Source organism: Xenopus tropicalis, chromosome 1 (genome assembly GCF_000004195.4).
Source record: "Xenopus tropicalis strain Nigerian chromosome 1, UCB_Xtro_10.0, whole genome shotgun sequence".
Classification (NCBI taxonomy): Eukaryota; Metazoa; Chordata; class Amphibia; order Anura; family Pipidae; genus Xenopus; species Xenopus tropicalis.
The window spans coordinates 161711472-161927727 of record NC_030677.2 but is presented as its reverse complement, the minus strand read 5'-3'; the positions used below and the strand labels follow the sequence as shown (position 1 = coordinate 161927727).

The 216256-nt window shown below is 39.4% G+C and overlaps 8 protein-coding genes and 1 long non-coding RNA gene across 27 annotated transcripts; 2 read left to right on the top strand and 7 right to left on the bottom strand.

Moving 5' to 3' along the window:
* Positions 1-7620: 7620 nt before the first annotated feature.
* On the top strand, positions 7621-14137 carry b3gnt4 (UDP-GlcNAc:betaGal beta-1,3-N-acetylglucosaminyltransferase 4). Its single transcript, XM_004910515.4, has 2 exons — positions 7621-7927; positions 12686-14137. The coding sequence occupies exon 2, from the start codon at positions 12715-12717 to the stop codon at positions 13804-13806; it is 1092 nt and encodes a 363-aa protein (XP_004910572.1). The 5' UTR covers positions 7621-7927; positions 12686-12714; the 3' UTR covers positions 13807-14137.
* Positions 14138-23140: 9003 nt separating this feature from the next.
* diablo (diablo, IAP-binding mitochondrial protein) lies at positions 23141-31609 on the bottom strand. The gene is made up of 6 exons (NM_001016281.3): positions 31559-31609; positions 29596-29710; positions 28592-28720; positions 27526-27636; positions 24582-24678; positions 23141-23816 (listed from the first exon to the last, which is right to left on the bottom strand). The coding sequence occupies exons 1-6, from the start codon at positions 31606-31608 to the stop codon at positions 23584-23586; spliced, it is 735 nt and encodes a 244-aa protein (NP_001016281.1). The 5' UTR covers position 31609; the 3' UTR covers positions 23141-23583.
* Positions 31610-35390: 3781 nt separating this feature from the next.
* Positions 35391-40951, bottom strand: LOC116406446. The gene is made up of 2 exons (XM_002937695.5): positions 39443-40951; positions 35391-36047 (listed from the first exon to the last, which is right to left on the bottom strand). The coding sequence occupies exons 1-2, from the start codon at positions 40842-40844 to the stop codon at positions 36028-36030; spliced, it is 1422 nt and encodes a 473-aa protein (XP_002937741.3). The 5' UTR covers positions 40845-40951; the 3' UTR covers positions 35391-36027.
* Positions 40952-44761: 3810 nt separating this feature from the next.
* LOC100491839 lies at positions 44762-47536 on the bottom strand. Its single transcript, XR_208181.4, has 2 exons — positions 47341-47536; positions 44762-45176 (listed from the first exon to the last, which is right to left on the bottom strand). It is a non-coding gene; the product is annotated as an uncharacterized LOC100491839 (long non-coding RNA).
* Positions 47537-54229: 6693 nt separating this feature from the next.
* vps33a (VPS33A, CORVET/HOPS core subunit) lies at positions 54230-68525 on the bottom strand. Of its 2 annotated transcripts, XM_012963077.3 has the most exons (13): positions 68307-68525; positions 67580-67645; positions 66793-66920; positions 65280-65469; positions 63067-63183; positions 62037-62211; positions 61245-61438; positions 58833-58959; positions 58004-58071; positions 57188-57325; positions 56711-56848; positions 56357-56525; positions 54230-55563 (listed from the first exon to the last, which is right to left on the bottom strand). In XM_012963077.3, the coding sequence occupies exons 1-13, from the start codon at positions 68445-68447 to the stop codon at positions 55370-55372; spliced, it is 1845 nt and encodes a 614-aa protein (XP_012818531.1). In that variant the 5' UTR covers positions 68448-68525; the 3' UTR covers positions 54230-55369. The 2 variants fall into 2 exon arrangements, with proteins under 2 accessions (XP_012818531.1, NP_001016935.1); NM_001016935.2 differs by lacking the exons at positions 54230-55563; positions 56357-56525; positions 56711-56848; ... (1 more) ...; positions 58004-58071; positions 58833-58959 and having other exon boundaries at positions 61129-61438; positions 68307-68411.
* A 25-nt stretch (positions 68526-68550) lies between these two features.
* On the top strand, positions 68551-73678 carry LOC101733994. 2 transcript variants are annotated; one of them, XM_031892602.1, is made up of 5 exons: positions 68551-68628; positions 70337-70480; positions 71454-71583; positions 71928-72061; positions 72726-73678. In XM_031892602.1, the coding sequence occupies exons 2-5, from the start codon at positions 70361-70363 to the stop codon at positions 73545-73547; spliced, it is 1206 nt and encodes a 401-aa protein (XP_031748462.1). In that variant the 5' UTR covers positions 68551-68628; positions 70337-70360; the 3' UTR covers positions 73548-73678. The 2 variants fall into 2 exon arrangements, with proteins under 2 accessions (XP_031748462.1, XP_017945977.1); XM_018090488.2 differs by having other exon boundaries at positions 68560-68662.
* A 1142-nt stretch (positions 73679-74820) lies between these two features.
* Positions 74821-76621, bottom strand: LOC100492010 (hydroxycarboxylic acid receptor 2-like). The gene has a single exon (XM_012968999.3). The coding sequence runs from the start codon at positions 76473-76475 to the stop codon at positions 75534-75536; it is 942 nt and encodes a 313-aa protein (XP_012824453.1). The 5' UTR covers positions 76476-76621; the 3' UTR covers positions 74821-75533.
* Positions 76622-81640: 5019 nt separating this feature from the next.
* clip1 (CAP-Gly domain containing linker protein 1) lies at positions 81641-164003 on the bottom strand. 16 transcript variants are annotated; one of them, XM_031900016.1, is made up of 28 exons: positions 163785-163999; positions 149297-149479; positions 145749-146311; positions 134431-134555; positions 131461-131686; positions 128579-128776; positions 124723-124826; positions 124347-124407; positions 120111-120215; positions 119264-119290; positions 114819-115538; positions 113221-113337; positions 111457-111514; positions 110604-110687; positions 109765-109921; positions 109477-109642; positions 107464-107679; positions 101217-103976; positions 100276-100413; positions 99465-99571; positions 97008-97128; positions 93405-93457; positions 91533-91553; positions 85977-86094; positions 85543-85702; positions 84984-85039; positions 84284-84411; positions 81641-83826 (listed from the first exon to the last, which is right to left on the bottom strand). In XM_031900016.1, the coding sequence occupies exons 2-28, from the start codon at positions 149382-149384 to the stop codon at positions 83598-83600; spliced, it is 6906 nt and encodes a 2301-aa protein (XP_031755876.1). In that variant the 5' UTR covers positions 149385-149479; positions 163785-163999; the 3' UTR covers positions 81641-83597.
* A 23622-nt stretch (positions 164004-187625) lies between these two features.
* Positions 187626-207312, bottom strand: zcchc8 (zinc finger CCHC-type containing 8). Of its 2 annotated transcripts, NM_001142101.1 has the most exon segments (14): positions 187626-189526; positions 189617-189737; positions 190805-190891; positions 191371-191492; positions 191646-191788; positions 195610-195749; positions 196032-196092; positions 196397-196462; positions 199407-199510; positions 200437-200511; positions 201372-201477; positions 202687-202758; positions 203474-203516; positions 207112-207312. In NM_001142101.1, coding segments are annotated over 14 exon segments (2130 nt in total). In that variant the 5' UTR covers positions 207281-207312; the 3' UTR covers positions 187626-188705.
* Between the last annotated feature and the right edge of the window lie 8944 nt (positions 207313-216256).

Here is a 216256-nt window from a genome sequence, read left to right as displayed (position 1 = left end):
GATTGATACCAAAGCTTCCTTGTTCTTTGTTTTGTAGTCATTTGCTTCCACCCACTGGAGGACATTCTAGCTTTGGTCTCCATTGTTTCCTATGGGCTAAAACCAGCCAGATTGGGAACATGGATGAAGTCCCGCTAACATTTGATGTGCCATCTAACAGAACCGTAGATAACAAAGGAGCCAAAACCATAACCGTAAAAACCTCAGGGCATGAGAAAACCCACTACACGGTTGTGCTGTCCTGCTGTGCAGATGGTACCAAACTGCCTCCGATGTTGATCTTTAAAAGGAAAACATTCCCAAAAGAAACAATTCCACGGGGAGTCGTCGTGCACGTTCATGATAAAGGGTGGATGGACGAAAATGGCATGAGGCTGTGGATTGACAAAGTGTGGTCCAAACGTCCTGGCGGGCTTCTGAAGAAATCTTCCTTGTTGGTGCTTGACCAGTTCAGAGCGCACATTACGGAAACTACTAAAAAGAACTTTAAGGAAGTTAAGACCCAAATAGCTGTGATTCCTGGTGGTCTTACCAGCCAGCTGCAACCTCTGGACATTTCCATTAACAAACCGTTCAAAGTTCTGATGCGAGAGGAGTGGAACACCTGGATGGCAGCTGGGAACCATGATCTGACGCCTACTGGGCGGATGAAGAGGCCCACTATCACACAAGTGTGTGAATGGGTTAAAAGGTCATGGGACTCCGTGAAGGAGGACATTGTTGTAAAATCCTTCAAGAAGTGTGGCATTAGTAATGCCTTGGATGGAACAGAAGACGACGTCTTATTTGACACCAGTGAGGAAGAAAGTGATAACAATGACTGCGTGGATCTGTCCTTCCTCATTTCTGATAGCAGCGAAGAAGAGGAATTCTTGGGGTTCGAATAAAAACATTACAGCCTTATTTTTGTTACTTTCACTGTTTACTGACTTTACTGACTGTTAATGAGAGTAAAGATAGTTCTTAATATATTACATGGTTGACATAAAATTGTTCTTAAACTGCTGTTAACTTTATACAGTTGATATAAAATATTTTACTACAGTATTTGGTTCAGAATCTTTTTTTTCTAGATTTTCCTCCTTTAAAATTGGGTGCGTCTTATATGGCGAAAAATACAGTATGTATATATATATATATATATAATTTCAGTATCATTGGTATAAAGTATTATTGTTGCCGGTACAGTGCCAACCCAGGTCTGTAGGAAAATTACATGAAACAAAGGACCTGGGGATTCCGAATAAGAGATCTTTACGTAATTTGGATCTCCATACTTTGTCTACTAAAATAGTATTGGTTTGCTTTCAATAAGGATTAATTATATCTTAGTTGGCACAGTACAAGTTACTGTGTCATTACTACAGAGAATTATTTAATTTTAAAAATTTTAAAAAAGTATTTGCATAAAGTGGAGTCTATGGGAGATTAGGAACTTTCTGGATAACGGTTTCTGCATAACGGATCCCATACCTGTACTGCTTTCAACAGCAACTATATTTACAAATTATTATTCAAAATGTGTAGTTAGTGTATATTATATTTTCTTTTATTAGAAAAGTGTTATTTTTGGTTTAGAATCCTTAGCAAGAGTTGAATTTCAAGAAGTTACACAGCACTCTGTCAGCTGAACGTATATTTAGCAAATTGCTAGTTCCAGAAACTGTAGTTCCTATTTAAGCAAACAAGTACAAGGCTGTGTTATATTTTCTCTCATCTGCTAGTTGTCACTAAGGCTGCAATACCATCCCACCCGCGAGTATGGCGTCCGCGGCGCCCCGTATGCCATCCCACCGGCAATTTACATTTTCGCTGGTGGGATGGCATTTCGGGGAGATTAGTCGCCTGCGACAAGGGAGATTTGTCATGGGCGATTAATCTCCTTGTGTGCCACAGCCTTAAAGCAGAGTATCGGGTTCCACCTCAGCACTGTTTGGCCTTTTTTTTTTTTTTTTGTTTGTTTTGTGACAAACCACAGAGAGTTAGTACTTGTTCCATGTAATTTCTATTTTCTTGCTGACCCTGCCCCACCTCGCCAGTGACTTCAGCGTGTCGGCTGATAAGTAATCACTAATTCTTTTTTTTGTTTATTTATTAAAACTTTAATTGGGCTTTGTCAGCAGTGTTGGACTGGGGTGCCACAGGACCACATCAGAACATTCGACCTTAGGGCAACTCTCCCCTTCTCTGTTCACTCACTTTCTTTAGTCTCTTAATTACTTCTTTTTACATACTATTATCTATCCTTTCCTCCATTTTTTTTGTTTCTTCTCATATAGAATTGAGTAATGACCATGGTATAGGCATACAAAGCACCTGGGCCCACTGGGAGTTTTCCTGGTATCCTGGTGGGCCAGTCTGACACTGACAGTACATGGCATGCATTGCATCATACACAGAAGATAATACAAAGTTAATTAGTTAAAAAATCAGGAAATGTAAACAGTAAAGAAACAAAAAAAACAAAACATAATATATTTACATTACATATAATAAACAGCAACAAACACTGTTTGCAGTTGAATCATCTTGCAAGTTGTACCATAGTCTATAGTTACTAGCCAGGCACCATAGGGTAGTAGTAGCAGTCTAGTGCTTAGCAAGAACAATAAAGATATTTATGCACATATAGGGGCTGATTTACTAACCCACGAATTTTTTCGGATTCTGTACGAATTTTTCGTTACCAATACGATTTTTGCGTAAAAACGCGAGTTTTTCGTATCCATTACGAAAGTTGCGTAAAAAGTTGCGCATTTTTCGTAGCGTTAAAACTTACGCGAAAAGTTGTGCATTTTTCGTAGCGTTAAAACTTAACGCTACGAAAAATGCGCAACTTTTCGCGTAAGTTTTAACGCTACGCAAAATGCGCAACTTTTTACGCAACTTTCGTAATGGATAGGAAAACTCGCGTTTTTACGCAAAAATCGTATTGGATCCGAAAAATTCGTAAAGAATCCGAAAAAATCGCAAAACATACGAAAAAATCGCAAAGTACCGATCATTACGAAAAAAACGCAATCGGACTCCATTCGACCCGTTCGTGGGTAAGTAAATCAGCCCCATAGAGTGTATTAGAGAGAGTAATATTGTATAATTAATTAAGGAAGACATCTTTAATCATATTAAATCAATAATGGTGTATATATTTATAGATGTGTTTATTAAAGCTTTCAAAAGAAACAAAGAAAAAAGCATGCATAGTTTGATTGCATCACAATTTCCATAGTTCTGTGGCAGTTTTAGTTCTAAGTAGGTGACAGAATTCTGCGGTTCTAGGATGTGCTCAATGAGGAAGTAAAACACATAACTGTAATATTAGAAATCAAGTATGGTGACTCACGCTTGGCTCTATCCATTTTCATATTCAGGAGATATTGGGGTTGATAACAACCTGGTTATTTAGTGACTCCTGGGGGTGTTCAGTCTGTTATGATGATCCTTCATCTTTTGTGGGTATCCATACAGTAGTGTATATAGACCAGTGAATGAATGGGAAACTAAACTACAATACTTTTCTTTACATTTGTGCCACCATCAAGTGACAACTATACACATGCCATATTTAGCATATTGTTGTTGAACAATGTGTGAAATGTTTTTAGATTTTGGTTTCAAAGAAGGTGTCAAAACAAGATGATTACTGGGCTTTGACGGGCTGGCCCTTTAGTTTTAAATAAGACACATTATGGGCAGATTTATCAAAATGTTTAGAACTTAATACATAAAAACAATTGGTGTATTTGTCAATGGGTGAAAGTTAGAACTCACCATTTGATAAATTCAATTTTAAAAATCCCATAGGAATGAATAGAATGTGGGTGAGTTTTTATTAAGCTCTCACATTTTAATAAATCTAGCCCATGTGTGTGGGCCAGCCTGTCAAAGCCCAGTAATCATCTTGTTTTGACACCTTCTTTGAAACTAAAATCTAAAAATATTTCACACATTGCTTGCTTTACTTCAACAACAATATGCTAAATATGTTATATATATATATATATATATATATATATATATATATATATATAGTTATTTATTCCCAGTATTAGGTTCATGGTATAGGTGCTGATCTACATGACATTGCTTAAAGACCTATGACATGAGATTTTTGTGTTTTTTTGCTGCCAATATCAGCAACCACCAATTCTTCATAAACAACAACATTCTTTATGTGCCATATCCCAAAAGTTTGCCAGATCTCTTGTTAGGCAGGAACTCTTCTAACTTTGCTGCTCTGAAGTCCATAGCTAAACCTTTATGGGCCTAGCATCCTTTTGTAGAACTGAGGTTGCTGAATATGGTAAGTGCCAGGTGCTTATGTGACTGTATGTGAGTGTGTATACAAGGGCTGGCTGTGGAGATCTGACCTTTTTCAACATGTAAAGAAAAAGGAAAGTCTAAGTCACTGGAGGGTGACTTTAATCGCTTACCTTTTACCCTGGGCTGGTGAGGTTTTCTCTTAACAGGAGCACCAGCCTGGGGTAGCTGTGAGCTAGTGTCTCCTCTTCCTTCTTCTGTCTTCGGGCTTGCCCATGCGCAGTAAATTGAAAAATAACTGTCTTTTTTACTTTACTGCACATGCGCGTGCCCTGGGTTTCAGAAGACAGAATAAAGAAGGAAGAGGAAACACTCACTGCAGTTACCCCGGGCTGGTGTGGTTTTCTCCCAACAGGAGCACCATCCAGGGGTAAAAGGTAAGCTTTTAAAGTCACTGGGGTGTGTCAAACATTTGGCACTCCCCCTTTTACCTTTCCTTCTCCTTTAAGTTAATATTTGTTTGTGAGATTTGCTTGACCTTCTACAATATGAATTAGTGTATTTGTTAAAATTTTCTAACGTGTGCAGAGATTTAATGCTGAAATGGGCTGCTGACCATGCAATTACTTATGTGACTCCCTTTATAAACTGTCACCCACAATATTGTGATGAGAATTCTCTTTCCATGCAGGTTATCGTGATATTAGATATGTTCTAGACATTTGCAAATGGTTTGAAAGGAGCTTGGCATAACTTGGACTTTTGTGAGCAAAACATGACATCTCATACACATTCTATGTAATTGTTACTGTTTGCATTGCAGCTTCATCATTCTCCTGTGGATTAGGAGCATTCTTTGGTGGATGAAAAGCATTCACCTCTAAGCACTGATTTAACTACCAAAACATAGAAAAAATAGACTTACCTGTTTTGTGCCTAAATATCGGCCCTTAGGTCAATGACCCATGGGGAAATTTCTGTTTAACTTTCAAAAATGAAGCAATGTGTATGCCTTCACGCTGGCAATTCATTTTATTGCTGGTGGGAAGACATTTGGGGGGGGATCAGTTGCCAGTTGCAATCTTAGTGGCAGCTAAGATTTAATTGCGGGCAACTAATAAACTCATGGGCCTTTGCCCAAAGGGCCTATGTTTAGGCACAAAACAGGTAAGGCTATTTTTTCTTTGTGAGATATCATTTCTAAATACATTTCATTTTACTTATGTGTCCCAGTGTTCCTACCTGTTCTTTGAAATGTTGGCAGCTATTTCAGAATAACAAGAAATGAAAACATATTCTAAATAAAACCCTAGCAAAATAAATAAAGATAGCTAGAATCTCAGCCACAAAACAGTGCAGGACTGCTATTTACATAGGTTATCAGTTTCATTCCACTGTGACTTTTATAAAGATAGCTAGAAACTCAGCCCAGTAGTGTACTGTAAGTGTAACCCCCCCCCCCCCCCCCCCCCACCAGAAAAAAATCCTTGGGAGTGGCAGTGCACACTTGCACGCTTCATGACCCTGAGGGTTTAGACTGGGCCAGCATAACACGGGGAAAAAACCTGGAGGGCTCCACTGACCAAGAACCAATCCCCACCTGTCACTCTTCTGTTGCTGCAGCACTCCCCATTGCTTTAAACAAAGCAATGGGGAGTGCTGCATGGGGTGGGGAGGGGGGCTGGTAGTGGGTAAGCAGGCAGTGGGGGCTCCTGGGGGGGGTGAGGGCCCCTGGGGTAGTAGCCTTGGTCGGCCTTGCACACCCCAGTCCACTTCTGCTTGACCCCCTCTTCATCCCCCCTCTGAACCATCTACAGCAGTGCTGTCCAACTTCTGTTGTACCGAGGGCCGGAATTTTTCCGACCTACGTGGTGGAGGGCCGATAATGGAAGCCAGTTTTGACCACTCCCCTTTTTGAAACCGCACCCACTTGAAACCACACCCATGTTATCACATGACCATACCCATATTAATGGTTGTAGTACAGAAAAAACCTGCCATACTCTGCCTGCCCTACCCTGCCTGTGTGTGTGCCATACTCTGCTTGCCCTACCCTGCTTTTGTGTGTGCCATACTCTGCCTTCCCTACCCTGCCTGTGTGTGCCATACTCTGCTTGCCCTATGCTGCCTGTGTGTATGGCACACACAGGCAGCCTACAGTGACACAATGCTGGCACTGCTCCTACAGTCTGCACAATAACTATATATTAAAAAAACTTTTTAATTGCAGTACCACCTCAGTATATGTTCTTTTTGTAGTATGCAGGGATTATTTGTGGGTTTCTACTGCTCCTGAGGTGTGAACAGGGGAACAATGGGGGTGATTACAGCCTGAGCCTGAGGTGTGAACACTGCAGGGGGTGAACAATGCAGAGATTAAAAGGTGTGAACAACACAGGGGATTACATATTTAAACAATACAGCCTGATTACAGCCTGAATCTGAGGTGAGAACCATGCAGGGGGGCAGTTAATCACAGTACTGATACTATTTAAATCTTACACAAGAGTAAGCCATTAAAGCAGCCAGACAGGTGGGGGGCCACACAGAGGGGGGTCGCGGGCCGCCAGTTGGACAGCACTGATCTACAGTGTTGCCACCAAGTCGGTATTTGGCAAATCAACTAGGGCCGGTGTCTGTATTACAAATTTACTGGCAACCCTTCCTATAGATCCCTTCCTTTCCTGACCATCTCCACAGTGATCACTCCCCTTTTAAGTAGATGTCTGCCTCTGCTCTGCCCAACTTGGCCATTTCCCTACCACAAATTACATCACTGCCTGTCCCCCATGCCAAAGGCCTGTGATAAAGCATAAGAAAGGTGGCACCCCTTACCGTCCAGGGCTCACAAGCAAGTGGATGGGCAGCAATGTTTGAAGTGCCATGAAGCAGGGAAGGTCTACTGCTTAAAATGGATATCAGGTCTGTGCCACTGTAAGACAATGCTCTGTTATATATATAGCTGATCAAGGAGGGTAGCAGTACAATCAACAACACCCTTTTTTGTTTGATGAAACAGTAGTTGTTGTTGTTTTTTTTGTTTTTGTTTTTCATTTGATGCTGTTGTTTATCTATTCCCAAAGTTTGTAAAAAGGTAATGAAAAGTAAATGTAATAAAAAAAATGATAGGAGAGGAAGCCCCAAAGTCCAGCAAAAGCACTTACAATTGAGTGCAGGCCAGACAGCAAGGGTTTGAAAGCAGTAGCGGTATTCCTGTAGTATTAGTAGGTTGATTATAGAGCGGCACTGAGCTGTGGGAGATTCACAGAGCGCAACAGACAGGTAGCACATTGAGCATCCGTCCCTGCCGTCCAAGAGCTTAAACTGATTGGTTCCTGCAGCGGTGGGCGGGTCCCTTACCGCACTGAACTGACCGCTACTGAGAGGGGCCGGGCACTGACAGTAGAACTGTTTAGGCGCCTTCCCCCATCCCATCACCATTTGTGCATCGCTCCGGACTACACTCTTCCAAACAAACTGGAAATTTTGGCGCTAATTAGTAAATGATGGAAATCTAACCACGGACTACTATTCGCTACTATTCGCTCCCCCCACCCCGCAATTGCGGCGTCGGCTTCTTATGCAGAAAATCCTCTAATTGCTGCGATGTGTGCATCTGTGCTGTGGTACCAGAAGGAGGCAATGAGGAAAAGCCTTTAGAAAGCAGGTTTGTGCACTTTTGAACTATTGAAATGTAACAAATTTAATATTGAATGGCAGTATTTACTTCTGCTATGGAGACTCACTTAATTATAGGGATTAGCAAAAAAGATCCTTTGTGGGCACGTTATTTACACTTTGTGCACTAAATAGTATTGAATTATGTACATGAGCAGTATTTAGTTGTGACATTACACTTGTTGTTGCATTATCATTATATTAGTCATTGAATGACTTTCCTGTTGAATGAAGTAATCCAGAATATTAAGGATAACATTTTCAAAGGCTTTCATATAAAGGTATAGGATCCATTATCCAGAAATCCATTATCCAGAAAGCCTCGAATTACAGGAAGACCATCTCACACAGACCCATTATAATCAAATTATTCCATTTTTTTTTTTTTTTAAATGGTCTCCTTTTTCTCTGTAATAATAAAACAGTACTTTGTACTCAAATCCAACAAGATCTAATTAATCCTTACTGGAGGCAAAAGAGTCCTATTGGTTTTATTTAATATTTAAATTATTTTTTTTTTTAGTAAACTTAAATATGGGAAAACCCCAGGTTCTAAGCATTCCAGATAATAGGTCCCCTACCTGTACATCAGTGTGTGACATTGCCCTAAACAGTAGTTCAACAGAACCACAAGAATTTTTTTGTTTCCTATTGTTGGATAATAATTTCATGATTTTGTGAGTCCCCAATCAGCATACTTTAGGAAAAACAGTATTGCAGGGATAATGGAGACCTAAAGAACATGGGTCTCAACAAATTATTAAAGAATACTGTCATGGGATAATCATGTTTTTTGTTTTTTTCAAAATGCATCACTTAATAGAGATTCTCCAGCAAAATCCTGCATTGAAATCCATTTTTCAAAAACAAAAAAAATGTTGAAACTTCACATAGGACTAGCCATCTTCTTCATTTCCCAGGGTGCCACAGCCATGTGACCTGTGCTCTGATAAACTTCAGTCACACTGTATTGCTGCGCTGCAAGTTGGAGTGATATCAGCCCCCTCCCTTTCCTTCCAAGATAGCAGCTCCCAGTAGATATCAGAATAGCACTCAATAGTAAGAAATCCAAGTCCGGCTTAGGACTCCTCCAGTTACATGGGAGTAGGAGAAACAATAGGTTATCTGAAAGCAGTTCTAATGTGTAGCGCTGGCTCCTTCTGAAAGCTCAGACTCAGGCACAAAGCACAGAGATGGCTGTCTACACACCAATATTACAACTAAAAAAAAAAAAATGGTGGTTCAAGAATAACATTCTAAATGGTTGAGTGAATTATTTGCTATGTAAGAAGTGTAATTTAGAAATAAAATGTACACCATAAAAATCATGACAATTGGTAAACATACTTAGTTTTATAAATATTATAAATGATAGAGGAAGGAAAGTCAGTTGTTTAATACTAAAAGTATCACATATTTATTGCTTCTAATCTAATAAAGGGGTCCCCCTGACAACATGTGATTGGGTTTTCTTACATTCAGCAAATAAATGTACTAGGACTGTGTTTGGGTAACCAAAACATCTTTTTGCCTCTGTCTTCTTTGTACTGTAGGGGATTTAAGCTTGGAGAGGTAGCACCAATACCATTAAGGGCTCTGGCACACGGGGAGATTCGCGCGGCGACTAATCTCCCCGAGTTGCCGCCAGTTACCATCCCACCGGCGACAATGTAAGTCGCCGGTGGGATGGCACACACGGCGGCGCGATTTCGGGAAATCGCCGAAAAAAAGCCTTGCGCGGCAACTTTGGCCCAAAATCGCGCCGCCACGTGTGCCATCCCACCGGCCCTAAATAGGAACAGTGAGTGTATTATATGGTCATAAAAACACTTAGAGGGCAAGGCTCTGTGCCTCTAGCTCTGGACAGTTCTGCAAAAAATGCAAAGTATAAAATGATGGTAGGTCAAAGTCAGCTCCAGTTGCCTCATTAGCAGTTTAGTCATGATCTTACTGGTACAGCTGTGATGCATTTTATAAGCCTGATACTGAGGGTTAAACATTTACTTTTTGGACTGCCACCCACCCTCTGTGTATACAGTCTACCAGAACTTATCCCTATTCATGGAAGTGCAAACATTTGTACAGTAACCTTATTAACTGAATAAGCCAGCCTGCTTGCTAGCTAACCTGGTACTGGAGGTTGTTGCTGTTTTTGATTGGTTACGCAGCACCAGCTAGTGTGATTGGATTAATATGCGTTCACAGTACAACCCTCAGTTGGGTTTCCTGTGATTTGTAGCAGCTTCTATTAAATTGCATCTGACAGTCTTAACTGGTTGTTTATGGTCAGAAACATGTGCTGGTTGAATTTGAAAAGCTAATTTTGATGTCCTTTGATTTCCCTTTTCTCTGTAATAATAAAACAGTAGCTTATACTTGATCCCAACTAAGCTATAATTTAATCCTTATTGGATGCAAAACAATCCTATTGCATACCCCCCAACATTTTGAAAATGGAAAGAGGGACAAAAAGAAATGTTTTGACCAGCCCATTTTTGTGACCACACCCCCTAAATACCACTCCCATTTTATTAAATTTGGCAGGTTATTTAAAGTTTGAAACACATTTCTGGGAGTTTTGGGGTCTTTTTTTATGTGTTATTACAGTTTATTAGTTACAATTGTATCTAAGTGCAGGTGTGGCTTGTTAACTTTCTGGGCTCTCTGCCAAAAGCTACTTTTACATACTTTTGTATTTTTTTAAGCATTCAGTGCAGGAGGAAAATGAGGGACTCTTCAGTAAGAATCCGGGACTGCAGGCTGAACTGTTAAAATCAGGACTGTCCCGTGAAAATCGAGAAAGTTGGGAGCTATGCTATTGTTTTTTTTTTTTAATGTTTAACTGACTTTTTAGTAGACATAAGGTATGGAGATCCAAAGTACAGAATGACACCTTATCTGGAAAACCCGAGGTCCCCAGGTCTGCATATTCACTTTAATAGGTTATAGGCCTTTATTACTCTTTAATAAATATCATTATTACAAATATAGGAAAAGAACAATGCTCAATTAATGCTTTTTTTTTTAATTGCTTTAAAATTTGCCTCCAGACTTAAGTGAACTTCCTCAAACAGATCATGGATTTGTTTGGAAGAGAGTGGTTATTCTTCAGTGTATATAGCACAAAGCTCTATTGAAAAGAGAACTAAAATCAATGGCTATAAATGCTGCATGCCAATTTATGGGGCCTACCGACAGGTCTGGCAGACTGTTATCTCGCTAAAATTGGTAACCTATTAATTGGGCAGACTTTAAAAATCCCATCGGACAAGGACTGTATCTGAAAGGACATGTAAACCCTACATTTTCCTACCCTGTTTTAAGGTTGGGCACATCTCCCCCACCCAAACTGCATCATATATACTGCATATGTTCTCTCTGTTCCCCAGCACCATCACATTTTTTGAAAACAAATAGCAGCTTTCACCCTGCGTCATTGTCCCTCTTACCCATAAATATGTTTCTCCAGCAAAGTGCACAGCTAGAGCAGAGTTCCTATGAAAACCAGTAGTGCCATCTCTTCATTGGCTGTTAGACTGGAGGGTGTGTTTAATGACGAGTTGAGAAGAACTGAGCATGCTCAGAAGCCAACAGTCAGAGTAAATTCTTTTGAGAGGGGGGCCAAGTGGGTCAGATGAGAAGATAGATTCTCAAGTGATTAACTAGATGTTGAAGCCTTACTATTAACCTTTTAACACCCAGAGTGGCAGGTATTTAAATATTTTAAAGAGGCTGTTCACTGGTTCAATTTTTTGTGGGGGGTTTACATGTCCTTAAAAGGAGAAGGAAAGTCATTTTTGCATTTTACTGCCAATAGATTCGCCACATTAGTGCCACCTAGAACAATATATTTATTCTGCAGAAAGCATTACCATACCTGAGTAAAGAACACTAAAAGCTTGCAGTCGTTATAGCTCACATTACATGTTCCTAAGGGAGGGGGGAGTGAGTTTTATGAATTCTTATGGGAGGGGGGAGCAGAAGAGAGGAGAGAGCTGTGCAGACTCTGGCCCCAGGAATGAAGGATTTTTCTGAGCGAAGAAGTTGGATACCCTAAGAACATGTTTACAAAAAAGGAATTATGTGTTTCTTTTGATAGAGGACTCAGTGCAATGTTTCTGTGAGTGCTTATGGCTGTATTTACATAGACCTTTCTGATAAAGCTTACTTAGTTTTTACCTTTTCTTCTCCAGACTGTAATTCTGTAAGATGGGAAATGGGTACTACAGTGCAAACTGCTCAGTGCTGGCAGCTCTAGTGAAATGTTATATATATGGATTGGACTTTCCTAGTGTATAATAGTTGATACATTTTGGAGGATACACTGTAGTAGTTTGGAATCTGTATTTATGCCCATTACACATGCAATCAAAGGGGCCACTGTGAGATTACTAGTCCATGGCAAATAACTGTTTCTGTCCTTTACTAGAAGAAGTCGTGTAGTACTACATTATACATTCCAGAGTTAATTTTAATGCTGTTTTACCCTGTACTTATAGTCATTGGGTGGGTCAAGGAAAAGCAGGCCTAGCGCAGCATGTCTTTGAGATTCCCGGCTGTTTTTATTGTTACAAAAGTGATATGCCCTCATATGCTTTGATTTACTACCAGTGACTACCAAACTGGATGGACTCCAGCTCAGTGACAGAAGCGTTGTTAAGTGATATGTGTCATATGCTAAATACCTTCATTCTATTTCTTTTTGTTACAGTGTGCCCTGGAATAATGTTTTATTTTACCGTTACAGAATCATCAAACAGATTGAAATCATTTGAGATGTTTCCACGGTTAAAAACTCTTATGCTCTATGTCCTTTCCTTGTTATTGTTTGGACTTCTTATGTACTTGCACAAAGAGACCAAGTCAACCATAAATTCTGTGACACCTATGAAGGAGGATACCCCAGAGGAACAACCCCCTTTCTGGGATGCCACTCCATTAACATTCCCCAGGTGTCACTCAAAGCCATTAAACCTCAGCACTTTAGTACCTCTTCCTGAGCCTCACCGCTTGTTCCTAATGTATAAGCATTGCAGGAACTTTTCAACTCTGCTGAAGCCAAGTAAATGTGAGAAAGACACTTTTTTATTACTGGCCATCAAGTCTTTACCTATCAACATAGAGAGGCGCATTGCAATTAGGAATACGTGGGGGAAGCAGCAGGACATTCAGAGCAAGAAGATTAAGCTGCTTTTCCTGCTTGGCAAGACAGATTCTACTTTACCAGCTAAATCACTCCGTCAGCTGTTGTCTTATGAAAGTATAGAATTTAAAGACCTAATCCAGTGGGATTTTGTGGACAACTTTTTCAACCTTACACTAAAGGAAATTCATTTACTAAGGTGGTTGAACAAGGAATGCTCGCATGCCAAGTTCGTGCTGAAGGGGGATGATGATGTTTTTATTAACACGTTCAACATAGTTGAGTTTCTCGATGGTCTGAACCCAGATAAAGACCTCTTTGTTGGCGATGTGATTACTAATGCTGTTCCCATCAGGAACACAAAAGTAAAATATTTCATCCCTCATTCTATGTATAGTGCACCTCACTATCCTTTGTATGCTGGGGGAGGTGGCTATGTCATGTCAAGAAAGACGACCAAAGGCTTGCTCAGTTCTGCCGAAACCACTGACCTTTTCCCCATTGATGATGTGTTTGTGGGGATGTGCCTCGAAAAAATCAATGTAAAACCACAATTTCATGCAGGTTTCAAAACCTTTGGAATCCAGAGACCAGGGAATCCTTTTGATCCATGTTTATACAAAGGTCTGATGGTTGTTCACAAACTAAACCCTACGGACATGTGGATCATGTGGTCCTTGGTGAAAGATGAAGAACTGCGTTGTGCATCTAAAAGCTTCTTGTGAAAAATTATTTACGTCATTAAGATTTGTGCTTAAACAGGAACAATGCAGCCCATAGTAAAATTCTTATAAAAGCTAAAATACCAATATGTACTTTTTTATATTTTTGGCTATAATCTGGCAGAAAGGCAATATTAGGCACAAACACACTTATTCTGGAGTGGGCTCTGTGGTATTGTGACTTTGAGCACAATCTTGTTGGCAGGTGGTATCTACCTTGGTAAAATGTTTCCACAATATAGGAAGTTATGGATAATTCTCATACATTCCAAAGAAAGTATGCACACATTGTATTTCTGTTGAGCATAAAACTCACTTTGGTGCTCTTCTCTAACTACTGTGTCCATAAAATCCCTTGCAGTGGTCCTCCTTAGATATAAAGGGAAAGTAGGAAAGAGGAGGCGTTTCCATGCAGAAGCAGGGATGCGACTGGGTATATTGTTTGCACAGTGCCTCTGTAGTACAGGTATGGGATCCCTTATCCGGAAACCCATTATCCAGAAAGCTCCGAATTACAGAAAGCCTGTCTCCCATAGACTCCATTTTAATCAAATAATTCAGAATTTTAAAACTCATTTCCTTTTTCTCTGTAGTAATAAAACAGTACCTTGTAATTGATCCCAACTAAGATATAAATAATCCTTATTGGAGGCAAAACAATCCTATTGGGTTTAATTAATGGTTTATTGATTTTTTTTTTAGTAGACTTAAGGTATAGAGATCCAAATTACAGAAAGATCCCTTATCTGGAATACCCTTGGTCCTGAGCATTCTGGATAATGGGTCCTATACCTGTACAAGGAACCAATTACCTAGGATCTGTTATCAAAAACAGATTAGTGTGTGTGTGTGTGCGTGTCTGTACAAGGCATGGCTTTACATCTTTAACCACATTGCACCATTCTCTGAAAGCTGAACAATGAATTTCAGCAGAATGAAGAGGAATGGTTGCTTCTGCTACCTCTTAATTCTAAAAGGGAGAGACTAGACCATAAGAGATTGTGGAATATTCTTAAAATACGATTTTTACAGGTTTTTTTTTTTTTACACAATATGGACAAATATAAATATGGAGAGGGTCAGGAAATGGTAGATTTTTGTACAGGCAATTCTCATATTTTACAGTTTAGTGTATTTGTTTAACATCACTGTATTAAAAATAATGCAGTGGAGCTTTAAGTGTTACTCCATCTCCAAGATTTTCTGTTATGGCTGATACTGAAGGTAAACTCCAATACCATTGCTGCTGATGTTGTGTTGCACTTGGAGTTGACCAGTTATCTACTTGTCCTCACTGTTAACAAGAGTATGAGCTGCTTTTCCAATTTCTTACAGTGTGTTCTGCTTTACTGACTCCCTCTTAAATACAAGCTGGTCCTGCAAGTTTGTTGTTTGATCAAAAGTCCCAAAAGTTGTTTGACCCTCATTGGGCACCATTTTCTCTGAGGAACATATTAACATATATGTGAAGACTGAAGAAATAAACACAGCCAATGAATCAAATAACTACTGTTCAACTTAATGAGGACCCACACCCAAAAATAATATATATATCATTTTTTTTACAATAAAAGAAAATATAATTCTAATTAGCTTTCTGAAATACATTAAAGCAGAACTAAACCCTAAAAGCAAAGATGGGTAATAATGCTGTATATTATTTACTGCACCGCCCTAAAGTTTTAGCATCTCTATGATAGTAATGATCCAGGCATTAATGTTGTTCACAGGAGCTCCCCATCTTGGATTTTATTAGAAGTGTCTGCAACACAACAGCTGCTCAGAGCACATTGAGCATGTGCAAAGAAGCTAAACTTAGGGGTAGTCACAAATTATCAAGCAGAAAATGAGGTTGGCCTGTCATATAAATTTATGCTAAAGCGCTGACTATTAATGTTTGATGAAAATTACACTGCTGTCTGAACTGCTGTATAACAAGAATCTGAATTATTATTGTATAGTGACATTTATATTCTATATATATATATATATATATATAATATATATATGCAGTATATTGTGAGTCGGCCCCTAAGCTCAGTAAGTGACAGCAGCACAGAGCATGTGTAGTGAATGAGCAGAAGAGAAGATGGGGAGCGACTGGGGCATCTATGGAGGCTCAGATCTTTGGTCGCCTTGGGCTGGTAAAGAAGCCCAAAATATAACGTGCAGCATTTCTACCCTACCTTCTAGCTTCAGGATGAAGACACACATGACGATTAGTTGCAGTGACTTTTTTAAAGAGTCGTGGTGACTAATGGGTGCGCTACAAACAGCGCTCGTTTAGTTGTGGTGACTTGTATGTATATATATATATATATATATCTTTATCAATAAATCATTGCAATTAGTCGCCACTAATAGGAAGAGACATATTAGTATACAGGATTAAGATCAGTCTTCCAGATCTCTTTTGAGGATAACTGTGTCTGCACACGCAGCAATGTGCCTTGCCATCAACAAGGAACACTGACAAAAAGTAATTTAAAAATCTGTGTAGGGTTACCACCCAGTAGGAATTCTGACATGCCATGGATGTAACATTGTGCGTTTGCCATGAAGAATACCATGTACATAAATAGGACCTATTCTCTAAAACCAAGTGGCAGGGGCCTGTCAAACTACCTTTTCTTTGCCATTACCTGTGCTAATAAATTGCAGTCCCTTCTGACTTGTATACATGTTTCATTGGCAAATAAATATTTTTATACTTGGATTGTATTTAAACACCTAAGCATCTTCTTTTATGCAGTCTATGTTCAATGTTTTGTTTCGGTATAGCACTCTCTTGAAATCAGCAAGGATACTTATACTGCTTTTGATAAGCTCAGAGAACTGAATTTACATTATTTGTTATGGCTGAAACAGAGATATAAAGGTTTGTCCACTCTACTAAAGCTGGCCATACACGCACCGATACTATCGTACGAAACCTCGTTTCGTACGATATTCGGTGCATGTATGGCAAGTCGGCAAGTCGACCGATATCGCAGGAAGCTGCTGATATCTGTTGACTCGCCGATCGGGCCAGTTAAAAGATTTTGATCGGGCGCCATAGAAGGCGCCTGACCAAAATCTGCCTTCAGCGCTGAATCGGCAGAAGGAGGTAGAAATCCTATTGTTTCTACCTCCTTATCTGCCGTTTCAGCCCTGAATGGTTTGTGGCTGATTGTACGATCTTTCATGCGACCGATCGCAAATCGCCACGTGTGTGGCCACCTTTACATTAAGAGCCAAATTGTCAGATATGCAGGTAAAGACAAAGGAATTCTTGCCCCATCTGACGATTTTCAGCATTAACGTTACAATGTTCCCAATCAAAATTTACAGCTGTGCCGATTGTCAAGGCGAAAGATATCCAAGGCTTTTACTGCTGCCAGTGCAACCAACTACACTTTAGAGTCATTCGCTAAACGACCGAAGGTTGATTGTATTCGTGCCCAGTTGTGTGACAGTAGGAGCCATATGCAGCACGCCAGGGATCCCCAACCTTTTATACTCATGAGCCACATTCAAATGGAAAAGGATTTGGAGAGCAACACATGCGTGAAAAAGGTTCTGGGGGTGCAAATAAAAGCTATAATTGCCTATTTGGTAGCCCCTATGTGGACTGGCAGCCTATAGAATGCTCTGTTTGGCAATTACACTGGGATTTATGCAACCAAAATTTGCCACCAAGCCAGGAATTCAAAAATAAGCACCTGATTTGAGGCCCCTGGCTCATCCAAGGGGTTGGTGAGCAACGCGTTGCTCATGAACTACTGGTTGGGGATCACTGCATTACGCGCTTCATTTTAACAATGTGTTTGGTACAGTTAAACAATTAGTAAATCAGGCCCTTGCTGAGCCTTTACTAAATCTTACATCTAGCAATTCTGTTCTGTGTTTCCCAAACAAAAGGGTATGGAAAGGAGGGGGGGCATTAAACCATCAATGGGGAAGAACAAACAGTCTGAGGAAAAAAGTCAAAAATAATTTAAGGAAGCAAAAAAATAAAAAAGCAGAATGCGGCAAGAGAGAAACTGTAACACTAAGAGAAAGGGCAGAAGCATAAAAGGAAGTTGAAGAAAAAGGAAATTGGCTCTGACAGACTAATATAAAAGAATTGCTAAAGTTGAGGAGGAGATTGTAAAATGGCCAGAAAAAGTTTGAAAAGTAATGGTAAATAGGTGTAAGAACATCACAAATTAACACTGGGGAAGAGGAAAGCACATGAAACAATGAGAAAATGAGCAGAAGATGAGAGGGAAGAAAAGAGCAGAGAGAACTAGAAAGGGAAGTTTGAGAACAAACTTCATGTTGGGTTGAAAAACATGAAGTTACTGAATGGGCTCCGCCCACTTTCTCTGACCTTGGGCCGTAGTTATATAGTAAAAACCACTGTGCAAAGTTGGGGACCCTGGTTTTAATAGTGTCTGAATGGCAGCAACTTAAATTTCCCCACTGAAAGTCAACGAGTGACATCTGATTGGCGGTTGGTGGCTTCGCCCACTTTTTCTAACCTGGAACTGCAGTTACCCAGTGACTAACTCTGCAAAGTTTAGGGACCCTAGGATTAATAGTTAAAGAACGGCAGCATTTTAAATTTAAACCAATAAAATTCAATGGATGAAATCTGATTGGCTGTCAGCGGCCCAACCCACTTTTCCTATTTTTGAACTGCAGTCTCCCAGTGACCAACTTTGCAAATTTTGGGGACTCAGGCATTCATTGTGAGGCTGACAGCATTTTACACTTCACCATTGAAAGTAAATAGATGAAATGTTATTGGCTGTTGGTGGCTCTGCCCACTTTTTAAAAAAATTTGAAGGGCAAATACCCAGTGACTAACTCTGGAAACTTTAAGAACCCTGGAATTAATATTTAAATAATGGAATCAGTTTAAATATAAACCAATGAAATCTAATTGGTGGAAATGGATTTCGGCTCCTCCCACTTGTTCTAGCCCTGAATATGTAGTCATCCAGTGACTGACTGTGCAAAGTTTGGGAACTTTGACATAAATAGTGTGAGAAAGGCAGCATTTTAAATAAAAAAAAAAAATCAATAGGTGAAGTCTGATTGGCTGTTGGTGGCTCCACCCAATTTTTAAAACCTAAAAAATGCAGTCCCCTAGTGACCCTGGTGTTAATACTGTAAGAATGGCAGCAGGTTGAATTTCCCCTTTGAAAATCAATAGTTAAAATCTAATTGGCTGTTGGTGGCTCCACCCACTTCTTTCTAACTCTGAACCGCAGTTACCAGGTGACTAGCTCTGCAAAGTTTGGAGACCTTAGTATTAATATTTAAAGAAAAAGAATGGCAGCAGTTTAAATTTAAACCTATGAAGTCTATAGGTGAAATCTGATTGGTTGTTGTTGGCCCCGCCCACTTTTGTAAACTTGGAACATAGTCACCCAGTGACAAACTGTGGACAAGTTTGGGGACCCTGACATTAAACATGTGAGAATGGCAGCAGTTAAAATTTCCCCACTGAAAACAATGAAAGAAATGTGATTGGCTTTAGGCGGCCCCGCCCACTTTTTCTAACCTTGAGTACAAAGTCACCCAGTGACTGACTGTGCAAAGTTTGGGAACCCTGGCATCAAACCAATAAAATTCAATAGGTGAAATCTGATTGGCTGTTGGTGGCCCCGCCCACTTTTTCAAAACTAAAACTGCAGTCCCCTAGTGACCAACTGTGAAAAGTTTGGGGACCCTGGTGTTAATACTGTGAGAATGGCAGCAGGTTGAATTTTCCCATTGAAAGTCAATAGCTAAACTCTGATTGGCTGTTGGTGGCTCCACCCACGTTTTCTTACCTTGAACCACAGTTACCTGGTGCCTAACCCTGCAAACTTTGGGGACCCCGGCGTTATTACTGTGAGAATGGCAGCAGGTTGGATTTCCACAAGTCCATAGGTAAAATCTGATTGGTTGTTCACAGCTCCGCCCACTTTTGGGCATTCAACAATCATCATATTTTCATTCAGGCTGACCCCATGACTGTGTGATTCAAGTTTGGGGGGTGTAGCCTCAAAGCTGTAAGATTGGCAGCAGTTTCAATTTTCCAATAAAAGTCAATGGGTAAAATTTGATTGACTGTTGTTGGCCCCTCCCACTGTGCAGTTTTTTTTTTAAAAACTTGAATGCGTAGTCACCCAGTGACTGACTGTGCAAAAGTCTGGGAACTCTGGCATCAAACCAATAAAAATCAATAGGTAAAATTTGATTGGCTGTTGGTGACTCCGCCCACTTTTCAAATCTAAAACTGCAGTCCTAGTGACCGAGTGTAAAAAGTTTGGGGACCCTGGTATTATTACTGTGAGAATGGCAGCAGGTTGAATTTCCGCCAAATCAATAGGTAAAATCCAGAAATCATCATATTTTCATTCAGGCTGACCCCATTACTGTGTGATTCAAGTTTGGGGAGTGTGGCCTCAAAGCTGTAAGTGTGGCAGCAGTTTCAATTTCCCCATTAAAGTCAATGGGTGAAATTTGATTGGCTGTTGCTGGCCCCTCCCACTTTGGGGTCATCCAACAAATGTTGCTGTTTCATTCGGGGTGACCCCATGACTATGTTATTCAAGTTTGGGGGGTGTAGCTTCAAAGCTGTAAGTGTGGCAGCAGTTTGAAAATCTTCCCTGTCAAAGTCAATAGGAAAATTGGGGGGTTCGGAGCGGCGCCACAAAAAGACGGGGGACGGATCGCTTAGAAAAGCACAAGCAAGCTGCTCCGCTATAGGGCGAAGATGTGTGGGGAGTTTGGGTGTTGTACCCCTAAAACTGTAGGAGGAAAAGCGTTTAGAAAATGGGGGGCGCTAAGAAGAAGAAGAAGAAGAAGCGGAAGAATAAGCCAAAGTTGAAGAACAGTCTGTGGGGTTTTCAACCCAACATAATAAAGGGAAGGGAACAGAGGCAGCTTGGGTTCCTGGCTGTGATACCTTATACAGCATTTCCCAAGTTACAGCCTGTTATCTTCTTATATGAAGAACAGCTTGTCATGCTGTTGGTTTGTTTCATTAACTGGGACCAGGAATTAGAATGTGACTTTAGTTTCATTTTCAGATTTTGCCCTGTTTAGGGGAGGAAACAACAGGCACACAGAGTGTTTAGCACAAGCCTTATTCATTGAACCAGTGTTGAAAAATAAGGGTATATTGTCCCTTTAAAGGCTGAATCCTGCAGTGTGTAAATGATGGCTCTCCAAGCCCTGCAGTCTGATTGCTCTCATATAAAGAGAGTAAAGCTAATCATACACTAATAGATCTGCTCATTGGGCAAGGTCACCAAACAAACAAACTCAGATTCTTTATACTGCAATAAAAAGTGCTTTGTAATCATATCAACCCACCCAGTTTGTACTAAGTCTGTGGCAAAACAGTCCGGCAGAGACGAGAATTTAACATTTTTGAGCTATTGGTTACTTTTTAGAAGGGGATTCATGCTTCTACTGGCAAATACTTTCATACAGCACTGTATCCAAATAAACATTTAAACACAGGTCAAGTAAATGAGCGGCAGATTTTTTTTTTTTTTTTAGTCCAACACAATAAAGAAAAGCATTCAGAGAAAGCGTTACATATCAGAACAGAATTATCAAATATTTTATTTGGATAATCAGCAAATCAGAATGTAGAAAATTGGAAATGCCAGCTAGGTATAAATGCAATGTGCTCATTCCTTAAAAACCTGAAACTTCAGTCAACGCCATAAATGTTAAACATGTACTTATGCAGCTGCACTTAAGGGAAACCTATACATTGCTCCTGCCAGAAAGTGGGCTTTATGGTATTGATTTAAATAAGATGCCGCCTATCCAAAGGCAACAAACCGCAGAAAAAGACTGGTTGTTAAAGAAATAACCAAGAGAAGACTGTTCCAACCCACCGAGTGAAATCCACTATATAGAAAGGACCATGTACAAGTGGTACTTTAAAAACTACCTGTTATTGCCATAGTAACTTGAAATCTGTGTTATTATCATTATAAGTGTTCAGCCTTACTGAATGCAGTTGTTTAGGACAATGACACATGGGTGATTTTGAGTTGAGTTTCTTTCAGTTCACAATGTTACAGACTCCCCAGGCAGTGAAACAATGTTCAAACTAATCCCTATTGCAGTTCCCTGAAAGCATACGTGTACTTTCACGCAGGGGAGCATTTCTGCGGGATAATTGCCTGGCAAGATAGGCAACAGGTTCTTTCAGGCTGCCCAATAAGCTACAAAATGGCTGGGTGACTGTCACCCTGTGTGCCGTTACCCTTATAGACGTGCCCTGCAAATGTATTTTTTTCACAAATTTTGACATACAAATTAGGTGTCAGTTTGAGGATATGTTATACAGCTAAAAAAAAAATGATGCATTCTACATACTGTACTGGGCTAAATAAAGAGATTAAAAGGTAAAGAGATTAAAAAATAAAGAATATGCATGGAGCGCTTCCCTACTAACCAGCACCTTAATATCCATTTTACTGACTTTTCCTTTTCCTTCAGCCTCACTTTCACTTTCCCTCTCCTACTGGGGTAGCAGGACAGATGTGCAGAATGGACACCTTTCACCTTCACATTGTTATACCTGAATATTTCCATTCAAAACAAAAGGAAATCCAAAGACAACTTAGCACGCCTCACCTAAAGTGTTCAATAATTGGGTTCACCTTTCAGTTAACTTTTAGTGTGTTATAGAATGTCCGGTTCCAAAAACTTTATAAAAAATAAACAATGAAGATTTATTTTTCTCTGTTACATCCAGCATATGGGGGTGAATGATCCCAGCAGCTTACTATTTTATTATTATTGATAATGTCTTTCATTTAACCCACTGCCTGGTTGATATGTCAGTGTTATACTAAAAGTTAAAGGTGATCTACCCCTTTAAAAGCAACAGTTTACAAACAGGGCAGCTTAGGGCATTTTATTTTCTCTCTGTGACTTTTAAGTGTTAAAAATTGCCCTGTGTGTCACTGCTGCTACACAGGAAACAGCAGTATATGCACTCTTTGGCACCTGTTCCTATTATAAGTATACAATTAGAGCACAATCAGTAGTACAAGGACACATGGTTACTCAGCTTTGGCCTTCTTCACTTTTTTGGAATCACATGGCAAATTCCAGCAATGAAAGCTTCTTAGCACAATCCTTTGCTTCTTTTCTCAAAGAAAGTGTTATTTTGTTAGTTAACTTAAGAAATAGAAGTCTTAGGTAACTTTTAAAATACTTACAATACAAAATGTGTCCATTATAATACACTAACAATGCAAAATTCTATATACGGTAAATAGAAGGCCTGAAACCACTTCCTTTGTGGCAGCAAAAATTAAAGGGAATTATTATTGGTACAGGAAAGTGCTAATTACAAATCATCTATTTAGTTTAATGTGCACAGACAGAGACAACCATCAAGAGCTTTACAGCAGTCTGCTTTGCTCATGAAATGAGCAAACCATTTTGCCTCCATGTATCTGTAACACTCGGCTGCGAGATGAACACTGTCGGCGGAAACTTTCTTTTGTCATTAGCTGAAATCCACTCAGGTCATTTCTTAGAACAAAGACCAAGCAGAACAGGAAGCGTGGGTATGCTAGTGGCTGAGGAGGCATACCACCTGGTCTAACCAGGAATCCCAATACAGCTGATAAATTAATCTTAAAAATGTACCTTCTTTGTGCATCTCCCTTACATTTATGTCTATGGACAATACGCAATCCATGAATAAGATAAAGTAATGTATTAAAGTTCACATTGTCTCTTCTTTCTCTTGTAGCATTTTTCACTTCACACATTTTAAGATGCATTTCAGTCTTCACGCAGGTAAGCTTCAGGTATTTCCTCTTCCTCTGACAGGCTGCTTCTTGGGCTTCCTCCACTGGGTGGGTTCCCTTTATCCTCTGTAATAGTTCTTTTGATCTCGTCTGTCTGACTTGCCGCCAGCTGGACCTCTGCAATATGAGCCTGATTGCGGGCTTGCTGCACTTGGGTCTGGACTATCTGGATGTGATTTCGCACCGTCACTGAAGCCTGGTCTGCACCTGCACACACATTGGTAAAAATGAATAAAAGGAAATTAACAGTGCTTTTAAAGGGGATATATCTGTAGGTGATTAGTACAGTCAAGAAAAGAAAGACAAAAGCCAGTAATACATAAACAATCTAAGTCAACATTCAGTTTTTATTTGATTAACCTAGAATCCACAAATGGAAAATATGATATTTCTAAACATGTTTGTTATTATGAACCACAAACGTTACCATCAAAATCAGGTGACCTTTTTACAAAGGTCACCTGAAAATATAAATATATCACTAAATATATTTGAGATGGGCATAGTCACTGGTAAAACAGAGTTTGCTATATGGCCCTCATTTTAGATCTCAGTCATGGAATTTCATAAGTGCATAGAACAGCTCAATAGTTTTATGAAATAGAAGGAAGCAACAGAGGAATCATGCTACACATCTCTGACTATTAGGAAAAGCAGTGGCCTTAAGCACATATTGATAAGCGTGTGGATGGTATGTCGCAAGGTAGAAGAAGAGGGGTTTTAACAAATCCTCACATGGTTTGACATAAAATAAACAGGAGCAGATACTGCCATCCCCCTGCATGTAACCAAAGGGAAGATAAAAAGGTTTCAGCTTCATTTACTAACTGTAAAACCACTTCTTACGCGCTTAGTTCTGCCACCTAGTGGCATAGTAGACGCACACACTCACCAGCAAGTAGCAGATCATTCATTGAACTTCAGGTGAGCACAACTGACATGCTTGGAAAATATAGCATAATGAAAACGTACCTGACTGGTATGCTGCTTCTGCTGCCATCTCTGATAGGCTCACTGCTCTCTGCCAGCTAGATTCATACTTCAGATACTGTTCTTTTAACTGCTTCATCTATGAAGGGAAAGACAAGGCTTATATTCACATTTCAAAGTATTGCTAGCAGTCTGACACACTATAACATCCAGTAAAGGACCTATTAACCCCAAAATTTTCCTAATAAAAGAAAACATAATTTGCAACTTTGCAATTTATATTTTACTAATTTGTAATGTTTTTAAAGCCACTTGTATATATAAGTGCTATTAAAGCAGTGTTTGCCTGGCCTATTCTATTCCCTGCCCTGGTGGCTCAGGCGTTTGAAACAATGTAACACAAGGCAGCAGATGGACAGCCCTGACTTGCTGGAGGAGCCTGGCACTTGCAACATTGTTTAAAAAGTAACAACCAGGAGTTCTGTAAATGCTGTTCTCTATAGCAATTACATTTACCATTTACTTTTAAAGCACTAAATTGTTTTAATAAATCCATATCGGAAAGTTGCTTAGAATTATGTTTTATAAGGCAAAAAAAATATTTTTTTTGGTTGACATCCTTTAAGGTAGGTTACACACAGGTATTAGTTTGTGTCTACCTTCAGGGTGCAATGGCTTCCTAGATAATCATCATTATTCCTTTAAATAGTGCCAGCAGGTTATTTGGCATTCAATTCAGGCATCATATTTCTATGAAAGGGACCCTGTTATTTGCGCATTCAAAAAGCAGCCCACCCATGCATGCAAAATAATTCCACACACTGGCCAATGGCTAGGGCACTATTTATTAGTCCAAATATAATGTGTATGGCATCATAATACCAATAATCAGAACATAATGCAATTCATTTATCTAGTTAGTTTATGTAGTTCTATAACTACACATACAAAAGACGTGTTAGTGCTACACATACAAAAGACATGTTAGTGCTACATATACAAAAGACATGTTAGTGCTACATATACAAAAGACATGTTAGTGCTACATATACAAAAGACATGTTAGTGCTACATATACAAAAGACATGTTAGTGCTACATATACAAAAGACATGTTAGTGCTACACATACAAAAGACATGTTAGCGCTACACATACAAAAGACATGTTAGCGCTACACATACAAAAGACATGTTAGCGCTACACATACAAAAGACATGTTAGCGCTACACATACAAAAGGCATGTTAGTGCTACACATACAAAAGGCATGTTAGTGCTACACATACAAAAGGCATGTTAGTGCTACACATACAAAAGACATGTTAGCGCTACACATACAAAAGACATGTTAGCGCTACACATACAAAAGACATGTTAGCGCTACACATACAAAAGACATGTTAGTGCTACACATACAAAAGGCATGTTAGTGCTACACATACAAAAGGCATGTTAGTGCAACCAAAAGGCTGCAGCTGGAATACAGCTAGATACTTATAAACAGTGTGAGGCTAAATAGATCAAAAAGTTGAATACACTGGAGCCATTAGGCATGACAAATGCAATTAGCTACAATTTTTTTTTATGAATATGTACTTTAAATGTAAAAAGAACACGGGTTTAATCTGTGCTTAAAACATCTGGACAGGAGATAGATTTCAGTGATTATTGTGCACAGTTTGTAACGTGTGCTTGTAATAGTGCAATATCTGAGTATGCCACCAGACGGTAATACTTTGTTGGAAGCTTGCACTCTTATATTTCAATACTGGGGAAATCTAAACCTAAACAGTAACCAATATCAACCAATCTTTTTGTCCATGTCCATTTTGCAGATGCATGAAAACGCTCAACAATGATTAGTTGCTATGGGTTACTACTCCAGTGGAAAGTTGCCCAGTGTTGGTAAATGAGCTCAAAGATTTCTGTAGACCTGTGGCCATGGTGGAGCTCTTGTGGTTTAAAATTAAGGTATTGGTGCAAATGTTTGATGGGTTGTATTCACTGTGCCTGAGCACTTGAAAGATTGAATAACTGAAAACATTGAGTGCAAGTAGCTTTTTAAAGGAGAACTAAAGCTTAACTAAAGACGTAGGCTACAAATGTTGTAATTTATGTTTTGTGCTTCTGTACAGCACAAGGCAACCACAGCCCTTTAGCAGGGAAGCTCTAAACCAGTGCTATTAGCATCAGACTTAAATCATCAGCCCATTAGGATCAGCTTATAGGACAGACAAGCATCATCTTCTTTGCTTGATAATTTCCGGCTACCCATAAACTTAGCTTCTTAATAGCTGCTCAGAGCGCACTTATCATGTGAATGTACAGTATGGAGACCCCCTGTGACAACTTTAAAAGACTGGATTATTACTACTATAGAGATGTTGAACATTTAGGCTGGTTCAACAAGTGCATTGTATAAAATATGGCATGTCTAACCATATTAATTTTTAGGGTTTAGTTCTCCTTTAACAAACATGTAAGCAGCGATTAAACCATTTGTGACTTCTGGAAATCTTTTTGAACTGGTCTTGCATGTTGTACCAGCTATAGCAGTGATCCCCAACCAGTGGTTTGTGAGCAACATGTTGCTCACCAACCCCTTGGATGTTGCTCTCTGTGTCCCCAAACCAGGTAGTTATTATCAAATTGGTTGAATAAAAACAAGATTTACTACCAAATAAAGCCCCCTGTAAGCTGATAGTGTGCATAGAGGCTGCCTAATAGCCAATCTTAGCCCTTATTTGGCACCTCCATTAACTTTTATGGCGCTTGTGTTGCTCTCCAAGTATTTTTACATTTGACTGTGGCTCACGAGTAAGAAAGTTTGGGGACCCCTGAGCTATAGGGTACCTATAAGTACATGGTTAAAATCTGTACATGAACACACTGAGATTGGAATAAGCTACACATCTGCAAGTACCTACTTGAAAAGGCCACCCTAGGTAATATAGTTACCCATACGGCCCAAGCCTAACAATTATACCTGTACACGAGCTCCAATGATCACTTGCCAGATGGCGCTTTCTTCATTTGAATTCATTTTATCAAGAAGGGAGGTGTACTTCTGCTGCAAAGAAATCAGTGTATACACAGCCTGCAGAAAACAAAAGTAGGAGCTGTCATACTGTTTGCTTTGGAATTGTTCTGCTTAATAGAAACAGTTATCAGAAAGTTATCATGTATCAAGTACCCCTTGTGGTTTGTTTTCTTGTTCTTTTGTTTTATTTTTTACCCTGCAACTGAAGCGTTTAATCACCTAACTAGCCACCAGGTGGAACTCTCTATAGAGTATAAAAATATGACAAAAAGATTATCTTATCTCTTATACATGTAGTGGCTGATTCTTTCTCATACAGCATGTTTGAGGGCCGGATTCAAGTAAAATTTTGATGTCATACAGTAAAGTCTACGGGGCCTTTTTGCAGAATGGGGGCTAAAAAATGCCTCTGGATGGCCACATGCAGCCCATTGCTCTCCAGCTAAGCAGCCCCAGTTGTTCTTTTATATTTATTTTAACACGATGTAAAAACAGAACTTTCTATTGACTGTACTTCCTATTGAATGTATTTCCCCTTTAGTCTAAAAGCTAAGAAATACAAAATGTGTTGGCTATGGTAAAACTGGTTTGTCTTTGTACAATAAATTAAGGCTGGAGAAGCAATAATATGCACTGTACAGCATATAGCAAGCCGCTGCAATTGTGTGTATTCTATGGCTGCCTCATGTCCAAAGCATTAAGAATTAGGGGCTGATCTATCCATATCCCTGCTTCTTTATGTGAACTGTTAAATTATTACATCTTACTTTAAAAACTACTGGAGTGAGATGATTAGGTACCTAGTAAACAATCTAACCCCTGCATTTCACAGGCGTGCCCACTGGGGCTGGTCGAGGAGATTCCACCTAAGGGGTACATGCCCCTGCAGAGCACAGCATCAGCGCATGCATATCCAGCATCTTTTTTTTTTTTTGGTCCCCTGAAAACTTTAAATTAGGGCTTGACTGTACAATATTCATAGGTGATCTACAGCCAAGTAACATTGTCTTACCGTAGTGTATTCTGTGAGGGATTCAACAAGAGCATAAGTTGTCTGAGATAAAAATGTAGATGAACTGTCTGCTACCAAAGACACTGCCCTCTTTATAAGGGACTCACTGGAGAGAGTGGGCTCTGACCTCTGAAAAAAAAAAACAGAAGTGAAATGAAAACACTGAAGGCATGTCAGACTGTCCCAATTTGTGCACTTTATTCAACATAACCTTAAATTGTAAGAAAGAGAACTGATGTTGGATATACTTAAAACATCCATGTATATAAATATATTAGACCAAGTACAATAAGAAAGCATGCATGAACGCAGGGAGATACTAACAGGCCTGGACTGGCAATCTGTGAATTCTGGCAAATGCCACAGGGGCTGCTGTAAGATGCAAAAGACAGTGACTATTTAGAGGGCTGTTGGGCCTCTGTGTACTTGAAATGCCAGGGTCTATTTTAAACCCCAGTCCAGATCTAGATACTAACCCCCATAGGTAGAAAAGGTATGGCATTTGCTCAAAGATACTTGCTTTTAAACAGGTGATAAGTAAATGCCACATGCTGATTTGTTGCTATAGTTGATTAGACCTGTAGCAAACTCTGCACTTACATAACACTAGTAGTAATTCACCAAATCTACTAATTTGGGATTCAGCTAAATCCTAAACTGAATCTGAACTATAATCTGCCTATGTAAATTTGTACAGGCAAATTAGGGTAAGGGTTAACAAAAATGCTGATTTCCTTGAATTTGGCCAAATTCTGAACCAAATCCAGGACTGAGTGCATTCCTAAACCTTAGGGCTTGAAAATATGATCTAAAGCTACTTGTTGGAAACCTACGCAGACAAAGAGAGAACACATAAACTCCTTGCCCTGGCTGGAATCGAGCTCAGGAGTGTTTTTCAGATACTCCCTGTATTTATTTGATAAAATTAATACAACTATAATGTTAAAAAACCTTTGTCACTTTGTTACATCACAAATAGCAATGCAAAATATATTTTAACTAACCTGTCCAACTGGAATTGCACATACGCTTGTCCCAACACCTACTGAGAGCACTTTACGCCATGAAGCTCGCAGTAAGCTGACACAGTTTCTCCTACTTACAATTGGAAAGCTTTCTCTGAAAAAAAAAAAACAAAGCCAAATCTTTAGAGTAGTAAATAAGAACAAAAGCATTGAAACATGTCATTGTATCTTAATTGCATTTTTATTTTGAAGACAGAGGGGGGTTAAATTTATTAGTAGGAAACTGCAGTCTGTACCGTGTTTCCCCGAAAATAAGACACTGTCTTATATTTTTTTAAGCTCCAAAATATGCACTATGTCTTATTTTCAGGGGATGTCTTATTTTTCCATGAAGAAGAATACAGTACACATTTATTCCATCGTTTGGGCGAGATTTATCGCCCAGCCCTAGGTGGGTGTCTTATTTTCCGAGGGGGGTTAAAAATCGGGGGGGTGCCTTACTTTCGGAGGATGTCCTATTTTTGGAGAAACAGGGTAGCTAACGTGATGTGGCTGAACTACCATTTCTACTTAAATGGCTGTTTTCTTCTGCATGCATGCACCCATGAGCTTTCGGATCTATGTATAGAGCAGCTGCATTTGATGCATGTTTAAAATGCAAAAGCTTTTTGGCTGCTAAGTGACATATGAAAGCTGGAAAGAGCCAGAAGAGGAAGGCAAATAATTCATAGGGTAAAACGTTTGCTATGAAGCATAACATAAGTAGTATAAAGGTGATACCTTTATTGGCTAACAAGAAATGATAATTACAGAAAGCTTTCAGAACATTTCAGTTCCTTCTTCAAAGCTGATTACACTAATGTGTTCTATATGCTTGCTCTAATTATCATTCCTAGTTAGTCATTAAAGGTAGGACCTTTATCTATTTATACTTTATATCTACCAGGCAGAGTATGGCACACACACAGGCAGCATAGGACAGGCAGAGTATGGCACACCCAGGCAGGGTAGGGCAGGCAGAGTAGGGAAGGCAGAGTAGGGCACACACAGGCAGCATAGGACAGGCAAAGTATGGCACACCCAGACAGGGTAGGGCAGGCAGAGTATGGCACACACAGGCAGCATAGGACAGGTAGAGTGCTACCTGTGTGTGCCAGACTCTGCTTGCCCTATGCTGCCTGTGGGAGGTTAACCTGGCAGGGGTTTGTTCTGGGAGTTTGTTAGCAGTTGGAAATAGCCATTAAATGGTCCCTAAGGTGTGTAATTATGTGCTGGGGGTTGCTGTGCTATCCACAGGGGAGGAGGCATATGGATTTAAGGGTATGCCTTAATATGATATAATATAATTCTTTCACATATGAATGACAGTTGATATCCCCATTGTAAGGACCAAGCATTTGGGTTTTTGCTGCACAACCCCCATTATGATAAAATAGGTGTGGTTTGAAGTGGGTGTGGTTTCAAAAAGGGGGGTGGTCAAACTGGCTTCCATTAGCGGCCCTCCACCATGTATGCTAGAGAAATTCCGGCCCTCGGCACCGTAGAAGTTGGACAGCACTGATTTACATGATAGGCCCCAAGTCTCAGTACTTTAGCTGCCCCCCTGCTGTTTAGAGTAACAGAACTATCAGAACAGAGTAATGAGAGCAGCCTGCAGCTTTAGAAGCAGACACCCTCCCAGTGTGAGGAACACAGACACATAACAAAACAACTATATTCAGACACACGTCTCTATTCCGTTTACAGCGAGTCTCTATGAGCTTAGAACGCTACTGCCCGGCAGCTAAAGGGTGGGATATGGTGCAAGCAGCTATACACAACTGTACTGACATACTGAATGAACTGTTCACTAAGTCTGGAGCGTCAATTTACTTTCTGTTTTATAAACATCCTCCATTGTCATTTCTTCTTTTAGACAGAAAGAAGTATCTTACTCCCCGGAGATCATCTTTAATGTCAAAATGATTATAAGTATTCTTTCCTTTTTCTTTTATGACAGTACCTGAGTATGTAAGAGAAGCTCCAAATCAAACGTCTAGGGAGCGACGCCATCTTACAGGCGGAAGCAGGAAGTGACCAATAGAATTTCGCTGTTGCCAAGAATGTGCACAGTATGGGCGGAAGAGATGCGGAAGTGGCAGGGCGACCTTTGATGCACGTCACGCAAGAAGGACGAACCCGTCGCTAAGTTACAGCGGGGAATGTGGCAGGGGAAGTTTCATGTGTTAGTGTTTACGTAAGTGTGTTTGTGAGACAAGGTCTTTAGTTTCCTGAAAACCAAATAAAGCAAAATGACTCATGGACTGCTTTGCATTTATTATTTTTCTGATGTAATATCTGGTAACTATATGTGCGGTAGGCTATTTGGGACTTTCCGAGGTGAATCACAATGTGACATCTTTAGCATTGGCAGGCGGCGTTGCGGTATATACAGCTAGCAGGTGCATCAAGTGTGTCTCTTTTTAGTAAACAGATGCCATAGAATAACATGGCAAGGGGTTTATATAGTGTTATGCCTGAATTATATAACCCCTCCCTCACCCCTCCCCAGCCCTGCCAATCCCTCCTCACCCCTCCCCAGCCCTGCCAATCCCTCCTCCCCCTCCCAGCCCTGCCAACCCCTCCCCCCCCAGCCCTGCCAATCCCTCCTCACCCCTCCCCAGCCCTGCCAGTCCCTCCTCACCCCTCCCCAGCCCTGCCAATCCCTCCTCACCCCTCCCCAGCCCTGCCAGTCCCTCCTCACCCCTCCCCAGCCCTGCCAGTCCCTCCTCACCCCTCCCCAGCCCTGCCAGTCCCTCCTCACCCCTCCCCAGCCCTGCCAATCCCTCCTCACCCCTCCCCAGCCCTGCCAATCCCTCCTCACCCCTCCCCAGCCCTGCCAATCCCTCCTCACCCCTCCCCAGCCCTGCCAGTCCCTCCTCACCCCTCCCCAGCCCTGCCAATCCCTCCTCACCCCTCCCCAGCCCTGCCAATCGCTCCTCACCCCTCCCCAGCCCTGCCAGTCCCTCCTCACCCCTCCCCAGCCCTGCCAATCGCTCCTCACCCCTCCCCAGCCCTGCCAGTCCCTCCTCACCCCTCCCCAGCCCTGCCAGTCCCTCCTCACCCCTCCCCAGCCCTGCCAGTCCCTCCTCACCCCTCCCCAGCCCTGCCAGTCCCTCCTCACCCCTCCCCAGCCCTGCCAGTCCCTCCTCACCCTTCCCCAGCCCTGCCAATCGCTCCTCACCCCTCCCCAGCCCTGCCAGTCCCTCCTCACCCCTCCCCAGCCCTGCCAATCCCTCCTCACCCCTCCCCAGCCCTGCCAGTCCCTCCTCACCCCTCCCCAGCCCTGCCAGTCCCTCCTCACCCCTCCCCAGCCCTGCCAATCCCTCCTCACCCCTCCCCAGCCCTGCCAGTCCCTCCTCACCCCTCCCCAGCCCTGCCAGTCCCTCCTCACCCCTCCCCAGCCCTGCCAGTCCCTCCTCACCCCTCCCCAGCCCTGCCAGTCCCTCCTCACCCCTCCCCAGCCCTGCCAATCCCTCCTCACCCCTCCCCAGCCCTGCCAATCCCTCCTCACCCCTCCCCAGCCCTGCCAATCCCTCCTCACCCCTCCCCAGCCCTGCCAGTCCCTCCTCACCCCTCCCCAGCCCTGCCAATCGCTCCTCACCCCTCCCCAGCCCTGCCAGTCCCTCCTCACCCCTCCCCAGCCCTGCCAGTCCCTCCTCACCCCTCCCCAGCCCTGCCAATCGCTCCTCACCCCTCCCCAGCCCTGGCAGTCCCTCCTCACCCCTCCCCAGCCCTGCCAATCCCTCCTCACCCCTCCCCAGCCCTGCCAGTCCCTCCTCACCCCTCCCCAGCCCTGCCAGTCCCTCCTCACCCCTCCCCAGCCCTGCCAGTCCCTCCTCACCCCTCCCCAGCCCTGCCAATCGCTCCTCACCCCTCCCCAGCCCTGCCAGTCCCTCCTCACCCCTCCCCAGCCCTGCCAGTCCCTCCTCACCCCTCCCCAGCCCTGCCAATCCCTCCTCACCCCTCCCCAGCCCTGCCAATCGCTCCTCACCCCTCCCCAGCCCTGCCAGTCCCTCCTCACCCCTCCCCAGCCCTGCCAATCCCTCCTCACCCCTCCCCAGCCCTGCCAGTCCCTCCTCACCCCTCCCCAGCCCTGCCAGTCCCTCCTCACCCCTCCCCAGCCCTGCCAGTCCCTCCTCACCCCTCCCCAGCCCTGCCAGTCCCTCCTCACCCCTCCCCAGCCCTGCCAATCGCTCCTCACCCCTCCCCAGCCCTGCCAGTCCCTCCTCACCCCTCCCCAGCCCTGCCAATCCCTCCTCACCCCTCCCCAGCCCCCTCCCCAGCCCTGCCAATCCCTCCTCACCCCTCCCCAGCCCTGCCAATCCCTCCTCACCCCTCCCCAGCCCTGCCTCTGTAGAGGGCATAAGTACAGTTAAAAGCAAATGCTTGGGAACCCTTACCAAATGACATATTTGGATTTTTTTAAAGGAGACATATTGGATAAATGGGAAACCCCTAACCATGTAGGCAATTATGAATAATATACGGTGCTGCTTTCCCTTTGTGCTAAACATTAATCCTCTCTGTAACAATGGCCCCTTTATTGGAGCTCCCTATAGATCCTCTCAGGTCTCTGTCTGTGTTTCAAATGAGGGGTGGGCGTGTCCTAACGGCCCCTGCCAGAAGCACAGTAGGAGGGGGAGAGCCAATCACAGCCCTGCACTCACACAAGCACAGATAGGCTTCAGTTCCCTATCAGGTCAGCCTAGCTGCTGATTGGTTCCTATCCTACAGTGCAGGGTAGGGAGGGCCGCCGGCTCCCCAGCTCATCCAGAGAATTCAGCCAGCAGGAAGTGGAACAGATGGGCGGGACTAGTGGGGTTTTGGTGGAATTTCTCAATAAATCAGCAGGAAACACTACTTTTTAAGCACAATCCTTCTATATCTAGGAGAATAATTCACTGGTACATTCTTAATTTTTATAGGATATGTCTCCTTTAAGCGAAAAGTAGGAAACTACTGCAGCAGTCAGTGTGTTAAAAAAAACATTAATTTTAATGCACAGTTACATTCTATTTCACAAACTTTCAGCCATAGGAATCAAGAAAATAGTAATTGTGCCATGCACCGCTTACACACCTTTCTACTTATCCAGTGGTCTCTGCAAGGTCTCTGACCCTGATTATCTCTTTAGGTCTTAAAGGAACAGTAACACCAAAAAATTCAAGTGTATTAAAGAAATTCCAATATAATATACTGCTGCTCTGCACTGGTACAACTGGTGTGTTTGCCTCAGAAACACTACTATGGTTTATATAAAGAATGCAGCTGTGTAGCCATGAGGGCAGCCATTCAAAGGAGAAAAGGCACAGGCACTTAGCAGATAACAGATAAAACACTATTGTATTCTACGGAGCTTATCCGTTATCTGCTATGTAACCTGTGCCTTTTCTCCTTTTTCCAGCTTGAATGGCTGCCCCCGGAGCTACACAGCAGCTTATTATATATAAACTATAGTAGAGTTTCTGTAGCAAACACACAACTTTTACCAGTGCAGGGCAACAGTACATTATATTTCATTTACTTTAAAACTCTTTAATTTTTTGGTGTTACTGTTTCTTTAACAGCCTTATGAGTTGTCAGCTGTTGACAATTGCAGAGCTTAATAAAAGAAATGGTAGTTGAAGGGATATGTGAAAATCAGATCTGGCAGATCAAGAAAAAGATCTGAGAAAATTTCCTGTATACTGACCAGAAAGGAATAGATACACTAATAGGTACACTACTAGGTCAAGGAACCCCCTATCCCCCGGCTTTGCCCCCCTTACCACCAAAGTAAACAAAAGACATAATGTGGCAAATTCTGTGGAGGTCACAGGCTTTTATTAATTCAAACCATAAAAAAAATATATATAGGTACACCCTGACCCCAGCTGCGGCTCTTATTTTCCAAACACAAAACTATTGTGTATCCAAAAAACCAACGTGGGCGCAATGCCCAAAAACTTACCAAGAAGAAATTAGAGCAGGGATCATAGGGCCACGCGCACTCAGTGATCGCTTTCTTAAGCCCATCCCCCTACCCAACGTGGGCGCAATGCCCAAAAAATTTACCATGAAGAAATTAGAGCAGGGATCATAGGGCCGCGCGCACTCAGTGATCGCTTTCTTAAGCCCATCCCCCTGCTCCCTCGTTGTGCATAAATGGCGCTAACCAGTCTCTTGCATGCATCAGAGAAGACCGTGCAGTCAAAGTCTGATGTACACTAGTGACTCACTAAAGGTAGGCCTGCGCTTCAACCAACTCATGCTCTCAGAGCCGCACTGCCGAGCCGCAGCTGAATCACTCAGTGCCTTTGACCACCACAGAAAATGGTACTCCAGAGGAAGGCGAAAACTCTAGCACTTTTCGGCCAATTAGCGCTACGAGGAAAATTCCTTCCTGACCCCTTCTTGGCGATCGGTCGCAATGACCCTGGAGCACCGTCTTCACAACTGGATCAGCTCACCTAGGGAGGGAGGGTGGGAAACAAGAAACAAGTAATAATGTATCCTTAACAAACATACATCCCATTACATACCTTGCTCTGCCAACTCCCCTCCCCTAGCCCACCCCTCTCTTTCCCTCCACTGCTCACCCTTCTATTGTTCTACCTGGAGCTGACCGGGGGAGGGAACAGGCCCTGCCCAAATGAACATATGGCTAAAGGGGGAAGGGGTCCCAGCCTAAATTCATTTCAGCCCTATTTGGGCTTCATTCAAACTAGGTCAAGGAACCCCCTATCCCCCGGCTTTGCCCCCCTTACCACCAAAGTAAACACGCTGAGACATAATGTGGCAAATTCTGTGGAGGTCACAGGCTTTTATTAATTCAAACCATAAAAAATATATATAGGTACACCCTGACCCCAGCTGCGGCTCTTATTTTCCAAACACAAAACTATTGTGTCTCCAAAAAACCAACGTGGGCGCAATGCCCAAAACATTTACCATGAAGAAATTAGAGCAGGGATCATAGGGCCACGCGCACTCAGTGATCGCTTTCTTAAGCCCATCCCCCTACCCAACGTGGGCACAATGCCCAAAAAATTTACCATGAAAAAATTAGAGCAGGGATCATAGGGCCGCGCGCTCTTAGTGATCGCTTTCTTAAGCCCATCCCCCCTGCTCCCTCGTTGTGCATAAATGGCGCTAACCAGTCTCTTGCATGCATCAGAGAAGACTGTGCAGTCAAAGTCTGATGTACACTAGTGACTCACTAAAGGTAGGCCTGCGCTTCAACCAACTCATGCTCTCAGAGCCGCACTGCCGCCAACCAATGGAAAAAAGGGGAGGGGTGACACCTATCCTTTTCCAATGGCCCCACTACCTGGCCCGTGCCCTCCACCATTCATCAGTAAAAGCCTTGATATTCCCAATGCACAAATCCAAACCTTCCATCGACAAATGAACTCCATCTTCCCTATACAGGTGTGTGTGATTACATTTTATATATTCATGCCGAATTCTACCACCACCGGAGGAACAAATGAATTTCCGCATGGCTCTATTAACCTTTCTCCTGGATTTCTCAATGCCCTTGGGGGAAATAGGGCCTCTCTAACTGCTCCTTTGTATCACATCTGACCATGCTATACACTGGACTTTCTCGTCCCTTATGGGCAAACCCATCTGTTGACCTGCAACCCCTGCATGCTCCTATGCCCAGAAAATAAAAGAATGCCCCAATATCAAAATGTTGCAAGCCATTGCACCTCCTGCTGCGACAAAAAACAAACAAAAACTTTGGTTAAGACTTCTCACTTGCGTTATTTACAGGCCTTATATACTTCTTGTATACCCTTGATTTCCATCTACCCAATGCTTTTATATTGTCACTGCTACCACCCCCCATTGCAGCTTCAGTTGCTGCGCCGATTCTAAAAGAATGGGTTCCAAATTTCTTTGTGTCCCAACCATTATCGATCACCGCCTTCTTCAGAACTTGCCTAAATGGAAAGGCTGAAAGAGGGGAATCATCTTTATGCAACAACAATAGCTGCCCCCCACTCTGGACGCACCACCATGTATTCCCTTAACAACTTTACTGGGCATGATACTTCCCCTGTTCCTTGAATACTTTCCCATTTTCCTTTACCCATTTGATCTGTCTTCGACCTACTAATATAAATCAACAATTTATTTTTTTGTAATGATACATTTTTGTATTGCAATCCTTTTTCTATTGCCTTCTTAGAAGGTGGCACCAGCTCACTAACACGAAAAGCTCCAACAAACGACAGGGCAAAAGCTGCTCTAAACAAAACACACTCAAATTGGTCAAAACAAATTGCGCCCAATGAACGCAATATCTGTTGCAGCCTATCTTTAATGATAGGTTCCCTTTTATCTACCCTCGGGTCTTCAGCGCTACTCCAGCCCTTCACCACTTTCTTAACAATAGGATGATGTGTGAAAGCCGCCAATGTAGTAGCCGCAACCGCCTTGGACTTCCCCTCCTTGTAAAGTTCCCTCAAAAATTCCAATAAATCCTTAAAAGCATAATTTTTCTTACCACCAATGCAGAATAGCCGCCATCTTTCCCAAGCCCTTTTATAGCTGGCCAGAGTTTTTTCCGATAAAGACATGCTGTATACCTAATATGGGTTCACCAACTGCCATAAATTACCAGGACACGCGTGAGCAGATCTTTCTGCATTAGGAGCCAATCTGAAGAAAAGATCCCACTTTTCCCTTGACAGGGCGTCTGCTAGTGTGTTCTCGACCCCTGGCACATGTTGTGCTTTAAACGATATGTTAAATTCTAAACAAATCAGCACCAACCGCCTCAGTAACCTAATCACTGGAAGTGAATCAGATGACAAGTTGTTCACAGCATAAACTACTCCCATATTATCTGACAAAAACCTTATTGCTTTATTTTTTAATCCCTCTGCCCACAACTCTAACGCTACCAAAATAGGAAAAAGCTCCAACAGTGTCAGGTTCTTGGTTAATCCTTTCTCATGCCATGTCTGCGGCCATCTACCCGCACTCCATTTCCCTGCAAAGTAAGCCCCAAAACCAATGCTGCCTGCTGCGTCCGTGATGAAGTCCAATTCTTGACTATGCTTAACCTCCTGCATCCAAATTCTTATCCCATTAAACTCGGTCAAAAACTTATCCCATACCATCAAATCTTCTCTCAGTTCTTTCGTGATTCTGATTTTGTGGAATGACTTCTTCACTCCTGCCGTAGATTTTTCTAGACGCCTATTGAATACTTTACCCATAGGAATGACCCTACACGCAAAGTTTAACAAACCCATCAATTTCTGCATCTCCTTCAACGTTACCTTCCCCGCTGTTATCATTTTCTTAACTGCCCGTTTTGTCCTCTCTACCTTGTCCTTGGGAAGCCTACACACCCTTGCCTCCGTATCTATCTCAATTCCTAAAAACTGCAAATTAGCCGTTGGAAACACTGTTTTTTCCTCCGCCTCCTTCTTTTTCCCACACTCTCTCACCACATGAGACAACCCGCATGAAGAACATACATGCCTGAATTTACAAGCGTACCCCCTGATACACCTCCTCTTATTGTATGCAAAACACACATTCCTTGGTTTAAAAGCGCTAAACCCTCTACTCGCGTTGTTATAACCTCCTTGCTCCTTAGACACGCACCTAGTCCACAAATCTATATCCTTTTGACCAAATGACAAAACCTTGCTATTAACAATCTTTTTCCTAAATGTTCTGTCATAATCAGACCATGAAGTTCCCTTGTAAAACAGATAAGTATCCACTATGGTATCTATGTATTTGATCACATTCAAACATTGCTCTGGCTTTCCTTTCAAATAAACACTAGCAAAAACCAAAAATCCCTTCAACCAATCAAAAATCGATTTGTTCCTCTTACCTTCCTTCTCAGTCTTAACACCATCTTCTTTTGCCTGAACTGCTTCCCTTGTTAGTTCATACACATCCACAAATTTATCTGTTTCAATTGATTTCCTTAATTTCTTAGGCAAATGAGCTGCAGTCTCTGTCAAAGCACACGCATAAGTATCCGCCGCCCCTAACGGTAGCAACAGCTGACCCCCCTTCTTTCCTCTCTTCCTAACACCTTCTTTTCCCTTACCGTCCTTAAAATATTTCTTAATTAATGCTAAAATCTTTCCCCCTTCCGTCTCGCTATCAGATGTATCAGAGTCTGAATCCTGATTAGCCAACACATCTAGAGATCCCAACTCAGTTGCAGCCTCTTGCATGTACACTCCAGCATTCCTCTCCTCCCCCACCGTATGAGATGCAGATGAAGTGGCTGCCTGCTGATTTCCAATCCGACTCCCGTCTCCCATCTGCTGTCCCATCCTCTCCTTTCTCCATTGTCTCCAACTCTCCTCCTCCTCCCTATTCCTGAAAAAGAAACTTGCACAACCAAAATTATGACTGTACATGTTATCTTGTTGGTCCATCCACCTAGGCCTCCTTTGCCAAAGCCTATGCACCTTCCTCAGATCATAACTACAACCATCACCCTCTTCACAATAGTCCCCATCACAATAAGCATCCTCATAAAAATCATCCTCATAGCCATTGTACTCCCAACCTTGCAGACCACCCCCATACCTGGGTCTCAAAGCGTCCTGCACGTATCTCGGATGGCCATTACCTCTCAGTTGTGTATTGCAACCCCCCCTTGCCCAGCTTTGCCCGCAACCGCCCCCCCTAGGGACAGGATCGGCCTCCATGCCCCACTCACCTTCGTTCGATTCCTCATCCAACTCCTCTCCACTTTCTGTGCTGCACTCTCTCCCTCCTTCTGTCTCGGTGGCTGTGGACTTCTTTACCCAGCGTTCAGATACCCCCAATGTCCCCCTTCCTGCATCTCCCGTTGTGGTCTGATCGCTACCCAAATCCCTTACTCCCCCCCTTTGGACCCTTTCGTGGTTTGCGTTGGTGGCAGTGGCAGCCTTCTTCCGGCCTATTCCCCCCCCTCGCGGGCCTCCGAACCCCCTCCCTTGTTCCGCTGCACTTACCGCGCACTCCCCTTGTTCCTCGCCACCTTCCGTACCCCCTCTGCCGTCATCTGGAAATCTTCCGCAATCCTGCGGCGTCGCACCGTTTCTCCTCACTACCTTGCCAACCCTTCCCTGCACCGGACATTTGGTGTCCCTCTCCTCCTGCAAAAGATACCTCATCTTCCTCTTCCGCGTGGTTCCTAACAACAACTCCCCCTGCTCCCCTCCATCCCGGAACCTTTTTGGCCGAAGAATCTTCCTCCTGGGCAATTCCACTCCTGCACCAATGGCGTCCATTATTCAAGCGAAAATCACTTCTGCTGAACGATGCCTGCTGCTGATCCAGACTCACAGACACCGATCCTAAACAAGAAACAAGTAAGAATGTATCCTTAACAAACATACATCCCATTACATACCTTGCTCTGCCTAAGTCCCCTCCCCTAGCCCGCCCCTCTCTTTCCCTCCACTGCTCACCCTTCTATCGCTCTACCTGGAGCTGGCCGGGGGAGGGAGCAGGCCCTGCCCGAATGAATATATGGCTAAAGGGGGAAGGGGTCCCAGCCTAAATTCATTTCAGCCCTATTTGGGCTTCATTCACACTAATCCACTGAGCAATAGATATATATGGCACAGCTCCCAACTGTCCCGATTTTCGCGAGACAGTCCCTCTTTTGACAGCTCAATCTGCAGTCCCAGATTCTTACTGAAAAGTCCCTCATTTCCCTTTGATCTTCTGCACCGAACACTTAAAAAAGATACAAATGTTTCTCAAATTTAATTAAAAAGTAGCTTTTGGCAGAGAGCCAGAAAGTTAACAAGCCACACCTGCAGTGTGATACATTGTTTCTCAGACTTAATTAAAAAGTAGCTTTTGGCAGAGAGCCCAGAAATCTTAAGATGTTGCTAAACTACATGACTTACCATTCCACAGTAAGAAGTGGTGGATGATGACTGACAGTCCTTGTCTTTGGAGGTATACTGGAGTCACTTACTTTGCTGAGCATGTGATAGTTATTGTACCAGTTTTATAGTGTTTGAATAACTGGCTAATGCTAGTGAAACAAGCCTGGACTGGGATTGAAAATAGGCCCTGACATTTCAAGTATACTGAGGCCCAATCAGCACCCCTCCTACCCACTAAATAGTAACTGTCTATGACATCTTACAGCAGCCCCTCATTTGCCAGAATCTACAGATTGACAGTCTGAGCCTAAAGTGAAACACTGGTGCATTCACATCATAGGCCAATTGGCTAAACCTGCAAATTATGCTGATCAGTCTTACCATCAACTGACCCAAATACAAATACAGGCCCGGACTGGCAATCTGTGGGTTCTGCCTAATGCCAGAGGGGCTGCAGTAAGGTTCCATAGACAGTCACTGTTTATTGGACTGGTGGTGGGTGGGTTCTTTGGGCCTCTGTGTATTTAATATGCCAGGATCTATTTTGAATCCCAGACCAGACCTGTGCACATATTTTAGCTAAATAAAGCAGTTCAATGGGTCTTTAAGACCAATCCATCAAATCAGTACAATTATGTCTTCTATGTGTTTGGCAAATGGCAGTAAAATTTGGCTTATGTGCCACTTTGGGCATCTCACTACTTAGTCGATCTAATGTTACCCATGCCATTATGCCATTGTGATAAAAGAGGGCCAATTGTCACTGATTGCTTCACAGGAGTAGTAAGAACCAGAGGAGGAGTCAAAGGTTGCATCACCTCTTCTTTTAACTACACTCTGTACCATTTGGAAACTGAGGAGACTGATTGCTGCAGTTTTAAAAGTAAAATGTTGTCCCATTTTTGACTAATATAGGATTTCAGCTGCTCAGCAGTTTGGGGGCTCTTTTACTATGGAGCCATGTTGGTGTAAGACGTGCAGACTAAAACAAGCAATGCCTTTCGTCAAAATCTGTTTCTGGATAGTGGCAAGTGTTTTTTCAAAAGCTGTATACAGTACAGGTATGGGACCTGTTATCCAGAATGCTCTGGACCTGGGATTTTTCAGATAAGGGATCTTTCCGTAATTTGGATTTCCATAACTTAAGGTTGTTAAAAATCATTTAAATATAGAATTTAAACCCAATAGGGTTGTTTTGCATCCTATAAGGATTAATTATATCTTAGTTGGGATCAAGTACAAGCTACTGTTTTATAATTACAGAGAAAAGGGAAATCATTTTCAAAAATGGTAATGATTTGCTTATAAAGGAGTTTATGGGAGATGGGATCCCATACCTGTATATCATTCAGCATTAAAGGTTCCTTCCCAGATGTACAAGCTACCTATGAAAAGTGCACTAGTGCATACTATCACAGATTACAAGCTGGATGGTCCTTCTCCTCTTTAGCCCCCGAGGACCTGGGGTCTATAATTTCCAAAAATGAATTTCAAAGTTTAATTTGTCAAATCCACTTCACTTCAGTCTATGCTGAGCTTGGCCCCAGAGAAGGCAGTAGTTTTACTGGATCATGTTTATGTAACCCTTTCTTGGCACACTCACTTATTTTGGACTGTATTTACAGGAGATTTGTGTCCTCAGTGAAATATAGATACCAGGAACAGCGCAGTGCCTCCACCTAGTGGACACTGAGGAGCACACTCAAGGGGATTTCCACTAGGAAATAATCACACACGGTTTGCAGCAATATCAAACTTTATATAACTTTTGAAATAGAAGATAGAACATCTTAGGAATAACTGATAATCCTGCCCTGAGGAACTTGTGTGGGCTATCCACTGCTGGCACAGTCTCTGTACTTGCCCAGCCTCAACTTGGATCCGCATAGACCCCAACCCTTAAATCAGTTCAATCCCTTCCCCAAGAGCTCTTTATTCCCCCAGGTAGTGCTACCTGCCCCAAAGTACCTTCTCCGTTGAAAAGGGTGGCTGCTCCCACGTAGCAGGTAACCGAGCAATACCTGTTCACGCCAGGGGACACACACAGAGAGTTCCACAGAGGACTTTATACTTCCTGGCAGCCCAGCAGACTTTTATTCTTTCAAATCTGAACACACCACACTTTGTACTGGCTGCTCACTCTGGATCTCTCTCTGCACTGGCAAACAACAGCAGGGGCTCCCTTTATAAACTGCTGGGCCCGCCCCTACATTTTTGGCTCCAAAGCTTAGGCACACCTCTCCCAGACATGCACTGGGGCAGCCAGCCAACCGGATCCCTCCCCAGTCTGTAGCTAGGCTGGATGAGATCACAGACTGAGAAACAGGGGACAGGGTTCTCTGATCCTCTACATTTATATATGGTGTTGCTTTGTATGGCAGAGCTTTAACTTGGATTTGTGGATATAGTGACGAACTGTGCTCCCAGACAATGGATTTAGGAAGCATTCCTGAGCCCATGCAGTCATTTCCCCTACAAAATTGTGTTTTTAATGCAGTGCTGCCCATGGGCCTGAAGATCTCAGCCATCCAATATTGGCTTTTGACCTTGTCCTTTGTATAAAGAGATTTTTTCATTTTCTTTGAATCTGTTAATTATAACATGTATTGTACATGATGAAATTCCCAAACTCTTTGCATTGAGGAACGTTCTTTTTAAATTGTTACAATATTTGCCCCCTGCGCAGTGTTTTACTTCTGAGTGACCCAGCCTCTCTGGGATCTGCTACTTTAAGCATTTCACAATTTTACTAGTTTTTTGTTTCCCCTGACCCAAGTTCTTTAAGCTTTATTGCCAGCAACAAATTTAAAACAAGCATTTATTTTTCAGAAAACAATACAATTTCTCACTTTCAAAATTTGATATGTTGTCCTTGTATTATATGCAATTATACTGTATATAGGGTCTATGCAAACCATCCCATTCTCTTTTTATTTATACTTCACACACTTTTTTGGAAATGGGTTGTACCATACAATTCTAATGGATAATGACACCAATAACTCCAATTGTGTATGTGGGATATTAGGACATGATGTAGATAATAAGATGCTAATGTGGCCTTTAAAATGGTAATTATTCAGCCTGGACCTTGGCATATTTTCAAGGAAATGTTCAGGATTGCAAAGATTATATGCCAACATTTGTCACATTAGCATCTTAGTAAATTGTTGCAATCGTGGTTTATTATATATATTATATTATGTTCTGATGAAAGTTCGGCCATTAGATATTTTGATTATTAGTAAATATGCCCCATAGTAGAGTTTGTATATTAGCCCAGTAAAATAAAATACGTAATTTTGTAGCACTGTTAAAAATAAAAGAATCATTTATTTTATCAATAATTTAAGCAATGAAGTTATATTTAAATGCTTGCAATAACTCTTTAACAGCATCATTTATATTAATAAATAAAGTTTGTCCTGTTTACACTTTGTGTTTCAGTAACTGCATAAGAATCCGTTAATGTGACGCCTGCTAATGGTCACTGTACTATTAAGCAAAGTCCAAAGAGGTCTAGACAGCCTCGATCATTTTAGAACCATGAGGTAAGTAATCCAACCAGCCAGCCCGAGGGCCCCCAGCAGCACAGTGTAACTGAACAGTACAAAAGCCAACATCTCTTTCAGCACCACTAGGAAGTGGATAGCGAATGACTCCTTGCCAACCACAGTGACCATAGTTGCTAGGATCTGTCCTCAAAGATTCACCACTCCGCCCCTGCAGATAAATTATTAGTATTATTATCACATATTTATAAAGCATAAATAAATTCCACAGTGCTGTAGAATAATGGGTGTAGTCTGTGCCTGACTACTTTAGGCTAATGCCACGCCAGGTGGGTCTTCTGCCAGCCTGTTTCTGCTTGTGGAGGAGAGCCTGAAACATCCTCAGCAAACCAAGGACTATTATGTAAATCACTTGCCACTGCTGATACAGATGATTTTCAGCATTTTTAGGCTGTTTAAAGTAAGGGGTGTATATATATATAAAGTAGTCCAATGAGAGCACCATAAGCAGCAAAAAACCTTGGTGCTTGTACAAATAGAATACACTGGGGGAATGAGGGATAGTAGTAAAAGGGAAGGGAAAATAGAAAAAGAAACCACGAAAAGGAATCAGTATTGCATTTATATTTTAGTACAGATCTATTATCTGGAATGCGTGGGACCTGGGGTTTTTCAGATAAGGGATCTTTCCACAATTTAGGTCTCCATACCTTAAGCTTGTTTCAAATCATTCAAACATTAAATAAACAGAGTAGGGTTGTTTTGTCAACAATATGGACTCATGTAGCTCATTCCCCCTTAAGTAAAAGATACTGTTTTATTATTACAGAAACAAAGTAAATCATTTTAAAAATTGGAATTACTTGCTTAAAATGGAGTTTATGGGATATGGTCTTCCTGTAATTTGGACCTTTCTGCATAACAGGTTTCCAGATAAGGGAACCCATACCTGCATTATAATTCTATAAATCATGAGATTATATCCACAATACACAGGGACACTCCACAGCCATGTATAAATAAATATAGTAAATCTAAAAAGAACATCTAGTACAGCTTGTTATTATTTATGAGCCGAAACAACAGAACTAACAGGATAGCCCCCAAACCCAGAGTAATATACGTATTTCTAAAGCTTGCAAAAATGTGTATATGTTTATCATGTAGCAAAAAAATATACCCTGTTATTTTATATTAGTGTAACAAACTTATATTTACACAGTATTATATGCTGAAAAGACCAATCTCTATTTCGGTGTGAGTACAGTAGAATTCTAGAGAAATACCAACATAACAGAGTAATTAAACATCATTTAGCCATTCTTATTATAAAGTTCACAAAAAATAATAGCATAAAACAATTATAATCATGTCTATCATATTATGACTCTTATTAAATAGTAAATCACTTTGTACCAGCCTTTTTGGACTGCATAAACAATAAGAATTTCTTGTGCAGTTATTGCAGTGCAGGTATGGGACCCGTTATCCAGAATGCTCAGGACCTAGGGTTTTCCAGATAAGGGGTGTTTCTGTAATTTGGATCCCATACCTTAAGTCTACTTAAAAATCATTAAAAATTACTTAGAATTGTTTTGTTTCTAATAAGAATTAATTATATCTTAGCTGGGATCAAGTACCCTGTATTAACTGTTTTAATATTACAGAGCAAAAGGAAAAAATTAGTAAAATTAGAATTATTTACTTATAATGAACTCTATGGGAGATGGGAGAACTTTCTGCATAATGGGTTTCCAGATAATGGATCCCATACCTGTACAGACGGCACATTGAATTAATATGCATTAAAGAAATGACATAAAAGAAATCTAAAACTGGGCTCCCAGTCAATTTTTGTTATTGTTTTGATGGTTTATTGACATCATTTAGCTATAAATACAAATCCATCTGAGGAAGGACAAGGCTTTAATATTTAATGCTCTAATTGCTTATGATGCACTTTCTCAGCAGTATATGGGCAGTAAAGTGCTGCAGGAACAACAGAGAAATCAATCTCTTTGCCGTAAGTTTGGGGTTAATCGTGCAGTAATAGAGCTCAATAGTAACAACAATATTGTCGTGCCACACTATTTATATTCTAATTACACCAAGGCATCATTATTTCTATATTTTGTTCCTATATGTAAGAAAACATATTAGATATCAGAATCATCTTGTTAGATTAATAACCTACATATAGAATAAAAACATGCATTTTGTTTGCTATCAGAACATACTTCATTACTACATTATGCATTGAAAATAACATAACGTACCTCCTATTGGCAGCATTTAAATCATTTGCTAAGCAAAGTTGGAATAAAGTATTTCAGGTGCCCTAAAGCAGTTTATGTTTCTGTACAAATGATTCTTACCTTAAGCTGTGGTTTGATCTGTAACTTTATATTTTGCTTGGAGCTCCCTCCCTTCTCACTATTAGCTGCCTGTGTGCGTCTCTCGCTTTCTCAAAGCTTGGTGCTACTGTCTGATCCTCTTCCTCTCTGCTAATCCCCAGATTCCACAATAATGATCTTGTACGATTACTAATGGACTAGGTGTGGCCTCAGTCCAATCAGAACAGATGACAGAAAAGTTATTTTGGAAATGGAGAGATGAAGACGCATTTATATGAAAGGTACATTAGATATACTGTACTGCGAAAAATGGAACATTTGTTTCTTGTAGTTTGTGTTTTAGAACTGATGCTTGCTATTTTATTTGGTCACTAAGGTGGGGATTAGGAGAATAATGTTCTATGGAATTAACAAGGTAGGGAAAAAGAGCAGTTGGATGACAGATAATAACAAAAGGTAGCCAAGGCAACCTCACCTGGGGGAGCAGATACAATGTAAACTGGTGTCCAAAATTAATTACAGCTGTTAATAAATATATTTAAATTCTAGCAGACAAAGTGCTTGTCATACAAGTGAATACCTAGTTAAATAGAAATACATTTAAAAACAAGAAATTAAGATGGCCCTTTAAATAAGGCACCGCATCACATGCGTTTAAGTTTTGCCCAATATGCAACAGGACAGGTGTATTTTTCCAAATACATGGAAAATAAAATAATATGTGTGTAATTGTGGCAACAGAGGGTTTTTGACTATTATATCACAATCCAAACATTAAATTCTCACATTAATTGTGTCTCCTTTATAAAATTGTGCCAAGAATCGCATTACAGCAAAAAAAATAAAAATGGATGGAAATATTTCAGCAAGTACATGTGATGACAAAATGATACAAACGAAAGGTTAATCTTTTATATATTATATTTTGAGTGGCAGAATTTGCTGTGCATAAGGTTTATCTGTGTAGGTATTCTAGGATGTAAAAGGAACAGTATATACCTTCTCCATTTTTTAATGTGGCAGAAAGACATTGGCTGAAGAATTTACTCTGCAGCCTTGTAACTATCAGAGAAGGAGGGCAGAGCCCTATGATTAAGACACGCAGCACAGGACATTTATAGTGAGAGCTGGGCAGAGCAGAGATTTAGCTCATGACATGCCTGGACATAGTCACTGATAATAAATGAACTGGAACTGGCAACCGAGTTACACCAATAGGGAGCCCACAGCAGTGCCCAAAGGAGAATGAGTTTAATAACAAATCTTCAGTATAGAATAACTTTTTCTTAACTGAAGTTTTACATAGTAACATAGTAAGTTGGGTTGAAAAAAGACATATGTCCATCACATTCAACCATACGGTTTTGATAATATGTAACCCAACAAATGAATCATTATTATACTTTATTTACATAGGACCAATGTCACAGCGTTTTGCAGAGATTATACTTCATTCACCCCAGTCCCTGCCCTATTGGAGCTTGCAATCTTTTGCCTCTAACTTAACACACTATGATCAGTGTTATCAGCAGGTACTTAACCTGCCTGTATGTTTTTGGAGTGTCGCCAGAAACCAAAATACGGTGGAAGAAACCCTCATAGACACCATAACTTCTTTTAGTGTGCAGGCTATGGTCATAACCTAGTACCCTAGGCAGCTGGAAGGTGTGCAGAACATAAGGTGCCATAACGGATATAATAATGATGTATGAGCATCAGAGAAAAGAAAAATTGATTCTCCGCAATTTCTTTTCTCATACTCTACCTGTATCTTATTTTATACCTCTATATCATGAACATTCTTCTGCAGAATCAGCCAGTCAATGACCAAAAGTAATCACCAGCAGAGCACCACATATTGTATGTTCAGACGTAACTGCAGTGTAAACATACTGTACAAGTAATGAAATACAATATACCTCTAAAAAAAGGGCACTGAATAGTTATGAATTCTAAAAACAGCTTAAACATAGAGGGGCACTGTGTCACGGATAAGATTTCAATATTGGGAATAAACACAATTACAAACACAAACACACAGCAGGGTAGGTGTGGTGTGAATAGGATGGCAGTTAATGGTGAGACTGGGTGGCCATAATTTACCAGACACAGCACTGGGGCTTAAATTTAATTTATTAATTTATTTGTTTCATGAAAATTGTAGACAGACTGCATTAACCTGTGCTGCCTAGAGAACTGATCTGTGAGGGCAAATAGAGATTGGACTGTCAGTAAATTAGCCCACCTCAATACACACAGCTGGCCCCAAATCCTCATGTAAGAGTGAAGACTGCCTGAATCCTACATGTAGACTAAACAGGGCATGCTTACCATATGGCTTTCAGAATGCCCAACAATATTAGTTGTGAATGGCACCATCACAATTCAGGGCCAGGCGGGTCCCTATAATGGCCTTCCTGGAATACCACATGATTTGTTCACTCTGGTAGCTGCCTTTGTGGTTTGCAGGAAAAATCAAACCCTGTTCTGTATTGTATGCCAGGGGTTGGTCCCATTCTGTATTACAAAGTTGGCTGCCAAGAACACCATGTTTCTAGTCCTTTTACACATGGGAAATCACAGAGACTGCCCAACTGCAACCACCACAGCTGAACCCCCATACTCAGTGACTGGCAGTAGCACTACCCAGCTCTGGAACCCTATACAGACTAACAGCTAAGTGCAGGCTACCACCTAATCACTAAGGAAAACTTGTAAATCTGAAGCTGACATGCTGCAATAAATAGTCTCTTTTCCTAAAAGAATTGTCTGTGAGTCATTATTTATTTATTTATGTAGCGCTAGTAAGTTACACTGAGCTTTACATTAATTATGAATTAAAAACAGGGTTACAGAGTAATCAATGGGATCAGAAGGCCCTGCTTGCAAGTCCTACTCTATGCCCATAACCTCCCAAAGCCTGGCTTTGTTCCCCTTTAAAGGAGAAGGAAAGTTAAAATGACTGGGGGGTGCCAGATGTTAGGGACAGGAGCACCAGCCCGGGGTATCAGGTAAGTGAATGCAATCACTGGGAGGTGCCTAACATTTGGTTATTAAACCTTTATTTCTCCTTTAAGTTCCACCAAGGTTTTTTTTTTCTACCCAATGTTTGTAACTGGAAATAATGGCTATTTTTGTTCCATTAATGATGGACCTGGCATATGATCTTGTCTGTTTTACACACATATATATCTAAAACTCAAGTCAGGAAAATTCACGTACATCAATCAGATCTCATGCTGAAAAACTATCTGTTACACAGTGTTCAGCAGGCACAAATGGCATGTTAATGTAATCAGCAGCCCTGGTTATTACATTATTGGCTCTCTCTGGCACAGAGGCCCAGATAGAAGCAGAGCATTATCAGCTGCACAGGAAGCTTGTTAGTGATAATTGCCCCTGCATGGGAGAGGGGCCTGCGCCTGGGGTCTGCTCTTCTGCTCCTCTGAAGCTGAGTAAATATCTCAAAAATTTTGTTTAACATTTCTAAAAACAATATATTTAATGCATACAGATATAAAGGAGTAATAACTGGATTTTAGGGCACTAATGATTTGGAACCACCTCTTTCCATATCAGCCCATTATGTGTATTTGATTTATTCTGAGGAGGAGTGAAATTTGCACATTTTGGGTTATATCCATTACATCAGTACTGCAGCACTAAACAATATAAAGGTATGGGATCTCTTATCTGGAAACTTATTATCCAGAAAGTTTGAATTCTAGAAGATCATATCCCAATTTTAAACAAATTATTATTATTTTTAAAAATTATTTCCTTTTTCTCTGTAGTAATAAAACAATACCTTGATTGTAACTAAGCTGCATGAATGCTCATTGGTAGCAAAACAACCTACTGGGTTTACTTAATGTTTAAATGATTAACAGACTTAAGGTATAGTGATTTGAAAAGGGATATGAAAAGATACCTAATCCAAAGAAACTGAACCCAAGTGTTCTGGAAAATAGATCCTACACCTGTAATTATATGGTGCCCTAATCCCATCAAACTCCAATGCAGCAGTTCCAGCACCCTATGAATCTACCTATCTAGCATCTATATATAAATACGATTGTGAGTGTTTCATCCAGCAACACAGGAGCACATTTTGCTGTGATTGCAAAGAAGTGTAAAGGTTGGAGCCCCTCTTGCAGGCAGGGAGCAGACAATCTGTGGATTCTGGCAAATGCCAGAGGGGCTGCTGTAAGATGCCATAGATGGTCACAGGCTATAGAGGAAGCTGACCTTGTGGTCCGGGCCCCCCCGCGGGGTATACTTCCTCTGTAGTTACGCCACTGCTTAAGGAGATAACAGATTTGCATGCTCCATTCACTTCCAAAAGGCATATTGGTAAAGTGAGCTTAATCAAATAATAATGTTATTATTACTGTTGTTGTTTAACTCTGCACCTTTTATTTTAGGTTGAGTAAATATATCCAGAAATACCATAAAATATGCCATTAGTTCCTTCACTAACCCAGAAAAAATGATCAGTACCAGATAGCAAGCAAAGGCTAATTAGCAAGTTTAAACCTGTAAATGCTTTACCACTGTATTCAATTCAATGGTCTAAATGTACAACTGTGCTAAAGGATTGCTGGAGTGCAAACTGCTAGGCCTGGGCATGTTACAATAGCCAGGAAAGGGAAACCGCCCAGGAAAGAGAAATCTGGTGATTTGTCCGATTCTCTTGTTAATGCAAATGTCACCTAGCAGGAAATATAATATACACTTTAGGGCACATTAACTTACCTAAGTGCAGAGTGCAAAGCGCAATTTTAAGTGCAACTGCCATGCTTTTTCCCCCAGAATTCTGGCGTCATTGTGGACACAAACAGGCAATTCTCTTGGTGCAATTGTGTTGTGCCTACTGCATTTGCATCTGAGTCACTAAAATGCCTGGCATCATTTCCAATGTCCGGCACACGAATGATGTCTGCAACCGAATCTTTAGGTACAAATATGCTGTGGCTATTAACTCAGCACGCTCAGGGAAGCCTGGAGCTATCTTCTGGTCAGGAGGTGACGGTACCTCCAAGGTTCCCCTGTATCAATAGGCACAGCAGCTCCCAATTCTGAACAGTCCTGATGCTGTTCTATCTGGATGCACAGTGCAGTTCTGCTGGCCCCGCAACACAGAGGGGCTCCCAAACAATGAAGATGCCCAGTTTATGTCCAAATGCTTTATTGCTGAAGTTATAAAACCACTTTTGGAAATACAGACTTAAGATTGCTTGAAAAAATGACAAAATAGACAGAGTGCCAGAAGCATAGCTTCTAGATGATCATATTCAATACAAATAGCAGCCCCTAAGTAGGAAACACAGTGAAAGGGTTAAACATTATGATTATTCTATTAACTCCCTTGGCTTCTTCCAGAAATCATAAAGTGCTAGCTAGTAATTATCATGCAGTGTTTAATTGCAAGGCTAGAAAACATGTCTGCAACACACAAAAGCTGTTAATAGTGTAAATTACCACAATTATGTCTATGAAGATTTTCATTCATCCAGGTCATGGTATATCTAGTATAAATAAATTTAAAGCAACTGGACTAGTTTGGTAATCATTGAATTATTATTCAATTATATTTTCAAGGAATCTGGTTCATCACAGCACCAGGCAGGTCAGCATTTGCCCAGTATCATGGCTTTGCATCAACTAGATATATAAATGTTCATATTAAGATATTTTGGCACATAGATCATTCTGAATGTTGAGTGTCTTGGTTTTTTGTTTTTTTTTATAAATGGTCCTGAAGCAGACCCCCTTCTTCCACCCCGGACTGAGGTAGTTTGGATTTATTTGCCTTATATCTGTGCTGCTCTCCTTCCGCACTGTGTGGCTTGCTACAAGACAGACAGTCACCATCTTTCCTCAGCCTTCCTGTCATCTCCCAGTCAAGCACAGTATAGATATTTTTTGGGGTAACAAAGCCTGAAAGTGTTACAGGGATGCCTGAGAAGCTGGGGACAGATAATAGTGTGGGTAATCAGTCGTAACAGAGGAGACATATGGAATTTTTCTTACAGCTAAAAGCGCAGGCAGAAAGAATGGCTCTGGGAATATGTGATGGCAAATACAGTTCCAAAGGTGAAGTTGTCAGAGAGAGGCACATAGGGCAGCTGTGCGCAGAGCACGTTACTGCTTGGGAAGCTGCACTTGGGAAATGGACCATGTTGAACAAACAGTATATAACTCAATAGAACCCCGCTAAAAATCGTTAGAGATACTATTAAATGAGCATTTTAATGTTTTCCTTTAATATCCTTCATCATATAAACAATAGTATGGATTGTCATTGTACAGCTGAGTCATTGGCAAATGGTACAACAGACAGAAGGAAGGGTTAGCCATTCAGGGTCGGACTGGGCCGCCGGGACACCGGGAAAAATCCCGACCCCTGACTCGTTCAATTTATACGCGCTCGGGGAGGACGTCTGGCGGGGGCCCTGCGGGGGGAGGGGGTTAGGGGACGCGGCTGGGGCACCTGCAGGGCCCCCTGGGGCGGGAGCCCCGGTGGGCCCTGCACCCCCCAGTCCGACCCTGTAGCCATTCCAGTAATGCACCAAGAGGCCATTTATAAACAATTTTTTTTTCCTGATTCAGATTTTTTTGTGCTAAAAGTTGCACAAAAAAAGTCTAGAATTTTTTGAGATTTACTATGTGTCAAAACTAAAAATCTGAATCCGACAATATCATGTACATGTCAATGGCATTTGTCCCTTCCCTGGAGGATACTTCCTCTGCTTCGAAACTTTAGAGGTTTCAGATTTTTGATGCTGTTTTTTGTGCAACAATTTCAAAAAGTAGACGTTTTGGTGTGACATTTCGGGCTTTCACAAGTTTTCCGTGACTTTTCCCACACATACTTTTTCAGTTCAGACTTTTAAGTAAATATCAGACATTCGGGGATATGAGTTTATTCAAATTTTTAAAAATAAAAAAATGAGAAATGTTAAGCATTTTACTTAATGTGTCCCCAAGAGGTTACTGAGCAAAGAAACTGATTTATATACATTATATATCATTTAGTATTAGTCAGAATATTCCGTAGTTTCTGAAGCAAATAACATGATGCAGGCTTTACAGTAAGGCTCTCCACTCTGTTCCTGGCTCTGAATTCTGCAAGCAGAAACAGTTTATAATATATAAGGTGAATCCCATCAACAGGACTAATACAGTCAGGTCTTTTCCTAAGAAGAAGCGTTTGTGTTTTTTACTATGACATTATTACCTTGCTATAAATCTAGAGAATGAACAACACTGTACAGAAAAGGCATTTCTGGGCAAATTATGTACTAGTGATGAGGAAAATATTTTTCCAAGTTTTGCCATGAAAAAAAGCCCATAGACGCCAATGGCTGCAAAAAAAAAAAAAAAAAAAGTTGAGTGGCATGGAAAAAATTTCTGCAGAAAAGCCCACTGAGTTCAATGCATTTTGCAAATCTTTGCCATTTCGCACATTTTTTTGGCAAAACAAAATGGGACAGATATGTACATACACACATATAATGTGGCAAATATTTAAGATAAAGAAAAACTCACCAGCACACCCTGGCTCCTCCAAAAGAAAAAACTTTAGCCTGGTGCCAATACTAAGGACTATATGGGACCCTAACTCTTTTGGTGTTACTGGTCCTTGGGCTGGTATGTATATATCCCTCTCTAATAGTTACTATATAAAACAATCATGATTTACAGTCTTGAGAACCCAGGACATCTGAGCCATTTGTTTCAATATAACATTTAAACTACAATCACTCTCAGTCTCTTCCATTTTCTCTCTTCCAAGAAAGCAGGTCTGAACAGTATCTGTATGTTTTATACATACAATATATATTAGCCACTGATGTTGGTAGCAATGTAGGCCTTGCTGTCCATACACTCATACAGTATTACCAAACTGTACCGGGTGTCTTGTACTGAAAGTTTCGCTTCGTTATTGTGGACTAGCAGTTTGCCAAAAAAATCATAATAAATAGGGATATCTCCCCTTCAGCAGCCACAGGTAACAGGGATTCATTTCCTAGTATGAGCTGTGCCTTTAAAATGGGGGAGGCTCAAGCTTCTCCATCAGGGATTTAATCCATGTAGTGCCGCTAATGAGTTTAGTAGTAGCAATGATATATTCTGTTCCTCCATCCTCCATCTGAGACAGGAAGCGCAATGCTGCAATCTCTGCAAATGTCACCCCTCCCAGGAAGAAGACCAGAATCACCTTGTTCTCTCCCTGCTGCCCTGTGAAATTAAAGGTAGAAGTTAATTAGTGCACAAAGTACTTTTGCACAATATTTTATATGAAGCACTAGTAAACATGTCTGCGTGTGTGTGATGGTTTCAGTTGGATCCATATAGTGTATGCATATATCATGCTGCATGCTAAAACTTTGTTTTGTCAGTGTGTATTCTAATGTACATGAAATTCTATACACAAATGAAAAATTACAGAACAACAAACTTCCAAGCAGAATACCAGATAGTGCCCAGGCTGGAACTCAATACAAAAACCCAGTATGGCAAGGCCGCATAGCTAACCACTAAGCCAGGTACTGAAACATTAACTATGTATTCTGCTTTAAATAGAAGACACCACAGACCTGTATTCTTTATATAGAGTCATTTATTCTAAGGCCTAGATAATACATGGTCTGTCACTGGCGTCTGTGTAAAGAAAACAGGGATATGTGTGGCACAGGGTCTGGCGGGGCCTCCTTGTATTGCACCTCTAACAACTTTCAGCATCCCCTTCTATTTAGGAGTTTCAATTAAGCTATGTTTGGGGTTAGTTTTACAGCCCACTTTTGCAGTTATGTGTTACATGAATTCACATGAGATTTTTATAACCATTAGCAAAATTTGACTTTGTTCATAAAATAAATTGAGTTGTGCTAACTGGAAAGTCATAATACTGCACCATAATGTCATAATGCTGCAACAAGTGTATTTTTTTCAACAGACAATAACAGGTAAAATATGATGTGCAGACAACTATCAGCAAAGCTACATGTCTTTAGATTAAGCAATCAATTACTTTTTTTCAGCAAGCCGGGAGGTAGGGATTGACGTTCTTCAAACTGAGGCCCGGGGAGGATTTTGAGTACTTCTTCAATGCTTCTCCACCCAGGCCGTACCAGAATCTGTGCCAAACGCACACTCAGGGGAGCATAACCACTATATACATAGGATATGTCATTGGGATTCTGAAAAGAGAAAAAGTGTGATTGTTATGAAAAAGTGTGACTGTTTCACCACCGGCGATTTGCATATTAGCCAATGGGAAGGAAACAAGGAGAAAACAAAAGATGAAGGACAAAATGTTCAGTGTGCCATCACCCTAAGACTAAGAACTGTTAAGCAGCAGTGCTTGTGTTAGTGATCAATTTACCTGTTCATTTACATCATCCATCCAAAGGCGAAGGGTCTTCCTGATAGTTGGGTAACTGTTTCTACTGCTGGCCTGAAGTTTTAATAATCCTGCCTTCTCCAGATTGTGCAGAGTTAATATGTGCTCATACCCATATGTCTGCAGGACAAAAACAAATGTATGTTACACACATATGAAACTGTGTAACACAGCTTTAGGGTAAGGTCCCTTGAGGTGGATTGTCAGCCCGGACACTTGAAAAATCTTCTCGTTGTGCCTGCACCCAGAAGCACTGAATCCACACAGTGCAGACACACGCAGCTGATATGCGCCAAACAATGGAAAGTCTCGGGTTAGTAGGCAGATATCAGCTGTGCATGGCTTAAATGCAAGCTCACAATCTGGGGCTTGTTAATACAAATTTAGAATGGCACTGGATACCAATTTAGTTATACAAACTACATAAGGACTTCAGTGTGGTTAAACATAATCACTTACCTGCAGAATCTCCCTCTTATAATAGTCCAGAACCTTTTGCTTTAGCCCAGTGTTGCACACAGACTGAAGGCAGACCAAGCGCAGAATCTTTATGATAGGATCTTTCTTAGCTATACAATCCTCGATATAAGGATTTACCTAGTGACAAAATACATTCCAAAGCTTTTACACTTATTGGCTTCTAATCTAAAGTACAGGCACATTTTGATGCGACTTCTTAGTACAAAATCTTAATCAGGCAATATATAGGCAAATTGAAAAACCTGGTGTGATCACCCTTCCTTTTAAAACAAATAAAAAACCTAGGAAGTCAGTTGCCTGGCCAAGCTCCAACAGTTAGTCTAAGGGCAAGTAACACGAAGTGTTTTAGGTATTTCTGGGCTTTGGGGTATTACGATATGTATGTGTAATAATTATTATGCATTAACGTCACTGACCAATTGTTCAGATAAACATTGTGAACACGATCTACTGCTAAATCTTCTCAAGGCAAAAATGTACAACTGAATATTCTGTCCAACAAACTTGTTCACCTTCCTAGTACAGATAATCAAAATTGGCAAAACTACTTATTTTTGGAATAGCTACTGCATCAGATGTTCACTAAATGTGAGCTTCACCTTTAATCTAATGTGGTTTATGCCAAGTATTTTATGTAATGAAAGAAAAATAGGTTTTAACTGTACATCAAACGCTGTCATATATACTGAAGGCATTCTCTAAGGGGACAGCATAGAGTGAATGTTGCCAGGCTAGATAAAAATCATTAAAATGACACAGATGGCATGTTAGAAGAAAGAACATAAATGAACAAACCTTATCAGTGTCAAACCCAGACATAAATTCTTGTTCCACTGTTAGATTATCAAAGAAAGCTTCTGAAGCTAAAACAGAAATGTACAACAAGATCAAGAATGAATAAGTGACTGTCACATCAGATAGTTCTAATCATTATGGTGCTGCAGACGAAATAATGAAAATAAACACTGAAAATATCACTTACATGGGTACCCTAAAAAGTGCATTCTGGCTACTTTGTGGAAGAAGTGTATTATGTTATGTTTAACTCAAGTCAAAGATTTGTGGGCGCCAAAGGTATAAAGAGTAAATATTTACTGAACAGACCAGTGCCATTATTTCAAGTAAGACAGTGCTTAAGTAAGAATACCAAATAAAGTCTCTGTTCTAAAGGTGGTAGTACATTAAATTATTACTGCCCGAGATGCCCACCTTGAGGTGGGCAATTTCGAGCTGTTCCACATAACGTCAGGGATACCAGCCATTGGGTTAAGGACTACATCAACCAACTGAAGACAGTAAACAAGCACTCACCCTAAATTGCACCCTAATTGGTCTTTAGACTACTCCCCTCCTCATCTGTACCAACCTTACAGTTACAGAAGGCTTACATTGGCAGAGATGTTTAAATGTACAATTTCCATACAGCTACTCTGTAAAGTACCTTCTAGAGAATTCCACAACCGGAACTGCAGATGCCTGATAATATAAAGCTATCTCTGCACCCACTCACCTGGCTCAGGGTTGGTTGATGGCTGCACCCGTAAAGGCTACTACAGGCATGGAAAGCAGAGGTAACAGAGCTACAATAGGGTACATCTCACGTCATCTAAAATGTAAAACTTACTTGTTATTTCTTTAATGAGTTCAGCAATAGATGTGTGGTTGGCTAAAGAGGCTTTCTCGGCTTGCATGTGGGGTAACTGTGAAACAAACTGCTTGATCTCTCCCACTGTTTTCGCATTGTGCCTTCCCTTTGTATGGAGAAAACAAAAACAACCAATAAAATATTTATTTATTCTATCTGCATTAGACCAGTAAAACTGCTCCAGATAAATGTCCGAAAGCAAGCATTACCTATGTTACTACATCACCTCTAAAGTACCCTGTGAAAAGATCTTCTAACCTAGAATATTATAGGCCCAGTGACCCTAGCAACTGAAAAGTGAATTAATTATAAGGCTGGATGTTTATAAATAAAATCATTAATCGTTTAAGGGAGAATGACTGTTCATTTTACAGTCTGCCATTGAGGCCACAACCTGGCTTATCAGACCCGTGAACCTACCTATTAGAGCACATAGCAACCAATCAGATCTTTGTATTTGTTTTCGAACTTCTAACCCTTCAAATCTAATTGCTGATTGGTTGCTATGGGCAACATCACTGGTGATGCACTAGGGATGCACCAAAACCACTATTTTGGGATTCGGCTGAACACCGAAATCTATTTTAGGGTAAACGTTGCCTCTAATGCTACTAACTAGTCCAGACATCCAAATGCCATTTAACCACAGGTACAATGCCATATATGCCACCATTTGCACACTGTGCAGTATAAAACACTAAAGACTTATCAGCCAAGACAGTCGTTCATGTCTGCCTATCGCTAGATCACCACCCAAAATAGCAGTTATACAGAAGCCCCAGAATAGGCAGTCACTGTGGTGTTAAACTTGGCAATCATATAAAAACCTTATTATGTATTTTAAAGTTGAACTTCTAGTTGTGTGCATAAGAAAACTTTTAGTTTTCACTATCTTTAAGAGTATAAGATGATCTGTCTATAACATTTTTGGCAATGAAAAGGTTAAATAAAATTTAAAGGAAAACCCCCATACGCACTGCCTAAACTAAGAAATAAATCAATAAAACGGCATAAATACAACCATGTAAAGTGGTTTTAGATCTTCTTTGAGAAGAATGGGCAAGTCCAAGCATGACAGTGATAATGACTTTATGTGCTTAACTCCCTGATGTCAGCAGGGCCATTCCGATCTCATTACCACCTACTGCCACTAAGCCCCTTGTTAATGCATAATATTTAGTCTTGGCTTGTCATTTAATAAGCCACTGATAAAGTGCAGCAAATGGCGCTCAGGTTACATAGAAAAAGTAAATTAAATTCAACTTTAATTGCAAGTGCTGTTGCTTCAGGCATGTTGGCAACAAGCAGAATGCATTATACACAAATTTGTGTTAAATGAATGCAGGTTCCTAGAGGAAGTCAAATGTTACACTGAGTGAGCCAAGCAGTTTACTTTTCCTAAACATAATGCAGGATACATGTTTTAGTTAAAGACATCCACAATCTTAAATAACAACAAAACTTTAATTTCCGCTTCTGGTTAACAAAAGAGAGCTAATTATAAATATTCTTCTGCTGTGTGCCATCAGAAGAATAATCCCTGCAGTTAATATTCCTCACATCTTAAAGACAACTTAAAGCATAATGTGTGTGGTGGTACTGATAGATTTACAAGTATTTCTGTAGATTGTAGTTTAATTTATAAAAAGTGAAAATGTTAAGGTAACAGAAGCAAGGGTTCCTCTTAAGGGTTAAGGCACACTTGTTTCTTAGAAATGTAAAGTCTGTGAGAAACCCAACTCTCCCCCTAAGCTTTTTTGATTCATGTGGGGGTTAGAAGTTGCCAGTTGGCAATCCATTCCCTCAAATTTTAGGAAAAAAACACTTAACTACATAATTTTATTGTTTCTCTCAGCAGTATTTGACAGGTTTGTATCAGACACAAGAGGTGGTGTTGTTATTGATACTTGTATCTTTTATTTTTTTATGTTATTCTGTTTTGTCACCATTATAACAGACACTTGAATTTTTATTTTTTTAACTGCTACACAAAATCATGGTGTTGTTTTATCAGATCAGACACAAAACTAATCTTTTGTTCAGCAGTTGATACAGGGAAGCTATTGGACATTTATGGGGATAAAACCTTCTATAGGTAACTACAGAGGGTAACTAGTGCCAGTTTTGACAGTGCTATTTTCCAGCAAGATACATTGTCCAGTAATGAGAGGTGAACCTTCTTTATAAATGTAGATAATTAATCACTTGGCTGCCAGCCCTGGGACTATCTGCAGATTGCCTTATGAGCTGACAAAAAAAGAATTTACACCCTTTGAAAAACAGCTAATTTTTAATACAGCTGGAATATAAACATTTATTGGCAAAACTACATGTGAAGAAAGGCAATACTGAACATTATATTAAACGGACATATCTCTGCTCTGCTCTCACCTCAAATGCAGCAGATATAATTTTTGCCTTCTTGCTCAGCACTGAGCCCACAGCATTGAAGTTTTTATCTCGGATCTCTGCGTACAGCTCTTCTGCAGAGTTTAACAGCAGTTTCTTTGGCTCAGTTGGAAGATCCTTTCCGCCTTCTCCCTGCTTTTTAGGGGCAAACTTTTCTGGAGGTAACTTCACGTGACCTGTTAGAGACAATCAGAATTTAGCAAATTAAACACATTTTAATAAAGTAGCAAGAGTTCTAATGTCTATGCCATCAAACCCACTTGTATTAGAAGGTTTCTAAAATGAAATAAAAAAAACTTTAAAACTGACAATTCAGTGTTGCAAAAAGTGTAGATATTAGACATTAGATACAGGCTTTTTTTGCAGTGGATAATTCTATCGTTGATATATCTTTGCCTTTTCTTTTAATAACTATTATATACCCTTCCTCGCCTGTCTATATAGAATGTACATTTTTTAGGATGAAATTATACAGTTACAGTGTAAGGTTTATCTGTCCTGTCGTTCTCCTTCTAAGGTGACCAAACACAGGAAGATTTGCTTGTTTGGCAAAGTCGCCAAATGAGTGGATCTTCTCCTGATATGCCCACCTAAAGGTGGGCAATATTGGGTTAATTTGATAGTTTGGCCCTAGGGCCAAACAATCGAATTACAACAGCGGACATAGGCGCATTGGCTTAAATCCTGCCTGGAAGGGGCTTGCCTTATTATATTGTGATGTAAATATTTTCATCACTGCAAACAAAGCAAACATAACGTAAGTGGGTAACATACTATTCTGAATTCCATAGACTTCATCGATGAGCCCTTCATAAGTCAGCTGCGTGGCCAGAGGTGTCAGCAGGTCCACATTCCGATCCAGCAATAGAAGAGTGTCAAACACAGGGGTTATCTGGTTCTGACTTCCACCTAGCTCCCTTTTCATCCTGATCATCATGTTGGCCACATGCTGCAAGGACAGAATATTACTGTAACTATTTTTATTCCTTTTAATTGGCTCTTTGTATATCAGTAAAGTGTGAATAGAATTATTACTATATTATTCCTGCCAACCCCATCTTCAGAGGAAGAACCACGATCAAAACACATTTGCTGGTCTGCAGCCATTACCTAGAAACATGTGTAGGGCAGATTCCGGTACCATGAGGCAGGGACTACTCAGAAATGCAGAAAGACAGTCACATGTGACACTGTCTGACAGTTTTCTAATAAACTGGAGGCAGCTGCAAGCAGGCAAGGTATCTTGACAACTGTTTCCCCTGTGTGGACACCATCAGTTAAAATGCTACGTGTGCCGTAGACCTTAGGTTTTTCTGTTCATTTTTATCATATTTATTGTATTTTATCTTTCAAAATTCTTGACCACTCGCTGCTCTCGCTTTTCTTTTCACTTAAGCATTACACATTTTTAGATGTGATTTTCCAGGGCACAAAATCTATATAGAGCCAGCCACACATTGTCCAATTTCTATTTAATCAAACACTTTGGTTCACAAGCCCAAAATTACATCATATGGGGGCCTGTGAATGTAGCATGTGTAGCTGTGGATATCATATGGGCTGATGGAGCAGGATTTTGCACCAAAAAATAGGGAAAGCCCTAAAAAAAACATATTATTGTAATTAATTTCTTAAAGTCTTTATAAGACAACTGCAAAAAAAAAATCAAAAAAAAAAATCAGTGAAAAATGATCAACATGACCTATATGTAGATATTAACAAAGCATAATTTTTAGTGTCAGTATCACTTAGGTGGTGTACCAGTTTTTCATGCATACAGCAAAGATAATTGGTTGAATCTTACCCTGGCGCACTCTCCTTTTCCACAAATCTGAGGAATTGTTCCGTATAAAGACTGCAAAGTGGTTAGCCCTTTAGCAGCCTGGTAAAGGCTTGTCTGATCATTTTCCAAGTAGCATTCCTGGTGGAATGAAGACATCAAATATGTGTGAAAATTATATTGTGATGGATTATGCATTGTTCGATAGAGGGAAGCTACTACATCAGGACAGACTGTGGCGTATGTACATCACAGAAAATGCCTTTCAAAGATCACCAGCTAATTCGGTTTCCCGAAAGGTATATAACAGAATTGGTATGCAAAATATACGTTCCACAAAGAGCTTATTCAAGATTCAAGATTCAAAAGACTTTATTAATCCCAAAGGGAAATTGTTTATGCTCGGTTACAGGTGCTCCCAATTATCTAAAAGAAAATAAATAAATAAGAAAAACCCTTCCTAAAACATATTACACAGATAATAAATGCATAAAACCTTCATAAAACAATAAATACCAACCTACAGACAACCACTTATGGGTATTATATATGTGTATGAAATACAGAGAGAGAGGAGTTATACATTTTTATAGCCGTAGGGAGAAAAGATCTCCTATGTCGCTCTGTAGAGCACCTAAAAGTAATCAATCTCTGGCTAAAACTACTCTTCTGCTCAGCGAAAACACTATATAGCGGATGAGAGGGATTATTCACAATGGATTGTACCTTACATAAAATCCTTCTCTTAGTGGCCATGTTCCTCTACAGCTGACAATGTACTAAGAACATCTGCAATGTACACGCCCCCTAACTCACTCTCACTGTAAATTTGCACCCCCTCAAGAAATTCAAGAAAACAAAACAAACGAAATACATCTTGATGTTACACTATGGGGCACATTTACTAATCCACGAACGTCCGAAAAGCGTCCGAATTCGTTTTTTTCGTAATGATTGGTATTTTGCGATTTTTTCATAAATTGTCGTGACTTTTTCGTAGCCATTACGACTTGCTCGTAAATTGTCGCGACTTTTTCGTAGCCGTCACGCCGAGTACGAAAGTTTCGGATTCATTCAAGCTTCAGTATCGTGACTTCCCTTGGGCCGGGTTGGAGCTGCAGAGTGCCATTGAGCCCTATGGGAGACTTTCCTTGGGCCGGGTTGGAGCTGCAGAGTGCCATTGAGCCCTATGGGAGACTTTCCTTGGGCCAGGTTGGAGCTGCAGAGTGCCATTGAGCCCTATGGGAGACTTTCCTTGGGCCGGGTTGGAGCTGCAGAGTGCCATTGAGCCCTATGGGAGACTTTCCTTGGGCCAGGTTGGAGCTGCAGAGTGCCATTGGGTCCTATGGGAGACTTTCCTTGGGCCAGGTTGGAGCTGCAGAGTGCCATTGAGTCCTATGGGAGGCTTCCAAAATCATGCAAAGTCTGAAAGGTTTGCCCGCCGTTTACGAGCGCTCAATACGAAAAAGTCGCGACAATATACGAGCAAGTCGTAATGGCTACAAAAAAGTTGCGACAATTCGTGACAATTTACGAAAAGGTCGTGACGGCGACTAAAAAAAAATCGCAAAAAATACGAAAAAGTCGCAAAATGTTCGTTTCCAATCTGATTTTTTCCCATTCGGGATTCGGATTCGTGGATTAGTAAATCAGCCCCTATGGGTGCCATTTACTATTTGGATTCTTAGCTCTAAAAATCTCATAGAAAAAAAAGTTGTGACTTGTCTTTTGTGATATTTACTATGCGTCACTTCACCAACTAAATGTAGAAGTCAATGGCCAATGGAGGATCCTTCTGTTGCTTCGAAACTTTAGAAGTTTCAGATTTTTGATTTGTTTTTTTGTGTGACAATTTTTAAAAGTCGCAGTTTGCATGTGACAAGTTGAAAAATGCTGAATTTTCACAACTTTTCTGCAATTTTTTTTTTTTTTTGTAAATACCAGACATTTGCGGAAACGAGTTTATTCGAATTTTAAAATTAATAAATTGAGAATTTTTAGAGATTTAGTAAATCTGCATCCACAAGTATTGATACACGAGGGGATGAACTTGATATTCCAGTTTTTTTTTAATGGAAGTTAAAAGTATACTAAATGCATTCTTAAAAAATCTAATTAAAACAAAAATAAACTCCCAGAGGTTTCAGAAAGCTACTTCTACATTGTGCTGGCAGTTTTGCAGGATACTACAAGTATACAGTATTAGTTTGCGAGTTATTTCTCACTACTTATATTACCTTGAAAGCATTTTCTGATTCCATGGATAGCAGGTCCCCATCAAATGGTATTAGGTTGAGGCGGTATTCATCTCGGTGCATAAATGACCCCAAAACCCCAAGGTCCTTTAGCCGCTGCTCACACAAAATGCTGCGACGAGGTACAAACAAAATATAGAAATCTCTTTGTGGGAAGCGCCCTCTTTCCTCTCTGTAGAAAGGGAAGATAGAAAATAAAAAGATATATATATATATATATATATATATATATATATATATATATATATATTAAAATCACACAACATGCCCAAGTATACGTACACATTTTTTAATTCCAATATATTCCATTATATTTTGCTAAAATATCTCTGTATGATCCTGCACATTCAAGACAGTGCGGTAACAATGGTAACAATACAGGATTGGGACCTTTTATCCAGAATATTAATGTGGATTCATGCAGCTTAGGGATCCGTTCAAAAGATACTAATAAGTTGCTTAAAGGACATGTAAACCCTACATTTTCCTACCATGTATATAAGTTGGGCACATCTCCCCCACCCAAATAACAGCATTTGCATATATCCCCTCCGTTCCCCAGCACCATCATATTTGCCTAGAACAAATTGCAGCTTTTACTTGCCAGCCATTTTCCCTCTCATATCTTCAGCGACATTTACATATGCAAACAGCATATATGTGCTGTAAAGTTCATGCAATGAAAGATGCAGGCTTACACAGGCAGAACTTACTTTAATAAAAAAGTCCTGGTTGGATTGTGCCCTGTAACAGATAAACTAAGCTCAGGAGAAGAAACATGTTTCTCTAGCAGAGTGCACAGCTAGAGCAGAGTTTATATGGAAACCAGCTGTGCCATCTCTTCATTGGCTGTTAGACTGAAGGGCTGAGTTGAGAAAAAGTGAACATGCTCAGTAAGTCAAGAGCCAAAGTCAGTTCCTAAGGGAGGGGAGCGAGTGGGTTACAGGAGGAGAAGGAATCCTAACTGATTAACCTTTGAACAACAGGAATGGAAGGTATTTAAAGAGTTTTAAGAGGTTGTTCACTTATTTAAATTTTTTGTGAGGGTTTACATGTCCTTTAAAATGGACTCTATAGGAAATAGCCTTTTAGTAATTCTTAGCTTTCTGGATAATGGGCTCCCGGTAAAAGATCCTATACCTGTAGTTAATTTGCAAAGTCACCAAATATGAAAAGCTCTGCCAAATCACCATATTTCCAAACACACTTGGGCAGATGATGCCAATTTTCAACCCTTCATGATCAATATTTGGTTGGTTTTGTAACGAAAGGCCCAACTGGATTTCAATATATGGGCACCTTAAACAGTGTTTATCAGTTTCTCTTCTGGAAAAGCTGAAGTATAACAAACCAATGCTAGCACTAAACAGGAAAACTGAGTCAATATTAACTACCATTAGGCATTATTATTTTACATACCATTATTTTCCAGTAAGAAAAATGCAAAACAAAAAACACATGCAACATATTTTAATAAGTAAAAATTGCTAAACACCTCTGTATGTTATCAGCAATTATATCCATTAGTTCAAGTCTGGGTCTGACAAAAAAGATAATGTTTTTAACATCAGACGAAGGAAGTGGACCGGACTTTAAAGTAAACATTTTTTCAACTTCATGCTCCTGGGGGGAAAAAAAAATATAAAATGTATTAATTCTCAAAACGTGGGCATTATTAGTACAAGGTAGCACAGACCTACAGCCATAAATATGCTGTAAATGATATACTCATAAACAGTGCTTAGTAATGTCATCAGTTATAATCAGTGCTAAGTGATGTAACTTGTATATTATAATAACAATGTACCCCCTGTTGTAAAATATGAGGATTAGAAGTCACCAAAGAGTTCCATGACCTGTATAAATATATGGTCAAATATTTGATCATGGAACTTCTCGGTTACTTATAATATTCCTATATTTTAAAACAGTAGGTAGTTTATTCACTATATAATGCAGCTCTTAGAGTTCCTATTGTAGGGTTTGCCTTTCCTTTGATACATGTTTCTGTTTCAAAATCTTCCTTACATCCTTCCGAAGCATTTCAGTTAATCTAATCCTATATGATATTCCAATACAATAAAAAGATACAGAAGTGTGGCTGCTGTGTGGGCCATTACTGCAGTCCTGGCTAGACCAAAAGGAATCAGCAAATAGAGATGAATATTTACAGAGCAATAATAAGCTATAGAGAGGAAAGCATAAAGCTGTTCCAACTATAAATTCTTTGCAATCCTAATACAATTTAGTACAAATGAATGACACTGACAAAAAAAGGTTACCTTCAGCAAGGAATACTGAGCGATTAACCCAAAGGGTCCTGTTAGATACTCATCCCAAACAATTGCCTGCAAAAAGACAACATACATGTAAAAATTCTACTATTCAACTGAATGGTATCTATTAAATATTCACTTGTCATCAAGCAAAACTGGGTCTGATACACACCAACATGTATCCAGTAGTAAATAGATACAGTTATGCCTCTACTGAAATGTACTAGTCTGCCTTAAAATCAGTGAGTGCACTCATGATTCACTCTCATGTATTTAATGAAAAAACAAAATTGTGCAACAATAAAAGCAACATAATATATCCCCAACAGCTGTTCTGCCTGCCAGATATAGATATCTATACAACAGAATACATTTATAAAGCACTCACTGGAAATTTGTTTTATTTATTGTTGACATACCTTTCATTTTTTCCAGGGCAATTTGATAACGAGCTCTGTATAAACAACCCCCCCCCCCCCTTAGAAAAGCTGCAGTCTTTCAAAGGCTTTGCTATAACTTTGGGAGCTCAGTTAAGATTACATAATAGGTCCTTATACACTATCTGAACTTCTAAAAGCAAATATATATACCTGATTTACACATAGAATTGACATTTATTTTTGGAAGTTCAGACACTGTAGCCCAATTGAGAGTTCGAATAGGGAGGTATAGCTTCCCTTTAAAGTGCAGGATCAGCGGAATAAGCGCAGGTTGGACAGCTGCCCCAGTTTACCTTACTCCCTGCACATTTATCCAAGAACTCCCGCAGCTCCATACGCATCGCCTCCCTCAGAATGTTCAGATTCACCCGACCGCAAGACAGATGCGTAGCCATCTTCGAATTTCTGACAGACGAAGTCATGTGACTGGTCATGGGGTGGGAAATGTGTTAGGCTGAATGTATCCGTATTCATATACAGTAAAAGAGGGCTCTGCCCACTTATTTCATTCAAGCAATGGAAATCTGCCCAGGATTAAAATGGCCGGCGGCAGCCAGCACGTGTGCCGTACATGCGTGATGACGTCGTTCTGTAGTAATTCTCTGCGGAAGTCAGGCACGTATTTGGGTTACGGCTTCGACAATTCATAGTGTGTATACACATATTAGCGATATTCAGTTTTAGAGTTGTTTGTAAATGTAATTGCAGGGGAGAGTAACGTTTGTTTATTGCTAAGTCTGACAACAATCCTACAGATCTGATGATTTATATGATTGTTTCAGGAGTCGGAGCCTGATGGTTACTGCTTTTAATAGCACATTTACAAGTAACTTTAAAACCATTGCATGTTTAATCAATGTTTATTGGATTATATTTTCTTTTATTAAGCAAAAGACCCTTCCCAGAATGGGGTGGACATTCCTTTTAAAGACCTAATAAAACCATCATAATGTTAAAGTGTTTCTTAGTTCCCCTTTAAAGGACCAGTAACACCATTAACAACAATATTGTATTACTATGTAAAGATTCTATCTATATTACACAAATACAATATTTTTCATTAACCATATTTTATGAGACTCTTATTCTATGCGTGTGTAGAAAGTAATAAATGACATTTGACCCATGTTTGTATCAACGTAAGCCTAAGGGCCATATAGCCCTAGTGAAATGTGGTGTCCAATATAAATGGTCGTAATTTGGAAATTGTAACCATGGAAACACGTTTGCAGGTCACGTAGTCCCTATAAGAATACCTAAGGAAATAGCAGAGTTCTTAATGAATGGTTTAAGTGAGTGTAGAAGTGGCCAGACCAGGGGTGACTTTGCAGCCAAATTGTATATATTACAATATATGGGCAAACAATTCTTAATGTTTTGAATATATTGATCGGGGTGAGTGCAAATAATTTGTTGTCTTTGTCTGTACTCACAACTGCTACATAATGATCTATAGAAGCTATATAAGCCCATATATAGAAGGTATACCATTACAGTTATACAGAATCCTATAGTTCAATGCATAGAAATCCTTTCCTTTTCTGGTGTTTCTAATCTGAGACCTGTAAGAAAAATAACTAGTTTGTTTAATTTCCAACTTATAGTGCTAATAATTGGTTGACAGTTATTTTACACTTATTTATCCTATTTCCCTGACAACATTTACATTACGAGAGCATAGTCCTAAATAAAGTCGTGTATTTTCTCAGTCTGGGTAATAACACTAAGGGGCTGATTTACTTACCCACGAACGGGTCGAATGGAGTCCGATTGCGTTTTTTTCGTAATGATCGGTACTTTGCGATTTTTTCGGATTCTTTACGAATTTTTCGGATCCAATACGATTTTTGCGTAAAAACGCGAGTTTTCCTATCCATTACGAAAGTTGCGTAAAAAGTTGCGCATTTTGCGTAGCGTTAAAACTTACGCGAAAAGTTGCGCATTTTTCGCGTAAGTTTTAACGCTACGCAAAATGCGCAACTTTTTACGCAACTTTCGTAATGGATACGAAAAACTCGCGTTTTTACGCAAAAATCGTATTGGTAACGAAAAATTCGTACAGAATCCGAAAAAATCGCAAAACATACGAAAAAGTCGCAAAATGTTCGTTTTCAAGTCGGAACTTTTCCAATTCGGGTCGGATTCGTGGGTTAGTAAATCAGCCCCTAAGGCTTTTGAGTGAAACTTTGTGATTCTACTTTGGAAAAAAATATACTTGTGCTTCAAGAAACCTTTATTAAAGACACACAGTGATGTAAATATGCAGCTTTCTTATTGCTACTGTATAACATGCTTATTTATAATCTTTGTATTTTCACTGTAGCCTTTGAGCGTGGTTGTGAAGAAAATGTCCATAGATCCAAGGACTTTGCAACTAGAAGAATGGGAAATTGGTAAAAGGAAATTCAGATATCTGTTCTTATGCTCAGACTGTTCTTTTAAATTGCGTAGTGGAAACCTAACAGAGGTGTGTATGTTTGGTTTTTTTTTTAAACATTTTGTTGAAGTTTTGCAATAAACATACAGGATAAATAATGACAAATTATTTAAATGGTGTGTATGTTTTATGGAATAGTTTCATCTGCATTAAGTCTTGGGTTAGAGGAATACTTGTTTTTGTAACTGCCTTTTTAAGGTGATTACTTTTTTTGTGTATTATTGGTTTCATTTTAGCCTACAGCATGAAGAGATGTCATTGTTTTTGGCCTTTAATGTCTTGTATTGATATTTTCTTATCCAGCCCATAAAAGCAGATAATGTAAGGAGAGTAGGTTTTTATCAAACTGATAGCATTTCATTCATGGTACAGGATCACTGGAGTGGCATTGACAACAAACTAAGACAGTATTAGTCCATGGAATAAAATTAATCAAAGCCTTAGATCTGGGATCCCCAATGTGAGGGTAAATGCTAGAGACTTCACAGCAACCAATAATATTATTTCTCAGTCTAAAGAAATAATAAAATATATCTGAACATAACAGATCATATTTCCACATGCATATGCTTGCACGCACAAAAATACACACACGTTAAATGTATCGACTAGTTCATTATATAAATCACTGTTTAAAATAGTTCAAGCTATTTACCTTGGTTTCACAAAATATTTAGGAATTAAATCATGGCAATAAGGGGCTGTTATGGACCAATGAGCTGGCTGATTTTAATTACATAGGAAATGGAAATTGTAGACTGTTTAGCAAGGCCTACTATATCATACGTCCTGCCCACTAGGAGCTGACTGGACTTCCTGCCCTATCTAACCTCATATCCAGAGCAGAACATTTATAATAGATATTGCATATGCTCTATAATTCATAGACCTACTGGTCCTTGCAGGATAAATTAAGCTTAGGCTTTTTTGAAATAAAAATAATGTCTAGTCACTGTGCTGTATACTTGTGTTATATATCATTAATGCATATTTTTATTTTCAGGATAATATGATCCCTGTATTTCTGGGTGCAGATGTTGTTGCACAAACAGGCATTAGAACAGAAAATCACCCAAAACTCCATGCAAAGTTCTCTAAGAAAGGATTAGCAGCCAGACTTAACTTCAGCACTGGTAGGAACGTATTTAAGGTTTAAAAACTGCTACCACTGTTTGTACAAAATAAGTCATACGGAAAAGGCAAAGTGTTGAATCTGGTTACACATCACACTTGAATACAGTGATTATACAGTGCTGCAATTTATCACTCTCTCGCTAAACCATAAAGAAATACTGTCACCATTTAGAAAATAGTACTGTGTGTATCCCCAGCACAAAAAAAAAATGGGAATGTGTGTGGGGTAGGAGCATTATGGTTGTGCCTTTCATTATGTAGCCATTTGCAGCACATTTGCTTTCTGACAGGACATGTACATACAACTTACCCAACAATAAACTATTAAATGTTGCTGTTTCAGACTTCAAGTTTGAGAGGCTGCGACTTCCCAGTGGAATCAACACTTTGTGGTTCTACAGCATTCAGGGATTATTTAGAGTGGCTTTTGACTTGTACGACAGAGAGGACCAACTGTCAGTCATTGAAAACTTACAGGTCAGTTTGGTTTTTGGTATTTTCTACTTTTCTTATTGTTATACACTGATATACAGTAGATGATATTCTTGCAATACAAGCAATAAAAGAATGGAAGAGAGTTTATTATGAAGCACACATTATATGGGTATATTTTACACAGGTGATATGCAGTGTCAGATACTTAATTAACAGAGTTAATTTAAACTAGGAATGTCTAATATATAACAATAGGTACTGCTTCGTTTAAAATGCCAGTTTCTATATATTTACAAATATCTTTTCCATTCTGCAATGTATATTGCTAGTTATACTGTCCCAGCTAAAGGATAACTTTCCATTAAGTGGCATAATGGTATCATGTTTATAATTAATTAATTATAGTTTATAATGTGGGGTTTATCAGGGTTACTAGGAAAATAATTGTTCCAGCCAGATGGGGCATTTTTTTCAACTGTTGTTATTAAGTAACTAATTAGTGTATTTTTCATTTTAAGATGGTCAAATGATTAACTGTGCCCAATACAGGGTAATAGTATTGCGGGGATTGTTTTAAATATCTCTCAGAACATATAAACAAACATAAGGGTTGTTTCAAATACACTGTGTTTTACCCTATAGGCCCACAGTTACAAACTGGAAATCATTTCTTACTAAAACTCTTCCCCAAACTGCATTTTTGTAGATTCTCTGGAAAAGTCGAATCAATGATGGTCCTCTACAGAAGGAGTACAACCTAGAGAATTGTCTTTCAAACCCAGATTTGTCTGAAAAATCCACTTTGCGATGCCAGTCAGAGGAAGAGAGACACCTGTTCAACCAGTCTCCTAATTCTTCATATGACCCATGTAGGAATGTGCCCAGTATTCATCTTATTCCAGACATTACTGAGCACAATTACTGTTTGAGTGACTGTTATGGTTCAAGATCTAGTCACTGGGAGGAAGCCTCAGGCAGTGGTTTGGTCTTTCAGAAGATAAAGACATTATTGCACATCTCTACCAATGAATCTATTAGCCTAAATGATCAAATGAAGACTTCAGTTCTAATGTTGCTGGATGTCATAGAACATGTAATCCATGGGCTGCAAAACTTTGATAAAATGGCATCAAGCATAGTACAGCTTTTAGATGCAGCAAGTTTCTTCTTTGTGGAATCCAGCTCGGCCAATGCAACGCCCTCTGTGTACGATAACCGATTGCTCCTTGAGGTTAGCAGCTGGCTTGGCAATAGATTCCAGCGCGAGAATGACTGCATAAGCAGACAAGTGGAAGAGTTCAAAAGGAAACATATTGATCATATCTCCGACCTACCTCCTGCCCAGGAACTCGTAGCCGCTCTCTTTCCCAAGGCCATGAAGGTCCTGTTCCTCAACTGGATGGGATTGTCTGATAAAACAAAGCTCCAGAGCGAATATCCAATCTTGCTCCTAATGTTAGAATTTGTTAACCGTAATCTGATTACAGGAGTTGCTCATGTTTTATATTCCACTCTTATCTGTAAATAGACCAAATGGGCTGTACATGCCAAATGTCTTCATTTTATATGAATCCCTGTCACTTTATGTCAGGTTAATCTAAGCTACAAGAAAACGTCTGGAAACCAGTAAATAATATTACAGAACCAGTCTCTCCAGTTCTGCAATCTGCATATTACCAGCTAAATATCCTGATACTTTGTTGCTGTAAATTTTCTGTTAGTTTGCAGATTTGTTTGGATCACCTTAAAGGAGAAGGAAAGGCAAAGTCACTTGGGGGTGCCAAAATGTTAGGCACCCCCAAGTGACTTTAACCGCTTACCTTGTACCCCGGGCTGGTGCCCCTGTTCGGAGAAAATAGCACCAGCCCGGGGTACCTGGAGCGCAGCACTTCCTCCTTCCGCCTTCAGCTTCCTAAACTGCCGGTGTCCGGGCATGCACAGTAGAGCGAAAAAGCCGACTTAAATGTTTAAGTTTGGCTTTTCACTCTACTGCGCATGCGCGCGCAGCGAAGCCGGAAGGAGGAAGTGCTGACAAGTACCCCAGGCTGGTGCTGTTTTCTCCTGACAGTGGCACCAGCCCGGGGTAAAAGGTAGGCGGTTAAAGTCACTTGGGGGTGCCTAACATTTTGGCACCCCCAAGTGACTTTACCTTTCTTTTTCCTTTAATCTAGATAAGCAGGTTTGTCAATTGTTTGCCACATTTAAAACAAAATGTTGTTTTTCCATGTCATCTATTTTATTGTAGATTGCACACTATTACAGGTATTGGACCCCTGATCCGGAAACCCATTATCCAGAAAGTTCAGAACTACAGAAAGGCCATCTCCCATAGACCCATTTTAATCAAATAATTCACATTTTTAAAAATCATTCCCTTTTTCTCTATAATAATAAAACAGTACCTTGTACTTGATCCCAACTAAGATATAATTAATCCTTATTGGAGCCAAAGCAATCTTATTGGGTTTAATTACTGTTTAAATTTTTTTTTAGCAGACTTAAGGTAGGAGATTCAAATTACGGAAAGACCCCTTATCCGGAAACCCCCAGGTCCCAAGCATTCTGGATAACGGGTCCCATACCTGTAATAGTAATATTCGTAATGGTTTTTCTGTGCATTTAAGTGTATTTTGTGTATTGCACACTTTTCATAGCATTTGCCGTCATTGGTCCATGATTTACCAATAATTTGATGAGGTAACATCCTTTAAGGAACATCTGTACTGCTTGGCTTATTCAGATTAGCATGTTTGACCATATGGCTACAAAGTAGTTAAGCTGTACATATAAAGGCAAAGCATTTGCTATATATTTTATGGTGTTATTTCATTTTGTGCTAATTGGTTAATGAATCTGTACAGTACCTAGAAGGCCCTTTGTGCAAAATTAATGTTTTGGGATCCTTTCTTTGAAAACAATAATTTCCCTAATAACAACCCCCTTCATCCTACCTCCTCTTTTAGTAACCATGTCCCTCGTCCTGGGATATAGCATTGTACAATGGGCTATTTAAGCTAAAGATTTCTTCTATGGTAAAAGGCTGAATTGATTGTGCAAATTGGATTGCATTAGGTCTTTGGGCAATCAAACCCCCTTAGCTCTTTCCCCCGCTAGTAATGTATCTGTTTAACAAATCAGTTTAGCAGAGACCAGCAAATCAAATATAATACTGAAACAAAGCAAAATCAACCATTTTATGAAGTCATTATTAAAGATACAATATGACTTCTTCCCAGTGTTTAAAAAAACATGTCACAAATCTTTTTCAGTTGGACTTTCCACTCAGGAACTAGCTTTTGCATAATGAAAGAAAATATAATTCTGAGCAGTGTAACACAAATTAGTATTCCTCCATGTTTCAGGAGTCAGAACCAGAAGGACAAGGAGATTCTAAACAGCCACCAAGATACGGCTTTCTATAGCAATTACATTTACAAATACTTCTAAAAGCACAGAAAATTTCAATGTATATTGGACATTTCTTAGAATTACATTTTCCCCATTAAAAAAACTTCTAGTTCTCGCAACAATAACTACATTTTCTGCAGCAGATCTTTGCTAGAAGTGTTTGATTAAAGTGGCTCGGAGAGGTGCTAGAGAAGTAATATACAATGGGATTCAGCATGCTATAAAAGTAGGTAAAGCATATAGTGGCATAAAATGCAAGGCTAGCATCTGTGTATGCTGCGCAGTCTCCATGTTTCTGTAACTTCAGCATCCAGACAGAGATTCTGACCAGAGTGCTTGGCAAGTAACACACTGTATATACTAGTGTGATGGAAAGCACACATCTCACAGCTCTACGGATCTTGCCATCTTTATCTATTGTGTTGTTCTTCAAATGCTGAGCAATGCACACCGTGCTATATGACATAATGACTAGAGAGCCAATAGACATTAGAATGTACAAGCCATCATGTAAGTCAGCCAGGGAAAAGTTTTTGGGACAGATCTGGAAACTTTCACACTGGGTGGAGTTGTCCATCTTCACTGAATGTGAACCTGTTAAAATGTATGAGTACAATACTAAGATTCCAAGCCACATCAAGAAGCAGAAAATGCCAGCCTCCTTGACTGTGATGCTGTTCACTCTGTGGAAAGGGAAAAGTATTTTGCAGTAGCGATCAATGGCAATAATGGTTAGAAAGATGATGCCAGCTGATCTGCAAGCAGATATTGTGAAGAGACATATTCTGCAAGGCATGTCACCATATATCCAGTCTTTCTTTCTCATGTAATAATCTGCACGGAACAACACAGAAAAAAGTACAAGAAAGTCTGCCAGTGTCAGGCTGAACAGATATACAGAGTAGGGCTTCCAGGACTTCACTTGGCGGCAGATCATCCATAATCCAATCGAGTTGCCAACCAGTCCCAACACAAACTCAAAGAGAAGTACTGGAGGCAGAACCTGGTCAAGGATGGGTGCCTCAAACACACAGCAGCTGTTACTCATTCTGAAGCAGAGAACAGGTTATTTGCTTCTTCTGCAGACAGACAGACAGACACCTGCTCAAGGGGCAGTAGGTTGTTTTTTAGCTAGAATTCAGTTTAGAGAATTGTATAAATGTATAAACCATTAAATGCAAATGTTACGCCCGCCTAGTTGGCTGAATATTTTTGTTGCATGTTGTGGTAAACCACTTAGCTCTTGATGGAGTCATTTTGCATTTTTGGGCAGATGCCAGTTGAATATGCATAAGATATTAATAGCTTGTGTGCAGACATTAGACGGACAATGGAATTAAAAGTGTTTTTTTGTGGTTAATCAGTACATATAAAGCTAGAAAGCACTGCATGAAATTATCACCAGAAGAATGTGAATATCTCGTTGAATTAATGGAACTGGCTATTTAAGCCACGCCTAGCATTGCCAACATGGGTCCCACACATCATATAATGACATTCTTGACAATTCCATGAGCCCTTTTCTGTTTCAGTAGGAAACAATTCAAGTTCCTTACAGAATTAGTTGAATCAGTGTAACACAAATTAATATTCCTCCAGGTCTTTTTGTGTCATTATGCATGTTTTGTTACCTTATTGAGATAATAATCAGTGGCTTAAGCCTTATATTTTTAGCTTTAGTCTTTAATGAGGCTGTACGGTTAATGGCTGGCAACATTGTATCTCCTGCACTGTTATAACTGCATTATAATAAGCCAGCAAGGCTTTTGTCCTTGTCATCAGGCAGGTAAAATTATCCTGTTCAAGAAAATTCCTTGTTTAGGATTAACAAGAAAAACCCTTTAAGCACAGGCTCCAACAATGTGGAGCTGCTTTCTGTATTCAGCATATTACATTATTTGTCAACCCAAATAATATTTTTTTTGCCTGGTAAAAGAAAACAGTACAGTACAGTAGATGCGTTTAATGATTATAAACACTATAACAAGTGTTGTAAAACAGCAATCCGGAAGGCAAAGATAGAAAATGAGGAGCGCATCGCGGCCGAGGCCAAGACTAACCCCAAAAAGTTTTTTAAGTATATTAATAGTAAAAAGATGCAGGTTGAGAGTGTGGCCCCATTGAGTTATAATAACAATATGGTTACAGCGGATACAGAAAAGGCAGATGTGCTTAACCAGTTCTTTTCTTCTGTGTATACAGTAGAGGAGCCAGAGGGCCAAGTCCCACCCAATAGCTTCACTGTTGCCTCAGCTCCAACTACACAGTGGTTGGCACAGGATATGGTGCTTAAAGGGTTACACACAATAAATGTAAACAAGGCACCTGGGCCAGATGGAATACACCCTCGGGTACTGAGAGAGCTAGGGGCAGAATTGCAGTGGCCCTTGTTTCTGATATTCTCAGACTCTCTTTCATCAGGTATGGTACCTAGGGATTGGAAGAAGGCGAATGTCATTCCCATATTTAAAAAGGGAGTAAGATCTCAGCCTGGCAATTATAGGCCTGTAAGTTTGACATCCGTGGTGGGCAAGTTATTTGAAGGCTTGTTAAGGGATCACATTCAAAATTATGTAGTGGAGAATGCCATTATGAGCAGTAATCAGCATGGCTTTATGAAGGACAGGTCATGTCAGACCAATTTAATTGCTTTTTATGATGAGGTAAGTAAGAAGCTGGACAGTGGGGATGCAGTAGATATAATCTATTTGGATTTTGCCAAAGCATTTGATACCGTTCCCCACAAACGACTGCTTTCTAAGCTAAGGTCTATTGGTCTTAGTGAAGTCGTTTGCACATGGATAGAAAACTGGCTACAGGATCGGGTACAGAGGGTGGTTGTTAATGGCACATTCTCTACTTGGAGTAAGGTCCTCAGTGGGGTCCCTCAGGGTTCTGTACTGGGTCCACTTTTGTTTAATTTGTTCATAAATGACTTGGGGGAGGGTATTATGAGTAATGTATCAGTGTTTGCAAATGACACAAAACTCTGCAGACCAGTCAATTCTATCCAGGATGTGACATCCCTGCAGCAGGATCTTGACCAACTGGCAATCTGGGCAGCTAAGTGGCAGATGAGATTTAATGTGGATAAATGTAAGGTCATGCACCTGGGATGTAAAAATATGCAAGCCCCGTATACCCTTAAAGGGACTGCACTAGGCAAATCCATAATGGAGAAGGACCTTGGAGTCCTTGTAGATAATAAACTTGGCTGTAGCAAGCAATGCCAGGCAGCAGCTGCAAGGGCAAACAAGGTTTTGAGCTGTATTAAAAGGGGTATAGATTCACGGGAGGAGGGGGTTATTCTTCCCCTTTACAGAGCGCTGGTAAGGCCCCATCTAGAATATGCTGTTCAGTTTTGGTCTCCAGTGCTCAAACGGGACATTATTGAGTTAGAGAGGGTCCAGAGAAGGGCAACTAAGCTGGTAAAGGGTATGGAAAGTCTCAGTTATGGGGAAAGACTGGCCAGGTTGGGTTTGTTTACACTGGAGAAGAGGCGCTTAAGAGGTGACATGATAACTATGTATAAATATATAAAGGGGATCATATAATAACCTTTCTAATGTTTTATTTACCAGTAGGTCCCTCCAACGGACACGAGGGCACCCACTCCGTTTAGAAGAAGGGAGGTTCCGTTTAAATATTCGGAAAGGATTTTTTACTGTGAGAGCTGTGAAGTTCTGGAATTCCCTCCCCGAATCAGTCGTGCTGGCTGATACGTTATATAGCTTTAAGGGGCTGGATGGATTCTTAGCAAGTGAGGGAATACAGGGTTATGGGAGATAGCTCTTAGTACTAGTTGATCCAGGGACTGGTCCGATTGCCATCTTGGAGTCAGGAAGGAATTTTTTTCCCCTCTGTGGCAAATTAGAGAGGCTTCAGATGGGGGTTTTTTGCCTTCCTCTGGATCAACTTGTAGTTAGGCAGGTTATATATAGGCATTATGGTTGAACTTGATGGACGTATGTCTTTTTTCAACCCAACTTACTATGTTACTATGTTGCTATGTAAAACATACTTTAACTGCTGCTTTATTGTGCTTTTATTGTATTTATATTACTTTGGAGTGAAAGTTCCAAGTTCAAACCTTGTGGTAATAGTTTGTGATTTGTAATCTGTTTTTAATATGTTTGGTCCTATTTGTAAATGTAATTGCTATAGAGAGCAGCATTTGCTGAACTCCTTTTAAACAATGTTGCAAGTGCCAGGCTCCTCCAGCAAGTCAGGGCTGTCCGTCTGCTGCCTTGTGTTACATTGTTCAAATGCCAGAGCCCCCACGGCAGGGAATAGAAAGGACAAACACTGCCTTTAATAGCAGTTATATATACAAACAACTAAAAAACGTATGTATATTGCAAAGTTGCTTAGAATTTATTTTATTAATTTATTAAGCAAAATATTTATGGTTTGACTTGTCCTTTAAGCATGATTGCCAAAACTTGGCTCGGCTCAGGCTTCAGTACTTTATGAAACCCACACTTTGCTATTTAGATGCATCTCATGTAAATGATCTCTGTGGATGCCGGATATTCTGAGGCTGTTAAGGTATAGTAATACTTTTCATTAAGACCTTTTTACATTTTTGTTTGTGCAAATCACTAGCAAAATGGTTGTCGTCTTTCCAACAAACACTCAGGTATAATGGCATCTGTCTTGGCAGAAATAAGAAAGTACATCTTAACCCTTTAACAGTGGCTGTATGCCAGCAGTACACCAAAGCATCCGTATGGCCTAGGGGCATTGCTATATAATAATTATTTAATGCTAATAATATAGACAGGTTATTTGGCATGGTACTTGCACATTGGAGTCAATGCAAATATGAAAGGAAAACTGGCAGGTGCAAAAGGGTTCTAGTATTTTGCATTTTGGTTTCGGAGAATAGCAAACATGTTATTCCTTAAAGGCATTTTTTTTGTTAACAGTCAAATTGTGCGTTTTGCATCGTATGTAGTTTTAACAGCAATCATTAGTATGAAGAAAAACACTTTCATTCCTTTTCCCAGAATGAGGGTTTTGTGCAAAGCAGTGTGCCTGTGGTAGGAAAGGACATTCAAGTTTTAAGGGGGCAGAGACTGATTATTAAATATATGGGCTGGTAATTGCTGATAAATGCATCAGCCCCTATATGAGTTATAGATAACAGTATGGCAGATTAAGCTCAACTGTCTGGTACAGTTAGGGCTCTGGCACACGGGGAAGATTAGTCGCCCGCGATTAACTCCCTGTTCGCGGGCGACTAATCTCCCCGAGTTGCCTAGCCCTGCCATCCCACCGGCGAACATGTAAGTCGCCGGCGGGATGGCAGACGCGGCGGCGCGATTTCGCGCAAATCGCCGAAAAAGACTCGCGAGTTAATCGCGGGCGACTAATCTTCCCCGTGTGCCAGAGCCCTTAGACTTCGTGACCTGTTGTCTGTGAACATTTATTGCTATCAAGTAGCTCTTGTAAAGCTGTTACACAAATATATATATATATATCTTGTAAACTCTGTTTGACTGGAGGGTACCAAAATGTTAGGCACGCCCTCCCCCCCCCAGTGAAACAGATTGCATAGAAGTTTTATCCCCAGGTTCATGTTAGGAGAGAACCACACCAGCCTGTGCCGCGCCGCCATATTACTTACCTTTCTACCGGCATCCCAGGCATCTTCTGCACAAATTCCTGTTTGTGCATACACAGTAGAGTGTAGCCATTGAGCTTTAATCTACTGCGCATTCACAGAAAGCCAAGCATTAAGAAATGAATGTAAAGAGACGCCAGTGCAGTGCTCACACCGTTTCTTCTAAAGGCTGATGCAGTGGAATGCGTGCAACTTGCCGTGTGTGTTGACTTTCATCACCTGTGATTTCTACCCCCTGCTGATAGTTACACTATTACGTATCACTGTGTATTACAGTAATTACACTTAATATTTTAAACAAAACCATACGTTAGTTGTGGAGAATGGAGTGCCTCTTTTAAACAGAACCACGAGAATAGAAAGACTCCCTTGGATATTGCATCTAGAGACCAAATTTATTTACTTGGAAAATAGTGTATTATATTGCAGCTTCTAACAACTAAATGCTATCTTAGGGCCCTGTGGAATATAATACACTTCTAGGAAATGGGGGCTATTTAATGTACAGAGATACAAAAGATGCAGTGTTAAAGGGACTATAACAAGCGAAGCACCGCAGCATACCATTAAATAGTGAGATGCAGAGAGAAAATATATCAGCAAATTTATTTATTAAGTTAATACAGCTTTTTCTTATAGCCAATTACAAATTCATCCATGGAAAGCCAGGTACAGAATTCTCAATATAAGAAAATCCACTTAAGAACATACATATTACATAAACAATAAATATGTACTGGAAATCAATACAGTATGCTGACAGAAAGATTCTTGTGTTATGAATCAATCTTTAATTTTTTTTTATTTAAACTTCATTTCGGGAGAATATGCATATTTACATTCATTCATTCTTACACCTACTATACATTATGGAACCAGCAATTCATATACATATTCCAACTGGATTATTTAGCTAATTTATATTAACCTATCAATCACTCTATAAACAGATTTTGTACAGTAATAGCAAAAGGTGTTCCATACACCAGCAATATTAATAAATATCGATTTCTTGTTACAAAGGTGGTCAGGGCAGAGGTAAATTCAAAAGGACAAAATAATACACAAAGTAGTAAATACAGACAATCTGAAGGCTATAAACTCCAGTTCCCAAATCATAGGTGTAGGATGCTTTCTTTCTTTTGTTCTTTAAACAATGAGACAGACTTGCATCTGAGGCACTAAACAACCACATATTTGTGGTTTCCAAATGACTAGAGAAGCAAACTGCTATACCCTGTTAGATAATTAGAACTGGAGGAAAATAAAAAAAAGAAAGTCTATGTGCTGCTGACCAAGCACATGGTCGTAACAACAAGACACCACTGACAGAAAGGCCTTAGTTTAACAGTTTAACAAATGCATATTTGGTATGAAACCATATCCTTAGACAAAACACCCTTTTATCAGATTCTGTTATACAAGAAAGGAAATAAAATCCAGCGCTGATACCTGCTGATTGGTGTTTAGTAGCCTCTTTCAGCTAAGGCCATCCAAACAAAGTCAGCAAGAGAGCATACAGGCAGGATGCCATACTTTTTAGATCCCAGCAACAGGTAATGTGTCTCAGTGGATCACAAGCTCAGAAGGTTATATTAACTGACTGGTTAATACTGGAAGGATAACTGGATATAGTATAGCATTACTATGCATACATACAGTACTGGGTACTGATCTCCAGGTATTGGACAAACTGTTGATTAATGTAATGATATGTTAACATTCACCCATGATCTATGACGCAGTACAAAGAATAACTGCTAGGGAAAATAGTGGATGACATTTATAGGATGTATCCCTAAGAGAGACGGTTATTTTTCTGGGCTTGCAAACCCAAAACATTAAATAAAGGCATTTCTACCTTTACTGCATATGCTGCACATAACACACAGGGATAATTACCAAGTATTCTGTAACACCCAATTGTGTATATTTCTCTGCAGTTTTAACTCAGGTCTAGCTAAACAAAACAGAGTTTGGTGCTTTGAAGCTTCTAGCACACAGCATATACAGTTTTCTAAGTACCGTAGTCATTTTCACACACCTTATGTGGCATTTCATGTAAGTCCCTATCATGAGCATTAAATCAATGGAAAAACTTAGTCTGAGTGTAAATGGAAAAAGACAGAAATAAAAAAAACAAAATAAGTGATATGTCCTTTTGATTACATCCAGTGTCAAAAGTCAAAGGCATTATAATGTTCATCTTTAAATAGTGCAAATATAAAACATAAAAGATTATTATGCATGTAATATTTGTTGAATCAAAAAAACAAATGAGGTTTCTTACAGTTAGCGCTAATAACTTAGCAAGCCCTTAAGTGGTATACTGAATTAATGGATAAAACATATGCAGGCGGAGTAAATGCTTTTCCTTGCAAATACAGTTCAGTTACAGCCAATTCAGGGAAATAAAATGCTTGTTATAAATGGGACGTTTCTTCCCTATAAGTAGCCAGTTTTGTTGAAGCCTGTGCACACAAACGCTGGTGAGGTCTATAAATCCTTATGCAAGGTTATTTTACCCCCCCCCCCCCCCCCCCTTTAAAAGGTCTCATCGTCATTGCAGCTATTTGTCCAGTGTCCGAAAACCTCACATATGTCACAATAGGGACGCTCCTCTTTTCTGCTCCCATGGAAGTTGGAGTGAGGAGGAGAGTCTGGAAGCTGAGTCTGTGTGGGACAGTCCTCTGTGTCATGTAGATCAAAACAATCACAGATGTCACAGAAAAGTCGAGGGGGCACTTTCTTTTTGCTCTGTGTGCCATTTAAGCTGAAAAGAAAAAGCAATTTCTTCAGTTAGGACTGCTTTCTTTTTTCAAAAAGATTCTCTTTATATGAGACATACAAAGACCTGATCAGATGCCAGACCCTTATTTGAACATTTGTATAAATACAGCCTCTAATCTATTCTGCATATTTAAAATGCAGTTCTGCATCTCCTCTACACAACACCACTGTCCAGTGGCATAATAATAGTGTGCTGCCCTCCCCACCCCAAAATTTTCATAGACGCCCGTCACACACATCCCCTACCTGACCCTCCATCCACCCACCCTTTTGTATCCTCCTGCTCCCCGGCCGCACACATACTCTGGGTAGGAAAGAGGGAGGCTGGGGGTGATTTCTAAAAACAATCACATTCATTATAGCATAATACTTGGTGTCAGACAGATACCATAAAATATCAAAAACAATATTCCTGATAAACGATTGCTCAGACCACTTACCTGTCACGATTATCCATTTCCTCTTCATTGTTGCCGTTAAGTGACGCTTCAATCATCTTTTCAATCTTCAGCTTTAACTCATCATTTTTCCTTTGAAGGTCTATTATTACTGAGTTGAGGAAATCAATCTAGCAACATTGAAAAACAAAGATACAGTTAAAAGGAAGAAATTGTTTTGTATCTTAAAACTGCAATAAAAAATGATTCCAAGGCTGCCTAAACCAGGATTCTTCATGTCAGAAAGAAGTGTAAGTCAAACAAGTCTATTAATAAACCTACTTTTAAATTCATGAGACCAAAAACAAATCAGTCATAATGACCGATGCAACAAGTTCCTGGGAGATTCCAATCTTCTTTTATTTCACTTTTTTTTGCCGTTTTGCCAATAGTTTTGCAAATTTTTGGTAAAGTGAAATGGGACAGATTCGCACATCACTATATACTGGTAATATTAGAGCTTAGGGCTCCAATAAAAGGGAGGGCACAAGTCCAGCCTCACCCAGAAAATACAGTCAGAACCCCAGGACTGTGGTACTTATGTAATGAGAGGCTGAGCATTTCTATATGAGTTTATCCCAGCTAGTCTCCACACAGACTGCTGCAGATTATGTAAGTAAATGGCTGTGACAAGTTTAATGCATTGTATCTAATAACTAAGCACAAGTAATACCCACTATGCAGGCTTTAGTTCTTACAGTACCTGGCTTTCCAAGGATGTTTTCTCTTCTTGGAACTGGCTGCTGAAAGACGAATCACCTAAAAAAACATATTTATATAATCTGTTAATATAAGAAAGACACACAAGAACACAAGACTAATATATATAAAATAATATATATCAACTATTATACAACAAAAAATTGTAATATATGTTTTACCAGTGTGTATAAAGCCTTTATGTGTCTGAGGAAACAACCCTATTGAGTGTACAGAATCAGTCCCTACTCAGCATTAGGAAGCAGAGAGAAGTGTACATAAGAACAAGGAACATACCACCAGAGGCTTCAGGAGATCTCCATTAGCCAAAAGTACAAAATGCATAGAATATCTGCCAAAGCCCAGGATATATTAGGGAAAATAATTATTATTATTATACTTATAATGAGAAGCATGAGAGCAAAATAATCACTCATTGCTTAAAGAAGGGGTTTGGCATAGCTTACACTCATAATATATTCACAATTGAGGATGTGTGCACATATGTTGGCTTCTGTATCTGCTGTATGCTACAAACTTTCACAGTACAAGTGTTTTTTCACCTGATGAGTTTGAGACATTGTTCAACTGCCTCTTGTTGTCATTAAGTTCCTTTTCCAAGTTTTTCACCCTTTTCTCCAGATTTATTTTTTCAGATTCCAAGGATCTCACTGCAGATTGCAGAGATCGTGCAGACTCGTTCTTTTCCCGTAGTTCTGCAACCTGCAATGGACAATGATGTAAGACAGGATAACAAAATGCTTATAATTGCAATCTTTTGCAATAGGCATATTTCTTTTATACCATTTTAGCTATAATAATTTTTGGATGAGACTGGACAGCAATAAACACTGGTTCGTTGCATCCTAATTTAACGGACAATGGTAAAATGTTCCCAGCGCCAATAATTCTAATGGCTTACCTGAAAGCCTATATTGAGCTACATCCACCCCTCAGCAGATGTATGAGACAACACTGTTATATAATTCCTGCATACCTCATTTCTCAGTCTTTCAAGCTCTTTGTCCTTTTCAGTGATCGAGGCACTTGTAGCGCTGAGAGATTTCTGTAGCGAAGCCTTCTCTTCGTTAAACTCTTTCTTTCTTAAAGATTCTCTGCAAAAAAACAATGTCAGAAACCAAAGAAAAAAGGTAATAACTGGAGAATGTTGCAGTAACAAAAGCGCCACAAGGTCAAATTCTTTGTACACTAAAAAAACAACTGCTAAAAGTATAGTTGTACCTACAGGGTTACCTACAGGGTTAGCCAACCTGACGCTCTATAGGTGTGTATAGCTCACAGCTTCCTGAATCAGCCAGGGTGGCTAGCCCTATGTACTATGGCACAAGCTTAGCACATAATGAACACAGCTACTAGAAACTGGGAAATCTATATAAAATAAATAAATAAAAAATAAGTGGGCACATATTGGTTATCCAAGAACAGCTCCCGCTATTTCCAACACACCCTATACTAAGTTAGTCCCAAACCCTGTATGTAATTCACAGCTCTCTCCTAAAGCACATTCATTTTCTGTAATGTGTATTGCTATAGGCTGAGCTCATTAACCAGTCGTAGGTTAGAGACTTTCAGGGTACATAGACATCACATTTCAGTTCCGCATCCATAAAATATCAGTTATGTAAATGTTTTCTTCTCTTGTTCTGTTTCAACTAAAAGAGCTTTCCTCACAGGTCTAAGTTATTTTTACATTTAAATTTTCAGTAAAAAAAAAAAAAATTTAAACCTTGCATTAAAAACCAGTCAGACTTTTGAGAAAAAATTGCCAGAAATAACAGCAAATGCCTGAAAAAAATTAATTAAAATAAATAAGGGAAAATTTTTTAAGGGGGTGGTCACCTTTAAATTTACTTTTAGTATCTTATAGAGCAGGGATCCCCAACCTTTCTTACTCGTGAGCCACAGTCAAATGTAAAAAGACTTGGAGAGCAACACAAGCATCATAAAAGTTCATGGAAGTGCCAAATGAGGGTTAGGATTAGGCAGCCTCTATGCACACTATCAGCTTACAGGGGCTTTATTTGGTAGTAAATCTTGTTTTTATTCAACCAAAACTTGCCCCCAAGTCAGGAATTCAAAAATAACTCCCTGGTTTGGGGGCACTGAGAGCAACATCCAAGGGGTTGGGGAGCAACTTGCTGCTCACGAGGCACTGGTTGGGGATTGCTGTTATAGAGTGTTCTATTATGAGCAACTCTGCAGTTGGTCTTCATTACTTATTTTTTTATAGGTTTTGAATTATTTTCCTTCCATTTCTACAACTTTCCAGCTTTTAAATGGAGGTCACTGGCCCCAGCAGCCAAAACTATTGCTTTGTGATCTTATAATTTTATTATTATTGTTACTTTTTATTCCTCATCTTTCTATTCAGTCCCTCTCCTATTCATATTTCAATCTCTCATTTAAACTGCCAGGTTGGTAAGGTAAAAGAGACCCTAGCAACCAGATAGCTGCTTAAATTCCAAACTGAAACTGATAAACAAAAAGCTAAGTAACTGAAAAACCACAAAAATAAAAAATTGAAGACCAATTGCATCAGTGTCCACGTCATGCTAAAAGTTCATTTTAAGGTAAACAACCCCTTTAACAGAGTTTAGAAATCTCACAGATTTTTGGTCTGTCAAAGATCTAAAACTATTCATAAATTGTTTTTTTTTCGATTCATTTTTCCAAACTATTCCCCAACAGATCTTCTAAACCTTAATGGTGGTAATTATGTAAAATATGACCGCTTTCGTGTGTGTGGCCAGGCCCAGACTGGCAATCTGTAGACTGTGGAAAATTCCAGAGGGGCTGTAAGATGCCATAGACAAACTATTGGGTCTATTTTGAATTCCAGTCTGGACATGTAGGTGGCCAATGACTGCTGTCTGTCTCATAGCCCCATTGATTGCATAGCATATTTGTCTCCCGGAAACAGAATGGGGTGGCAACCGGGGAAGCTGCCAAACTGCACCAGAAGGCCCATGTTTGGCACAGCTAGTACCCATGATATAAGGCCAATTGAAGGGGATTAGGTTGGAAATAGTGTACCATGTACAACAGCCACTGTGCAGTAATGATCATTAGTTTATCTAAACACACTGAAAGAACAAGCTTTGTCCAAACTGAGTGGCTTTGAGATCAACACAAAATATACTGAAAATGAGGGTTTATCTGTCAAATCTAACTTTTGCTTCCTAAATCGAAGTGAAAGAGATGATGCTTCAGTATTCTATGGGGCAATCATAGAAGAGAGACTGCCCCACAGAAAGAGAAATAATTTATTTTTACCAGCATAAGTAGCCTGATGCAGGCCCCTTGTGTAACACAGGACTAAAGACATCTTGTGGCCAACTCAGCGTAAAATACTGGCAATATGTTTACTTTAGAACAGTGATCCCCAACCAGTGGCTCAGGGGCAACATGTTACTCACCAACCCCTTTGGCTGTTGCTCTCAGTGCCCCCAAACCAGGTAGTTATTTTTAAATCTCTGACTTGGGGGCAAGTTTTGGTTGAATAAAAACAAGATTTACTACCAAATAAAGCCCCCTGTAAGCTGATAGTGTGCATAGAGGCTGCCTAATAGCCAATCTTAGCCCTTATTTGGCTCCTCCATGAACTTTTATGATGCTTGTGTTGCTCTCCAAGTCCTTTTACATTTGACTGTGGCTCACGACCTGCTTTTGAAGCATCATAATTTAAAGAGGTGGTTCACCTTTAAGTTAACTTTTAATATGAAATAGAATGGCCAATTCTAAGTTACCGTATGTTTTGATTGGTCTTCATTTTTTTTTTTATCTTTCATAGTTTTTGAATTATTTGCTTTCTTCTGCCTCTTTTCAGCTTTCAAATGTGGGTCTCTGACCCCCAGCAGCCAAAAACTTGCTCTGTGCCTCACAAAACAATATTTTTTTTGGCTGCTGGGGCCAGTGCCTCTGCATTTTTATTGTTACTTTGTATTACATAGCTTTCTACCTCCTCTACTATTCATATATCAGTCACTTATATATTGCAAACCACTTCCTGGTTACTAAGGTAAGTTGGACATTAGAAACATGATAACTGCTGAAATTCCAAACTGAAGAGTTGTGGAATAAAAAGTAAAACTTACCAATAATAAAAAATGAAGACCAACTGCAAACTGTTACATAATATCACTCTCTAAATCATACTAAAAGCTAACTCAAAGGTGAACAACCCCTTTAATTTATAGTATGTTACAGAATGCCCTTTTTTATTACTTATCAACCTATTCAGTGCCTCTACTATACTTACTCCAGTCTCTTATTCAAACCACTGCCTAGTTGCTAGAAAGAATAACACCATAGCAACAGATTAATAATTAGCCCTATAGCATTAGCTTATATGACCTGATTTTGAGCTTGATCATTATGACAACCCCTAAGCTTTGCATTTCAACAGCTGCCAGAACACACTGAGCATGTCAGTGTCACTGACACTTTTAACAAAATCCAAGATGGGAACCTCCTGTGACAACTTAAAGGCCTGGACCATTACTGTTATAGAGAACTTAATATGGCAGTAAGTTCAATATATAAAATATGGCATTTCTAGCCATATTTCTTTTTAGGGTTTAGTTCTGCTTTAAGAGCTTTCTGTTGGCTGGCTGCTGCACTGCTAGGTTGTTGCTGTAAGTTCTGTGAGTAAAGACACCAATTCTGTCTGCATTTCTTATTGGTTTCTAGCTCACCCTTAAAGAACATTAATAGATATTCAGTGGCAAACTTTTGTTGTAGCTGATGATGTCCTTTTAAGGTTAAATGCAGGAAAGCGTTGCTCAGTAGTCCTAAGATGCCCCAGGATAACCAACCTGTACCCTTTCTTTGGAAGAAAATTGTTCAAATATAGATTCGAGACTCTAAACATAATTCAACAAGCAACACAGAAGGGCATGCATAGCTCCACTACACAATTATCATGCAAAGCATTGGTTATGATGATGGAAGGATCAGAGGTTCCTCTCTACCAGTTTCCTGGTCTTTCTCTATTGTGAACAATATGGTGTCAAATAACTATTAATAATAGTAACCAGTGTGTTTATAAATAGCACAAACTCAACAGAATTGACAGAATCTTCATTCTGCAGAGATTGGCAGGTCTGTGCGCATGAAATAAAGGTTTTGCATCATTTTCCGCAAACAGACTACATATGTAGCTGAACAGGAGCCTAAATCTGAGCAAATAGCAGGGCTATAAAAAACAAAAAAGCAATATCATCATCTTACAAAAATAAATGAGGAATCTATTATAATGACATTCAGAACAACATGGGGGTCACTAGCCCTGGTAGACTAAAACTACTGCTTTGTGAAGCTACAATTTTATTGTTATTGCTACATTTTATTCTGAGTCCTTTGCCCTTTGCCTATTCATTTTCCAGTCTCTCATTTAAAGCACAACCTAGATGCTAGGGTACATAAGGTCCTAGCAACCAGATAGCTGCTGTAATACAAACTGGAGAGGTGCCGAAAAGCTAAATAACTGAAAAACCTCAAAAACCAAAGAGTGGAAGACCAATTAAAAATTGTATTTACATCATACTAAAAGTTAAACTAAAGGTGAACCAGCCCTTTAAGTAGGATATGTTTCTAAAAACATTTTCTGATGCTAATTCTATATATTATAGCGGTGTTTTCCAACAGTGGGCCACGTATTCACTACACAACATGTTAGGGGACGAGATAATGCTAAAATGATGCTGTCATCCAAAAAGGACAGTGAAGATCTTCAATAGGCTTAAAAACCCCAGAGGGCCAAATCTGGCAAGCAGGCCTCCAGCTGGACAGCCCTGTAATTACTCTCTTCAATACTATACCATTCACTTTACTCAAAGACTCAAAAACTGGTGGGCAGCAAGTCTGCCTTAAAGTATCTGGACATGAATCGGCCTCTATCAGTTGCTGTTATATCAGCGTGAGGGAAAACTGACTGGGAGTCCTTTCCAACATGTACAACACAATGCTATACTGACTGAAGCAACGTAAAGAAAAATTTGTTTCAGCACATTCATGGATCTAGTATACAAAAGAAAGAGTAGCAAGTGGAGAATCTAGCAATAACCAGCATTATGAAATTACATATTTATTGACTTGTTCACACTTTTTTTGTTTAAGTCTGAGCAATTTATTACCCTGAGTAAATGCAAGGAAGTCATTTCAGCACTTCAGCTTTTACTGCAAGAGAGTAAGGAACAACTGAAGTCGCACACCATGTGTATAATTTACATCAGGGATTTTGTCAGTCAGACTGGCCATGCTGGTATTGTAAATAAAGCCAAGAGATATAGCTAATTAAAATATGAGTTTCTGTATCATACACATGTAATTGTGCTGCCCAGAAAACATATTAATATTTAATTTTATTTCAGATTTTAAAAAAAGAAGCACAAGCTCTCCTTTTCATTGCCAGTGTATAGGTTCTGATGCACATGATCAGGACTTGGCCCCTGTAAAATCTCTGCCATCAGTATGTTAGGCTATAGATTCTTCTCTTCTTACTCAAATGTGTATTTAATAATTGAGCAGATACCTTATAGTGTTACTGGGCAGGCTTAAAAATATATCAAAGACCACAGGTTAGAGAAAAAAAGAGAAAAGGTGTGAAATACAGTAGGTCAAGAAAGAAATTTGCTTGGTGTTTCTGGTTGGGAAAAATTGCAGCTTAAAAAAAAAAAAAAAATCTTACAAAAACAAAAGCAAGACACTCTGGGACATATGCAGCCAAATACGTACAACAATGCTGTACTAAAATAAATATATATATAAATAGAAAAATAAAACTATTTGTTGTAACGCGGATAGACTTTCTTCAGTCTTACCATTAAAGACACACAGATATAGCAAAGGAAGCAAAAGTAGAAAGGGAGAGAGGAATGGGATGAGCATTGATTAGCAGCGCAAGCTGGAACAGAGCAGGACATTCAGCAATCCACAAATACTCAAGGTAAGATCATTGTCAGGGAAACTAATGGTCCACAGCTTGCACTTTAGAACACAGCTAAATTTGCCATATGCTTGCTAAACCATTAAGTAATGACAAGAAGAAGGGGAAACTGTGCAAGAGAATAAGTTGCTTGAAGACAATTTGTATTATAAACATAAAAGTAACTAGAAACTATCTACATACCTATCTAAAATGAAGCTTAAAATTAAAAATAATAAATGGCTGAGCTTAGTGCTCATGCAAGAGACACATTCATTGCAATGGACATTGCTGTTCTAGGATTATTATATTCTCTGTGTATTTTTGTATATGAGTTGGCGATGCCATAGTGGTCATCTCATAGGAAAAACACTCAATGAAAGAGAATGAAAGAACTCAACATACTAATTCCAAGCAGAATGACCCAAGGCAAGACATATGGTCTCCTTTTACATACAAAATAAAAGTAGGAATGATCTATGCACACATTCTGTGTAAGGCCTGTTTAAAGCAGAATAAGTAGAAGATATATATAAAAAGCAACTCTTACAGGCAAAAATTTATTTGCATGTAAGTTAAATGTCTACTTTTTAATGAAACAACTGCCCACACACACTGTTTTCATGGTTTCTAAAACAGGAGCTCATTATGCAGGGGGATTCTCTGTGCACTGATTATCAAATTATACACGTCACAAGGTACAAACATGGAGTAGCTTCAGTTTCCCAGTTTAGCTTAAGAAATAATAAAAAACCATAGATTTCACAAATCTATGCAGTATTTCAGTGTACTGCAGGGCTAAACAATCCAATAAGTGACAGCATTTGCAACTCCTGAACTATCTATCCACTTACTACTGGTTCTAATAGAAGGTAATTTCACTATATCAGAGGGGTTCATGGGGCCCCCTATTTTGGATCATGACCTTATTATAAGTTAAAGGAGAAGGAAAGGTAATTGTAATCACTTAACTTTTTCTTGTCTCGTCAAGGTTTGGGATTCTGGGGCTGGTACATGTGCAACAGAGTGAGAAAGAAGAATGAAGAGTAGGGCTGGCTAGCAGTTACCCCGGGCTGGTGCGGTTTTCTCCTAACAGAAGCACCAGCCTGGGGTATAATTTAAGACTTAAGTGATTACAATCACCAAGGGTGCCTAACATTTTGCACACCCCCACCCCACCAGTGATGTTTACCTTTCCTTCTCCTTTAAAGGTCACCAAAATAATGTTTCTTCACATGTGTATGATATAAAAATCAGGTGGTGTTAATGCCAGTTAATACTGATCAAGTCGGGATGTAGCTAGTTCATTTTACTGCTACATACATATATACATATAAGGTAGGTCAATGTAAATGCAGTTGAATAAACCGACACAGTCTGTATAGAAGTGCATAAATTCAGATGTGCTCTCATTGTCAGAACATTAGCATACATCTAGAATACTAATTAAGATTCAGGAATTTAGAGAAAATAACTCACCTCTTTTTCATTTCTAGCAGTTGATTATTTAATACTGATCTTTCCTCTTCAAGCTTAAACAAAGAACAAATACGAAAACCATTATTTTACTCAGAAAGTAACATTCAAGCAAAAAGGGGATGCATGCCATTGAGTTCTTCACTAAAACAGTTTGCAAATGTATCAAGGGATCCAATTATGCACTGAATAATGTGGCAGGGGCCCTGAAAACATTTGTGTGCTGTTCCACCATTCAACATCAGCACTGTGTCCTTAAAGGACAATGAAAGGTTAATATAAATTAAAAGTAAGTCTAAAGGCATTATTTTTAAGTACTTACTGCATATCTAAATTCCCAGATCCCTGCTTGCTTCTCTGAGATATGGTGCTGGCAGCCTACAGCAGTGTGAAGCCTACAGTGACATCACTGAAATCTCTCTCCCCTTCCTGTAGGTGCCAGTGGCAGCCTTCCTATTCTCTGAGCATGTGTGTAACTTGATCCTGTCTCCTGTTCTAAGCTACACATGCCCACCAGCCAATCAGAAACGGATCTGGCAGAGGGGAGGGGGGGGAGGGAATGAAACACATGTGCAGTATGAAGCAAGGAGGGAAAGGAACGGAGAATACCTTTTTATAGATGGCTGCCTGTTCTAGAAAATGTGAAGTAAGTGTGACTGAGTAAATATTTGATTAGGTGAGCCAAAAGTGTGGTGTTTTTACTAAACAATAGGAGGACTGTTGGGCAGTATGCTTTTTAAATTTTGACTTGCATTCTCCTTTAACTTTTTTTTCCCTGAGTTTCACCAGCACTTAGCCCTGAAGTACTCACAAATCTGCATTCACTCAGTCTACTACTTGATCATATCTATGTAGGGACCCATAGGGTTAAGTGCCCTATGGTTTCATATCCCTACCTTTTGCTATCTTTCCTTATCTGTACTGTTATAGGGCAGAGCCCTCTACACTCAGGTTACAGTTCTTAAGCTATCCTTAATAGGTTTAGCCAGGTTGACCACTCCCCTTTCAGACTATATAGTGTCTTGCAAGGAGGAGTGTCCTCCTCTTTGGCTGCCGTTGTCTCAGGCATCAGACCACTGAGCCTGGAGGCATAAGGCCCCAGTAATAAGAATCATCTACTATCTAAAGTCGGGGTCAGGGCCCCGTGAATGAGCATAAGCCAGCACAGTAAGTTCTATTTTATAGCACCCTCTAGGAGTGGTGAGCACAGTCAGTCTAGTTAGAAAGGGCAGCCATTAGCCCCATCAAAGGAGTTGTTAAGGGTTTAGCCTACCCCGGCTCTGTTTGCCTTGCTGAAGGGACCAGTTAAGACGCAGGATTCAGGTAGTACTTTGCCCCTGAACCATAGTCGGCTGGAGTTATCCTCTACAGTAAGGGTATTCATCTCTGGTTCTCAGCTAACACTCTACACATCTTCAAGTTGGGCTATACTGTTCCTAAAGGTCACACCTGCTATTTACCTCTGTGACATTCTGTATCAATCTGCTGTGTCTGTGAGTATAATACCCTGATTGCACTATTCCATAAGTGTTGGGACAATAAACAAGTTACTAGTTCATCAGCAAGAACCTTTCTGGCATCCATTATTATACCTGCACTACACAGCTTTATATAGTTGTAGTTCAACAACACCCTCAGCTCCATTTATCTATCTCCCACTTAGCGGAGGCCCACTCCTAAGTATTAAGGTCGCATGTAACACATGCTCTACAGCACACTACTAGCCTGGATTTGCCATATCCTAGCCAAACAAGTGTTACATCTATAAAAGTGATTCCTTGATAAATACACAATAAGACATTTGTGTGCACTTCTGTGGGGGCCAGCTATTAAAACAGTGAAGGGTCTCCTTTATATTTGTGACCTGCTTTGCTTATTTTTTTATAGCAACTTCTTCCTTGCTGTTGAAATCATTTTATCAGCATCCCACACCACCGGCATGTGACGTCAATTAGTGAATTGGTGTCACAGATTTATTGTAGGTAGGCGATGCAGCCCACTGAAATGCTTTGAGCCCGCAGAAAATGTAGCACAGAAATGACAGGCAGAGACACAGTAGCACAATCTTTGTAGTCAGTGGCATGGTACACAAAAAAGAAAGAACTGAATAAAATGTGTAATTTCCATATTTTTATATATTTACTAGTATAACATTAGCGCATATGTATTGTGCATCCCTTTCCATTCCCTATGAGATCAGTACATGGTGTCTCACATCACAGCTCTCTTTAAGTACATCATGGCAGCAGGTGGTACTGAGCCTTTTCTGGCTCCGGGGGTTTATTGACTGTATTAGCTGTGCAATTAACCTTTCAAACGTTTCTTCTAACACAAATGATGACTAAATCCACCTAAAAATATCTCCTCTAATAAGCAGCAGTACTACAAAGGATAAACTACTATGGTAATGCCACCCACTGCCCTAATGTAAGTTAACTGTTCCCTTTCTCTGCTGTTAAAGAATTCAGTATTATTTCAATCAATGAAATATTAAGCATACGTATAGGATAATGTTGTTCTCTAAACCCGGAGGAATATATTTATTCCTGGTATCACCTTTGCTGAGCTTGTTAAATGCTAAAAATAGCCGTTCCATTCAAAAGACAAATGCCTACACCCACACTAAAGAGGGCTGTTATTTCTGGAAGCAGAAGAAATCTCATGCAATAGCGACCTATGTAAGTAAGCTAGGCATAAAAATGCCAATAATGTCATATAGCAGGCAGGAGATGTCTTATAGATTATGTACACAAATATCCATACAATAATATCAAATGAATATATAAGAAATGAATTTTTTTATTGCAATAAGAAAGTGTACCTTTTCTAACTCTACTGTAAATTTTACATACAAAATGCCTGTCCTCCCTACTTTCAAGCCAGTTCTCCTAATACTTATATACAGATTAAAATGCATGAGAAATGATTCCAATCAAAAAGCAGACACTTAGAGGCAATAATAAGATTATATCTCTATGCCACAAACTGATTATACTGTATCTAACACAAACTGGTGTAAAGTGACAGATACATCGGTCTTATAAATGGAAAATAAACTGCATTTTGAGCAATTATCTAGCAGTTGCCATAGAGACAAGTCACTATATATTTTGAAGTCCTAACTGCACTAACCATACACAAAAGCCCCATAATCGTTGTTCATAAAAATGCAAATTGACGCTGTCAGTGCATATTAGCTATGAACCTGACTCAATAGCTAATACAGCTGCCAATGACTGTACTTAAGATATAAACTGGAACTTTAAAGTAGAAAATACATATCAGTATCCATATGGGTATAATTTTCAAAGGCACAATTATTTCGATTTATGTAATTTATAAATACAGAAGTATGCAGGGTAGTAATCTATGTACACATGACATAGGACACTGGACACTTTTTAGAGCTTAATCCAACAATCTAACAAGAAGCACAAAAACCCTCTTATTCCCAATATCACTGGGCAGGTGCCTCTCTAACACATTTTGCTTAAAGTTTGATGCAACATCAACATATAACATGTATGTCACTGTTCTAATGATGAAATCACTGCTAAGCATTTTCCTCAAGAAAAGAGAAGAGGAAGTAAATGGTAAGGTACCAACCTTCTGGTTAGTTGTGACCTCCTCCTTGCTCTTTCCCAGCTCCTCGGCAAGTTTGAGGTTTTCCTCTTGTAGAGCTGCTAACTGCTGGGACTTCTGCTCAGCCAACAGCCTCAGTTCTTCCCTGCAAGGACAACGAAAGCAGAGTTACTATGGAAACAAGACGGGCAAGAAAAACTGTGGGATGGAATCATATTTGCAGCTTGGAAAATACATCCCAATCACATGACTGTAAGAAGCTGTCAAACAGCACATAAAGCAAATACATTCAAAGGTGTTCTCTAGGTATAAACCCAATCTACGCAGAATCCTAAAATACAAATTGCTAAATAATATGCAGTGATATAAGCTTTGGGCAGCTATGGTACCTTATATGCCTAAACACATTATCCAGAAAGTTCCAAAATATACAATGCTGTTTTCTATAGGGTATTAAAGAGAGATGTCATACATAAAGCATTTTTAGATTTGGTTGAATACCAAATCCACAAAAAAATTCTTTCAAATACCAAACAAAAGATATTTATCTCATTTATTACCTTTCACCCTCCCTGCACTACTGGCCCCTCAAACACTGCCCTCGTTAGTCAAGATCTAGTTGCTTAAGATGATGCCTGCCAAGCCCACTGTGATTTTTTGCTAATGAGGCAGTAAGCTTCACAAGGGCTACTAACTGAACGACCTGAGGTGACAATTTTTTTTCAGGTGCAATCTTTGGGATTTTTCTCCAATCTGAATATGCATATTAGGGGTTGACCAGGCAACTAGATTCATATCCTGCAATAAGTGAAAGGATTCTTACAGAACACAAACAGAATCCTGGATTTGGGCATCCTTACTAATTAAAGACAAAGAAAATTGGTTTAACAATCTTAGGCCTCCTTCAGAGGCCACCCAATACTGCTCTATTTGCTGTATCTGTGAATAAAAAGCAGGGTACGAGTAGTTGGATGAGGGGAGGGTCTTGGGAAGGAAAGGGAAAAAATAAAGGATAGGAGATTAAGCCTTTCCTTTTATCCCAAATGTACTTTCTAGTATTTATACAGATCTGACAAACTGTTGCAGCACTTACAGAGACTGTACATCATGCACATTCCTGCCCAAGTGGAGCTTACAATCGAAGGTCCCTATCACATTCACATACAATAGGATCAATTTTATCAGGAACCAATTAACCTGCCTGTATGTTGTTATGTCTACAGAGTATTTAAGTATGATGTTATTAAAGGTTTGGGTATGTCTGTGCCTAGTTTTAGCCATAAAGGGGCTGCTGTATTCTGTGATGTGAGCAGTTTGTTTTCCAGTCAGCCCTTCTAATACATTGGTGGAGCATCAAATTTAGTCAATTGTGCCAAAAAAAGCCGCTTTCCTGTAAAAATCCAGGTAACATGCTAAAAATATAGTAGAGTCCACCTTGCACAATAGCATATGTTTATTGCATCTTTGTATATCTTTATTAAGTTGCAATATCATACAATGAAAAACATGTTTAAGTATTTCAGTCCTTTTTCAACCCACTGGAGTTTAAAACATAATTCTACCAAATTTTGAATATGTCGGTCAAATGGCAGATTTATAGTTTGAGATGATTTTAAATCCTGATGCATTGCTGAAAAGCTGAAGTTCTGGGTGGTATGGTTTGGAGTCATATTAGGATAAACAAGGTGCAAATCTGCAAATAAATCAATATTGTATGTTGCTGACAAGGTTTTTGACAAGCCTAGGAAACAGGACAGATAAAGGTAATGGGTCTTAAAAGAAAGACATATGCACACACACAATTTGTCCTTTGAAATGTACTACCAAGTGCAGTTTTAACACTAACATACGTTTAGAAACAGTGATATCCACTGTTCAGTATTTGGAGTTGGAGTTGGTCTCATTCCTACTCTTAACTGGGTGAACACCTCATCTAACAAGCCATTAACAAGAAAAAAAGTTATAAAAAAGAAGACAGCAGCAAGTAGAAATAAAAGAGAACTGAAAGGAAAAGCAGAGTGTTGGAACTTGTGATTTTCCTACTTAACACACATTACCTGCATATGCATTACATTTCTATGAGCATGTGAAGAATGTTTAATAAACACTTTCAATAAAAATAAAAATAAATGGCATGAATGAAACTTAACCTCCAGAAAACATAATTTAAAAATGTACACAGTAAAATATGTTAATGTGAACCCCAACCACACTCATCTTTCAGATCACTACTTCTAAAAGCTTTCCATGAACATTTGTTCTCCCCTACACCACCCTCTCCATGGCCTTCTCTACTTCCCACATTTTTTGCTCACTGCTTGCTCAGTCTTATGAACTAACACTGCTTTTGCCTTACAGTAGCTTCTTCACTATAACAAATATATATTCAGGAATATATGACACCATAATACTATTCCATTTATATTAATAGTGTCCCTTTAAATAAGCGGTCAAACTGGTAAAAAGTTGAAAGATACTCACATTTCCTTCCTGAGTGTTTCTGTTTTCAGGCATTCTGATTTTACAAGTTCGACATTCCGAGTGTTCTCTTCACTAACTGTATTATGTTCTTTTGAGAGATCCTTCAGCTGTATGAAAAGAACTTTAATCTCAAGCAAGTAACTGCATAATCAACACAAAAGACAATACAGAAAAACATGACTGCTAATAAAACAATGGTTCTAGATTCTAGTTCCCTGACTGCAACAACCTAGACTACTGAATAATAAAGCTGTAATGGTGCACGAACCTCACTGATGCTTGTAGGTTTATCTCTTTGTTTTAATCACTTTGTAATGCTCAGGATTATGTGCGTACATGATAATCCTTCATTTTTTCTAATGATAGTAAAGTCCTCTTTTTACAAGGCAATATAGTGTAGTATATTGCAGAATATGAAGCTCACCTAATGGGAATTTCCAGCCCTACCAATATCAGTCCTTGTCAGACATTAATAATGAAGGCTATCATTTTGAAGGGGTATTTTGATGGGTTTACACATCAAGTTTGTCAACCCAAAGAATAATTATTTTTTTTTTTTCCACAAAACTTAATCACTAAGGGACAACACAAGGAAAAGCAGGCAGGAATTATACTTTCAGCTTGTCGAGTTGGACTAGAAGTTTGGGCTGTTGTAGAACAGAGAACAGGGCATTTTGAAAAAAAAAAAAAGAATGAATGTCACCCCTACAATATAAGGTCTCAGGGATGACCTATAATAATTAAGAGATGGTAGAAAGTAAATGGTGGGAAAATATTTTCTTTTCATATGACTTACTACTGAACTACTCACATCATTTTGCAATTTCTGATTAAGCATCTTTAGTGAATCCATTGCATTTACAGATTCCTCCTTTTCTTTCACAAGCTTGTTTTTTTCAGCAGTAATTTTTTCAACTATCTGGAGAGATTCTTCTGCCATCTGACACACCTATGTTAAATTAAATAACGGTTAATAAAAACAAAATACAGCAGAAGGCACACTCTACTATTTTACATCTTCTTCTGTAACAAAATGGTTTAGTAGTACAGTTACACTTAGTCATTCCAGTTTCAAGATTGAAGGTTTGTGTAAAAACATGGTTGGTGTCAACAACCTTTTTTGCACTGCATTTAAACAAGTATTTGCTTGGCAATTAAAATAAACATAAAAACTACTAAAAACTACTCACACACGAGCATAGTTGAAATCATGTGTGAATTCTCAGTGCCAAAGAAATGTACTGGTGATGACTAAGTGGAACAGCAGCATCCAAACTTCATAAAGATCTCCAAGAATTAAGCAACCTTGTATTGTATCCATGCATAAAATTAAACTCTTCAATGCATTTGCTGATTATAAATAATAGGATCAGTTACTAAATAGAGAAATTAGATTGCAATTGAACTCATTTGGCCATTTATCAGTGTATTAATAACAGCCAGATTATTTTGGAAGTCCTGAAATTCATGCTCTCAACTTGTTAATAAATTGTATATACCTTTAGACAATTATACAAAAATGACAGTGGGCAGCAAATGTTAAAAGACAATATAAATAATTACACATATAACATATGTCAGGCCTGCTTGCATGTACTGTTTGGTGCCTGATTAGTTGAGTTTACTATATATAAATATATGTGACATGTGAAGTGCATATCATGCAGCGGCAGTGGAGTTCCCATTACCATTTGGCAAAACAAGTGCTCAGTGTTAGTAGCTTATATATACTTTATATATCAAATGAGATACCTCATCTTTTTTTGCTTCAGTGGTGTTGTGAAGAGTCTGGAGTTTATTGCATTTCTCTAACAGTTCTTCCTTTTCATTAAGCAAAGCCTGGCATTGGTTACTGAGCTGCTGAGTCTTTGCTGAGACTTCGTCATTCTTTTTAGTTAATATAACAGATTCTTCGGACAATTTTTCACAATCCTTGGCAAGAGTTTCCTTTTCTTTTAAAATACTTCTATTAGATGCCATCAGGTTTTCTTGAGCTAATATTAATTCACACTTTTCACGAACCAAGTTCTCCAGCTCTGCATTTTTAGCTTCATGGACACATCGGAGATCTTCCAGTGTCTTTAATATACTGTTATATGAGTCCTGGAGATCTAATTTTGATTTAGTTAATGATTCAACATTACTTTGAAGTTCTTTAATGTTAGATAAATGGAATTGATTCTTAGCTTGTAAACTTTCATTTTCTCTGCTAAGTGTGTGCATATTATTTTCAATATTCTCCTTCTGCTCTACAAGTTTATGCTGCTCAGTGAGGACCTCTTTATGCATTAATAATGCCTGTTCCTTTTCTTCGGTTACCATGTCCAGGATTTTTTGAAGATCCTCATTTTTCAAAAGAAGGGATTCTTTTTCATTTGCAAATGTTTCTCTTTCTTCTGTTAACCTTTGCTCAAAACCCTTATAACCTATATGAAGCTCCTGAAATTTGATTTGCAATTCATCTTTATCTTTTAACACCATCTCCTTGTTTAAACAACACTTTTTATAATCCTCCATCAAAGAGTTCTTTTCTTGCAATATACTGGTGATCTCAGATTCCAAATCAGATTTCTCTTTCAGAGTTTGTTCCAGAGACTCTGAAATATTTTCTTTCATTTTTGTCAGTTCATCAACACATTTTGCTGTTTCATTGATTCGAACATTTAGGGAGGCAAGTTCCTCTGTGAGACTTTTCTTTTCCTGAGCCAACGATGAGTTTGATGAATTTAAAATCTCATATTCATTCTTTAGATCAATAAGCTCCTTAATTAGTGACTGTTCTTTGGATAAAAGTTCATTATTATTCTCCCTTAATACAGATCGCTTTTCAGAAACGGATTTAAGTTTATTTTCTAACTCTACTAGTTGTGCAGATATTAATATTTTATCATTTTTTATGTTATTTATCTCTTCCTTCATTTCATTCTGACATAGTATGGCCTGTTCTAATGACACTTTTGAAATGGTGGTAATTTCTTCAATTTGTTTTAGAAGATCATCTTTCTCAGCTAATAATTTTCTTTGGGATGCACTCATTTCTTCTTTTTCTTGCAATAAACTAACACGTTCAGAGTCAGTAACACTTCTACTTGTCTTGATTTCTTCAAGCAAGTTGCATAGAGTTTCCTTGGAGTTTTTGAGTTCTTCGTTATCTTTTGTTGACTTCACAAGTTGTTTTTTAAAAGAGGACAGTTCTGCTGTTAATTCACTAAACTTGTGATTAATTTGCTCTTTTTCTTGAAGCAAGTCACTAATTCTTAAATTTGATTCTTTATCTTTTAACAAAAGTTCGTCCCTTTGAGAGGATAGTTCTTTGGTTGTTTTCATCAATTCCTCTTGTTCCTTAACTAAAACAGATACCCTATTTTCGTGTTGTATTAGTTTTCCTGTAATTATCTCATTTTCACTTCTTAGCCCAGCTAATTCATTAACAAGGTTTTTCTGTTCAGTTGAAGTTTCCTCTTGAGATTCCTTAAGAGCTTTTATGATATCATCTTTTTCCTTGGCAAGTAACATTTTTTCATCTATAAGTTGATGTTGACACTCTTCCAACTGTTGCTTTTCTCTTTCAACTGCAGCACACATTAAAGTCAAGGCATCTTTACTGTTCAAAAGGGCTGCATTTTCTTGAAGTAACTTTTCAAGCTGTGATGTAACTGCAATAAGCTCTTCTTCTTTAGAGTTCCTTTCCAGTGCTAACTTTTCCTTTTCTTGATGCAGATTTTCAATCAGTGTATTCAACTCATTTTGCTTGAGCATCAGACCTTCTCTTTCAATCTTAATTTCTGTTGTGGCTTTTAGCAGGTTGTCTCTCTCACTAATTAAAGCATTTAAGTTGCTTTCAAGTTCCAAATGTTTTCCTACAGCAGATTCTTTTTCTATTTGTAAACTACTGATCTCATCTGTCAAATGTTTATGCTTGTTCAACATTTCTTCTCCTGTGTTTTTAAGCATTTCAATGATTTCATCTTTTTCTCTTGCAAGAGTTATTTTTTCTTCTGTCTGAGTTTTCTGATAATCCTGCAATTCTAGCTTTTGGTTTTGAAGATCCTCATTTTGTGTAACCAACAAATCTCTGCTTCTTTGAAGCTCTTTCAGATCAGCATCCATTTTGGCCACAGCAGCTTGTAAGTCTTCATTGTCCATAGTTACCTTCAAAAGCTCTTGCTTTGCATTATCCAGTTCATAGCACAGTTTTTCTTTATCAGAAGCCAATGTTTCATTTCCATCATTAAGGGAACAGTTCTTATTTTCAAGTTCTTTCATTTTTATGAGTAAGCTGTTATTCTCAAGTTTAAGCTCTTCATTCATTGAAAATAACTGATTTTGTTCCTGCTGCAATGTCTTGATACTGGATTCATACTCTAAATGTTTTAAATGCAAAGACTCCTCCCCTTGCTTTAAAGTACTGGTCTCTTGGGCCAGTTTGTCTCTTTCCAATTTCAAAACCCTCATTTCTTCAGATATTAGTTCAAATTCATTTCTTGTAGATTCTAACACACAGGTTAAAGACTAAAAGGACAAAGGTGGAAAGAAGGAATGAAAAAAATGAAACAAAGCAAGCTAATAAAAATGTGTATTAGGCATGATTACAGCATTTCTATGTATGCACTGGCGCGCCAATCAGGGAAATATTACTCAATGTGAAATTAATACCAATAGTTGACACACCCAACGTAATGCTTAAAAACTGGAAAAACAGTAAAGCATTTAATTTTGTTGGATATTTCCAGAGCTGGTTAGTGAACGAACATATTTAGATGTTGATTGTATTAACAATATATTTTCACCAAGATATTTGTGAGTCTGCAGCTGTGTGTGGAGATCAAGGAATAATACACAACACACCTATGCCTGTTAAAGCATGCACATGAATACTGCAATGGGATTTGGTAGATGTCACAACTTTTAAATTGTAAAAGGTTTGTTTAGGTTTTCCAGGGAGATAGAAATGTACTGGAAAGCTTGCGTCCATCAGAAAAATGGATACAAGACTTTATTTTTAAGTTTAAAAAACTGCAAATTGTAAAAATCGGTCTATAACATACTTTAATGTATTTGGGATCTGATGTTAAGGGTAAATAAATTTAACACATTTTCAGATCCAAACAGCACATTTTCCCCAAGGTATGGTTATAAGTATGCCACTTCATACAAGTCCAACTTCTGTGTGCCAGTGCATACATAAGATATTTTATGAAAGCTTTGCAAAATACAAAAATAAAAGTAAAACAATAGCAGCCCAAAGATAATGATGAATGTGAAAACAAAAGAGATATGTAATAAAATGGGTAATAGAAAGTTAGCTCTTTGTATAGCACATGAAGAATATGAAAGATATTAGTTGCAGAAAGTTATTGCAAAAAATGAGGTAAGCAGTGGTTAAGCCTGTGTTACAAGTATAAAATATTTTGCCATTTTGCAACAATAGGGGCTATCTTTGCATTCTCGGTTAAATTTTTGCATCATTACTTGAATTTATGTCAGTTTCAGTGACCAAGCCACATATTTACATATAAGGAAAACAAATATTTGACATATTACTGATCAAATTAAAATATTTTCATAAGTAATAGAACCAGTTCATAGTAGGTATCATTTAAATGGTCTCCCTACAAATCCAGATAAGCAGACCACAAAACGGCCTTACCCAACAGCAACAAAGTTTTTGGGATGATCAGTTGCATAACTGGGCCAGAGCAGGCAGATCAGCAGTGCATCCATATTAAAATGGGCTGATTCAGTAAACCAATGATATCTGATATAAGGTTAATGGCACACAAATGAATGAAACTACAACTGGCCTAGTATTAATGTAAGACCTATAAAATGGATTTTGTTGTAGTTTTACTTTATATAGTAGTTAGTACCTTCTTGTTTAAAGATTACTTATCCTTTCTGCTATAGAAACAAAAGCTGCTTCTTTTCTGCATCTACAATGTCTATAAATATAGAGAGCTAGCTGCTCCAAAAATACCACCCAAATCTGGTCTTTGAATTAGGGCCCTTAAACACATGTGTTTGACTACATTTTAAAATGCATAGACAAAGCAAAACACATATATTGTGTTTCTATGCATTTTTGTTAGTTCAATGTGCATTCCTCCGTTATATTTTCATTATATATTCAACACACACCACGTCTCGAACTTTGGACTAAATATACATAAATCTATAACATTAAATCAAGTAACACATATATGGGCCAGCTTTGTCTCTATAACAGGTTAAATAAGCCTTTAGCATGATGTAGTGAGTAACACTCTTAAGACAATTTTTAATAGGTCTTTGTTTTTTATTTTGTGACTTTTGACTTAGTTTTATTGTGTAGAAGTTCCCGATATGGACTTTTAGTGGCTGATTGCTAGGTTTGAGCTTTCCCTAACAACCAGAAAGTGGTCTAAATGAGAGACTGGAATAAGAATAAGACAGGGCATAAACAGAAAGATAACGAATCAAAAAGTAACAATAACATTTACCAATTAAGTATGTTCAGATATCTATATACAAGATGTAGGGGTATTCACAAAAGCGGTGACAAAATAAAAGTGGAGCTTTCTGCCTTATTCACAAAACCTCTATCTCCACTTTTGTGAATTTATATTTTAAACAGACAGTTTTCCGATTTTGTCTTTTAGATGACATTTTGCTGCCAATTTTCCATGAATTTGTCTTTAGCTCTTATTAAATCTGTTGGTATGCCATCAAACCAAATCCCACATCTACATGAGACCTGTAATGAAGCAGGATTTTTCATTTCATTTCAAAGTCAATTCACTTTTGGGGTATTTCCTGAAGGGTAATTTTAAGTTTGCATGGGAAAACTATACATCATTTTTTGAGGACAAGCTGAGCTTTTTAATATTTTCTAAATTTGTGTGTAATTCTGCTTCTGTAACAAAATTTAAGGGTCTAAATGCCTCCTTCATGGGAAGAAGTGAATCAAGGGCCCGCCCCCTGCACTACTTCTCTCCCCCAACCAACATGACCGGAGAGAAAAGGGGCCCAACAGGACCAGGGCCCACCAGATTTTTTCCCAGTGCCGTGTTGGGCCAGTCCCCCTTAAATTCACAGTACCCGAATATCCCAGTTTGGGTGCCATTGTGTATGTGCTGCTTGCTGATCACCAAGATGGCTCCTGGAAACAGAAATGACAAAGCTAAAAGTGGTGATCAATGCTGTCAAGCAGCTCAGTAGTTCTGGACATGGCACAGATTAGTTGGGGCATTGTGTTAGAGATGTGATTAAAGAGGGGCACTGCTGCTAAGACTAAAAAATTTGCCTGAGAGGCCTTTACTTTTCCTATCAATCAAGACTTATCAATACAATATATTTACTCAAAACATTATCACTGCCTCATTCATTAAGTTAAAATGTGAGGTAAAAATTTTTTATACACAAGACTGCATAAATTACACTTTTTTGTTTAATCAATATTTTACTTATTTATAAAAATGTTGAGGCTTTTTGCATCTATTGTACCAGGGTTAGACAGACTTGCACCCTGACAATAGGCTGCTAATCCCCATTAATGACCTCCAAAAGGTGCCCCTACACGAGGTGTGAAATGAAGACTTTTCAAAACAGAAGAGCTTAGAATTGATCTGAGTTACACTAAGCTTTTACTCCATTAAGGTTTTAAAATGTTGCTTAAATGTAAGTGTCTGTAAACTGTCTTACTTTCACTAAAAACTGAAAAGTTGCGGTTGAGTTGGAATTTAGGCAGATATCTGTTTGTGAACAAATGTTTTACCACCACTTTTACTCCAAGAAAAGGCTGTATCCACTTTTGTGAATTCCCCTCATTATGTAACAATTCTTTAATCCCGAGAGTCTTCCCTCAGTAGCCATTCCTGGAAGTCAAGTTTTTACAAGCCAATTCTTCATTCATTCTGTCCTTCTGGCCTTTAATCTCTCTCTCCCTGCCAGTATATGTACACACAAGAAACTATTTCTGAAAAAGGTAAATACTATAAAACAAAGCATTACTCTGAAATACCTTGATTTGTTCAGCTTCCTGTTTCAGATCCTCCATTTGTCCTTTCATATCACTTATTGTGGCTTGGGCTGTTTTCCACAACTCCTCTTTTTCTTGTATACTTTGCTTAAGTGTGGTGACCAGCGCTTGGTGCTGGACATCCAAGTCAACCATTATTTTATTATGACTTTCCTGAAGTTCTTTATTTTCAGTCTGGTTCTTTTCGATTTTTAGTTTCTGGAGGAAAAACAAAGCATTAAGCATTAAGATGCTGACATAGTTGGCTATGAAATATACTTTGTTCTAAGATGGTAGCCTTATGTTGCATCCCCATCCCCTATACCAGTGCTGTCCAACTAGCGGCCCGCGACCCCCCTCTGTGTGGCCCCCCACCTGTCTGGCTGCTTTGATGGCTTACCTTTGAGTAAGCATTAAATGGTATCAGTACTGAGATTAACTGCCCCCCCCTGCATGGTTCTCACCTCAGATTCAGGCTGTAATCCCTCTGTATTGTTTAAAATGTAATTCCCTGTGTTTTTCACACCTTTTAATACCTGCATTGTTCACCCCCTGCAGTGTTCACACCTCAGGCTCAGACTGTAATCACTCCCATTGTTCACTTCTTCACACCTCAGACATAGGCTGTAGGCAGAGTATGGCACATACAGCCAGCATAGGGCAGGTAGAGTATGGCACACACAGGCAGCATAGGTCAGGGAGGGTATGGCACACACAGGCAGGGTAGGGCAGGCAGAGTATGGCACACACAGGCAGCATAGGGCAGGCAGAGTATGGCACACACAGGAAGGGTAGGGCAGGCAGAGTATGGCACACACAGTCAGGGTAGGGCAGGCAGAGTATGGCACACACAGGCAGGGTAGGCAGAGTATGGCACACAGAGGCAGCATAGAGAAGGCAGAGTATGGCACACACAGACAGCATAGGACAGGCAGAGTGCTGCCTGTGTGTGCCATACTCTGGTTGCCCTATGCTGCTTGTGGGAGGTGAACCTGGCAGGGGTTTGTTGTGGGAGTTTGTTAGCAGTTGGAAATAGCCATTAAATGGTCCCTAAGGTGTGTAATTATGTACTGGGGGTTGCTCTGCTATCCACAGGGGAGGAGGAGGCGGCATATGGAATTTAAGGGTATATCTTAATATGACATAATTCTTTCACATATGAATGATGGTTGATATCCCCACAGTAAGGACCAAGCATTTGGGATTTTGCTGTGCTACCACCATTGTGATAAAATAGGTGTGGTTTGAAGTGGGTGTGGTTTCAAAAAGGGGAGTGGTCAAACTGGCTTCCATTAGCGGCCCTCCACCATGTATGCTAGAGAAATTCCGGCCCTTGGCACCGTAGAAGTTGGACAGCACTGCCCTATACTATAAATATATATTAGCAACATTATCCAACCCATGAATGTTTTCTTTATTCCCTTTGTTGTGGCTTTACATTGTTTTTAATAATTAAGTCTTATCTTTTAAACAAAAAAAAATTCTCCCATCTGCTGTGGTATTTTTGTATTTTGGTTTTTTTTGGACCTACCTTATTTACTCTTCTTTTATTGCTATGAATGATGTGCCCCTTTCTATGTGTTCTTTTCTTTGTGTATTGCAAAGCTTTATCTAGTTTCCCCTGTTATATCTGTATGCTTATGTTCCTTGTGTGGCAATAATTGTGAATACACTAACTCAACGGAAATAGTATCCATGCCCTCTTAAGTGCCACATATCCAACTACTTTCACTATACTTGGTAAGCCAATAAACCATACTTAGCAAGTATAATGAAAGTAGTATACTAGCTAGATTGCTTCAATACATATTGCAAAATATGGTAAAAGTTAACAGGTTGAAGCCAAACATTTTTAGTGTGCTTTATTTGACTGCTTCTCACTAAAGTAATTTAATGATTCTGTTGGACACTGAGCCCTGCATTTGTGTGCAGTGGCACTTTATGCCTTTGCAGACAAGTTCACAATGTTTTGTATTAAAAATCATTTAATTATAGAAATGATTGTTCTTTTCTTACCAGATCTCCAATTTGGGAAGCAATTTTCTCCACCTCCTCCTGGTGAGATTTCTGTGCCTTCTCATTGTTTCTTTCAGCTTCAGACTGCATAAGAGCAATCTTTTCCTCTAGTTCATGTACCAGATCACGTGCTTTTGAAAGTTCTAAACGAAGGTCATCTAAATTTCTAAACATACACATTTTCTAAGAAAAACGTTCACATCAAATGTTATAAAACATACTTGTCATGCAAATACAATGAGCAGAGTGTATACGTATGTTTGTTCACATTTCATTTGGAGAAATTACCTTTCCCTAGATTGCAGCTCCTCATTTAACTTTGTCAACTGAGCAGAGCTATCACCAGAAGACTGGATCATTTCAGATATTTGTTTCTCTAGTTTAGTTTTGGTGGAAAGGAAATTTTGTTCCTTCTCTTCGGACTCCTTTAACATTTTCTCCAGAGCTGGGAGAGAAAACAGATAATTAACAATAAACATAATTATGATTAAAAGTGGAATAGCACCAGAGTACTAGCAAAATTAATAGTTAAAAATATATTTCAAGGGACCAAAAATTCCTCCTTAGTAGTGATAAAGTGCTGCTGCAATTTCTGCAAACAGAATAAATCTACTGTGAAACCTTATAGGAACACCAAAAAGTGAATCAAAGTAATTAAAGTATAAGGACCCATTGGTATAGGGTTGCCACCTGTCCGGTTTGACCCGGACAGCCAGGTTTTTTAAGGGGCTGTCCGGGTCAAAACCTTCATCACACACACCCCTTTGTTCGGTTTTAAAGTCCAGCAAATGTGGCAACCCTACAGTAGTGTGTTAGTTTCAGAAAGTCTACTATAATTTTTATAAATAAGCTGCCAAGGTGGCAGCCATTCAAAATGAAAAAAAGGGAAAAGGCACTGGTTTTACAGAGCTTATCTGTTATCCGCTATGTAACCTGTACCATTTAGCTCTATTTCAATATGAATGGCTGGCCCCATAGTTTACGCACAACTAACTTTAGGAACATGCAAGTTTTAATATTTTAATAAATGCCCATTATAAGAGCATTTCAATGCACTATGAAGAAGGCACTCTCTAATAATAAATACTAACAAAGAGGATTTAAAAAGTAGACTAGAATCTACTTACAAACACAGCGCGGCTTTAGGATATCCAACTTTTTGGAAATTTCCTCATACTGCTTTTCTTTCTGCTCCAACTTATTGACAGTTTCTGTAAAAAAAAAATTGTATTGCTTCAGTAATAGTAAATGGGCTAAAGGTTGAGTGAGGTAAGTAAATTACAGTAGCCTTCTGTGATAAAAGGATTTTATTCATAGACATGTAAATTGCAGTTCTGAACATATGGCATTTATGTGGAGATCCAAGTGCTGTTTTTTTCACCCTCTACTTATCTGCAAGTAAGTTTTTTAATGTGAGAGTCACCTAAAGAAACTTAAAGGGCTAAGGACCATGGAAAAGATTCTTAAGAAGCATGCTTAGTTACTAGCTATGTATTGCAGACTGCTGAAAAGGGTGAGAAAAAAATATGTTAAACTGCACAAGTGAATATCATTCAATAGGGACAATAATTTTCTTTCTAACATCAGCTGATTTTAACTGATTTTCTTTCTTCTCTCTTCGCCATGCACCTTTGTAACATGTATAATCCTGACTCCCCCTTGCAATGCTTTCTACCTCTTACCTCTTAACAAAATCAGAAAAGGAAACTCTAACAAAGTGGCTGTAGGTACATACTTTGGTTGAACCTGATCTATAAAATTAATACTTCTTTCATAAGGTCTGCAAAAACTATACAAATATACACACACACACATATATTATATATATATATATATATATATATATATATATATATATTTGGCAAGATTCTTTAATAGGTTACTAAACAAAATATAAACTGTTGGTTAAGTATTCATTTTGGGGGTATAGTTTTCCTTTAAGGAAAGAAAGTACATGTACATGCTAGACTGAAAACTCACCTTGCAAAGTTTTTGTAACAAGATTTGCATTTTCCGAAGAGTTATTAAGTCCCTTTTTCTAGAAAACAGAATTTTTTTTACAGCATAAGTTTTTTTAAATATTATGAATGAAAGGCAGCTGCATTTTATTTAGCGCCATCAACCATTTTTTTCTATATAACAGAATATAATTTAAAAATCATGGTTGTTGTTGAACATTTCACACCTGTATATTTCAACTTATAGGTAGTATAAGTAGCCATATTGTCTTTTCCAAGGAATTCAAGGTAACCTAAAATACAACAGGGCAATCTATGTATCACCACTGTGAGAACACTGTTTATAGAGAGCAGTTCTAGCTAGGCAAATAAAGCAGTGTTTTAATAATCGTCCAAGATTTATAGTTGTGTAAGCAAAGCGTAATGCAATTTTTTCAAGCCTCGCAGCCTTGTGAAGGGATGTTTTTTTTCAGGATTCAGCCAAACCCCGAATCCTTTGCGAAAGATTTGGGTGAATACCGAACCAAATCCTAATTTGCATATGTAAAAAATGTCAACTTCTGTGCTTACGTGACAAAAAGTGACATGGTTTTAAGGATTCAGATGGGTCAGGCATGGATTCAGACCAAACCAAATCCTGCTGAAAAAGGCGGAATCCCATACCGAATCCTGGGTTCGGTGCATCCCAAATATGTATAATGATGTGTGTGTAATGAGTGTAGCCATGCATGCCATTTAACCCAGTAACAGTAGCCTACATACACAACCAATAAGAACAAGCCTTTTGCAGGGCAAATAACAGGGTGTAATTTGTGAACAAAAACATAACATAACAGCAATAGTGCATAAAAGCTAAAACAGCTCACAAAAATGAGACTAACTCCATTTCTTATTCCAGTGTGTAAGGGGTGTTTGAATGCCACTGTTTTGCCCCTTTGCCATCGGCATAAAGCAAATGTGGCAGTGATTGCTCAGGAAAGTTCGGTTTGGCATCTGTCAGTTCCATCTGTCAGTTACCTTCTGGAGCACTAAAACATTATTTTGCCCAGTCCTGCGCTTAAGGGCAAATGCCCATACCTGATGCACTCTTACCTTCCAGTTTGTGCCTGTATGTTACCCAACCACTTTGTAAGCTCTACGGGGCAGGGACCTCCTTCCTACTGTGTCTCATACCACATGGCACTTATATATATATATATATATATATATATATATATTATATGTATTTATTGTATTTATTTATTATATCACTTGTCCTCCCTGTGTGTAATTTTGTATTCTGTAAGACTGTACAGCGCTGCGTACCCTTGTGGCGCTTTATAAATAAAGTTATACATACATAAATACATAGGCAGCGTGTTTTCTCGTGTTTATATGAGAAACTCTGAAAGGCAGATAGGGGTGTTCTGAGTGCTGCTATTATTGTTGTTGTTATTATTATGCTAGAGCACAGCAGAGGTCACAATGCCCCAAGGCAGTGCATTTGCCATATATCTCCATGGGAATAGGTAAGACACAAATAAAGACATTTTGACCACAAATGTTTTGGTCAAACAGCCTAAAGGCAAGAAACATCTGCTGTGGAGTTTCAGAGCAGCGCTTCACCTGTCTCTGCCTAAAGCAGTATGCAAAAAGTAGTGACATGTAGTGGTATTTACGTGCCTGTGTCTGTTTTCTGTACACTGAGTACAGAAGATGTCAAGATAATCTGCGTGCCATTAGATTAGGATTTTTTTTTTTATTTCTAATTTTGTTTTACAAAGCAACATGATTAAGTTGATCTTACCAAGTCCTCCATTTCTTTCTCCCATGATTCCTTTATCTGAACAAATGAACTTATTTTCTGCTCAGAGAGGGAAAGCATTTCTTTTTGTTCCAGCAACTCCTTAGCCAAATCATTTGCCTAGTTAGGTTAATGAGATGAAATGAAAATAATAATAATATAACAAAAGCTAACAAATGAAAAATAAAAGAAATTATGAAAGAATGAATGCAGAGAAAAAACTAAACGCTAAATTAATTTATACTTCTAAGGATACATAAAGCAGCGCTGCACAAGATCAAAAACGTGTAAATATTAGACCAATGTGTAGATATGGTTTTATTGTTATAAGGAGAAATTATTTTTAGGGAAGCTTAGTAGTGCTCTGTGCTCCTAGGCAACTACTGCAAAATACTGCAGTTTATAGTGAAAAGGATTGTTTCCATCCTAGTAGGTAGAAACATAAAAACATTAAAATGGATTTAAAAACAAAAAAAATTTATTTGCTCCATAAAACATTCTACTGACGGCACTCACCAATCACAGGCCACACGCCGGGTGCTCACCAAAAATATTCACACAGCTGTAGTAGAAAGCACTCACGGCTTCAATTGTTCAAAAATATCAAAAAAGTTTTATTGCTCCACACTCACATCTCAAAAAAGTTTTATTGCTCCACACTCACATCTCAAAAAAGTTTTATTGCTCCACACTCACATCTCAAAAAAGTTTTATTGCTCCACACTCACATATATATATATATATATATATATATATATATATATATATATATATATATACACAAGAACAGAGAGGAGCACACCCTCTGAGCAAAAAACAACTGCCCTCGGTGCTGGCCAAACAATTCAATAGACAAGCAGAGTACCGCACACAAAGGGACTTTATGAAAACAAAAAAGGTTTATTGGAAAAATTTTTCCAATAAACCTTTTTTGTTTTCATAAAGTCCCTTTGTGTGCGGTACTCTGCTTGTCTATATATATATTATATATATATATATATATATATATATATATATATATATATATATATATATATAATAAAAGATAAAGTCTGCCCACATGCAGTAATGCAAATAATTACTGGTCACTCGTATAAGAGCAAACACCTTTTTGGTTACCTTATTACCTTATTGGAAAAACGCACTGTATTTTGATATTTAAATTTGCCAGCCTTTAATGGCAAAGTCAAAATAAAATAAGAAAAAAAAAAAAGTTTTTTTATTTCAAGTAAAACATTGTTCCTTTCCGGTTTCCACAATGTAACAAGCAAATAAAATCATGCCTGGAAGTTATAAATATAAAAGAAAATTGAACAAAATTGATCAAAATAACCAAAAGGAAAATAATGTAAATGATAGTGAATGGTACAAACCTTGCTAGTTTCTGCACTATTCTCAGCCTCAAGACTCTTAATTTTAACTTCAGCTGCCTTAAGGTTCTCTTGGTATCTCATGATTTCCATTTTACCTTCAGACTCTGCCTTCTGCACTGAATCAAAATTCACAAGAGTATCCTCTGCAGATTTCATTTGAGTTGTTAACCTATCAATTGTCTCACTTTGCTCTTTGCATTTGCCTTGCAAAACCTCCAGTTCCTTTACCTTAATTTCACTTTCATGGAGCTTGTTTAAAGTGTCTTCCATTTCAATAAGATGTTGCTCTTCTGCAGTTTCCAACTTTGATTTCATGGTCTCTAGCTCCATTTCTTTTTCTTCATTAAATTCCTGAAGTTTAGCCTTCAGCTCTTCTATTTGCTTTAGATAGCCAGCAAGGTCAGTATCTTGTGCACCCTTCTGTCTCTCCATCTCTTTTTGGTGTTCTATTTTTACATTTTCTATTTGAGCCTTTAACTCAATCAATGCGGAATTTTCTGCACTGTTGCCTTTACTGAAAGAAAGAGTTAATTCTTCCATTGCCTTCTGATGTGAAGTAATTGCACTTTCTAATTTTGACTTCCAAAGCTCAATTACATCTGAATTCTCCTTGTTTGCATGGTTCAACTTTACTTTCAGTGTTTCATTCTCTTTAGATATCTTCTCTGTAGACATTTTCAATGCTCCTAAATCCTTCTCATGGTTCTCTTCTGTGTTTTTCAGTTTGTTCTTGAGAGACTCAAGTTCATGGTTGTGTTCTTTAGATATCGTAGCAATTCTCTCTTGTAAAGAATTGACTTCTTGCAGTAGAGAAAGTGATGTATCAACATTACCAGCTTGCTTGTCACACTGTAAAAGTCTTTGGCGTAAGTCCACAACTTCTTTGGTTTTTAGAGACAAATCTTTTTCTAAATCCATTATGCGAGATTTTTCAGAAACTGTTGCCACCTGAAGTTCACAAATCAATATTAGGGAGAGACAAAAAGTAAGTATATTAGACAAATTTGCATTTTATGTAAAACAGCAGAGTAGTTCTGTAACATAATTAGAAAAAATATTATTTTACTGAAAAATAAAGTGTCAAATTAAATATCAGTATTAGTTAACATGGTTGCAATGCCATTAATATTCAATGTGTTTGTACATTTCCCTACTATTCTGGAGGCTAATCCTCAGTCATTAGGAGAAATGTATAGTTTTAAGAAACCTTCAATGTTAAAAGGAGTAATTTAGTTTTAATAGTACACATATTCTTTTTTTACTCACAGTTATTGCACCAATAGATTTATATAAATATGTCTCTGTAAACAATGCTGATCATTCTATTGTCCTATTTCATCAATGCCCTACATGTCAAACAATATAGTTTACAACTAATCTGAAAAGGGCATACAATACACAAATAATATCTCCAGCAAAACATACAGTTTTGCTTATAAAAAGAAATATTAAAACCCCCACTCATATGTATCAGTGGAAAAAGAAATGTTTCCCTAGTTAGCTATGTGCCCATACTTCAGCATCTGTTTAAGAAAAATAAATGAATGTTAAACCCTACATACAAATAAAAAATATGAGAATACCAAAAACAGTTGTAAAAAGGGAAAAACAAGTAATATGTTGTGTGTCTGCACTTTAGGCATTAAGGTGAATTAAAGCATACTATTTACTTTAGAAAACTGTGTTACCTACACTCAGATGTAATAAAGGCAAAACATTATTGGGGACAGACCACTAGTCTTGAATATGTTTTTATTTGATGCAGAAGCCCTAATTTCATTGCAATATGCTTTCTTAAAGTTGAAGGAAAGGTCGAAATCGCTGAGGGGGAGCCAAAATGTTAGGTTATTGCATTCACTTACCTGATACCCCGGGCTGGTGCTGCTGTCCCTAACATTTAGCACCAAACTCCTACCTCACCCCCAATGATTTTAACTTTTCTTCTCCTTTAACTACTTATTTATGGAAGACACAATTAATATTCTACTCAATATTTTTTTTAAATTAAAGAGCTTTAAATAATGCCTACCCAGGTTTTGGACAAAAAAAAAAAAAAAAAGCCCTACAAAGTAAAAAGTATTTTAAATAAAAATATCTTACTTTTTAGATTTTGGTGCAAAAGTTTAGTCTGAGCAAATGTTAGGGAAGATTAAGTCTCCCATGGTGAAGCGCAAAGTACAAAAAATTAAAATGCAATTCACAAAAGGCACTTGCTTTCATACACATTTAATAAAACTTGCATTTAGCACCAAAACACCATTTGTGCCCAGTTTGCTATTTTATTTGAAAAGGTGCAAAGCATGAATATAAGGAATCTCTAAAATTAACAAATCTGCTCTTTGAATGTTGCACCTGAAAACCCACACCACTAACCAGGACTGCAACAGAAATGATGCAATTCATACCCAGAATAATGCAATCCAAACTTGGTCTCGAACTATGCATCATTTCCCATCTGCACCTACATTAGTAAATCAAGGTAAAGATGCAGCACACACTACTGTGGTAGCATTCACAATTACACTGGCAATTTGGGATATAATGCTGTATTTTGGAAAATAAAAATGTTATTCTTAATACACTTGCTTTGCAAATAAGCTCTGTTATGTGTGAAAGCATTACAAGAATTTTGAGATCTTGCCACTCTTCTAAGCTCTGTGCCAGTTAAGCGACCATGGGATAAGGGCTGCCAGTCAATGCCCAGCTATGTAACTACTCTCTGGGACAGGCAGTGATTTTATTTAAAGTAAAAACAGTGACAGTAATATTTTTGAAGTGTTAAAAAAAAACAACCAATATTGTAAAAAATAAACATTCTCACGTTACTTTAATTTCACACACCAGAGTCTTTTCCAATCAAATGCCTCCCAACACTGGCTGCATTTAATGTAGCGACTATCCCTAGTCAAGCATAGCTCTCAGCTACACTTCAAAGTACCCATTTCCCTACTCTCCATACAACATACGGGGAAACACCAATTGTAAAAGGTAGTACAGGTATGGGACCTGTAATCCAGAATGCTCGGGACCTGGGGTTTTTCAAATAAGGTATGGGGATCCCAATTACGGAAAGATCCCTAGTCTACTTATAAATAATTTAAACATTAAATAAACCAAACAGGATTGTTTTGCTTCCATTAAGGTTTAATTATCTCTTAGTTGGGATCATGAACAAGCTACTGTTTTATTATTACAGAGAAAAAGGAAAACTATTTATAAAAATTACATTTGATTACAAGCAAGTCTATGAATGATGGTCTTCCTGTAATTTGGAGCTTTCTGGATAATATTTTTCTGGATAACGGATCCCATACTTGTAGTAGATTTTTACTAAGTGTATCTTAAGTATTCACAATAAAACCAAAACTCCATACCGTCATTACATAGAAATGGCATAACATGAATTCTAATTTTTATCCAAAATTAGCAAAGCAACGATTTCAAATAAATAATTCTGCACAACAAATACAAAATTACAATAAATTTTGTGCAAGAAAACAAATGTTTTCTCCTCTCCATCCTAAATATTTAAGGGAGAAGCTTACCTTAGGACAACTATGAAAAACCTGTCCCAATTTGTTTTCATGGAGGCACAGATACAATGGCACAGCAACAATTTACATGTAGGCAATCCTGTTTCTCCAAGGCAAGGTTTATTCTAAAGAAAAACCGCAGGCTGAGAGAAGCAGACTTAACGCTCTCTTTGCCCTGGCCCTATTGCTCTGGAAGATAACCGTTGCCAGCAAGAGAGTTAGACCACAACTTCAAAAACCTTAAACAATCATTACAGTAGATACGCTAAGGCTAGGAAAAAATTGAAGCGACAACAGAAAGTGGATACACAATGACTCGAAATGTGTCATATAGACATATGAATGAACTTACTAACTACAAAATTGCCCTATGTTACAGAATTACAGCCACTGCTCACACAACAAGTCTCATGCAACGCACCAACTATGGCTCCAGAAAAAGGTGATAACTCCCCTACATACAGACAGACATGTTCCATATTGGTTGCATGCACATAAAGACAATATTCAATATAACCTGTTGCCAGCAAAATTACCAATCTAAAATATACCTGAGCTCTCCCACAATTTCAAATCAGTACTGTAATAGCTACTAGACATAACCAATTCTGATCACTGCTCATTATAGTGGTTATCAGAACTGCTACTTTTCAGGGATTCTGTCTTATTGGCATTCACGGAAAGTGTGAAGGTATTCCCAGCAAAGAAATCAAAGACAAGTTATAATTCAACTAATATAAAACTTTGAAAGAATTGGCTAAAAGTCCTTATGCTGCTGTTTTCTTTTTTATTTCAGCAACAAAAATGGAAAGAAATCAACACTTTACTGAAAAAGTTATAAAGAGTTATTGTAGTGTTAAATACAAAAACTTAGGGAAACAAAGGGAGAATAAAAGGCCACACCATTCAGCATGCTGTCAAACACATAAAAATCTGCCTGGACCTCTGAAACTTAAGCCTTCTATATTAGCCCACAGAACGATAACAATCTTGATGTTAAACTCTACATGCAATTACATCCAACAGATTGAATTAAACACATTAAGAAAGCAGATATTAGTGCATACCATACCACCTTAAGCAACCTCTTGCATTTCCAGCAGACAAAGACACGAGGCCTAAAATGTACTCATTACTTACTTTTAGGGATACTGGCCGAGTTTTGGCCTGTAAATAACAAGAAATGTCAATATTGCAAAATACCATACATACTTTTTTTCTACCCAAGACCATGCAGAATCCAAAAGAGTGAAAATGTTTATATTTATATATAAAAATATGAAATAAAATTAGAATGCCTGTTAAAGCACTAAGAGTTAATTATTATGGTTTCTCAATAGAAAATGCCTTATTATCTTATCTTCTTTTCCACTGAAGAGGCCAAGAAACCTTACTATTTGTTTGATAGCCATGATGGGCTGTGAGTGAAGCCTATTCCAAGGCTTAAAGCAAGGTCATTGTACCTACAAACAAAAATACCTTTTTTTTTTACATTTATATATGCAATATTATTAGACATAACCACTTTTAAAAATACAAAATTAGGCATGTAAAAGAATAAACCAATCAGTACAGGATTAACACTTTATTAAACAACATTAGATGTGTTTTAGTTAACCAGCAAGTACCATATAAAAACAGAACACCTAAATACCCTTTCTCCTCTTCTAAAGCGACTTTAATGCAGGGGTGTCCAACTCCAGGCTTTAAGGGCAATTGCAGGCCAGCATTTTAAAATATCCCTGTCTGACAAAAGGCAAGGTCACTGTGATTTTGAAATTTTAATCAACTAACCTTTTCTTAACTGAGGGTAAGCTGAATATATGGTGCTTAAGGCTTGTAGTTGGGTACCCCTGCTCTTAAGACCAAAGTAAAAACTATATAATATGTTGTGGCTCCGTCACTTCAAAGTTCACTTTATCTGAACAAAGTTATTATAAACAGTGTTTTTCCAGGGGAGTTTCCATTAAATATTGAAAACCATTACCCTAGTATCTTCTAACTCTCTCTGAAGTTTGTCAGCTTTGGTCTTTTCAAAGAGCAGGCTCTGTTCAAGCTCCTTAATGCGGGCATGCTCCAGTTTGGTCTGCGTCTGTTAGTAAAAAGGGAGAGGAAGAGAACACAACAGTGCCACCATCACATGCCAGCACAAGAGGAAGGAGCCACATGCAGGCCGTGCTCCGGTGCCATTGGACCATAGATGAGCAAAGATGAAGCAGGAGAAATACAAGGGGAATAATGACTAATATGATGCTTGGAAAAGGGTGATCAAGATAATAAAGAAGACAGACAATGATGTGTTGAAAGACACACAGAAATGGAAATAAGTAGAAACATAAGATAGGTGCATGCAGCAAGTAAAATTACATTTTTCCATAATTAACAAGAAATGCATTAGCATTTTAGATTGTTAATACTTTGGCAAGCTGAAATATCCTCACTTGTTAATATAAAGCTGAGTATTAAAACATGGTACTGTATCCCAGGGCAGCAAAAGGATTAATTTGCACTAAAAACAAAAACACTGCATTAGTGTTTTAGCACTCAGTATGAATCGTTTTAAATGTCTATTAATTGTTTTGTTCTTTACTGAACAATTTAACAGAAATATGTTTGACACTACAAAAGCTGTTGGTTAAAGCACTAAGAAATTATGGAGTAGCAAAATTTTGTCTAGAGTTTGCGCTCTATTCTTTGGTACCAGATGTTTAAGCGCTTCAGCAACAATTCTGTAAACTAACAATTTAGTATTAAAAAAAATGTAAGATTTGTCTGCACTCGAAAGTAATTTGTAAATTATACACTATATGGCCAAAAGTATCTGGACACCTGCCTGGCCAACATCTCATTTCAAAAACAAGGGTGTTAAATCAGGTTAGTTCACCCTCTACAGCTGTAACAGACTATTATCAAGGCAGGGGTTCAACCAGCTATTGGATCATTGCTGGTAAGATTTGCTAATCCACACTCACCAGCACACCCTGGCCTTTCCACTATGTTCCACCTAGTGCACAGTATTTAGAGACATTTCGGCACTCTCCACCACGTTCCAAATAGCACAAAAATACTGGCACAACAGGACTTGTTTAAGCGGAATAATTTTTAATAGTAGTATGGTTTTCTACTATTAAAAATCAGCAGGGTTTATCCCACTTAAACAAGACCTGTTGTGTCGGTATTTTTGTGCTATTTGGTAGGATTTGCTACCATTTAGCCACATGAGACTTAGGATGGGCAAAGCTTTTAGGCAATCAGGCCTGGCTTACAGTTGGAATTACTATTTGCCCCTAGTTGTTCAGATGGGTTGAGGTAACTGTGGAGGCTAGTGAAGGTCATCTACTCTCTTCTCAGCAACCCATTCTGTATGGACCTGGCTCTGTTCACTGAAACAGGAAAAGGCTTTTCTCAAACTATTGCCACAAGCAATGAACATGGAAATGTCAAGTATATTATTGTACTCTGCAGTATTTAAGGGGTGGTCCACCTTTAAGTTAACTTTTAGTATGTTGTAGAATTCCATATTCCTACAATCTTTGCAACTGATTTCCATAATTTATATTTTATAGTTTTTGAATTATTTGCCTCTCTCTTCTGCCTCTTTCCGTCTTTCAAATGGGAGTCCCTGATCCATCCAAAAACTATTGCTCTATAAGGCTACAATTTTATTATTGTTACTTTGTATCACTCATCTTTGTATGCAGGTACCATACTATTGATATTTCCACCTCTTGTTTAAACCACTGCCTGGTTGCTAGGGTAAATAAGACCCTGCTAAACAAAAGCTTAAAGTAAAAGGAAAGTCATTTTGGCATTTTGCCAATAGATTCACCCCATTAGTGCCACATATTACACTATATTTATTCTGCAGAAAGCTCATACCTGAGTAAACAGCCTTAGAAACTTTCTCTGTTTAAGATTGCAGCTACCATTTCAGCTTGGTGTTTATAGATTCCTGCTTGCAGCTTAGCCCTTATAGTTCAGATCACACATTCCTAAGGGAGGGGGGAGGGAGTTCTTAGCATTCTTGAAGGGGAGCAGGAGAGGGGAGAACTGCATAGATTCTGGCCCTGGGAATTTTTCTGAAAGGAAGCCAGATACCCAAGAACATGTTTACAAAAAAGGAGACAAGAGATCCTGTGTTTCTTTTGATAGAGGACTCAGTGCAGTTTTTCTGTGAGTGCTTACAGCTGTATTTACATAGACCTTTCTCATAAAGCTTACTTAGTTTTTAAACTTTCCTTCTTTAACCGAAAAGCAAAAATAAAAATGAAGACCAATTGCATATTGACTTAGAATATCAATGCATACATCATATTAAAAGTTAACTTAAGGTGAACTACCCCTTTGCTTTCACTAGAACCAGGGACTCTAGCCAGACAAGTATTTCTCCTCCAACAAACTTTACAGTTGGTGTTCTCCAAATAAACTCAGACTTATCTATCAGAGTGTCAAACAGTGAAGCATGATTTACTCCTTTAAAGTCCAATGGTGGCACCACTCTAGACAACACATAGTATGGTGATGTTAGGCTTGCGTACTGCTTCTCACCCCACTGAAACCCATTTTGTTGTGCCAAACTGGTGCTGCTTTCAGAGTAAGTTTATAACTGAGTAGAACAGGTCCTAAATAAGTACTTGGAATTCTCTAAACCTTCTAGAAATGTAAGGTGGCCATACATATGTTCAGATTTTAGTCTTGATTGAACATACCTTTAAATGCAACATTCTAAAGTTAAGATTCAGACTGAAATTGTAGGATAAAGCCAAATCGGAGGATGTTCAGAACATTACATAATTGAGACACCAGTCATATGAAAGTGACTTCCTGTAAATGCATTGTAGGTCCCCCAAGGATACCGTTCGATACACAATACATGCGCAGATTTTATTGATATGCGGCCAAAATTTTCTAACCTGTCCAATCGACTAAATGACCGATCGTTATGATACCAAAATTATCGGGACTATAATTGGGAGCCCACACACAGCCCGAAAATTGTACAAAACAGATTATGGTCAGCTTTACATACAGCTGACTGAAGCAGATATAACAGAGAAAAATATGATGGCCTGGCTTGTTAAAAAGATGGCTTACCAAAATGGTGCCACATTAAATGTCATTCAGCTCTACTCCTATTGGTTGTTGCAGGCTGTGTACTTAATAATGCACCAGTCTCAGCAATGGGTGTGGCTTGAATTGACAATTTCACTAATTACAAGATGTGTGTAGATACTTTGGCCATACAGTGCATTTTATTCAATGTAACCGTTTTAGTTTATGGGTGGTATGCTGTCAGATTTGTTCTCAAACAAATCTAAGGGACTCAAAGAAAATATGATGACAGTTACTACTAGGACCTTTGATTACATCATTATTTAACTTAAAATATTCCACAAAAATGTACAATAATAATATGGCATAAACCTGTTTATGTGGTAGGCATGGGGCCAACATATCTTCATGTTTTTAGCAGTCTATGCACCCCTACAAGTGTTTTTCCTCCCTTGGTGACATGTAATGTTCATCTAATTTGGAGGGACAAGAGCGGAGCATTTTTTTCATACATTGGTAGACAATGCAGTACCCAAAAAGAGGTCATTTAGACATTTTTTTTATTTTTTTTTAATCAAACTCACTTCTGGAAAATGGATCCTAGTAATTAGGTACTGTATTTAATAGGAACCTATTTTAGTCAATCAAATTAGCATTTCTTTAGGGAAGCATAAACAGAAAGGGCATTCAACAGATCAGTTTTGGAAATCAATGCAGAACTTAGTTTATAAAACTGGCAGTAACCTACAAGCAAGTTGCCACTTTGCAAAGTAACCAGATGTAGAGTTGGGCACCATGACACTTCCAGTTTTACAAACCTGAAAAGTATAACTCTGATTTTAGATTGTGAAAAGCATTAGCAAGCAAGAAGCATTACTGGCCTGTGAAGATGATTAATTGTAAGTGTATTTGCCAGCTCTGTAAAGCTCTATCTATGGTGACCATGCTGGATTGAACTGCTACTCTGTCATATTTACCTGTACTGTACTGATCCTTTTACACCATGTACGTCATGTTTTAAGATCTACAGTTGAACAAACTTGCTGACCAAAAATAAAGGCTTGATTTTATCAGTATAACCATCCATGTGGTTTAAACCGTTACCATCACAAAAAAATTATATAATAAAGCAAAAAGAAAATAAAATGAAAATGTGCTGGCTATAGTTTACCTCTAAATCACCCTTTGTGATAGACTCTTCTTCAACACGGAACTGAAGATCCTCAACTTTCCTGGAAAACAAAAAAAAGAAAACAAAAATTGCATAATAATTTAGTATCCATGACAGTGTTGCAAGAATTATTAATTGGAAAAGACTGTATGTTCATGCCCCCTCGTACCAAATATATGCTATAAGACACTAATGATCTCAGGGCATAAAAGAATACTAGTAAATGTACCAAAAAAAAAAAAATGCATATGAAAAAATAAATCTTTTAAATACCACAAGCATTTCCTAACTCCCAGTACCACATTATTGATATACTTCAGTATGGTCAAATATATATGAAACACATTAGCACTTTATGATTTTACCACATAATTACCTTTTCTCCTCTTCCAGCTGGTTTAGAAGTTCAACCTTTTCTCTGTCAGCTGCTTCTACCAAAGCACGCAACTGATCCATTTTTGCTTCCATTTCTACCACATACTAAAGAAAAATGAGAAAACTGATGTAACACTATGGTAGTCATGCAAGTTGATATGCACCTATCAAAGTAATTACATTGATGGTATTTTTGTGTGTAAGTTGCAATCTGCCAGTGGGGGGTTGTATAATAGCTTTTGACATTGAATTTGAAACTGATCTAATACTGTCAGCCTAATGGCATGGGGCACAGCCATAGCTAGCTTTTTGCTTCCAGCACAATTACCACGTTGCTGGCCAGGCAACTGCTCACAATTGCCCCTCCATAAATAAATAAGGGTCTGTGTGTGTGTATGCTGTTTGCAGATTTAAATGTATCCAATTATGTACCAGAGAAAAAATGGTCACCAGGTGAAAGCTGCTATTTGTTTTAGGAAAATGTGATGGTGCTGGCAAACGGAGGGAATATATGCAGTACAAATGATGCCATTTGGGTGGGGGAGACGTGCACAACTGATATACATTGTAGGCAAATGTAGGCTTCACATGTCCTTTAAGTTCAGATTACACAGCAGAGATGGGAAGTGGAGATTGTTGAGATGGAAGGGGCAGAGAGAAGAGCAAACTGTGCAGACTTGTGCCATGCAGGAAGTCGCACAGAAGATCTGACACAGAAGATCATGCATACAGAATAAAAAGAAAAGAAATGTGGTGTTCAATTTCACGGAGGACTCAGAGCAGCAGTTCTGTACTGCTAAGTGCTTATGGCTGTATTTACATAGACCTTTCTGATAAAGCTTACTTAGTTTTTACCTTTACTTCCAATAAATTCGCCACCTAGAACACTATATTTATTCTGCAGAAAGTTTTATCATACCTGAGTAAAGATCCCTAGAAGCTTTCTCTGTTTGCTTAAGATTGCAGCTGCTATTTTAGCTTGGTCTTCATAGCTTCCTGCTTGCAGCTCTGCAGTTATAGCTTATATTACACATTCCTAAATGTGGGGGGGGAGTTTTATGCATTCTTATGAGAGGGGGGAGCAGGAGATACCCTAAGAACATGTTTACAAAAATGGAGACAAGAAATCCTGTGTTTCTTTTGATAGAGGGCTCTGTACAGCTTTTCTGTGAGTGCTTATGGCTGTATTTACATAGACCTTTCTGATAAAGCTTACTTAGTTTTTACCTTTCCTTTTCCTTTATGGTCATAAACATATATCTGTTTAAAAAAAAGCAGTGCATATATACAGTTGTCAGACATATTTTTGTAAAAGCAAGTTTATTCACCGTTTAGAAACTGGGAAACAAAATAAAAAAAAATTCCTGTAAAACCTGTAAAACTTTGCTTTTAAAACAAATGGGCAAACTGCAATGGTCTAATATTTAAAATCTAAAGCGTCATATTAATAATGTTACAATCCTAGGATAAGTTAGTGTAGGGACCCATAGGGTTAAGCTCCCCTATGGCTTTAAAGCCTACTTCTCCCTGATTTTACTGTTACTGGGCAAAGTCCCATGTATCTAGTTTACACTATGCTTTACACCTTATTGGTTTATTTCGTTGATCACACCCCTTGCAAACTCATATAGTGTTCAGCAGGAGGGTGTGGCTTCCTCTTTGGCTGCCTCTGTCTCTCAGGTGAAAGTCCACTGAGCCTGTGATCAGAATAGGCCCCAGTAAAGCCTTATTGCCCCAGAGTGTTACCATCCACTCTGGTGAAGTCGGGAACAGGCACTCCGTGAACGAGGACTCTTGTAAGAGCACTCTCTAGGAGAGTCAGTTAGAGAGGGAAGGAAGCAAGGGCAGTTTCAAGCCCCACCAAGGAAAGTAGATCTGGAAGCACCCTTCCATCCGGCAATGTTACCTCAGCATAGGGCCACGGAGTAGACATAGGAGACAGGCCAGAACAAACCCTGATCCCTAGTCACCTGGAGGACTCTCAAGCCAGGGGTTATCAACCTGAGGACTGAGATATCTATTCAGACTGCTTCTAAGGGGGTGCCAAGCTGACGAGGTGCATTTACCCTGCCCAGACTCCCAAAAGAGGTGGGATAAACGGGTGTGCATTCTCTCTTGTTTTCCTCAGAGTACTTTCATATACCATCGGCATTGTGAGTATATTTGATTTAACCCTGCATCATCATTTGTCTCTGACAATAAACTTGTACTGTAGTTCAACTGCAAGAACCTTCTGGCGTCCATCTTTGCTAAATTGTACTGCATACAGCTACAGTGAGTTGTTATTCCACTACACCCTTGCTCCGCAGGTCTCTTCCATATAGCGGCGGCCCATCCTGTCTAAGAGAGTCGCATATACCCCACATAAGGGGGCCGAAATCTAAAACACAGGCTAAGTGGCGGGCCAAATTTTTATTCATATACTTAGTAAGATACTAAGGGGTATATTTATCACAATGTGTAAAAAGTGGAGTAAGACATTACCGGTGATGTTGCTCATAGCAGCCAATAGATGCTTTGCTACTGTTGAAATCTGATTACTGATTGGATGCCTTGGGCAACATTACTGGTAATGCTCCACTCCACTTTTTACATAGCATGATAAATATACCTCTTAGTCTTAGTTACTATGTGAGGAAAATGGAAATTGATCAGGCTGGATGGTCAGACACACTCACCAAGGGCCACATAAACAGCAAGATGGGCCGGATTTGGCCCCCAGGCCTTGTCTTTGACATATATGCTCTAAACCAGTGCTGTCCAACTTCTGCGGTGCTGAGAGCCGGAATTTCTCTAGAATACACGGTGGAGGGCCGCTAATGGAAGCCAGTTTTGGCCACTCCCCTTTTTGAACCACACCCACTTCAAACCACACCCATTTTATCACAATGGTGGTAGTGCAGCAAAAACCCAAATGCTTGGCCCTCACTGCTGGGATATCAACAGTTATTCATATAAAGAATTATATTATGTCATATTAAGGCACACCCTTAAATCCATATACCTCCTCCTCCCCTGTGGATAGCACAGCAACCCCCAGCAACATAATTACACACCTTAGGGACCATTTAATGGCTGTTTCCAACTACTAACAAACTCCCAGACCAAACCCCTGCCAGGTTCACCTCCCACAGGCAGCATAGGGCAGGCAGAGTATGGCACACACAGGCAGCACTCTGCCTCCCTTATGCCGTCTGTGTGTGCCATACTCTGCCTGCCCTATACTGCCTATGTGCCATACTATGCCTACCCTATGCTGCCTATGTGTTCCATACCCTCCCTGCCCTATACTGCCTGTGTGTGCCATACTATGCCTACCCTATGCTGCCTATGTGTTCCATACCCTCCCTGCCCTATACTGCCTGTGTGTGCCATACTTTGCCTACCCTATGCTATCTGTGTGTGCCATATACACAAGCAGCATAGTCCAGGCACTACATACAATGTCTTAGGTGTGAACAGGGGAACAATGTGGATGATTACAGCCTGAGCCTGAGGTGTGAACACTGCAGGGGGTGAACAATGCAGTAACCAAAAGGTGTGAAAAACACAGGGGATTACATGTTTAAACAATACAGGGGGATTACAGCCTGAATCTGAGGTGTGAGCCATGCAGGGGGGGCCAGTTAATCCCAGTACTGATACCATTTAAATCTTACACAAGAGTAAGCCATCAAAGCAGCCAGACAGGTGGGGGGCCACACAGAGGGGGGTCGTGGGCCGCCAGTTGGACAGCACTGCTCTAAACCATACTAACCTGGGTTTTAACTATTTCATAGCAAAATAGGGGTTTACATTAGTTTATGCAAAAGGCAAAAAGCTGAATGTGGTTAATACCAAACAGGTAAGACTTTTACCTGATCGTGTCCATGGCGTATCACTGCTAACTCCTGTTCGACTTCTCCTACTTGACTTGTGGCTTTGGCTACCTCAGCTCTCTCCATGTCCCTTTCAGCCAGAAGTTGTTCAATATGTTGCTGTTTTTCTTTCAGAGCTTCTTGAAGAGCTGTTGTGCCAGAAATTTTTCTTGCATATCGGGATGATGTTTCTGTTAACTAGAGAATAACAAATATAAAATAATTCAAAGAATAAGAGTACTGTGTTGTCTGAGACAGTTTGACAATACAGAGCAACCTATAAAATTATTACCATTATCAAGGAGATGTATGTGAAATTAAAAAACTGCATGACAAGGTCTCCAAAATACCTATCCATGTAGACTCTACAACTATTTGATGTTAGAGACACAACACAGAATAGTCTATTTTAATGATAACTAAAGAATGTACTAAACCAAGAATCTGTTCAATCGGGATTCTTTACACAAATGGTTTCAATGCAAACACGAAACTCCTTTTGTCATATCTTTTAAACAGGAAAGTAAACCCAAATATAAATGCCTACACAATAAAAGCAACTGTAATCCCAAGCAGCTTTCTAATTTTCAATGAATATAAAATTCTTGGGAAATGTTTTGCTACAGAAAAGGCAGTCAGTTCTTTTCTGCTGTCTGTGCTGCTGGGTCTTAGTACAAGTACCAGTAGTGAGCTTTCCACTAGCTAGGACTTTGTTTCAATGACTTGCACACTTCTGTGCTTCTTTACAGGTATAGCAATCACAGAATATGTAGACATTGTGGGAAATGGAGCTTTAGCTGCAGGAAAACACCTTATTTCAGTGTTAACTAAAGCAAACTTTGTATTTTGAGATGGAACTTTCCAATACACATTAAATATATATTTTCAGTGGTTTAAAATTGTAAATGTAATTGAAATGCAGCTGAAAACAATGCTTGTTTGACCCTTTCTATTCTTTGGTTCTGACTTGTGTAACAGAAGTGACTTGTGTAACAGAAGTCTGTACTTCCCCAGCCAAGGCAGGTCTGATAATCTAGTGGCTTCTACTACACTGTTGCAAATAGCAAAGAACAAATACTGCTTGAATAACAATTACATTTACAAACAACTTTTAAAAAAAGTATGATTTCTTTCATTAATTGGGTTGTTCACCTTTAAATTAACTTTTAGAATATTGTAGAGTGTGCAAAATTCATAATTTGCTATTGGTCTTAATTTTTTTTATTTTTTTAATTATTTCGCTTTTTGTTCTGCAGCTCTGCAATTTGGAATTTTAGCAACTGTTCAGTTGCTAGGCTCCAGATTACCCTAGCAACCAGGCAGTGGCTTGAATAGAAGACAGAAATGAAATTAGGAGAGGGTCTGAAGAAAAGGAATAAAAGCAATAACAATATAACTAATAAAAATCAATAAAATTGTGGCCTCAAAGAGTAATCTTTTTTTAGCTTCTGGGATCAGTGACCCCTACTTCAAAGCTGGAAAGAGTCATAAGAGAAAGCAAATATGAAAAATGAAGAGCAACTGAAAAGTTGCTAAGAAGTGGCCATCCTATAACATACTAAAAGTTAAAGGAGAACGAAACCCAACTTTAAAGGAATAGTTCAGTGTAAAAATGAAACTGGGTAAAATAGATGGACTATAGATTAATTTTATCTATAAAGGCTGGAGTAAGCACATGTCTAACATGTGTGTCTGACCGTCCAGCGTGATCAATTTCCATTTTCCTCACATAGTAACTAAAACTTAGGGGCCGATTCAATTAAGGTCGATAATGCTTACCGCGTGCTTTTTTGCGTTAAAAAGTCCTGATTCATATCAAGGTCATTTTGCATGTGTTAAGACGCTTATCGCATGCGCAAAAAAAATATTGTGCACAGCGGGAAATAACGCACGCGGCGGGAATTAACGCAAGAAAAACGCTCATCGCGAGTTAACGCAAAGAACATTGCGTCTTAATTATGACGCCTGTCCTTTTAGTGAATCGAGCGTTAAGTTGAAAAAAAGAAGAAGCGATAAAAATTTTTAACGCATGCTATAAATGGCGCTCGTTTTATTGCCCCTTAGTGAATCAACCCCTTAGTATTTTACTAAATATCTTAATAAAAAATTTGGCCTGTGCTTTGGCCTGTGGTTTAGATTTTGGCCCCTTTATGTGATTGAGTTTGACACCTCTGATTTAAGACATCCATTCACTCCAGGCTTTATAGATTACATCTTTAGATAACTAACTATATTGAAAACTAGGGCTGGGCGATATACCGTTTAATACCGAATACCGGTGGTTTTTTTTTTTTTAAAACTATATTCATTTTTCAGATACCGCCATACCGGGGTGTCCGGGTACTCACCCGTGCGGCCCGGTCTCGCGCGCCCCGTTGCGCAAGCGCGTCAAAGCGCACGTACATGTCAAAGCGTGCATGTCCGCGACACGCTGACGGCGCCGGTTCTGCGCATGCGCGGGGGGTATTTAAAGCTATCAAACGGCTCCTCCTGTGCTATGTTGTCTGCGGCCTTGCCTGGGAAACTAAGCCTGCCTGATTTACCTTACGACTTTCTGTTGCCGATCCTTCACTTGCCTGACTCTGATTTTCAATACTGCAGTGATTATTCTCTAATTTTTTAGGAAATGGGCTTAACACCTAATCATGCATGGAAAAAAAAAAAATACCGACAAATACCGTGACACCGATATAATTTTGAAAAATACTGTGATATAAATTTTTGGTCATACCGAACAGCTCTATTGAAAACATTATTTATTTTGCGCAGTCTATCTTTTTTACCCAGTTTCATGTTTACACTGAACTATTCCTTTAATAATTAAACACATTTGAAATAATTCTCATTATCTTTACAAATGTATAAAGATTTCAATGACATACCAGCCCTGTGCGACTTGGTTTGTTGCTCACAGAAGAGGAGATTGAGCTCAGGGAACTTATGGAAGAAGCACTGGGGCTGCGTTTCAGTGAAGCTGGGGTAGCAGGTGTGGTAGCAATTTTTCTTACGGAGGTTTTTGCTTTAGCTGGAGTGGTTGATGGAAACCCAATCCGTGTAACTTTATGCACAGGTGCAAACAAGCCATACTTTGGCTGGCACTGAAAATACCTTTAAACAAAAGAAGATGCAAAGTAGTTAGAAGGAATGCCTAAAATCTGGTATATACTCTGGCCATGTATAAACATCTGCAAAATAATTTAGATAGGGAGTATTCTAAGAAAATATGCAATTATCGTCTTTTTTATGGTGGTTTTGTAGTAGTTTATAAAAACATATAAAGCTCTCAGGTATGGAATTTAAACTTTTCTCTGGTTGTTATGGATTAATTATCCCCAGCTACCGGCAGCTGTTCTGGCAGCCAGAATAATCAATGGAGATGGCCTGAGCAAAAAATATGAGCAATGCATATTAAGAATAAAAACCTTGAAGCCTCAAAGTCAACCTGTATTGAGCTGCCAGGGTCAACAACCCAACCTAACAGCATTTTTAGTTACAAGCCTGAAAAACTCAGAATGAGAATAATTAAAACATATACAATAATTAAAAAAAATATATATATTTATGTTCCTCAGAATAAAGTCATCTGTATCATGCTAGGTTAATTTATCTCTCCAGAGATTTTTATACCATTAGACCCAGTACACAGGCCCTGCGGCCCTAACTACAGGATCTCCATTTCCCCCAGGTTAACGGTTTTCCAATTGCATCTCCCGAACTACAGAACTTAGCATGCTCCCGCTCAGTCACTACTATTCAACCTGGGAATGGACATAGTAGCCATCAACATGTAGCTATGCAAAACGCACTAAAGTTAACAGTTATGTTAGAATAATTAGAGGTAATGCATTTGGGCAGTTGACTGTGTACTGCAGCCTATAACTAAAAAAACAAAACAGGAGGTTTAGTTCCCCTCAAAAAATTATTCATCAATACCTTACAGAAAAACTGCTAACATGCTGTATGGCTTTTAAGCAGCAGTAGTAATAGATCTTCCTGAACAAGCCATGATATTCTAGATCAATGAATAATACCATTCATTAAAAGTATTTGCATTCAAATTGCACATTTTCAGTCACTGGCCGCAACTGTGGAATGTGCATCACTACCTTGCATCCAACATGGACACTCCAGCATTACATGCTATTTAACGTTGTTCACCTTTGAATTAACATTTAGTATGGTGTAGAGTGCTATATCCTAAGACAAATTGCAATTTTTCTTAATTTTTCTTGCTAAGAATTGGCCATTTGATGACATACTAAAAGATTACTTTTAGTATGAACTTTTAGGGGCACATTTACAAAAGCGCGAATGCTCCGATCGTGTTTTCGCCGATTTTTTCGGGCGTCCGCATGACCTTTTCGTACGGCGCACGACTTTTTCAGACGTTTGCACGAAAAAATCGGAAAGGTTTTACCGCTGTTTGCAATTGTTCGGTACAAAAATTTCAGGACTTTCGGATCGCCAATACGATATTATGGTGACTAATACGATTTTTTTCGTAAGCATTTTCGTGATATTTGCGATCTTCCGAAATTTTCGTTTCCAATACGATTTTTTCCCATTCGTGATTCGGATTCGTGGATTAGTAAATGTGCCCCTTAGTGTGTATTAATATGAAGTTGATCCACCCATTGCTGCTACTATAGGCTGTCTTTTAATATTGTTGCCGAGTTTGGCTTCCATTCAGCTACAAGGTCATTTATTGGGCAGTGATGTCTGTGGCAATGCACATGGCTTACATTATGTGCAGGCGCATGCCCATGAAAACCATTCCTGTTATGATAGCAGAAAATAATTCCTGTGCTGACATTGCTTGCAGAGGGCTTGAACCAAGGCAGTGAGTGTACATGTGATTTACACATTTACTGGTTATGTTACAACTAGACTTACAGATGGCAGGGGCTCATCAAGTAGGGCAGAAATCTGACAAACTGACTTATTGGCGAGGTGCCATCATATAATTGAACTACACTGAAGTCCCTGAGCTCTTTAATATGACCTGTTCTACTGCCAAAATCTGTTGTCTGTCATCTACATCAGGGGTCCCCAACCACCGGGCCGGGGACCGGTGCCGGGCCGTGGGCTGTGCTGAACCAAGCCACCTCGGGTTCCAATTACCTGTGATCCCAACTCCCTGATGTGTTACACAGCCATGATAACAGCTATGCAAAGCCCAGGAAGATTTCTACTGATCAAAACAAGGACCAAAGTACTTTATTAAGCTGTATCTAATAATAATACTAATAAAAAAGTGCATAATATAAAATGTAATAATTACATTTACATTATATATGTAATAATTAAATTATATACTATGCACTAGTTGCGCCACCCCCCCATCCCCTTGGAAAAATTGTCTTGCTTGAAACCGGTCCGTGGTGCAAAAAAGGTTGGGGACCACTGATCTACATGGCTGTGTTCTTACACCTGTGTCAGCAACAGGTGTGTCTTAAATAGCTGTCCATTATTACCATTTATGATACATGTGCACCCCTCTAGTGATTGTAATCACTTACCTGATACCCAGGACCAGTGTTCCTCTTAGCAAAAAACTGCGACGGCCCAGGGTATCTGCAAGCATGCAATCCCCTTCCTCCAAGCCCTCTTTCTTTGCAATCCTGGGGCCAAGCATGCATAGTATAGTGAAAAGTCGGCTTTTTTTTTTTTTTTGTTATATTTCAGCTTTTCACTCTACTCTGCATAGGCAAGCAGCACAAAGACAGAAGCAGAAAGAAGGTCACTTCCACAGATGTACCCCAGACTGGTGCTATATCCCCAAGTGTGGTAATATTAAATACATGGGTCCACTTCCCTCTAGGTAATCATCAAAAGAAATGACATGACCTCACCTTGTGCCTGCCACTGCTCCATCATTTTTTCCCAAAGGCTCATCTAATTCAACTCCACACCATTCTCCTTTGGCAAAATCTGTCTCTCCCAGAAAACGAATAACTCCAGCTTTCGATCCGCTTACCTGTCAACACACATTGTAAATAAATCACTGGTATTTAGTACTTAAATCTATCTACCCACTTTCTGCTCGTGGACAGCTCTTCTGCCAGGCAGAGGGGCAGGGTTTGGTCATGGTCTTCCACTGCACTGATCTTCAGAAAACAAACAAGCAGGAGCTCTCATTACCAGTTACCAAAAAGGGAGAAGGACAAGGTTGCTCTGTGAACCTAAAATACATAGTCTGTCTATAACAGAAAATTTACGAGACTACACCACTATGAGTTTTTCCCTGGGGGAAAAAAAGAGTTTTGTGGTGACCTAGGTACTATAAAAATAGCTATTTACCTGTATTTATTCTTTGATGTCTTTCTCACTTATGGTCAGTAAGAAATAACATACGTTTTGCCAAAAATTTTAAGCAATCTTTTTGCTACTGATGTTTCAAAGATTTTGCTTAAGGTACTAACTAAGAAAATAAATTCTTAAATATAATTCATCATAAACAGCATTATATACCATTGATTTTATACCCTACTTGAATATGGCAAAGAGTTTGTATTTATGTAGAAAAATTATATTAAAAAAATCACTATAGAAAAAATATTACTAGTAAAGCAGGTTGGTCAATGTCTTATTGATTTTTCTTGAGTTGTGTTAATTATTAGACAATAGGCTTTTTAAATAATTTCTTTCCTGGATTTTGTTATTTAAATGTACTTTTATTTTTGAACATTAAATGTGGGAGGTGGCATAGTTTCTAAGACAATGAAAACAAAGCCCCAAAAACAGGGATGCAAAATTCAGGATGCAATTTAGAGGTGCACGGTACATGATGGAACCTAGTGACACCAGCAACAGTGCATATGTCAAATATATGTTTTTAACATCCTGAAAATGATCCACAGTACATGAAATAAAAACTGCAATTTGAGAGAGAGAATCACAAAGTGATGAAATAAATAATTAAACAAACATCAGTTTCAATAAAGCAATTTCAAGTTTCTGTGCATTTGTTTTTTTCTGGGCAAGTTTATTAATTATATTCAAATAAAGGAAAGCATATATAACAGCTGGAGGAGTAAGAATTCATCCACGTCAACTGACAAACCAAAAATAGATCTTTTCTAAAGACATGAGACCTTCTGGCTGGATATTAAAATAGGAAGTGAAGAGTTCATTTTTCAAGCACTAGTGATGTGCTGGTTTTTCCCAGCTCTGTTTGTTAAAGTAGAACTGATAAAGCAGAAAGGCCACAAATAATCAGTTTTACGTAACTACAAAAAATGTTGTAATTATTTTTAAAAAAAAATAAAAAAAATTACAAACTTTTAATACATTTCTTGTTATATAAATATTGTAAAAGTCACTAGGGATCAATAATAAACTAGGGATCAATAAAAGCATTGTCTCAAGTTTTGTGCTTTTATGTAATATTCTAATATCCTTTACCATAGGGCACAAAACACAACCCAAACAAGCCACATGTGCATAATGGGGGCAAAATGTAGTGTTTTTAAAACATGTAAGATTCTTCCAAATCACATACGTAACACTTGAATATCAATACCAGTCCAAAAGTTATACTTCCTGTACCATCCTCTGGCATATACTGAGGGATCCCCCAGTGTTTGCATTTAAAGAATTTCCCATAAGGTCATTTTATAGGGGACAGACTGCTAACGGCAGGTTAGATATGTGCTAAATTACCTTTACCCGCTAAACAAGTTTTTGGGCATCCCAGGGAGGGAATGTATTCATGCTGAGGGAGGTTGTGCATAATGGCATGTTAAAACAGGTCCAGCCATTAAACATCCAATAAATTGAAGAGAGCATAAGATCAGGGGCATCATTTATGAAACGCCTATTTTGTAGTGTACATAATGCACATACAGTTGACTGAGAATGATTGGACATCCCCTGCCAAATTTTATATGTAGTTAATTTTTAAGTGGAAAGTAGAACTGTCAATGTGAAAAAACACAGTATTTGCAAATGTTAATACACAGTTACATTTTATTTTAACAACTTTAAAACACTGGAATAAAAAATAGTAATTATGGCATGTGCAAAGTTTGGACACCTTAGGACGTCAGTGTTTAGATAACACCCCCACAAATCGCAAATGACTTCTGTATACAAAGAGCCATTCAATTCTTTTTGTAGGGATTTTTGCCCACACTTCCTTGCAAATCATTTGTAACTTTAAAGTCTTTTTGGCCAGATCAACCCACAGATTTTCAATGATGTTTAAGTCATGGGACTGTAAAGGTCAATCCTAAACCTTCCAAAGCTTGCTGTCACGGTCGGTATCCCAAAACTCAGAACAGTTCCCAAGGGCCTGGTCTCGGCTCACGCTTCTGCCTATAACCGCCGCCTTTCACGTCGGGAGGAGCCCTTCGCTACTCGGATGCCGCCAGGTCTTACAGTGAGGAGCCCAGGGAAAGAGTTCTGAGCAGGCGAGGGAACCAGAACCGTTCTAGGGGGAGAATGGGCACAAGAAGACAAAGTCGGGGATCAGGCCGGAGTCAGCAACGTTTCAGAGAGTAAAGTGCCAAGTCAGAGTCCAAAAGGGTAGTCAGAGGTCAGGCCGGGGTCAACAACAATAAAGCAGCACGGTACCAAACAGAATCCAGAAGAGTAGTCAAAATTCAGGCAAAGGTCGGTTCAGGCAGCAGTACAGGAAGGTCAAGGACAGGCAGAGGTCAAAACAGATCAGCAGAACATGAATAACACACCCAGGAACTCACAGGAGGAAAACCTACGTTGGGCAATGATTATGCTGCAGAAACCGCTTGAAATATTCGAATTTGGCGCCATAGTGACGTCACACGCAGCGCCGGATGAAGGACGCAAGTGCGCATGCGTGCGCAACCAGGGAGAGAACGCGCATGCGCCGGATGCGCGTATGGGCTCAGAGTTTAAAGGGCTGCGCGCCGAGCGCGCGCACCCCTAGGAAGAGTCGGCGGGCGTCCCCGCAACGGAGGAGGCGGCGGGCGTCCCCGCCGCCCCACTAGACCACCAGGTACCCTTACATTACCCCCCCCTCCAGAGGGGGCCACCGGACCCCTAGGTTTATGAGGAAACCTGGTATGGAACTGTCGTACAAGACGATCAGCCCGGACATCAAATGCTGGCACCCAAGACCTCTCCTCTGGACCATACCCTTTCCAATGTACCAGATATTGAAGTTTACCCCTTGAGGAGCGAGAGTCCACTACCCTTTGTACGATATACTCAGATTGACCCTCCACCGCAATAGGAGGAGGAGGAGTCCTCTGCCGAACTACTCTAGCGGGCTTTAACAATGAAACATGAAAAGAGTTAGAAATTTTGAGTTCGGGAGGAAGCTCTAAGCGGACGGTGTTTGGGTTTATAACCTTAGACACTGAAAAAGGTCCAATAAATTTGGGACCAAATTTGGAGGATGGAACTTTTAAGGGAACATTTTTTGAGGAAAGCCACACTCTATCACCAACCTGATATTCAGGCGATGCTTTATGATGCTTATCAAAGGCTTTCTTTTGAGCAGCTATTGCGGTGGATAATGATTTTTGAACCTTTTGCCAAATGTTGGAGAACTGACCGACTAAGGAATTAACCGCAGGCACATCCGAAGATGCGGTAGAAAAAGAGAACGCCCTGGGATGGTACCCAAAAACAATAAAAAATGGGGATTCCCCAGTGGATGAGTGAGTGGAGTTATTAAATGCAAATTCAGCCCATGGAAGGAAATCTGCCCAAAGGGATTGGTTACTGGAAACATAACATCTGAGGTACTGTTCCAGAGACTGATTTGTCCTTTCTGTCTGCCCGTTGGTCTGTGGATGATAGGCAGAGGAGAAGGACAAATCTGTACCCATCAAAGAGCAGAAGGCCCGCCAAAACCTGGAAACAAACTGAACCCCCCTATCAGAGACAATATTCAGCGGGGCACCGTGGAGCTTGAAAATTTCAGACAAGAACCGTTCAGCAAGTGACTTGGCAGATGGGAGGGCGGGAAGGGGAATAAAATGCGACATTTTACTAAAGCGGTCTACTACCACCCATATGACCGTATTCCCATTGGAAGGGGGTAAATCTACAATAAAATCCATGGAGATGTGAGTCCATGGCTTTTCAGGAATAGGAAGTGACTGTAGCAGACCCTGGGGCAAAGACCTGGATGGTTTGGAGCGTTGACAGACTGGACAGGAGTCAACATAATTACCAACGTCTTGTTTCAAAGTGGGCCACCAGAGGATACGGGATAGGAGAGAACAGGTTTTGTTGCGACCCGGGTGCCCGGCCACCCTAGAATCATGGGTTTCCAACAAAACCGCCTCACGAAGGTTTTCAGGAACAAATAATTTTCCTGGGGGTAAATTAGGAGGAGGAGTACCCTGGGCTTTGGACAAGGAAGAATGTAAATCCGGACTCAGGCCTGCAATAATCACAGATTTAGAGATAATGGAACCAGGGTTCCGCTCTTCCCGTGGGTTGGAATCAAAACTCCTGGACAGGGCATCTGCTTTGACATTTTTGTCACCTGGTCTATAAGTTATGATAAAATTAAAACGAGAAAAGAATAGAGCCCATCTGGCCTGTCTAGGATTTAGGCGTTTAGCAGACTCAATATATAGGAGATTCTTATGATCTGTAAAGACTGTAACCATATGTTTAGCCCCCTCCAGAAGGTGTCTCCACTCTCCAAATGCCAATTTTATGGCTAATAACTCCCTATTACCAATATCATAATTCATCTCAGTAGGAGAGAATTTTTTGGAAAAATAACTGCAAGGATGGACCTTATTGGTGACTGGGTGACGCTGAGACAGAACTGCTCCTGCCCCAATCTCAGAAGCATCCACCTCTACCAAAAATGGGAGAGTAGTGTCTGGATGCTGCAGAACAGGAGCAGAAACGAAAGCTTCCTTTAGTTTTTTGAAGGCAAGTAAGGCCTCCTGAGGCCACATAGTAGGATCAGCACCTCTCTTAGTAAGGGCAGTAATTGGAGCCATGAGGGAGGAATAATTCTTAATAAATTGTCTGTAGTAATTAGCAAAACCCAAAAATCTTTGAATGGCACGCAAAGACGAAGGTTGTACCCAATCTAGAATAGCTTGAACCTTGGCAGGATCCATTTCCAGACCCCTTTTGGAAATAATATACCCCAGAAAATGAACTGACGAGACCTCAAAGACACACTTTTCAATCTTAGCATACAGATGATTTTGTCTCAATCTCAATAAAACTTCCTGGACATGGGCACGATGATCAGACAAATTGCTGGAATAAATCAGAATATCGTCCAAGTAGACTACCACAGATCGGCCTAAGAGATCACGGAAAATGTCATTTACTAATTCCTGGAAAACTGCGGGAGCGTTACATAAACCAAAGGGCATTACTAGATATTCGTAGTGCCCATCACGGGTATTAAAGGCCGTTTTCCACTCGTCCCCCTCCCGAATTCGTATTAAGTTGTAAGCTCCCCTAAGATCGAGCTTAGAGAAGATAGTGGCTCCCTTCACCCTGTCAAAGAGTTCAGAAATCAAAGGAAGGGGATAACGATTTTTGACTGTGATTTTGTTTAGACCCCTATAATCGATGCATGGCCTGAGGCCCCCATCTTTCTTCTCCACGAAGAAGAAGCCTGCTCCAGCAGGAGAGGAGGAGGGTCTTATAAACCCTCTTTCTAAGTTTTCTTTAATGTACTCTTCCATAGCCTGAGTCTCGGGAAGAGATAAGGGGTAGGTTCTACCTCTAGGGGGAGTAGAACCAGGAACCAAATCTATGGCACAATCGTAAGGTCTATGAGGGGGAAGGGTTTCGGCTGCCTTTTTTGAAAAGACGTCTGAAAAAAGGGAGTAATGAACTGGTAACCCCTCAATAGAGGTAGTAGCAAGCATTTGAGAAGGCTGGATACAAGAATACTGGCACTTATCTCCCCATTGGAGTATTTTATTAGTTGGCCAATTGATTAGTGGATTATGCTTACGTAACCAGGGGAGACCTAAAATCACGGGGGTTATGGGACAATTAATGATGAAAAAAGAAATTGATTCTGCATGGCAAGGATTCAAAGACATAGAACACTCTACCGATTTGGAGGAAATAAAACCGGAGCCTAGAGAGGTTCCGTCAATAGCAAGCACCTTAACTGAAGGAAATAAAGGAATCGTGGGTATACTGCACCTACGGGCAAAATCACCATCCAGAAAGTTCCCTTCTGCCCCAGAATCAATGAAAGCTAAGCTTTCCACAGAACCCGTAACCCATTCCAAAAGGACCGGAACCATGAGCTTAGAAGAACATTGTTGGGGAGTAGAAAAGACATTGCCCAAGCAGGACTCCCCAGACCTGCTTAGACTCTGTCGTTTCCCGGCCTTTTGGGACAGGTTCCACGGAAGTGACCCTTATCCCCACAGTAAAGACACAACCCATTAGACCGCCTGCGAGCTTTTTCCTCAGAAGATAAACGGGTTGAACCTAACTGCATAGGCTCTTCAGAGGACCTAGAGAAAACCGTTTCAGGTTTGGGCACATACTCTGCAGGAATGGTGTGGGGAGTGACTACTGGGACCCTCTCTTGACGTCTCTCCCTATGCCTCCTATCAATCTGAATGACAAGATGCATCAGGGAGTCTAAAGAGGGTTGAGCAGGAAAATTTACCAGACTATCTTTTACAGCATCAGATAGCCCAATCCTAAACTGACTACGTAAGGCAGTATCATTCCAGCCCGTTTCAACCGCCCAGCGGCGGAACTCAGAACAATAATCCTCAACCCGTCGTTTGCCTTGTCTGAGGTTACGAATAGCCGAATCAGCAGAGGCAGTACGATCGGGGTCATCATAAATTATTGCCATGGCCTTAAAAAAGGAGTCTAGGGATGTACGGGCTGGATCAGAAGGGGATAAGGAAAATGCCCATAATTGAGGATCCCCAATAAGAAGAGTCATGACAAAGCTAACTTTGAGCTCCTCAGTGGGAAAAGAGCGAGGGAGGAACCCAAAATACAATTTACAAGCCTCCTGGAAGGCAAAAAATTTACTTCGCTCCCCGGAAAACTTTTCGGGGAACGGTACCTTAGGCTCCACTACTTGCATCCCTGGAGTGGGAGACGGGGATCGGCTTTCAGGAAGAGCAGAAGTGGCAGCGGACGGCTGTTGCTGGAGCTCATCTAACCTCGCAGAGAGTCTCTGAAGGCATTGGATGATTTGATCTTGTTGAATCTCTTGTTGCCCAATACGCTGAAGGAGGCTCGCCCGAAATGCCTTGGAGGAAGTGGGTGACCCAGCAGGCCCTTCAGCATCCATATCGGGCCCAACGTAATGTCACGGTCGGTATCCCAAAACTCAGAACAGTTCCCAAGGGCCTGGTCTCGGCTCACGCTTCTGCCTATAACCGCCGCCTTTCACGTCAGGAGGAGCCCTTCGCTACTCGGATGCCGCCAGGTCTTACAGTGAGGAGCCCAGGGAAAGAGTTCTGAGCAGGCGAGGGAACCAGAACCGTTCTAGGGGGAGAATGGGCACAAGAAGACAAAGTCGGGGATCAGGCCGGAGTCAGCAACGTTTCAGAGAGTAAAGTGCCAAGTCAGAGTCCAAAAGGGTAGTCAGAGGTCAGGCCGGGGTCAACAACAATAAAGCAGCACGGTACCAAACAGAATCCAGAAGAGTAGTCAAAATTCAGGCAGAGGTCGGTTCAGGCAGCAGTACAGGAAGGTCAAGGACAGGCAGAGGTCAAAACAGATCAGCAGAACATGAATAACACACCCAGGAACTCACAGGAGGAAAACCTACGTTGGGCAATGATTATGCTGCAGAAACCGCTTTAAATATTCGAATTTGGCGCCATAGTGACGTCACACGCAGCGCCGGATGAAGGACGCAAGTGCGCATGCGTGCGCAACCAGGGAGAGAACGCGCATGCGCCGGATGCGCGTATGGGCTCAGAGTTTAAAGGGCTGCGCGCCGAGCGCGCGCACCCCTAGGAAGAGTCGGCGGGCGTCCCCGCAACGGAGGAGGCGGCGGGCGTCCCCGCCGCCCCACTAGACCACCAGGTACCCTTACACTTGCCTTTTTTTTCCCCATGTAGTTCAAAATGGCTTTTGAGGTAAGTTTAGGATAATTGTCTAGTTGTAGGAGCCATGCCTATTCATCTTCTTGGATCTTTCACAGCAATATGCTGATATTTAGTTGAATCCATTCTTTTCTAAACATATAAAGTTTCCTTTGCCACAGGCTGCCACACAACCCAAAAGCATGGCAACGTTTGCAAGCTGTATTTTTCATCAAAGTCTGCTTTTTTCACCAAACAAACCTTTGCTTACTGTGGCCAAGGAGCTACATTATTATTTCATCAGTCCCACAGTATGTTTTCAAAGGGCCTTTGCCTCCTCTAGATGCTGTTTTGCATAGCTCAGACGCTGTTTGGGATGAGATCACAGGTAAGGCTTCCTCCCAAATGACACTTCCAAGCAGATCATGTTTGTGCTAGCAGTGCTGCACAGTGGAAAACTGCAACACCACTCCTTTGTGAGTGAAACTTACATGCAGGTCTTTTCCAGTCATATGATGGTTGTCCTCACCTTTCTGCCCAGCATACCAGGCATTCTTATGTTTTCTTGCTCTTCCAGATTTTGCCTTGACCTTCACTGTTCTAATCAAGGTTAGAAAGGTCTCCTCACTGGGGGTGCCAAAACGTTAGGTATCCTGAAGCCAGTGTTCCTGTAAGCAGAAACCCGCTCTTGCAGGGTACCTGCGAGGAAGCGATCCTCTTTCTTCTAATGCCATTGCACTGCTTGTGCATGAACAGTAGAGTGAAAAGCCGACTGTAAACAAGAAAGTCGCCTTTTTCAACCTACTGCGCATGCGCTGGACCCAGGACTCCAAAGTTAGATGAGTGAAGGAAGAGGATCGCTCGGTCACATGAACCACGGGCCAGTGCAGTTTCTGCTAACAGGAGCACCAGCCTGGGTTATCAGGTAAGTGATTACAATCACTAGGGGGTGCCTAACATTTGGCACCCCCCATGATTGAAACCTTTAAAGGGGATGTCTACCTTTTGCTAAGTCATAGTAGACTGGTAGGGCACTGCAAATAATAATAATAATCCAATATAATGCTTTAAAAAAATGCCTCCTTTACATTACTGAAATTGTTAAAACATGCCCCTACCCAATGCTCCCAGATGGGTTACTATTCTGAAGGAGGAGGGTTGCCAACTCCCTCCTCCCCTAAAGATATAAAGCAGCAGAGGATTAAGTGCTTCTGCAGATGCTCAGCCTCACCATAAATCAGCTGGATTACTGTAAGGAGGAATGAGCACCTCTGGGCATGAGCAAAAATCTACACACACAGTGAAACTCTCTACCTGCCAATCTGCATCTGCATGGAACCCAGAAAAAAGTAAGTATTTCATTTTTACAAATAGACTTTTTTTAAAAAAGCATTATAATGGGTAATGTTCTCCTTTTGCAAAGTCCTAGCAGTCTTTGCAAAAGGTGGAAATTCCCTTTAACTGCAATTTCTTCACAACATTATAGAACTTATATCCTTTGCCTGCTTTGTAGGCATCAGTTAGCTTCATTTTCTGATTCTCACTCACACAATAACTGTAGCAATATGTCAAATCAACTGGACTTGCTGTGTTTTTCTTGAAAACCTTTTGCCAGTAATCCAACTGGTTTCTCAATTCAGAATTTGACGCATTACAACATATATACCATGAACCTTCACACACATATCTCTCTCTCTCACTCAACTAATCAAAAAGTTGTTTAGAGGAACCCATGACAACAGCCTAAAGTTTGAGCTGTTAGCAATTTTATTAAGCTCCGCAATTGTCAACAGGTCACAACTCCAAATGGCCATTAAGGTCTAATAAGGTAATTGGGGACCTTGCAAAAACAGTGTTTTGTCACTAGACAAGTGGAAGGGTATCCAAACTTTTGCACATGCCACAAATATTACTTCCTTATGTATTCAAGTTAATGAAATAAAATGTAACTGTCCATTAGTATTTGCAAATATGGTGTTTAACACACTGATTCCTAAAGTAATTGTTTCTAACTTTTCCCTTAAAAAAATTAACCAAATATTTAATTTGGAAAGAGTTGCCCAAACTTTTGCACTTAATGGTATTTACACACACATGCTCACATAATGTTGTAGTTAATACTAACTTTTTTTTAAATAAATCAGATTGAATTGTTTTAGTTAATTTTACAAGTTTTTTTTCCCCAAAATGAGGCCTGTTTTCCTTAGGAGGCTCACTCAGACAAGCTGAGCTGAAATTGTTAAAGGAATACTGTCATTGGAAAACATGTTTTTGTTTTTTCATCAGTTAATAGAGCTCCTCCAGCAGAATCCTGCACTAAAATCCATTTTCTAAAATGCAAACAAATTTTCATATATTTAATTTTGAAATTTCACATGGGACTAGCCATATTCTTCATTTCCCAGGGTGCCACAGCCATGTGACCTGTGCTCTGATAAACTTCAGCCACTCTTTACTGCTAAACTGCAAGTTGGAGTGATATCAACCCCCTCCCATTTCCCCCCAGCAGCCAATCAGCAGAAGAAGGTAGAAAGAAGGTAGCAAGCTAGCAGCTCCCAGTAGATATCAGAATAGCACTCAACAGTAAGCAGTTCTAATATGTTGCTGGCTGCTTCTGAAAGCTCACAATTAGGCACAAAGCACTGAGATGGTGCCTACACACCAATATTACAACTAAAAAATTACATTTGTTTGTTCAAGAATAAAATGTTAAATGGTAGAGTGAATTATTTACTATGTAAACAGTATAAATTCAAAATAAAAAAAGTACACCATAAAAATCTTGACAGGATGCCACACGAGGCGTAGGGCTGAAATTTTCGGCAAGCGGAAAAACGCATGCGTATATCGGCTACTTGTGCCTGCACCCGAGCTTATTCCATTCATTCGGGTGCAGGCACAAGTAGCAGGCGTAGGGCTGAATTTTCGGCAAGCGTTTTTCCGCTTGCTGAAAATTTCAGCCCTACGCCTCGTGTGGCATCAGCCTTAAGAACTAGCAGCTTATAAGATTCTAAGGTTCCGCTTTTAGATGAACTTCTTTTAACAGCAAACATTTAAATACACAGCTAAGCCAAAAGCAATGGCTAAAAAAAAGCAGTAACCATCTTATAATCCCTGCTAAAGGCAAAGAGACAACATTTGACTCCAATATACAACAGTTTAACAAGATACCTTACCAAGACTCTGTCGCCTAACTTAAGCTCTCTTTCCCCTTTTTTCACAGATCCCGTTTCAGACAGGTTCGATATGGATTCACTTGTTGTTCTGGTTAGATTGCTTAATTGGGCTGGGGTAGAGGATTCCTTTGCAGGTGGTGTAGAGGTTTTCAGTGGTGTCAATGCTGAGGTTGGAGCAGTCGTTACAACTGGAGATACATTTGTGCATGACAGAGAGGTAGGAGAGGTAGCTCTAGAAATAGGAGCAGTTTGGGTACCGTTGCTCTCTTCTTCCAGTGGTTTTCGCGATAGTTTTGATGGCCTTGTGAATATTCCTCTTAAGGCTTCACATTGGAAGTATCTAACTCCAGCCACAGCACCGTCATTTTTCCCAATCACCTCATCCAAAACTATTCCTGCCCACTGTCCAGGAGCAAACTGAGTCTCACCAAGGAACTGAATGAAGCCAGGTTTATTACCATTTACCCAAACCTTCTCTCCAACACGAAAGTCATCCACAAACTCTTCTGCTGTCTCTGAAGGGGCGGTAGAGGCTGGTTTCTCTGCTGTTTTTACAGTTGGGGCTGCACCACGAAAGTAAGAGTTAAAAAACGAGACAGAGTTAATTGCCAAATTCACTAAGAAAAATCATAAGAAGTTCTCATTTATGGTGGAGCTAGAATAAATATTAACTACAAATACAACATCTGCAAGTATCTGCAGGTAGAGGTAGCCATCTTTTAACATCAGTCATCACAATTATTTTATTTAAATAACTGATATTTGACACTACTTAGAGGTATGGGACCTGTTAGCCAGAATGCTCAGGACCTGGGATTTTCCGGATAAGAGATCTTTCCATAATTTGGACCTTCATACCTTAAGTATACTATAAAATTGTTTTAATATGAAATAAATCCAACAGGATTGTTTTGATTCCAATAAGGGTTTTACTTGATCTTAGTTCTGATCAAGTAAAAAGTACTGTTTTATTTTTACAGAGAAAAAGGAAATAATTTTTAAAAATGTAAATTATTTGATTAAAATTAAGTCTACCGGAGATGGGCTTCCTATAATTCAGAGCTTTCTGGATAACGGGTTTCCAGATAAAATTTTCTAGTAAAAACAGGGGCAAACAATTACATGAAAACATTTCCAATAATTAATAGTTCTCCAGTGAGTTCTGCCACGTTGGAAATATATTATTGCGAAAAAAAATTTTTTTTAAGATTTGAATATGAAAATAATCTCTAGAAGTTGTGAAAAAAATGTAATAGTTTTTTTCCTATACATTTAGAGAAACAATTTTCTTCACTGGTCTCCCTGCATGTTCCTGGTCGTCTCCTCCGCTCCTCTCAGAGCCTCCGTCTTTTTATACCATCTACACCCACTGCGCTCTCTCGTCTTAAACCTTTCTATCTTGCTGCTCCTTACCTCTGGAACTCTATCCCTGAATCCCTCTGTAGGGAACACTCACTAACTCTCTTTAAGAAAAAGCTCAGCTATTACCTTCTAGAGCACTAAAACATTATTTTGCCCAGTCCTGCACTTCAGGGCAAATGCCCATACCTGGTGCACTCTTACCTTCCAATTTGTGCCTGTATGTTACCCAACCACTTAGATTGTAAGATCTACGGGACAGGGACCTCCTTCCAACTGTGTCTCATACCACATGGCACTTATTCCCTGTGCATTTATATATATTTTATTTATTATAACACTTGTCCTCCCTGTGCATAATTTTGTATATTGTAAAATTGTACAGCACTGCGTACCCTTGTGGCGCTTTATAAATAAAGTTATACATACATACATACAATTAATGGATAATTTTTTTGCCATTATTTTCTCATATCATGGCAAAAAAAACTCCATTTATAACAACTGGTCATATAAAATGTAATGTAATCTCAGTTACTATATATTTTTTTTAATAAAACTGTGGCTAGAAGTATTGTTTTTTTCATTGTAAGCAACTTATCATATAGATAAATAAAATTTTCAAATGTTCGTAAATGTGAAAGTTTGTCTGTCTTTCCAATCTCTGCACTGCTCATTCAGGCTATATGTGCCTCCAAAACAATGTAGTCTACTCAAGCAAAGGCTCTTTTCTGTGAAGAAAAATTGCAAAATACCAGCATGTCACACCAGGCTCCAGAGTGTAGCACAAAAACACACCAGTGTGCATTATCTGTGGACAGTTGTTCATGCAGGGCTAATTGCAGCCCTGCCACCACAGTCATTGGGAAATGAACCTCAATGAGTATTTTACTTTAAAAATGCTGCTACAGATATCACTCAGATAAAACTCATGACAGTGCCCTTACAGGACAAACATAAGGGTAGCGAAAGTAGAGAGGATGAAATGGAGGCTGAAAAAATGAAAAACCCCCATAATGCAAAACTAGTATATTTACCATTAGCAGGCAAAATTAATTAAAGGTTCCATTTAGGTGCATTTCACTGTGTTGGAAACAACCAAGGTAACAGATTTTTCCAGTTGCACTTGTCCATGGATAGTGTTATGTCTTTGCAAAGAGTTGGCCGTTTAGGAAATGTGACACATTACTATTTAAAACTACATAAAATTTAATTCAGCTTTTCAGTTCTGTTCCTTTAAAGGATCAGTAACAACTACTAATGAATATACTTAATTTGAACTGACAAACCAACATTAACTATCAATTTTTTAAACAGCGGCCTGGTTAAATTTCAGTGTGTTTGCAGATGTCTGTTAGCTAAGCAATCTAGCACCCACTTAGTCTTTTGTGTTTTGTATGTCACTGTAAGTTAACATAATATATCCATGACTTCAAAACAAAAACCCTTAAAAAGAAAGTGAAGGGTTCAGAAAAAGAAAAACATTTTTTTCATGCTGGTTTTACTAGACAGTGATTGCTATAAGAATTTTTTCCTGTCAAGGTCAGATTTAAAAAAAAAAAAAAAAAAAAAGTTGCCCGCTTCCTGAAGCTGCTGTTAACCGGACACTCACAAAACAAGGCACCTTCCATGGGAAAGAATAAGAAGAGTATAGACAGGGGATGGGAAGGGCAGCTAAATGAGTAAACTAAAGAGTAGAGTGCTTAGCTAAATACACCTGGGAAGAACACTTGGTCATTAATACTTCTGGTCACTGAACAAAGTATATTCTACTTGGCCTTGGCACATACTAGATATATTTTCCATATAAAAATGAAGCAAGGATGGCCTGACATTGAATATCATAACAGACCTAGTGACTGGCAAGATTTCTATTTGCAGCAAAACTGCACTTTCTATGTCTCTCTTCAACCAGAACTCAGTTACCTAAGTAAGACTGCAGGCATCACCTGAGTATTACATACCTCTAGGCATCTCATGATTATGAATAAGAGTCAAAAACTAGTGAGTCAATGTACTGACATAGCAGTAACAAATTGAGGGATTAACTATAAATGCACTGCAGAATACAAAATATTAGCAAAACCCAGACTATATCATACCTATTTACTTCTATTTCCTCTTGTTTTACTGCATTTCATCTCTACAGTTAAAGTGATTTTTTTTTTTTTTTAAAGAGATGTTCTTACCAGTGACAGCAGATGATTTAGCAGCAGCTGTTCCAGGTTTTGCTATTCTGGAAGGAGCCTTAAGCCCACTAGGTTTCAGGGAACTCATTCTTTTATTGAAAAGCTACAATCTCCCACAAATTGCTATCTTTTTGTAACCATTGGTTCCACGGTGTCTGCTTCCTTCAGAAGATCCAAAGTTAACTGCAAAAGACACAGAGTAAAGGTTCAGTGACATGTTATTACTTTTATTATTTGAACATCACTAACTATACAACCCCTATAGACTAAGCCAGGGGTTTCAAACTCAATCACATAAGGGGGCCGAAATCTAAAACACAGGTTAAGTCGTTAGGCAAATTTTTTATTAAGATACTATACGGTCAGGCACAGTCACAGTGGCCACATAAAACAGCAAGAATTGCCATATTCAGCCTCTGGCCCTTGTGTTTGCTACATGTGGACTAAGCTGTAAATACTAAATTAGCCCAGCATAAACTGAAAAAAAGGAAACAGACATTTTTTACATATTGGAAGAAAAGTTATTTGAGATTATGTAGTATCTGCTTAGTTTAGTAGCTTATATCTTGCAATAATGTATAAACAAAAATAGCACCTGAATAAAAACTCAACCAGCAAAAGATATTACTATAAAATAAACCTCTCTATCTACATAGGGACCTACCGGACGAAAACTGCTGCCTGTATGTTATGGCTCTATATTTTTATATATTTAAACTATTGCTATTGCAAGAATAAAGAGAGTGTGTCTGATTGCTATTAAACAAAAATATGAACACTATTAATTTCAAATAACATGCTTTTCGTTTCAACTGCGTACATGTAAAGAAATACTGGCTGCAATTACTGTGTGGCTGCTATCACCTCTTCTTTGTTCAGCCATTCAGCCATATCTCTTGTTTGAACAATGCAGCACCTCAAGCTTAAAAAGAAAAAATATATTTATCACCTGGCCCCAAAAGCCCTCAAATTTATGTTGTAGTAATGTAATAAGTTTTCAAAACTGCAGTTAACATAATGATAAAGCTATTATGGGCATTTATCAAATTATTTGGGCAGAGCAGTTCATTCTCCGTGAGGGTGTGCACACATGTAAATATTAAACCAGAGTCCCTGCTTGCTCAATAAGTTCAAGCCCTTGCAGTGCAGTTTTGGGCTCCAGTCCTTAAAAAAGATATTAATGAGCTGGAAAGAGTGCAGAGACGTGCTACTAAACTAGTAAAGGGGATGGAAGATTAAAGCTATGAGGTTAGACTGGCGAAGTTGGGGTTGTTTTCTCTGAAAAAGAGGCACTTAGGAGGGGACATGATAACTCTGTACAAAAACATTAGAGGTGATTACAGGCAGATAGGAGGTGTTCTTTTTTCCCATAAAAGAGATCAACGCACCAGAGGCCACCCCTTTAGATTAGAGGAAAGGAGTTTTCCACTTAAGGCTGATGCCACACCAGGCGTAGGGCTGATTTTTTCGGCAAGCGGAAAAACGCTTGCCGAAAATTCAGCCCTACGCCTGCTACTTGTGCCTGCACCCGAATGAATGGGATACGCTCGGGTGCAGGCACATGTAGCCGATATACGCACGAAAACGCGAGAGAATGCAAAGTCTCGCGTTTTCGTGCGTATATCGGCTACATGTGCCTGCACCCGAGCGTATTCCATTGATTCGGGTGCAGGCAAAAGTAGCAGGCGTAGGGCTGAATTTTCGGCAAGCGTTTTTCCGCTTGCCGAAAAAATCAGCCCTACGCCTGGTGTGGCATCAGCCTAAAGCAGCGTAGGCGGTTTTTTAAGGTGAGGGCAGTGAGGCTGTGGAATGCCCTTCCTAGTGATGTGGTAATGGCAGATTCTTTTAATGCCTTTAAGGAGGGGCCTGGACGAGTTCTTGAACAAGCTTAGTATCCAATCCAATTATTATGATACTAATATCGACAGTTAGTATTAATGTTTGTATATATAGTTATGTGATAGTATACATTGGTAAGTATAGGCTGTGTGTGCTGGGTTTACTTGGAAGGGTTGAACTTGATAAAGTTTGACGAGTGCATGCTGTTTTGTGCTGGCTATTGAAGTTGAACTTAATGGACTCTGGTCTTTTTTCAACCTTATGTAACTTGCTCCCATGTCTTTCACATATTGAGTGATATGGGACATTCACTAAATATGTACATGCATGTGCCCCAGTATGGCCAACTGCACCAGCAAGCCATTTGGGGAGGGCACAAAACTCAGGGAGGAAAGCTATTTCTAAAAAAAAAAAAAAATACTGTTTGTTACACCAATCTACAGTGGGGACTTTATTAACCTGCAGCTGGAATGGGGAAATCAAAATTTTAGCCAGTGTGTCTCCAGGGCCAAAGGTCCTGGCTATGGCCCTATTTTCCATTTAGCAATGCGTTTACAGTGCAGTAAAGTCATACAAAGTATCAGGCAGTACCAGTGGTAAACATGTGTGCATCTGACACTGCCACGTGCTGCTGCCCTAATTACTTTAACTACTTAAAGATGGGCGTTATATGAAAACAGCATAGCTTATTCTGCATACAGAAGATCAAATATCTTCATATCTACATTGATTAATAAGAACGCATGCAGACAGCCTGTCTGTTCAGCTTCTGTAAGACTCCAAGAAATCATTATTCAAGCTGCTAAATTAACGTGAAAATTAATGTAGAATGCTTGCTTGGCTTTAAAGAACTATTGAACTAATTATAACAATTATAACAAGTATTCTTGTTTTAATCAGGCTGGACAAACTCTTCATTTCTCAGAATTCATAACTTATCAATGTCAGTTTATTTTTCTCAAGTGATTCCTGCATGTTAATTTAGAATTACAATTTTTTTTAACCTCATTTATATTTTTTATATCAGCTAAAATAGTGCTGTTTAATTTACTTTCACACAAGAGACACAAAGTACTTTAAAAAATATTTGTATTTGCTCTCAGCCAGGCTGAAAAAACAACGTATTGTTTTTTTTTCTATTCCAATTGCTAGCTTATTTACTAAAAACTTGGATCTAAAAGCCTTACTCATATTAAGTTGCAAGGAAAAAATTTTGAAATAAAAATCGCAATGTTCCATTCCTTTTTAATAACCAAACTCTTTAAAAAAATAAATTAATACAATAAAATGGCTGAATGCACTGATGTCTATAGAAGTTGCTGCTGAACATTTTAATTTGAATTTGATCATTTGTATACATTCATGTATGCCAAACATTTGATTGGGAAAACTAGAATTTGAAAAATGTGAGTTCACCTTTTTGCCATGATTTACTCAAATCATGGAAAAACACCATTCGTGTAATTTTAATAAATGTGTGCCTAAGTTTCCTACCAAATGGCAACCGAACCCTTTAAGACAGGGGTGCCCAGACTTTGTCACCTTGTGATCTATTCTTGCCACCTGGCCTCTGTCATTAGCTACCTTAATAAAAATAGTGCGATGTCTATCATTTGGTGCAATCCCCCAATAAAGTATCACTCTTGATGTTTAAATACACATAGTAATATATAAATGCAGTGTCAAATTCACATTTAATGTCCACATAAAATTATACAAAAAGCAACATAGCAGTATATAAATGCAGTGCCAACTTCAAGTTTTATATGAAAAGAATAGTAGTACTTTTTACTTCCCTCCTTCACAGCCCACTTTGTAGTCTGCATACAGAAAAATATATAAAATGGGAACAAATGTATGCAGAGGCCAGACAGGGACAATCTTCCATGTGGAGATGAAACTACAAGGACGGAAAGCAAGAGCAGCCACACTCAAATGGGGTATGCTGGGGGAAAAGAAAAAGTAGTGGCGGATGGCAACCTGCTGCAACCCGCCCTGTAGTCTACCAGAAACCGATGGACAGCGATGTATCTCTTGGGCATCCATGTTTTAAGACACCTGAAGGAGACACATTTTTTGTTCACCTTTGTTCACAGATGAAGCATTTTTATGTTTAACATTTCAATATGTCTATTAGGGTATGTTTTAGCAATTGGACAAGTCTTTTTTCAAAGGAAATTAGTCACCTGCGCTAGAGATTAATTGTGGGGTGACTAATCTCCTGGTGTGTCAGCGCCATAAGCTTTACTAATGCCACAGAGCTACTGTCCCAAGTGATTAATTGCTAATATTGGTATTGGGTCCATTATGTGGAGACCCGTTATCCAGAAAGTTCATCTCCCGTAGATTCCATTATAAGCAAGTAATTCTAATTTTTAAAAATGATTTCCTTTTTCTCTGCAATAATAAGACAGCACCTTGTACTTGATCCCAACTAAGATATAATTAATCCTTATTGGAGGCAAAACAATCTTACTGACTTTATTTAATGTTTAAATGATTTTTTAGAAGACTTAAGGTTTGGAGATCCACATTTTGGAAAGATCACTTAGGCTGTTGGCCCATGGTGCTAGTTAGTCATCTGTGATGGGCCATCAGCCTAAGGCACATGTGTCAAACACAAGGCCCGCAGGCCGAATACGGCCCTTCTGACTGCTTTATGTGGCCCCTGGTGACTGTGCCTGACAGTGTAGCACCAATCGCCTGACTGCACTGTGACTGTGCCTGACTGTACATTATCTTAATAAAAAATTTGGCCGGCAACTTAGCCTGTGTTTTAGATTTCGGCCCCCTTATGGGATTGAGTTTAACACGGATGCTCATGAGGAATATATCCACATCCAATTTAGACGAAAAGGAAGAAAATGAAATAAATGCATTCTTTAAAACAAACTTTTAATAGCAAACATTAGAATACAATTGGAAAACATTTATTTGAATTATTAATATTATTATTATATTATATTATTCCCCTTTAACATCTTAATCTCTCAACCTCTTCTAGCGAAAGTTTTATAGAAGCCTACACTCGGCCAAAAAGTCAGTGAACAAGGCTAATGTATGCTTCAGCATGAAAAGCAGCCTCTGCAATAAAACATCTAAGCCTTCATGCTATCTCGGGCTTTGTTCTAGCTTGCTATTGTGAAAATATATTTACAATACAGAGACATAGTTTGACAACAACTCGTAGAGATACCACCAAGAATAAACTATTGTTTCGGATTTGGCCGAACCCTGAATCCTGCTGGAAAAGGCCTAACCTTGGCTGAATCCCAAACCAAATCCTGGATTCGGTGCATCCCTAAAATCTAATATCAAATAATTCCCATTAATACGTGTTAGTATTTTTGAGCTAATCTCTGCTAATGCAAGCATGTATATACACATACAACCATAGATATTCCTAGTGCTAGAATATTTCTTACACACACAAAGCTAAAGCATGCCCTTATAATTTACAGTCCATACAAGTTAAAAACAGATTGAACTAGTAATGAATACGTATCATGATGCATTCTGTGCACATGTGCTGCTTTAACAGCTGTAAATGTATTTATCATGTATATTGCAACCTGATTCAGTGACTATAGTGTGCATGTACAGCATTGCTTTCATCTATGGATATTAACTTTCAGCAATGGGTAGTTATCGAGGAAGGGACAATCTATTACAATCTAATGGGTTAAAACTATACAAACATGTCTTTAAAGGAGAAGGAAAGTCATTTTGGCATTTTACTGCCAATAGATTAGCCACATTAGTGCCACCTAGAATGCTATATTTTTTCTGCAAAAAGCATTTCTTTGTTTGTTTAAGATTGCAGTTGCCATTTTAGCTTGGTCTTCATAGCTTCCTGCTTGCAGTCTAGCTGTTATAGCTCAGATTACACATTCCTAAGGGTGGGGGTGGGTGGGTTATGAATTCTTATGGGGGGGGGAGTAGGAGAGGGGAGAGAGGAGAGAACTGAGCAGACTCTGGCCCCCAGGAATGTAGGATTATTCTGAGAACATGTTTACAAAAAGGAGATAATAAATCCTGTGTTTCTTTTGATAGAGGGCTCAGTGCAGCTTTTCTGTGAGTGCTTATGGCTGTATTTACATAGACCTATTCAATAAAGCTCACTTAGTTTTTACCTTTCCTTCTACTTTAAAGTAATTTATATTTAAATGGTAAAAAACTACTTTAAAAATCCAAATAAATTATATCACAACCTTGCAATATTAAATGGAATAACATCAGCATGCTCCAGACAGAGGTGGACAAATACTTTACTGCTGTGTCTCACAGTAAAAGAATTTCAGCAATTTATAGCAGAATAGAAGTGTAACATCACACTTTTTTTTTTTAATCTGCAAAAGCGCTGAGTAGGTGGTGTTATGTGGGAAAATGCGATATAAGCTTAAGGGGAAAAAATTGAATAAGTAAACCTTAAATACAAAACATTACCCTATCCATTTGGACTATTTTCTGTTTTAAAGAGAAAGTTTGCTTCAAAATTAACTTGACGTAGACAACAAGATCTTTTGTGGTTTCTTACCAATTTTGCCACTCTCTAAAATACTAGTCCTAGGCCTAGATTTTTACTGTTCTTATTCATATTTCAGTTCAGACTCATTCCTATTCATCTTCTACTATTTCATTAAAATTAATGCCTGCTTTAGTAAATGGGATGCTAGAAGCTCAATATCTAGCAATACTCACAAATAGGTGTCTCAGCATAAAGTAGCTTGTAGCTCTGCGTTTTCTGAAAACAACAACTTTTTCACATATTTTAGAATGTCCTAGAATGTCTGGTTGCTGGACCCTAGCTGCTGAAATTGCAAACTGTAGAGCTGCTCAAGAAAAAACTAAATAAAAAAAAAAACCCAATACAAAAAGAAGACCATTGTCTCAGAATTCCTTCATCATACTAAAAGTTGATTTAAATGTGACCAGGGCTCAACCCCCTTAATGGATTAAATACCGTAAGAAAGTAATCAGTATGAGCCCAATCTTAAAAATCTCCTGAAACAGGTAGCGCCATGCCAGTGGTATCACGCAAGTTAGAATGGAGAAAGTCTGAAAAACGCACCACTAGCCAATAACTGGGACACACCCAAGACATAGCAGCAGAGTGTTGCACTGTGTTAATCATAGATCAAAACCAGAAAATATATGCTATATACCTTTTATTGGCTAATTTAATCGATTATGTTACATTATCTTAATCTGATTACAGATACTAAATTCTACAATATTCATGCTGAAATGTATGCACAATTAGCAGGTAGGAGTAGGCCAAACTGACTGGCAGTGCAGGCAGTGAGCTATTCGAGAGTGCAGACACAATGCACAAATACAACTATGTATATGGACAAGCCTAAAGGTCCCCATACACGGGCCGATAGTAGCTGCTGATATCGGTCCCTTGGACCGATTATCGGCCCGTGTAGGGGCAGAAACGAGGGGCCTGACCGACCGATATCTGGCCTGAAATTGGCCAGATAAAGATCGGCCAGGTTAGAAAATTCAGTCGGATCGGGTACCACATCGGCTAGTTGATGCGGTCCCCGAACCGACTGCCCCATTGCCACCAATATAATTCGATCGTTTGGCCCAGGGCCAAACGATCAAATTATTTTTTTGTTACCTACACGCTCCCCGATATCGCCCACCCGTAGGTGGGGATATCGGGTGAAGATCACATTGAGATTCACTCGCCAAGCGAGCAAATCTCAATGTGTATGGGGACCTTAAGGTGACAGGGCCTCCAGGACTGGGGCCCACTGGGATTTTTTTTGGTAACCCAGTGGGACACTGACTCTGAGCTTGCTTTTATCTTAGTTGTAAACAATTCTCAACAATAAAAACATCATTGTCCGGGTGTGTATCCAGCAAAATAATCACCTGGCTGTACAGTTTGCAGAACTTCTCATTTATGACAACGGAGCACAAACTGACACCGCAGACATAAATCAGTAAACATACTTATGTGTTGTATAATTGATTCAAATCCATTACACAGCAAATGCTTAAAAGGGTCACAGTGACAAGAAACCAGTATGCAGGCCATAGGAGTGAGGACCGCATCAATGACCCAATATGGTTCTTGCCAAACAAGATAATTAAAACCTGCTCAATTAATATTTGCCCACTTTTCTGGCAGATATTGGTTGTGCAAGGCAGTCTAAAGGTCCCCATACATGGGCAGCTAATCGGCCCGTGTATGGGCACTCCCGACGTGCCTGCCCGACCGATATCTGGCCTCAAATCAGCCAGATCTCGATCGGGCAGGTTAGAAAATCTAGTCGAATCGGGGACCGGACTGGTTGGGGATCACTGGACCTTAAGGGCCACATACAGGGGCAGATTAACTGCCAACTTGGTGCGAACGGCCCAAATCAGCTGCTTAAATCTGCCTCTCAATGGCCACCTAAAGGGTGTGAACCATAAATAGAAATACTTATAAAATACCAACTGCAGATACCGCAGTTTATATTTTGGCCACCACCATTTGTAGTATTAATCAAATAACCCTTTAGTCTGGTATATGACAGTATGCTCTTTTGCTAACCTTTCTTTATTTCTAGGCAATGAGCAGTCACTTTCTTTTTTCCCCATATGTAGTGTCAGTAAGTTAGAATGTTGCTTTTTAAAGATGGACCAAACATATATAAAAAAATAGTTTTGGCCTTACTGTTCAACCACATGCAAGCAGTTTGTGGGCTATATTCTACTGAATGATAAGTTATACAAAAGGCAAATTGTAGTTATGGGAAAGTGCAAGTGGATGCCCTAAAGTAATTGTTTTACTACAACTCCCAGATCACCTGTCAGCCCACTTGGCATGTATGTTTCAAATTGCTGAGCCTTTGTGCCAAATAACTGCTGCTCAGCAAATAAAAAGCAAGTGATATTGGGCTTCTTTCTATTTTTTCCTCATCAATAACCAATAAATAAAGTTATATGTGTTTTTTTGTGACACAGGTGAGTGAGATGGAAAGTGTCAGACAATGTAAGGGTGAACTGGGTTGAATTTTTAGAGCTTCTAAAGAGTCTTTTCCAGGGTTTCTATCAGATAGGAAAGATGGCCAGGTGGGGATTGATTCTAGAGGTCAGTCAAGAATGGTTTTATTATACCTTTGTTTTTATCGATGCAACACCCATTTCCAGCGAAAGAATGAGCTAACTAAACCATAAACAGCAAAAACAAATTGCTAAAACAAAGTAAGTTTCTTGCTTCAGAATGGCAAACTATGCCTCCTGTTTCCAGCTGAAAAGCACTAAAGGTTACACAGTATCTACTTCACTGTTTTATGAGAACCTACATTTTTAAAAAATAACACATGTATAGCGAATAATGTATCCCCCTATTGAAAATTATAAGCATATTATAAGTCACTAGGGAGTTCTATGTCCACTTAAAGCTAAGCACTGTTTATAAGGATATAATACACAAGAATATACACCATGAATATAATTATATCCTTAGTAATGTCGTTAACTGGTGCTTAGTGGTGTACTTTCTGTAACGACTCATAAACTTAAGTATTATAAAGTATCCCCTGTTAAAAAATATGAGGATATTAAAAGACACCTGGGAGTACCATAACCTGTATAAAAACATTACCTGTATAAAACAAACAAAAATCTTTTATAATTCACAAACATGAGAATTATTGGTTCTCCGTTAAATGAATCGCTTCTACTTCTCTCCAATAAGGTGCCAATGAAATAAATAAGAGTGACATGCTCCATATTGCAAAGGCCTTAATAAAATTATTCTACCTATAAAACTGTGTATAAATATCCCTATAGAAAAAGTATATAAATAAATTAATTAAAAAAAATGAATGTACACAAACGTAATGGACAGGAGCTGAGAATAAACTGTAAAATATTTGCTTATTAATTAGTAGTGTCACTAGGCTGACTGAAATTTGTGTATTATACATACATATGACATAAATATCTGATAGGTTGCTATGTATACAAAAAGAGAGTGGGATTGATTAATGCACATTCCCTGGTCCCCTGTTTCATAAGTAAATTATCTATGCACTTCCATTGTATTTGTATACTCTATTTAGCCTTGGAGTGCTCCCACAACCCCTTTCTCTGTATCTATGTATTTTAGCAGGAAGAATGGCCAAACTTCCATGTGGGTTAGAACCCCCACACCCGTCCCTTTAATGGTGGTCTTTAATAAAATGGGTGTTGGTTAATGGGTAGTCTTCTCCTTTACAAGCCACAAGCGGGGGAGGATTAAGCCTGTAGAACCAACCTGTGGTCCTGACAATCTCTCTCTATAAAAGCTGAAGGCATGGGAGTGACTAAGCCCTCTGACTCAAACCAGCCCCCAGGTCAAGAATGGCAACGGTGCACGGGAGTGCCAGCCTTTGAAAAATATAACCAGAGGCAAATAGATAGGACCACCATACGGGGTTTACCTTGACGTGGTATGGTGGCTTACCAATCTTATGATCATAATTTTGTAACTAAAAACCCCTGTTTTTGTAAACACATGCACTAGCATAGATAATTTACTTATGAAACAGAGGACCAGGGAATGTGCATTGATCAATCCCCCTCTCTTTTTGTATGCTTGTAGTTAATTTGGCCAGATCAGTCGCACTTCCATTGTATTTGTATACTCTATTTAGCATTGAAGTGCTCCCACGACCCCTTTCTCTGTAACTAGGTTGCTATGTAGACAGAATGTACACCTTTTATAACATTTTCCCAACATTCTAAAATATGTAGAATGGGAAAAAACTCTATATTTACCCACCTAATAAACCCACCCAACTCTGTCCAGTGCCCATACACATTAATTTAACACTGAATGGTAAGAAGACTCTAGCAGCCAACAGAAGAGTGCACTTAAAAAAAACAAGAGAGTGAGGTCATATTCTCTTTTATAGTTAAGATTTATATAATAAAAAAAAAAAAAAAAAAAAGAACAACTTTAAATACTTGCCAAAGCACATTATTACACATTTTACTGGAGCTGTGCCGGGAATCACAGACTTATTGGCATAGTGTCACAAGTGAAATTAAATATCAATTCAAGCATGTCACGTTGGCACACTTGCCCATAAATCCTTTCACCATTCTCAGAGCAACGGGGAAAAAAATGTTAAAAAAAAGCATAGAAGAAACAAAGATACAAATTGCATAACTGCAAAAACAAGGTTTTAACAATTGCATTACATAGCACAGGCCTGGAGTCCATAGACCACTATGCCAGGCATAATCCCAGGGCACAAGAAAAAACTGGTTTAAAATCTGGAAAAATGCAAAATCAGGAAAATGCATTATGGTGGGAAAAAAAAGTGTAAAATGAGGAACAACTTAAAATTTGTGTCTGTAAAATAGAGGTTTCACTGTATGCAGTACTACCTAACCAATAAATATGGTAAAAATGCAACATATGCTTGGGACTTGGGGTTTTCCAGATAAAGGATCTTTTCGTAATTTGGGGCTCTATACCTTTTGCTAAAAAAAAACAGTTAAACATAAAATAAAACCAACAATTGTTTTGCCACCAATATGGAATTATGCAGCTTAGTTAAAATCAAATATAAGGCACTGTTTTATTATAAATAGAAAAAAAAAAATTAACATGACTATGTGAGATGGTCATCCCGCAATTTGGAGTTTTCTGGATAAAAGGTTTCCAGATAAGGGATAATCACATCAAACTATGTAGTGTGCATATTTCCAAACAATTTACTGCTTTAAAAGTTTTTAAAGTAGTTATATATTATCTCCCTACTATAATAACAAAAACACAAAGTTAAAATAAATGTTAAAATGTATGCAGAACTGCATAAAAACATAGATGTGAACTAGCACTGAATTATATTGTTAGCAACATTATAATTATAAGTATAGCATTGGGTGTTTACCAATCCCATTTCACAAAATATGCTGTGTGTTTATTTCACACAGCAGGTAAGACACCACACAACGTTCATAACTAGCACAGAGACTGTTAGACGGGATATGGGTGTGGGATCATTGGGCTGATTACTATTCAGGGTGCTGAACAAGCACTCTTACTAGGTGGGTCCTAGCTAACTTGCACAGCTGGATTTTATTTGGCAGCTCGGCCTCAGCTCACGTCAAATTCTTCAAGTCCAAACAGCTATGGACGCTAAAAAGGGCACCAAGCCAGCAATAAAATTAATGAACACAACGGGTTCCTCCTGCCTTGTAGCTTCTACCTCGCCCCTTGGAAATAACTACTTAACATTAACAGACAAGGAAAATATTCCTTTGCAGTACTGTCTTGCTTGTTTGCATCTAGTCCCTGAACACTCTGTCTTCTTCCAAGCAAACAGGGCAAACCTTATACTATTTTTGGATCTCTTCACTGTGTAGTTTAAAGGGGAGGTGTTCCCAAAAATAACATTTCACCTAATAAAAGGGAATGTTATCCTAATCAAACTTTCCTGGACAATCATTAAAATTTTCTTATTGGTTTAAAAGTTACCTGTACAGTATGTCTGTTTCTTTGAAACAAAGTAAGCCAGCTGGCTTTCTGCTACACTGTTTCAAAACTCAGAACCACCAGTGCAGAGAACAGAAAGTGACAGATACTGCTTTCAATACATTTAGGGCAAGGGCACACATAGCTGTCCACTTTCCTTTGCTTGCCTTTGGTACACAGGTGAATGAAAATGGAATCACTCCACTGACAACTTTTTTGGTGCTTGAAAGGATCTGTTCTGTGTAGCTCCACACAGGCCTAGGCCAGGTCTGTTACATCCACTTTCCTATGCCTGTGTACAAAATGCGGTAAAGTGGTAAAAGTAAAGAGGTAAAGTGGACAATTCACTTAAAACTGACTTTAAAACCACTGAAAACTGTAATGAATGTATATATTGGAAAGTTCCCAAAAGATATGTGAACAGAATTAAGCATTAATATTTTTGCTGCAGGCATACGGAGAAAAATGTACCCACGTGCCTCCAGCAGTAACAAGGCTTTTCATTTCCTGTCAAAGCAGGAAAAATATTGAAAAATAGTTAAAACATGCAGCATTCTGAACTGACAATTGCCATAAAAAGTAGGCCAGAATACACAGCAATATAAATAGAACTCATTAAAGAACAGTGAAATCCACACTATAACAAACAGTACTGGAACTCAATTAACTGTTACCAGTACAACCGTATTTACTGAAATAGAGTCAAATACTCTTCCAGCATATTTTTGTATGTTCTTTCTGGAAGATCTATGCACATTTCAGACCATGTAAGAGACTTTGAACCCTAACACTAAGAGAACATGCATTTCTATGACAGCTGCAGGAATGCTGTTAAAAGATCTAAGCAGCCAGAAGCAGTAGAGGCATCCTGCTACTTGTGTATGGTGCTTGCTCCACTGAGCTACATCTATCCATGTAGCATGGATATGGAAGAAAAGTAACATGTGTGTGTCAACTAGCAGGTCACTCACCTTTAGCCACACTCAGACTTAAAAAGTGTTGGTGAACAACACATGCATGAAAAAAGTTCTTTGGGGATGCCAAATAAGGGCTGTGATTGGCTATTTGGTAGCCTCATGAGGACTGTAAAGGTGCCCATACACTATAAGATTCGCTCGCTTGGCGATGTCGCCAAGCAAGCGGATCTTCACCCGATATCCCCACCTACGGGTGGCCGATATCGGGTAGCAAGGGACTTAAAAAAAAAATAATCCGATCGTTTGGCCCTGGGGCCAAACGATCGGATTACATTTGAGCTTATGGGGCAGTCGGTTCGGGGACCGCATCAACGAGCCGATGCGGTCCCCGATCCGACCGGATTTTCTAACCTGGCTGATCGAGATCTGGCCAATTTCAGGCAAGATATCGGTCGGCCAGGCCGCTCTGTTCTGCCCATACACAGGCCGATTAGCTGCCGAATCGGTCCAAGGGACCCATATCGGCAGCTATAGTCGGCCCGTGTATGGGGACCTTAAGCCTGCAGGAGGCTCTGCTTGGAGTAAAACTGTGTCTTTATGCTTCCAAACTTGACATGAATCTCCCCAACCCTGGATATAATCATATACAAATGGCATGTAAGCAGCTTGTGGCACCAGTGCTATTTTACTTGTATGACACTGTCTATGCTGCAGACTGAGCAAGGTTGAATGACAGTAAATATGAAAACAATAACTAAGTGGAGAGAGTTGCATTGGCGGCTCCAGTAGTGCTGCAGGTTACAGGACTTGCCAACACACAGGTCTCTGTGGGATTCCTCAGAGAAACCTAGATCGGACATGCTGCCCTGCGTAGCAAACAACTCACCCACTGGGGCCCTTGGCTATGGACGGTAAGTAGTCCCTGCTGTGACATTCCCTCCCCTGGAAGGTGTATATACCCCACACATACCTGTGTGTGCGGGAAGGGCATTTGGTTCTTGTCAGGGTATAGCCTGAGTTTTTAAGCATTCGCTGTCACGTGACCCAATAAACCTAATTTACCCCAACCCTGCATTAATGTGCCCCTGTAAGTGTGTAGGCCTCTCCCCCCACCATCGGGGAAGCGGTGCTTGTACATCTGCCGGCCTGCTGCCGCTGCTCCTACCTGCCAAGCTGCCACTGTAGCGCTCGTACTGCATAAACCCACGCTAATCCTCCCCCACGGCCAGCAGGCTGGGCGGCTTTGCGCAGCACTCACCTTCCCCTCAGCGCTCTCGCAACAACAGCAGCCACTCGCCCCGTTCCCCGTGCTCCAGCGACCGGTCACCTAGCACAGCGCGGGCATTCAGCAACAGCAGCTGAGCCGGGAGCGCGCCTGAGCGCGTCACCTTCCCAGGGCAGGAGAGGGGGCGGGCCGTGTGACGGCATTGCCTGACAGGAAAGAGAAGGAATGCGGAGGTAGCAGTCTGGCTGGCAGTAGCGGGAGCTTATTGAGAAACCCAGTGATGTGTTGTGTTCCTTCCCAGGGAGTCACGTGACACACTGAGGCGCAGCGCATAGCGGTTCCTTTATTTACTGCAGGGTATACCATATTAGTTTCAGCACACATAAAGTAATGGAAGTCAGTTATCTCCTGGAGATATGAAACACTATGTACCAGGGCTGATTTAGAGGCAAAGGTGTTACATTCAACCAGTGCTGTTGCTTATAGCAACCAATGAGCAATGTGTTTTTAATAGACTTTTAATAATCAAATACAAGTTAGAAAATGAAAGCAAACAACTGATTGGTTGCTATTGGTAACTGCAATACTGTCCTTTTTCAGCCATCTTGGCTGTAACATACCAATATTACCCCTTTTTTGATAATTTATTGAATATCAATACTAGATTGTAAGCTCTTTTGGCCAGGGACCTTACCTGATGTATTGGTTATATTTTTTGTTTTATGTATGTTCAGATGTATTGAACAGCACCTTATAAATATTCAGTTGGGGTTATATCAAAAAGGTGCATAAACACTATACAAATTTCCAGACATAGATATAAATGTTTTTTTGCCACATACCTGATCCTACAGTTTGAAGGCAGAGCATAAAAGGCTTCTTGTGTTGCAGGGACCAGCTCCCACCCTACTTAGAGGGACAGGCCCGGATTTGGGGAGAGGCCACAAAGGCCCGGGCCTAGGGCGGCAGAAACCTGCCACGCCGCACAAATCTAAAAAATTGTGTTTCCATATGGAGCAATGGGGACTTCTCCCCACTGTTCCGTATGCAAGTTTGGCCTATGGCGCATGCGCGCTTGCACCCCCCCTGCTATTTAGCTCATGCACGCTCTCTCCCCCCCTCGCGCTGTTCGCGTCTGCACCCCAGCCGTTCACGCACGTGCCCTAGGGGGGGTGGGGGCGGCAAATTTGTAAATCCAGCCCTGTAGAGGGATAGAGTGCAGTGCTGGGCCTAGCCAGCCGGGCGCCCTAGGCAACGTGGCCAGCCACCTCGCCCACCACATTTTACTGCCCCCCCCCTCACTGTTAGCATGCATTCGTTCCCATGCATACCCATATGTGCTGACAGGGAGAGGGGGAGCACAATGCACCAGGACAAGCAATGTGATAGTTATATAGTGATGACTGCGCACCATTACCAGTAATGCTAATTGATAGTGATATAAATGCACTCAGTCTTCTGTCTTGTCTCACTCTCATTCTGCAAGCTTACTGTCCTCAATACCATAAACTATCAGTAGGGTAGCAAAAAGGGAGTGACTTAGTTGCACTTGACGTGCACTTGATGTCAAGGGGAGAAAGGAGTTTTGTCATGCATGCATAATTGCCAGTTTGACAAACATCCTTTAGTAATACGTGCCAGCATGATCAATCTGGCAAGCAGCATTATTAGGGTTGGACTGGGGTGTACAGGGCTGCTGCTGGGAGAAGTGTCTGACTGGGACCCCAGAGACCCACCAGAAAACCTTAGACCACAGGCCCACTCTCTCTTTCCTCACTCAACCACTTTATTGTCCTAGTCTCTTTTATTTAAATGCTAGCATCTATGCTTCTATTTCTCCTCTTTGTTCCCATTCAGAAATAGGGAATGACCATAAAGCAGGCCAAATTGTTAGAAGCAGGAGGGCCCACTAGTATCCTGGTGGGCCAATCCAACACTGCCTGGGGGTCCCCACTCCAATCGCAGGCTCTTATGCAACTTCAAACCCCCTTCTCCCAACCACATTTCTTCCTTGTGGTTGTGATGATGGGGAAGATGCACTGGCAGTTACTGGTGGTGGGAGTGGGCCTAGGTCAGCAACCCTGAGTATTATAGTTAATGCATTAAATACTTTTTTTGTTTAAAAAGTACTTAGTGATTCTATAGAAGGCAATAAAGTCTATCAGTCTGGGAAGCAACGTGTTCCCAGGTTTCATTCACCTTTATTGAAACCTGACTAACTTGTTGATCTAGGGGAAGGTTAAAATCCCCATCTGAAGGCTCTCCAATTTGGGAAACATTCAAATCTGTAAGCCAGACCAGTTCATGGCTCAACTTTGCACTAAAAACAAATTAAAGTAATCCTGTATTTTCTCAATTTCTCAACTCCTTCTTGAAGCTATCTTATTTATCTGCCAGTACACCTGATTCAGGAAGAGAATTCCACAACTTCGCTATTGGAATGCATGCTCCCATGTCAGTTGAACTACCGGTAAATACAGAATTAGGGAGATTATTATATAGTCCCCTTATATACTGTATTTATACATAGTTATTATATTCCCTTTTAGAGAGATACTGACATCAGAAATAAAACCTTTTTATCTATCATAACACTATCATAACACTATCTTTGCATGCTGTTTATAATTTTGCTATAAAAGTATTTGTCCAATAATTATACATTACCTATGATCCCCCATGTTCCTCTATGAGAGGGCTGCCATATTTGTGCAGCAGTAGTCCATTAGTATTAGAAGCTATCAGGTTAAAAAGGGACAGTTAAGGTGGCCATACATGGGCCTATTGTAGCTGCTGATATCGGTTCCTTAGACCGATTCTGCAGCTTATAGGCCTGTGTAGGGGCACAAACAACGGGCCTGCCTGACTGACATCTGGCCTGAATTCAGCCAAATATCGAGAAGGTTAAAAAATGTAGTCGGATCGAGGACCGCATCGGCTCTTTGATGTGGTCCCCAAACCGACTGCACCTATTATCGGCGTTCTAATTCGGCCCCAGGGCCAAACAGCCGAATTAGCCTAAATTCACCCGATATCGCCCACCCCAGGTGGGGATATCGGGAGATCAGCTCGCTTGGCGGCCTCGCCAAAAAGTCTTTTTCCATGTCAGTATCACTTGAAGCACCTCTTCTCCTGTGTGAACAACCCTGACCTGGCCAGTCTTTCTTCATAATTACAAAATAACTGTATAGAAGATCATGTTGTGAAATGTTTGAGCCACTATGTATAGATTACAAACTGCTGTAATAAAGGATAACTGTATACTAAGTTTTATTAAGTTTGGGACTGTAATAGTTATTTACCCCAGGCTCAGCCTACACTGTCCCTTATCCTTTTTACCACTTCATGTGTCTCCTTGCAGAATCACCACTGCACTGATGGGCTTCCACCAGACCCCACACAGGGGGGCAAGCACTAGTCCAGTTGCATCTTCGGCCCCCCACAGTAGGTTGAGAACAACAAGGAATTCCTCCTCAGAACTATTGAATCAGGATCCCATTCAGAATAGGTGATGACCCCTGGTTCGGTATGAAAAGGATGATCAACATATAGTTGACTTGGTTTATTAATAACATAAAACTTATTTAGTGTGAAAAAAGTAAATGCCCTTAATTAAGAAAAAAAATGCCAAATAAGCAGCATCAAACCAGAGGACATAATGATAGAAATAACAAAGATCAATGGCGGTATAATTAAAGCCACTCCATTTTAGGTTTTTCTTTTGTCAAGAAATAACAAAAAAAAACATAGATTTTTCACAATTAAAACAATAGGCAAAAAGTATGTTCAGTAATATTCCTATTTAATTTACTCATGTTTTGTTGTTTAAAGGAGAATGCAAGTCAAAATTTAAAAAGCATACTGCCCAATAGTCCTCCTATTGTTTAGTAAAAACGCCACACTTTTGGCTCACCTAATCAAATATTTACTCAGTCACACTTACTTCACATTTTCTAGAACAGGCACCCATCTTTAAAAAGGTATTCTCCCTTCCTTTCCCTCCTTGCTTCATACTGCACATGTGTTTCATTCCCTCCCCCCCCCCCCTCTGGCAGATCCGCTTCTGATTGGCTGGTGGGCATGTGTAGCTCAGAACAGGAGACAGGATCAAGTTACACACATGCTCAGAGAATAGGAAGGCTGCCGCTGGCACCTACAGGAAGGGGAGAGAGATTTCAGTGATGTCACTGTAGTCTTCACACTGCTGTAGGCTGCCAGCACCATATCTCAGAGAGGCAAGCAGGGATCTGGGAATTTAGATATGCAGTAAGTACTTAAAAAGAATGCCTTCAGACCTACTTTTAATTTATATTAACCTTTCATTGTCCTTTAACTCTTTTAATGCCAAGCACGTATGGCATACGTGCTGGCAGTAAAAGGGCTTAAACGCCAACGACGTGTCTCATACGTCGTTGGCGTTTAAGCGCTGCTCTCTGCAGCGGCGGCATGTGCCGCCGCTGCAGAGAGCTTCTAACAATGACAGCCCCCCTGGGCAATGTGCCAGGGGGGCTGTCATCAGGGTCCTGCGAGCCGATCGCTCGCAGGACCCTCCAGGAAGCAGCAGACGCGATCGCATCGCGTCTGCTGCTTCCTGCTTCCTCCCTCTCCCCCAGCGCCGGCCCAACTGAGGAAGGAGGCGATCGGTCTTCAGGAACAGGTAAGGAGTTTTTTTTTTCTTGCATTTACACACTTTTACACACTTATACACACATTTACATACATTTATACACACTTACATACATTAACACACTTACAGCACACATTTTAGCATTTTTTTATTTTTATTTTTTTTTTTTTATTTTTTTTTTTTTATTTTTTTTTCATTTTTCACACTTTTATACACTTATTTACACTCATATACACACTTACACACTATCACACAACTTTTACACATGTACACACATGTATACACAAACACTTTGGTTTTTTTTTGTTTTGCTTTTTTTTTTTTTTTTTTTTTTTTCATTTTACCACTTTGTTTTTATTTTCTTTTACCTAAAAACTGTTTATTTTGACAGCGTAACTATTGGATCAGATATTCTGGCCACTAATTACACTGTCATGTAACTTATTTTGTTGTTTCACTGATTTGCACAATTTTTGTGGTTTTATCACATTTTATCCCTATATAAGTGTTCCTGATCTGTTTTTAGCGTAGCTTTGCCAGGTGTAACTTTGGTGTACAAAAATAACTTTACCTATTTTGAATTCATCAGAATGTGTACTTTCCAAAAATATATGGTTTTCTGGGGGTCACTGTATAGTTAGGGGGGTTACTGCACATAATACACTGACAGGGGGCTCTGTATGCAAAAGCTGAGCTGGCAGGCGAGAAATCCTTATGCGCTATTTTCATTTTGGGGTCAGTACATACCGCAGACTTTGGTATATCTATGCATATTGGGCATCAAACTGTTCAGTAGGCCTCTGGTGTTCCTATTTGGGGTGACTTGCCTTTGTACGCAAGAAATTGTGTGAGATAAATGCGGCAAATTGCAACATTTTTAGGCGATTTTCTGAAATGTCATAAAAACCGATAACTTTAGGAAAGCTTTGCGGCTTGGTACTTTGGTGTAGAAAGGACTCTTTACCCTTGTTGGATTTGTCAGAATGTGTACTTTCCAAAAATATATGGTTTTGTGGGGGTCTCTGTATAGTTAGGGGAAGTTTTGGCACATAATACGCTGACAGGGGGGCTCTGTGTGCAAAAGCTGAGCTGGCAGGCGAGAAATCCTTATGCGCTATTTTCATTTAGGGTTCAGTACATACTGCAGACTTTGGTATATCTATGCATATTGGGCATCAAACTGTTCAGTAGGCCTCTGGTGTTCCTATTTGGGGTGACTTGCCTTTGTACGCAAGAAATTGTGTGAGATAAATGCGGCAAATTGCAACATTTTTAGGCGATTTTCTGAAATGTCATAAAAACCGATAACTTTAGGAAAGCTTTGCAGCTTGGTACTTTGGTGTAGAAAGGACTCTTTACCCTTGTTGGATTTGTCAGAATGTGTACTTTCCAAAAATATATGGTTTTGTGGGGGTCTCTGTATAGTTAGGGGAAGTTTTGGCACATAATACACTGACAGGGGGCTCTGTGTGCAAAAGCTGAGCTGGCAGGCGAGAAATCCTTATGCGCTATTTTCATTTAGGGTTCAGTACATACTGCAGACTTTGGTATATCTATGCATATTGGGCATCAAACTGTTCAGTAGGCCTCTGGTGTTCCTATTTGGGGTGACTTGCCTTTGTACGCAAGAAATTGTGTGAGATAAATGCGGCAAATTGCAACATTTTTAGGCGATTTTCTGAAATGTCATAAAAACCGATAACTTTAGGAAAGCTTTGCGGCTTGGTACTTTGGTGTAGAAAGGACTCTTTACCCTTGTTGGATTTGTCAGAATGTGTACTTTCCAAAAATATATGGTTTTGTGGGGGTCTCTGTATAGTTAGGGGAAGTTTTGGCACATAATACACTGACAGGGGGCTCTGTGTGCAAAAGCTGAGCTGGCAGGCGAGAAATCCTTATGCGCTATTTTCATTTAGGGTTCAGTACATACCGCAGACTTTGGTATATCTATGCATATTGGGCATCAAACTGTTCAGTAGGCCTCTGGTGTTCCTATTTGGGGTGACTTGCCTTTGTACGCAAGAAATTGTGTGAGATAAATGCGGCAAATTGCAACATTTTTAGGCGATTTTCTGAAATGTCATAAAAACCAATAACTTTAGGAAAGCTCTGCAGATTGGTACTTTGGTGTAGAAAGGACTCTTTACCCTTGTTGGATTTGTCAGAATGTGTACTTTCCAAAAATATATGGTTTTGTGGGGGTCACTGTATGGTTAGGGGAAGTTTTGGCACATAATACACTGACAGGGGGCTCTGTGTGCAAAAGCTGAGCTGGCAGGCGAGAAATCCTTATGCGCTATTTTCATTTTGGGTTCAGTACATACCGCAGACTTTGGTATATCTATGCATATTGGGCATCAAACTGTTCAGTAGACCTCTGGTGTTCCTTTTTGGGGTGATTTGTCTTTATCTGATCTTTATCAAGAAATTGTGAGAGATAAATGCGGCAAATTGCAACATTTTTATGCGATTTTCGAAATGTCATATAAATCTGCAAACTTAGGAAAGCTTTACAGCTTGGTACTTTGTAGCAATAAGAAATATTTACCCATTATAGATTCGGGGGGATGTGTATTTTCCAAAAATATATGGCTTTCTGGGGTGAATGTACTTTTTTTGTAGCATTATCCCACATAAAGGATGTAAATGTGTTGATTTTGCAGGAGCTGAAATGATAGATCATATGGGGGTATGTTCCCATTGGGGCCCCTACATGCCACATACTTAGGTAAACCTATACATATTGGGCATCAAACTGTTCAGTGGACCCCTGGCGTTCAAATTTAGGGTGTTTTATCTTGGTACCTAACACTATGTGGGAGATAAGATGCTGCAAAGTGGAAGCTTTGAGGGGATTTTTGGAAATGTCATCAAAATTGCTAACTTTAGAAAAGCTGTGCGGCTTGGTACTTTGGAGTAGAAAGACATGGGTACCCATTTTAGATTCGGGGGAATGTGTACTTTCCAAAAATATATGACTTCCTGGGGTGAGCGTACTTTTTTGTAGCTTTATCTCACATATAATGATGTAAATGTGTTGATTTTGCAGGAGCTGAAATGACAGAAATGACAGTATATATGGGGGTATGTTCACATTCGGGCCCCTACATGCCACATACTTGGGTAAACCTATACATATTGGGCATCAAACTGTTCAGTGGACCCCTGGTGTTCAAATTCAGGGTGTTTTATCTTGGTACCTAATGCTATGTGGGAGATAAGATGCTTCAAAATGGAAGCTTTGAGGGGATTTTTGGAAATGTCATCAAAATTGCTAACTTTAGAAAAGCTGTGCGGCTTGGTACTTTGGAGTAGAAAGACATGGGTACCCATTTTAGATTCGGGGGGATGTGTACTTTCCAAAAATATATGGCTTTCTGGGGTGAGCGTACTTTTTTGTAGCTTTATCTCACATATAATGATGTAAATGTGTTGATTTTGCAGGAGCTGAAATGACAGAAATGACAGTATATATGGGGGTATGTTCACATTCGGGCCCCTACATGCCACATACTTGGGTAAACCTATACATATTGGGCATCAAACTGTTCAGTGGACCCCTGGTGTTCAAATTCAGGGTGTTTTATCTTGGTACCTAATGCTATGTGGGAGATAAGATGCTGCAAAGTGGAAGCTTTGAGGGGATTTTTGGAAATGTCATCAAAATTGCTAACTTTAGAAAAGCTGTGCGGCTTGGTACTTTGGAGTAGAAAGACATGGGTACCCATTTTAGATTCGGGGGAATGTGTACTTTCCAAAAATATATGACTTTCTGGGGTGAGCGTACTTTTTTGTAGCTTTATCCCACATATAATGATGTAAATGTGTTGATTTTGCAGGAGCTGAAATGACAGAAATGACAGTTCATATGGGGGTATGTTCACATTGGGGCCCCTACATGCCACATACTTAGGTAAACCTATACATATTGGGCATCAAACTGTTCAGTGGACCCCTGGCGTTCAAATTCAGGGTGTTTTATCTTGGTACCTAATGCTATGTGGGAGATAAGATGCTTCAAAATGGAAGCTTTGAGGGGATTTTTGGAAATGTCATCAAAATTGCTAACTTTAGAAAAGCTGTGCGGCTTGATACTTTGGAGTAGAAAGACATGGGTACCCATTTTAGATTCGGGGGAATGTGTACTTTCCAAAAATATATGGCTTTCTGGGGTGAGCGTACTTTTTTGTAGCTTTATCTCACATATAATGATGTAAATGTGTTGATTTTGCAGAAGCTGAAATGACAGTTCATATGGGGTATGTTCACATTGGGGCCCCTACATGCCACATACTTAGGTAAACCTATACATATTGGGCATCAAACTGTTCAGTGGACCCCTGGCGTTCAAATTCAGGGTGTTTTATCTTGGTACCTAATGCTATGTGGGAGATAAGATGCTTCAAAGTGGAAGCTTTGAGGGGATTTTTGGAAATGTCATCAAAATTGCTAACTTTAGAAAAGCTGTGTGGCTTGGTACTTTGGAGTAGAAAGACATGGGTACCCATTTTAGATTCGGGGGAATGTGTACTTTCCAAAAATATATGACTTTCTGGGGTGAGCATACGTTTTACTAGCTTTATCCCACATATAATGATGTAAATGTGTTGATTTTGCAGAAGCTGAAATGACAGAAATGACAGTTCATATGGGGTATGTTCACATTGGGGCCCCTACATGCCACATACTTAGGTAAACCTATACATATTGGGCATCAAACTGTTCAGTGGACCCCTGGCGTTCAAATTCAGGGTGTTTTATCTTGGTACCTAATGCTATGTGGGAGATAAGATGCTTCAAAGTGGAAGCTTTGAGGGGATTTTTGGAAATGTCATCAAAATTGCTAACTTTAGAAAAGCTGTGCGGCTTGGTACTTTGGAGTAGAAAGACATGGGTACCCATTTTAGATTCGGGGGAATGTGTACTTTCCAAAAATATATGACTTTCTGGGGTGAGCATACTTTTTACTAGCTTTATCCCACATATAATGATGTAAATGTGTTGATTTTGCAGAAGCTGAAATGACAGAAATGACAGTTCATATGGGGTATGTTCACATTGGGGCCCCTACATGCCACATACTTAGGTAAACCTATACATATTGGGCATCAAACTGTTCAGTGGACCCCAGGCATTCATATTTAGGGTGTTTTATTTGGTTACTTTATGACCTGTAGGAGATAAGATACTATAGACTGGAAGCTTTGAAGCTATTTTTAAAAAAAATCACAAATTTTGATAAAAACCAATAACTTTAGGAAAGCATTGCGACTTGATAGTTTGGAGTAGACAGACAGTTGTGCCTATTCTGTATTCCCCAGAATCTGTTCTTTCCAAAAATGTACAATTTTCTGGGATAAACCTTCTGTTAGTGGAATTTTGGCCTTGAAATCCAAAGTATGCAGTTTTTTTGGAGCAGTGCTTTGGGAATTTGGTAGTGTACTGCTGGGAGTTTTTTACAAGTGAGAAATCTCCATAAAACTATATATATTTGGTATTGGCACGTTCAGGAGACATGGGACTTTCCAAATCAGTTGTATATTCGTGCATAAAATAATTTTTGTTTCTAGTATGTGTGATTATATTATGGAAAATTTGATTTTTTTTGCATTTTTAGACATTTAGAAGCCTATATCTTGTTACAGAATTGGAATTACACAAAAATTCTACCATATTTTGAAAGCTTAGGTTGTTCTGAAAAAAACGATATATTGTTTTCCTTGGTAAACTAAAAGTCCCCCCGAGGAAAGGCCCCTAAAGTGAAACAGTGCAAAATGTTCAAAAACTGTCTGGCAATACAAGTTCCGCTTTGACCAAAATGGCTGGCAGTAAAAGGGTTAAGAGGGTAGAGGGTATATATCAGGAAATGTTCCTAAACAGATAGATCACAAAACACTGAAAAACTGCCTGGAACATCAATAAGATGTAAAAATCCGGTGGCGTTGAAAAGTTAAACCTAATGTAGAAATGGTATATGCTGATTTTGTAACCAGGTCAGGACTGAGGCCCTGTCATTTCAAGTACATAGAGGCCTAAACAGGCCCACTAAATAGTGACAGTGGCATCTTATAGCAGCCCATCTGGTATTTGTAAGAAGCCAAAGATTGCCCGTCCGGGCCTACTTGTTACCATGCATAATAATATATCATTGCCATGCAAGTCCAGTTTGTTGGTCATTAATAAATGTGTAAATATAGCATGTCCTTGGCCATATACCTTGAATAGTGAGGTGCATGCCCTATTCTTTTGGTGCAACTGTGCTGAGGAGATTGACGAAGGATGCAAAGGGAACTGTAGAGCTACTGCCTGGTCAGGGGGTGGTGGTAGCTTCAGGGTTCTCCTGCATCAATAGGTACAGCAGTACCTGATTTGTAATGGAAGTCAGGAAGGACTGAGCAGCACTGTGTGCAACTGTATGGACGTGCAAAGAGCATGTTTTGACACAAGTACCTTTAATGAAAGTGGCGTTGTGTGAAACTCACCGCAGAAGAAATGCAGGTTGCCCACTGTGCTTGTGGGCATAAATGAGCCCAATTATCTTGTGACCTGTGGCTAAAGTCTCTGACAGTAAAATACTGGTCACTTAATGGTTTTTTGATAAAAATAATGAAGTAAAACAATGTACATTAACTATACCATTCCTTAGATCTCAGCCTAACTACACACAGGCTTCTGGTGCAGCACCTGGTGTTGCGTTCCTTTCATTAAGTTCCAAACAATTTGTTGTGGCCCAGTGTCTTATTACACTTTCTGGGTAATAGTAACATGGGCCCTGGAACAGTAACCCTTAGCAATCAGTCACCAGTTAATGATAAATAATCTAGTGCAGTTAGATTTATGAAAGCAAACAACTAACCTGCTGCTATATAAAAAAAACTAATTGGGAGACCAGGTCACTTGACACAGAACCGAATGACTATTGATTTGTGTGCATGGCCAGTGTTCCAGTGTTTTCCTAAACTTTCGTTATGGGTAAACAAATATATAGTGCAGACGACAACAGTAGAGTAAAAAACGATTTTATGGAAGGTGAGGTAAAGCAATGGAGAAAAACATGTAGAGTGAGAAAGCAAGACATCAGACCTGCCATGGAGTGAATCTGTGCACAGCTTAACTGAACTGAGCAAAAGATGTCTATTATACTTCATACAGGCGGTGGGGGTAAAAGGGCCTCGAATAGGGGTAGGCAGACAGAACAGACAGAATGAACACAAGCGAGCAGTACCCAAATTTTGAGAGAGTTCCATTTTTGAGTGAGTTCCATTGATTGATGTGATAAGTCACTCAGTTTATAGAGGGTCAGTGGAATTTGCTCTAAGTTTAACCCCTTCCCACTTACCTGACTTCTATTCTTTTGGGCACAAATTCCTTTAAACTTGGGTCCCACATGCCTCCCCATTGGTACTCAAGTTGTCCCTCCTTTCCATATAATTATAGAATGACATTTTTTGTATATCCAATGACCCAAAAACATCTGTGATGGTTTTATTATATGTACTGTATCCAATTGTATTATACCAGATCAATTTATTTACTACACATTTAATAGTAATGTCTATATTACCTATGTATTATTACAAACCAGTTCCATCCAATGTAACGTCTGCTTCAGCATGTACCCCATTCATCTGCTCTCATTTAACAACAGTTGGGATTTTAATGTAGTCCATATGTTTCAGTGTTATTTTGTGCAAATTCTTTTGGAATTCAACTTCTTGATTTAAAGCCACAATCCTCAGCACAGCCTCAAGGCTTTAGTAATGTCAACATTTGTGCTTTAGTAGAGGTGTTTTAAAAATGAAGTATTACAACTTTTACAAGCTGAGCTGTAAAGTATCTGTCTATTGCTTTTCAGGTTTGTATACATGCTAGGCAAGTGTGTTAGTAACACTTTTTAGGCTTATATATGAGTAATATTGGAAAGAGTACAAAATTCACTGAGAACTGCTACAGAGGTGTTTAGTTATAACAGATGTGTCTGTTTTTAGTACAATTGATTGTATTTATATAGAACAACATATGCAGTGCTTTACAGGGTGTAAACACAACCAAGGGCACAGTTATATAAATAAACAGTGAGAAGTGCTACAGTGCCCTTAAACACAGTTGCAACATGGTCACTGTCCAAATAGCTTACAATCTATAAACCTTTGGTTTCTGTGCAAAGTAAAGGTATCATATTTCTTATCTGCTTTACAAATGTGCAACTTTAAGTGACACACGGTGGCACATTAAATTCATGTACTGAAATGTGCAACGTATGTCACAGTGGCACAGATATCGCTATAAACACACATTAAAAGCCTAGGATTCTTCTCACTGAAGAATACTCGATGTACGATGTGTCCATAATTTAATACAGTGTGCATACAAACCTCCTACTGAGGGGCGATTCCACACCCTTTGCCAGTCTGAGGCGGCCTCCCCGATGCCTGCAGCGGTAAGAAGGGGGGCTGCATTGCTACTGCAGAAAGTCCAAACACTATTTATGCACTGGAAGAACCAAATTACCAGTAACATGCGGGCACTGCAACCGCCTCTTGGCATGACTTCTACTCCTGGCTTGCCTGTCTGTAAATATTGTAGCTATGTCTCTCAAACTCTTGCTAGAAACTCATTTAGGCTCATATCACATTGAAAAGCACCAGTTAAAATGCACCACCCCATTCATGGTACTAGTGGTTTCCAGCCAAAGAAGCACATTATAGCCTATTCAGGCCAAGATAATAGCAATGTCTAGTGGGTTCTACTAAAATCAGTGATGCCCGAGCTGCTGTAGCAATGGTGATGCCAAGTGTTTTAGAAGAACATTTCCTTTGTTATTTCTTTTCACTGCATACTCTGTCTGTCAGTATTTCTAAGTGACCAGTTGGGTCACCATATAAATGGATTTCTGGAACTGAATAAGTTGCAGCAATAATTCTATTACCTGCATGTTCATTATTAGAAAAACTCTCTGAAGACAGAATACAGGTCTGGCTATAATTTCACAGGTTGCTCAGAAATAGTTAACACTAAGGAATTTGTTTTCTGTAATTCCAAACAATAAATGAATTTACATTTATAGTGCCATAACTGCTGGGTGTGACAGACAGTAAACCTCTAAAGTATAGAATTGTGTACTTATAAAAATGTTACCAAACATGATACACAGGACAGAATTTGTGAGTGGTAATTGTAAAAACAAGATATTCTAGCCCTAAATGGGTGACCAGTCATAAAAGGTTCTTCTAATAACAAGTTACCTAAAGAAACAGATGCAGGTGAACTCATGATCTGATATACTCTTTGATGCATTCAGCATTTTATAAATATATGGATGGGCGAAGGGATCATAAATACAGTGAAACTGCATAATCAAAATGTTTACTTTACTAGGAACTGTTTGGGTCTCTTAAAGGAAAAAGAAAGTCAAAGTCACTTGGGGGTGCCAAAATGTTAGGCACCCCCAAGTGACTTTGACCACCTACCTTTTACCCCGGGCTGGTGCCCCTGTGAGGAGAGAACAGCACCAGCCCGGGGTAGCTGCCGGCGCTTACTTCTTCCTGACTCGCTGCGCGCGCATGCGCAGTAGAGTGGAAAAGCCGAACTTAAACATTAAAGTCGGCTTTTCACTCTACTGCGCATGCGCCCACCGCTGGCATTTCAGCAACGGAAGCCGGAAGGAGGAAGCGATCCGCTCCAGGTACCCCGGGCTGGTGCTGTTTTCTCCTAACAGGGGCACCAGCCCGGGGTACGAGGTAAGCGGTTAAAGTCACTTGGGGGTGCCTAACATTTTGGCACCCCCAAGTGATTTTGCCTTTCGTTTTCCTTTAAAACTGTTGCCAGGGCTCAAACAATCAGTATCAAGTGAAAGTTGTACACTGGAGCCGATCAGTCCTTGTAAAATAACCTACGGGCTTAGAAGTTCATGGGCAGCATGGTGTCGCTGCTGATATGTTACTGCATGCAGATCTATAACATTTTGAAATAGAATAGTAGCAATCCCCATGCTAGGATTTAATTGTGAGGTCCTGTAAGGTGTCCCTCACCAATTCCTGATTTTTTTAACAGTTAGTATGTAAGCACAGCTGGCAATTTAAGAAATAACTATGTAGCTTAATAATAATAAATTAAGTTAAGAAAGAGGATCTGAAAGTTATATCCCACTGATAGGTCCCCAATCAACATATGAATAAGCAGCAAAAATTTCAGTGAAATAAAACAAAACACCATTTATTGGCTCAAAATTAAACAAACAATTCAACAAAAAGCAAACATGTTAGACATATTATACCAAACAATGGATAGGTGCATCCCAGTGCCTCATGGTACCCACTCTCCTAACGCGTTTCGCACCATGGGGTGCTTCATCAGAGGAGGTGTGGTATGTTTGTGTCATTTCCTTTATATACCCCCAACATTTAATTCATACAGTGTGCAGGGCTACTATCCAACCCTGTAACAGGCTCATAATATATAAACTATTTTACTGCACCTTAGAGACACATAAATCTCATAATAAATACTTAAAGTGTATAACCGTGCATAAAAATTCATTTAGATAATATTGTTTAAATACATAATATTATTGCACCCTGAAAATATCCAAAAGTGTCCAAAATGCCAAAAGGCAATTGCTATGATTGTAATAGCAATAATAACCATCACATTATATTTTAATATTATGTTACACATAGAAATTATTCAAATACCTCCAAGGTGCATAAATATCACATAAATATCCAAAGTGCATACCAGTGCAAAGAACAAATAAATAATTAAAATCAATAAATATAAAAATAGATATATCAATACATAAATATAAAAATATTTATATTTTTACCTTTACAATGACCCAGACCAGTATATCTTATACAGTTTTTGTTCGGTTCAACATAATAACATTTCTTACACATCCTATTTCCAGGGTGATACAAGAAATGGTTTCAATTCAAATTTTGTGTTCATTCCTTTTGGTATCACAGTATCCAGTATAAATATCCACTTAGACTCCAATCGTAAAAGCTTAATTACAGGATTCCCTTCACTTTTTTCATCTATTTTATCTATGCCAAACATATTAAATTTCATCTGCTTTCCTTTATGTACATACTCAAAATGCTTATATAAAGGATTATCACTATCTTTATTTTTTAACCCTCTCAGGTGTTCTCCTAATCTCGTTCTTAACTGTCTTACGGTTCGTCCTACATAGGCTATTATGCATAACTATTATGATTTTTGTGTTTGCTTTTGTGGTTTTTTACTTTTTGTATGACCTTATATGATTTATGCTAGGTGCAGGGCTGAAAGCCCTTAGATATGTATATTTTAAGCTCTTGATATATTATGAGCCTGTTACAGGGTTGGATAGTAGCCCTGCACACTGAATGAATTAAATGTCGGGGGCATATAAAGGAAATGACACGAACATACCACACTTCCTCTGATGAAGCACCCCATGGTGCGAAACGCGTTAGGAGAGTGGGTACCATGAGGCACTGGGATGCTCCTATCCATTGTTTGGTATAGTATGTCTAACATGTTTGCTTTTTGTTGAATTGTTTGTTTAATTTTGAGCCAATAAATGTTGTTTTGTTTTATTTCACTGAAATTTTTGCTGCTTAAGAAATAACTATGCCCCTGAACAATGTAGGTCTCTATAAAAAATTATTGCAAAAAAACAGCTTGTATGTTAAACCCCCCCTTCATCTAAACAATCATTTTCATAAAAATATACTTTCTTAGTAGAATGCGCCATTGGCTAATCCTAAATAGAAAAATATCATTTTGCAAGTCCTAAAGTACCCTTACACTTCTTCCAGTTACAGTTAGAGCTGCATTACATACTGCCCATCACAAAATGGTGACTTAATCTGTTGTATTTATTCTGGGGTATCGTTATCCTTTAAAATACACTGGTGTACCTAGCACTTCCTCATAGACCTGTGCCAACAGCACGAAATGGGTAAGGCTAAGTTGATGCTAAAGTCTTTAGGATAAACTGCTTTGATTTTAACAAATCTGGTTATCTACCTTTTATATTTTGGAATACCTGCCTGTTAATTAATTCTGGTTGATCAATAGATTGTCATGGAAAAGGCCATATTTCATTAAAAAAAACTTGATCTATTTTTAAAATGAAAATGTACTATTTACAGTTACCAGTGAATCTTAAGCTTTGGTTTGGGACCCAAAGCTATGCTGTTTAGGTAAAAGGGCCACCACAATCTCTTTTAATACACTTTTACACCTTTTCACACTACACCTCAAACTTAGTACAGTGCTGCGGAATATGTTGGCGCTTTAAAAATAAATGTTAATAATAATAATAATAATAGTTACAGTGGGCAACTGGTGATGGGGTGGCATGAAAGCCAAAAGGACCCTTTTGGACTGAATGAGACAGGCTCTCAGACACAAAAAATAATGTGATACTCAGTGCTATTGGTGGTTTATCTTTGGTGAAAATCTTCTGCGAAGTACTGAATGTTCCTCTTTGAATGGGCTTATGAACATGTCTCAGGCACATAAACGGTAGCTTTGATAGCAGAATCTATGAGACTCAGGCAAAGTATAACAAGCAAAAACAGAACCGGAATAGACCAAGGTCAAAGCATAAGAAACAAAATCCAAAACAGGGGAGATCAAGAAAGCCAAATTTAGTAACCCACAGAATCAAAGCAATTCAGTTCCAGAATGATATTGAGCAAGGGTAAATGTTTGTTTTCTCTAATAGCCTTGGCAAAGGTATATGTCATTACATGCACGCAGCAGCTGCACAACTAAAGCACCATGGGACACAACTGCATGCTCTGACCCGCACAGCCCTGACAGACCATCAAAGATAAAGCTGATTTGATACAATAAAGAAAAACAAAACAGAGACTACTTGCAGTCTTAAGGTGGCCATACATGGACCGATAAAAGCTGCCAATAATCTGAATCAGCAGCTTATTGGCCTCTGTATGGGGCCCCCAGGCCGGCATGCCGACCGACATCTGACCAAAAATTGTCTAGACGTCAATAGGGTACGTTTAAAAATCGTTGAATCAAGGAGCGCATTGATGTGGTCTATCTCCTACATGCCATCAATGTGATCCGCTTAGATAAATCTGATATCTCCCAACTCAAGGTAGCCATATCAGTGAAAGATTCTTGCAAAATGAATGGATTTTAATGTGTATGGCCGTCTTTACCCTCATATATAAAAAAAGGTACTAAGATTGCCCAGTAGCAGTAACCCATGGCAACCAATAAGATATTTGCTTTTTCACAGGTGACCAGTAAATTCTACCTGCTAATTGGTTGTGCTACTGCTCCTGGGCAAACTACGTCTTACTTACTGCCTATTGCTTATTAATGCCATCCCATACTAAAAGTTACTTGCTCATAAAGTACTTTACAAAATCACCGGTTTGTAAATCCCATAAATAACATTTACAGTTAATTCTTATGTATAACAAAAAATCTTTCAATTTCAAAGCACAAAGCATGTATGCTTATGTGTGTGTGTGTTGACATTTCAGCTAACATATAACACTTAAACATGAACTATCTAAAATTAAAATACAGCAGCATAGAAAGCACCTATTGATATTCTGTTTACATTTGACAAACAATGGAACTGTTTGTTTTACTTCCTTTATGACTTTGTCCCCTAGGAAGCCCCATCTATGCAAGAAAGGCATCTCAAGATGTCTCCATAACAATGGACATGTATACAAGCTATTGCTATGCTCTGCTGTCTCCTGGAATACAGCATAACTCCATTTAAAACCTTGGTGCAACAATAGCATTACTGGTGTAGAATTGCTCATTTAAGCTTTGCTGACTGCATCCCTTTTCACTATACATGTCTCTGGGAATCAAATACTTAAATACTGGTAGGCTGTTGTGGCTCTCAAAATGTTGCTGGATTTCAGTTTCCACTATCACCTTACAATGAAAGGCAACTATTTCCCACATTATCTTTTACTAAAATTCTCGTTTTACTTTTAATTTGCATCTGCTTTAAATTTGAACTGCAGCCACTAACATTACGTAAACACTGGTTTCCTCATTACACAGATGAATAATTAACAAATAGGTATGTGACTGTTCAGATATTCAGCCTTACCTGCTTTACTTACACAAAGACACACGTAGCTCAGACATTGCGAGGTAGGCCATAAAATCCTTATGTTCTTTGCCTCCAGTAGGAGTCCTCAGTAGAAGCTAGATTGCAGTTTCATTATGACGCTCATACTGCTTGCTTAACAGTGTCGACAGTCTCATCTTCTATAGTTAGAAGGGAACACTGTTCAGCATTCATTGCCAGTGACATAAGATTTTCCACTTAACCTCAGCAAGTAAATTTGGGATATTACATACAAGGCCAGGAAAACCAATGAAGAATTACAATCAATGGGTTAGTCAAGGCATAAACATTGCATTCCCTTGCACCCTAATATGATTCTAGTTATAATGGTCACATTCACTGTTTAAGTGATGTATTCTAGACCATTTTAAGATTTTCCTCAATTTGTTCGTATCCCATGTCAGCTTAGAGGCAGATTTTTGTGACAAAGTGCATGCGTCCTTTTTCCATAAACACACACACAAAAACATTGTTCTATTCATTTTTAATGAGTTCAATAACATGTCTGTTTCACAAAAATTAAAATACAATTCAATAAAAAGTACTGAAACAAAGTGGCTTGAAATTCCCATTGACTTCTATATAAACTCTGCAGCTTTTACTTAGAGTTTTCCATGCTCATTTTCTGTTTTTCTTTAATAACTCATGACTATTACAGTTTTTCTTGAATTGTGAGAAAACACAATCACACATATTGATAAATCTGCCCCTTATTGTTATCAACACTAATTTTGGCCCAACCATGGAATACATGGAAGAACAAATATATTGTCTATCCAGAGTGCGTGGCAGAATATATTGTGCCATTTGTAACAAAACAAACCCCCACCAGAACACATGGCAGGGCAAATGCAGTGCCGATGTCATATATATAATAAACACAAAACATAAAAAGGTAAATGCATACCAATTTAATAAATAATACTCTTACTGTTTTTGAGGTATTTTCTGCACCAGCTCTTAGTGAGGTTTAGCCCATGCCCAACCCCTAAGAATTTATAGTGGGTTTTGAAATTTAGTTTTTGTATTCACAACTTGCCTTCAGTATTTATCTATACATTTTTAATAACATTTTGCAAAGTGCAAAAAAACAAAATAAAAACAACTTGTGCTTTGCATCTGTTGTTGCTCTTTGTCTTTCTTGTTAAAGAGCATCATATTGCTTAAAATATTTAGCATTTTGCAGAAAATTTGGGTGGTAGTAACTAAATCCTCTTGGAAGTCATTTGGAATAATATATTGTCATGTTTTTTTACCCATGACTTTTCAAAGTGCCTTTGAAATCCCACTAAAGCTATATTTAATACTTAAAGTGGACCCTACCATCAGATTAGATATCATGTACGTGTTTATTAAAAAATCTTTTTTAACTTAGCTTTATTAAAATTCACCATTACACTTATGTTTAGAATGTTATATAGATGACCCTTTAAGAAGTCACTTTTAGCTTGGTCTTACTTTTTTATTCTGTCTCTAAATCTTTGGATAGCCGAAAGCAAAATACATACTTGCAGCAATCTGACTTAATTGCGTGAATTTGCCTTCTTTCACAATTTTCCAAGATTAAGCCAAGTTGCCGCAAATACGGGTTACCCAAAGGTTGGGCAAGGGTGAGGCATTTTCTCCTTTCCAAGTTACCACCTTATTTCTCTGCATTATCTCTTTAAAGAAGAAGGAAAGCTACTAAGGCATGTTATTGCTAATAGATTAGTCACAATAGTTCAAGCTAAAACGCTTATATTTATTCTTTATTCAGTATGCTTTACCATAAACAGCTCTAGAAGCTCTGTTTGTTTATAATGAAATATCTACGGGGCAGATTTATCAAAGTACTATTTTCGTACGTTTAAAAAGCATGATACAAAAAAATCGTATCAAATACAATTTTTTTGTATTGTGCTTTTTAAAGTATTTTTCGCCGTATAAGACGCACTTTTTCTTCCTCAAAACTGGGGGGGGGGAAGTTGGTGCGTCGAATACTCACCCCAGTACCGCCAAGTCATCGCCGGAGGCTCCTTCTCTCTTATGCGGCAGTGTCAGGCCTTTTTATAAGGTTGCGCCCGTGCGTATGACGTCACACGTCAGCGATGAGGCGCAACCTTATAGAAGTGCCTGTTGCAGCGGCATAAGAGAGAAGGAGCCTCCGGCGATGACTTGGTCTGTTGGGGATACTTTCTATGGGGGCAATTGGGGGCACTGTGTGTGGGGGATACTGTCTATGGGGGGTACTGTGTATGGGGGCAATTGGGGGCACTGTGTATGGGGGCAATTGGGGCACTGTGTATGGGGGCACTTTCTATGGGGGCACTGTGTATGGGGGCACTGTGTGTGGGGGCTACTGTCTATGGGGCAATTGAGGCACTGTGTATGGGGGCACTGTTTATGGGGGCAATTGGGGTACTGTGTATGGGGGCACTTTCTATTGGGGCACTGTGTGTGGGGGCTACTGTCTATGGGGCAATTGGGGCACTGTGTATGGGGGCACTTTCGTAATATTTGGGGGGATATTCCCCCCCCCTGTGAACGTCCGTACCATGCGTCCTCTTCCCCTTGCAGTGCCGATCGGCGCGCACTGACACTGCTGACATTGGCGTGCGCACCTCTAGTCATGCAAAGCACACAGCAGGATGGCAAGTACTTGATAATTAGTATATTATATAGTTCAGAATCTTTTTTTTCTAGATTTTTCTCCTTGTGTGCGTCTTATATTCCGGAGCGTCTTATACAGCGAAAAATACGGTACGATAAATTCGTATTTCAAAATACGAAAAAATCGTATCTGATCGTATAATGGCCGAAAAGTATGATTTTTTTGTATCTGAACGATCGTAAAATGCAGGAAAACCTTGCTGACTTCAATCCTTCTGTGCATGATTTTGGAAGTCTCCCATAGGACTCCATGGCACTCTGCAGCTCCAACCTGGCCCAAGGAAAGTCTCCCATAGGGCTCAATGGCACTCTGCAGCTCCAACCTGGCCCAAGGAAAGTCTCCCATAGGACTCAATGGCACTCTGCAGCTCCAACTTGGCCCAAGGAAAGTCTCCCATAGGGCTCAATGGCACTCTGCAGCTCCAACCTGGCCCAAGGAAAGTCACGATACAGAAGCTAGAGAATACAATTTTGTCACAAAGTACGAAAATGTTGCGCAAATGTACGAAAAAGTTGCAAAAAAAATACGCAAAAGTTGTAACCTTTAAAAAAAAAATTTCAGACCAGTCGTACTTTGATGAATGTGCCCCTACACATTTAGATACAGGAGAGAGATTTATTGTCTACAATGTCCCTGTTTAAAAAAAATTACAATCAATTTACTTTTGGGGGGTCTTTGTTTATGCACATTTTTTGGCAAAGCAGAATGGGACAGATTCGCTCATCACTGTCCATTATGGTTTTTATGTATTCCAGCCAGCAAAGATCTTCTAGGTGTCAATTTATGTGTGGATTAAGACTAATTAAGCACATCTGTTTACACTTGGTAAATCAAACGTTCTTCAGGACACTCTGCATAACCTAGGATCACTATGGTGACAAACACCTTCAGGTAAAGTATTCAGTTTCTACCAACTAAAGCCATCTGATTCCCCCAAAATGGTGGTGCTGTTGTGAAGCTCCTATGAGAAGGAAGGGCAAGCTTTTGCTATGTCAGATTTAAGTCGACTCGTGTTTTACCATGACAGCATTCCTTTAAGGTGTGTAGCATATCATGTGATAGTGACATGTGACGCTTTGGTAAACTATTCAGACAATTATGGCTTGAAAAAGGGAGTGGATGCTTCCTAAACATATTATTGTTGCTGTCTGTACAGTAATTAAAAGCAGCGCAAATGAACCAAGGGAGTGCTGTGCCTCATTGCAACCTCTGCAAGAAAGATTCTTAGATACTACCACACACTCTTGCGCACACACACACTCACAGGTATGGGGATCGTTATCTGTAAACCCGTTGCATGAAGGCTATCTCCTATAGACTCCATTATAAGCAAATAATTCAAATTTATAAAACATTTCCTTTTCCTCTGTAATATTAAGACAGTACCTTGTACTTGATCCCAACTAACTTAAAACTTAAAGGAGAAGGAAAGGCTAAGTCACTTGGGGGTGCCAAAATGTTAGGCACCCCCAAATGACTTAGATTGCTTACCTTTTACCCCGGCTGGTGCCCCTGTACGGAGAGAACAGCACCAGCCCGGGGTAGCAGCGAGCGCTTCCGCCGAACTTAAACAAGAAAGTCGGCTTTTCACTCTACTGCGTATGCACCGGCCAACGGATTTCGCCGGCAGAAGAGAGAGGAAGGAGGAAGCACTTCCTACAGGTACCCTGGGCTGGTGCTTTTTTCTCCTAACAGGGGCACCAGCCCAGGGTACAAGGTAAGCGATCTAAGTCACTTGGGGGTGCCTAACATTTTGGCACCCCCAAGTGACTTAGCCTTTCCTTCTCCTTTAAGGTACAATGACTTGGAAGGGATCTAGAAAAACCCAGGCCCAAGTATTCTGGATAATGGATATCATACCTGTATATAAGTTAAGAGTACCGCACTCATCTGGGTTAAGTTTAAAATGTTTTCACACATTTATTATATTCCTTTCACATCTTTCCTCCTTGAAAAAATTTTTAATTGTTTGTCACTCACTTATCACCTGACCTGTAAATAATAATAACGCAGATCTAACAGGAAGTACTATGAGAGTGAGAGACACAAATTTTTTTCATCATGGGCTGAATAAACCTAGCATGTCTGTGTACCCTTGGTTTGTGTGTGAGGGCAGTGGCTTATAAGAAGCATAAGGGGACTTTAGCATTAAAATGGGAGTTTTTTTCTAGATAAGCTTATCTAATGGCACATACTACTAAATGTCTATTTATCATGAAAATATATAGAAAGATATATTTTATAGTGACCTGCAATGAACAGGGGTATAGGTTTTAAAATTGTGTAATAAATTTATTGTAAATTCTGTGTTTTAGGTTATCTATAGGAATTCATTCACATTTTCCATTAAAAATCAGTGACAATAACTGGAACACAAAGGCTAGATAAAAATGACTTTTTTTAAATTTTACTCCAAACTTTTTTGTATTTTTTTTTTTTTTTTTAGCACAAAAGCAAATTCAGACCAACACAGTGTTATGAAAAAAAACTCATTTATTAAACTTCTGTACACTGGATATACTCTATACAGCAAGTTTATGAGAAATGGTCTTAGAAAAGGTAGAAGTGGCTTTAAAAACTAAAACCCCCACTGAAATGATGTATAAAAATATCTAGACCAGTGAAGACAACAGAGACTGCGTTATTTCTGCCATTCTTAGGTAAAAAATTTAAAGTGTTAAAAACATTCAATATAAGAAACTGATCTGTGGCATATATCAGAAAACAGACAATGCCAAACAAATTTACAAAAGTTTAAAAAAAAAAAAAAAAAATACCACCCTACCAAAAACTCACCACATCTGACTGTATAAAACCTACAAAAGAAAAGAAACTTACACTAGATGCATCAAATACACACATAGTCAAGGGTGTTTCTAAAACAAATATTAACATTGCTATCTTGCCGTGATGCATTTCTGTCAATGGGTTCTGATGAAATGAAAGATGCACAGACTTCTGCCCGTATGCATTTTCCATTTTCACACATGGTTCTGCTAACAGTATTTTGTAAGTTAATTATGCTGAAGCTATCAAAGGAAGAGGAAGGATCAACTGTAAAAATCATGTTTACATTTGATATACATGACTTTTACTTCTTCAGTATCCCTAATCATCATCTCTCTCAAAAACCTTTGTTTAAGCTGATACTGCATACAACATTATGCTATTAGCATGCACACACTCATCTCATTCATGTGAAGAGACTTCTGGACAGGCAATACTCACCAACAGGAGGCAGGATCAGAATACTCATAAGGGATTTGGGACATCCAAGGAAGAAAAGACAGCAAAACTGTTATACACCCCATATACATACAGAGTAGAAGCCTCTTGATTCTTCACATGAACCATTGCCTTACTAAGGCACAATGTTGTACAGTTGATCACTAATTAGCTGTAAATCTTAACTACCACATGCCCCGATGCTTCTGAATTTCCATCATATGCTATTTCCGATCATATGCTATTTACGCTATTTAGCGGCTGACAAACAATATATTAGATGTATATATTTTTTTTTTAGAGAGATCAAAATATACCAAATGAAATTTACTAAACTTGCTTTTTACTTTTTTGTTGGTTTCTCGGGGAGTTCTTAAGCACACTTCTTAGCCGTAGATAAACACCAGTAGAATCCGACATATTGTCATATTCAAATGGTGTAATCCCTTCTGCAAACTTGCTCATATCAGGCACACCTGACATTTTTGGGGAGGGCTCTACGCAGGCTGCCTCTTCTGTGGCATATTCGTCTGCTTGATTCTTCTCAGATGTCTTCTCATGGTTTGGGGATAGTTTGTGTTCTTCTATATCATTACCTTCTGCCACATAACACTCATTGCTGTCCTCATTTGCTTCACTATCTTCTTCAGTTATAAGTAGACTGGCTTCTTCAGATTCTGGTACAAATGACTTGGAGATACCACAGGGAGTCTTAAATTCATTGGCTGGCTGTTGAGAAGCAGCTTTGCATCTGGTGACAATATCTAAATCAGTCCTGCTTGGAGATGAGGTGACAGAACTCCCAGTTATGGGTGTATGTGCATCACAATCACTATTTGTACTTTCAGCATTATCAAGTTGTGCCCAAAGCAACCGTTGTTTTTCTTCCAGCTCTTCAAGTGTCCATGTATCTTCATCTAAGACCTGTGGTGGCACCTTTGGAGAGTCTCGGTTAGGTGTGGGTGGAGGTGTCCCTTTGGGAAGAGGCGGTGGAGTTGGTGTTGGTGGAGGGGGTGGAATGAAGTTTGGAGGGGTAGAAGGAGGAGTTCCACGAGGTAAGGGAGGTGGAGTACCATAAGAAGGTGAACCAGGAGGCAGAGGTGGTTGGAATGTGTACCCTTTCAAATGACGAGAGCGGTACATTTCCTCATCTGAAATCAAACAATTTTATTAATAAAAAAAAAATAGAATCTTTCAATACATTGCTTAAGGATTAGGAAGGTTACTTCTAATGCATTTACCTGATTCCATATCCATGTCTACAGCTGATGTCACTGTATGATTTCCAGATGTTTTTTGCCTTTTTCTCTCTGAGGAACTTGACTGGCAAGCAGATCTCTTATTGCTGTTATTTGGGGATTGCTAAGAAGACAAAATATAAAACAAACATTTTCTATATTTTGTTTTAAAGGGGTCCTCCACACAAGCTTTTTTTTTTGCATAATGAAAGAAAACATAATTTTAAGCACAACTTTAATATACATTACTTTAAAAGATTTAAACTCATGTTTAACTATTATTTGAAAACCAGTAAGCCACAGTATTGGCTTAGTGCAGGGGTGGGCAAACAACGGCCCGCGGGCCACATCCGGCCCCTTGGCCTTTTTAATCCGGCCCGCCAACGACGCCAAGTCTCATCACGCGAGACTTGGTGTCATTGGCGGGCCGGAATTAAAGAGACGAAGGGGGCGTAACGCTGGCCTGGCCCTGCCCGGCCTGGCCAAGTCCGGCCCGAAGGTAAGTAAATGTGGCCCGTGAGCCAAAAAGTTTGCCCACCCCTGGCTTAGTGCAATACCACAGTCACCTAAGTTTTATGGCTCTTCTCCAAGTGATGTTTTTGCAAGTGCTGTTACATGGAGTATTTCATAAATAGCTGATCTTTAATGCTAGGTCCAGTATTGAATTGGCTACAGTTTGTGCTGTTACAAGGCTTCTTGTAAATGGATTGTTACATTACAGAAAGGTTATGGAAGATATTAGGAAAGGCCATGGCCAGACAGCCTGAAAATAATGAAGATAGTAGTGAAGAGAATGGTTTACAATGAAGATAGTAGTGTACAGAATGGTTTACAAGAATACCAATATTTCCTTCACACAAAAGGGCCCTTTAACCCCTTATGTGCTAGCATCTTTTATTCTTAAAGTGCTGTATGTTTCCAGTACACTTGCAGAGTGTCATAGGCTAAAGGGCAACCCAGAAACATATGGCCTTGATATGATCGTACTTATGTTTGTGTACATTATTAGCCATGAGAGTAAAAGTATGCCACAAAGTCTTGAGACCAATGCAGTGAAAAGGGCTATTAGCAAAAACCTCTTTAATAGTATGTGCCCACATCCACAACCAAGCAACCATCTAATCAAAAATCACATACCAGTATTTGGTAAATAAAATTTTGCAAGTCACAACATACTAATTTAATACGTACAGAAGGAAAAGTTGTGGTTAGGTAGGTCGCAAAAATATCTTTCTGGTGAGCAGGCTGCATTGGGATTGATCCAAACATTTGCCAGTCCTGAAACAAATGAAGAATAGTAAGGGGAATAAATGCCACAATACACAAAAAAAACCTTAACAGTTGACTGTGTTTAATTCTTCTTGGATTTTTTGTGCAGCCAAGTCCAAATGCATTTACTGTTATTTTCCCAGATTTGCCACTCACTGTTTTTCCAAGACTGAGAGTGCAATTATTTTCATGAAAATTAAGCTTTTAAAACAAAAACCAGAAGCATATGTTCTGTAAATAGAGAAATCTGATAAATTTGCCCCTATGTTTGTCTGCAAATCAATAGTGGTCTTTACACAATCTATACACAAACCCCCATATGTAATAAAAAACATTATTCAACCAAAATGGCATAAGTAAAAGCTCCCCAGCCCAGCACACAACCTGCACCAGTGCACTGGACTTCCCCCCCCCCCCCTTCCCACATGCCATCAGTTTGTAGCGCAGCAAGGTTCTAGATGCAGGCAGGCCCACCAGGCAGAACTTACATCAAACATGCCAGGGGGTGCAGAAATATTAAAGCCAGGATAGTTGACCAATTTAGAAACATCATATGAAACATGTTTCTTTCCTTCAGTGTCTCTTTCCTCTATTTCACCATCACTTGTATCTAAATAAACAAACATATTGTACAAACAGGTTACAATGAGTTAAAATATTTCAATATAGAGTATTACTGGGTAGTGGGTTTCCCTTATCTTAAATTAGAAGCCACTGGTACATAAAAATAACATACCCTGGCAATATATTCTCTACAACATACCTTTTCCATCATACAAGGCAAGCCCAGAGTTTTCCAACTCTGCTTCTTTTAGCCAACCTGGAGGGTAACCTAGCTCGCGCATTCGATATATAAATGGAGGAAAGTTTTTTTCTGTGATTCCAAGGGCCTCTTGAAGTTCTTCACTATAACAGTAAGAAAACACATATAAATCAGGGTGAAAAAACCCCAAAGCCAATTAAAAACAAGGTATTCATCATGACTTGCTTACAAAGAGAAAAGGTTACAGTTGTGTGCCCCACTGAATAAATGGGTTAAGTACCCCAACTGCTACTGGTGTGCCCTTCCTATACTGGTACTTATTTAAAGGCATAGACTATTTATGTTAAGATAACTTTAAGAACTTCTGTAGGCGGCCTTGGTGGTGCTGAAGTATATAAACTAGGTGAAAAGTCATTTGCCATAGACAGCCGTTTATACAAAATCTAGCAGTTATTTTATCACTGGACTCAAACTGATACAGATGTGCATTAAACAGAGCAGCTCAGCCCGGAGTACTTACACCAACACACTGACATGGCTTATCGCCAGGGAGCGCAGTCTCCATACAATCAATCATCAATCAATCAATCATCTGGAGGCAGTACCATCCTGTTATAGGCTAAAAGGACATGTAAAGCCTACACTTGCCTACAATATATATCAGTTGTGCACGTCTCCCCCAACCAAATGGCATCATTTGTACTGCATATATCCCCAACGCTTGCCAGCACCATCACATTTTCCTAAAGCAAATAGCATCTTTCACCCGGTGGCCATTTTTCCTCTGATACATAATCAGATACATTTAAATTTGCAAACAGCATACACACACACACAGACCTTTATTCAGCATACATTTCATCAAGAATACAGACTCACACAGGCAGAACTGTCTCTGATAAAAGTTCTGCTTTGTTTGAGCACTGTAATGATAAAGCTGAGCTCAGGAGAAAAAACTAAAGCACACAGCTAGAGCTGAGTTTCTATGGGAACCAGCAATGCCATCGCTTCACTGGCTGCTATACTGGGGGGCGTGTTTAGTAATCTGAGCTTAGAACAACTGAGCATGCCCACAAGTCAACAGCCAAAGCAAATTCCTGAGGGAGGGGGCCGAGTGGGTTTCAGGAGGAGACGGAAATCTAAGTGATTAAGGAGATGTTGCAGCCTTACTATTAACCTCTGGATAACCAGTGTGGCAGGTATTGAAAGATTTCAAAGAGGCTGTTCACTGATTGAATTTGTTTGTGTGGGGTTTACATGTCCTTTAAGTCAATTTACATTTGTATTCTAGCTTATGGGGGGGATCTCACCACCTCCAGCGCAGCATAAAGGGTCTCTGTGCAGACAAGCCTCAAGGTAGTTCCGGGCTGGAGGGGACTTGGGGTCACACGTTTTTAGCCAAAGATTAATGTGGCTGTGTTTGCCTACTAGCAGCAACATGTTCCTACAGATTTTGATAAAGTGTGTCAGAATGCCAGGCATGTCTAAGTTAAGAGAGCTTATTATTTTATTTCAGGAAACAGTCATTACTACTGCAAGGTTCCTCTACCAAACAACTTTGCTGCACTGCTTTGAAAATCCCTGCACCATGCTGCTAGACACAAACTCATATACAATGTGAACTCATGACCCTTACCTATAAAGCTGTCTTTAAAGGGATTCTGTCATGATTTTTATGGTGTACTATTTATTCCTACATTACATTTACATATGTGATATACTTCACTCTACCATTTAAAATGTTATTCTTGAACCAACAAGTTTATTTGTTTTGTTGTGTAGGCAGCCATCTCAGTGCATTGTGTCTGAGCTTTCAGAAGGAGCCAGCGTTACACCAGCATTTCTCCTGCTATCTTGCTCCCTTCTCATTGTTCTGCTGATCGGCTGCTGGGAGGGGGGTGATATCACTCCAACCTGCAGCTCAGCAGTAAAGTGTGACTGAAGTTTATCAGAGCACAGGTCACATGGCCGTGGAACTCTGGGAAATGAAGAATATAGCTAACCCCATGAGAAATTTTAAAATTGAATGTAAAATTTAAAAATCTGTTGGTGCTTTTAAAAAATGGATTTCAATGAATGATTCTGCTGGAGATGCTTTATTAAGTAACGCGTTTTGAAAAAAAAAAAAAAAAAAAAATGAATGTTTCCCCATGACAGTATTCCTTAAAGGAATAATTTCTCTACATGAAAAAAAATCTTTATCCTGCACAATATTTCTTGATAATGAATCTTTTATTATATTTTTTATTAGATTCATTAGACCCTGCATGACATCAAAAACCTTATCTCCGGATCTGGCCTCACAACCTTTTATCCTGCCTTGTATTCTCCTCACATTCACACTTACAGGACTTAATCTAGACAGCTCCCTACTTGGAATTCAAGACATTTTCCCAGCAGTTTTAAATGTTCACCCAAAACCGACCTGTTCTGCAAAACATAATGAATTACCTTCTATTAGCTCCTTAAAGGAGAACTAAAATATACCTAAAAAAAAGTAGCCTAGTAAATTAAACACTTTTATATCTTTTGTTAGCGCTCAGAGAATTGAAAAATCTTATGGACAGGGCCCTTACTACCTACTGTATCAGACTGTTATGTATATATCTGCAGAATATCTAATAAGAATTAGGACTCCATTTCATACTATAGATCAGTGCTGTCCAACTTCTGCAGTACCGAGGGCCGGAATTTCTCTAGCATACATGGTGGAGGGCCGCTAATGGAAGCCAGTTTTGGCCAGTCCCCTTTTTTGAACCACACCCACTTCAAACCACACCCATTTTATCACAATGTTGGTAGTGCAGCAAAATCCCAAATGCTTGGTCCTCACTGCGGTGATATCAACAGTTATTCATATATGAAAGAATTATATTATGTCATATTAAGACACTCCCTTAAATCCATATGCCTCCTCCTCCCCCGTGGATAGCACAGCAACCCCCAACAACATAATTACACACCTTAGGGACCATTTAATAGCTGTTTCCAACTACTAACAAACTCCCGGAACAAACCCCTGCCAGGTTCACCTCCCACAGGCAGCATAGGGCAGGGAGAGTATGGCACACACAGGCAGCACTCTGCCTCCCTTATGCTGCCTGTGTGTGCCACACCGGGCCTGCCCTTAGCTGCCTGTGTGTGTGCCACACCCGGCCTGCCCTTAGCTGCCTGTGTGTGCCACACCCTGCCTGCCCTTAGCTGCCTGTGTGTGCCACACCCTGCCTGCCCTATGCTGCCCGTGTGTGCTATACTCTGCCTGCCCTATGCTGCCCGTGTGTGCCATACTCTGCCTGCCCTATGCTGCCCGTGTGTGCCATACTGCCTCCCCTACCTGTGTGTGCCATTACTCTGCCTCCCCTACCTGTGTGTGCCATACTTTGCCTCCCCTACCTGTGTGTGCCATACTCTGCCTGCCCTACCTGTGTGTGCCATACTCTGCCTGCCCTATGCTGCCTGTGTGTGCCATACTCTGCCTACCCTATGCTGCCTGTGTGTTTCATACCCTCCCTGCCCTATGCTGCCTATGTGTCATACTCTGCCTACCCTATGCTGCCTGTGTGTTCCATACCCTCCCTGCCCTATGCTGCCTATGTGCCATACTATGCCTGCCCTATGCTGCCTGTGTGTTCCATACCCTCCCTGCCCTATGCTGCCTATGCAGTACATACAATGTCTGAGGTGTGAAAAATGTGGATGATTACAGCCGGAGCCTGAGGTGTGAACACTGCAGGGGATTACATGTTTAAACAATACAGGGGGATTACAGCCTGAATCTGAGGTGAGAACCATGCAGGGGGGCAGTTAATCTCAGTACTGATACCATTTAAATCTTACATAAAGGTAAGCCATCAAAGCAGCCAGACAGGTGGGGGGCCACACAGAGGGGGGTCGCGGGCCGCCTGTTGGACAGCACTGCTATAGATGATACTTTAAAGAAGAAAGCATGTAAAAGAGCATTTACCTAATAACACCAGGTTTATACTTCCCAAACCTCTCCTCTACTCCTTCTGCATGATATCTCTGCTGATTCTGGTTACCAGCTTCCCCACATGCATCCATAAACTCCTTTCTCTTCTTGGTTATATGGGCTTGGTCCCTTGGCTGCAAAATGAGTTAAACATTGCGGATGTTATCAGGCTCAAATGGATAAAACAGACTAGTGGGATTATATAAAATACATGTACACAAAGTTATTCTGAATATACATGCCTTCTGTTACAGCAATAGTACAAGGGTTATGTTACAATCAGTTATATATCCTCATTTGGACCCTGGATTTCACAGAAAACTATTATCACTGTAAATTAACCACAGATAATCAATGGAAGACATGGACAGATTATGACATATTACATTACTATAATGGTCACTTAAGAGTCTTACTTTTGGACAGTCTCTCATCTGATGTTCTTCTGAGCCACAGTTGAAGCAGCATGGCTTCGGCCTAATTAATAAAGCCAAACAAAATCATTATGCAAAAGTACCAGTTATTACAAAAATATTTTTTTTAATAATTAGTTTTTTTTTTTTTTTTAATTTTAACTTTTTCTTAAGAAACATGTATATGCAAAATTCACAAGCAGCCAGTCAAATATGTACTTGATGCCTGAATCACAGAGTAATGGATTTGTTTAATGTGAATGTTTTCAGGTAATAAAGAAAAACAAACAGGATCATTAACTACAGCATAAAAGAAATATTTACCGTTCAAACTCAATACAAGAAGGAAGAAAAAACTCTTTACAAACCTTTTAGACTTTACTTGTATTTCTTGCCCATCTAGAGAGACAATCTGAGTAAAAACTTGTTGATATCTTAACAAGGAATATTAAGGTGTTTTAATTAGAACAATGTATACTAAATCTGATACAGAAACACAATCCACAGTTTCAGCTGAATTGGCTAAGAAGCGTTCCTTATATTACACTATTGCCCAGAAAAACAACCTTTATATGCCGTGTCCAATGCATGCTGGAGTAGGAAGCATCCTGGTATTTAAAGGTAGTGTCGGAGTAATTCAGTTATTCAGTTATCAGAGACCACTGGAGGTGAAAGACAGTTTATTTAACACAAGCTTTGTGGATTCTGAGCTAATCCAAGAGTCAAAACAAACAAACAGAGTTTTTATACCCTCAGACAAAAGTCATCGGCACATTTTGGGAGAGAAAAAGAATACCAGTGTGGGAGCATAGAGGTCTTTCTTAAAACAAAAAAAACCCGAACTGCTCCTACAGTCAAACAGGTGACCCTGCCTTCAAAGCTATGGTAGCAGTAACCAAAGGTAGCTTCAGAACAGAATCCAAACAAATCGTGGGGGGGGGGGGGGGGGGGGGTGTACGGGGGAATCTGCATACACAAAAGTTTGTTCTCTCTCAGTGGCTAATATAGGGCACCCTTTGTAGCATCTGATCAGTGGTCCCCTGCCTACTACTAGACCCCCCTCTGTGTGGCCCCCCACCTGTCTGGCTGCTTTGATGGCTTACCTTTGTGTAAGCTTTAAATGGTATCAGTACTGAGCTTAACTGGCCCCATGCATGATTCTCACCTCAGATTCAGGCTGTAATCCCTCTGTATTGTTTAAAAATTTAATCCCCCTGTACTGTTCACACCTTCTAATCTCTGCATTGTTTACCCCCTGCATTGTTCACACCTCAGGCTCAGGCTGTAATCACCCATATTGTTCTCCTGTTCACTCCTCAGACATTGTATGTACTGCCTGATCTATGCTGCCTGTGTGTAGGCAGCATAGGGTAGGCAGAGTATGGCACATAGGCAGCATAGGGCAGTTAGGGTATGGCACACACAGGCAGTATAGGTCAGGGAGGATATGGCACACACAGGCAGGGTAGGGCAGGCAGAGTATGGCACACACAGGCAGCATAGGGCTAGCAAAGCATGGCACACACAGGCAGGGTAGGGCTGAGTATGGCACACACAGGCATCATAGGGCAGGCAGAGTATGGCACACACAGGCAGCATAGGGCAGGCAGAGTGCTGCCTGTGTGTGCTATACTCTGCCTGCCCTATGCTGCCTGTGGGAGGTGAACCTGGCAGGGGTTTGTTTTGGGAGTTTGTTAGCAGTTGGAAATAGCGATGAAATGGTCCCTGAGGTGTGTAATTATATGCTGGGGGTTGCTGTGCTATCCACTGTGGAAGAGAAGGCATATGGATTTAAGGGTACGTCTTAATATGACATAATATAATTCTTTCACATATGAATGATGGTGTGAGGATGAAGCAATTGGGTTTTTGCTGCACTACCACCATAGTGATAAAATGGGTGTGGTTTGAAGTGGGTGTGGTTTAAAGGGGGAGTGGTCAAAACTGGCTTCCATTAGCGGCCCTCCACCATGTATGCGATAGAAATTCCGGCCCTCTTCACCTCAGAAGTTGGACAGCACTGACTTACAGGATACTGTATGTAGACATAAGACAGTCAGCAACTGTGATAATATTGCCAATACTGAGCATTGTTATAGTTTATTCCCTAAATTGTTTCATTATTGCATTACAGTCATTCTGAGGGTCAAATGAACTTATTACATCATATCTTGTTGGTTTATTTATAATTACTGCTACTTTATGTATAGCAGCCTTCGTATTATGTCAGTGTGAAAACCTTTAAACTGTCTAAGTGCCAGAAAAGACATTTACCAAGGCTTATGTTTTAGCAATGGCGATTCAGGACACCAAGGCAAAGGAATCTTTGTCACCTGCACTGGAGGAGATCAAGATAAAGAACCTAGCAAGGGTCAAAAACCAATGTTTAAATAAAACAATTAGGCATATCCCTAAGGTATACAAATACACACACATGTAAAGGTTCAATAAAATACGGCAATGGCTCATGCACAAGCATTTTAAAGGAAAATGCAAGTCAAAATTGAAAAAGCATACTGCCCAATAGTCCTCCTATTGTTTAAAAAAAACACCACACTTTTGGCTCACCTAATCAAATATTTACTCAGTCACACTTACTTCACATTTTCTAGAACAGGCAGCCATCTCTAAGGGCTCTGGCACACGGGGAGATTAGTCGCCCGCGACAAAACTCCCTGTTCACGGGCGACTAATCTCCCCGAGTTGCCATCCCACCGGCGACAATTTTAGTCGCCGGTGGGATGGCACACGCGGAGGCACGATAAAGCCTCGCAAGGCAACTTCGGCGATTTCCCGAAATCGTGCCGCCGCGTGTGCCGGGTATTCTCCCTTCCTTTCCCTCCATGCTTCATACTGCACATGTGTTTCATTTCCTCCCCCCCTCCCCTCTGGCAGATCCACTTCTGATTGGCTGGTGGGCATGTGTAGCTCAGAACAGGAGACAGGATCAAGTTACACACATGCTCAGCACCATATCTTAGAGAAGCAAGCAGGGATCTGGGAATTTAGATATGCAGAGCTCAGAACAGGAGACAGGATCAAGTTACACACATGCTCAGCACCATATCTTAGAGAAGCAAGCAGGGATCTGGGAATTTAGATATGCAGTAAGTACTTTAAAAGAATGCCTTTAGACTTACTTTTCATTTATATTAACCTTTCATCGTCCTTTAAGTGGTCTCTTTAGCTCATCTTTCACCCGAGCTTCTTGCACCCTAAGCCTGTGTACTATAATTAAATTATATTCTACCTTTTGGCAAACTAAAGATTTATAATGTGAAAAGAAGTCTGTCTCTGTTTTAGTGGTAGCATTGTTGGCATGATAATTAAAAGATTACCACAGAAATGGTGTGTAAATGTGGCTTATTATTAGGATACTTTGGTATGTCCCATCCATCAGTCAGTTGTGGGTTTTCATTTAATAACGGTTGGCCGAGCTTGTCAAGGCAAAAATTCTTAAAATACTGGACACTACCAACAACCTGCAAAAAGACAAAATAAAAATTAGATACATTAGATTTAGATGCAGACTGTGTTTATATTATAAATATATATATATATATATATATCTTCTTTAAAATGTACTGACACACATTTTTTCACCACTATGGTGCGCTCATGTAGAGCTGCAGAAAAAATACATTCTTTACTGTCAGTTTCTTTGTATTCAAATTAACTGGAAACACTCTTTAACTGCAGGTACTGGCTATTTGGGGACAACTTAGGATCACCACGTTACTATTGAGTGCTATTCTGAGCACAAGTCATATGGCTGTGAAACCCTGGGATATTAACAATATGGCTAGCCTTATGTGAAATTTCAAAATTAAATATAAAAAAAAAACAGTTTTGTGTTTGTGAAAACAAATTTCAATAAAGGATTCTGCTGGAGAAGCTCTGTTAACTGATGTGGTTTTAACAGGTTTTCCCATGACAGTATTCCTTTAAAGAGTTTTTTCCATTATCTGAACTGGAAATATATACAATCAGGAAAGGATTTTGGCTGCCATATTTGCCAAAGGACTAGAAGTGGCTGTTGCTTAACCCCTTTGTCAGGTTTTAAATATTTCATGTTGCTATATAATATATATATATATATATATATATATATATATATATATATACAAACCACGAGGGTTCAACACTCCTTAGCAAATGGCTAATTGACCCAGGTGCTACAGATTTAAGCAATTTCAATAAAGTCCACAGGTATAGCGGTGCACACTGGGAATCCTTTAAAAATTAGCTTTTATTGAAATATATAAAATATATATATATATATATATATATACATACACACAGAAATTGTACATTACACAGAATTTGCCCCCTTTTGGAAGATAAAGAACAAACACTTGTTCAATTTGTATGGTTTCAGAGATTACATTTGAAACATAGTGAAACTTACACAAAAAGCTTCTTTGCTTTTTTTCACTGTTTCTGAACCGGAGTGGTCATTTTCTTCCAACTGAATACTTGATGGCTGAAAAAAAACAGTAACATATAAATGGCAGCAAAAGAAACTGTCAGCTTTGAAGCAGCAGACCATATATTTTAATCAAATAATTAAATTTTTACAAAAACATCCTTTTTCTAAGTAAAAATAAAACAGTACCTTGTGCTTGATTATAACCAAGATATCATTAATCCTTACTACAGGCAAAACAATACTATTGGGTTGGCTTAATGTTTAAATGTTTTTTTAGTAAACAAGGTGTGAAGATCAAAATTAGGGAAAGTTCCTATATTCAGAAAACCACTAGGTCCCAAGCAGTCTGGATAATAGGTCCCATACCTGTATTTGTAGTTAAAAAGGTCCTTTCTCAGGCATGCTTATTGGGCAGTATATGACCAGTTGGATCATCTTGACAATAACAATGGACATGAACAGCAGAAAATAGCCAAAAAATGAAAAGGAGAAATAGGGACTTCCTTCTAACTTAGTTCATATGATGTTACAAGATAATGAATAATTTCAGCACAAGCATTTCCCACAAACCGCATCTCCTTTAAAGGACCAGTAACACCAAGCTGGAAAAAGTCACAAGTTACAGAACAGATAACAGATAAGTTCTGTAGAGTTCAATGGGAATCTACTGAGCTCATCTGTTTTCTTTTCTCCTTTTTTCAATTTGAATAGCTACCCCTTTGGCTACACAGCAGCTTTATTTATATAAACTGAAGCAAACACACAACTTTTACCACTGCAGGCCAATAGTACATCATATATTAATTACTTTAATACACTTTCATATGTTGGTGTTACTGTTCCTTTAAGCACAATTCAGCAAGACATTTTTAGGTTATTGGAGTCGCACATTAACTCTAAAAACAAAATATTACCTGGGGCTTAATATTAAAAGAGGTTTTTTCAGAATTGGATTTCTGATGCTCTTCATATTTCTGAGATAAACTGGTTATAAATTCTTCTATTTCTTGGTGATACTGCCTGTGTAATTACATATAAAAAATATACATGAAAACACACTGGTTTGCAAGGGACAAGAAATAACTCCTTGTTTTAATTTTACTATAGAAATCTAAAGTTTAGATTTTTATCATTTACCAAATATTATATACACACAAATGCAAGCATGTAAACCTTACGCAAATTGATAGAAGGTACAGTCTTAGGGCTTGGACAAGGCATGAGATATCAAAAGCATAGGGCTTCTTGACTAACAGAACACTTAGGGGCTATCCCACACTTATGGGAATACCATCATAAATACCATTTCCTGTTTCAAGATGGTCACACACTTACCAATTTCGATCTTTCGTGCAAATCGTTCCCAACCTCCACTGACGTTCAGGGCTGAATCATCAGATATGGAGGTAGAAACAATAGGAATTCTACCTCCTGCTGCCGATTCAGCCCTGAACGTAGATTTTGCGATATCCCGGGCGATCGACGAGTCAACCAATATCCACAGCCATTTGCGTTATCAGTCGCCTTGTCGAGGCGCCATACACGCACCGAATATAGTATGAAACAAGGTTTCCTAAGATATCATCATGGCGTGTATGGTCAGCTAAGATTTAACAGGAGTGTAACCCACTGAACATTTAGGTTCAGAAGCTACCTTTAGAGATCATCTTGCCATAATTAGAACGGTGCCACAGTATGCTAGCAGCACACTGAATATGCAGCAAGATATGCTGTACCTTCTTAGCATCAACAGCTGCCTGCACCCCCATACTCTTAAGGTGGCCATACACTGCAAGCGGATCTTCTCCCAATATGCCCACCAACTATCGGGCTATGATCTTCTGGCCCTAGGGCTAACAAGCCGATGTGGTCCCTGATCCGACGGAAAAATCAAACCTATCCGATCACGATCTGGCCAATTTCAGGCTAGATGTCAGTAGAGGAGGCCCGTCTGTGGTGCCCATACACAGGCAGATAAGATGAGGAATCTGCCCATGTATGGCCACCTTTAGATGAAGGCTGAAAATTAAGCATTTTTAATTCAAATAGACACTGATCTAAAGCATAAGTATTTATTTCATAGGGTCCTGCATGCAGCTGCCTCCACCTCCCATCTGCAAGCACACCTCCCTGCGACTGCCGATAGGACAGGGGCACTTGAGCATAAAACTGACAAAACTATAGGTACTTACATAAAGGTAATACAAATATTTAAAGAAATTTACTCACTTTGAAACTGTGTGGTTCATAAACAGGATTTGCAGCAAAGGGCCCTCTAACTTATCCTCCACAGGCAACCCACTATAATAAAAAAGAAAGAAACTGTCACTCATTACACTTCTAGTATCTAAAAACACAGGAATCTAATTGGTAGATAAAAACTGGTATCCAAGAATAGATTAAAGGGGAACTGTCACTATTATAAAAACGAAAAAAAAACATTTAGCAAACCAGTGGGATGTTCACCCTCTATAGAATATACTATTCCTTTTCCTATTTTATCTTCTGCTTCTTTCCTGCTTTTAAAAAGGGGGTCACACCCCAGCAGCAAAAAAATATTGTTCATTGAGACTACAATTTTATTATTATTGATACTTTTTATTCCTTATCTTTTTATTTAGTTTCAGTCCTATTCATATTCCAGTCTCTCATTCAAACCACTCACTGGTTGCAAAGGTAAACAAGAATGTGTATAGTCAAGATAGTTCCCCTTTAAATGAAACTTTGGCTGAACACATACCACCTGCAAGAAACAAAACACGTGTATGGCTAGCTTTTCATAAAAAAAAAAAAAAAAACTCAACCTCTGGATCCCTTCTGATTTTTTCAAGTAATTTCTAGAGATACCGCCATTCCACAATGCCAGTACTCTACTACATTATCATGCTCAATCTGTAAGTATAGAGACTCTTTATTTTGTGAGGTCTCCGGGCATGAAACAAGTTAGATCTGGGCATATGATTGTTGTCATTAATCATGACGCAGCTTATTGTTAGCTTACTTAACATGCACATACCTTGGTCGATTCAGCAGGGACAATTTTCTTTTAAGCTTTTCATGTTTATAGTCTGTTAAGGAATCTAAAACTTTATTATACCAATATTCACTATAACATGAAAATCCATGAATTTTGCCAAAAACATTACAAAATCTGATGGGACAATGGAAGCTCAGGTGTTACCAATGTGCTTTTTGTAGTCAATTTGAACCTGCAGGTTCAGGATTCAGCCTTTTTCAGAAGGATTTGGAATTTTGCACATGCAAATTAGGATTCATATCTAGTTCTGGTATTTGGCCAAATCTTTAACAAAGGATTCGGAATTCAGCCAAATCTCAAAATAGTGGATTCAGTGCCTCCCTAATTTTGATGAAAACCAAAGTTAAGAAATGTAGCAGCACAAATGAGTGTCGCTGTTGAGATAATATTGTTTGCTAGCCCAGACATTTACCTCTAAGACCTATGGAAGGGTTAAATGTCGCCTCATGAACATGGAAGTGGAAAATTTTTCACTGCATGTGTTTTTCGCGGTGACATTAAAGGAAACAGTAACACCAAAAAATGAAAGTGTATTAAAGTAACTAAAATATAATGTGCTGCTGCCCTGCACTGGTAAAAGTTGTGTGTTTACTTCAGAAAGCCTACTATAATTTATATAAATAAGCTGCTATGTAGCCATGGAGGCAGCCATTCAAAGGAGAAAAGGCACAGGCACATAGCAGATAACAGATAAAACACTATTGTATTCTACAGAACTTATTGGTTATCTGCTATGTAACCTGTGCCTTTTCTCCTTTTTTCCAGCTTGAATGGCTGCCCCCGTGGCTACACAGCAGCTTATATAAATTATAGTAGTGTTACTGTAGCAAACACACCAGTTATACCAGTGCAGGGCAACAGTGCATTATATTTTTATTACTTTAAAGCTCTTTCATTTTTTGGTGTTACTGTTCCTTTAAACCCTGTCAGATGTTAATTAGGATTCAGTTCGGTATTCGGCAGAATCCCTTACGATGGATTTAGGGGTTCGGTGCATCCCTACTACTTATGCAGAGCAAAAGTCGATTATCAATGCCAGTGCATGCCATAGGCAAATTATATGTCAAGATCTACTAAGGCCTACTGTGATAGGCAATTTTGGCCAATGAAGAGTTGCAAACAAAACCCACAGCACAATGTATGGCTAAACCTCTGTTACAGCAACTGTTGTCAAAGTGCCCAATGTGCCAAAAGCCTAAGGATATCCTAAACTCATAGTTGAGAAACACTCAGCCAACTAGCATTAGCTTCATTTAGATTTGTGTTGCTCAACTACGAATGTAGTTACCCAAACTCAGCCCATATCCATCTTCATTATGCAGGTATCATTATTTTAATGATTTGCATTTATACACCTTTCCTGGCATAAAGATATTTCTGCAATCTCTAGGCATATGCTTTGGTATGTACAGGTAGCCTGTGTGTAATTATGACCCAGTGTGCTAGGTCAATTGTATAAGTTGGAGGTTTGGTTGTATTTCATTAGGACTACAGAAACTGTGACCCTATATAGAGCAGTGGTTCCAAGCTATAGGGCTGATCCCTTAGTGGGGGGGGGGGGGGCACAGGTCGAGACAGCTAGGGTAACATCTTTCGAGAAAGCTTATTTATCTCATACATAATATTTATATCCAGAAGCCCAACTGGAGAACTAAAGCTTAAAGTGGGAACCAATATTTTGGGCACCCCCCCAGTGAGGCAAATCACTTTAAAGTACAGCAATGTGTTGGTGCTTTATAAACACATCAATAATAACCATCTTGTGGCTCACGTCAGTGTGCATCTCCCACAAAAATGGTTTACTTTATGCAAGGTGCTATTATATTGCTATTATTATATATGCTATTATTATATTGCTATTATTATATATGCTATTATAAAATTTTTTTTTTTTTTTCAGGAAGGTCTCTCTATACCTACTGCATTGGTTATCCTTTTTTTGTATGTAATCTGCATGTTCAATGCATACAGCAATTTATTGTACAGTGCTGTAGAGTATGTTTGCACTTTATAAATGGGCAATTTATAATTATTACTATTAACACAAGTAACTCCCACACCTCCCTAAGGACACACATGCACAGTACAACAGACATCCTAACTGTACATTACTGGCATACACCAGACCAGGGCAGCACATGTGATACTTGCAAAATGGATCGAACTTGGTGGTGCCTCACTTTAAATTACACTAGGCCCTTTATAGAAGATGTTCACTGCTGGCACTGGCCAAAAGGTTAGCAATTTCAATAACTGGGTGGAACCTAACATACTGTCATCCCCTAGTGTGTTATACTTTAGTTCTCAAATAAGGTCAGTTAGGGAGAATATGTATTTGTTTACCTAGATATTTTTAAACTATGGCTACCATGTTATGAAACTATGGGGCCCTTACTAAATGTTTGACTAGACAGGATTTCTTCAATCAAAAACAACTCTAACATCTAATTGAATTTCACATGGTCATAACCATGCTGACATTTATCAAACATATGGTCTGAAATAATATTTCTTCGATTCTGTGAAGAACTGTCACTTATCCAGTGTATCTATTAATGCCATGTGCCAAGAGGCAAGCATAGTTTACAATTTCATCTTGGGCTTTGCCTTAAAGGAACAGTAATACCAAAAAATGAAAGTATATAAAAGTAACTAAAATGTAATGTGCTGCTGCCCTGCACTGGTAAAAGTTGTGTGTTTACTTCAGAAAGTCTACTATAATTTATATAAATAAGCTGCTATGTAGCCATGGAGGCAGCCATTCAAAGGAGAAAAGGCACAGGCACATAGCAGATAACAGATAAAACACTATTGTATTCTACAGAACTTATCTGTTATCTGCTATGTAACCTGTGCCTTTTCTCCAGCTTGAATGGCTGCCCCCGGGGCTACACAGCAGCTTATTATATAAATTATAGTAGTGTTACTGTAGCAAACCCACCAGTGTTACCAGTGCAAGGCAACAGTGCATTATATTTTTATTACTTTAAAGCTATTTCATTTTTTTTGTTGTTACTGTTCCTTTAAACATGTTGTGTAACAACAGTAACTACTAACTGCAGCAAAGATCTGTAGCATCAGATGTCCTCCATTGTTTAATATAATTCTTAGGATTACAGGATGGTTTGTGGAAACTGCCCTTTTCATTACAAGGACATTACTTGTAATACAGTACGTCTGAATTCAGTTAAACCACCTCAGCACGTCATATCTTTGGTTCCACACCAGTAATACAGGCAGTCCCCATTGCTACATCAGCTGATATAATGCAAACACATCCCAATCCAGGTCAAGCAGGAAAGGCCGGTGAGCATTAGACTTTTTTAAAACTGCAACTGAAAGCAATGCCCGCATATTAATAAATCACAGATAATTTTCGACACAATCACAGTCTGTAGTCTAACTACATCAACTACAATTCCAATAGCCAATATCCAACTTCCGGCCTTCCATGTCATTGTAAATAAAAAAAAAAAGTAGGCCACTTGGGCTTCTAAAGCAACACCGACTATGGGGGCACACAATGGACGCGCCTGGTTACTGTCGCAAGTGTTTAACGTTACCCCTATCCTGCTTCCTGGAGAGTTGTGAGGTTTCCAATCAAACAAAAAGGATATTCTCTGCCCTAAGCTGATTGATTGTCTCCTCGTGTTGAGCAACCAGCTCCTTTAGGACGTTATTTTCTCCCTCGCTATCATTTTCAAAGCGCACATGTACGGACGTCGCCGGTAAATCCCCATCTAATTGCTCAAACAGCTCAATGTCCCCAAAATCCACCTCAGCCATCTTGGAGCCTACTAGAGGAAAGCGATACCATAGATATAAAAGAAGGGTTGGAAAGGCCGCGTCGACGTGTACGTTACGAAATTAGTCGGCCATCTTTGTTAAGGGCACGCAACCCCCGCCCAACCAAATGCGAGAATGATTTTATGTCTGCCAAAGGCCACCTTTACTACTGAACGGTTATGGATAGGCAGAGCTGGTAACTGGTTTAAAAAAGCACGTTGATAGCAGCGACATCTTTGCGAACGTGTTCTTACGCGAAAATACATGTATTTGTACGTGTAGTTTGTGCTCTATTTATTTATTTATTTTTGGTAAATTTATGTCTGAAAATAATAGAGTCTTTTCTTGAGGTCTTGTTCACAAAAGCCTTATTAGCAAATAAGCTATTTTGGATGATTTGTTATTAAATTGTTACCAGTGCCACATTTATCAATTGTGAATACTAGTTAACAATTAAACAACCAACTTGCAACAATTTTGAGTTGGTGTAGAATTGATGCTAATAAGGTCGAGGATACTTTGCCCACATCATTAAAAAATAAACATGTTGAGTTAAAGTGGAAAAACAATGTTACACCAACTAAAGTAAAAAAACAAAACACGTTTTTTTAAAAAAAATCTGAGATAGGAGTTAAAAACTGTTTCCCCCACAGAAGCTGCTGCCTAATAGAACCCTCACTCATGTAACACTGCAGTGGAAGGGAGCTGCACCTGGTGCAGGTAGCTATAATGGACCACAAGTCTGCTATGAAGTATAAGAACACTGAGGATTGTTTAAATGAATATTTTTGTAGGGACCCATAGGGTTAAAGGAGACATATTGGGTAAATGGGAAAAACCCTAATTTTGTAGGCAATTATGAATAATATACGGTGCTGGTTTCCCTTTGGGCTTAAAATTAATCCGCTCTGTAAAAATGGCCCCTTTACAGGAGCTCCTTATAGATCCTATCACTTCTCTGTCCCAGTTTGAAATGGAGAGTGGGCGTGTCCTAACGGTCCCTGCCAGAAGCACAGTAGGAGGGGGAGAGCCAATCACAGCCCTGCACTCCCACAAGCAAAGACAGGCTTCAGTTCCCTATCAGGTCAGCCTAGCTGCAGATTGGTTCCTATCCTACAGTGCAGTGTACGGAGGGCCGCCGGCTCCCCAGCTCATCCAGAGAATTCAGCCAGTATGAAATGGCACAGATGGGCGGGACTAGTGGGGTTTTTGTGGAAGTTCTCAATAAATCAGTAGGAAAACCAACTTTTTAAGCACAATCCATCTATATCTAGAGGAGAATAATTCACTGGTACATTCATCATTTTTATAGGATATGTCTCCTTTAACACTCCCTATGGTCTTAGCCCTACACTTCCTAGTTTGCTGTTACTGAGCAGAATGTTATGTTTCAGCTTTAGCTATTTGAATCTGTGCAATTATTGGCCCTTAGATAGGATGACCACTTCCTGCACACTGTAATATAGTGTTATGCAGGACGTGGGCACTTCCTCTTTGGCCTTCCTCTCATCAACAGAAGGTGGTGCACATTGAGCCTGGGACCCCAACTAGGCCCAGAAGCCTGTGCCCTAGAGGAAGCCAATCCATCTAGAGATTCTAAGTCAGGGACAGGGACCCTGTGAGTGAGGTGAAGTCATTTGCAGGTTAGACCTGTCATAGCACTCTCTAGGAGTGTGACTTGGCTCAGGGTTATTTAGCAAGAGCAGCTGTGTGCTCCAACAAAGCAGAATTTAGTGGGTTTAGTACACCCAAGATTCTGCTGCCTTATTGTAGGGACCACAGTTCAGACATAGGTTTCAGGCTATTTCTAAACCCTGGAGCACCATTGGCTGGAGGGATCTGGACCAGTAAAGGTAGACACACTTGGGACTCCTGTCTATTATCCCACATCTGTCTCCACCGTGGTGCTACACTGTTCTGCTACCTTGCAACTGCATTTGACATTTGTGCTATTCTACCTCAGTGCTGTGAGTATTAACCCTGCATATGCTGTGTACCATCAATAAACCAAGTTCTAGTTCAATGCAAAAGAACCTCTGGCATCCATAATTACATATTATTATATACATCTTTGGTAATTGAGAGTTTCAGTTCAGCAACATCTCATGCATTTCTTCTATTTTGCGAAGGCCTAGCCTGCATGTTTAAGTCACATGTGCCCGTGCTCTTACACACTAGCCGGAATTGGCAAATACTGGCCAAATTAGGGTTACATCTTTTAAAGAAGATTGATCCCTCTGTCTCTAAAGAAATTTCTCAAGATGCAGCAGTTCCCTTTACATCAACTGCTTTTCTGGATCAACATCCTTGATGTCTTGCATTAAAAGTGCAAACTCTTAGACAGTGCTCCCTGCCTCAGATTTTTCTATACTTAAGGATTCTTCTGTTCAGGAAATATCATCTAAGGGGAATCTTTTGTCTGAGGAGGAGGAGACTAATGATGAGATGTTGATATTTGACCTTTTCTTACTAAGAAGAAGGTTGTTTTTCTGGTTCATAAAGTGGTGCAAGATTTGATCTGTGTAGAGAGAATTCCCAAGAGAATTTCTAAGAGAATTCCATTTGAGAGAAAGATTGAGAAATTATCTCTGTATTTGGATGAGATGCAAGAGGTTTGAGATACGCCTCCTTCAGTAGATGTGGCAAGATTGTCAAGAAAAACAGCATTAGATGACATCTCTGCATGTCTAAAGCTAAAGAAGTATTATATGCAGTTAATATTGGGGGGTATACATTGTTTCGGAGGGACAGGGGCAATAGAAAAGGAGGAGGAGTGTGTCTGTTCATTAAGCAGGAATTAAAAGCAAATATTAGGGAGGAAGTGATGGGGTTAACAGAGGGAGCTGAATCCTTATGGGTTGAGCTTCTCACAGATAGTAAGGAATCTACCAAACTAATTGTAGGGGTATGCTATAGACCCCCTAATGTAAGCGAAGAGGAGGAGGCCCAGCTCCTGTTGCAAATAGAAAAGGCTGCTAGTTTGGGGCAAGTGATAATAATGGGGGATTTTAATTACCCTGATATTGACTGGGGCAATAGTACTGCCAGGACAGTAAATGGGAACAAGTTTATAAACTTGCTGCATGACAACTTTATGTCACAAGTTGTTGAGGAGCCAACCAGGAACAATGCTATACTAGATCTAGTGTTCTCTAATGACCCAGAACGTATAGCAAATGTGCAAGTGGTTGAACCCCTGGGTAATAGTGACCATAATGTTATTTCATTTAATGTTTGGTGCAGGAAACAAATTTACACGGGGGCAACAAAGACAATGAATTTTAGGAAGGCAAATTTTAGCTCCTTAAGGGCAGCGCTTCAGGGCATAGATTGGGGCATTATGTTTTCTGATAAAAACACAGAGCAGAAATGGTTGTCATTTAAAATGATATTAAATCATTACTGTTCTCAATTTATTCCATTAATAAGAAAAAGTAGAAGTGTTAAGAATCACCCTATGTGGCTTAACTCTGAGGTAAAGAAGTTAATAGGGAAAAAAAGGAAAGCTTTTAAGAAATGTAAGTCAGAGGGGACAGTAGATGCGTTTAATGAATATAAACACTATAACAAGTGCTGTAAAACAGCAATCCGGAAGGCAAAGATAGAAAATGAGGAGCGCATCGCGGCCGAGGCCAAGACTAACCCCAAAAAGTTTTTTAAGTATATTAATAGTAAAAAGATGCAGGTTGAGGGTGTGGCCCCATTGAGTTATAATAACAATATGGTTACAGCGGATACAGAAAAGGCAGATGTGCTTAACCAGTTCTTTTCTTCTGTGTATACAGTAGAGGAGTCAGAGGGCCAAGTCCCACCCAATAGCTTCACTGTTGCCTCAGCTCCAACTACACAGTGGTTGGCACAGGATATGGTGCTTAAAGGGTTACACACGATAAATGTAAACAAGGCACCTGGGCCAGATGGAATACACCCTCGGGTACTGAGAGAGCTAGGGGCAGAATTGCAGTGGCCCTTGTTCCTGATATTCTCAGACTCTCTTTCATCAGGTATGGTACCTAGGGATTGGAAGAAGGCGAATGTCATTCCCATATTTAAAAAGGGAGTAAGATCTCAGCCTGGCAATTATAGGCCTGTAAGTTTGACATCCGTGGTGGGCAAGTTATTTGAAGGCTTGTTAAGGGATCACATTCAAAATTATGTAGTGGAGAATGCCATTATGAGCAGTAATCAGCATGGCTTTATGAAGGACAGGTCATGTCAGACCAATTTAATTGCTTTTTATGATGAGGTAAGTAAGAAGCTGGACAATGGGGATGCAGTAGATATCATCTATTTGGATTTTGCCAAAGCATTTGATACCGTTCCCCACAAACGACTGCTTTCTAAGCTAAGGTCTATTGGTCTTAGTGAAGCCGTTTGCACATGGATAGAAAACTGGCTACAGGATCGGGTACAGAGGGTGGTTGTTAATGGTACATTCTCTACTTGGAATAAGGTCCTCAGTGGGGTCCCTCAGGGTTCTGTACTGGGTCCACTTTTGTTTAATTTGTTCATAAATGACTTAGGGGAGGGTATTATGAGTAATGTATCAGTGTTTGCAGATGACACAAAACTCTGCAGACCAGTCAATTCTATCCAGGATGTGACATCCCTGCAGCAGGATCTTGACCAACTGGCAATCTGGGCAGCTAAGTGGCAGATGAGATTTAATGTGGATAAATGTAAGGTCATGCACCTGGGATGTAAAAATATGCAAGCCCCGTATACCCTTAATGGGACTGCACTAGGCAAATCCATAATGGAGAAGGACCTTGGAGTCCTTGTAGATAATAAACTTGGCTGTAGCAAGCAATGCCAGGCAGCAGCTGCAAGGGCAAACAAGGTTTTGAGCTGTATTAAAAGGGGTATAGATTCACGGGAGGAGGGGGTTATTCTTCCCCTTTACAGAGCGCTGGTAAGGCCCCATCTAGAATATGCTGTTCAGTTTTGGTCTCCAGTGCTCAAACGGGACATTACTGAGTTAGAGAGGGTCCAGAGAAGGGCAACTAAGCTGGTAAAGGGTATGGAAAGTTTCAGTTATGAAGAAAGACTGGCCAAGTTGGGTCTGTTTACACTGGAGAAGAGGCGCTTAAGAGGTGACATGATAACTTTGTATAAATATATAAAGGGATCATATAATAACCTTTCTAATGTTTTATTTACCAGTAGGTCCTTCCAACGGACACGAGGGCACCCACTCCGTTTAGAAGAAGGGAGGTTCCATTTAAACATTCGGAAAGGATTTTTTACAGTGAGAGCTGTGAGGTTCTGGAATTCCCTCCCCGAATCAGTCGTGCTGGCTGATACATTATATAACTTTAAGAAGGGGCTGGATGGATTCTTAGCAAGTGAGGGAATACAGGGTTATGGGAGATAGCTCTTAGTACTAGTTGATCCAGGGACTGGCCATCTTGGAGTCAGGAAGGAATTTTTTCCCCTCTGTGGCAAATTAGAGAGGCTTCAGATGGGGTTTTTTGCCTTCCTCTGGATCAACTAGTAGTTAGGCAGGTTATATATAGGCATTATGGTTGAACTTGATGGACGTATGTCTTTTTTCAACCCAACTTACTATGTTACTATGTTACTATGTCTGCTGGAGCAGCCTGTAAATTTGGAGCAAGCGGTGAAGGGTTCTGAGAGGAATTGTGGAGGGCCTGGAAGACTTTAGATTAGTATGTGACTTTTGTCTTCAAGCCTCTTTGGATCTTGTCCAATTATCAGCTTGTTCTTTAGCCCTTGGGGTTGCAGCTTGGAAAGCCGATTGAGTAAGATCGTGGTTTCCAAGAATTCTCTTTGTAAGATGCCTTATGAAAGGAAGAGATTATTCGCTAAGGCTCTAGACAACATTATTTCCAAGTATTTGGGGGGAAAGAGCATCTTTCTACCTCAGAGTAGGCGGTTTCATGACAGCTCCATGAGACAGTTGGATGGTTTTTACCAAAGAAGAGATGAGTCCAGAAACTTCTGATTTGGAAGAGATAATAGATCTTCATTCTGGCGCTCAGGTCAAAACTCTTTCAAGTCCAGGGTTAAGACTCTAAGGTCCCCCAAGCTTTTCAGGAGGTATGGGCTGAATAAATTCACAATATGTAGCTACAGTTCAAAGAGGCTACTTGTTGGAATTTTCTGTAAGACTCTAGCGAATATAAAGGCAGTCATTCATCCAGGGGATTGGCTAGTATTTTTAGATCTGAAGGGTTCTTATTTGAACATCTCTGTTGCCATAGAACATTAAAGATTCCTACGCTTCTGTCTGCAAGGTCAATATTACCAGTTTGCTCTTGTGGTGGTAATATCCAAGCTGAGAGAACATAAATGACCAACTGTTAGTGGCAAGAGATCTGGACATATTTTTTAACCAACCTCCAGAGAACCAGGGATGTTCTAGAGAAGTTTGGCTGGTGCTGGTAGTTTTACCTACCTTATTTTATATAACAAGACTCAGAGATAAGGTAGTTTTGCAGAAACGGTTGCTTTATTATAAGTCAAAAATACAGAGTCTTGGGAAGTGTTCAGCCACACAGAAAGCTTCAAATGTGCCGTATCCCATGGGTCTAAACTAGCACATCCAAAGATGTTCTGCATTGATAACATTTACACCATGGCCTGCTAACTGCTAAAACTGCAGGGTAGAGGTAATAGTAACTAAGCTAAGTCATCTTCTGTTTTGTATGCCTTTACCTTTAATACAGAATAATTTGTGTATATGTATTATGTATATATCACTTTTGTATTGTTTAATATACCTTTGTATTTTATATCCCAACTCACCTGCCTTGTGTTGTCTATCAGGTGACACCTGTGGGGGTCTTAGGCCAGTCCAGACTGACAGCAGGAGGGCTGCTGTAAGATGCCATAGACAGTCACTATTTATTCGACTGGTGTAGGCCTTTTGGGACACTGTATATTTATAATAACAAGACCTATTTTGAATTCCTGTCTGGACCTGTACTCAGGTGTCCCTTAAGATCTTACCTGTCATCAGTGAGTCCCCAACATTGGATCATCAATGTGGCCAGAAGTCAGATGGTTCCATTCCAAAGAATGGTGTATCTTGGGGCTTAGATAGACACACTTCTGGCTATGATCTCCCTTCCATTGCACAAGATCCGACATGTTGTCTCTCAAGTGACTCTCAAGTTCCTGGAGAATCTTTGACGTCAGCAAAGAAGTTCATCTCTACAGCTCTTCTCAGTCTCCTGACCTCAACGATTGGCCTGGTGAACAGTCTGGTGAACAGTCTCCAGAAGATTTTCCCTCTCAAGGAACCAGCATAGAGCTATTCATGGATGCCTCAGGGTTAGCTCATCTGCAAGATCTTTATGCACAAGGGAGTCAGCAGGAGGATCTTTCTGAAGTCACTTTAAATGTTCAGGAGCTCAGGGTAATCTTACAAGCTGTTATGTCTTTGAAGAGAGTCCTTTTGGGTTCCACTGTGAAGATCAGGATGGACAATGCAGCAGCTGCTGTTTATATCAAAGGTCAAGGGGGACAAGGAGCAGGACTCTGCTTAGAAAGACTACCCCAATTATGGAATGGGCTCAAGTCCACCTTTAGGATCTTACTGCTTAACATATTCTAGGACTACAGAATGTGGAGGCAGATTATCTAATTATATAAAATTTATTTAGTATTGATATATCACATTAAAATCAAAATAAAAACTTGGCTGGCCAGCCTAACTTATTCACAACCACATAAAGTTACATCCATTTAAAACCATAAATGCACTGTATTAAATTGTTTAAAAACACAAAAAACCTTATTTCAAAAACCTTAAATAGCAAGAAAAAGGAGAAGAAAAACAGTCACTAAAATTGGATATTCCTCTTAAGGAGAGCGGTATTGTGTCCTCTATGCAGGTTCCACTTCAATTATCCTGGTGGGAGTTGGTGAGAGGAAAAAGTTCTTAATTTGCAGAGTTAATTCCCTTTATATTTTTAATTCCTTTTTCTTGCTCTTTTAATTCCTTTTTCTTGCTATTTAAGGTTTTTGAAAAAAGGTTTTTTGTGTTTTTAAACAATTTAATACAGTGCATTTATGGTTTTAAATGAATGTAACTATATGTGGTTGTGAATAAGTTAGGCTGGCCAGCCAAGTTTTTAATTTGATTTTAATGTGATATATCAATACCAAATACATTTTATATAATTCAATTTTGCCTCTTTCTATAGAAAGTGGTAGAGGAGGGAGGGGTCCCCACCTCTTAGTATTGATAAAACATTCTGTTGAAAGAAAAAGCTTTGGAATTATAGGCAGATTATCTAAGTTGCCATCTTTTGCCCAAGGGAAAGTGCACGTTAGATCAGAAAACCTTTGTGTGAATAATCTATATCTGTGGGTGCCAAGAGCAGAGGTGGATATTTTTTTCCAGAGCCTCTTGTCTAGGAGCCGTGGCAGGGGATGCCTTCTCTTAGGATTGGGAGGTTTTCTTATTTTTTTCCTCCGGTTCCAGTGATATTAAGAATTTTGAAGAAAATACTGTGCATGAGGATGGAGGTAATTGTGATTCTCCCAGACTAGCCCAGAAGACTGGTATCCACTTCTGAGATGCCTGTTAATCACTGATCTGCTCCCACTATGCAGGGATCTTCTAGTCCAAACAGATGGGGACATTGAAACTGGCGACCTTCAGGCTGATGGCCTCTGAATTCTCACTACTCAGAAGAGCCAAATCTCAGAGTTTTGAAGAAAAGGTGGTCTAGGAATCCACTAATAGAGAGATTATTCCAGGCAGTACTCAGAAGTCCGTTTGTCCATTGGTGCTGAAATCCCTCTCTGCCACACCCTTTGAACCTATGGGTCAAGTTTCTTTGTGGTTACTTAATTTGTAGTTTTTTTTTCTTATATATGCAGAATGTTGATGGAAGCGCATGGAAGTAAAAATAAAATATATATAGTGCAACAACGTCAAATAATAAATAAATAAACCATAATATAAAGTGAATGCTTAAGTAAAACACCACTAATACGTGTGAC

Excerpts from the sequence above, each read along its gene's own strand:
- b3gnt4 (XM_004910515.4), top strand. The coding sequence starts at position 12,715 with ATGTTTCCACGGTTAAAAACTCTTATGCTCTATGTCCTTTCCTTGTTA.
- diablo (NM_001016281.3), bottom strand. The coding sequence starts at position 31,608 with ATGGCGTCGCTCCCTAGACGTTTGATTTGGAGCTTCTCTTACATACTC. Across the intron at positions 29,711-31,558 it reads AGCTTCTCTTACATACTCAG|AGAAAGCTTTCCAATTGTAA; the intron begins GTACTGTCATAA and ends TTTTTTTTTCAG. Across the intron at positions 24,679-27,525 it reads TCATTGGAGCTCGTGTACAG|ATGAAGCAGTTAAAAGAACA; the intron begins GTATAATTGTTA and ends TTCCCTTCATAG.
- LOC116406446 (XM_002937695.5), bottom strand. The coding sequence starts at position 40,844 with ATGGACGCCATTGGTGCAGGAGTGGAATTGCCCAGGAGGAAGATTCTT. Across the intron at positions 36,048-39,442 it reads TGTTAAGACTGAGAAGGAAG|GTGAGCTGATCCAGTTGTGA; the intron begins GTAAGAGGAACA and ends CTCCCTCCCTAG.
- vps33a (XM_012963077.3), bottom strand. The coding sequence starts at position 68,447 with ATGACCAGTCACATGACTTCGTCTGTCAGAAATTCGAAGATGGCTACG. Across the intron at positions 66,921-67,579 it reads CTCAGTATTCCTTGCTGAAG|GAGCATGAAGTTGAAAAAAT; the intron begins GTAACCTTTTTT and ends TTTTCCCCCCAG. Across the intron at positions 56,849-57,187 it reads ATAAGAGGGAGATTCTGCAG|ACATATGGGTATGAGCACAT; the intron begins GTAAGTGATTAT and ends TTTGTCCTGCAG.
- LOC101733994 (XM_031892602.1), top strand. The coding sequence starts at position 70,361 with ATGTCCATAGATCCAAGGACTTTGCAACTAGAAGAATGGGAAATTGGT. Across the intron at positions 71,584-71,927 it reads CAGACTTAACTTCAGCACTG|ACTTCAAGTTTGAGAGGCTG; the intron begins GTAGGAACGTAT and ends TTGCTGTTTCAG. Across the intron at positions 72,062-72,725 it reads CAGTCATTGAAAACTTACAG|ATTCTCTGGAAAAGTCGAAT; the intron begins GTCAGTTTGGTT and ends GCATTTTTGTAG.
- LOC100492010 (XM_012968999.3), bottom strand. The coding sequence starts at position 76,475 with ATGAGTAACAGCTGCTGTGTGTTTGAGGCACCCATCCTTGACCAGGTT.
- clip1 (XM_031899930.1), bottom strand. The coding sequence starts at position 149,384 with ATGAGTTCCCTGAAACCTAGTGGGCTTAAGGCTCCTTCCAGAATAGCA. Across the intron at positions 119,291-120,110 it reads GAGAGTTAGAAGATACTAGG|GCCAAAACTCGGCCAGTATC; the intron begins GTAATGGTTTTC and ends TGTTATTTACAG. Across the intron at positions 107,680-109,476 it reads CTTCCCAAATTGGAGATCTG|AAACTAAAAATCGAAAAGAA; the intron begins GTAAGAAAAGAA and ends TTTTTCCTCCAG.
- zcchc8 (XM_012957455.2), bottom strand. The coding sequence starts at position 202,706 with ATGAACCACACAGTTTCAAA. Across the intron at positions 200,512-201,371 it reads CTTTTAATATTAAGCCCCAG|CCATCAAGTATTCAGTTGGA; the intron begins GTAATATTTTGT and ends GTTTTTTTTCAG. Across the intron at positions 191,789-195,609 it reads TATAAACCTGGTGTTATTAG|TGAAGAACTTCAAGAGGCCC; the intron begins GTAAATGCTCTT and ends TTACTGTTATAG.